Source organism: Hemicordylus capensis, chromosome 3 (genome assembly GCF_027244095.1).
Source record: "Hemicordylus capensis ecotype Gifberg chromosome 3, rHemCap1.1.pri, whole genome shotgun sequence".
In the NCBI taxonomy this organism is placed as follows: Eukaryota; Metazoa; Chordata; class Lepidosauria; order Squamata; family Cordylidae; genus Hemicordylus; species Hemicordylus capensis.
Genome location: NC_069659.1, coordinates 154,437,234 through 154,725,591, shown reverse-complemented (window position 1 = coordinate 154,725,591; position 288,358 = coordinate 154,437,234). Strand labels below are relative to the sequence as shown.

Genomic DNA, 288,358 nt, shown 5'->3' with positions numbered 1-288,358 from the left:
TAGCAGTTAATTGGGGGAGTAAAAACAAGCCCTGTCAAAAGTGGGGGATTAGATTTGTGATGGTTGTCAGGTTGTGGTCAACATAGAATATTAGATTTCTAATAACTATGGAAATGGGGGACCCAAAGAGCCAATGAGAATCTTGGGCTCAACAGGTGGAAACCAATCAAGGGCATAAGAAGAAAAAGGGGAGAAGTTTGATTTATTGAGGTATATAGCAAGAAAAGTCAGCAAGAAAACAGGAGTATTTTCTTCCTTTGTTCCCTTATATTTTACCTTTCTCTTCTTGCACATTTTCCTCCTTTGTTTCTCTCCTCTTGAACTTTCCCTCTCTCTGTCCAAGATGCTTTATCTCTCAAAAAATATTTTCTTTCTCTTCCCTTCTCTTCTTCACAACAGCCCTTCATCTTTCACAACAGCCCTTCATCTATGCAACTTATTTTTTAATTTTTTTATTTGTTTGTTAATTTTATTTATTTATTTATTTATTTATTTATTTATTTAACATTTATATACCACTTTGCCTCCAAGGAGCCCAGAGCGGTGTTCATGGGAATGTTTATCCTCACAACAACCCTGTGAGGTAGGTTAGGCTGAGAGATATGTGACTGGCCCAGAGTCACCCAGTGAGGTGGGTCTCATGATCAGTGAGACCCGCTTTTGCTGCTTTTGCCGCTAAGCCCGCTCTCCCCACACACGATCCGGGTGGGAGCCCTGGGTGGCCGGATTGGCCACCCACATGATTGTCGGCTCTGTGATGGAGCCGGCAGGGGCTGGGTAGTTCAGGGGCCATGTGGCCCCCAGAAGCTCCAGTATGCCCTGTGCGAGTACACAGGGCATACTGGGGAGACCCTGGTACCGGCAGGTGGCTTTTCGCCTCCCCTCCAGTTGTCTCCTCGTGAGTAGCTGTGGTGTGGAGCTGCACCGCAGCTACTCACGATCAGAAAGCCCGGGAAAGCCTGTGAGCCCAGTGGTTTACTCAATCAGCCAAAATTGGGCTAAGCTCTCCTAGCCTGATTTTAGCTGATCGTGAGAATACCCCAGCGAGTTTTATGGCTGAATGGGGATTTGAAATCAGGTCTCTCCGGTCCTAGTCCAACGCTCTAACCACTACACCACACTGTTTCACTTTGATATACCCGCTGGTCCACTGAATAGCTAATTCTTTTTGTTTGCTCTTATTCCTTTTGGAGAAGCCTGAAAACTACACCTCAAGCTGCTAGAAGGGTAAATATGATTTCTCTTAGGTGTTTAGGCTAAAGGGTTTAGATCCATTTAGTATAGAGAGGAGTTAGGGAACATTGGGGTGGACTTTATTGTTCAGAATATCACTCTTAATAATAGCTTCAAATGCCACACATTTTATGCTGCTTAAACTGTTATAGTTTGTTTATGCTTATATATTGATGTATCTTCTGCCATACATTTACCACTATGTATCTTTAGCTATACATTTACCATTCTATATGCATCAAGTCTTTGAATAGAACTCTTAAGCTTTAAAAGGTGTGGCCACTCTGTTTTGAGTCTGATTGTACAAAAAGCCTACTGAGGCAAAACAGGACCAAACTTCAGTTTCCCTCTCCTGCAACTGGAGTTCAGGGAGGAGGCTCCTCCCACACTCTGGCTGCTATTGGCTGCTGGGGCTGTCCTTCAGTAAAGCTCCAGCAGCCAGTTCCCCCTCTGCAGTCAGCGAAACTGCAGAGAGGGAGCTCTCATGTGGACAGGAGAGTGGGGGGAGGGGAACTATGATGATAACTAGTCATCATAGTTAAAGATGACTGTAATGAAACAATTATTTGACACAAAAGATGAAATCTTCAAGTCTCCCTATAGAGACAAGTTGTGCAGGTAATGAATACATTTTTCAAACTTTTTTCAGACTTTAAATTCAAGATTTGTATCTGGCAACTTAAACCTAAGGAAGTAATCCCAGGAGAAACCATATATCTGGATTAACTGGACTTTCTTCTGTTGCCAGGTAACATAGTGAGGGGAGCTGTTGTGCAGTTGCTCTTGAAGATGAATTTCAAGGAGCTTCCCCTATGGCAAGGACATTAATTTAACCCAATAGTTAAAACAGTACTCAGGGCCAGTCATGTGTAATCCTGCCTGAATCTAATTCCACAGGTCTCCTGAAACATGAGCATGGGCAATCAGATCCACGTATTTTCTCTATCAAGACCCAAGGGCTTTGCCTCCAGTTGGAGGCAATTTGCTATAACTTCCTTTCATAAACATAGCACCACCAACAACAAAAGTTTAATCATCCACAGAAGAGATCAATAGTGTAGAAGTACTGGAATGAATGTAAAAAATGACATAGTATTTATACAAGTGATCCATCTCCAGAAGTGAACACTCTTTCATTAGTTTTAACTTAACACAGCATTTGTCAGTTCCCAGAATGTATAGTTAGGAGAGACATCACAGCCCTCTCCATATACACTATCCCCCGAGTTTTGACTGTCTGGCTTAAAGCTCATTTAGCTCCCTTGACTTTAACAGAACTCAATGACTTGCGTCAATTTCTAAGTACAGTGGCTGTGATCCAGCTACCCACTGCAGGCGTATCTAAGGACTGTGCTGCAGACGTTGAGACCCACCCAAGTGGAACACAGCCTCTCCCAGTCATGTAATATTGCCAGCTTCACAACTCTCCTGTATCTGCAGGCCCTGGCAGGCAGCCAAAACAGTTTGACTGAGCCTTTGGCTGGTGGACTACTTTGAAATGCTGATGAGCTGCTTTTGGTTTGGTAGCTCACAAGGAATGCAGGTCTGAGATATCAGCGATGCCAAGGTGCTTTGATTTAAAAAAAAATCTGCTGCGAACAACAGCCTTGGTACCACATTCAAAAACTGCTTTTAAAACCCACTCGGTTCAAAATCACTCTGCAGGATAGTGTGAAATGGTTGCCTTTGTGGAGAAGACAAAAACTCTGGCTGAATTCAGATGTAATATGAAACCAGAGAGTGGCGAACACCCAATTTCAATTTTAAACTGTTAATTGCACCACAGACATCCGTCCAACCGCAATCTGCCAACCTCCAGTTCCAGGAGAGGGGAGACCCTCCCTGCTGCTTGGCCACCAAGGCCAATCCCAGCAAGCTCCATGGCCAGACTGTGGGCAAACCGTCAGCACATCAGTGGAGCAGCCACGATTAGGCATGATTTTGAAGGGGGCATGCTGAGCACAATCATGCATTTTTGGAGCAGTCCACCCACCCTCGGCATGGAAAGGGCATTTAAATCCCTTTAAATTCCATGCCATGTCAGCGCTTCTTCAGACAGTGATGTCATTGCCTCTCCCAAAGAGCCCTGCACCCAAATAGGCCTGCACAAGTATGATTTTGCATGTGTGGGGCACTAGTTCCCTGTAAGAGAAATGGGAAGGAAAACGGAGACTTCCTAGCTGGGCATAGTATATGAGGGAGGGCAAAAGATCCTGGGGTGTTTGTACTGCCACGACCTAGGTTGCTGTTGTGAGGGATCATCCTGTCAAAACAGTCCGTTCTGACCCAACAACACTCCTGCTGTGCTAGCAGCTTGCTGCTGTGGGCTATCCCTCTCATAAGAGGGCCAATCTACTGGGAGGACCATGGGGTTGTAAGCCCTAGGTCTCCCTTCGGACTGCACCCCACTTTAGGGGAACCCCCAACTCTCCAGGGTAAAAGATCGAACAAAAGCACTTCAAACCCCACCTTCCCTGTGAAGCCTTGCATGCACCCAAAGGAGATTTTGATGCTCCATGTGTCAGATCCTGACTGCGTGTATGGATGGGGAACAGCGGGTGTGTGGACGGGAACCAGGGAACCTGTCCCTGCAGCTTTCCTCCATAGAGCTATCAAACTTTAGTCCCCAGATGTTGTTGGACTTCAATTCTCATAATCCCCAGTCACAATGGCCAGAGGCCATTGACCTACCAAACCAAAAGCCAGTTGAAATTCAAGAATATCTTTTGAAATCCAAGAGCATCTGGGAACCCAAATTTGAGAACCCGTGCCCTAAAAGTTGATGAGCAGTGGGAAATAGCAGGGTCTTTTCTACCCTTGTTTCAAAGCTTGGAAATCTATTCTCCCTAGAGTACTTACTGAATATATGAGAAGAGAAATACATACTAGATTTCTTCTCATATGTCAAATATTTATTGCTTACAACACACCAGGAAGGCACAGGGCAGAAAATTGGACAGAAAATACAGCTTATCTGAGGACTATCTCTGGTTACTCATTCATCTGGGCTTACAACTATTTAGTCCCCTTAGGAGATCAAACAGGCTCAGGAAACAGGAAACTCTTCCTGCCAATCTCATGGTCTATCTCATCCTGAAGCCTTCCACAATTATCTCTTAAGAGATAATGCACAACACTATACCCCTTGTAACCTTCTGGAAGCTCTGCAAACCCCACCTTTTTAGGAAAGCATTTCAGAGCTGATGCAGGTTGGTTGTGGGTTTCCTTTTGGGTTGGCCAAGAATTTTAATTTTGGTTTTCATTGCATTTAATTGCCATTGTATTTTATCGAATTGAAAGCTACCACACATTCAGGAAGGGCTTGGTAAAACAACATCAATAAAGACACTACAATTTAGCTGCCGATTAAACAATAGGCCCACTGATTAAACAATATGCCGTCCTTGGAACACATAGGGGAAGAGCCTGTGAAGGCATGTCTCCCTCCAACTGATGTGCCATCATTCCATTGCATAATCACATGGGGACATGGTTCATCTTAAGCACCCTTCACTGTGCAATTAGACAATACCAGCTGACCCTGCACAGTTGTTCACTGAGTCTGTGGCATCCCCCCACCACAGCTCGCTCTTGCTCTCGCTGTCCCCACAACTCTCTCACCACACCCCACAACTCTCACCATCCCCCACAATGCTCTGCCCCCCAACTCTCTTGCTCACTCTCCCCACCCCCGAAATGCTCTCACTCGCTCTCCCCACCCCCACAACTCTCCTGCTCGCTTGCCCTCCCCCGCAGCTCGCTCACCCTCCCCACCACAACTCTCATTCTCCTTCGCCCTCCCCCTCAGCTTCCTTGCTCGCCCGCCCTCCCCCAACTCAATCACTCGCCCACCCTCCCCCGCAACTTGCTCGCTTGCCCGCCTTCCCCTGCAACTCGCTCGCTCGCCTGCCTTCCTCCACAACTCGCTCACTTTCCTGCATTCCCCCGCAACTCGCTCGCTCGCCCGCCTTCCCCCTCAACTCGCTCGCTCGCCCACCCCCTGCACCTCGCTCACCCACCCTCCCCCAAAACTCGCTTGCTTGCCTGTCCTCCCCTGCAACTTGCTCGCTTGCCCTCACCCTGCAACTTGCTTGCTCGCACTCACTCCACAACTCACTCGCTCACTCGCGCCCCACAACTCACTCGCTCGCCCTCCCTCCACAACTCACTCACTCGCCCTCCCCCGCAACTCGCTCATTCGCCCTCCCCCACAGCTTTCTCACTCACCCTCCCCCACAGTTCTCTCGCTCACTCTCCCCCCTCAACTCTCTCGCTTGCCCTTTCCCCCCCAAATCTCTTTCTCTCTTTCTCTCTCTCCTCCTTCTTTCTATCTCTGATTCCCAGTCCTTGCTTCCCCCTGCCACTGCCAGGGACTGTCTCCCGCTAGCCTGACAGCCTCCAAGTTCCCTGCTCCCTGCCACTTCAAGGCGCAGCTTAGCCAACTGTCTGCCGCCCACAGCCTCTGGGGAGCCAACTGTCCAGCTCCCGAAGCCGCCCCCATCCTCTGAGCTCCCTACTGCTTCACAGTGTCCCCAAACCAACTGTCAAACTGCTTTCCAGCTGCCCTGCAAAACTCCCTGCTGCTCCAGGACTCTCTCCCCCTCTGTCAGCCAATCACCTCCTCCCCCTCTGTCAGCCAATCACCTCCTTTCTGCCATGTCCCCACTCATGGCCCATCTTGGAGAATTAATAATATAGATTTAAATCATGTGCAGTGAAGAGTGGGTCAGAGGAACGACCTCCATGAGATTATTTGGTGGACTGACACCATGCCGAGAGTTGTGGGGAGACATGAGCACACACACTTCTGCCGCACATGATCCAAACTGGCCCAGTGATGAAGCCAGGTAGACAAAATATGGTAAAATATTTAGGCTGCAATTCCATGACAGATTTGAGAGCTAGTCCTATTGATCTTAGTGGAACTAATTTCTGATCATGGGCATAGCTAGGGGAGAGGGGGCCCATGTTCATCCCTCTCTGGCAGCCCCCCAAAATGAGGGAGATAATGAAGAAAATAGGGAGGGAGGGAGTTGGAGGGCCCTCAGGAGCTGGGGGCCCGTGTTCTTTGAACCATTTCGCTCAATTATAGCTACATCCCTGTTTCTGATTGATCTTAGTGGAACTAATCTCTGCCCCTGTGTAGGGGCAGCCAGCAACAAAACTCATAGCCTCTGAAATGTGAAATGTGAAACAAATTTAGGGGTTCACAGAAGCAATAGTTCCAATGAATGTCAGAAGACGTTTGGTAAGAATGACATTTCTGTGATCATCTGCACTGAGAATGCTGCTGACATTCTCTTCATCTGAATTATTCTCCAGATTCTGAATGACCCAGTCTTGTTTCTAAAGTGGAACTGATGCATTAGGAATCCCCCATTGCTCTGGCTTTTATTTCTGAATTTTAAACAGAATGCTCTGCATGCTTTGTTTGCTGGAGCTTCATGCCTCCCCGCTCTTCCATATTACCAATGTGCATACAAGCACTGATAAAATACTACATGGGTTGTTTTTGTGCTAACCGTACAGCACAGCATAAGACCCTCACCTGCTTGATGCAATCATACCAACAAACCTGATTGCTTTATTGCAGTGGTTATCAATGTGCCTATCCGCAGCAGTAACATGGGGAAGGGGAAGCTGCAAATAAGATGGAAAAAGTGACAAATCACACATGCTTTGATACCAGGATTAATTTTAGAAATGTTCCCAGTTAAACTGGAATTCTGGAGGACCAGAGTGCAATGGAGGGCAAGTTGATCAATAAAAGTGTCAGAACTGGGGAAATCTCCGCATCCTTATTCTGCCCAATCTTATTCGTTAAATTATTGGCCCAATCCTGACATGGCCCTGACATGGCCTCCATGGCCATTCTTGCCATGGAGGTGGTGGTGAGGATCGTATTGAGCTGAATATTGGTATTGGCTTGATGCTTTGGGATGCGGGGGGCTTATGTTATATTCAAGAGTCAGATTCTGTGATGGATTCAGCTGTCTTGTGGTCAGCCAGAGTTTGAAATCACCACCTTCCACTTCCTGGTCCCACACACCATGAAAGGAAGCAACATCATGATGTTGCATTGTGTAATCATGAAGTTGCTTCCTTTCCCGGTGCATTTTAGAGCAAGACCAGGAGCTCTCCCACACATAGCTTCCAGCTCTCGGGGTAAATGTTGAGTGAAGCCACTTCCAATTACACCCGTTGCATGAGGGAAGCAGCCCCTCCCCCTCTGTGCTCAGGTTTTCTTCTGTGCAGGTTCACATTGCATGCCTCTGTCTTTTCCTTCTAGCCAATTTGGGAGTGGGGGGAGAGAGAGACAAAGAGGCTATCCACACAATGGGGCAAAATTGGGCTAGCAGAGGCTAGTCCGATTTCGCCCCATCATGTGAAACACCGGGCTTGGCTGCGAGACCAGTGGTTCTTAGGCGGGTAACCTGCCTAAGTACCCCTGCCCTAAAACCAGGTTTGTGGAGCAAGTGCTCCGCAAACCTGGTTTTAAAAATTGTGAGTAGCCATGGCTACTCACAAAGAGACCCCCAGAGGAGAGGTGAAAAGCCACCTCCCGGCTCCGGGGTCTCACCAGCATGCCCTGCACGCTCGTGCCCTCACTCCGCAGCCCCCGCCGGCTCTGTCACAGAGCCAGCAATCATGTGGGCGGCCAATCCGGCCGCCCAGGGTTCCTGCTCGGATCGTCTGCGGGGAGAGCGGGCTTAGCCCGCTCTCCCAGCTCAGCTCACCAAACCAGGTCTCACCGATCGTGAGATCCAGCTTGATGAGGCGGGGAGAGAGAGAGAGAGAGAGAGAGAGAGAGAGAGAGAGAGAGAGAGAGAGGAACACAATGTTGCCTTCCAAACCTCGAATCATAGACTGGGAACATTTATATACTTTAACAGGTTTCTTCCTTTTTTTCACACAAGAGTGGTGTGCTTTACTACAACAAAATCAGCAACAACTACTACTATGACTACAACTACTACAGCAGATTTATATACCGTTTTTCAACAAAAGTTTCCAAAGCGGTTTACAGAGAGAAATAAATAGATAAAGGTGGTTCCCTGTCCCCAAAGGGCTCACAATCTTAAGACACCAGGGACACCAGCGACAATCACTGGAGGGGTACTGTGCTGGGGGTGGATAGGGCCAGTTGCTCTCCCACTACTAAATAAGAGAATCACCACTTTAATAAGGTGCCTCTTTGCCCAGTTAGCAGGGGTTTCATCAGTTTGTTGGTAAATCTCTTTTTAACCAGAGAAAACTTTAAGCAAGCAAACTAATATTGCTGAAAAAAGTCAAATTGAGCATACACAGAGGTTTTGTAACTAACACTTTGAAAGACTTTGCTTCCTGAAAACTGATTTTTCAACTCTTATCACCTAGGCAAGACAGTTCTTATCATATTAATGACTCTCCCTGTCATGTTAATGACTCTACATCAGTGAGTCTCTCTATTTGCCCTGGCATTATCAGGAAAATCAGCTTAAAACCATGTTTTAAAAAACTTAGAAATACATCGAGATCAGCTACAATTTGGAAGACAAAGCCCACTTTGTGTGGGAGGTGATTCCAAAGATCTCGAATGGACTTTGGGGTAAGTTTGGACAGTGTGTGAATATACACATTCTCTTCTGAAGGAGATTCGCAGTAACAGCCCTGTGTGGAAACACCCCAGGAAGAAGAAGGCAGAGACTTCAAACACTGTTGCTGTGGCTGACTGCAAGGCAGAAGATGTATTTGCAGAAGTCAGCTAGGTAAGTCCCACAAGGTAAGTCCCACAATGATATTCAATATAATACTGGTAGAAGTTGGTATTGTATTGAACTGTTTCCCGATATCAGAAACATTAACCTGATAGGGCTTTCATTGCCTTGGAACCAATTATTGGCTTGATGCAATGCACAGCCCTATTAAAGGCTTTTAAAATGAGATACCTGCCATGTGGATACCTGCCATGCACAGGAAAGGACTTTTTGCACAGCTGCAACTTATTTAGCATCAACCTTCAATAAAGTATGGGGCACTGAACAATGCTCAGGAAAAGCCACTTCTGTACAGGATACTTAAGTCTATTTTTAGTTTAGCTTCAAGGTCCTTTTTCCTTTAGGCCTTCTACAGGTCTTCAGTTGCATTCCTCATGACTGAATTTCTTTCTACCAAAATCTCCCATTGTGTCTGGATGTCCACTGTGACCTAAGCTTTTATTTTGCAATACCATGGATGTCATGGCCACTGTATATCCAGACTTGTATGCCACAGACTTGTGTCTCTGTTGGGTTCATGTGTAGGCAGGATAAACACCTTTATCAATACAGGGAGGGAACTTGTTCCACAACAGCATTGTTCCTTCCCCATTGTGCACACATATAGCTCTTGAGGATGCATCTGCTTCAAAGGATACCAGGTTCCACAGGGAACTAAGTTTCTAAAATGGGAACTATTTTTGAGATTTCCAGAAATGTCTCTGTTGAAAAACTGAGAGCCATGTTTTGTTGCATATAGGAAGATAATTATTCATTCCTGAGCCACCCTATGCATGTAAAGTAAGTGTGTGTGTGTGTGTGTGTGTGTGTGTGTGTGTGTGTGTGTGAACGCACGCATGTGGGCACACACACCCAACACACACTTGTACAAATTGTACATGATAAATGTTAAGAATAATGCTCTCCTGAGAATTAAAGTCAAGATTGTTTCTTGTTTCTTTTGTACTGCTCAGTTACCCCGCCCCCCACCCAGAAAAAAAAGCCTGAATACAAAAACAAATATTATATTGGGCACCACACAGCTCAAACCCTCTATGTGTTCAGTCCAAATGAAAAACTGCCAGCACAGATGAAAAACTCAGCCTAAATCAATAATAATCAGAGTTCAGAGCAGTCCAAATTGCAGGAATGTAGACTAGTAAACCATATTACAGTGAGTGTGCAGCACTATAAATATAATCTAACTTGTTTCACTAGTTATTAATTTTTTAATTGGATGGGTGGGAGGGAGATTAAAATTTACCTTTATTTCTAAAAGGGAGATACTTTTTTTGGCCTCCATCAGTGCCAAAACATTGCAAGCCCATCTGTTCCAGTAATTTATTTCTAGTATCCCAAGCATAAATAAATAGTCACTACCTTCACAGTGTACATCAAAATGGTTTTATGCCTTTTTATATAGCCATTTAGCACATCCTCATGAAATCTCAAATTCAGTACTGCTACAAGCTCAAGCTTTTTAATAGTGTGTGATCTTCAGGAACTATATCAGTAATGATGTTTCAAAGCTTTCATTTTTTAAAAAATGCACTTAAGTGGAACTAGACATTATGGCAGACACAGGGCAGATGCCAAATATGGGAGGCTTGCATCTCCTCCTCCATTCTCTCCCATAACATATTTTGACACAAAATGGGGCCACTCACACAACCGGGCAGGCAGGGATGGGTGGGAAAGAAGTCTGTTCAAGCTCAAACTCACCTCCCCCAGACGAGCACAAAAATGCTGTTGGGAATGTGGACCATGCTCCCAGACAATCTGTGCTGTGCCACGCAGCGTGGAGTTCCAGAGGCCAGGACTGCATGTCCCGGCCTCTGGATATCCCACAATACACCGCACCATGAGTACATTGCATTGTCGAAATCCCCCATCAGATGAGTGCTCTATGTGCCGGTCTCTGTGTCTCCTCAGGCTGCGTACAGCTTGTTCCCTTAACTTTGGTTAAGAGCCGGACTTGGGAGTGGGGTTAGTCTGGGCAGGAGCACCAGGATACATGCAGATCCTGGCACTCCACACAAGCAGCCAAGCCCAGTTTAGGCTGCTCTAGCCTGGGCTAGGCTGCCCGTGAGAACAGCCTCAGTGTGTGATGTGGCATCATGGTGGATTTGTGAGTTTCCAAGCCCTATACTTCATTAGCATTCACAATTGCAGGGGCAGGGAAACGGATGTGGTATCACTAGCCATTATAGGAGAGAATGAGATATCTGCCATTATATTCAGTGCATTCAAGTGTTTTACAAATATTCATCCAGTGTCTAGATTATATTAGATCTGTAAAGAAAGCAAATCTAAGACATATGAAAGTGTTGAATTTGTGCACATACTCTCTGGTTGGTTATTTAAACTTGTTTTGGGGAAAATAGTAGAATTTCTGTCAAGACTGGGCAGACCCCAGAATGTGAGTCAGATGGGACTTCTGCAGAAGAAGAGGTCCCCATGTCCCTCAATGCATGCTGGGAAGAGGAAGAGTCAGACTCCCCTAGTAGGTCAGCAGCTATGAAGGATGCCCTGCCCTTGGACTCCACCAGACATACACCCTTTGATTCATGCTTAGACTCCCTGTTTTATTTTTGTTTTATTTACCATTTTTAACATAGTCTCCCCTTAAATTGACCCACCACAGTAATTTGAAGAATAGAATAAATATGGTGATGAGCAGACAGACTCCATCATTAGAAGGCAGCACAAGGTGTCCTTCATCAAGTTCTTCGGATTACAAGGCCCTGATTTGAATATTGCCAGGATCAGAGCCTTGACTGATGCATGGAGAAGGGTGAGGCTACAAGGCCTACTAAAACAATTCCCATTTGTTGCTGGGCCTTTGTTGGTGCAACCCCTTTCCTTCCTAGATCCTTATCTAAATAGCCTTGTGGAAAGTCCCCTTAAAGCCCATTCTCCCTTAAGGCCCATTCAGATCCAAGCCTCCTGACTCCTCCCCTATCCTCCAGTGACTGCAAAGGCTTAATGAGGCAAGGACTTATTCTGCAGAGTTAGGTTTTTACAGCAGGGCGTGTATGTGTGTGTGTACGTGCACGGGTTTCTACTCCAGAGGGTTGTTTCATGTGAGTCTTCGAACCCAGAGGAGGAGGCCAGTGACTGAGGTGATAGCTCCAAGGGATCTGGGCCTCCGCTCTATTGTCTCATCTTCCAAACACCCAGCATCCTCCTCCAACAAAGGTGTATGCAGGGCTGGTTCAGTGTGTGTGTGTGTGTAAACCACTGAGATGGGAGCCAAACCTGCTCCATGCTCATGGGACAGGGGACATTTGTTCCCATTTCTTTTGCTGTATAACCACTTTGAGGACTTGTTTGTTGAAAGCATAACTAACAATAATAGCCAACATCCAGACTAATGCTACACCAGTGCAACAGAGTTTTCCAGTGTGTGCGCATGCGCATGCGCGCATGCACAGGGGTGTGTGTGTGAAATTTTTCAATGATTCTTCCTTCTCTCTGCAGCTACTTGTGCCTCCTGAAAATATGTCCTTGTAGGTTCTCCAACCCTCAGGGACAATTTTTTGGGAGGCACTGGCATCTGCTGGAAGATGGGGGAATAGCTGGGAAATGTGCCTCTCTTTTATACAGTGGAAAACTGTTGAGAGAGTGTTGGCTTCTCAGTTCCAGGCAGTCTTGGAGGAAACTGATTATCTGAATCCATTTCAGACTGGCTTTCGGGAGGGTTATGGGGTGAAGACTGCCTTGGTTGGTGTGACAGATGATCTCCAATTGGGAATCAACAGAGGTAGTATGACTCTGTTAGTCCTTTTGGATCTCTCAGTGGCTTTAGGTACTATCAACTAGAGTGTCCTTCTGGAGTGTATGAGGGGGTTGGGGGTGGGAGGTACTGCAATGCAGTGGTTCTGCTCCTACCTTTCGGGCAGGTTCCATATAATGTCCCTTGGAGACTGTTGTTCTTCAAAATGGTTGTTCTTTCAAAATACTGAAAACGCATTTTTAACCAAGCTTTCTCAGCTTTTTAAAACTTGTTTTTAAATTGTTTTGGCTATTTAATTGGTGTTTTATGATGTTTTAATTGTTAATTATTATTTATGTAGATTATAATTTTTGTTTTGTTAATTGATTTTAATGGTGTTTTAATGTAAACTGCCCAGAGCCTTTTGGAAGGGCGGTATAAATTTTTTAATAATAAATAAATAAATAATAATTAATAAAATCTGAACTTTTGTATGGTGTCCCTCAGGGCTCCATATTGTCTTTGATGTTGCTTAACATCTACATGAAACCGCTAGGAAAGATCCTCAGGGGATTTGGTGCAGGGTGTTATTAGCATGTGTGCCTTGGGTGTGGATGACACCCAAATCGATTTCACCATGTCGACAGCATCAGGTGAAGGCACAACCACCCTAAATGCCTGCCTGGAGACAGTAATGAACTGAATGAAGGATAACAAACTGAGGCTTAATCCAGATAAGAGAGAAGTACTTATTGTGTGAAGTCAGAACTTGGGAGATGATTTTGATCTGCCTGTTCTGGATGGAGTCACACTTCCCCAGAAGGAACAGGTATGCAGTCTAGGGGTGCTTCTGGATCCCAACCTTTCTCTGGTGCTCCAGGTTGAGCCAATGGCCAGAGGTGCCTTCTATCAGCTTCAGCTGATACACCAGCTGCACCCATTTCTTGAGATAAACGACCTCAAAACAGTGGTACATCTGCTGGTCACTTCGTGACTTGACTACTGCAATGTGCTCTATGTGGGGCTGCCTTTGTATGTAGTCTGGAAACTGCAGTTGGTACAGAATGCAGCAGCCAGGTTGGGTCTCTGGGTCATCTTGGAGAGACCATATTACTCCAGATGATGTACATTTTGGAAGACTTTGAAGCCCTTCTCATGATTGGTGAGAAAGGCTACCCTCTTTTGCGGAGAGGAAGCCCGAAAGTGCTTATCTCCCCACAGACTATCACAGAGAAGTCTCTGGGCAGGCAAATCACCTGACCAGATGAGTGGCGGCTTCCCCAACCGCTCACCTGGCAGCTCGGGGGGGGGGGTCGGGTGCAAGGAAGTGCTGCCATGCAACCCCCCCGAACCCCAATAATGAACCGCACAAGCACCCTTCCCTCCCTACCCCCGAGTGTGCCCGCCATGGCTGCAAGCAACCGTGGTAGACACACAATCACTTGGCCCAGTTTTGGGGCAGGCTCGCTCCCAGAACCCAGGTTAAGCGGCCAGCTAGATAAGAGGGTGTGCCGCCGTGCTGCCGCTGGGAGCTGCATGGTTCCCAGTGGTTCTCACATGCAGCAAAAACCAGACTGGTCTTCCCCAACCCGTTTTTCACTGCTCGTGAGAATAGCTTCTTTGGATAAGATAACATTATACTACTATCCTGGGCATCTGCAGACTTGATCAACACCCTGCTCCAATTTAAGACTTAGCTGTGAGATTACGATAGCAAATCTGATCCTAGAGCTGATGGGAATGTCAGACCAAGGCAATGCTTTTAATCACACCTCCATTTTACTAATTTTTTCCAATCCAACTACATGAACTTGTTCTACCTTCTATTCCCCTGTTCAGCATTTGTTCCACAGATGGGTATACAGAAGTCCTCCTATGCAGTCATATGTAGGGATCTGTGAACTGAAGCCTTAATCCAACACCAGAATTAGAAATCAAATACAACAGGACATCTCCAATGTATCTCTAAAATCATGAACACAGAAACTTTGTTAGTACAAAACAGCACCTCCTCCTTAGATCCCTCTTGCCAAATTAGGGTAGGAACAGTAATCTACCCCTCAAAATCCTGTGTGGATCAATGAAGGCCCTCTGTAAAGAAATATTTATAATTTTCACCTGATGTGCAGAGGAGGTTGGTTTTAAGATCTGCCACTCTGGAACTTGCCTGCTAACTAGTATTCTGCAACCCTATCTGTCTTTTAGGGACATGAGAAACTTTTTGGATTCAAAACAATTTGTACCCAAAATGGGCTGTTTTGGGTGATTTGTTATCAAAACAAATCACCCCTTTTCAACTTCTGAATGTTTTGTAAACAAAACAAATCACCCCTGTTTTGGCTCCGAAAGATTTGTTGTTTTGGAGCGCCATTTTGTGGCTATCTCTGAGTCAGTCTCCATTTTGTCTTTGACGTCTATTTGAATTTCCCACCTTTAGAGCAGTGAACGAAAACATGGGCTGATCTCCTGATGATTCCCTCCTTGTTCTCGATTGGCTCCTTTGGCTCTTGCCACTTCTGACTGACCCCACATTGGCCAGGGGAAGGGTCAAAAAAGGGGCAAGGGTGGGTGGGAGGGAGGGAGTTGAAGGAGGGATTCATTCATGCATTTTGCTATTCATTCAGCTTGAAAGAGGCAGCAGCCTGCCAGCCACCATTCTGCCTTGTTCTGCCTCATAGTAAGAGAACTTTGCTTTGCTTGCCACCATTCCACCATGCCATTATCCCTATGCCATTGCCTTCTGCCCAGCCTGCCTGCCTGCCTTCCTGCCCCTGTTGGCTAGTGGCTTGTGTGGCTAACAGCCTGGGAATGGATTAAAAAAAATTATCTCTGCTGCCTTGTTTTTTATTTTTTTGTTGAATCTTGAGAAGAATTCTTTTTTTACCCCCTTGAGAGAATCACTGCCTGCCTGTGGCCGCTGTGTGCCAGCCACCAGCCCCAGCCCCTGTGGCCACTGGCCACCTGGCCTGCCACTCCCCTTTCCCTCAGATTTTCCAGGCTTTTGCCCCAGCCTCCCCAATCTGAAGACAGGAGGAGGAGGAGGAGGAGGAGGAGAAGAAGAAGAAGAAGAAGAAGAATGAAGAATGAAGAATGAAGAATGAAGAATGAAGAAGAAGGAGTAGACTCAGAGACCAGACCACAGAAGTGGACAATTGGGTGAAGCCCTAGACTGAGTGAGTGTACCCCATTCTCTCTCTCTCTCTCTCTCTCTCTCTCTCTGTCTCTCTCTCTCTTTCTCTCTCTCTCTCTCTCTCTCTCTCTCTCACACACACACCCCTCCTGGAATTGTGTATTATTGGGTTTTTTTTTCCTGTTTGGAGGGAGGTTTGGGGTTGCAATTGAATTTAAAATGTTTGTGTTGTTTAGTTTAGAAGAAATTTAAAGAGGAGTTCTGTGTGGGAGGGATCCCTGTTAGCTAATACTAGTAGTTGGTTAAGGATAGTGTAGCCTTGTCATTTAAAAAAACAATTCTGTCTTTCCCCCCATTCCATAGATTTTTTTTTGGGGGGGGGCACTTTTAAAAGCCTGTCCTCCTCAAGCCCTCTGCCCTATAACTGATATATTAATAGTCTCTGCCCAGCAGCCTGTTGTATGATCTTCCCTAGTTATAATTGTAGCTTCCCTAGTTATATTGTATCTGTTCTGTTCAATCCCTAGTTATGTTGTTATTGTATCTCTGTTCCTTTACTGCTCCCTATCTGTTCCCTATTGTATCTGTTTCCTAGTTACAATGTATATATATTATGAAACTCAAATGCCTGGAATTGTTTGTTGTTGTGCCTGTATTTCGGGGACCTCATAGATGGGCACAGGACAGGTTCTCTCTCTCTCTCTCTCTCCTTCTTTGCAATGAAGATTGGGTCATATTGTGACTTCTAGCATCATCATAATTTTTATTCAAACTAGGTTGCTTGCATCTACAATAGGTTGTGCTGGTGCCACAGGGTCCAATCTGTTGCAGAAATGTAAAAAAAAAAATGCACCAAAAATTGTGTGCCAATGTTGTCAGCATCACTCTTCTACTTGTGTAGGTGGGAGGGGGGGCCAAGCCTCACAATTCCACTGGCAGAATGTTGTTTCACATCCTTACTGAACCCGCTTTTATGGCCAGGTGCCACAGATATTGCTGTGTCTCTGTTGCTTGTGGACGAAAAATGCTTGGGGGAGAGAGGGCAGGGCACATATGATGCTGTTGATGGCCGTAGTCTGCTGCATCTGTGATATCATGCTTGCTTTGGAAACCGGGCTCTTTGCAAAGCTCTGCTGTTGTTGATGATGTGTGCTGTTAATGTTCTTGGGGGCAGATTCGGGGCAGAAAGGGGGCTTTGGGGGCAGAAGAGTGGGTCGGGTGGTAGTGCAATCCTTGAATCCACTCTCATCTGCTACCAGAGAATCTACACTCAGAACACCTCAGAAACAACAAAACTGAGTACCCCTATTAGCAACCCATGGGGGTGGTTGGCACCCTATGTGCACTACACCACCACTCACTCTGGGTCACCCAAGTGCCCCCCAAGTGCAGTTATGGGGCTGCTGAAACCTCCATTATTCCCTATGGGGGGAATCTTAAATACACATAAAACTCAACAATTCCTAAAAAATCAGCCCTTTGCCCAATTCCTTTGAAATCTGGGTGGTAGCTTCCTTGCACCCATTGGGCCACCCCTTTCCCCCCAATGTAAACCTATACATTTGCTGGAATCCCCATTATATGGGAAAAATCTTAAAGATGTGTAAGATTCAAAAATAAAATAAAAATCATCCCTTGTCCCCAATTTCTTTGAAATTTGGGCGGTAGCTCCCAACCATTGGGCACTACCACCATGCCACTCTTTTTGCCCCAGGATTCTTTTTAAAATCTGAATTGATTCAGATTAGGATTTGGAAAAATTTGGGTACAAATCTGGGGTGATTTGGGGGAGGGGTGTCAGGTTCAGACCCAAAACAACCATGGATGTTTTGATTCAGGTACAAATTGAAATTAAAAAATCAATTTGGGCACACCCCTACTATCTATCATTTATTAGACCACTTAATTCATATGGCTCTAGGTGGTTCACAAATATAAAAAGAGATTTTAAAACCCCCAAATAAATAACTCATTAAAACACAATTGAAACCAGTTTAAAATTATTTCAGTACTCACTAAAGGCCAGGCTTCTACCTAGAAGCCCATGCCATCTTTTGAGAACAGAGTTGCCAGCTTTGCTTTCAAAAATGCCTCCCACCCAGGAGGGTTCAGTGGCTGGATCCAAGACAGGTGGAACAGAAACAGTTTTAGGTTTGTTGAGGCAAAATCAGGGCCTATGGCAGAAGATTGGGGGCATAACCTGGGAAAATGTGGTGGGTCAGGGATGGAGTCAGGATGGAACCACCCTAGTTCTACCTAGATTTTTTTTTGTCTTTTAGATGCCAACACCGAGTTACTTGTCATAAAAAAGATGAATTGGTCAGACCAGCAAAACACTGGCTGAGGCTGCCTATTATAATCAGAAAAAGCTAGGATACATTGCCACCTTTAACGAGAGGTGCACCTAGGTAATTTTGGAGCCTGGACCTAAAGGCTTTTGAGGGCCCCCCCACACAGTATTTTAAACACATTTTTAATGCAACCACACCACCTGGCACACACTAAAAGGGATTTGGGGGCCCCCAGGGTGTGTGGAGGCCCTGGACTTTGGCCAGGGGTAAGAGCGCCTCTGCCTTTAACATTTACATTCTAAATGTATTACAGTTTTTGTGATACAGTATGAAAAAGTATACTACTAAGGGGTGTCATTTCTTTATTTATAAAGTGGGAATTCAGTGAAAGACTGATTGATTGAATTAAGATTGTCCAGAGAAAGCAATATAATTTATAGAGCTGCCCACATTACAAATAAAATATGTATTCAGGACATAATGCTCTTTACAAGTGTACCATGAACAACAGCTGCTGCATAATGTGCCAGATGAAAGCATCTCAGAATTACAATGCAATTTGATTGTTTCCTCAACAGTACATTTCTTTGTCCAAACTAATACCATAAGCTAGAAGTGCTATGAGTCAGCCGCACTTTAGGATTACAGTACATCTACAGGTCTTATGTATTGTGCACACTGCATATCTTCCCTTCTGCTGTTCTATCTGGAAGTGATGAATCAACCTGCAAAACTCAGATACAAAACTAAAACTGAAACTAAAAACTAAAACTGAAAGTCAACAACAAAATCAAGGTCATCCTGAAGGTAAATGAGGTCCTCAGTACTACTGCAGTAGGGAAATGGTGGAAATGTTATTTTCGTAGAGCAGGGGTGTCAAACTCAATCACATAAGGGGCCGAAATCTAAAACACAGGCTAAGTCGCGGGCCGAATTTTTTATTAAGCTACTTAGTCTTAGTAGAAGTATAGATCCTTCCTCACCCTGAGACACCATATCACACGCCATCCTTGTGCATTAATCATGTTCTGAAAATAACAACAAGCACAAAACAAACTGTAAGCAAAACTGTTAAATTACAAACTCAACAGGTTTTAAATACATTGATCTATAATTCTATATTTGAAATTTAGGTTTTAAAATTGCTCACCTATTTCTTTTCTGGCCAGATGTCTGAGACCGTTTTCCCCTGGTCAGTGAGTCAATGTCTGGTTTTATGTCTTGTGCTGTAGCAACCCGCAAAACAGCAGCTTTTTCTGAGGTAGGTGTACCTGTCCTATCCTGTCCTGTCTTGGCCTGTCTGTGTGAGGGGGATGAAGCCACTGACTGTGCTGAGGTGGAGGCCTGTGTCTCTGAGTCTGGAGACATTGCTACTGTAGGATCCCACTGAGACTCCATACCTGTGTAGTTGCTACTGGCAGCAGGAACAGGATCAGGACTCTGGCACAGTCGTGCCTAGTGCTGGGTCTTGGCAGGGAAGGGGTGTGCAGAAGCAAGGATATGAAGAAGCAACTTAGCTCACTGTTTGGGACTAGGTCCTTCTGCCTGTGGCACGGTCAGGCACTTGTGTGGAGCGCCTTACTCCAACCTAGCTTTTACACTGGGACTGGGTCCTTCTGCCTGCAGCGCAATCAGGCACTTGTGTGGAGCGCCTTGCTCCAACCTAGCTTTCTAGGACTGGGTCCTTCTGCCTGCAAATGGGTACTGAGGCAGCGCAGTCAGGTGTTTGGATGCGGCACAGTCACCGCGGGCCACATAAAACAGCCAGGCAGGCCAGATTCGGCCCGCAGGCCTTGTGTTCGACATGTGTGCCGTAGAGTATAGAAATTCCACACTACTTCCATAGGACAATTTGATTTCATTGCTCCTAAACTGCAATAGACATTCCATATACAGTTATGTAAAAGTGTCCCATGCCACCTAATGGCGCAGTGGGGAAATGCTTGACTAACAAGCAGAAGGTTACGGATTCACAATATAGGAGAGTGCTGAAATAAATTTTATATCTATCTATCTATCTATCTATCTATCTATCTATCTATCTATCAGGTATTATGGGCTTGTTTTTACCATGGACTGGAACAACAGCAGAGGATGGGGAGACCTTAACTTATCCTCCATCATAGCTCTGATCTTGATCAACCCCCTGATGTGTCCCTATTTAACAAGGAAAAGGAGCTTTCATTGGTGCTAATAGGAGCTTCTCTCCAACACCAACACCACCACCACCACCACAAAACAGCAAGTGCAGAAAACCCCTGACCTCCCTCTCTCTGTGTCACACACACACACACACACACACACACACACACACACACACACACACACAGAGACACACAGCAAGCAGGTCTGAACCAGATCTGAACCAGTTGCTGTTTACTTTATTAAAAACGAGCCTGTAAGCCTTCATAAGAGACTTGAGTGTTAGAGTTTCCAATCTTTAATGTAAATTAAATTGTACGGCACCTCCAGGAAGCACAATTCCAAAGATGCATAATCTCTCAGGAGCTAGGAAGGAATAACTGATGTACTAAACAGCCTGATCTGGTATGAAATGATCTGGCTTCCATCAAGGAGAATTTCCCTATCAAATGTCTCATCTGAATACATAAGAACAACCCTGCTGGATCAGGCCCAAGGCCCATCTAGTCCAGCATCCTGTGGCTCACCAGATGCCACTGGAAGCCTACAGGCAGGAGCTGAGGGCATGCCTTCTCTCCTGCTGTTACTCCCCTGCAACTGGTATTCAGAGGCATCCTGCCTCTGTGGCTGGAGGTGGCCTGTAGCCCTCAGACTAGTAACCATTGATAGACCTCTCATTTATGAAGTTATCCAAACCCCTCTTAAAGCCATCCAGACTAGTAGCCAATACCACATCTCATGGCAGAGAAATCCACAAGTTGATTATGCGATGTGTTAAAAAGTACTTCTGTTTGTTGGACCTAGATATTGTGGCAATCAATGTCATAGGATCACCCCTGGTTCTAGTGTTATGTGTGTGAGAGAGAAATTTCTCTCTATCCACTTTCTCTACACCATGCATGATTTTAAAGACGTCTAGCATGTCTCCCCACAGTCATCTTTTTTCTAAACTAAAAAGCCCCAGGTGTTGTAGCCTTGCCTCATAAGGAAGGTGCTCCAGGCCCCTGATCATCATGGTTGCCCTCTTCCGAACCTTTTCCAGTTCTACAATGTCCTTATTTAGATGTGGTGACCAGAACTGTATGCAGTACTCCAGGTCTGGCTGCACCATAGTTTTGTACAAGGGCAATATTAGTAGTTCTATTTTCAATCCCCTTCCTAATGATCTCTAGCATGGAATTGACCTTTTCCACAGATGCTGCACATTGAGTCAATACATTCAACGACCTGTCTACCATGACCCCAAGATCCCTCTCCTGGTTAGCCACTGACAGCTTAGATCCCATCAGTGTATATTTGAAGTTGGGGTTTTTCATCCCAATGTGCATCACTTTACACTTGCCAACGGTGAACCACATTTGCCATTTGCCAATCCAATATCCCGGGATGTTCCCAGATATTCGCTATTCAAGTTATTTTCTTCAGCACCATTAACAGTCATTCTACAATTATTAATGGCCAGTCAAGGAGTAGTTAGTACATCCTGAAACAGTTTTATCCCCCCATACACCTCAATACTAAGATATAGACTTTGTATCTCTCACAGATCTCTAGATAACTCTAATTTTCTCTCCCAGGAGCTGCTACATTTACTCTCCCCAGTTATTCAGCTTCACTCTACTTCAACAACATAAACTCTCTGGATGTCTCTGGGCCAGTCATTTCTCTCTCAGCCTAACCTACCTCACGGAGTTGTTATGAGAAAAAACATAACCATGTATACCACTCTGGGCTCCAAGGAGGAAGAGCAGCATATAAATGTTTTTTGGTTTTTTTAAAATCAGCATATGTAGGACAGGTATACTTTATTGGTCTTAACTTAAGCAACCTTCTCTCTTTAAGCTTTGGGCTCTCTTTGCCCTGTTAAGCTATACTCCTACCTTTGCATGAATCTCTATGTGAGAAGAGTATTTTAATATTCTATATCTGTACCAAGATTAGGGAAGCTAAAATGCCTCTTATCTCTCTTACTGATAAACTCAGGAATCACTTTTTTTAAGTCATTCTTGGAGTTCTGTTTTTAGACTCTACAGGTACAGTCCTAAACTCTTACCGTATTTTACGGACTATAAGACGCTACAGACTATAGGACGCACCTTAATTTTAATCCAGTTTTTCAGGGTTTTAACATATTAAACTGTTATCAACTGTAGTGAAAAGTCCTGCTACCGGTAGCGCCAGGAAAGGACTCTCAGCCTTGCTTCAGTTTGTTCTCCTTTCTTCTTGCCTCAGATAAGTCCTCTTTCAATTGCTGCTACTCCACTCCTTGTTTTCTCTTCAACCTGCTTCTGACTCTATTAAAAAACAACAACACCTCTTTCGTTTCCCAGCTCTCCGCTCCTCACCAGTATGCACATACCAGATGAGGGAGCTCTGCTTTCTTAATTCTTTTCACTTTATTCACTCCTGCTAGCTCCAGGAAAGGACTTTCAGCCTTGCTTCAGTTTGTTCTCCTCGCCTCAGATAAGTCCTCTTTCAATTGTTCGTACTCCACTCCTTGTTTTCTCTTCAACCTGCTTCTGACTCTATTTAAAAAAACAACAACACCCTCTTTCGTTTTCCAGCATCAGTATGCACATACCAGAGGAGGGAGCGGCTACCACTTCGGCTTTCTTAATTCTTTACACTTTCTTCAGCTGAATATGCTTGCAGAAAATAAAACAGAAAGCTGAAAACAATGGTGTTGCTGGTGGTGATGTAATTGCACGATCGGGGAGTCCACAGGCCTAGCGGCAGAGGGTGAGCTGGAGCGGCAGTCCCCAGGCTGCACAGAGTTAATAGCATCGTTTAGCATTGTTTGCTGGGGGATACCCCCACCCCTCGGGCAGGCTTGCGAGTAAAAGACGCACCTGAATTTTGGTGGCTATTTTTCGAGTGAAAAAATGCGTCTTATCGTCCGTAAAATATGGTACATTCAAATTCTACAGATATTTATATACCACTTTTCAACATAAGTTCCCAAAGTGGTTTACATATAAATAAGTAAGTAAGTAAAATGGCTCCCTGTCCTTAAAACGTTCACAATCTTAAAAAGAAACATAAGACAGACACCAGCAATAGCTACTGGAGGGATGCTGTGCTGGGGGTGGATAGGGCCAGTTGTTCTCCCCCTGCCAAATAAAGAGAATCACCACTTTAAAAAGGTGCCCCTATGCCGACTCGACAGCACACTTTACTTTACCTATGCTCAATAGGCAGGGAATATGCCTATTTCATCATTGCCTTTATTTTATACCTGATAATTGCCTAGAATTTAATGATTTGTCTTTTAAGTTTATTTTCTTGTTGAAACTGACCTATTTTTAACATGCCAAATAAAGCTGCTTGGTTTAATTAAAGGTAATGACTAATGTCCCGCCTCGGTTCCTTTTGACACAAAAGTTAGTGTTAGTCAAAAGAGCCCTAATGCATGTTGAGAAATATGCTCTAACACAGTACTTCTCTATCCCACTTTCCCCTAAAGTAAACCACATATGGCTTATAAAACCTAGAATAATTAAAAACAAATTCATAAAAACAGAACAATTCAATACAACAGCATCAATCCATAAATCCAGTTTTATTAAAACATCATCTACTATCTATAGAGCATTAAATGTTTTTAAAACAAAAAAACAAAAACGGAGACTGTCTTCCAAATATCCAATTGTGACTCCGTGGCAGCTCGTCTTTCAAAATATACCTCCTGCATGAAGCCTTTGGCTTCATTCTAGAGCTCACAAATATGATGCACATCATCTGAAAACTCAACCAAGCAATAAAAGCCCAACTCCTAAAAGAAACATGACAAAACTTCAAGATTTCATAGCAACACCAATACAACACCTCATTAAAACTTAGCCATCAAAAGCCTTCCAAAAGGATGTCATAAGAGAACAGTCCCAGACAGTAGAGACCCTGCCCTTTGCCACCACTTCCCACCGTGATGAAGTGTACTGCTCAATACTGCTGATAGAAGAATTCAGTACTTATAGCTTATCTTTGTTTCATTTCATTACTCATATCAGTGATGTACATATTTCAATAGAACCAAATTCTATATTTTTTCTTGCTAACTCTGGGTCAGCTCTGCAAGTCAAGTCTCCTCCCAATTACGAATACCCACCATCATGTCTAGTTTGGCCCTCTAACAGACCATTTATCCTCATTTTGCAGCTAGAAGCTAAAGGTTACAATGCCATATATTGAGTTCATGGCGAGGTGAACTTTGATCCAGAGATTTCTCAGCTCACTCTGAGCCATTCCAATACACCTTAAATTTCAAATGAACGCAAATACTAAGCAGTTTCAATGCAATCCTAGAAATAATTACATTTTTATATCAGTAAAATAAACAAAAAAATGCATTCAAGGATGATAATAAAGGTAGCACTGGAAACTCATGCTTTTAGTAATGCCTTCATGTTGAAACAGTATGTTAATTAACCTGGATTTAATAAAAGCAAATTTGTTTTATTAATGTACACGGATCTAATAACAAAGCTAATTTACTACGTATTAACACTAACATTGCAGGGGGGAAAGGTTCATCACCAAATATATCCCAAGACAGTCTTTTGGGCCTAAATTTGACATTTTCAAATAGAATAGAGTGCCTTGGAAGAAAATATTACTGCTAATAGGATTTAATCTAAAATGTAGTTATAAGGTTGATCTATACATATACCAGCATGAGGTGGTGGAGTAGGTTGTAAGCTTCAGTCTGCAGGTGTAGGATACTAGTTTTGACTGGTACCCTACATAAATTCCTCCATGCCAATAAGAAATTATCACATCACAAGAAAAGTGCTAGCCTAGCTAGCCCCTATGACTGATGAACCAGCCTTTCTTTCTTTTTTTTAAAAAAAGTCTCTAATCTGATGAATCTAATGAGAACTCTAAAACGTGATTCTTTCACTGTCAGTCTAAAGAAATTCTGTGCATTCTACTACCTTGAGATTGTATGTCCTTATTCTGCTTCTATTTAGTCTAAAGAATCTTGGAAGAGAGGTCTCCTTAAATTAAGAGAATACTACCACCCTGATATTAACATTGTTCACCATTCTTTCATATTTATGTTAGCCTTGAGTCTCTTTTACATGACTGTGGTTGCTATGTATTTTAGTCAATGTTATGGTAAAGGGGGGCATTTTTCTTTTATGCACTTATTTTCATTGGCTGGGAAAAAATATTTTTTGAAAATCTAAGTAGTGATTATTAGGAGCTGCTAGAAGAGTAGACAAACAACATTTTCAACCTCGTCATTAATGCAGACAAAAAGTCATAAATTAAATGGAATATTCCAATATCTTCCTTCAAGCACACCAGAGGGCATTGGGTCAAATCTAAAAAGGAAGAGTGAATTTCTCAGCATGAAATTATTAGTGACAGTAAGAAAGATAACCCTCAAGTCTGTGCTGGTATTTAAACATGACCTACCAAGGAACAACATTATCATCAAAGAGGTTAAATCATGTTAAATATGTAAAACTTGTTGGAAATTCTCTGTGGTGAGAGAATCCCTTTCTCATTATAGCAGAGTGCACAGAGGCACAACACAGCGGTAGTTTAGTTAAGCATGTGTGTATCCTGAGAGTAAAGTAACTTGGAGCCAATTCATAGTTTCAAATCAATATAAAAGGCATTTATTAAGGAACTCCATTCTAGATAGGAAAGTGAGGAGTTAGGATCTCTAATCTATCTATCTAGCGGGATGCAGATGGATTCTGCATCCTCTCTGCACATATGGTGCAGGGAGAGAGGCTTGCCATGTTGCAAGGTAGGCGGGCAGGTAGGAAGAGAGAGAGGAAGGAGGAAGTTGAATTCCCTAAAAGTAGCAATCTACATTTCAAAGGGATAGCATCAGAGCAGTGGAGAAGGGATGACCAATGTCTTGACTCTCTAGCCCTCTGATTTACTAGTCTGTCCTCCACTGTCTGAGGCAAAGAGACAGCGCAAAGTCCTTTAACTTCCAACATCCCCTCTCGATGTCTCGTGACTCAGCTCACAAGATTCATTTTCTCTCTCAGCTTTTCAAAGCGGGGTCTTGGTAGTGGTTTAGTGAGTAAGTCTGCAAGCATTTCATTTGTCGGGCAGTAGATCAGCTTGATTAGTCCATCCTTCTGCAGACTTCTCACTACATAGAGCCAGCATGGTATAGTGGTTAGAGTGCTGGACTAGGACCGGGGAGACCCGAGTTCAAATCCCCATTCAGCCATGAAACTAGCTGGGTGACTCTGGGCCAGTCACTTCTCTCTCAGCCTAACCTACTTCACAGGGTTGTTGTGAAAGAGAAACTCAAGTATGTAGTACACCGCTCTGGGCTCCTTAGAGGAAGAGTGGGATATAAATGTAATAATAATAATAATAATAATAATGGTACTTTACATCAATATATTTGGTACTCCTCTTTACATCTTCTTGTTTGGAGAGTTGAATGCAGCTTTGGTTGTCTTCGTACACTGGTATGGGCTGTGGTACATCTGTACCTAGGTCCTTCAGTAGTTGACACAGCCATTGTATCTCGTGACAGCCCTGTGCAGCTGATACATATTCCGCTTCAGTGGTTGATGATGCTACTATGTCTTGCTTTCTGCTTGACCAGCTTATGGCTCCATCTCCATAGAAAATCATGTAACCGCTGGTGGATTTCCTTTCTGTTATATCTGCACCCCAGTCTGCATCTACGTATGCTTCTAGTTTTGGTTGACTATTAGCTGGCAGCTTGAGCTTAAAGTGTGCAGTACCCTTTAGGTACCTAACAAGTCTTTTAATTGCATTCCAGTCCTTGACTGTTGGTGATGCAGTCTTTCTGCAAAGTAAGGCAACTGCTGTACTAATATCTGGCCTAGTGAGTGTACTAATGTATAAAAGCTTACCCAATGCTTCACGATATCTATGGTTGTCAGATAGTGGCTCAGTTTGATCTTCTTGCTTTATGTAGTTCACTTCCATTGGAGTTGGTGTAGGATTTGCATTTTCCAGTCTGAGCAAGTTTATCAAGTCTTTAATTTTCTGTTCTTGGTTGATGAGGAAACTTCCAGCTTTCTCTCTTTGTACTTGAATGCCCAAGTAGTGTGCAATGTTGCCAAGTCGCTTGACTTCCACTTCTCTGTTCAGATGATGCATTATTTCCTTGCTGTCATCTGGATTTTCATAGGCAAGAATCAAATCATCAACATACGCCAAAATGTAGGTCCACTTCCCATCTATGCATCTCGTGTATAGACAGGGATCCGCATTGCTTCTTTTAAAGTTTGCTTGAAGCAGCATATCATTTAGTTTTATGTTCCATGCTCTGGCAGCTTGTTTTAACCCGTAAATGCTCTTTTGCAGTTTGCATACACAGTCCTCTTTGCCTTTCTCTAGGAAACCTGGTGGTTGTTGCATGTAAATGTCCTCTTCTAGTTCGCCATGCAAGAATACAGTTTTCACGTCTAGGTGTTCAACATGCATTCCTTTGCTAGCAGCAATACTTAACAGAGTCCTTACTGTGGTATGTTTAACCACTGGTGCAGAAGTTTCATCATAATCTTCTCCATATTTCTGTGAATATCCTTTTGCTACTAATCTGGCTTTGTAGCGCTGAATCTCACCATCAGCTTCATGTTTGAGTTAGAAAACCCATTTGCAGCCTATTACTTTCCTTCCTTGAGGTAACTTAGTAAGAGTCCAGGTTTTGTTTTTCTGTAGAGCCTCAAGTTCTTCAATTGCAGCTTGTTTCCACTCCTGGGCTTCTGGTTGTGGTAGCTGGGATATTTCCTCCCATGATGAAGGTTCTGGTTTTTCCGCCGTTCTTGCAAGGTAGAACAGTCTCAGAGCTGGAACACCTCTGTTTCACTTCACCCTCTGTGGTCCCTTCCATTACCTCAGGTGCGTCTGGTGGATCGCTGGGGGTCTCTGTGTCGACTGTGGTTGGATATGGATCTGCTGTCTCCTCCTCCTCAATTCCTCTGAGATCAGGAAGCATAATCCAGTCATCAGGGTGCTTGGTCTGGTTGCTTGCTTCGTTGTAGGCCCCCTCTGAAGGTGTAGCTCTTTCATTCTCATCAAAATACACTGCTCTGCTTATGGTTATCCTGTTGGTGTCAGGATCCAGAATTCTGTAGCCTTTGGATTGTGCTGAGTAGCCTACAAAAATCCCTTTTGTGGCCCTAGCCCCTAACTTAGTCCTTTTTTCCTTTGGGATGTATGAGTAAGCCGTGCTTCCAAAGACACGCAGGTGCGCCATGGATGGCTTATGACCATGCCAAAGTTCATATGGTGTTGTTCCTATAGGCTTTGTGTGCATTCTGTTTTGTATGTATGTAGCAGTCATGATGCCTTCTCCCCAGAATTTCTGTGGGAGGTGTGCGTCAGCAAGCATGCATCTTACCATGTCCAGTAGAGTTCTGTTCTTTCTTTCTGAGATTCCATTTTGGGACGGGCAGTAAGGTACCGTGGTTTGATGCACGATTCCATGTTCTCTCAGAAACTGCTGTGTGGTGCTGGACATATATTCTCCTCCATTGTCTGTGTGTAGGATCTTTGGCTTCCAGCCAAATTTTTTGCTTGACATCACCACATATCCTTTTAATTTCTCGAGCATTTGTGACTTCTCCTTTAGTAGAAAAACACACGTGTATCATGAGAAATCATCTGTTATTGTTAGAAAATATTTTTGATTACCTATGGTTGCTGGTAGTGGTCCAGATATATCGCTGTGGATCAATTCCAGGGGTCTTCTGGTCTTCCTTTCACTCTGCTTTGGATATGGCTTGTTAACAGCTTTGAACTCAAGACAACAAACACAGTTAGTTACAATGTCACATGGTACAAAATCAATGCCATTAGCTAATCCCTTTTCCTTCATGTTCTGGATTGACTCAAAACTCCTGTGTCCCAGCCGTCTATGCCATAGTTGCAAGCAGTTTTCATGCAGGCATGACTTAGCAAGGTTCACTTCATTAGGCTGGTATGCCTCAGGTTTAGAATGGGCTGGTCTTTCTCTGTCTGTAGAGTGCTCTTCCACACAATAAAGACCTTGGGATTCAAAGCCTACAAGGCAAACTTCTCCATTCTGGGTAACAATACATTGTCCATCTTTAATATACAGTTCACAGCCTTGTTTTTCTAGCTTGGAAATTGAAATCAAGGAGCTTGAGAAGTCAGGGATATACAAAACATCTTTAAGAAATAATGGTTTAACAGATCCATCCAGCAATTTGCAATACAAAATTCCTTCGCCTTTCTTCTTGGCCTTAATTGTAGTATTATTGCCCAAATAAACAGTCTCTTCAGGAATATCAAACAGTTCAGTATAGAAAGCCAGATTATGCAAAATATGCACAGATGAACCAGAATCCAAAATAAACTTTTCATCGCTTTGCATCAAATTAACATTAAAGATTTTGTTGAAATGATTTCCATTCTCCTTTGTCTGATTGAAAACCTTTGCCTGATTCTTGGGACAGTTCGCCACCTTGTGGCCAAATTGGTTACATAGAAAACATCTAAAGGCATTACTCCCAGATGGCCTCATTTCAGGAACAGTCTCTCTGCTGGCGGTCATGTAACCTCTCTCTCTGGACTGAGTTTCTTTGGCGGCAACGAAGCCAGATCTCTTTGTATGTAAATGTGGGGGCCCCATGCGGTTTCCTCTTGCAGCATTCCCTCCCCACCTTGGGTTTCCTCTGGAATGATCAACTGTTGCTTTAAGAGCAAAGTTACTTGCCAATTCACTTTCACAGCGTGAATTCAAAATTCTGCTTCTGCTTGCCTCTGAGGATAGTGTTTCCACAGCTTTCTCAAAGCTTAGATTGGTGTGGGTTTCCAATTGGCCGATTATACTGCTATAGCTGGGGGGCATGCTTAGGAACAGAGCTTCCAGCTTATGGCTCTCTGAAAATTGTTCCCCTGCCTTGCTAAATTGGAAAAAGAATTCTTCCAAAAATCCCACAAAAGTAGCAAAACAGTCCCCATCTTTATATTGGAGATCTTGCATTTTCTTTCTCAAGTTAAAGGTGTATGCCCACCCTTTTTTCATATGCAAGGAATCTAGCTTGCTCAGCATTTCCTTTGAGGCTCCAAGATCACATATAGCATAAAGGAAATTTTTACTCACAGAAGCTGCAATCATCGATCGCGATTTCGCATCTTTGATGAGCCAATTTTGTCTGGCAGTCTTCTCAGCATTTGTGGTTCCTTCGGGGGGGGGGGGTGTCTCCTCAGTAACTTGTTGGGAGTCCTTCTGCTTTCAGTGCAATCCTCAGTCTGGTTTTCCATTCCAAATAGTTGTCTGTATTCAGGATAGTCAGCCTGAGTTTTCCCTCTAGGTATGTAGCCATCCTCACCGGCTCCAAAAGGCAGTTGCTGTAGATTAGCAATTCAAAGTGTCCACGCTAGATCTCAATGGATCTCCTGGATCAAACCTAACTCTCTAGTTGCAGCACACGCAGCTCAAAATACTGGGCTCCCATAACCTGTTGGAAATTCTCTGTGGTGAGAGAATCCCTTTCTCATTATAGCAGAGTGCACAGAGGCACAACACAGCAGTAGTTTAGTTAAGCATGCGTGTATTCTGAGAGTAAAGTAACTTGGAGCCAATTCATAGTTTCAAATTAATATAAAAGGCATTTATTAAGGAACTCCATTACCAGTACAGTTGGTAGCACAAGACCAGCTCTCCCCAATTCCTCTGGGGGTGTGTGTGTAGATATACATGTAGGCAAGAATGTAGATATACGTCTAGGAAAGCCCACTATAGTAATTAGAATTTTATTCTGAAAGGTTTCAAGGTTGATGTAATTTTGGAATATTCATATTTCAACATTACAGAAAACTTGGGGGTTCAGTCTGATTCTAAGATATTTAAAATACATGTATTTGCTCCCACAAGATCTCCAGAATGCTGGAGATCTTAATATCAGGACTGCTGATATTAGCAGTTTTTAATTTCACAGACTTAGGTGGCTTTTCCAGTTCCCTGAAACAGAGAAGAGATTCTCCAAATAATGACATGAAGTCACCTATTCTACTAGAGGAAAGTCAAAAGGTCATTTATGTTTGTTCAGTTTATGACCCCAACCAAAAACTATAATTTTATTTTGCCAAAAAGCTTATATTTTAACTACTAGGGCTGTGCAGTCACCTTGGTCTGCCACGACGATGACCAATATTGATATACAGGAATGTCAGGCCGATATGCCCACTATTGGGCTTTATCAGAAGGATTTCCAAATGACAGCAGGGAGCCCCAATTGTTGGAACTCTGACTAAAATCCCTGTTGTGTTAGAAACACTTCTACTTCTGATTTTCCTATTGGACCAAAACCAGCCCAGCAACTGGCTTGGAGAGATTCTAGCTCCAAGGGTGTCTTTTGAAAATGAGGGGTCAAAGGTAAGCCCCCACAAAGAATCCACAGGGCCAGTGGAACCTCCACCTGGGGTTACTTTGGCCCCCTACCTTGATTTCAGGGATGCAGTCCTTAAAATCCACATCAGGAGCCGGCTTGGAGAGACAAACCTGCCACACTAACCCCTCAAATGGTCTCCGCACACACACAGAGGCCAAGCGAGCCATGTGATGCGAAGTCAGCCACTGCCACCTTGTAGAGCATTTCAGTTACAAGTGGCAGCTAAGATGGTTGCTGTTTAAAGCTTCCTGGAGCGGCACTCATTGAGAGACAAAAACACTACTCAGGATGAATTTGAAGCTTTGCAGATAAGTACTGGCTCACCCCTGTTGGCAGCTCCCCAATCCTCAACTGTTTGTACAAAGTATGTGCCACCTATTATTGTTACGGGCCTATAATAAGAGGGTAAGCTTTATCACTCTTCTGATGAATGGGATCCATGCTCTCCCATGCCTTTAGTGACATCTCATGTTATTTCACCCCTTTGAATCACTACAACTATGTGCTGGGGGACTTTTCTCTTTTATACAATCGGTTGTGCTTTTATATTCAATTGTATTATAGTTGTATTTATTTCAAGCTTCCTTGAGCATGTTTTGTGAAAGATAGGGTATAAATCCTACAAGCTGACTTCAAATTCCACTTATAGGCAATACTACTAATCAAGCTGATAAAGATCAAAGCGAGTTTGCAAACAACCAGAACCCACCACTCTAAACTGTCTATAAAACCCCAGCTAGAGATGCCATCTTCTTTTAGTGCCTTTGCTTGTAAAAGGCTCCCATTAGGTTTCTCTACTTTTTTTTTTTTTACAAATGAGGAGTTGAAAAATCCATATGTGCTGATATTTATTGGCTGGGAGAATTAGTCCTGACCTCCAGGAATCCCCGTCATGCGAGCAGCACGATGCACATAGGGATTCCCCAGTGAGTCGGCCACACACACAACCCTGGTGCCAGGGTTAAGGGCATGCTTGCCCTTTACCTTGGCTAAAGGCCAGGGTAGAAAGCTGGGTTAGGCAGAGCAGCAGCACCAGGATCGGCCTTGATCCCAGCACTGCACATGAACAGACGAACCCAGGCTAGGCTGCCCTAGTCTGGGTTAGGCTGCTCATGAGAATAGCCTCATTAATATCCTGGGTTTCATACACCCAAAATACTTTGTCAAATGTGGATTAAAAAATGAAACTCTCAAACTGAATTAGATGTATTTATTTATTTATTCTTCCATCATGAAACTCAGGTTTCTCGGCAATCAAATGTCCAAGTACAGACCAGACCTAGACCTGCTTAGCTTCAACAAGGTGGCTACAGCATATGCCTACAGATGTAACAAAGTAGCAAATCATTTACAGTCACAAGTTTTATTGACAAGGTTTCAAAAGGTTTTGCTATTCTTGGATTGGGCAGCAAAAATCTAAGCAGAGCCAGAAATGTCTTTTGTAAGCAAACATTTTGGATATCAAAAGGGATTTAACAATCTTCTTTTACATTTGTAAGAGTCTGCAGAGCCGCACAGCTGAGTTCTCTCACTTAAGCTTCCTGGCGGCTAAGCTTACCGTTCTCTTTGCAACTCTGCAATCCTTGTCAAATTATACTACCCCATCATGTTTAATCAAAGAGGGTTTGCTTGAAAGAGCTGTTTGATCTTATAAAGCACCATTTGAAACAATGTCCCAATGGTAGGGGACATAAGCTCAGAAGTGAGTAAAGAGTCACATGACATGTGAAGCATAAACTCAGTAAGAAAAGGGTCCCTAATACCATCAACTACATATCCTGTTCAACAAAGGCATCTAGTACCTAACCATCCCAGTTCTGTATGATTAAATATCAATTTACCTTCCAAAACACTAAAATCTACTCTGATTTAAGGGTGTGCACAGAACCATCTGCCCTTGCAGATGGCATTTGTGCATGCGTGGCGGCCGCCAAATTGGCGGCCTGCTCGCTCATACAGAGGCCCGAAAGGGCCAAAAAGGCTTTACATAACGGCCGTGGCGGTGATGAGGAAGGTCGGTGGGGGGAGAGGGAACCCATGTGGAAACCCACCCCCCACGGCTTCAGTAAGCCCCCCGAAGGGGCTAAAGGTACTTCTCACTTACTTTAAATTTTAAAAATTTGCGGACCTACCGGTCCGGTTCTGGTCCAACGGAACCGGGGGTGGTGGTTCGGTTCGACCACGAACCCATGAACCCCCGGACTGGACTGCCAAACCGCCGGACTGGTCCGCACATCCCTACTCTGATTAATTAATGCTCATTACACTCATATGCTGTAACCTCATGGTTCAAAAAAGCATCTAATGAATACTGAAACACAAAAGAGATGACACTTGCACCATTAGCAAGCATAAATAAAATCACTATTAATTACCAAATACCTATGGTCATTGAATAATTTGTAAAGAAGTAACAGCTCTTTACCAGCAGGGTTAATTCTACCATCCCAATAATTTCGCCTGGCTATAAAGGAACACATCACCTTCGTCTATGCTCAAAATAGAGGTGATTCCCAAAATATTTTTTTCTTTATGGGGGTTGAAATATCTTGCTTATTCAAAGCTTAATCCAGTAATTGAAAGTATATCAATGGATCAACATAGGAACATAGGAAGCTGCCTTATATTGAATCATACCACTGGTCCATCTAGCTCAGTTTTTTCAGCTCAGACTGGCTGTGCTTCATCAAGGTGATAGGCAGGAGTCTCTTTCAGCCCTTTCTGGAGATGACAGGACAGAACTTGGAACCTTCTGCATGCAAGCAGTCAGGCGCTCTTCCCAGAGTGGTCCTATTCCCTAAAGGGAACATCTTACAGTGCTCAAATGTAGTTTCCCATTCATATGCAACCAGGGTAGACCCTGCTTAGCTAAGGGGACAATTCAAGCTTGCTACCACAAGACCAGCTCTCATGTTATAGCTTCAAACTAAACTTTAACATACCTACACTACCATCAGGACTCTTTTGACTAATATCCTCACAGCAGGAAGAGTCTGTTGCTTGTGAGAAGCTTAACATTATATGAGTCTGCAATCCAGTGACAGCCCATGATATTTCTCTCTCTGAAGCAGAGTACTAGATTATTTATTTATTTATTTATTTGATTGATTGATTTCTATACCACCCTTCCAAAAATGGCTCAGGGCGGTTTACACAGAGGAATGATAAATAAATAAGATGTCTCCCTGCCCCCAAAGGACTCACAATCTAAATAGAAACTTAAGATAGACACCAGAAACAACAGTTACTGGAGGTACAGTGCTGGGGGTGGATAGAACCAGTTACTCTCCCCCGCTAAATAAAGAGAATCTCCATGTTAAAAGGTGCCTCTTTCACAAGTTAGCATGATGCCCCCTTCATTTCTCCCTGCCCATTAAAATCATAACCCCAATCCCTTCCTTTTTGAAAATCTCTCTTTCTTCCTTCTGTTTTTTATTAAGAAGAGAAAAGGAGCAGCAGCATGGAAGGTAGAGTGCCGGGTGTGCCTTAATGCTGTCTCTGTGAACTGGCCCACGATCTGCCACCTGAAGCAAACTGCTTCACCCTGCCTCATCCTTGGGCTAGTCATGTTATATAAATCATGCCTCATGGATACTTATAAGATATTGTGGATAAACAATCCTTATCATATGAACAGAGGAACTTCTGCGGGAATCAGGATGAATTTATGAAGCTGCTTTATGCAGAATCATACTACTGATGCAGAATCTCTATGGCTCTATGAAGAATCATACCCCTGCTAACTTGGTAAAGAGGCACCTTTTAATGTGGTGATTCTCTTTATTTAGCAGAGGGAGAGTAATTGGCCCTATCCACCCGCAGCACAGTACGTCCAGTGACTGTTGCTGGTGTCTATCATGTTTCTATTTATTTTATTTATTTATCTTTATTTATTTATTTATTTAGCACATTTTTATACCACCCTAACCCAAGGTCTCAGGGCGGTTCACAAAGTTCACTAAAGTTCAAGTTCAAGTATTTAGATTGTGAGTGGTATAGAAATCAAATAAATGATGATGATGATGATGATGATGATGATGATGATGATACTAATCATCATCATCATCATCATCATCCCACAGTGAGGCACTACCTTGGCGTGGTTGTGGGGCTTGCATGCTCTATGGAAGGTGAGAGCTATGCCAGAGGTCCAACCATACTGGATAGGTATCAGAGGAGCCAGACAAAGAATGCTTCTCTCATTAACAATATGGTGAGATGTAACTTTAATAAATCTATACTGGATCGGTCGTCACCCGGGCCAACAAGGAACACACCAGGTGCTGGAGTCCCTGGACATCTGGTGGCAAGTGGGCTACAGGACTCAGGATCTTCAGATGAGCAACCAGGGCTGGAGACTGCAGGGTTACTGGAAGAAACATCACTTAACCGGAAAAAATATACAAAAAACGCCAACAAGGAAATAATGATCTGCTACTACAAGTCTAGTCCAACTAGAAGAGGTTATTTAAAAAGAATGTACCAAATTTTGAAAGAGAAGCATCCAGATACAGAAATAACAGAACAAAGGCTAGCAGACCAGAGAAGATTCATAATAAGTAATAAAGTATTCACAGAAGTTGAGCTAGAAGAACTGCAAACTGCAACACAGGCTCAAGATATGGAAGAAGATATGCATTTGAACATTCCAGACACAACATGACTCTTATGTTGGAAGTATACAAACAAAAAGAATATGATTCATATTTCTAGGGCTGAGATTCCTGAACATAAAATGCTCAGAGAAGAAAGAATCAATTTAGGATTTAGTTTTTAATGAGAACAGCATATTTCTGGCAAAATTTCAGTTTAGCACACAAAGCTGGTATGTTAATTGCTCAGGGTTTTGATTGTATTGCTTTTTTCATCAGGAGATATCAAAAGTAATTAATATAGTCTTCTTCAGTGGAATGGGAAAATGTGGAGCACCTTCTAAGAGGCACATTAATATATAACTGTCTGATGGAGAACCTGAGATAAGCTAAGTAAGTCTGTTCATGCATTTTCTCCCTGTTAAAATGACAATAGTAATGTGACAATAGGTCCTTTTACCTAAAGTTCAATGAATGCATTAGGGTCTGGGGATTAGGATTACACCTGGAAGCAATCCCCTAGTAACTGCACATTTGGTTTTTGTCTGCAAGGGGCAAAGCTGAATGCAGGATACGGGTCAGGGTGGGTCTTTCATGAAATTTGAAGCCTTGAGTCCCAAATCGTATGGAGGAACCCTCCCTGGCCCTGTCCTTTGCAGACAAATGTTGAGTAGGGGGTGGTGAGACTACTGGATGTGAACTTGCTCTCCCTAACTGATCTGGTAAATGTGGATAGAGTATTTTGTATGAAAAGAGCAGATTATCAGTTCCCAACATGTCATCCTTCTCTCCCAATGTTCTTTCGCATTCTCATGTGACCAAGAAACCAAACAAGGTGGGGTGATATAGATTGGAAAAGGCTTGATTCTTAATGACTGAGGTGGCTAGGGGCAAGGAAAAAGATTAGCCCCTATCCCAACAGGGTCCCTGAGCACATATTTTCTATTTTTTCTATATGTGACTGAGAAAGACATGAAATGTGATGCAAGCAACCTAAGAACATAAGAACAGCGTTGCTGGATCAGCCCCAAGGCCCATCTAGTCCAGCATCCTGTGTCGCACAGTTGCCCACCAGATTTATTTATTTTTATTTATTGATTTGATTTTGATACCGCCCTTCCAAAATGGCTCAGGGCGGTTTACAATTAAAACAAACAATGAAAACAGTAAAGAGCTAAAACAAAAATTAAAAACAATATAACAACAATTAACAATTTAAAAACATTTTAAAAGAACAATTAAACAATTACAGTAATTTAAAAAACCCAGATGCCGATGGAAGACCACAGGAAGGAGTTGACGGCAAGCCCTCCCTCCTACTGTTACTCCCCTGCAACTGTTACTCAGAGGCATCCTGCCTTTGAAGCTGGTGGTGGCCTCTAGCCCTCTAACTAGTAGCTGATGACAGACCTCTCCTCCTTGAAGTCATCCAAACCCCTCTTAAAGCCATCCAGGTTGTTGGCTATCACCACATCTTGTGGCAGAGAATTCCACAAGCCGATTATGTGTTGTGTGAAAAAGTACTTCCGTTTTTTGGTCCTAGATTTCCCGGCAATCAATTTCATGGGATGACCTCTGATTCTAGTATTATGTGAGAAGGAGAAGAATTTCTCTCTATCCACTTTCTCCACATCATGCATGATTTTATAGACCTCTATCATGTCTCCCTGCAGTTGTCTTTTTTCTAAACTAAAAAGCCCCAGGTGTTATAGCCTTGCCTCATAAAAAAGGTGCTCTAGGCCCCTGATTGACTTGGTTGCCCTCTTCTGCACCTTTTCCAGTTCTTCAATGTCCTTTTTTTAGAAGTGGTGACCAGTATTGTACACTGCACTCCAGGTGTGGCCGCACCATAGTTTTGTATAATGGCATTATAATATTAGCCGTTTTATTTTCAACCCCCTTCCTAATGATCCATAGCATGGAATTAGCCTTTTTCACAGTTGCTGCACATCGAGTTGCCAATTTCAATGAGCTGTCCACCATGATCCCAAGATCCCTCTCCTGGTTAGCCACCGACAGCTCAAATCCCATCAGCGTATACCTGATGGGACCAAGCAACTATTGTATTTACAGTGAATATTAAAAACATGTTATGCACCATTTTTGTGGTACTAACCTGTTAATTGTTTAACATTTATTAAACAGATGCTTTCATCCTGTGCATTTTATATCATCATTTGCTTAGTTTCTTTAGGAATCCCACTGTGAATTTTCAGGCTCCCATAGGCAACCTCCTGGGATTTTTACACACAGTAGGCTTTACCACGAATTTACTGGGAGGCTTTACTGCAAACTTGAAGTTGTCCCGAAAAAATGACACAAATAGTGGATCTTTTCACCCCGGATATAAATCAGGCTACACTCTAACTTGCTGTGAAAAACCTGAATTGTGTGTGAACTGCTCCCTGATAACTCAGACTTCAGGGTAAATCTGGCTAACATGTTAACTCATCCCCTCCATTCCAGAGGAGATGCGAGTTAAAGGGCTTTAAAAGCCCAGTGTGAAAAACTTCCTGGGGAACCTCTGCAGGCAAGTCATAGCGACAGTGGTATCCCATGAACACTTCCGGAGGACAAGGGACCTGAGCTTAGAACCAGCAAGCACTCATGTAATGGCTCCATCTGCATGTCCACCTGGGGACTGTATATGAGCTGCCTTCATTGATGCAAACATAGCAGCCACAGTCACAAAAGCTGCAACACGTACACATTTCATTCTCTTGCAAATAGGACCGCTCCCACCCCCATGCCCAGGCAAGAAAGGTGGTTCAGCCACGAGCCAATGACAGTGCTTATACTGTGGGTGCAAACCCAATCATCGGAGCAGTGCTGTCAAGATCCACATCATCCTGCCTCATTTGCCTCTGGATCTCAACAACCTGCAACTTTTCTGTTTGATATTAGTGTTATGCCTGAAGTTCTGTGGGGCATGTCTTGGGAATGATTTTGCATTCCTGGATTAACATAAATGTTATTGAGCATGCAAGGGATATATATGCAAAATGAAAGTGGGTTCCTTTCTACTTTTTTCCTTCTTGTTACATCCCTAAGGGCATCAAATGAACTTTAGAAAGGAAGCACATTTACTTTCAATTACCTATTTACTCTGTAAAGACTGACATCTTGATTGCTGAAAGGGCAAAGATAGGCAGCCTGAATCACATTTTGGAGTGCTCTGTAGCTATAACCAATTATTATATATTGCTTCAGGTTAGGTGGCAACACATTACCTGCTTCTCAGTTTTGGCATATTTCTTTTCAAAAATACCCTGCATTTGTTGTTATATAGCACTGTTCCTTTGCTTTAGTTTATTTCACCAGATAAATTAAAAGAAGAAACATGCGTGCAAGACAACACTCGTTTCTAAATTGGGCATTCAGCTCTTAGTCACCTTTCACCTTCAAAGGCAGCTTCAGAATATTGTAAATTGCACAGTTGGCTCAAGCAGCATGGGTATTCCAATGAGTTGATCTGCCAAAGTTACACACACAAGGAATTCCTGTATTTCAGGCATTCTCTCAACCTGGGCTTCCCAGAAGTTATTAGACTACAATCCCCATCATCCCCAGCCACACTGACCAGTGATGATGGAATTTGTAGTCTGAGTCTCCCTGTATGTACGCATGTATGCATGTATGTATGTAATAAATTTCTATACCGCTCAAAGCACAAGTTCTCTTATGGTACATAGTATGTATGTTTATTATTGTGTTTAATTATTGGTGTATGGCTTTTACTATTTTATGTACACCACCTTGGAATATGCTTTTATGAAAGGAGGTATATAACTGTAACTATATAAAAATAGTTACTATATAAAAATAGTTAACTATATAAAAATACATTTGCTTGGAATGGATTCTGGATTCTACATTCAGGAAAGACTTTCCACACTGTCTCATCTGTTAAAGCAACCTCTCACTGGGCTGGTTCAGACAATATATCAGCCCTGCCTACACTTGATTTGGGTCCTGAATATGTCCTGCTCCTCCTCCTGGCATGCTGTTCCAGTTTTAATAGTAACATGTGGAAGTTGTTCGTCTGAACTGCTCTTTCACATGCAATCTGAATACTTCCCTTAACATCACATTTTAAATCAGTTTGGATAATGCAGTATTTAGAACCTTATCTCAGATGAAGGTGAAACCTGGAGCAGGGCTTCTCCAGATGATCCAATTCCACTGAGGGATCCCAATATCCAAGGAATCTCAGAGATCCTAGAAAAACCACTGCCCTGCATGATATATGCTCCATCAATTAACAGAAAGCATTGGGAGCCCAGCCAACACACATAATTACATTGCTGAACAGATCATTTGCTAGCTCTGATGGATACAAACAAATGGGAAGAGCAACTCCTGCTTAGCTTTAGCAAGAGTGGGATAGAATAAGGGGAGGCTAACCTGGCCCTCCAGCTGTTGCTGAACTACAATTCCTATCATCCACAGCCACAGTTGGACAGCCCATCTCTGGTATAGAATGTACGTTCGGACCATTCCCAATTATGGTGATAAATGGTGTCCAGCATAAGAGCCAAAGATACAGCTGCCATTTCATTTCATCTAACGTGAAATTTTGAGACAAATGTTGAGATTCTTGCTTGAGCAGTGCATACAAAGAATATAAAAAGTGATGGCGGGTAAGTGTATGGCGGGGCAGAGGGAAACTAACCACATTTTCCCAGTACAGCCCTAACCAAAACTAAACTAGCTTTTCAGGAGCATGTCAAGCAAGATACATCTCAACTGCATGATCAACTTGATTGTTTATCTACCATTGTCCTGTTTGTGTGTGTGTGTGTGTGTGTGTGTGTGTGTTTAGTAACTGGAAGGTTTCTACCAGGTATAGATCATTTTGTATGAGAAAAGTAGGGATTTACCTAGCTTCCTTCTTCTATCAACTGATGTAAGATATGTGAAAGCATAGTTCTGCACAGACCATATTTTCTATTTTGTATCCCTGATCTCTTTTGTTCTCATTATCTTAATGCATCATTTCTCTCAAACTCACAGGTTTTCATTACTTCATGATATTAGAACTCAAAATTCAATGATATTAGAACTCATTCTAATATCATTGATATTCAATGATATTAGAACTCATGTAATCAAAATAAGTGGCAATGTTTTGGGGGGTTGCTGAGCAGTGAGCATCTGGATTTCTGGGCCTGCAAGCTAGAAAACCTCATTAAATCCGAGATTTCCAAGATTTCCAGCCTGTACCAAAAGACATAGAAGAGATATCACCATGCCTCTATCCAATTCCCCACATAGCCAGTTAAAGGATCAATGAGACTCCTTTCTAGTCAGAAGAACAAAGGGTGGGTTTTCTTAGGACTGAGGCTAAGAAACTGAGCTGCGAAGCTGCAAGAGTAATATGTAGTGACCTACTTTATAGGATTGTTGCAAGAATTATTGAGACAACGAGCCCTTTCTCACATTCAGAGAAAGGGCTCCAAAGGGGCGAGGAGAGGAAGCCTTGAAACGCTTATCTCCCCTGAAGATGATTCACTCAGATCATCTTGCGATCCCTGAGTGGATCGCTTTCCCTGGGCAGTTGGCTCACCGAAATGTCGGCAGCAGGGGGTTTCTGGGGCCAAGAACTTCCATGCTGCACCGCACGACTGTGTGGTGCATTATGGGGAGCCTATCGACACCAGTTGGGAGGCTACTTATGTGTAGTTACTGTGCTGAGCTGCGCAGCACCAACACATGATCTGTTAGCCCTGGTTTTGGGTGCACTTGTGCCCTAAACCCTGGCTAACAGCAGGGGCACCTAACAGGGTTTGCTGCTGTACTGCTGCCAAGGGGTTAGAGTCCCTGGTGGCGCAGTGGTAAAACTGCCGCCCTGTAACCAGAAGGTTGCAAGTTCGATCCTGACCAGGGGCTCAAGGTTGACTCAGCCTTCCATCCTTCCAAGGTCGGTAAAATGAGTACCCAGAATGTTGGGGGCAATATGCTAAATCATTGTAAACCGCTTAGAGAGCTCCGGCTATAGAGTGGTATATAAATGTAAGTGCTATTGCTATTGCTATTGCTATTGCTAAGAGCCATTTGGCTCGTGACAGTTCACATGTGCTGGCAAAACTGGGCTGGGCTTTTCTAGTCGGGTTTTGCCTGTGTGTGTAAATAGCCCCCATGTATATGAGGTCCTCTGTAACACTCTAAATTGCCATACAGATACTAACTAGGTTTATGTTTGTTATTGTGGGAACAATCCACATGTTTTCTGTAGTCCATTTTTTCTACTCTTCCTTCTCCAACTTCTTAGGGTTCCTATGGCCCTTAGGCTTATCCACCTTTGTGACTGTGGTGGAAATTACATGGATGGGGAAAGAGGGTCTCAGATACTTGCTTAGATTGTAGCCCTGTGGGTGGCATTTTAATTATTATTAACATCCAGTTCTACAGGAAGGTCTTTTTAATTCATCAATCACTTCCTGGCAGCTGAGGATTTTCTGATTTACAGAGATTTTAAACAAACAAACAAACAATGCTTTTAGCAACTCTGTGCATCTGAATTACAGAAGCACATCAAAGGCTCTTCAAGAAGGGAGAGAGTTGTAGCACTGCAGGGTACTGGTATTTGGCCTGTGGATTACCCAAGGGCTTTTTTCACCATGGTAATGAAACCATTAATTTAGCTGTTAAGGTTTCTGGGATTACAACAAAAGGTAATTTACCTAGACAGTGTATTGATTGCTACCGTCAAAGAGCTCTTAAGACTGCACATTTCATCACTTGTTCGACCCCCCAAGATCTCTGATAAACAGGAAGAGTGATATGTTTCTTCTTCATTGGATTTATTCTGGCAAGATTTATAAGGGGATTCACAGAGGGCTGTTTCTCATTTTACATGAAATGCATGGATGCCCTCCTCAGATTGGCGTCTATAGATTCATGAAAACATCTGAAGTTACTTGTTCTAATATCTACATCTGTCTGAATAAAAGAGAAGAGCAAGGTCTGGATCAGCTCCACAGCACTGCCCCATAGGTATCTCTGCTATGTCCTCTGTAGCACTAGTCATATTGTTGCTGGGTTTATATCTAATCAGGAAGTTACAGTTTATTTCATTAGAGTTGTTAAGGATTCCTGTTAATTGTTTTAGTTCTATATTATATTATATTATATTATATTATATTATATTATATTATATTATATTATATTATATTATATTAGTTGAAAACTGCCTTAGGGATTCCTCATGAGACAGAAGGAAAGATAGCACAAAAGTTTATGTGCATCTTGTCTTTCAAATGGACTCAACAAGCACAATCTCCTTGATCTGAAGCACATGCTTAAGCCCCTAATTAATTAATAAAGCCTCTAATTAAGCTGGAGAGCCAGCATGGTGTAGTGGTTAGAGTGCTGGACTAGGACCGGGGAGACCCGAGTTAAAATTCCCATTCAGCCATGATACTTGCTGGGTGACTCTGGACAAGTCACTTCCCTTTCAGCCTAACCTACTTCACAGGGTTGTTGTGAGGAGAACAACATTGCTCACATAGTTGCACTAAAAAAGGAAACTTCTATAGCACTCTTCTACACTATAGCACTCTTGTGTACAAGTACCTTTTAAAACAAGAGAGGTGTGCTACAGTTTCTGCAACAGCTAATCAGGTGCATGCATGCTTGCAGTGGTGCACCATGAGGCTGGAAGACAAGCTCCAGGCTTAGTGCAAGTAGAAAGTACAACAGCGTTGTGCTTTTCCAGTGTCCCTTTGCAAGTACTTCAGTAGTCAGGATCTTTATTTGTTTATTTAGTATATTTGTACACCACCCCAAACTCATGTTTCCGGGTGGTTGACAACAAACATAAAATAAATTAAAACAGAAATTAGAACATTAAAAGTTTAAAGCCACATTTCTAGTTAAAAAGTGTGGGTGAATAAATGCATCTTAAGAGTCTTTTTTAAAGCTGTCAGAGATGGGGAGGATCTTATTTCAGCAGGGAGTGCATTCCAAAGCCTCCGGGCAGCAACAGAGAAGATCTGTCCCTAAGTACCCACCAGATGTTGCCCACTGTATTCACAAATGTATTCTGCAGTCTTCTCCACACACAAAGCACGCACAGATTATCTATGTGTATGGCCATATCACATATTAAAACTGAGGTGTGGTGGGAGCTGATCACACTTGCTTACCATGACTATTGAGGGGCTTGTGAGTACATATGTACCTCTTATGCTCCATAACCTTCCTGTACCCTACCCCCAAATGGCACAAATGAAACCATGCAGCACCCAATGAACAAATATTTCATGTTCAGCACAAGAGAAGACTTCATAGATGACTCGAGACACTTCAGTCTCCCTTGCCCTACAAGATTTCCTTAGGAAGAATGAGATACATATCTGATGACTATATCAATTCTGTATTAAGATACATACCAGGAGACTTCTCATTTCAGAAAAATGCCCTTTGGCTTTTTCTCAGACTGACATTGTTTCTTGATAGACTGAGGCAGCTCAGCCGTAGACTGGCTCCTCAGAGGCAAAGAATGGAGGGGTAAAATGGATTACAGTATATTATACAGTTTTCTGTGGCACTCAAGACAAATCAAGAGCCAGGGATTTGGTATAAAAAGATTAGGAGAAGAGACAGTGATTGTCACACAGCATGTGGGAAATTGTAACCTTGACAGATTTTTTTTTTTAAAGAGGCATATACATCCCTGTGGAATTTTACATTGTGCTGCTGGACAGACTTGCTTTGTCTGATTCCAGGAGTGTTGAAGTTACCTCCTACTTGACGTCTGGACAGACTGAATACTTGTCTGGGTTCCACTCAAGGGAAATGCTACACAGATTAAAATGGATCCCCTGGGAAAAGCCGCCAGCCTGCCAGATGCTGCGTTTCTTCTCTAACTCTAGCAGCAAAATAGAGAAATTCTGTTGCAAACGTCAAAGGCTTGCAAATCTCCGGGAATGGACATGATATAAAGCCACTTTTAGATCAATGGGTTGCATACTGTGTTTGATGAAATTCTGGAATTGCTTGGAAGCTTAGCAGGTGCTCCTCAAAAATAAGAGCAGGGATGTCAGCCCTGGCTTCCCTGAAAGCACCCCTACTGCTGTCTGCTTCTGCAATGTGTAGCATCTCCTCCAGTGGGAGCATTAAATGTGCTCCATGCTCCAATTTGTTCACACAGGGCAGCAGTGAGGTTGTTTATTAGGCTTAGTTAGTGATTACTATAAACTAAGGTATACTGGGTCACTTCCTGGAATTCCATATGACACAGAAGGAATCCTTTTCAGTTGTCCACAAAGAAAGAGTTTCTTGAAAGCTGCCATCTTAAAGTTATTTTTTTCTACATTTTCCATTCAATGAAGACATTCCAGAGAGGATAACTATCCTAATCACATCAGATGATCATGGAACTTTCACAGGGAGTTTATCTCTTTACAATGCAAGGAAATGACATGTGAAATCCCCAAGAAATTTGAAATTGATAGCTGAAATTGTAAGATAGTAAAATAGAATGGTTAACACAAACACACACACACACGCTTTTGAAAAAGTAAAGAATTCAAAAGACAGCAAGTATATGCAAATACAGGCCACAGTCTTACCCCTCACAAGCAAGGGCTCTGTGCAAAGCTAATGCAAAACCAACAAGAAGCATACAGCTGATGGGTGTGGAACAGTTGCAAAGGAATGCTCAGCTCAGCTTATTTGTGCTCCTCTCTGAACTGTCTTCTCACTTGTGCTGCTCAGTGAAAGTGCCTAATGGTACAGTTATCTCCTGGGTGCATCCAGTTGGCCTCTTGTTGGCCTCTTGTATGATGATACAGTGTGTTAACATCTATATGATTAACCTTATCAATATTGCTGTAAAGAAGAAACTCCTGTCAATTGGATTATTTCTGCAATACATCAAGCCCTTTTAATAACGCAAGAAATATGACTAATTTTTTAAAATGTAAAGGAAAAAAAATAATGCACTACACACACACACAACACATACACACTTTAAATAGTCTTCCGAATCAAGCCAGACTAGCTTGACTGCTAGTTAGTCTGGCCAATCATGAGCCAACTAGCTTGACTGCTAGTTAGTCTGGCTACAGCAGCAAGGAGGAGAGGTTAAAGAAGCAAGCTTCCCTTCTCCAAGTCATAGGAAATCAGCTCTCTCTTTCTCCTTTCATCTTTAAAAAATCCTTTCTTTTCTTGCTGGGAGAGGAGCTTTGCTTCCCTGCTCCTACTGGCCATCCATCTGTGATGTACACTTTAGGTCAAATCACAATGGCAATTCAGCCCATGAATACTCTCCCTCTGACTGAACCGGGTGTCATACATAGAAGTATCCAGTCATCTCTCTCTCTCTCTCTCTCTCTCTCTCTCGCAATATGCAACATGCTGGTTGTTCACCCAGCTTATCTTTTCCAGCTCTTGGCAGTGGCTAAGCAGCTGAAGGCATGGTGGGCCTTAGTTGAGGTGAGTTCATGAACTCATTGACAATTTTTGTGTTCACATGCATGCATGTTAAAATAAGAAATCTTTCTCCACTATAGGGATTAAACATCAGATGAGCAAGATAAACAGCTGCCCATGAGATAAACATGAACCCAAGCAAAACAGCCAATGACCCCCACATGATAGATAGCAATAGTGCATGGGGCCATCAGATGGTTCATAACTTGGCAGTGATTGTATGCACCGGGTAGTACTTCGATCACCACAGGCAGCAAATTATTGATTAGCCAGCAGGGTAGCAAGTAGCATTCCCAACAGTCCCATATTATATGGGAAGTCCCGTATCTGAGGCAAAAATCTCTTTTCTCGAATGGGATGCTGTTTTTCCCGTATTATTGGCAGAGCCTGGGGCTCTCCCTCATCCCTCAATGCATTTGCATTGAGCCCTTTGAAGTCTGGGTGAAGTCCATTTTATAATGTAACAGAAACAACAAAGTTCACAAAAGAAGCCCCAATTGCAGGAGCAATTTCCTGGTTTTATTTACATCTTGCAAGTTGCTAATTGTTTATTTATCAAATGTAACTAGACCTACTGACTTCTGCTAACCGACTCACCACTTCTGGCAGATTAAAAAAAGCCATTCAGTGAGGCTCTCAGTGGGGAAGGTGCGGGGATGTAGCGTGTGTGTATTTATATGTGTAAACCTGGGGGATTCTCTTAATTTTTCACCTGACACTTGCTCTATGTCTACATGGGATGGTCTGTGTGAACAAGAAGCTTTGTGAAATCATGGGGCTTGTTCTGTTGTTGTTGTTGTTGTTGTTACAAATTTATTGCTCCTCAGGCTTCTAGGATGACCCCACACACAGATGACCCCACCCCCAAGACAGCCCCCCCCTTGTGTCCCATATTCAGGCAATGGAATTTTGGCAACCCTAGTAGCAAGATGCCACCACCACCTCTGCCATTCCCCACAATCTAAGCAGTTCGTTGCCTCTACCACCTCCTCTCTGCTCCCGTTGTCTCCCCTGTATGTTACTGGCCTGATAATAAGAAGGCTGAGAAAGCAGAAGAGGAAATGAGGAAAGGGCATTAGAGGTGCACTGCAGAGGGAGGAGGGTATACATGCTGTGTGTAACATGGCAGTGGCTATTGCTGTAGAAAAGGAGGCAGAAGTTGCAGCAGAACTGAGTATATGTGTATGTGCCATTGTGTACACAAAACCAAGCAGTGGCTATTACTACTGCAGCTTTTGGTGCTTTGCCTCAGGCAGGGGTGCACCTAGGTAATTTTGGAGCCTGGACCTAAAGGCCTTTGGAGCTCCCCCCGCCTCCCAGCTGCAAGGTATCATCCTCCTACACACGCACACACCGTGACACACACAATATTTTTCACACATGGGTTCTTGAGGGCACAAACAGCAAGAATGTAAGAATATAAAACAAGTATATTTATGAAAATATGCATTAGCAGAAACATTTCAACACACAACTTAACATATTCCCATCCCACATATTGCTCCCCCAGTCCCGCTGTCTCTAAAGCACCTGGCACAGGTCATAATCACACTTGGCTGCACAACACAGTGTGGGCCAGCAGCAACCACATCACCCCAGACAGATTTTGGGGCCCTTAGGGGTGTGGAGGACCCAAAGTCCAGGGTTTAAGAGTGCCACTGGCCTCAGGCACAAGTTGGTCTTGGATCACCACTGATATGCAAGCACCACTAGCTTAAACTAGTGCCAATGTGTGGGGCTGATACAGGTAAAACTCGGAAAATTAGAATATCGTGCAAAAGTCTATTAATTTCAGTAATGCAAATTAAAAGGTGAAACTGATATATGAGACAGATGCATTACATGCAAAGAGAGATAAGTCAAGCCTTAATTTGTTATAATTGTGATGATCATGGCGTACAGCTCATGAAAACCCCAAATCCACAATCTCAGAAAATTAGAATATTACACGGAACGAAGAAGACAAGGATTGAAGAATAGAACAATATCGGACCTCTGAAAAGTATAAGCACACATATGTATTCAGTACTTGGTTTGGGCCCCTTTTGCAGCAATTACTGCCTCAATGTGGCGTGGCATGGATACTATCAGCCTGTGGCACTGATGAGGTATTATGGAAGACCAGGATGCTTCATTAGCGGCCTTCAGCTCTTCTGCATTGTTTGGTCTCATGTCTCTCATCCTTCTCTTGGCAATGCCCCATAGATTCTCTATGGGGTCAGGTCAGGCGAGTTTGCTGGCCAATCAAGCACAGTACACTGTATACTTTTCAGAGGTCCGATATTGTTCTATTCTTCAATCCTTGTCTTCTTGGTTCCATGTAATATTCTAATTTTCTGAGATTGTAGATTTGGGGTTTTCATGAGCTGTAGGCCATGATCACCACAATTATAACAAATTAAGGCTTGACTTATCTCGCTTTGCATGTAATGCATCTGTCTCATATATCAGTTTCACCTTTTAATTTGCATTACTGAAATTAATGGACTTTTGCACGATATTCTAATTTTCCAAGTTTCACCTGTACATGTGGCCAGTGCCATTTTTCCCCTCACTACAGCTTGAAAGAGCTGCAGAGCAAGCATTGCAGCTGTATACTGTACATAGGATGTAATACATTGGTACTGGCTAATAAAATCAGCACCTACACCCGCCAGCGGCCCATAGAGTTGGTAGGCAATTATGCAGGGCCATCAAGAATTTAAATCCAAGCTATGACCATGTTACTTGGTATTAAGAAATATATACATATTAGGTTTTAGCTGAACACTCATAAGCAGAACTATACAGGTGAGATCCTCCTTAATCAAAAAGCCATTACTGAAAAATTTAACATCTAATATTGCTATAATACTGAGTCACAGAATGAATTAATCACATAAGTTTTAAGCAAATGAGGCATTCAACAACAAATTAGAACCAGGGCAGTTCTAGGAAATTTATTTTAAAAGCAGTGTGATGCAAGTTCAAATTAGGAAGTCACCTGATAAAACATTGTTAAGCCAGACATCAGGACAAAGTATAACCTTTCAAACTTTTATATAAGTTCTTCAATAAAGCCCTCAAACACATATCTAATTTAAACTTCCTTACATATAATCAGTTGTCAACCTGATTTAACAAGCTTTATTGTTATCAGGTCAGATCTCAGTCTCATATGGAACAGTCCTATTTCTTCCCATGATGCTGAGTGAGATACAATTATTAGTACATTTTTATAAAAATCAATTGAGATAAAAATTAACCTACTTGAGGACCTTGATGTCCTCACTGAAATCTAGGATGGGAACAAACTGAAACAAAAACAGCAAGTAAAATACTTGGTACAACATTGCATCATAGAAACACAAATGCTACAGATGTCTCAGCATGTGTGTTACACTTGAAGGTGCTCCACAGTGTGGTGTAATGTACCATTATAAAATTCTCCCAGCAGTGTTCCCTGAGGAGCAAGATACTATATTTGCTATAAAAGAGCTGCAAAAATGTGTTTCAACTAGATTTACCCCCTCCCCCAGCGGTTTAACCTTCTCCTAGCAGGAGGTATATTTAGCTGTGTTAAATGCTCCTATTCACTAAGACCCCAAGGGGGCAATGCACAGATGAATTTAAGGAGGTGAACTCCATGCGCAAGTGAAATGTAAATTGTCCCCTAAGAATATGGTTAGAAATGTGATGGCTTAAAGCAGTTCAGAGCTAAGAACAGAAGCACAGAAAAAATAAAGAAAACTGTATAGCTGCCTTGCCATGAATCCTATAAAGTTCCCAGGCCACACAATTATTTACTGGACTGCTTATCAACACTTCCCTATATTAGTCATCTGTGGCTTAAACCCCTGCTAACTGGGCAAAGAGGCACCTTTAAACATGGTGATTCTCTTTATATAGCAGGGGGAGAGTAACTGGCCCTATCCACCCCCAGCATAGTACTTCCAGTGACTGTTGCTAGTGTCTATCTTGTGTTTATCTTTAGAATGTTAGCCCTTTGGGGACAGGGTTCCATCTTATTTGTTTGTTATTTCTCTGTGTAAACTGCCCTGAGCCATTTTTGGAAGGGCAGTATAGAAATCGAAATCATCATCATCATCATCATCATCATCATCAATAATACTACAATTATGGGACTTCCGACTACAATTATGGGACTTCCGACTACAAACAGACAAACATCTGCCACACAATACACCAGATATAACTGTAGTCGAGAAGAAAGAAAAACAAGTGAAAATAATCGACATAGCAATACCAGGGGATAGCAGAATAGAAGAAAAAGAAATAGAAGAAATCACCAAATACAAAGATCTACAAATTGAAATTGAAAGGCTGTGGCAGAAAAAGACCAAAATAATCCCAGTGGTCATTGGCGCCCTGGGTGCAGTTCCAAAAGACCTTGAAGAGCACCTCAACACCATAGGGGCCACAGAAATCACCATCAGCCAATTAAAAAAAGCAGCTTTACTGGGAACAGCCTATATTCTGCGACGATATCTATAACCATTGACAATAAATTCAGCCATCCCAGGTCCTTGGGAAGGACTCGATGTCTGGATACAACAAACCAGTCAATAACACCTGTCTGACTGTGTAAACAAGAAATAATAATATTGATACATCTATGCAGTGGCAGAGAAAGCTAGCTGGTGGCCCGTGTTCCTCCCGCCGCAGCGGCTCCCCCCGCCACACTCCCTGCTCCATGCCCCCGCCATGCCCCTTGCATCTGATGTCAGATGCTGCTACGTCTGACGTCATATGCAGGGTGTGTGGCTTTGAGTATAAGCAGGGCCACGTTCTCCATTTGAGAGCTAATACTGGCCAGTGCTGCATTTTCAGTGTGGCCAGGAGCTGCTCTTCCTGCCTTTAAAGGCAGGGAGAGTATTCCTGGCTGCACTGTGAATGTGGTGCTAGATGGTATTTGTTCCCAAATGGGGGCACGCGGCCCCATTTGTGAGCAAAGCTTCTCCCCCACCAGCCAGCACTGTGTTCACAGCATGGCCAGAAATGCTCTTCCTGCTTTTACAGGCATGGAGAGCAGCTCCCAGCCACGCTGCAAACACAGCGCTGGCTGGTATTTGCTCTCAAGTGGGAATGCGGCCCCGTTTGTAAGCAAAGCTGCACCCCTGCATCTGATGTCATATCCAGGGGCATGGTGGGGGCACCAGGCGTGGCCCGTGATTGACAGCGGCCCATGTTCATTGAACCTGTACGCTCAATGGTGGCTCCGCCCATGTGTCTATATTATAAGAAGTCTGATTAATTGACTTCTGTGTCTCCAGAACAGAACAGACTGGGTGCTTGTGGTGGCTGTGCTATAGCCCTTTCTAACAATGATTGCTCCAGAATTAGTCTCGATCCAACTGCTGGCATGGAAAGGCCACTTTAACAGAACACTACTGGTGTAGCCCAGCATCTTTTGCTTCTAGAGGATGTCCAGTACTCAAGACCAACAATTTCCTCTTTTTCACTTCTTCCATTTTTTCCTCTCAACTATCTCTAAAAGAAGCATGGGGTATTTTTGATAGGGATTTCTTGCACTCTTAAGCCATGTGTCCCTTGGGGATGGGAATGTAGCTCATTGCTAGAGCATCTGCTTTCCATGCAGAAGGTCCCAGCTTCAGTCCCTGGCATCTCTAGGTAGGGATGGGAAAGACTCCTGCCTGAAACCTTGGAGAGCTGCTGCCAGACATTGTAGAAATGCTGAGCTAGATGGACCAATGGTCTGACTCGGTATAAGGGAACTTCCTGTGTTCCTATGCAACATATCTAACATGATTTTTGTGGGATAAATGTAACCATGTACACCATTCTTGGCTCCTTGGAGGAAGAGTGGGATATAAATGTAAAAAATAAACAAATAAATAAATGACCGGCTTAGACCTATCAATTGTTAATCGTACAAGGAACTGCTTGAATGTAAAATGCTGACCTGTCCATATCAAACCAAAGGTTCATCTAGTCCAACATCCCATTTATAACATTGACTGGTCTGATACTTCTGGAAAATCTACTTGTGACAGCCACTCCCTCTTTAATCACTTCGAGGCAGGGGCGTAGCTATAATTGAACGAAAGGGTTCAAAAAACACGGGCCCCCAGCTCCTGAGGGCCCTCCAGGTCCATCCCTCCCTATTTTCTTCATTGTCTCCCTCACTCTGGGGGGCCGCCTGAGAGAGGTATGAACACGGGACCCCTCTCCCCTAGGTACGCCCCTGCTTCCAGGATATATTAAAAATGACAAATAAGAGGGAGACTTGACTCAGACACCAATTTCCAACTCCTATCAGATTATTGCTGGCATAACTTGATCCAATGAATGATATTTCGAAGTCATTTGAATAGAAATTAGTCCCAGGTAAGTACATATAAGATTATGGTGCAACCTCTTACACTCAGGTGAATTATGGTGACACAAGGCTGCTCTGTTCAGGTATTTTGCTCAGTAAACATGTCACTCTCTAGCTGTTGACAGGAACATAGTTCCAAGTAGAATAAGACTTATTTATCCTGCTTGCTCATCCCTTAAAGTTAAATTATTGCAAATAAAAACCACCCTCACACACTGATATAAAAATGTCCTTAGGCCACAATCATGCATTTTACAAGGATTCTTTTGAGCTGTAGAATAGTAGAGGAATTCCTATTTTGATTTAGCAGTTCAGGCTCCCTCTCGGAATTAACCCTACCAAAGCTCTCCTTACAAATAATAAAGTCAGGGTAAAATAGGGTGACTTGAGTTTCAGTCTATATAACAAGAGTCATTAGTAGGAAACGGAAGGCATACTGGATCCATTCATAAGATAGAGTAGCTTCTCTGTCACTTTCATTGTTGTTCATAGATAATCAGTGTAGAACTAAACTTACAAGGAACACAGGGCATTTCCCCCAAATGGTATTCACACATTGAGTTCTTTCCCTTTCTATAACATCCATTTCAACGTATGGTGTATTTTCCATATGCCACAAGAAAGAAGCCAGCATCCCCTGAGAGCAGGAGTCTGGAAAATGCACGTACTGTTTTTACCAAGTCAGGATAAAGATTGTGATATATTTTAAATGGGGAAACTTGATGCAGTGCTTCTCTTTTCAGCAGCAGCCCCACTTTCTCTGAAATTGGTATCAATTGGTATCAAAATTCTGTCTCCCCTCCTTCATTTCCTGTCCCCCATGCCAGTCTGTTTTGAGGGTTTTTCAACCCTCTGAATTATAATTTTGGGGTTCATTGGCTAGAAAAGGGAAGAGGTATTGCTCCCCTACAAAATGAAGTTGTTCTGCTCATGGAAGTCAGAGTTTGCATTTAACCTCTAGTGTTGGGTTGGAATGCAACCCTTGCATCCCATAGATAATAGGTATGATCCAGATAAAATTAACCATGACACAACCAATGGGGCATAAACTATTAATTTTGAGATGTGCCATAGATTTCTTTTTAATATAAAAACTTTATTATATATAAATCCTGATCAAAAAGTACATAATAATTTACTAAACAGTAAAAAAAATTATATCTATGAGAAGATGTTTATGATGATCATTCCAACATAGAACAAAGAGTCACCACAGGTTTATTAGTCTATTGAAATTCATACTTGTATACACACCAAGACGTCAGCTTTTCCATTTTGGTTTCACGCAAAACTATCCTCATTCATTTCGATACTAAAAAAAGTCCTTTAGCTTTCCACTATTAGATAACAATAACTTTGACTGCAAGACATTTTCAGTTAATACCTTGTGTTTTGTTACATGTTGTCAGTTTTGTTACTAACAGCATTAAAATTTAGTACTTCATATTTAATTTTGTTTTAAAGTGGTTCCACTGGGAAAGCTGGGAAAGCTGAACTATAAGTTTGTTTTTCAATAAAAAGATTTTTTCCATTTTTTAGTAGTGATGTCTGCCCCACCCCTGCAGGACACCATGAATTTCTGTGAACATTCTTGTTGAATATTCAAATTTCAAGAGGTTATTTTTAGCATTAAACAGAAATACTTGCAGAACTCAAATGTCTTTTATATGGTTTCTCCAATTTGCAGATTTTTTTAAAAAATCTTCCCTTTCTGAGGGAGTAATGAGCTGCATAGAGGGTTCATTAGACAGATTTACACTAGGAGTGTGCATGGTTCGGTCTGGCACAATTCAAAAGACCGCCGGACTGGTCCGGAGGTCCGGCAGTCCGGCTGGGCGGGGGACTGTTGCTTTAAGCGGGGGTGGTGGTAGTACTTACCCCCCCGCCCCCCGCCGCTCTTCCCCCTCCGGCGCTAGTCAGTTGAAAAATCTTCTTGGGGCGGCAGAGTTCCTCCCTGCTATCCCTGCCCCCGTCGTTGTTTCAAAAAGCCTTGAATGCTGCCCCCGTCGTTGTTTCTAAAGCCTTGAACAGAGACGAGCGCTAGCGGTGCGCATGCACCCTGCGCGGTGCGCGCTCGTCTCTGACGCTGCCGCGCGTGTGCCGCATACGTCACGGTGCGCGCACCGCATACATCACGGCGCGCAGGCGGCATCGTCAGAGACGAGCGCGCACTGCGCAGGGCGCATGCACGCCGCTAGCGCTCGTCTCTGTTCAAGGCTTTAGAAACAACGACGGGGGCAGCGTTCAAGGCTTTTTGAAACAATGACGGGGGCAAGGGTGGCAGGGAGGAACTCTGCCGCCCCAAGAAGATTTTTCAACTGACTAGCGCCGGAAGGGGAAGAGCGGTGTGGGGGGGGGGTAAGTACTACCACCACCCCCGCTTAAAGCAACAGTCCCCCCCGTGCCAGACCGGGGGTGCACCGGACCATGCACACCCCTAATTTTCACAACTCCGCCTTGAGGGGGAAATGACATTCTTGTGCATGTTCAGGGCCCTCATTTCCTTTCATGATGTGTAGTATTGTCTACCTGGAGAAAGCACTAGTCTGATGATACTGGCAGGAGATGATGTTCTCAGTATGTGCTGAAGTTAGGCACCAGTCTAGTGAGCCCTTCCTGCTGCCTCTTACCTCTTCTGCTTTCATAAAGGTAAGGGTTTGGGGGTTTTTTTGCTTGAGAAGGAGGATGGGCCGCTTATATTGAGGGTTAGTAGCCGGCGTGTTGAAGCAAATGCCATTTCAAACTGTACCCAGCTTTCAATGGTTCTAGCCCAAATAAGGCACCCCTTTTAAAGTGGTGGAGTTACACTATGTGGAATAACACATAGGCAAAGACACTTAACACATAGACATTTGCCTACAGTGGCAAATTTTGAGGGGCATGTTGAGGGATGGCAAATTATGTGTGAGAGAGAGATGAGTCAGTTTGTGTTCAGCGAGGCTTCCTCTGCTTCTCTCAGCAGGCTGGGGGTGGGGGGCAGGGGCGGGAGCAACTTCATATATAAAAGACAGAGAGGGACAGGAAATCCTTGGTTGCTTACGGGCAGCAAAAAGCTTAATCCATCCCTGGTTACATAGTTCTAGTTCTCTTCCAAATACTTGAAGCTCACTAATGCTTAGAAATTTGGCTCCAATTTAAAGCAAATTAAGTTTGCTTTAGCCTCACTACAGTACATAGATAAGAATTTCAGTAATAAGGGATTACTATCTAAAGTATATGAAGTATATTAAGAATTACTATTTAAAGTGGAGAACAGCCATTGCTGAGAGGCTAAAGAAGAAGACAGCCTCTCCTTCTGCTTGAAAAGTTAGGGCTAAGAAAGACCATTGTCTGAAACTCTGGAGAATTGCTGCCAGTTAGTGTAGACAATACTAAGGTAGATGGCCCAATAGCCTGACTCAGTATAAGACAGCTTAATTTGTTCATATACTTGTATAATTGCATTTTAGAAGAAATCTCAAGAGGTGATGCCTTTAAGAAACAATCTCAGTAAAATATTACAGAGAAACAAAGAATTCATATTTTCCAATCTATTTAATATTTTACATACTCCTTGAATTTGAGAGCAAACAAGCTGTTATATAAATGATACCTCGCTCCACTTAAAATTAACAGAATTTATGGCATTCATTATGTTAATTGTCAGAGGTGTCAGGCTCCAGACGCCAACTTTATGCATGCTTTATGTGGTGAGAATGTCGTCCTGCATATGAATTTGGAAAGGAAGTGCTGGATGTTGTTTTTCAGGTTATCAAGTACAAAATATATTGTAGCTTGATCCATATACAATATTATTAAGGCTCCAATCCAATGGATATTGACTCTATAAAGACAAGCATGTGTTGAACCTTTAATAAACTGGGCTGCATATAAGTCAAACATTGGGTAGTAAATAGGGGTTTAGGAACCCAGATCACTCTTCTCTGCTGCTTTGTTGTGGAAATTGTGATTCCCCCACAATTCTACAGTGACAGAAACAAGTAACCTTTTGGAGGGAAAAGTTCCTGTTTGATCTTGTAAGCCCCTCCTTACTAAACCAAACTGCAAATATATGAACTTTGAAAAACACTTATTTTTTTGCTATAGCCCATCTGCTTTGAAACTATGGAGTGGAAGATGGTCTTAGCTCTGCAGCTGGCAAAGTTCTGTCCCCGAGATAAAGCAGCTACAAGAGTTCCGCATGAAGATGAACAGAATCAGAAACTGAAATCCCACAGCAGATTAAAATAAAATCTAATTAAAAATAAACTCTGCAGATATTGTTACAACATAAGGTGTTTATACATGAGACAGAGAAGAGAAAGACAGGTGATAGGCAGACAGCCAAGTGGATTAAAGCACTAATGAAAGTGTGGGTGGGGGCACAAAAGCAAATATTGTATAGGCAGAATGATTGTAAAAATTATAAAATGTATTTCCACGGCAATTAGGAATAATGCAGGAGCTAGAACTACCCAACACGTTTAAGGCCAGATATGTATATTAGGGCAAATGTATTTTTCCCCCTATCTATCTATCTACCTATCTATCTATCTATTACATATTAGGGCAAATTTATTTATTTATTTATTACATTACATTACATTACAGTACATTACATTCCTATACTACCCCAAACTTGTGTCTCTGGGCAGTTTAACATTTAATAAAGGGCCATCTACCTTAGTATTGTCTACACTGACTGCCAGCAGATCCCCAGAGTTTCAGACAATGGTCTTTCCTAGCCCTAACTTTGCAAGCATTTGATAACATTTAATGTTAAATGCTTAAATTGTTGAAATATAATTTAGCTATTTATCCATTAATCTCACCCAGCTGAGCTGTGCCAAAATAACAGAAACTATCTAGGTGTGGGAGAATTCCCAGTCCATATAAGAGTGGAAGAGATAGTGGGTGTCTTGTCTCTGTGGGAATGGGAACATATGGCAAAGGTTGGATTTCGCCAGCAGGTGTCTTCCAAGTCCTGGTATCTGCCATTTTGTTCCTTCACCTCATGCTTCAAATCCATTTCTAAACATTTAATTGCTTAGTGGACTTTCTTACCATGAAGACTGATCTCAACAGTTCAACATTTGATATTGTACAACCCTACTATATACACACATGGACAAATGTGTTGGTACCCCTCCACGAAAAAAGAAGAACCCACAATTGTCTCTGAAATAACTTGAAACTGACAAACGTAATTGGCACATGATTGCAGTGATTGCCTCTAAAGCAGGCCTGCACAACATACGGCCTGGGGGCCAGATTACTGACCCCCAGGTATCCTGAAGCACCACAGAACTTGGAAACTGCCTTATAGCACCTTCCTGTGCATGCTTTCTCAGAAATATGCTCCATGGTGTGTCCAGTGAGGCTTACTCGCATGAAAGCATGTCTAGCATTGCTGCCTGAAAGCAACAACAATTTAGGGAGAGGAGAGGACCTGACAATTGTTTGGGGCTGGCATTCACTCTAGGGGCCCCACTGATTGAGCGGGGACAGGACCTATTCTCTGGTCTCTATCCTTGGTTGAAACTATGGGTCCATTGCAGTGTTCCCTCTAACAGGGATTTCCCAGATGTTGTTGACTACAGCTCCCATAATCCCCAAAGGCCACTACATCTGGGGATGCTGGGCATTGTAGTCAACAACATCTGGGAATCCCTGTTAGAGGGGACAGTGGTCCATTGACAGGGGGAATAGATCCACAAGTAACTAATAATATTTTCATTTTTAATGTAATAATGTGCTAAAAATTTGACCTTGGCCCATGTACACCAAGTTGTGGGTGGTTCTGGCCCACCAGGGCATTTGAGTTGTGAAGCCCTGCTCTAAAGGTTGTGCAATGAAATATTAGCTTAAGGGTGCCATCATTTTTGTCTATGCCATTTTCATTTCTGTTATTATTTGAAATATTCTGTTGCAACAAAACTCTAAAGCAAAGTCTGATTTTTGTTAAATGCAGAATAAACAATGATGGGTGCCAATTATGTTTGTCAGTTTCAAGTTATTTCAGACACAATTGTGGGTTCTTTTTTCGTGGAGGGGTACCAACACATTTGTCCACGTGTGTATATAAAGCCACTTTCTATCATATAATCACAGTCTTCCAAACTTTCCATCACACATGGTTAAGATGCAGATTCCAAGCTACAGCTATGCAGATATTTATTTTTATTTATTCAATGAACTGTTTGTGCTATGAAACATAAGTTAATATCCTTGAAGAAAGTGGTTTTCTTTCCCCCCTCTTTAAATTACTTTCTTCCTCTTCTCTTGTATTGGTTGTATCCTATCATATTAAGCTGTGTTAAGGGAGTTCCTTCCTTCTTTCCTTTGTTATATTTACATATATTATCATCATCATTGATTATGTTTATATATTGTAACCTTATTCCAATAAAAAGGGGGTTTGTTTATTTAAAAAAAAATTATTCTAAAACTATTATAACCTGCTTTTTTCACCATAGGCAAACTAAAGGTATTAACAAAAAACAAAAACATAATCAACATAATAGAAACCCAAGGTGGCTGACAACAAAATAAAACATAACCAACATAATACACATACAGAAAGACTCAACACTGCAACTGTACCGAAAGGCAGCAACCCCAGAACCAGCCACTCAAAAATCCCAGTTAAGACACCATAGAACTCTCAATCTCAGCCCTCTTCAAATACACAACAAAAATAGCTGCAGTGTAACTTGAAGGAGCATAGTGTGGAGGCCATGAGGGCATTCCTCAAAGTCAGTGCTACCACTGAAAACCCTGTGCTCCTAGTGAATACCCATCACAGTAAGGGTATCCAGAGGAGCACCCCAGATGAAGAGAAAAGTGTACAGTCAGGTACACATGGGAGAAGTTAATCCTTAATGTATCCAGGTCCAGGGCCAGACTGGGGGCACTGAGAGGGCGCCGGAATGTATGTGGGGAGGGCACCAAAATGTATATGGGGAGGGCTCCAGGTTTTGAGCAGAATAGGTAATTAAGGGTGAGAGTTGGGGCGCAGGGGCACCGCGTGAGTAGGGCGCACTGGGAATATGCCCTGTTGACCTATGGGCCAGTCCGAGCCTGTCCAGGTCCCAAGCCATCTAGGAATTTAAGGCTAATAACTAGTGCCTTGAATGGATGGATGTGTCGTAAATATGTCAGGCTAACCAGACGAAGCGTAACAGAGGCAGAAGCAGAACAGCAAAATCTAACAGGAATAAATTCTCCAAACCAGATCCAGTCCAAGTCAATCCAATAAATCCAACAGAGTGCAAAGCAAGGGTCCAAATCAGAGTCCACAGGCAATGTCAACACAGTCCAGGGTCCAAACACAGTCAAGGTAATACACAAACACAGCCAATTAGCTCACAGGAAACTGTTGTTGCTATCAGCAGGGTAGCTATGTTACAGGCATCTTACCCAGTGCTGCAAAGTTAGAGTTGCTGAGTCAGCAGCTTTGACTGTTGTTCTAGGCATGCGGCTCCTTAATTCTTGCTGTCTCTTGGACTGGCGCATCTCCATAGCTGAGACCAGTTGCACTTCCTCCACAAGAGCTGCCTCACCAGGCTCTAACTCATCTTCGACTCCCTGTGCATCGGACCCACTCTCCTTTGCAACTTCTGGTCCTTGCCCACCCTCCTCTGCTGTCTGCTCTGTCTCTGCCTCCAACTCCTCGGAGTCTTCCAGCATGCCCATGACAGGATGGATTGTTATGGAAATGTGCTGTACCTTAGTGCTAGGGCATCTGTGTTGCTGTCTCAGACGTTGCGTGGCCTGAAGATAAAAGGAAGCCCTTTGACACTACTGCAGTAATGCGTGGGTTATTATAAACTACAATAAAACTAGATTCCACTCCACCCCCCGAAGAAACTATTTACAAATGGGTTTTGATACAGCAAGTCAAATTTTTTAAGTATTCAAAATTCATTTCCAATTTTGCAGACTTTTAATGGCCCGATGCAGTTATGCTTCAGCTAAAGCAGTGCTGCTGCAGGTGCTTGTTTTGTATTGGACAAAAGTGGGGGCTGCTTAATCCCTCCAGTTATTAAAGTTTTGAAATCAAAGTTTGTGTCCAAGTTGATGTTTTGGATTACCAGTAATATTAATATATTAGAAATAGTCCAGAAAGGATTTTTGAGAAAACTATTTGTAGTTCCAAATTGTATAGCTAATGTTACCCTCTGATTGGAGGCAGTTTTGTCAACTGTGGAGACCCTATTTTGGATAGCTGCTCTAAATTATTAGTTGTGTTTGCAGCCTGCAGGATTATTACCTCTAGTTCTGCCAAACTCTTCTGTATGCTCTTCCCTAAAAACCTGGCAGTCTAAATTGGCAGTCATTGTTCATTCTCAGGAATTAGTGGCTACCTTGGGATAGATAAAAGAAAAAAGGTGCTTCAAACAAATACTCTTAGGCCACATTTGTATGTAACGTGGAACCGGAGTTGCATGGAGCAGAGGTTTCCCTACCATTATGTCCAAACGTGCGCAATTCCAGTCCCACTTGTCCAGCGACTCAATTATGTCCAAACGCGTGCAACTCCAATCCCACTTGTCCAGCGACTCAATTATGTCCAAAACGCGTGCAACTCAGGTCCCACTTGTCCAGTGACTCAAGGTTTCGTTCAGCAGACTCCAGTTTGAACCCTCGGCTTATAGTGACTTTTGCTGCTCCATTTCTATTATGATGCTATTATGCCCAATTGCAGCCCTGGAGGCTGCATTCACCTGGACTGGAGTTGAGGGAGGAAGCTAATCCCTCTCTCCATGCATGATTGGCTGTGCGGGCTGTTTGTCAAGCAAGAAGAAAGCCCTCACAGCCAGTTCCCCCTCCTCTCTGCAGTCTCCCTGACTGCAAAAAGAGAGCTCTCATTACAAATGCTGAAAGAAAAGTGGCGAGGCGGGGGGGATGCATGTTACATACGAATGCAGCCTTGGATAGTCAAACCACCATGGCATTTGCCAGGATGTTTCATTCTCTTCTTTCTGTGTGTACTTATCACTCATACTCTTTGTTTCCCACATCTTACTTATGAAATTTGACAACTTTAAGGCTAAGGCTAGCTCTTTCATTGGCCAGACTTAACTTTCTCCCATCCACCATGTTGACTGGGCATCTGGGAAGTACTCCTGTGTGGAATCCCAATATCTTTATGAGTCTGGGGACATCCAAAATGTAGTGCATGCATTTTTTTTCAGTGAAACATTATTAATGGTTTATATGTGAAGCACTTCTTTCAAAACGCTGAAAGCTTATCCAGAAAGATCTTTAGATTTCTATTTTTTTAAAAAATCCACAGAGTGTAAACTGTATGTTAGCGGGGGGAAACCCAGTTGTTTGCCATGCTACAACATTTTAAACACATGGCAAATTGACAATGTGAAAGTACTCTGAGTCAGCTGTAAACCATTTGATGTATACTGTTTGTGTTAGTTTGTCGGTTGAGTTCTATAAATTATGTACAGTTTATATAATAGTCTGCTGACTGCACACATCAGAATCAAGAGAATTTATAATATTTGGGGACATGAATTTGGGTTAACTTCTCTCACACAGAAATCCTCTGGTCCCTGGCAGGAAAAGATAGTACTGTACATACTGAGGTTATCCACACAATCAAAAACTGTGTTCTACCCAGGTTTGGGAGCTGTGTGAGTTCCCAAACATACAATTCACACTAGCAGAAAACAGGGTAATCTCCTGCATACAGCTGTAACCCTATTTCAAGCCTCACAGCAAACAATGAGCATTTGGTGAGCCCTTGGCAGGGAACATGAGAGACTGATGATCAACATTACAGGGTTTCCTTCAAGGCAGGCAGCCACAGCTTGCAATGTTGGTCCTCCAGCCCTGCCCCTGGCAGCAGCAGCCCCCTAGTGGCCAGAGGGGATCATCCAACCCGACCCGAGAAGACCACTCAGAGAGCTCCAAGCTGCAGTCACGCTTTGCAGCTCCTTGATTTGTAGCCTGCAATTAACCCTTTCCTGGCAACCCCAGCACTGGCAAAGGCACTGAACTTTGTCTCGATGCCCAAAATGTCCTGCTCACAAGGCAGGGATGGAAGGAGAGAAGAGAGCAGCTGCAGCTGCCTGCCAGCCCCAAAGGAAGAGCCAACATGAACACACACACATACACACACCAGAATCAGGAGGGATATGGCAGATGCCCCCTGCCTGTTTTGAAATCACACTCCCACATCGGATGCAATGGCCGGTGAAGGCAGTTGCTAGATTCCCGAGCAGCTCAGGCACAAGGCACACTCCCCTCATCTTCCCGTCTGCTAACTCAGTAGGCATGCAGGGCTGGGCCACCCTACCCATTAAAGCTGGCCAAATGGTCACTTAGGGCACTAAGCTTGTGGCAAGGGCGATGATGCCACCACCCCAGTCCAGTTGCCCTCCTGGCCACAGTGGATGGTAGGGCACGCAGGCAACAGGGAGTGTGCACCTGCCTTCCTTGCCACTGGTGCCAGCACCCCCTTCTCTTGCTACTGCAGGCTTGAGTAGGAGCTGGCTCAGCTTGGAGGCTTGTGCTTCAACACAGAGGGAAGCCGTTCTGGGTTTGAGTCAGGCCAAGCCTGGATTGAAACCGCAATTCATGAGCTGGCCTGAGGAGCTCAAGGGGGCACACCTATGATGGTTATGTCCCCATCACCCACCTGACCTGATGCTGCCACTTGCCACTCTTGCAGAACCAGCGGGGTGGGCGAGCAGGTGGCAAAGTGTCTCCCGCCACCTGCCCACCCTCATTGCCACTGCTGCCCTCTGCATTGTAATGGTGGTGCAGACGGTGACTGGGCAGGTGCAGTGGTACACCCAGGTAATTTGGGTGCCCAGATCACCCCTGATGTGAGCACCCCTGCTGTGAGCCGCTCTGCCACCACGAGCCCCCCCGCCACTGCCATCACTGCCACGAGGCCAAACCACCAGACTTTGCAAGTATTCTAGTTGCCATGGCAGCAGTGGTGGGTGGAGCTGGAGCAGCTGCTAGGCTGACCGTCCACCTCAGTGACCGTTGACAGTCAGCCCAGCAGCCACTCCTGCTCTTACCCTTGGTGCCTCCTGTGGCAGCAGTGATGGGTGCATCACTGCTGCCATGGGGGGCACCAAGGGTAAGAGCACTTGCAGGAGGGAAGGTGATGAGGAACACCTTCCCACTCACCACCCCCCCACACACACCTGACCACTGGCCAGGAGTGTGCTAAGGGGGGCATGAGGCAGGTGGGTGCACACCCAGGCCCCTAGCCCAGTGTCATCCTGAGCCCCCCCACCTGGCCCCTTAGGTTGCAGCTGCCCCATCCCTTCCCCCCCTCATGCAACTCTGCCTTACAGTCTGGGCAGGCTGCAATGGGATGTTGTTGAAGTGCAGAGCAGCAGCAGCAGCAGCAGCTGGGTAGGGGGCTGTGCCAGCTGCAATGTATTCGTGCTTTTACCTCCTCAGTGCAGCTTGCCTCGGAGGTAAAGCAGCCAGCGCTGTGCAACTGGCAAGGAAGGAGGGGCTGCCCCAGCCACACAATGGACAGAGGTGGCAGCAGGTGCTTCACACACAGGGCCAAGGGAGGTGAGGCTGTCCAGCCAGCATCCTGTCAGACTCTCCCATAGGGTTTCCAACACTTCATTGCCAGAATGAGGGAGACAGGTTTGGGGCCAGAGGGAAGAGTAGGGCAGGGAATGGGCAAGTGAGTGAGTGGGTGGGCAGGGAGGGGTCGATCAAGCAGGTGAGTGACGGGGAGGGGGTAAGCGGGCAAGCGGCGGGGAGGGGGTGAGTGGACAGGCTGCAAGCGAGCAGTTCCTCCACATTCACACCATCCTCTCCATGATGCCCCTTGCTGCTCAGCACCATTGCCAGTGATTCTCTCTCTCCCATCCGTCTGCACTCCACCTATCTATTTGAGGGACTGTGCCTCCTCCCTTAAGAAGAAGCTGCCTTATCTCTCCACAAAGCTCACCCTGCTATGCCACCCTGCAGAACCCTGCAGTCATGCCTATCCCCCAGCTGAAGGCTGCCAGGCTTCACTGGCCAGCCACCCCACCTCCTCCCTCCTCTCAGGCAAGGGTGGCCATTGGGCAGGCTAGCAGAAACAAGCGAGGCTGTGTTCCAAGAGGTTGCAGCCAAGGAGCAAGTGGCAGTGTCTCCGCACCTCACCCTGTGCAGTGGGAGAGGGGTGACTTGGGGCCACAGCATCTTTCCTCAAAGGAGAAGCTCACGCAGATTGCAGTGCTTCAGAGCATGTGCAGAGAGCACTGCCTGAAGCCAAACATCTGCATGGCTGCTGCCTTGAGCTCCTGTGCCTTTTTGTGCCAAAATGTCACCCACTGGCAAGGAACACTCTTTGCTGTGTGCACTGGCCCTGCTACCTCTGAGAGTGGAGCACTGGTGGGTCCCCGCCAATGGAAGCTGTTCTCCCCATGGCAGCTGCTCTCTCCTTTGATGCTGCCACCCTGCTGCAGGCTTCTTCTTACCATATAGTGGACAAGCAGGCACTCCCTCCTCTCCCCCGCCCCCGCTGGTGCCAGGAAGGGGAGAGCAGCAGCTCCATCACCTGTGCAGTTTCCACCTAGAAAGGGCAAGGGGGCAGCAGTGGGAGGAATGAACTGGTGGGTAGCTGCAGGGTCTGCACAGGTGATGGGGCTGCTGCTCTCTCATAAGGATGGCATGGGGGGGGTATGTTCCTATTTTCCCTTGAGCTCATTTGCAAGGTGCCTGCCACTTTAAGAAGGTTGAAGTGAATGGTGCTCAGTGCTTTTGCTGGGCAGGTTTTTCTGAGCATTTTGCTTGCTCTGCAGGGCACTCTGGTATCCAGGCTCTATGGTAACTCTGTGAAGAGGAGGAGAGGGGGCCTCGAGCAGAGTCCAGTGGCTCCACACGAGCACTGGGAGGGGGTAGGCGACATCCTCTGCTTGCTACACCTGGGTTTAGAGGTGGGGCTGGGAACTGGGTGAACCTGTTTTGAAAGAGCCCAGTTTGAGGGCTTGCTGAGGTTTCACATTGGAGTGCTAACCCTGCCTTCAGACCTCAAGCCCTTTTTCTGCTGGTCGTGAGAACAGCTTCAATCACTTCTACCCAGGTTTTCCTCCTACTATGGTTCCACACAACCAAAAATTGGGAGCACACACAGCTCCTAGATTCAGGTAGCCCAGCCAACTGAACAAAGAGACACCGCTTAAAGTGATGATTCTCTTATATTTAGCAGGGGGAGAGCAACTGGCCCTATCCAATCCCAGTGCAGCATCCCTCCAGTGGCTGTTCTCCCAGTGCACTGTGCTTGGCATGCGGTGCACTGTGGGATTAATGGAGTCTGGGACAACTGGTCCCGGCCTCTGTTTACTAGCACAGCCAGGGGCAGCACAGAGAATCAACTCCGCTGCTCCTGGCAGCGCTGCTTGTGTGGGCATGTGGCTTGCATGGCGCCTGGGCTTCAGAGTGTCAGCTGCGGCAAGGTAGGTTGAACCCTGCCTTCCTCTGTGCCAACCCGACTTTGCACACACGGTTGTTTGAACAGCCCCAGTTTTTGATTGTGTGAATGACCTCACCCAATTATTTCCAGGACCCATAAACCCTCTCTTGTGTCTAAGTCTAAGGACCCTCTCAAGTGCAGCTTATACCCTCCATTTTCACAAAAATGTTTTGGGTTTTTTTTGCTTGGGGTATTGGGAAACTGCTAGGGAAGGCTGCTAGGAGCATGAAGTGTACTGCACTGGTGCCAAATTCAAAGGCATCTGGGCCTAAGTCAAAGTGCAGAAAGACTTGCTCAAATGGGTCTTCACCCTGACTTCTCCATCTCATGAAATTTTCCCCATCACAGGCTCTAACCATGTGTTCTTCAGGCCTGAGCTCCATGCATTTGCAAAGCTGCAAAGACAGTTAACCACATACAAGAGAGCTAATCATTTAACTCCACATCATAAAAAGACTTTGCATTACAGTCAGGTAGCTTATTTTGTTTTAAATAAAGCAACTAGAACATTATGCACTGCTGGATAGAAATCAGAGGATTAAAAAAATGGAGACAATGTATAATGGATTAGTTCAGCGTAATGTTTTTAAATAAACATCAGCCAACTGCTTGGATTCAGACTCCATATGTCATTACTTGAGGGAATACTCTGATGGTTTTTAGTGTCTCACCTCCAGATATCAGAAACATAATTTAATAAAAAGTCAAAAGTGAATGAAATGCAGGCTTTAAGCAAGTTGTGGAAACCATATATTCATAATTCACACTCTTTTTACAAAAAAACAAAACCAAAAAACCCAACTGACAACAATTAAATAGATTTGCTTCAATCACTTGTATCTAACCTAGGGATAATTATTGTTGTGAGACAGGACAGATGATGCCTTCCCAATCAAAAATCTGCCTGCAATCAAAGATTAAACATTAACAGATGACAAAGGAGAGCAAAAGTGTTTTAATTGTAAACCGCCCAGAGATGCAAGTTTTGGGCAGAATAGGAATATGATAGATAGATAGATAGATAGATAGATAGATAGATAGATAGATAGATAGATAGATAGAGTGCTGATTTCTTTATTGCCATGACAGGATTTGCCAGCTAACTGATCGTCTGCAAACTAGCATCTGAAGTGTGTACTTTGTAAAATATAAAGTGAAAACAGAAGACTAGGGAGAGGAATAATGTGACTTCTGCATCTAGTTTAAATGTGACTTTTTCAAAGTATTACACTTTAAAATCTTTTAAGATACAGATTCCCCAGCCTGGGTTTGGAACACAGTATGAAAACACTGGGTACTGTGGGGTCCCATTGATTCCAAAGGAGCAACATAAGAAAATGTCTAATTCTTCTGTTGCAAGCAGTGTGAACTATAAAAATTAGCAATTGTCTTATATCGAGTCAGACCATTGATCTATTTATCCCAGTATTAGCTACTCAGGTCATAATCCTCCAGGTTGTCAGGTAAAGGCTTTTCCTACCTTCTGCTGTATGATGCTTTTAGCTTGAGATGTCATAGGAATTTCCTACATACAAAACATGTAATTTATCATCCAGTTATGGTCCCACCCCTCCTCATTAGAAGTATTAAGATGTTTCTGGATTGCACTCAAATAGCAATATCAATATCAATAACTTCTGTCCTAAAATGTCTCTTGTACAGCATGATTGGCAATTGACAAACACACACCTCTTCATGATGAGTGCACGTCTGAAGGCTTTTACACATTACTTTTGGCTACAATAAAGTAATCAAACATAATTGTATGCAGTGGCTACTTATTCCAAATGCTCACACATAATACATAATACAGATGGAAGAAAGTTTTTATTTTTACTTTGTCAGGGATGAGGCTTGAGAACAGACTCCCTGGTGTGGAAAAAATATATATATCTGCCATCACCTAAAGAAGATATACTCATAGTATTCACAACATGAAGTTGACAAGTCATAATGATCACCTGAAGAAATCAGCATATCAAAACATAAAGTGAGAATTAGCTCCAAATGTCTGCTCTCCAGGGGAACAAGACTCATACTATTGGCTGAAATGCAAAGTTTGTCTGGTCTGGCAATTCAACATTGGCTGGGATGGGAGGGGGCACGGAGAATGAGAGTGCTACATCAGAAAGGATTACAACCCGTCTGAGTTCACACTAGTGGTTTCTCTAGAATCAAAGCCATTTCCTCCTGTCCAAAGGCCCTCCCCTTCTAGTCACCATTCAGAAGTCTTGAAATATACTCAAGAGAAGGGATTTAGGCTTGACTACATCTATGAACAGCCCCACGTAGAGGGGGACTACTGCATTACAGTAGTCAAGCCTAAAGGTTACCATCATATGTACCACCATTTTAAGGTCATTTGTTTCCAGAAATGGATGTATCTGGTATATCAGCTGAAGCTGATAAAAAGCACTCCTGGCCACACCCTCAAACTGTGAAACCAGAGAGAGTTTGGGATCCAGGAGCACTCCCAGCCTATGAACCTGCTCTTTTAGGGGGAGTGTAACCCCAGCCAGAATAGGAAGATCTAAACCATCTCTCAGATCCCACCCCCCTACAGACAGTACCTCCATCTTGTTTGAATTCAACTTCAGCCTGTCATCCCTCATCTAGCCCAATATTGCTTCCAGGCAGGCAATTGGGTGGGGAGAGGGTCATGCCATTTCCTGATGAAGTTGGTATGGAGAAATATATCTGGGGGTCATCAGCATATTGATAGCATCCCAGACCAAACTTCCTGACAATCTCTCCTAGCAGTTTCATGTAGATGTTAAAAAGCATTGGAATCAGTATGGAGCTCTGTGGAACACTACACTTTAGCTCTCATTTTTCAGAGCAACAGTCTCCAAGCGACACCATCTGGAATCTGCCAGAGAAGTAGGAAAGGAACCACTGTAAAACAATGCCACCCAATCACACCTCCTTCAAGCAATCCAGCAGAATACCATGGTCAATGGTATTGAAAGTCACTGAGAGATCCAAAAGGATCTCTCACACTCCCTCTGTCACACTCCCTCTGTCAATCGCCAATTGGAAATTATTCATCAGGCCGACCAAAGCAGTCTCAACCCCGTAGCCCACCCAAGAACCAGTCTGGAAAGGATCTCTATAATCTGTGTCATCCAAAACTGCCTGGAGCTGAAAAAAAGCAAGATGGCGTCTGGAATGAAAACTCCTGACTAAACCAGCTGTCAGGGTTTTCAACAATCATTTGGTCCTATCGCCTCCCATCAGTCAGATGGAGGTCGGTATATGTGCGGGGCTCAGTCCTCCTCCCAGAGGTGGGAATCTGGGGTGCGTGTGTCTTCAGACCCTGAAAAGTCTGGAAAACCCCGGATGAACATCTGGAGAGACCTTTCTGCAATCATCGAACCAAATGAAGAGAGGCATTTCACCGCAAAAGTACAGACGACCTGCTCTATTCTCTTTATCTTACCTAATAAATCTCTGAGATGTCCACAGCCGTGAGTTTGGCAGATCTACGTTTTTTTCCTTTCTCTCTTTCTTTTTATTGAAAGCTCTTGCCAATTTTCTGCTGTCTTTACCAGCAGCAAAGGCTGGAGATCTCAGCATTCCAATGCTAACAGCTTTCAGTTTTGTCTTGAAGAGTTGTGTTTTTTTTAAATGTCAGATATCCCAGCAATTACTTACTTCTTACTTTAATCTTGAACTCTAAACCATTTATAGCTTTCGTTGGAGATCATTACAGGCTTTTTTTTGTTGTTGTTGTTGTTCTTTTTTCTCTCCACTTAAAACTCTTTGTGAAACCACCACCCCTCGCCTTGAACTTCTTGGCAGACAAAAATTTACTATGGAGAAGAGGAATGGAGAAGAAGGTAGACTTGGAGAGAAGTATGGCTTCTTTTTTCCTTTTTTCTTTTGATTCTGTGTTTTCATTTTATTGTTTTGCAAGGCCACATGTATAACCAGGATATGTATGTCTTACAAAGCCCTGCGTGGAAAAATTCTGCTTACCTGCTTGCTGGGAGGCTTGACTCTAAAATACTTTGCTTTGCTAACAGTTTCATTTACAATTCCTTCTGTTTGTGTTTTATGGCTGAACAATGACCTTTTGCCACTAATTATCTAAGCTCTGATGGGGGAAATGAAAGTGTTGGAAAAAGAGTTTGCTTCTTTCATGCCGAGACTCTGACTTTATCTTGAAGAATTCCCATACATATCACTTGGCTGAGCTGGAGCGGTGAAGATTTATTATTCCTCCTTACTCTCATTCCTCATTACTTTCACTTTTACTGAATGTTGATCTCGTTAAAGACAGGCTGGGCTAACCGGTATGGGGAGAGACTGTTAAGATGTGTTTTACTATGAGATAAATTCAGAAGATTCTACCAGAACGGACCTGAAAGTTTTAACTATATTTGAAAATTTACTTGCCTCAGTTGTTTACCTTTTATGGGTGTATTAATAGAACTATTTGGCTTTGGGAACTACAACTATGGTGAGGTCCTACACAGAATGATTTCAACTGGAGCGATTTCTCTTAGAAGAAACCTGATAACCATTTATTTTAGTCTCAGAAGTTAGTCTGGCATTGTTTAGTCTCTCCCCTATGAGAGAATGGCCTTGGACATTGTTTCTAAGATTTCAAATTAACCCTTTGGGGTGTGAGTGGGAAAATTCTCAAAGCCTTAAGATTTTAATCCTGGTTTCTCCCTTTCCCCCCATCTATTTAAAGGTTCTAACTTTGAGTATAAGTACATATCATACCTCTTTAATTGGCCCTTTAATGTGTTCCCTGTGTTTAATGTTTTCTTCATCAAATATTATTTAGGGAGTTCCACATAGGGTGCAATACTGAAATAACCCCAATGTTCAAAGTCTTAACCTAAAGAATTAATACATTAGCAGGGGGAGAGTAACTGGCCCTATCCACCCCTAGCACAGTACCTCCAGTGACTGTTGCTGGTGTCTATCCTATGTTTCTTTTTAGATTGTGAGCCCTTTGGGGACAGGGATCCATCTTATTTATTTATTATTTCTCTGTGTAAACTGCCCTGAGCCATTTTTTTGAAGGGCGGTATAGAAACTGAAGAAATCGAACAAACAAACAAACAAACAACAAACATACCATTAGAAAAGAAACTGAAATATATGTGAATATTTAGGGTATTATTTTATGATGGTAACTTTGAGTATAGCTTAATATTAAGCATTAGTCTTTCAAGGTATTCCCTGTGTTAACTGCCTTTTTTATTTCAACCATAAATATTTAGGGAGTTCTAAATAAGATTTAATATGGGTAACAATCTAATCAGGAACTTAGTGGCATTATGAATCCGATGGTTTCAAAGACCTAAGGAAATGTCACATATATCTGCTTTTGGTTCCTTTTTTTTTGTTTTCTTGCTCTCTAAGGAAGAAGTGAGAATGCATTGGGAATGTAGGACTCAGGGAAGAACTGAAAATATTTTTGTAAACTTATTATCTTAGAAGCAAATTGACATAATAGAGCAAATATTTTTAAACATATGGCACAAGACTTCTGGCTATACCCTATAATATGACATTATATTTTCTGAAAGGATATGAATGACAATGCAGTTGAAGATCATGCTGTCTCTCTTTTCTTAGCTCCAGTTTATTATTCCCTTCCCCCCCCCCGCATTATGGGCTTTTGTTACCCGTTATGAATACTTTATAATAACACTTTGAGAAGTGTAGCTGGATGCAAAAAATTGGAAGTAAACTGCGAAGGATTAGATATCTGTATAGAGGGGTTATCTCACTACTAAAGTTTGACAGTTTATGCTACCAGCTGTAGGTTATAATGATCAGTCAGGGCTGAATATAGACTCCCTCCATTTGTCTCTCCGGCTTGTTTGTTCGTCTTTCATTACATGAGGAGGGGGACTATTAGAGGTTTGGCTGATCTTTGTTAATTATTTTACTTAAAAAAAAAAATACCAGTCTGTAATGAGATGGGATATTTGTACGTTGGTGGACATATGGCTTTGTATTTACAACACGCATACTATTTCTGTCATGGCAGAATTTGTATTTTCAGGTATTATTCTCTTCTCCATATTCCTGTTGGAAATCGTTTTGTATACACAGTTGTCTAATAATTAATTGAATCAAGAGGGAGTGTTCTGTGAGAGTTTTAAATCCTATTCTCTCTGACGAGTAGATTTATAGATGAGCCCATAGATGCCGATAAGTTTTTTCTGTACTGCTGTTTTTTGAACTTCCCATGGATTCTTCAGGAGGTAGCTGAATTGTCTTTGGAGGAGAGAGCCAGTATGAAGGGATTGGTGAGATTTAGGGAGTGATTTGAGCGCAGAGAAATGCATAACCAATTTATGTCTGGCCTGACAGTTCTTTCCTTATTGTATTGAAATTATAACAATATAATCGGCATTGAAGCACATTTAAAACTACATACCAGGACATATTTGAGACACATATCTGAGGTACATTTAAAAATACACATATAGGTGGAGCTCACGCCACAGAGTATTGGGAACGTCTGGCTCTGTGCTCGAATTACTGGTATTATTTCTATTTTGTACATCATAGTTGGGCTGGTTCCTTCCTCCTTAGATTACCTGACATTAGGATGATCAACCAGGTCTGGGCTGTTTTTTTCTCCCTTTTTTCCCCTTTAGGGTTAGGGTTCAAGACTCTTTTATAGATAACTACTGATACCCAGTTAAGGACTTTCTTTCAATACTATTGTATTTATCTTCTGTCTTGGTTTTGATGAATAAGACTCTGTATGTTGTTTGGTTTTGTTGGACTCTCAGTGATGTAACCTTTCTGTTTCCACTTATTATACTAATAAAAGCATTTTTAAAAAAACAAAAACAAAACTGCCTGCAGCTGAGAAGCAACCACTTGCTCAATTACCTTGCCCAACCAAGGAAGATTAGAGACAGATCTGTAATTAGCTAACTCTGAGGGATCCAATGCAGGTTTCTTCAAATAAGGTATAATAATAACCTTCTTAAGACAAGGACGCATCCCGTGCTCCTTCAGAGAAGCATTTATGATATTTACCAGACTCTCTCTGATCATTTGACTGTCAGGTAAAATAAGCCAAGTTGGGCAAAGGTCAAGAGAGCAGGTGGTGGGGCGTACAGTCCGAAGCAGTTCTGGTGCTCTACTGACCTCTTTCCATAATCTGGAAAGAGGCCACTAGGACACAACAGATGAAGGGAAAGGAATTTATTATTTAAGAATTCAGAGAACATGTGAAGTGAGGAGGTGATTGAGGAGGTGACTGAGCCAGCAGGCATTACCCCAGCCTCCATACATTGAAGGGTCTCATGTGCTCAGAACCTATGTATGTACTTCAAGATACACACGATACCTGTAAGCTTCGTTATGTATATACTTTATATATACACCTTGATTACATGTTCAAGTCTATGCCTGTAGGCACTGTGCATAAAGCGCTTAGTGGAAACAGGGTTGGGGCAAGTGGACACAATATTGACCCCTTCTATATTTCCCCTTCCACACATTCAGTTGTGCCCAGATAAATGTCTGAGTCAGACTGTAAGCAGCAGAACAAATCAGGGTCATGGGTCAATGCCGCGTCTGCATCTGATGTACATTTTGACTTATGGATGAGAATGCCTTGATAAATAAACAATACACATACCTAATATTTTCTCATATTGGGAAAACTTGCTTTATTTGAGACTAGAGTGCATTCTGGGCTGTTGGCATCTCTGACAACCAGAAGCCACGTATAGGCCAATATGATACATTTGCCAATGAAACAATCATGCATGGTTCAAGCTGAGACACATTCTTGTGTCTCAGTTTGAAGCCTACTCAAGGAAAAGCAGAAGCAGATTCAGGATGTGAGCAAGCTTTTCTAAACAAAACATCAAACCTTTTTTTCACTTCAAACTAACAGGAGGAGGGGAGATTTTGAGGAGCTGGTTTCTCTTTAAGGGAGAAGTCCTAGTCTTTTAGGAGAAGTCTTAGGTCTATGGCCCACATTCCTATGAGCCACATTCCTGTGTTTCAGTTTGAAGCCTACTCTCTATATAAGTGGCGAATGCTCGAGAACTTAGTGAAAACTGCTTAGCCAACAGGGATAGCATTGGAGTTTTGTGTGGAGTTTAGAAGGACGTGTGCGGGGCAGCCTGAATCACAAGGAGCCCCACAGGAGCCCAGTGGGAAGAGAAGGTGAGTACTAGTCCCTCCTTCATATTCTTGAGAAAGGAAGTTTGGACAGTTAAATAGCTGACCAATGCAGCCGAGACCTATCTTTCTATTAAACTATCTCCAAATACTTTAAACTGCCAACAAAACCAGTTATGAAGACTGAAAGTCAGCAGGGGAGGGCACTTCCCAGAGTGTCACATGTATGACTATTTGCTCCATGGGCAGAAGTCATGGGTATGTGTTCGGTGCAAGGAGCTCCTGGCTCTCAGGGAACGTTCGTTCCCTTGAGACCAAGGTGGCGGATCTGGAGAAGCTCTATGAAACAGAGAGGCATGCAGATGAGACCTTCAGGGATGTGGTAGAGGCATCCCACTCCAAGGCTGATAGCTCCTCTACTGTTGGGGAGAATGAAAGTCTTGGGGAAGGAGGACATTGGTCTGAGGAAAAGAGAAATGCTCCTTTAGAACGGACCACTTCCATGGATGATGAACCCATAACCTCTTGCACAGGGCTTACTACTCTGGGGGGTGGGGGCCTCCTTGTGGTGGGCGATTTGATCATTAGAGGTATAGAGAGATGGGTTTGTGACTCATGTTTTGACCAGACGGTGACTTGTCTGCCTGGTACGAAGGTTGCAGACATCACACAGCATCTAGATAGGCTGTTAAGTGGTGCTGGGGAGGAGATAGCTGTCATGGTGCACGTCAGCACCAAAGATGTGGGGAAATGTACTCAGGAGGTCCTGGAAGCCAAGTTTAGGCTGTTAGGTAGCATATTGAATTCCAGGACCCCCAAGGTAGCATTTGCAGAAATGCTACCTGTTTCATGTGCAGGTACAGTGACACAGGCAGAGCTGAAGGGTCTCAATGAGTGGATGAGACTTTGGTGCCAAAAGGAGGGGTTTAGATTTGTTAGGCACTGGGATACATTTTGGAGCAAGCAAGGCCTGTACAAAAGGGATGGGCTGCACTTGAACCAAGATGGAATTAGACTGCTGGCACTTAAAATCAAAAAGGTCGCAGAGCACCTTTAAAAATGACACCTGGGGAATAACCAACCGGAGCTGGGTAGTATCCAGTACGGCAAATGCCATCCTTTAAAGTGCAAGGGTGTAAAGGATTCAGATAAAACAGAAGGGGACAGAGCAGAACCACATAAAGAGCAGACAATATGCTGTGCTCGCTGGTCAAAGAGCCAAAAGAAAGACAGCATACACCAGGTAGGAGATTCAGCATATAGTTGCTTATATGCCAGTGACAAAAGTCTCCCAACCAAGATTGGTGAGCTGGAGTTCTAACATAGATGCTAACATTGCTAACATAGAAATAGGTATAGTGGGCATAATAGATACATAGAAGACCAGTGGGACACGGTTATCCCCGGATATAAACTTTATAGAAAGGACAGGGAGGGGCACTTTGGAGGTGGAGTAGCACTTTACGCTAAAGAAGGGATAGAATCTAACACGGTAGAAAACCTAGGAAGACCAGGGTCCTCCACGGAAACCCTGTGGGTGATAATACAAGGCCTGAAAGGAAATGTGCTACTGGGGACGTGCTATCGCCCTCCGGAGCAAAACGCTGACAGTGACTGGGAGATGCAGAAGGAAATCAGGGAGGCGTCAAGGAGAGGCAGGGCTGTAATAATGGATAACTTCAATTATCCACACATAGACTGGGTAAATTCACATTCAAGTCAGGACAAAGAGGTCAAATTTCTAGATATGCTGAATGACTGTGAGCTAGAACAGTTGGTCATGGAACCAACCAGAGAGAAAATGACCTTGGACTTAATCCTGAGTGGCACCCAGGACCTGGTGCGTGATGTCAGTGTCATCGACCTTTTAGAGAACAGTGACCATAGTGTGATCAAATTCAGCATACATGCGGGGAGAGAATCACCAAGGAAGTCTAACACAGACACTATGAATTTCAGAAGAGGAAACTTCTCCAAAATGAGGAGTATGGTGAAAAAAAAACTGAAAGGGAAAACCAGGAGAGTCACATCACTCCAGAATGCATTGAATTTACTCAAAGGCACAATACTAGAAGCCCAGTTAAATTATATACCCCAAAGGAGGAAAGGTACCACTAAGTCCAGGAGGATGCCAGCATGGCTAACGGGTACCGTCAAGGAAGCCATAAAAGAGAAGAAAACTTCCTTCCGAAGTTGGAAGGCCTGTCCAAATGAAGAGAACAGAACATAACACAAACTCTGGCAAAAGAAATGCAAGGTGACAATAAGGGAGGCAAAAAGGAGTTTGAGGAACATTTAGCTAAAAGTATCAAGGGGAATAACAAAAAATTCTTTAAATACATCAGAAGCAGGAAACCTGCCAGGGAGGTGGTAGGACCCTTAGACAATGAGGGAGTGAAAGGGATTATTAAGGAGGATATGGAGGTTGCAGAGAAGCTAAATCAGTTCTTTGCATCCATCTTCACGGCAGAAGATACAGAGCATATACCTGTTCCTGAACCAGGCTTTTTGGGGATGGAGGCTAAAGTACTGAGTCAGATAGAAGTGACAAGAGATGATGTTCTAAACTGTCTGGAAAAGCTGAAAACTAACAAATTGCCAGGGCTGGATGACATCCATCCAAGAGTCCTCAGAGAACTCAAATGTGAAATTTTTGACCTCCTTCCAAAAATATATAATCTATCCCTACCATCAGACTCTGTACCAGAGGACTGGGAAGTAGGAAAGTTAACACCGATTTTCAAAAAGGGATCCAGGTGTGATCTGGGAAATTACAGGCTGATTAGCTTAACATCGTTTCCTGGCAAACTGAAGGAAACCATTCTCAAGGATAAAATTCTAAAGCACATAGAACAGGCCTTTTTCGGGGAGAACGAGCATGGCTTCTGCGAAGGTAAATCTTGACCCACAAAACTTTTGGAGTTCTTTGAGAGTGTCAACAGGTGTATGGATCCTGTTGATCCAGTTGACATAGTATATCTGGACTTCCAAAAAGCTTTCAACAGAGGCACTTGAGAAAACTTAGCAGTTGTGGGATAAGGAGACAAGTACATGTGTGGATTGCTAACTGGTTGCAGGAGAGGAAACAGAGGGTAGGTATAAATGAAGAGTTTTCACTATGGAGAGAAGTAAGAAGTGGGGTCCCCCCTGGGAGATTTCACAATGGAGGGAGTAAGAAGGGGGCGCCCCAGGGACCCCACTTTTTAATTTATTTATAAATGATCAAGAAGTTGGAGAAAGCAGCAAGGTGGCCAAATTTGCAGATGATACCAAACTCTTTTGGATAGAGAAATCCAGAACAGATTGTGAGGAGCTCCAAAAGGAACTCTCCAAACTGGGTGAATGGGTAACAACATGGCAAATGTGGTTCAGTGTTGGCAAGTATAAAGTGATGCACATTGGGATGAAAAACCCCAACTTCAAGTATACACAGATGGGACCTGAGCTGTTCGTGACTGACCAGGAGAGGGATCTTGGAGTCATGGTGGACAGCTCGTTGAAAGTGTTGACTCTGTGTTCAGCAGCTGTGTAAAAAGCCAATTCTATTAGGAAGGAGACTGAAATTAAAACTGCTAATATTATAATGCCATTATACAAGACTATGGTACAGCCAGACCTGAAATACTGCATACAATTCTGGTCACCATATCTAAAAAAAGACATTGTAGAACTGGAAAAGTTGCAGGAGAGGGCAACCAAGATGATCAGGAGCCTAGAGCACCTTCCTTATGAGGCAAGGCTACAACACCTGGGGCTATTTAGTTTAGAAAAAAGATGACTGCAGGGAGACATGATAAAGGTCTATAAAATCATGCATGGTGTGGAGAAAGTGGATAGAAGGAAATTCTTCTCCCTCTCACATAATACTAGAATCAGAGGTCATCCCATGAAATTGCCAGGAAATCTAGGACCAACAAACAAAAGTACTTTTTCACACAATGCATAATCGGCTTGTGGAATTCTCTGTGACAAGATGTGGTGACAGCCAACAACCTGGATGGCTTTAAGAGGGGTTTGGATAACTTCATGGAGGAGAGGACTATCATTGGCTACTAGTTGGAGGGCTGTAGGTCACCTCCAGCCTCAAAGGCAAGATGCCTCTGAGGACCAGTTGTGGGGAAGTAACAGCAGGAGAGAGGGCATGCCCTCAACTCCTGCTTGTGGCTTCCAGTGGCATCTGGTGGGCCACTGTGTGAAACAGGATGCTGGACTAGATGGGCCTTGGGCCTGATCCAGCAGGGTTGTCTTATTTTCCTGTGTAAGCTATGTATAATGATTTTGTGAAAGTACAATGTCTTAGGGTTAAAAGAAGCTTCACATCTCAATCAACCCAACCTTCTGAAAAGTGGGATCACCCAAACTTTAAATTATCTCCAGCCGATTTACAGAATTTACAGAATACAACCTATTACCCAAACAAACAGCGTTTCATTTTTATTACTGTTTCATATCATATCATATGACATGATGTGAACACTGAGGCTACAATCTTGGAATAAGCCCCATTCTACTCAGTGGGACTTACTTTTGAGCAAATGTGCATATGATTATTCTGCAAAGCAGGCAGGTATTGTATAGAATGAAAGAAGCATCTGCTCCTCACTCCTCAATAATGCCTTTTCACAATTACAGTGTAGTTGCCTGACAGTTCCATGCCTGTCAATTCATACCCAGTAATTTCAGACCCAAATTTGCCTCTGTAAAATATAAAAATGATGTTGTTTTATTGCATATCATCAGAAGCTCTTAAAACAAGAAACCACCACAGAACTATCGAAAGCTATTATTATAGATAAATATGCCCTCAGTATTATCTGTGTCACTTGGTGCATAATCATCATGGAGCTGCTAGCTCTGTACCATTCCTCCATCACAGCTTCCAATGATAATTGTGTTTCACCATTTTCTTTCAGGTGTATATGCAACCTAATATCATTGTTTTATAGCTGCTTCCCTTGTAAACACAAAGTAGTCTTATGTTTGTTTAACTAAGACTTTATTCAGAAACAACTCTATTTCCAACTTCATACATACATTCTACATACATTCAACATGTACCATTTGATTTCCATACAAGAACATTGGGAGAGACCCATTCTGATGGATCAGCAGGCTCTATGATGTCAGCATGCTGTAGTCTTAAGAGCTCTCTAAGTGGTTGGTGGAATGCTATGGGTACGTTCTCACTTTGTGTTGTACAGGTATTGCATTTCCCTTCATCTGTATTTCATGTCTTAAATGTATGGCAGTGCCAGGAGTATCAGCAAAAATGTCTGAGAAATCAGCAATCATATCAACATATGGATGCTGCATCATCTGTAATACGGTTCTGTGCTATTTGGGTCTAACACTGTTCATAGATATTTCTAATGTTTCCAGCCCAATATTGAGACTCATTTTTGTGACACATACACTTTCCCTTCTGTTGTGTGCCCTTTCTATTCCAGTTTCCATAGAGTAATAGGAGAACTTCCATATCCCCATGGCTCTCTGTCTGAAGGCTGTAGGTGCAGATCTAATGTAGTAAGAAGTTTATTGTAAGTAGATGGGAAAGGATAGTGTACAGACAACCAGAATCAGCCATCATCCACACTTAATGGGCATTAAGTTTTACTCTACAACATCACACTTAAAGCATGGTCAGGAAGCGGTTCATCTGCCTCATCCTTATCATATGGTGCATCAGTAATGGAATGGATAGCAGACTTGCAAGCTGCAAAGTGGCCCCTTTTCTTGCACCTGTTACAAGTCACCTTTTATACAGGACAGTGAGCAAAATTGGCTTTCTGGGCAGAGTCTCCACATTGGTAGCCACTTTCTGGAACCATGACATATGGGAAAATTGGTCTTGGAAGGATTTAGACTGAACAGACTAGATTTCAGGAGATAGTTTTGAGGTACCAAAGAGAGTGATTTAGCACCATGAAGAGTATTTTTCACCCCTAGCCATCTCTATAACTTTATCCAAGGTAAGTTTCTCTTCCAGTAGCAATTTTCCACACAGATTGGAGCAGTTTGCTTTCATAACAATCTGATCCTGAATCATTTCATCAGTAAAGCTGGCAAACTTACAGGTTACACTTAAGGCACACAACACCGTGACATATTGATCAATAGATTCACCAGGCAGTTGGGAGCTAGAATAGAACTTGTAACATTCAGCAATCTCATTGAAAGTAGGCATAAGGGTTGGCATTCCCTTCCAAGTTGGTAGGAAAGGACAAATGAGTATGTATTCTTTGGCCTTCAGGGCCCAGGCAGTGAAGCAATATAGCCTGTTCTGCTGGAGTAAAATCAGGGCTCTGTATGGTGAGGAAGTTATTGCAGAAATATAACCTCTATTGTCTCTAGGGAAGAGTAGGTTATCCTGGGGTGGACAAGAAAAGGGGTGGTGGTGGGATATGAGCCATGCTACAGTAGGCATCCAGTGAACAACAGAGCTCAGGTCTGAAAAGGAAAAGGTGTGTAGCACGGGTTGCTTTTAGCCGGTGTTGTAGCAGTGATGGGCCCAACGCTGCAAGGATCCCCACAATGCATCACATGCTCAGGTAGTGCATTGTGGGGTTTCTGGGTGCTGAGACAATGTGTCCCGGACCTTGACCATCAACACTGCTTGGGGTAGTGGAGGATCATCTGGGCATGCCTTGAGTGTGCCCAGCAATGAAGGAGCATCCGTCTGTGGGGAAGATAAGTTTCAGCAGCCTTCCCCACTGTCCTCCCTGAATCCCTTCTCACTGATTGTGAGAAAGGGGTCAGTATTGAGGGATAAATCAGACATTTCATTAGTCTCACTTAAACTCTTTCTGCTTGCCTTGCAAATATTTGGATGGCAAGGACTTCATTTATAAATACAGTAAGTTTACTATTCTCTATTTTGCACTTGTACCTTGTATTTTTTATTTCTTGTTAGCAAGGATGCATCTTGGCCCCGCTCCCATTCAATTTCTAGATCAACTCAATAATGGCCCAGCTCAGCAATACTGATTTTCACCCTCCAAAGTTCACGGGGAGATATATAGCCACCCTACTATATGCGGATAATGCAGCCATCCTCTCAAGGACTCCCATTGGCCTCAGAAGAGCATTGAGGGCCCTGATGCTGCACTGTAAGGAAGATTGTCTGGAAATCAATTATCACAAAACTAAAATCATGGCCTTTGCTAAGGGGCCCAAGATCCACTCTTGGAGGATTGAGGGACATAAGATCAAACAAGTGGCTCATTTTGAGTACCTGGGCATAGTCTTTCACTCCGGTGGCTACAGAAAAGCCCATGGAGAACATGTAGCCCTAAATGCACAGAGAAGCCCTTCCGCCATCCTTCAATTTATGTGTACAATAGGAGGCCACTACTTTCCCACAGCTCTCGAACAGTTTCAAGCCAAGTCATTAGCTCAACTACTCTATGGAGCTCAACTGGGTCCTTTCCCCAATATTGTGACCCTGGAACGTGTATAATCCAAATCCTTGAGGGCAGCGCTCCATGTACCAAGATGTGTCTCCAATACCACCCTATGCCTGGAGACAGGCCAGATCAAGATTGAGGCTGGGGTGTGGATGGCCACTCTCTCCTATTGGCTTAGACTATCCTTTTGCCCAATTGGTCTTGCCCCTCTAACCCTGCATGATGATGACCAGTCTAGTTGGACTCAGGCAAATGAGGCAAAATCAGCTTCCCTAGGCATCTCCCCACTGTCCCTGCTCAACATGGGCTACGATCAGGCAAAAGCAACTATGAAGCAGCGCATTACAGACACTGAGTGCCAAATGGACCTCAGTAGTGTCTCAAAATTTAAATATACTGCCTCTCCTGCAGCATATTCTCCCCTGCTAACTGGACGAGGCACCTTTTACCGTGGTGATTCTCGTTATTTAGCAGGGGGAGAGTAACTGGTCATATCCACCCCCAGCACAGTACTTCCAATGACTGTTGCTGGTGTCTATTTTATGTTTCTTTTTAGAATCTGAGCCCTTTGGGGACAGGGTTCCATCTTATTTTTTGTTATTTCTCTATGTAAACCACCCTAAGCCATTTTTGGAAGGGAGGTATAGAAATTGAATTAATAACAACAGCAACAACAACAACAACAACCCCCAGTGAGGCACTAGCTTGGCGTGGTTGTGGGGCTTGTGTGCTCTGAGGAAGGTGAGAGCTATGCCAGAGGTCCAACCATACTGGACAGGTCTCACCAGAGGAGCCAGACAAAGAGTGCCTCTCCCATCAACAATAACAATATGGTGAGACGTAACTTTAATAAATCTATACCGGATTGGTCGTCGCCCGGGTCAACAAGGACCGCGCCAGGTGCTATAGTCCCTGGACATCTGGTGGCAAGTGGGCAACAGGACTCAAGATCTTCATTTGAGCAACCAGGGCTGGAGACTGCAAGGTTACTGGAAGAAATGTCGTTTAACCGAAAAAAATATACGAAAAATGCCAACAAGGAAATAATGATCTGCTATTACAAGTCTAGTCCAACTAGAAGAGGGTATTTAAAAAGAATGTACCAAATTTTGAAAGAGAAGCATCCAGATACAGAAATAACAGAACAAAAGCTAGCAGATAAGAGAGGATTCATAATAAAAAATAAAGTATTCACAGGAGTTGAGCTGGAAGAACTGCAAAGAGCAACACAGGCTCAAGATATGGAAGAAGAATTACCACCAATTGAAGAAGTTGCTCAGGTGCAGGTGGAGGAGGTGTTGGAAATAGAGGATGCCACTGTTGCTGAACTGTTTCAAAATCAAAACCAGGCAACCGCCCCTTTGCCTTCACCTCAAAAACCCAAGTTTAACAGAAAAGCAACAAGAACTAAAGCAAAAAATAACTGATCACAGGAACCAAACAACCACCAGGGTTCGACTTCCAGCTCTAAAAGCAGTTGCCAAAAAACAACTTGCTCAGGCATTAAAAGATGTCAGTGCTGCACTTGCAGAAATAACAACCAAGAATTTGCAAGAAACAATCCAACTAGTGTACAGTGCAGCAACAATAACAACACAAGAGCTCGGATATAAGATCAATGGACCTGTAAAAAAAGAAAGTAGTACATCACCTAAATGGAAGATGAGATTAGAAAATAAAATCTCCAGGCTTAGATCAGATGCTAGTAAATTGAAAGATATGAAAGAGAAGAAGCTGAAGAATGAAAACACCAAACAGTATCTGATCCAAAAATACCACCTAGATTCAAGGAAAATTAGAGACGTCCAGGAAATAATAAAGCAGCAAATAACAGCAGTGTCAAAGAAGATTAGCAGATACGAAGCCAGAATTACACAACACAGGCAGAATCTCCAATCCCAGTCAAATCAGAGACGTTTCTACCAAAGCAAAGAAGGAGAAACTGCAAGGAACGCAGAAACACCAAATAAAGAAGAAACAGTGCAATTCTGGGGAAAATTATGGGACAATCCAATAGATTATAATAAAAAAGCAGGCTGGATGAAAGAGGTCAAAAAATGTAACCAACAAATGCAAGATCTAATAATAACACCAGAATTAATAAGTGAAAGAGCCAAGAAAATTAAAAATTGGACTGCTCCGGACGACGATGAACTGCATGGCTTTTGGCTTAAACACCTAACAAGCCTTCATAAACAACTATCAAAACAGTTCAATCACATTTTGCAAGGAGGTGATATTGAACAATGGCTAACAACTGGGAAAACTCATCTCATCATGAAAGACCCAGCAAAAGGTGCAGTTCCAAGTAATTATAGACCAGTAATTCTCAAACTTGGGTCCTCAGGTGTTATTGGACTTCAACTCCCATAATCCCCAGCCTCAGTGGCCTTTGGTTGGGGATTATGGGAGCTGAAGTCCAATAACACCTGAGGACCCAAGTTTGAGAATCACTGTTATAGACCAATAACCTGCCTGCCAACCATGTTCCAATTATTAACTGGAATAATAGCAGATGAAGTGATGCAACACTTATTAACTAACAAACAGCTTCCAGTTGAACAGAAAGGAAATTGCCTGAACACCAGAGGCACAAAAGACCAGCTGCTGATTGACAAAATGATTTTAGAAAACTGCAAGAGAAGAAAAACAAATCTAAGTGTTGCATGGATTGACTACAAGAAAGCCTTCGATTCATTGCCTCACACATGGATACTAAAATGTTTAGAAACAACTGGTGTCTGCAAAAACATTCAGATATTTATTTAAAAAAGCAATGAGCATGTGGAGTACACAGTTAACAATTAATGGCGAGACACTTGGACAGATTAGCATTAGAAGAGGCATTTTCCAAGGGGACTTGCTTTCCCCTCTGTTGTTTGTAATCGCCATGACCCCACTTTCACAAATACTAAAGAAAACAGGCCTCGGATACCAAACATCTAAAACATCAAGTAAAATCAACCATCTGCTGTACATGGACGATCTGAAGTTGTATGGAAAGTCCCAGTCAGAAATTGAATCACTGCTAAACACTGTCCGTATATTCAGTAGCGATATAGCAATGGAGTTTGGACTAGACAAGTGTGCTGCATTAATAATGAAAAGAGGGAAAATAACAAAAACAGAAGGAATAGAACTGTCCAATGGAAGCAAGATCAGGAACCTGGAAGAGAAAGAACATTACAAATACTTGGGCATTCTCCAGGCTGATACATTGCACACACTGAAGTTAAAAGAAAAATTGGAAGTGAATACATCAGGAGAGGTAGAAAAATCCTCAAGTCCAAACTCAATGGCGGGAACACCATACAAGCCATAAACACCTGGGCTATACCTGTTATCATATACAGTGCAGGAATAAAAGACTGGACCCAAGCAGAGCTAGAGACGCTGGATCGTAAGACCAGGAAAATCATGACCATCAATCATGCTCTGCAACCCCGCAGTGATGTCGATAGGCTCTACCGCCCTCGCAGCTCAGGTGGAAGAGGAATGCTGCAAGTCCATCAAACAGTAGAGGAGGAGAAAAAAGGCCATGAAGAATATATCAAGGACAGTGAAGAATATGCACTTCAGATGGTCAATAACACAAAACTATTCAACACCAATGAAAGAAAGCAGGCCTACAAGAAAGAACAAGTCAAGAACCAAGCAGAAAAATGGAAAAATAAGCCCCTGCATGGTCAATATTTGCACAATATAAGTGGAAAATCAGACATCACCAAGACCTGGCAATGGCTTAAGAATGGTTACTTGAAGAAAGAAACAGAGGGTTTAATACTGGCTGCGCAAGAACAGGCACTAAGAACAAATGCAATAAGAGCAAAAGTAAAAAAATCCACAACAAACAGCAAGTGCCGCCTTTGTAAAGAAGCAGATGAAACAGTGGACCACCTAATCAGCTGTTGTAAAAAGATCACACAGACTGACTACAAACAAAGGCATGACAAGGTAGCAGGGATGATACACTGGAACATCTGCAAAAAATACAAGCTACCTGTAGCCAAACATTGGTGGGACAATAAAATTGAAAAAGTTGAAGAAAATGAAGATGTGAAAATATTATGAGACTTCCAACTACAAACAGACAAACATCTGCCACACAATACACGAGATATAACTGTAGTCGAGAAGAAAGAAAAACAAGTCAAAATAATCGACATAGCAATACCAGGGGATAGCAGAATAGAAGAAAAAGAAATAGAAAAAATCACCAAATACAAAGATCTATAAATTGAAATTGAAAGGCTGTGGCAGAAAAAGACTAAAATAATCCCAGTGGTAATTGGCGCCCTAGGTGCAATTCCAAAACAACTTGAAGAACAACTCAACACCATAGGGGCCACAGAAATCACCATCAGCCAATTACAAAAATCAACTTTACTGGGAACAGCCTATATTCTGCGACGACATCTATAACAACAGCAACAACATTGACAATAAAATTCAGCCATCCCAAGTGCTTGGGAAGGACTCGATGTCTCGATAAAACAAACCAGTCAATAACACCTGTCTGGCTTTGTAAAGAATAATAATATCTCACTCATTTGGAAGTCCCAAACCACAGAAGGCCGTTCACTTTGGCTCACTGCCATGGTCTCCTATCAGCAGTGCTAGAGGGCCATTACAGAAAGATCCCACTCGCAGAGCGATTATGTCCCTGTGGCTCAAAACAGATTGAAACTATTGAGCATGTCCTTTTATACTGCCTGTTTTATAGAGATATTCATGTCACCCTTATTCTCTCATTGCTAAGCAATGACGTTCGAGACAATTCTACAGTTTTCTATTGCTTTCTGACTCTAACCCTACCATTACACATAGTGTTGCCAAGTTCTGTGCAGCTGCAATCGGCATCTATTACTACTGCTACTTTGAGGTGCAAGAGATCTAACTTGTGAACCTTGATCTGAACCAAATTTAGTCCCGTTGTAGAGACAGTTAAAGGTTGATTAGTTTGTACTAGAACAACTTGTTTTCTATATGTTGAACAATTTTGTCCTTTAGTATGCTTTCCATACTTAACGTCTATAACCTGGCACCGAACTTAAGCTGGTTGGCCTGTAATTACCTGGATCCCCCCAGATCCCTTTTTGAAAATTACAAAGTTACATTGTAGTTACATTGGCTTTCCAGTCCTCTGGTACACAGCCTGATTGTAGGGACAAGTTACATATTTTTGCTAAGAGATAAGCAGCTTAACATTTGAGATGCTTCAGAACTCTTGGGTGGATGCTATCTGGACCTGGTGATTTGTTAATTCCCACCCACCCCCAAGACAATTTAGAACATCTTCCCTTGTCACCTCAAATTGGCCCAGTTCTTCAGCTGCTAAATCTCAAAAGCTCAATTCTGGAGAGGGTATATGGTCAGTATCCTCCGCCGTGAAGACAGATGCAAAGAATTCATTTAACTTCTCTGCAATCTCCATATCCTCTTTAATAAACCCGTTCATGTCCTCCTCATCTAAGGGGCTAACCGCAAGCCTGGAAGGTTTTCTGGTTTTTGTTACTCCCCACGACACTTCGATATGCTCCTCAAACTCTCTATTTTCATTTCTTATTGTCTCCTTGCATTTCCTTTGCCAGACTTTATGTTCCTTTCTGTTCTCTTCATTTGGGCAGGACTTCCATTTTCTGAAGGAAGTCTTCTTCCCTTTTATAGCTTCCTGACTCTATTTGTTAGCCATATTGGTGTCCTCCTGAACTTGGTGGTACCTTTCCTCCTTCTTGGTATACATTCCAACTGTGCTTCTAGTACTGTGGGGTTAAATAAATTCCATGATTTCTGGAGTGATTTGACCCTCCTGACTTTCCTTTTCAACTTCCTTCTTACCAGTCCCCTCATTTTTGAGAAGTTTCCTCTTCTGAAGTTCAACATATCTGTGTTGGACTTCCTTGATAATTCTCCACTTGCATGTATGCTGAATTGGATCACACTATAGACACTGCTACCCAATGGTAGCAGACGCTGCAACTCTGACATCTCGCACCAGGTCCTGGGCTCCACTCAGGATTAAGTCTACAGTTGCCATCCCTCTGGTTGGTTCTGCAACTAACTTTTCTAAGGCACAGTCATTTAGCACGTCTAGAAATATGGCCTCTCTTTTATTACCCGAATGTGAATTTATCCAGTAGTCGAAGTCACCCATTATTATTGCCCTGTCTCTCCTTGATGCCTCTCTTATTTGCTTCTCCAGCTCCAGGTCACATTCAACATTATAACCCAGAGCACAATAGCATGTCCCTAGTAACACATTTCCTTTCAGTCCTCATAATGTTACCCATAATGATTCTGTGGAGGACGCCAGTCCACCTAGGTTTTCTGGCTTGTTGGAATCTATCCCTTCTTTGATATACAGTGCTACTGCTCCCTCAATCCTCCCCTCTCTGTTTCTTCTATAGAGTTTAAATCCAGGAATCACCATGTCCCACTGGTTCTCACCAGGTTTCTGTACACCCAATATCTATCTATGTTTTCATTAGCAACCAAGCACTCCAACTTGGAGGCTTCTGGCATCGGTATATAGACACTTATATGCCAAGCCCCTCACCTGGTGTTGATGTGTGCTATCCCCCTTACCAGCCTTTAATGTGGTACTCTGTCCGCTTCTGGTACTCTGTCCCCTTCTGGTTCATCCGAACGAAACATCTGCACCACTGCACCTTAAAGGATTTTGCTGGCTGTACCAGATAACTCCCTTTCAGCAATCCCCCAGGCATAATTTTAAAAGCTGCTCTACTCTTCAACCTTTTTTATTTTAAGTGCCATCAGTCTGGTTCCATCTTGGTTCAAGTGGAGTCTGTCCCTTTTGTACAGGCTTTGCTTGCTCCATAATGCATACCAGTGCCTAATAAATCTAAACCCCTCCTCCCGGCACCACCATCTCATCCATGCATTGAGACCCCTCAGCAACACCTGTCTCACTGTCCCTGCACATGGAACAGGTAGCATTTTAGAGAAACCCATACTACTGGGTGGGGGATGCTGCCACCATCATGAGAACAGAAAATGATAAAGACAGCAAATGAAGAGAGAAGCCAGTTTTGCCTGCCTTCTTTGTCCTCCAAGCCCTCTGAAATTGAGGAAGTAGTTCTTGAAGGAGAAATTAGTTAAACCTTTGACTCAGCCTATAAGAAATGTTTGATTCAGCCTACCCCCTCCTCCACCTAGGAAGTTGCTCTAGGTGTGTGTGTGTGTGTGTGTGTGTGTGTAGATAGATATAGATATAGATATAGACCTATTTTCCTTGAAAACTCATATTTTAACTAAGGAGGAGCTTCTAAAATCACCTCCAAGTTTGCTTTAGGAGAAATTTGGTGAGAAGTCTTGTTCTGAAAGCCTTATTGGTACATTTATTTTACTTCCCTTCAGATTTGAAACCCTTTTTCCTTGGTCATGATCCTGTGACTTTCACAGCAGCCTGACACACAGAAATTAAGCAGATGAAGCTTTCTCCATTGCTTTATTTCTGTGACAGGAGCAAAGCTTCACCTAGTAGCAATGTGAAAGGAATCTGAGAGGAATTTTATTGGGGGTACATAGTTTTTTTCGGGGGCCCTTCCCTTCTCCATTAGTCATCCTGTTTTTATCTACTATGGTTTTATGCAGAGGCGTAACTAGGGAAAACGGCGCCCGGGGCAAGCACTGAAATTGCGCCCCCCCCGCCGCGCGCCCCCCGCCACCCCCGGAAATATGGAAATCTGTCACAGCCATAGTCAAATGTGGGTTGTGGGCTGCATCCGTGCAAGTATACTGGGACAGGAAAAAGGAAACATGAGGCTACAAGGCTCTTTAAAAATATATATTTTAAAGAAATGTCTTGCACACCAACAGCCGAAGTTTGCAGTCCTCATGACCAGAAAATAAATGCTTTTAAACATAGTAATAGGTTTTGTGTCCCAAAATGGAAAAGACAAGACAGGTATTCAGAGGCGTAACTAGGGAAAATGGCGCCTAAGGCAAGCACTGAAATTGCGCCACTGTCCAAGCAGGAATGATGGGACTTGTAGTCAGCAATATCTGGAAATCCCCGTTAAAAGGAACACTGTACCATCTAGACATGGTTGTTGATCAAAACCTGAAAACATGAGCCATCTCTGTAAAAGACTTAGAACAACAGTCAGGAGTTATGCGAGGATTCCAAGTGTCATTTTCTCTGTCTCCTCTCATTCTTTAAAAAACATGACTTTGTCCTAGAGGATCACCTGCCCAAATAGCCACTAGCAAAATAGGGGAAGAAGAAGGTGGTGGGGATGTGTGTGTCTATAAACCAGTGAATCATTCCTGCCAGCCTTTGTCTTATGATGACTGTTGGCTCATGAGGGGGTATATGTGCATTCACCACACTAGTGCTTACTTTGACACCAAGAGGGAGGAGGATACATTAGTTTGCCACACTAGACAGAGGAATTTGCAACAGGAGCAGATAGCCAAGTTCTGCCAGGGCCAAAACCAGCGTCTGCCAAACTAAGAAATCATTGTAATTTGCCCCTTCCTGTCACAAGCACTGTGCTGTTCTTTTATTATTGACTCTAACTCTCAGATATCCCAGTCATGGATGGAAAATTCAGGGTCAATTGACAAGAGACACATTTTCTACATGGAAGTTTCTTCTGTGCAGGTATTGTGCAGAAACCCATGTGTAGTGACCGCCAGGGGCATAGCAAGGTTGGAATGGGCCAAGATGGGATTTTAAAATGGGCCCCCAGCCCCTCAAAGTCCAGGGCCTCCACACATCCCAGGCCCCCAAGGATTTAAGTCTGATATTTCAAAATAAGTATGCTGCCTGGAAATACATTTCACTGAATACACACATGCACACTTCACAGTATATAGGTGATATACATTAAGTACTATATATTTGTGCTACTTTTCATGCCTAGAACACACTGGCAATGCTAATTATTAAAATGGCCCCCTCGCTGCAGATTAGCAAAGGAGACTTTCAAACATGCAGGGTGAGCCTATGTTTGTTTTCTCAGAATTCTGAACAAATTCAGTAAAGTTTGATTCCAGGAGGTTTTTCACACGAGGCTTTTAAAGCCCTTTAACACACATCTCCTCTGGAATGGAGGTGCTGCATTCACATGTTGGCCAGATTTACCCTGAAGTCCCTGCAAGTTATTGGAGAGCAGTTCACACACAAGAAAAATAAAATAAAATAAAAGCACAACACATGCTTCACAGTTCTCACTCAGACCTTCTGGGTTGCAAAACAACTTGAACATAAGTGCATTTATAAATGAAAGAAAGAATGAATGAATAAATAAATAAATATTTGTTCCAGACGTTTTTGTGATTTTCTGACATGAAACAAGCCACTTATAGGCCTTAGATAGTTTTTGTTTTTAAAGCCAGCACATTTTTCAGTCTGTTTTAAATTAAATATTCAGAGACTTCTCAGTCTCGCCCCACCCCCCCTATCAAAGCCCTATGGCAAGCAGATCCCTATATATGGGGGTAAGCACAAAAAGGAATTCCCAGCCTACCTTGCAAAAGCTGTGCTGGATGGTCTGGTCTGCTGCAGGGAGGGTCTGCTGCAGGGAGCTCTGCCAGCCTCCTTCCTGGCTTGCTGGGGCCTGCCGAGTTCAGGCTTCAGGGAGGCCTACTCGGAGGCCTCTCTGGAAGCCCGGCCCACCCGCCGATCAGCTGAGAGGCGGGGAGAGAAGAGCTCTGCAGTTTGCAGGCTGCTCCGATCCTAGGCCTCGCTGCCGATCCTAGGCCGGAGCTGGAGGCAAGTGGCTGAGGGGCCCTGGGGCTGGGCAGGTGGGCAATGGGGTGGGGGTGGCAGGAGCTGGCATGGCGCCCCCACCTCAGTGGCGCCTAGGGCACGTGCCCTGCCCTCCCCCCCAATTCCGCCTATGCTTGGGCTCTGCCCAAGAATTCCTCATCTTCTCTGATACGTCACACTGTAGTTAAGCACTCCAAGTCCTTTCACCATCGCATCCAGCAGGGAAGATGCTAGCTTGCAATTGTCACAGGTGTTTGTTTATCACTCACTCAATCATATTTATATACCGCCGGGCGATGATAGATAGATAGATAGATAGATAGATAGATAGATAGACAGATAGATAGACGTGTGTGTGGTGTACATAATCTAAGTTACAATATAAAAATAAAACAAAACACTTTCACAGAATAAAAACAATTAAAACAATTCAGAGTTAAACAATTAAATAGTTTAAAGTTAGTTTTAATTAAAATCCTGAGAAAACAGGTAGTCTTAAGAGTCTTTTCAAAAGTAATCAGAGATTGATAAATTCTTATTTTGACAGGGTGTGCATTCCAAAGCCCTGGGGCAGCCACAGAGAAGGCCTAGCTCTGAGTCGCCACCAGACAAGCTTGCAACAACCATTACCAGACTTCCCCAGATGATCTTAATAGATGGCAGGGTTCATGACAAAGGAAGCAGTCTCTTAAGTACTCTGGACATAAGTCATTCAGGGCTTTATAGGTAATAACCAGCACTTTGTATTTCGCTCAGAAACATACTGGCAGCCAGTGCAATTCTTTAAAAATCAGTGTTACATGGACCCTTGGGGTTGTTCCAGCGACCAACCAGGTTGCCACATTCTGTACCAGTTGTATTTTCCAGACGACATGCAGAGGCAGCCCCATGTAGAGTACATTACAGTAGTCAAGCCTGGAGGTTACCAGCATGTGTACTACTGTTTTAAGGTCATTTACCTCCAGAAATGGGCTTAGATGATGTATCAGCTGAAGCTGATAAAAAGTGCTCCTGGCTACTGCCTCAACCTGAGAAACCAGAGAAAGTTTTGGATCCAGGAGCACTCCCAAGCTACGTATGTGCTCTTTCAGGGGGAGTGTAACCCCATCTAGAACAGGCAGATAGAAACCATCTCTCACGTCTTGACTCCTCACAATCAGTACCTCCATCTTATTTGGATTCACTTTCAGTTTGTTATCCTTCATCCAGCCCATTACTGCCTCCAAGCAGACAATTTGGGAAGTTATGCCATTGACTGATGAAGTTGATAGGGAGAGATTTGAGCATCATCAGCACATTGATAACACTCTGCACCAAATCTCGTAATGATCTCTTCCAGCTGTTTCATGAAGATGTTAAAGAGCACTAGAGACAGTATGGAGCCTTGTGGAACGCCATATAGTAACTCTTGCTTTGTAGAGCAACAGTTTCCAATTGACACTATCTGGAATCTACCCAAGAGGTAGGAATGGAACCTCTGTAAAACTGTGCCATCTAATCCCACCTCCCTCAGGCAATTCAGAAGGATACTGTGGTCATGGTATTGAAAGCCGCTGAGAGATTCAAAAGGATCAGCAGAGTCACACAGTAGGGTCAATACTTAGTTGGAGATCATCCATCAGGCTGACCAAGGCAGTCTCAACCCCATAGCCTGCTTGAAAGCCGGTTTGAAATGGGTCTAGATAATCAGTTTCGTCCACAACTGGAGCTGAGAGGCCACCACTCTCTCAATCACCTTGCCCAACCTTTGAACATTAGAGATGGGCCTATAGTTGCCTAAATCTGAGGGGTCCAATGTAGGTTCTCCCCCCCCCCCCAGTATATTCTAACGATAGTCTCCTTAAGACAAGGCGGCATCCTGCCCTTCCTCAGAGAAGTATTTATTATGTTTACCAGACCCTCTCAGATAATCTGATTGTTAGATAAAATAAGCCAAGTTGAGCAAGGGTCAAGAGAATAGGTGATAGTTGCACAGTTCAAAACAGCTTGTCCACATCCTTAGGAGTCACAAACTGAAAGTTATCTAGTCTGACCGCATAAGAGGAGTTGCTGTAGATCCCCAAAAGGGATGTGCACGAGGCCGTGTTAGAGGCCTCCAAACCGGTTCAAATGGGGTCTGGTCCAGCGGTCCGGTGCCAGTGGGGGTGGGTGTGGTACTTTAAGGGCTTGGGGTTGCACTTACCCATCCCGCCACTTTCCCCCCACCGGCACTCCCTTTTTCTGAAATGATTTTGGGGCAGCAGCATTCCTCCCCGCTGCCCCTGCCCCTGTTGTTAGCCAGAAATACCGGAAGTCACAAGTGCAAGTCCACCCGCTGCAGTGCGCGTGCGCCAACCACGCACGTTGCACTGATGTGCACGGTGGGGTCGTGGGTGTGGCAGCAGGCACATGTGCACTTGTGACTTCCTGTATTTTCAGCTAACAATGGGGGCAGGGGTGGCAGGGAGGAACGCTGCCGCCCCAAAATCATTTCAGAAAAAGGGAGTGCCAGTGGGGGGAAAGTAGTGGGAGGGGTAAGTGCAACCCCCCCCCCTTAAAGGGAGACCCCTTCCGGCACTGGACCACACCTCCACGGTTCGGTGCACATCCCTACCCATAACAGACTCTGTCCTAATTATAGAATCCAGTTTGGCCTTAATAGGAGAGATTTTGTCCACATGCAAAGATCATTAAAAGTGTCTCAGCAGATAACTGATGGTTCCAAATTTGGATTCAAGGGGGAGGGGCTTGTACTAGCCCCCTCACAACCCTAGACAACTCCTCTGGACATGAACTTGCAGAAGAAATGCAGGGAGAAGAGAATTGCTTCTTTGCTGCATGACAAACAGATCCAGACAACAGAACTTCAGATGTGCTTATTCATCTTTATTTATTTCTCTATACAAATCACTTTGGAAACTTGTATGGAAAAGTAGTATATAAATATTCATTGCTGTTGCTGCCCATGCTGTAACCAGTTGGATTCGAGTTGAGTCTTTTCCTTTATGCACTCTCGCCATCTATTTTGCTGCTTCAGCTCCTGCAATTCTTCTGAATACCACAAGGCTAATTTTGAAGCAGGTTGTGATTGTGTCTACTGCTCTAGTGAGTGTGTTATTCCAGCTTTGCACCAGAGTGTTGACAGAATCATCGGCAGAGCAAACTCAAAACCCTTCCAAGGCTTCTATTGGATCCAATAACGTTCTTGGGCAGACCAACCTAATGTGTCTTTCATCCCTATAGAGGTGAATTCCTGTTCTCTTAGGGTAAGAAAACAAACAGAGCATATTCCGTGCAGGTCACTCACTGTCCACATTCCTTGGCATTTGATGTGCCTTCCCAGCACAATTCTTTGCTAAGTTCACTTGCACAACTCCCTGATTCCTCTTTGCAAACACATATTCCAGATGGGAACTAGATGGACCACCATCTGGTTAAGGTTGGACTCACAGTCATGCCCCTCCTTCACAGGGATGAGGGGAGTATTAGGAAGTTCCATCTGAGAAGCCCATTGGATCCAATAGGATCCCAAGAAGCCTTAGAGGGATTTAGTGTTGACTCTGCTGGTGATCCTGTTGATGCACTAGTAGAGAACAGCAAGCTCACCAGGGCAGTAGACAGGATATCTTCTAGGCATCCTCTTTTACCCACTTCAAAATTGACCCCTTGGTACAGAGAAGAACTACGGGGGCTGAAGCAGCAAGGTAGATGACTGGAGCACAAATGGGAAAATATTTAACTCGAATCCAACAGATTGCAACACAAAGAGCATTTGAAGATCTATGCTCAGGCAATACATGTGGCAAAGAAGCAATTATTTTCTGCACGTATTGTGTTTGCAAGCTCACGTCCAGCAGAGTTGTCTAGGGTTGTAAGAGTACTAGTATGTGCCCCACAATTACTACAGAGTGTGATGTGGAGGTGTCCAGCAACTCCTCTTAAGTCGTTAAGTTGGATCAGTTCCAGTTTGTGACTCCTGAGGATGTGGACAAGCTGTTTGGAACGGTGCGGCCTACCACCTTTTCTTTTGACCCTAGCCCAACATGGCTCATACTATCTGGCGGGGGGGGGGGGTTGTTGTAGAAGGCCTGTGAGATTATAATGCTTCTCTGAGGGAGAGCAGGATGCCTCCTCGCCTTAAGGAGGCAATTATTAGGACTCCTCTGAAGAAGCCTGCCTTGGTTCCCTAAGAGTTAAGCAACTATAGGCCTGTCTGCAACCTTCCATGGTTGGGCAAGGTAACTGAGAGAACATAAGAAACATAAGAATATAAGAACAGCCTTGCTAGATCAGGCCCATGGCCCATCTAGTCTAGCATCCTGTTTCGCACAGTTGCCCAACAGATGCCGCTGGAAGCCACAGGCAGGAGTTGAGGGCATGCCCTCTCTCCTGCTGTTACTCCCCTGCAACAGGTGGCCTCCGAGCACCAGGCAGTCTTGGAGGAAACTGACTATCTAGTCCCATTTCAGGTTGGCTTTTGGGTGGGCTATGGAGTGCAGACTGTTTTGGTTGGTGTGATGGCTGGTCTCCAATTGGGAATTGACAGAGGGAGTGTGACTCTGTTGGTCTTTTGGGACCTCTTGGCAGTTTTCAGTACTATTGACCATAGTATCCTTCTGGAACATCTGAGTGGGTTTGGGGTGGGAGGCATTGCTTTGTGGTGGTTCTGCTCCTACTTCTCAGGCAGGTTCCAGATGGTGTCCCTTGGAGACTGTTGTTCTTCAAAATCTGAACTTTTGTATGGTGTCCCTCAGGGCTTCATATTGTCTCCAATGTTGCTTAACATCTACATGAAACAACTGGGAGAGATAATCAGGAGATTATGGTGCAGGGTCTTATCAGTATGCTGATGACACCCAAATCTATTTCTCCATGTAAACATCATCGGGAGAAGGCGTGCTTATTGACAGGACCTTAAAGTGCACTGTCAAAAGTTCAAGCAACAGCCTTAAGGTGATTTTGTGGCACATGGGGACAGGTCACTTAGTTGACAGTGAGCCAAATTCCCCTAGATTTGGCTCCTAATAAGCAAATTGGAAAGGGGAGCAGATGCATCCCCTCCCTCTCTGGGTATCCTAAGTCAGGGATTCTCAACGTTGAGTCCCCATATGTTATTGAACTTCAACTCCCATAATCCCCAGCCCCAGTGACCTTTGGTTGGGAATTAGGGGAGTTGAAGTCCAATAACATCTGGGGACTCAACATTGAGAATCCCTGCCCTAAGTAGACCCCAGAAGTTAAATGAAGCAAGTTAACTTCCAGCCAAGGCCACTCTGCACTTGGAGTGAACCTGCCGCAGCTCTTCCCCTCTTTTTGCAAAGAATAGCAGCAAGCTAATGTGCCAATTAACTCAGCAGGAAGAACGCAGATAACACTCTATGAGGTAAATCTCCCCCCTCACAAAAGAGGTTGAGTTGGCGATAAGGACTGAGGATGCACCCATTAAAAGTACTGATTGGATTACTGGACTCTCCGTTGGTGCAAATTTCCTCTTCTCGCATCTATGCACTCTATTTTCATGACAAACAGCCTTGGCGTGCCTCAGCAATTCCTGATGATGGGAGCTGTAGTTGACAACTTCTGGGAATCCTGGCTACAGGGAACATGGCCGCTGCTCAGTTCTTTGTGCCACTTGCCAGATCAGTTTTCTTGCCTAGCCTGATCTGCCCAGTCTTCTTCACCAACATAGGAACCAGGTTCCACAGAGGAAGCACCCTTGTGGATTCACCCCATCAACTAACCCTTCCATCCTTCTCACCCCAGCCTCTGACCGAGCTGTCCCCGAGGAACGAGGTCCTTTGGGTCTTCCAGGAGGTCTGAGGTCTCTTCGTCCAGATCAAGTGATATAAACATTTGCCCCTTGCTGGGTCCATATCTATCCCTATTCCTGTTCTAAAATCCCACCTCCTCCTGCTCTAAAGTCCTCTTTCTCTTGCCCACCTGGGGATTTATACAATTAGGACTTTGAGCTAAAACGCCTCATTGCAGATGAGTGTATCTTTAATAGTAATACTGCTTTAACCACACATTTCTTTCAGCTGTACCCCATCCTACAATAAAGATTTTTGATTTTGAAACTTGTATCTTGCCTCAGTCATTTCCTGGGTCCACAACTTTGAACAGATTTAATCTGACCTGGAACTGTCCTCTCTGAGCTAATTTCCCCATGCAAGCCCAAATGCAAATTTAGCGGTGTTCACCAATCACCCCAGGACAGTTTCATTAACACCACCAGTGTTCCCTGTAACAGGGGTTCCCAGATGTGGTTGACTACAACTCCGTAATCTCCAGCCAGGGGCCATTGCAGCTGAAGATGATGGGAGCTGTAGTTAACAACTTTTGGGAATCCTGGCTACAGGGAACATGGCCCCTGCTCAGTGAGGCTCTATGAATGAATGAATCTATTATGGTCACTGACCAGCAATCAACAAATAAAAATAAAAGTAGCAATCAAGATAAAACAAAATAAGATCAAAACAACAGAGCTAGATAATAGAACATCAAAGTATACAGAGATCTCAATCACAATTAGTCAATTGCTCCTGTCTCAGTTTACAAGCTGCCACATAGCATCTTGCTACTCCAGCTGTAATGGCTATATACTGGTCTGCCAGAAGGAAGGAGATAAGAGTTCTTTGGAACACTCTCCCCCCGCCAGATTCATTCAGCCCCTTCTTTTAAGGCCCTTCTTAAGACCTACCTGTTTCATCAGGTGTTTGCCCTTTTATTATTTATTTATTTATTATTATTGTATTAATTGTTATTGGTATTGTTGTTCACCACCTAGAGTCTTTGGAGGAGGTGGTATATAGGAAAATTTTAATGAATGAATGAATGAATGAATGTAGTATTCTTCCGATCAACCTGGCATATTTTTAGAAAGTGGTTCAATCTAGGCAATGGCCCTATAATTATATGAACAATATAGAACAACATGTGAAATGGTTTCAATATTGTCCAAGCAGCATGGACATAGCCAGTTCCTGAGCAGTATTTTCTTAAATCTGTCACCCAAAATGGCAGAAAGCAGGGCATTAAACCGCACCAGTCAGAAAGCTCTCCTCTGATTTAGAGTGGTCACATTTGTGAAGTACACAGCTGGCTGAAGGTAGTTTGGGAAACCGTCTGGAATACTACTGGGGGCAACATAAATTAAATCAACTTACTTCTCCATATCCACTATTTGTTTAATAATTTCTTTGGCAGCCTCATATCCCAATGAAAATAAGTAGTGTGGAGAGAAGCCATATTTACCCAATTTATCATAGAAGTTCTTACACCAGTTAGAGTGGAACTCATCCTTCAGTACCAGGGGGGCAAGGCCCTGATGGCAGAAATGTAATTTGAACCAGCAATTAAATGGCCCAGGCCATCCCAGGGCCTCCACTCTGGTTATGCTTAAAGGTATAGGATGGCATTCGAGACACATCTAGGCACCTGAAATATGGCATGAAGGAATCTAGACTGGACCACTTCCATAGGTTTGAAATTACAGGTGGAACAGATTTGTGCCAATATTTTAGCATGTTATACCTTAAAAGCCTCTGGGATAAAATATCCCCCTTTAGTGTGGAAAAAGGTTAATATAGCAGATGCGCTCCTCTGAGCACTTGCTGCAGCATGTTCCCCATGTCCCATTTGCATGAAAAACTAAACCTAAGTACTTATAGGTTCTAATCAGTGAGGCTCTAGATTCCATCTATGTGTTTTGCATGCAGGTACTTTGCATGCAGCACTTCTGCATGGTTAGTGAGAACATCGGTCCATGGTTCTTCTCACAAATATACTCTCGCTTTGTCTTTTCTAGCTTTAGAAACTAATCATCCCTTCTATCATTTTGGATAGTTAATTGCTTTCATTGGCAGATCAGCCAGAAACACTAGAGTAAGAACCTTACAACATAGGTGTTCCATCATTAAAGTGGTAATTTCATGATAGTTGGAACTCCCCACCCCCTGAATTGCTTGTGGTTTGGGTATTCAGGCAGGGCAGTGATGTGACCGGGTGGCACTTTAGTTATCAAGGTATTGTACATTGTTTCATACTAATGAAATAGCCAGAGCCAACCATGTGATTAAAATAGGTGGATATTTTTTAATAAAAGATGAGAAACACAAAACTATCAAAGATAATTGTAGCCTATACCATGAAAACAACCATTATTGTTAACAGCACAAACGTTATCCCCAAAGTATAAAAACAACCCCTACAGCAATAAACAAACAAACAAATATTCCTGCAACATAAACAGACCCACTATCCCTTTCAAAGGTTTCAATAACTTTCAAATGTTCACAGTTCATGTCCTGGTGTGTTTAGAATCTGATTATTTAGATTCATCACCAACTGTTGGTTCAATGTATGGAGTCACCAATATAATGTGACTTTGGGGCAATGATGGAACAGGCTCTCTGGGATTGGTCACGTCTTCAGAGAAGTTATCCATCTGGACAATCACAGATGGGTTTTCAGTGCGTCGCACGTCCAATGGGCTGTCGATGGTCACAGAAGCAGATTCCTCTGGCTTTGGGGTTTTAGGCACTAAGGACAATGAACACTTTTGACAAAGAGTGGTTTCACTTGCCCTTGCAGATGCCTCTGTTGCCATTGCTGATATTTTCTTGACTGCCAAGTGCTTACTGCGCAGAATAAAACATCCGCTCAAGATCTGGAAAATAGCAGAAATCAGCCCAACCAGAAGCGCAGCTCCAACATACTGGTATTCTGGTTTATGTGGTAAATGGAAATATTCAGGGAAGAAAATTGGCACTTCTGACAAGACGGAAACCATATTCCAAACAATTGGAATGAAGACACCTATTCCCGATGATAAATTTAGAAGGCCTGCAATCAAAAAAAGGTTGGCAACGTGTTTTCTCTGTTTTTCCTTCCTATATATATTTGAGAAGGCCACAGAGAGAAAGCCTGTTTGCACTGCCCCCGCAATGGTAGCGAGTACCATGAGATTCTGGGCAGCTATAATCTCACTGGGGAGGAAGGTGTGTAGATTGCTGAATGCTGTACAGTTCATGCGATTTTGCTCATCAATAGACGGATCTTCATCGACACGGCAGATTTCCCAAATCCCAATCCAAGCAATGCTGGTTCCACCATAGTGGTTACTAAAGTGCCACACTCTCCACTGGACAAGGATTGCGGATGTCATACACATAAGCCACCCACTAAGGCTCAGGAAAAAGGCACAGAGTTGAAAGAAGCTGACCTCAGCCAGGCATTTCTTAATTTTTAATACTGCACCAGTTGACGCTACGGTATTCATTACGACGTCGCCCATCTTGGAAACTGCAGATTTACTGGGATAAAACACACACACACACACATATATATGTATATGCCATTATACACATGTAAGTACATCTTTTAAAGTTTGGACAAGGAGTGACACCAATTAGGACCCTGTTCAGCTTTGAACCTTGTTCTAGAACATCACATATCCCACCTGCAAACGTAAGAATGGAAGTCTGCTGCCTCTTCCATTATAAGTGTCAGGAACTGTTTCCCCACCTTTGAATGCAGACTTCTGGAAGCTACTTAAACTGCCCCACCACCAAGCTCCCAACAGTCCTTTTACAAGGAAGTAGAAAAGGCTCCTGGGAAAGCGGTCAACAGGTCAAGATTCAAATACTAGGTTGAAAGGTTACGTGCCCAGAAAAGGAGCGGATTCTATACTTTGAGCAGCATCTGCACCCACCCACACAAGCTTGGCTATCTTGATTACCGTGAATGGTCCTTTTGCTGCAGTTTTCTCTCACAGACATCTAACCAAAGTCACTGGGTCATTCACACAACCAAAACCTGTGTTGTAGCAGGGTTTGGCAGGTGTGTACCATGTGCTCCCAATTTTGTGATTAAGCAAGGTAGGTGGAAACCCGGGTAGAAGTGATTCTGTGGAAACAATGTAGGAGGAAAACCTGGGTAGCGTTTCCCACAACCTTGCTTCCACACAATCACTTCTACCTAGGATTTCCTCTTACCTTGTTCCTCACAACTGAAAATTTGGAGTTCCCAAAACCAGGGAGAACCCATTTTTTGATTCTGTAAATGACCTCAATGAATGGCCTTTTCTCAGCAGCCTTCAGTTGCTATATTTTTAAAGCAACTGGTGGAGGAGGATTAAATCAGTCAGAAGAGAGTGGGGGAATTCACAGGTGCAGAGACAGGGAGAGAGAATCTGAGGTAGTTTAGGTTTAGCTGGACCAGAAGCAGCCTGGAAAGCTGTGAGTCCAAGCAATTGTTCTCTTTGGGAATCTGAGGCAGGATCAGCAGTTTTACTGTCTGCGACAGAAGTCCATGGCTTCAGCTATGCTCTGCTTTTAGTCTTGGAAATACAACCCATTATTACATGGACAATATAATTCTCAAGTGCTTTCTTAGCCAAAGAAAATGGTGCAGCGCTACCACTGGACTTCTTACTCTTTGGGAAGGTGGGAGCTCTTAATAGCATATACTTACATGTATCTGCGAAGTACTGTAGCATGTACCAGTATGTATGGCTCAAGAGCGTAGCGTGCAAAGATCCAGGTCTTCAAGCTGCCTTCCTCGCCAAAGGAAGACCTGTGAGCGTTTGAGCTGGGCGCCACGGCAACTCCTCTCTAGAGTTCTGAGCCGGTTAGAATGCTGCCAACCACCCTGCTAACTTTAAAAGGGGCACATTTTTTAAAGGGGAGATGGTCCTATTTTTCGCGAGGGGAGAGCAACTGTGCCTATTCAATTTAGAACTGCAACCTTCCCAGAGGATCTTGTTAATGTCTCCCTTGGACTTCTTTTTAGAGAAGGAAGCCTTCTGGGACAGGGAATTGTTTCATATTCCATTTGCTATGTAAAATGCATTTAGAAATATTTGTTATTGCAAATTAGATAGTGTGTGTGTGTGTGTGTGTGTGTGTGTGTGTGTGTGTGTGTGTAATTTGTAATCACAACCAAATGAAAGTACATGAAGGCCTGACTGCCTGACTTTAGAGTAGTGGTGTGCACGGAACCACTCCCTGCAGGTGCATTGTGAGCCCTTTGGGGACAGGGATCCATCTTATTTATTTGTTATTTCTCCGTGTAAACCGCCCTGAGCCATTTTTGTAAGGGCGGTATAGAAATCTAATTAATTAATTAATTAATAATAATAATAATAATAATAATAATAAAGCAACTTTACTGGGAACAGCCTATATTCTGCGACGATATCTATAACAATAGCAACAACATTGACAATAAAATTCAGCCATCCCAGGTCCTTGGGAAGGACTCAATGTCTGGATAAAACAAACCAGTCCATAACACCTGTCTGACTGTGTAAATAAAAAAATAAATAATAATAATAAATCATATATTTTTTCCGTTTAAGTGATGTTTCTTCCAGTAACCTTGCAGTCTCAAGCCCTGGTTGCTCAACTGAAGATCCTGAGTCCTGTAGCCCACTTGCCACCAGATGTCCAGGGACTCCAGCACCTGGCGTGGTCCTTGTTGACCCAGGCGCCGACCGATCCAGTATAGATTTATTAAAGTTACATCTCACCATATTGTTGATGGGAGAGGCACTCTTTGTCTGGCTCCTCTGGTGAGACCTGTCCAGTATGGTTGGACCTCTGGCATAGATGCTTTCAGGCAGCAAGCACTGCCTGAAATGACACAGAAGCGCTCGCTCGGGCTCCTTGGAGCTTGAGGTCATGTCCCCTTTGCGCGTGATGTCACATGATGTCACCTCTGGAGGGAGAGAAAGGAGAATAGACGCTTTCAGGCAGCAAACACTGCTTGAAAATGATTGGCAAGCACTCGCTTGTAGCTTGTAGGGGGGGTGTTCGTTCAGGGCACACCCTGTGTGCCTAACGTCAAGTTTATTCGATTGTGTCTACTGCCCTAGTAAGTTCATTATTCCAAGTCTGAACAATGGCATCAACAGAATCACTGGCAGAACCAACCTTAAAGCCTTCCAAGGCTTCTTGGAATCCTATTGGATCCAATAACCTTTGGGGGCAACCATCCTAATGTGTCCTTCACCCAAGTGTGCTGTTCTTTTATTATTGACTCTAACTCTCAAATATCCCAGTCATGGATGGAAAAATTCAGGGTCAATTGACAAGAGACACATTTTCTACATGGAAGTTTCTTCTGTGCAGGTATTGTGCAGAAACCCATGTGTAGTGACCGCCAGGGGCATAGCAAGGTTGGAATGGGCCAAGATGGGATTTTAAAATGGGCCCCCAGCCCCTCAAAGTCCAGGGCCTCCACACATCCCAGGCCCCCAAGGATTTAAGTCTGATATTTCAAAATAAGTATGCTGCCTGGAAATACATTTCACTGAATACACACATGCACACTTCACAGTATATAGGTGATATACATTAAGTACTATATATTTGTGCTACTTTTCATGCCTAGAACACACTGGCAATGCTAATTATTAAAATGGCCCCCTCGCTGCAGATTAGCAAAGGAGACTTTCAAACATGCAGGGTGAGCCTATGTTTGTTTTCTCAGAATTCTGAACAAATTCAGTAAAGTTTGATTCCAGGAGGTTTTTCACACGAGGCTTTTAAAGCCCTTTAACACACATCTCCTCTGGAATGGAGGTGCTGCATTCACATGTTGGCCAGATTTACCCTGAAGTCCCTGCAAGTTATTGGAGAGCAGTTCACACACAAGAAAAATAAAATAAAATAAAAGCACAACACATGCTTCACAGTTCTCACTCAGACCTTCTGGGTTGCAAAACAACTTGAACATAAGTGCATTTATAAATGAAAGAAAGAATGAATGAATAAATAAATAAATATTTGTTCCAGACGTTTTTGTGATTTTCTGACATGAAACAAGCCACTTATAGGCCTTAGATAGTTTTTGTTTTTAAAGCCAGCACATTTTTCAGTCTGTTTTAAATTAAATATTCAGAGACTTCTCAGTCTCGCCCCACCCCCCCTATCAAAGCCCTATGGCAAGCAGATCCCTATATATGGGGGTAAGCACAAAAAGGAATTCCCAGCCTACCTTGCAAAAGCTGTGCTGGATGGTCTGGTCTGCTGCAGGGAGGGTCTGCTGCAGGGAGCTCTGCCAGCCTCCTTCCTGGCTTGCTGGGGCCTGCCGAGTTCAGGCTTCAGGGAGGCCTACTCGGAGGCCTCTCTGGAAGCCCGGCCCACCCGCCGATCAGCTGAGAGGCGGGGAGAGAAGAGCTCTGCAGTTTGCAGGCTGCTCCGATCCTAGGCCTCGCTGCCGATCCTAGGCCGGAGCTGGAGGCAAGTGGCTGAGGGGCCCTGGGGCTGGGCAGGTGGGCAATGGGGTGGGGGTGGCAGGAGCTGGCATGGCGCCCCCACCTCAGTGGCGCCTAGGGCACGTGCCCTGCCCTCCCCCCCAATTCCGCCTATGCTTGGGCTCTGCCCAAGAATTCCTCATCTTCTCTGATACGTCACACTGTAGTTAAGCACTCCAAGTCCTTTCACCATCGCATCCAGCAGGGAAGATGCTAGCTTGCAATTGTCACAGGTGTTTGTTTATCACTCACTCAATCATATTTATATACCGCCGGGCGATGATAGATAGATAGATAGATAGATAGATAGATAGATAGATAGATAGACGTGTGTGTGGTGTACATAATCTAAGTTACAATATAAAAATAAAACAAAACACTTTCACAGAATAAAAACAATTAAAACAATTCACAGAGTTAAACAATTAAATAGTTTAAAGTTAGTTTTAATTAAAATCCTGAGAAAACAGGTAGTCTTAAGAGTCTTTTCAAAAGTAATCAGAGATTGATAAATTCTTATTTTGACAGGGTGTGCATTCCAAAGCCCTGGGGCAGCCACAGAGAAGGCCTAGCTCTGAGTCGCCACCAGACAAGCTTGCAACAACCATTACCAGACTTCCCCAGATGATCTTAATAGATGGCAGGGTTCATGACAAAGGAAGCAGTCTCTTAAGTACTCTGGACATAAGTCATTCAGGGCTTTATAGGTAATAACCAGCACTTTGTATTTCGCTCAGAAACATACTGGCAGCCAGTGCAATTCTTTAAAAATCAGTGTTACATGGACCCTTGGGGTTGTTCCAGCGACCAACCAGGTTGCCACATTCTGTACCAGTTGTATTTTCCAGACGACATGCAGAGGCAGCCCCATGTAGAGTACATTACAGTAGTCAAGCCTGGAGGTTACCAGCATGTGTACTACTGTTTTAAGGTCATTTACCTCCAGAAATGGGCTTAGATGATGTATCAGCTGAAGCTGATAAAAAGTGCTCCTGGCTACTGCCTCAACCTGAGAAACCAGAGAAAGTTTTGGATCCAGGAGCACTCCCAAGCTACGTATGTGCTCTTTCAGGGGGAGTGTAACCCCATCTAGAACAGGCAGATAGAAACCATCTCTCACGTCTTGACTCCTCACAATCAGTACCTCCATCTTATTTGGATTCACTTTCAGTTTGTTATCCTTCATCCAGCCCATTACTGCCTCCAAGCAGGCAATTTGGGAAGTTATGCCATTTACTGATGAAGTTGATAGGGAGAGATTTGAGCATCATCAGCATATTGATAACACTCTGCACCAAATCTCGTAATGATCTCTTCCAGCTGTTTCATGAAGATGTTAAAGAGCACTAGAGACAGTATGGAGCCTTGTGGAACGCCATATAGTAACTCTTGCTTTGTAGAGCAACAGTTTCCAATTGACACTATCTGGAATCTACCCAAGAGGTAGGAATGGAACCTCTGTAAAACTGTGCCATCTAATCCCACCTCCCTCAGGCAATTCAGAAGGATACTGTGGTCATGGTATTGAAAGCCGCTGAGAGATTCAAAAGGATCAGCAGAGTCACACAGTAGGGTCAATACTTAGTTGGAGATCATCCATCAGGCTGACCAAGGCAGTCTCAACCCCATAGCCTGCTTGAAAGCCGGTTTGAAATGGGTCTAGATAATCAGTTTCGTCCACAACTGGAGCTGAGAGGCCACCACTCTCTCAATCACCTTGCCCAACCTTTGAACATTAGAGATGGGCCTATAGTTGCCTAAATCTGAGGGGTCCAATGTAGGTTCTCCCCCCCCCCCAGTATATTCTAACGATAGTCTCCTTAAGACAAGGCGGCATCCTGCCCTTCCTCAGAGAAGTATTTATTATGTTTACCAGACCCTCTCAGATAATCTGATTGTTAGATAAAATAAGCCAAGTTGAGCAAGGGTCAAGAGAATAGGTGATAGTTGCACAGTTCAAAACAGCTTGTCCACATCCTTAGGAGTCACAAACTGAAAGTTATCTAGTCTGACCGCATAAGAGGAGTTGCTGTAGATCCCCAAAAGGGATGTGCACGAGGCCGTGTTAGAGGCCTCCAAACCGGTTCAAATGGGGTCTGGTCCAGCGGTCCGGTGCCAGTGGGGGTGGGTGTGGTACTTTAAGGGCTTGGGGTTGCACTTACCCATCCCGCCACTTTCCCCCCACCGGCACTCCCTTTTTCTGAAATGATTTTGGGGCAGCAGCATTCCTCCCCGCTGCCCCTGCCCCTGTTGTTAGCCAGAAATACCGGAAGTCACAAGTGCAAGTCCACCCGCTGCAGTGCGCGTGCGCCAACCACGCACGTTGCACTGATGTGCACGGTGGGGTCGTGGGTGTGGCAGCAGGCACATGTGCACTTGTGACTTCCTGTATTTTCAGCTAACAATGGGGGCAGGGGTGGCAGGGAGGAACGCTGCCGCCCCAAAATCATTTCAGAAAAAGGGAGTGCCAGTGGGGGGAAAGTAGTGGGAGGGGTAAGTGCAAACCCCCCCCCCTTAAAGGGAGACCCCTTCCGGCACTGGACCACACCTCCACGGTTCGGTGCACATCCCTACCCATAACAGACTCTGTCCTAATTATAGAATCCAGTTTGGCCTTAATAGGAGAGATTTTGTCCACATGCAAAGATCATTAAAAGTGTCTCAGCAGATAACGGATGGTTCCAAATTTGGATTCAAGGGGGAGGGGCTTGTACTAGCACCCTCACAACCCTAGACAACTCCTCTGGACATGAACTTGCAGAAGAAATGCAGGGAGAAGAGAATTGCTTCTTTGCTGCATGACAAACAGATCCAGACAACAGAACTTCAGATGTGCTTATTCATCTTTATTTATTTCTCTATACAAATCACTTTGGAAACTTGTATGGAAAAGTAGTATATAAATATTCATTGCTGTTGCTGCCCATGCTGTAACCAGTTGGATTCGAGTTGAGTCTTTTCCTTTATGCACTCTCGCCATCTATTTTGCTGCTTCAGCTCCTGCAATTCTTCTGAATACCACAAGGCTAATTTTGAAGCAGGTTGTGATTGTGTCTACTGCTCTAGTGAGTGTGTTATTCCAGCTTTGCACCAGAGTGTTGACAGAATCATCGGCAGAGCAAACTCAAAACCCTTCCAAGGCTTCTATTGGATCCAATAACGTTCTTGGGCAGACCAACCTAATGTGTCTTTCATCCCTATAGAGGTGAATTCCTGTTCTCTTAGGGTAAGAAAACAAACAGAGCATATTCCGTGCAGGTCACTCACTGTCCACATTCCTTGGCATTTGATGTGCCTTCCCAGCACAATTCTTTGCTAAGTTCACTTGCACAACTCCCTGATTCCTCTTTGCAAACACATATTCCAGATGGGAACTAGATGGACCACCATCTGGTTAAGGTTGGACTCACAGTCATGCCCCTCCTTCACAGGGATGAGGGGAGTATTAGGAAGTTCCATCTGAGAAGCCCATTGGATCCAATAGGATCCCAAGAAGCCTTAGAGGGATTTAGTGTTGACTCTGCTGGTGATCCTGTTGATGCACTAGTAGAGAACAGCAAGCTCACCAGGGCAGTAGACAGGATATCTTCTAGGCATCCTCTTTTACCCACTTCAAAATTGACCCCTTGGTACAGAGAAGAACTACGGGGGCTGAAGCAGCAAGGTAGATGACTGGAGCACAAATGGGAAAATATTTAACTCGAATCCAACAGATTGCAACACAAAGAGCATTTGAAGATCTATGCTCAGGCAATACATGTGGCAAAGAAGCAATTATTTTCTGCACGTATTGTGTTTGCAAGCTCACGTCCAACAGAGTTGTCTAGGGTTGTAAGAGTACTAGTATGTGCCCCACAATTACTACAGAGTGTGATGTGGAGGTGTCCAGCAACTCCTCTTAAGTCGTTAAGTTGGATCAGTTCCAGTTTGTGACTCCTGAGGATGTGGACAAGCTGTTTGGAACGGTGCGGCCTACCACCTTTTCTTTTGACCCTAGCCCAACATGGCTCATACTATCTGGCGGGGGGGGGGGGTTGTTGTAGAAGGCCTGTGAGATTATAATGCTTCTCTGAGGGAGAGCAGGATGCCTCCTCGCCTTAAGGAGGCAATTATTAGGACTCCTCTGAAGAAGCCTGCCTTGGTTCCCTAAGAGTTAAGCAACTATAGGCCTGTCTGCAACCTTCCATGGTTGGGCAAGGTAACTGAGAGAACATAAGAAACATAAGAATATAAGAACAGCCTTGCTAGATCAGGCCCATGGCCCATCTAGTCTAGCATCCTGTTTCGCACAGTTGCCCAACAGATGCCGCTGGAAGCCACAGGCAGGAGTTGAGGGCATGCCCTCTCTCCTGCTGTTACTCCCCTGCAACAGGTGGCCTCCGAGCACCAGGCAGTCTTGGAGGAAACTGACTATCTAGTCCCATTTCAGGTTGGCTTTTGGGTGGGCTATGGAGTGCAGACTGTTTTGGTTGGTGTGATGGCTGGTCTCCAATTGGGAATTGACAGAGGGAGTGTGACTCTGTTGGTCTTTTGGGACCTCTTGGCAGTTTTCAGTACTATTGACCATAGTATCCTTCTGGAACATCTGAGTGGGTTTGGGGTGGGAGGCATTGCTTTGTGGTGGTTCTGCTCCTACTTCTCAGGCAGGTTCCAGATGGTGTCCCTTGGAGACTGTTGTTCTTCAAAATCTGAACTTTTGTATGGTGTCCCTCAGGGCTTCATATTGTCTCCAATGTTGCTTAACATCTACATGAAACAACTGGGAGAGATAATCAGGAGATTATGGTGCAGGGTCTTATCAGTATGCTGATGACACCCAAATCTATTTCTCCATGTAAACATCATCGGGAGAAGGCGTGCTTATTGACAGGACCTTAAAGTGCACTGTCAAAAGTTCAAGCAACAGCCTTAAGGTGATTTTGTGGCACATGGGGACAGGTCACTTAGTTGACAGTGAGCCAAATTCCCCTAGATTTGGCTCCTAATAAGCAAATTGGAAAGGGGAGCAGATGCATCCCCTCCCTCTCTGGGTATCCTAAGTCAGGGATTCTCAACGTTGAGTCCCCATATGTTATTGAACTTCAACTCCCATAATCCCCAGCCCCAGTGACCTTTGGTTGGGAATTAGGGGAGTTGAAGTCCAATAACATCTGGGGACTCAACATTGAGAATCCCTGCCCTAAGTAGACCCCAGAAGTTAAATGAAGCAAGTTAACTTCCAGCCAAGGCCACTCTGCACTTGGAGTGAACCTGCCGCAGCTCTTCCCCTCTTTTTGCAAAGAATAGCAGCAAGCTAATGTGCCAATTAACTCAGCAGGAAGAACGCAGATAACACTCTATGAGGTAAATCTCCCCCCTCACAAAAGAGGTTGAGTTGGCGATAAGGACTGAGGATGCACCCATTAAAAGTACTGATTGGATTACTGGACTCTCCGTTGGTGCAAATTTCCTCTTCTCGCATCTATGCACTCTATTTTCATGACAAACAGCCTTGGCGTGCCTCAGCAATTCCTGATGATGGGAGCTGTAGTTGACAACTTCTGGGAATCCTGGCTACAGGGAACATGGCCGCTGCTCAGTTCTTTGTGCCACTTGCCAGATCAGTTTTCTTGCCTAGCCTGATCTGCCCAGTCTTCTTCACCAACATAGGAACCAGGTTCCACAGAGGAAGCACCCTTGTGGATTCACCCCATCAACTAACCCTTCCATCCTTCTCACCCCAGCCTCTGACCGAGCTGTCCCCGAGGAACGAGGTCCTTTGGGTCTTCCAGGAGGTCTGAGGTCTCTTCGTCCAGATCAAGTGATATAAACATTTGCCCCTTGCTGGGTCCATATCTATCCCTATTCCTGTTCTAAAATCCCACCTCCTCCTGCTCTAAAGTCCTCTTTCTCTTGCCCACCTGGGGATTTATACAATTAGGACTTTGAGCTAAAACGCCTCATTGCAGATGAGTGTATCTTTAATAGTAATACTGCTTTAACCACACATTTCTTTCAGCTGTACCCCATCCTACAATAAAGATTTTTGATTTTGAAACTTGTATCTTGCCTCAGTCATTTCCTGGGTCCACAACTTTGAACAGATTTAATCTGACCTGGAACTGTCCTCTCTGAGCTAATTTCCCCATGCAAGCCCAAATGCAAATTTAGCGGTGTTCACCAATCACCCCAGGACAGTTTCATTAACACCACCAGTGTTCCCTGTAACAGGGGTTCCCAGATGTGGTTGACTACAACTCCGTAATCTCCAGCCAGGGGCCATTGCAGCTGAAGATGATGGGAGCTGTAGTTAACAACTTTTGGGAATCCTGGCTACAGGGAACATGGCCCCTGCTCAGTGAGGCTCTATGAATGAATGAATCTATTATGGTCACTGACCAGCAATCAACAAATAAAAATAAAAGTAGCAATCAAGATAAAACAAAATAAGATCAAAACAACAGAGCTAGATAATAGAACATCAAAGTATACAGAGATCTCAATCACAATTAGTCAATTGCTCCTGTCTCAGTTTACAAGCTGCCACATAGCATCTTGCTACTCCAGCTGTAATGGCTATATACTGGTCTGCCAGAAGGAAGGAGATAAGAGTTCTTTGGAACACTCTCCCCCCGCCAGATTCATTCAGCCCCTTCTTTTAAGGCCCTTCTTAAGACCTACCTGTTTCATCAGGTGTTTGCCCTTTTATTATTTATTTATTTATTATTATTGTATTAATTGTTATTGGTATTGTTGTTCACCACCTAGAGTCTTTGGAGGAGGTGGTATATAGGAAAATTTTAATGAATGAATGAATGAATGAATGTAGTATTCTTCCGATCAACCTGGCATATTTTTAGAAAGTGGTTCAATCTAGGCAATGGCCCTATAATTATATGAACAATATAGAACAACATGTGAAATGGTTTCAATATTGTCCAAGCAGCATGGACATAGCCAGTTCCTGAGCAGTATTTTCTTAAATCTGTCACCCAAAATGGCAGAAAGCAGGGCATTAAACCGCACCAGTCAGAAAGCTCTCCTCTGATTTAGAGTGGTCACATTTGTGAAGTACACAGCTGGCTGAAGGTAGTTTGGGAAACCGTCTGGAATACTACTGGGGGCAACATAAATTAAATCAACTTACTTCTCCATATCCACTATTTGTTTAATAATTTCTTTGGCAGCCTCATATCCCAATGAAAATAAGTAGTGTGGAGAGAAGCCATATTTACCCAATTTATCATAGAAGTTCTTACACCAGTTAGAGTGGAACTCATCCTTCAGTACCAGGGGGGCAAGGCCCTGATGGCAGAAATGTAATTTGAACCAGCAATTAAATGGCCCAGGCCATCCCAGGGCCTCCACTCTGGTTATGCTTAAAGGTATAGGATGGCATTCGAGACACATCTAGGCACCTGAAATATGGCATGAAGGAATCTAGACTGGACCACTTCCATAGGTTTGAAATTACAGGTGGAACAGATTTGTGCCAATATTTTAGCATGTTATACCTTAAAAGCCTCTGGGATAAAATATCCCCCTTTAGTGTGGAAAAAGGTTAATATAGCAGATGCGCTCCTCTGAGCACTTGCTGCAGCATGTTCCCCATGTCCCATTTGCATGAAAAACTAAACCTAAGTACTTATAGGTTCTAATCAGTGAGGCTCTAGATTCCATCTATGTGTTTTGCATGCAGGTACTTTGCATGCAGCACTTCTGCATGGTTAGTGAGAACATCGGTCCATGGTTCTTCTCACAAATATACTCTCGCTTTGTCTTTTCTAGCTTTAGAAACTAATCATCCCTTCTATCATTTTGGATAGTTAATTGCTTTCATTGGCAGATCAGCCAGAAACACTAGAGTAAGAACCTTACAACATAGGTGTTCCATCATTAAAGTGGTAATTTCATGATAGTTGGAACTCCCCACCCCCTGAATTGCTTGTGGTTTGGGTATTCAGGCAGGGCAGTGATGTGACCGGGTGGCACTTTAGTTATCAAGGTATTGTACATTGTTTCATACTAATGAAATAGCCAGAGCCAACCATGTGATTAAAATAGGTGGATATTTTTTAATAAAAGATGAGAAACACAAAACTATCAAAGATAATTGTAGCCTATACCATGAAAACAACCATTATTGTTAACAGCACAAACGTTATCCCCAAAGTATAAAAACAACCCCTACAGCAATAAACAAACAAACAAACAAACAAATAAATATTCCTGCAACATAAACAGACCCACTATCCCTTTCAAAGGTTTCAATAACTTTCAAATGTTCACAGTTCATGTCCTGGTGTGTTTAGAATCTGATTATTTAGATTCATCACCAACTGTTGGTTCAATGTATGGCGTCACCAATATAATGTGACTTTGGGGCAATGATGGAACAGGCTCTCTGGGATTGGTCACGTCTTCAGAGAAGTTATCCATCTGGACAATCACAGATGGGTTTTCAGTGCGTCGCACGTCCAATGGGCTGTCGATGGTCACAGAAGCAGATTCCTCTGGCTTTGGGGTTTTAGGCACTAAGGACAATGAACACTTTTGACAAAGAGTGGTTTCACTTGCCCTTGCAGATGCCTCTGTTGCCATTGCTGATATTTTCTTGACTGCCAAGTGCTTACTGCGCAGAATAAAACATCCGCTCAAGATCTGGAAAATAGCAGAAATCAGCCCAACCAGAAGCGCAGCTCCAACATACTGGTATTCTGGTTTATGTGGTAAATGGAAATATTCAGGGAAGAAAATTGGCACTTCTGACAAGACGGAAACCATATTCCAAACAATTGGAATGAAGACACCTATTCCCGATGATAAATTTAGAAGGCCTGCAATCAAAAAAAGGTTGGCAACGTGTTTTCTCTGTTTTTCCTTCCTATATATATTTGAGAAGGCCACAGAGAGAAAGCCTGTTTGCACTGCCCCCGCAATGGTAGCGAGTACCATGAGATTCTGGGCAGCTATAATCTCACTGGGGAGGAAGGTGTGTAGATTGCTGAATGCTGTACAGTTCATGCGATTTTGCTCATCAATAGACGGATCTTCATCGACACGGCAGATTTCCCAAATCCCAATCCAAGCAATGCTGGTTCCACCATAGTGGTTACTAAAGTGCCACACTCTCCACTGGACAAGGATTGCGGATGTCATACACATAAGCCACCCACTAAGGCTCAGGAAAAAGGCACAGAGTTGAAAGAAGCTGACCTCAGCCAGGCATTTCTTAATTTTTAATACTGCACCAGTTGACGCTACGGTATTCATTACGACGTCGCCCATCTTGGAAACTGCAGATTTACTGGGATAAAACACACACACACACACATATATATGTATATGCCATTATACACATGTAAGTACATCTTTTAAAGTTTGGACAAGGAGTGACACCAATTAGGACCCTGTTCAGCTTTGAACCTTGTTCTAGAACATCACATATCCCACCTGCAAACGTAAGAATGGAAGTCTGCTGCCTCTTCCATTATAAGTGTCAGGAACTGTTTCCCCACCTTTGAATGCAGACTTCTGGAAGCTACTTAAACTGCCCCACCACCAAGCTCCCAACAGTCCTTTTACAAGGAAGTAGAAAAGGCTCCTGGGAAAGCGGTCAACAGGTCAAGATTCAAATACTAGGTTGAAAGGTTACGTGCCCAGAAAAGGAGCGGATTCTATACTTTGAGCAGCATCTGCACCCACCCACACAAGCTTGGCTATCTTGATTACCGTGAATGGTCCTTTTGCTGCAGTTTTCTCTCACAGACATCTAACCAAAGTCACTGGGTCATTCACACAACCAAAACCTGTGTTGTAGCAGGGTTTGGCAGGTGTGTACCATGTGCTCCCAATTTTGTGATTAAGCAAGGTAGGTGGAAACCCGGGTAGAAGTGATTCTGTGGAAACAATGTAGGAGGAAAACCTGGGTAGCGTTTCCCACAACCTTGCTTCCACACAATCACTTCTACCTAGGATTTCCTCTTACCTTGTTCCTCACAACTGAAAATTTGGAGTTCCCAAAACCAGGGAGAACCCATTTTTTGATTCTGTAAATGACCTCAATGAATGGCCTTTTCTCAGCAGCCTTCAGTTGCTATATTTTTAAAGCAACTGGTGGAGGAGGATTAAATCAGTCAGAAGAGAGTGGGGGAATTCACAGGTGCAGAGACAGGGAGAGAGAATCTGAGGTAGTTTAGGTTTAGCTGGACCAGAAGCAGCCTGGAAAGCTGTGAGTCCAAGCAATTGTTCTCTTTGGGAATCTGAGGCAGGATCAGCAGTTTTACTGTCTGCGACAGAAGTCCATGGCTTCAGCTATGCTCTGCTTTTAGTCTTGGAAATACAACCCATTATTACATGGACAATATAATTCTCAAGTGCTTTCTTAGCCAAAGAAAATGGTGCAGCGCTACCACTGGACTTCTTACTCTTTGGGAAGGTGGGAGCTCTTAATAGCATATACTTACATGTATCTGCGAAGTACTGTAGCATGTACCAGTATGTATGGCTCAAGAGCGTAGCGTGCAAAGATCCAGGTCTTCAAGCTGCCTTCCTCGCCAAAGGAAGACCTGTGAGCGTTTGAGCTGGGCGCCACGGCAACTCCTCTCTAGAGTTCTGAGCCGGTTAGAATGCTGCCAACCACCCTGCTAACTTTAAAAGGGGCACATTTTTTAAAGGGGAGATGGTCCTATTTTTCGCGAGGGGAGAGCAACTGTGCCTATTCAATTTAGAACTGCAACCTTCCCAGAGGATCTTGTTAATGTCTCCCTTGGACTTCTTTTTAGAGAAGGAAGCCTTCTGGGACAGGGAATTGTTTCATATTCCATTTGCTATGTAAAATGCATTTAGAAATATTTGTTATTGCAAATTAGATAGTGTGTGTGTGTGTGTGTGTGTGTGTGTGTGTGTGTGTGTGTGTAATTTGTAATCACAACCAAATGAAAGTACATGAAGGCCTGACTGCCTGACTTTAGAGTAGTGGTGTGCACGGAACCACTCCCTGCAGGTGCATTGTGAGCCCTTTGGGGACAGGGATCCATCTTATTTATTTGTTATTTCTCCGTGTAAACCGCCCTGAGCCATTTTTGTAAGGGCGGTATAGAAATCTAATTAATTAATTAATTAATAATAATAATAATAATAATAATAATAATAAAGCAACTTTACTGGGAACAGCCTATATTCTGCGACGATATCTATAACAATAGCAACAACATTGACAATAAAATTCAGCCATCCCAGGTCCTTGGGAAGGACTCAATGTCTGGATAAAACAAACCAGTCCATAACACCTGTCTGACTGTGTAAATAAAAAAATAAATAATAATAATAAATCATATATTTTTTCCGTTTAAGTGATGTTTCTTCCAGTAACCTTGCAGTCTCAAGCCCTGGTTGCTCAACTGAAGATCCTGAGTCCTGTAGCCCACTTGCCACCAGATGTCCAGGGACTCCAGCACCTGGCGTGGTCCTTGTTGACCCAGGCGCCGACCGATCCAGTATAGATTTATTACAGTTACATCTCACCATATTGTTGATGGGAGAGGCACTCTTTGTCTGGCTCCTCTGGTGAGACCTGTCCAGTATGGTTGGACCTCTGGCATAGATGCTTTCAGGCAGCAAGCACTGCCTGAAATGACACAGAAGCGCTCGCTCGGGCTCCTTGGAGCTTGAGGTCATGTCCCCTTTGCGCGTGATGTCACATGATGTCACCTCTGGAGGGAGAGAAAGGAGAATAGACGCTTTCAGGCAGCAAACACTGCTTGAAAATGATTGGCAAGCACTCGCTTGTAGCTTGTAGGGGGGGTGTTCGTTCAGGGCACACCCTGTGTGCCTAACGTCAAGTTTATTCGATTGTGTCTACTGCCCTAGTAAGTTCATTATTCCAAGTCTGAACAATGGCATCAACAGAATCACTGGCAGAACCAACCTTAAAGCCTTCCAAGGCTTCTTGGAATCCTATTGGATCCAATAACCTTTGGGGGCAACCATCCTAATGTGTCCTTCACCCAAGTGTGCTGTTCTTTTATTATTGACTCTAACTCTCAAATATCCCAGTCATGGATGGAAAAATTCAGGGTCAATTGACAAGAGACACATTTTCTACATGGAAGTTTCTTCTGTGCAGGTATTGTGCAGAAACCCATGTGTAGTGACCGCCAGGGGCATAGCAAGGTTGGAATGGGCCAAGATGGGATTTTAAAATGGGCCCCCAGCCCCTCAAAGTCCAGGGCCTCCACACATCCCAGGCCCCCAAGGATTTAAGTCTGATATTTCAAAATAAGTATGCTGCCTGGAAATACATTTCACTGAATACACACATGCACACTTCACAGTATATAGGTGATATACATTAAGTACTATATATTTGTGCTACTTTTCATGCCTAGAACACACTGGCAATGCTAATTATTAAAATGGCCCCCTCGCTGCAGATTAGCAAAGGAGACTTTCAAACATGCAGGGTGAGCCTATGTTTGTTTTCTCAGAATTCTGAACAAATTCAGTAAAGTTTGATTCCAGGAGGTTTTTCACACGAGGCTTTTAAAGCCCTTTAACACACATCTCCTCTGGAATGGAGGTGCTGCATTCACATGTTGGCCAGATTTACCCTGAAGTCCCTGCAAGTTATTGGAGAGCAGTTCACACACAAGAAAAATAAAATAAAATAAAAGCACAACACATGCTTCACAGTTCTCACTCAGACCTTCTGGGTTGCAAAACAACTTGAACATAAGTGCATTTATAAATGAAAGAAAGAATGAATGAATAAATAAATAAATATTTGTTCCAGACGTTTTTGTGATTTTCTGACATGAAACAAGCCACTTATAGGCCTTAGATAGTTTTTGTTTTTAAAGCCAGCACATTTTTCAGTCTGTTTTAAATTAAATATTCAGAGACTTCTCAGTCTCGCCCCACCCCCCCTATCAAAGCCCTATGGCAAGCAGATCCCTATATATGGGGGTAAGCACAAAAAGGAATTCCCAGCCTACCTTGCAAAAGCTGTGCTGGATGGTCTGGTCTGCTGCAGGGAGGGTCTGCTGCAGGGAGCTCTGCCAGCCTCCTTCCTGGCTTGCTGGGGCCTGCCGAGTTCAGGCTTCAGGGAGGCCTACTCGGAGGCCTCTCTGGAAGCCCGGCCCACCCGCCGATCAGCTGAGAGGCGGGGAGAGAAGAGCTCTGCAGTTTGCAGGCTGCTCCGATCCTAGGCCTCGCTGCCGATCCTAGGCCGGAGCTGGAGGCAAGTGGCTGAGGGGCCCTGGGGCTGGGCAGGTGGGCAATGGGGTGGGGGTGGCAGGAGCTGGCATGGCGCCCCCACCTCAGTGGCGCCTAGGGCACGTGCCCTGCCCTCCCCCCCAATTCCGCCTATGCTTGGGCTCTGCCCAAGAATTCCTCATCTTCTCTGATACGTCACACTGTAGTTAAGCACTCCAAGTCCTTTCACCATCGCATCCAGCAGGGAAGATGCTAGCTTGCAATTGTCACAGGTGTTTGTTTATCACTCACTCAATCATATTTATATACCGCCGGGCGATGATAGATAGATAGATAGATAGATAGATAGATAGATAGATAGATAGATAGATGTGTGTGTGGTGTACATAATCTAAGTTACAATATAAAAATAAAACAAAACACTTTCACAGAATAAAAACAATTAAAACAATTCACAGAGTTAAACAATTAAATAGTTTAAAGTTAGTTTTAATTAAAATCCTGAGAAAACAGGTAGTCTTAAGAGTCTTTTCAAAAGTAATCAGAGATTGATAAATTCTTATTTTGACAGGGTGTGCATTCCAAAGCCCTGGGGCAGCCACAGAGAAGGCCTAGCTCTGAGTCGCCACCAGACAAGCTTGCAACAACCATTACCAGACTTCCCCAGATGATCTTAATAGATGGCAGGGTTCATGACAAAGGAAGCAGTCTCTTAAGTACTCTGGACATAAGTCATTCAGGGCTTTATAGGTAATAACCAGCACTTTGTATTTCGCTCAGAAACATACTGGCAGCCAGTGCAATTCTTTAAAAATCAGTGTTACATGGACCCTTGGGGTTGTTCCAGCGACCAACCAGGTTGCCACATTCTGTACCAGTTGTATTTTCCAGACGACATGCAGAGGCAGCCCCATGTAGAGTACATTACAGTAGTCAAGCCTGGAGGTTACCAGCATGTGTACTACTGTTTTAAGGTCATTTACCTCCAGAAATGGGCTTAGATGATGTATCAGCTGAAGCTGATAAAAAGTGCTCCTGGCTACTGCCTCAACCTGAGAAACCAGAGAAAGTTTTGGATCCAGGAGCACTCCCAAGCTACGTATGTGCTCTTTCAGGGGGAGTGTAACCCCATCTAGAACAGGCAGATAGAAACCATCTCTCACGTCTTGACTCCTCACAATCAGTACCTCCATCTTATTTGGATTCACTTTCAGTTTGTTATCCTTCATCCAGCCCATTACTGCCTCCAAGCAGGCAATTTGGGAAGTTATGCCATTTACTGATGAAGTTGATAGGGAGAGATTTGAGCATCATCAGCATATTGATAACACTCTGCACCAAATCTCGTAATGATCTCTTCCAGCTGTTTCATGAAGATGTTAAAGAGCACTAGAGACAGTATGGAGCCTTGTGGAACGCCATATAGTAACTCTTGCTTTGTAGAGCAACAGTTTCCAATTGACACTATCTGGAATCTACCCAAGAGGTAGGAATGGAACCTCTGTAAAACTGTGCCATCTAATCCCACCTCCCTCAGGCAATTCAGAAGGATACTGTGGTCATGGTATTGAAAGCCGCTGAGAGATTCAAAAGGATCAGCAGAGTCACACAGTAGGGTCAATACTTAGTTGGAGATCATCCATCAGGCTGACCAAGGCAGTCTCAACCCCATAGCCTGCTTGAAAGCCGGTTTGAAATGGGTCTAGATAATCAGTTTCGTCCACAACTGGAGCTGAGAGGCCACCACTCTCTCAATCACCTTGCCCAACCTTTGAACATTAGAGATGGGCCTATAGTTGCCTAAATCTGAGGGGTCCAATGTAGGTTCTCCCCCCCCCCCAGTATATTCTAACGATAGTCTCCTTAAGACAAGGCGGCATCCTGCCCTTCCTCAGAGAAGTATTTATTATGTTTACCAGACCCTCTCAGATAATCTGATTGTTAGATAAAATAAGCCAAGTTGAGCAAGGGTCAAGAGAATAGGTGATAGTTGCACAGTTCAAAACAGCTTGTCCACATCCTTAGGAGTCACAAACTGAAAGTTATCTAGTCTGACCGCATAAGAGGAGTTGCTGTAGATCCCCAAAAGGGATGTGCACGAGGCCGTGTTAGAGGCCTCCAAACCGGTTCAAATGGGGTCTGGTCCAGCGGTCCGGTGCCAGTGGGGGTGGGTGTGGTACTTTAAGGGCTTGGGGTTACACTTACCCATCCCGCCACTTTCCCCCCACCGGCACTCCCTTTTTCTGAAATGATTTTGGGGCAGCAGCATTCCTCCCCGCTGCCCCTGCCCCTGTTGTTAGCCAGAAATACCGGAAGTCACAAGTGCAAGTCCACCCGCTGCAGTGCGCGTGCGCCAACCACGCACGTTGCACTGATGTGCACGGTGGGGTCGTGGGTGTGGCAGCAGGCACATGTGCACTTGTGACTTCCTGTATTTTCAGCTAACAATGGGGGCAGGGGTGGCAGGGAGGAACGCTGCCGCCCCAAAATCATTTCAGAAAAAGGGAGTGCCAGTGGGGGGAAAGTAGTGGGAGGGGTAAGTGCAAACCCCCCCCCCTTAAAGGGAGACCCCTTCCGGCACTGGACCACACCTCCACGGTTCGGTGCACATCCCTACCCATAACAGACTCTGTCCTAATTATAGAATCCAGTTTGGCCTTAATAGGAGAGATTTTGTCCACATGCAAAGATCATTAAAAGTGTCTCAGCAGATAACGGATGGTTCCAAATTTGGATTCAAGGGGGAGGGGCTTGTACTAGCACCCTCACAACCCTAGACAACTCCTCTGGACATGAACTTGCAGAAGAAATGCAGGGAGAAGAGAATTGCTTCTTTGCTGCATGACAAACAGATCCAGACAACAGAACTTCAGATGTGCTTATTCATCTTTATTTATTTCTCTATACAAATCACTTTGGAAACTTGTATGGAAAAGTAGTATATAAATATTCATTGCTGTTGCTGCCCATGCTGTAACCAGTTGGATTCGAGTTGAGTCTTTTCCTTTATGCACTCTCGCCATCTATTTTGCTGCTTCAGCTCCTGCAATTCTTCTGAATACCACAAGGCTAATTTTGAAGCAGGTTGTGATTGTGTCTACTGCTCTAGTGAGTGTGTTATTCCAGCTTTGCACCAGAGTGTTGACAGAATCATCGGCAGAGCAAACTCAAAACCCTTCCAAGGCTTCTATTGGATCCAATAACGTTCTTGGGCAGACCAACCTAATGTGTCTTTCATCCCTATAGAGGTGAATTCCTGTTCTCTTAGGGTAAGAAAACAAACAGAGCATATTCCGTGCAGGTCACTCACTGTCCACATTCCTTGGCATTTGATGTGCCTTCCCAGCACAATTCTTTGCTAAGTTCACTTGCACAACTCCCTGATTCCTCTTTGCAAACACATATTCCAGATGGGAACTAGATGGACCACCATCTGGTTAAGGTTGGACTCACAGTCATGCCCCTCCTTCACAGGGATGAGGGGAGTATTAGGAAGTTCCATCTGAGAAGCCCATTGGATCCAATAGGATCCCAAGAAGCCTTAGAGGGATTTAGTGTTGACTCTGCTGGTGATCCTGTTGATGCACTAGTAGAGAACAGCAAGCTCACCAGGGCAGTAGACAGGATATCTTCTAGGCATCCTCTTTTACCCACTTCAAAATTGACCCCTTGGTACAGAGAAGAACTACGGGGGCTGAAGCAGCAAGGTAGATGACTGGAGCACAAATGGGAAAATATTTAACTCGAATCCAACAGATTGCAACACAAAGAGCATTTGAAGATCTATGCTCAGGCAATACATGTGGCAAAGAAGCAATTATTTTCTGCACGTATTGTGTTTGCAAGCTCACGTCCAACAGAGTTGTCTAGGGTTGTAAGAGTACTAGTATGTGCCCCACAATTACTACAGAGTGTGATGTGGAGGTGTCCAGCAACTCCTCTTAAGTCGTTAAGTTGGATCAGTTCCAGTTTGTGACTCCTGAGGATGTGGACAAGCTGTTTGGAACGGTGCGGCCTACCACCTTTTCTTTTGACCCTAGCCCAACATGGCTCATACTATCTGGCGGGGGGGGGGGGTTGTTGTAGAAGGCCTGTGAGATTATAATGCTTCTCTGAGGGAGAGCAGGATGCCTCCTCGCCTTAAGGAGGCAATTATTAGGACTCCTCTGAAGAAGCCTGCCTTGGTTCCCTAAGAGTTAAGCAACTATAGGCCTGTCTGCAACCTTCCATGGTTGGGCAAGGTAACTGAGAGAACATAAGAAACATAAGAATATAAGAACAGCCTTGCTAGATCAGGCCCATGGCCCATCTAGTCTAGCATCCTGTTTCGCACAGTTGCCCAACAGATGCCGCTGGAAGCCACAGGCAGGAGTTGAGGGCATGCCCTCTCTCCTGCTGTTACTCCCCTGCAACAGGTGGCCTCCGAGCACCAGGCAGTCTTGGAGGAAACTGACTATCTAGTCCCATTTCAGGTTGGCTTTTGGGTGGGCTATGGAGTGCAGACTGTTTTGGTTGGTGTGATGGCTGGTCTCCAATTGGGAATTGACAGAGGGAGTGTGACTCTGTTGGTCTTTTGGGACCTCTTGGCAGTTTTCAGTACTATTGACCATAGTATCCTTCTGGAACATCTGAGTGGGTTTGGGGTGGGAGGCATTGCTTTGTGGTGGTTCTGCTCCTACTTCTCAGGCAGGTTCCAGATGGTGTCCCTTGGAGACTGTTGTTCTTCAAAATCTGAACTTTTGTATGGTGTCCCTCAGGGCTTCATATTGTCTCCAATGTTGCTTAACATCTACATGAAACAACTGGGAGAGATAATCAGGAGATTATGGTGCAGGGTCTTATCAGTATGCTGATGACACCCAAATCTATTTCTCCATGTAAACATCATCGGGAGAAGGCGTGCTTATTGACAGGACCTTAAAGTGCACTGTCAAAAGTTCAAGCAACAGCCTTAAGGTGATTTTGTGGCACATGGGGACAGGTCACTTAGTTGACAGTGAGCCAAATTCCCCTAGATTTGGCTCCTAATAAGCAAATTGGAAAGGGGAGCAGATGCATCCCCTCCCTCTCTGGGTATCCTAAGTCAGGGATTCTCAACGTTGAGTCCCCATATGTTATTGAACTTCAACTCCCATAATCCCCAGCCCCAGTGACCTTTGGTTGGGAATTAGGGGAGTTGAAGTCCAATAACATCTGGGGACTCAACATTGAGAATCCCTGCCCTAAGTAGACCCCAGAAGTTAAATGAAGCAAGTTAACTTCCAGCCAAGGCCACTCTGCACTTGGAGTGAACCTGCCGCAGCTCTTCCCCTCTTTTTGCAAAGAATAGCAGCAAGCTAATGTGCCAATTAACTCAGCAGGAAGAACGCAGATAACACTCTATGAGGTAAATCTCCCCCCTCACAAAAGAGGTTGAGTTGGCGATAAGGACTGAGGATGCACCCATTAAAAGTACTGATTGGATTACTGGACTCTCCGTTGGTGCAAATTTCCTCTTCTCGCATCTATGCACTCTATTTTCATGACAAACAGCCTTGGCGTGCCTCAGCAATTCCTGATGATGGGAGCTGTAGTTGACAACTTCTGGGAATCCTGGCTACAGGGAACATGGCCGCTGCTCAGTTCTTTGTGCCACTTGCCAGATCAGTTTTCTTGCCTAGCCTGATCTGCCCAGTCTTCTTCACCAACATAGGAACCAGGTTCCACAGAGGAAGCACCCTTGTGGATTCACCCCATCAACTAACCCTTCCATCCTTCTCACCCCAGCCTCTGACCGAGCTGTCCCCGAGGAACGAGGTCCTTTGGGTCTTCCAGGAGGTCTGAGGTCTCTTCGTCCAGATCAAGTGATATAAACATTTGCCCCTTGCTGGGTCCATATCTATCCCTATTCCTGTTCTAAAATCCCACCTCCTCCTGCTCTAAAGTCCTCTTTCTCTTGCCCACCTGGGGATTTATACAATTAGGACTTTGAGCTAAAACGCCTCATTGCAGATGAGTGTATCTTTAATAGTAATACTGCTTTAACCACACATTTCTTTCAGCTGTACCCCATCCTACAATAAAGATTTTTGATTTTGAAACTTGTATCTTGCCTCAGTCATTTCCTGGGTCCACAACTTTGAACAGATTTAATCTGACCTGGAACTGTCCTCTCTGAGCTAATTTCCCCATGCAAGCCCAAATGCAAATTTAGCGGTGTTCACCAATCACCCCAGGACAGTTTCATTAACACCACCAGTGTTCCCTGTAACAGGGGTTCCCAGATGTGGTTGACTACAACTCCGTAATCTCCAGCCAGGGGCCATTGCAGCTGAAGATGATGGGAGCTGTAGTTAACAACTTTTGGGAATCCTGGCTACAGGGAACATGGCCCCTGCTCAGTGAGGCTCTATGAATGAATGAATCTATTATGGTCACTGACCAGCAATCAACAAATAAAAATAAAAGTAGCAATCAAGATAAAACAAAATAAGATCAAAACAACAGAGCTAGATAATAGAACATCAAAGTATACAGAGATCTCAATCACAATTAGTCAATTGCTCCTGTCTCAGTTTACAAGCTGCCACATAGCATCTTGCTACTCCAGCTGTAATGGCTATATACTGGTCTGCCAGAAGGAAGGAGATAAGAGTTCTTTGGAACACTCTCCCCCCGCCAGATTCATTCAGCCCCTTCTTTTAAGGCCCTTCTTAAGACCTACCTGTTTCATCAGGTGTTTGCCCTTTTATTATTTATTTATTTATTATTATTGTATTAATTGTTATTGGTATTGTTGTTCACCACCTAGAGTCTTTGGAGGAGGTGGTATATAGGAAAATTTTAATGAATGAATGAATGAATGAATGTAGTATTCTTCCGATCAACCTGGCATATTTTTAGAAAGTGGTTCAATCTAGGCAATGGCCCTATAATTATATGAACAATATAGAACAACATGTGAAATGGTTTCAATATTGTCCAAGCAGCATGGACATAGCCAGTTCCTGAGCAGTATTTTCTTAAATCTGTCACCCAAAATGGCAGAAAGCAGGGCATTAAACCGCACCAGTCAGAAAGCTCTCCTCTGATTTAGAGTGGTCACATTTGTGAAGTACACAGCTGGCTGAAGGTAGTTTGGGAAACCGTCTGGAATACTACTGGGGGCAACATAAATTAAATCAACTTACTTCTCCATATCCACTATTTGTTTAATAATTTCTTTGGCAGCCTCATATCCCAATGAAAATAAGTAGTGTGGAGAGAAGCCATATTTACCCAATTTATCATAGAAGTTCTTACACCAGTTAGAGTGGAACTCATCCTTCAGTACCAGGGGGGCAAGGCCCTGATGGCAGAAATGTAATTTGAACCAGCAATTAAATGGCCCAGGCCATCCCAGGGCCTCCACTCTGGTTATGCTTAAAGGTATAGGATGGCATTCGAGACACATCTAGGCACCTGAAATATGGCATGAAGGAATCTAGACTGGACCACTTCCATAGGTTTGAAATTACAGGTGGAACAGATTTGTGCCAATATTTTAGCATGTTATACCTTAAAAGCCTCTGGGATAAAATATCCCCCTTTAGTGTGGAAAAAGGTTAATATAGCAGATGCGCTCCTCTGAGCACTTGCTGCAGCATGTTCCCCATGTCCCATTTGCATGAAAAACTAAACCTAAGTACTTATAGGTTCTAATCAGTGAGGCTCTAGATTCCATCTATGTGTTTTGCATGCAGGTACTTTGCATGCAGCACTTCTGCATGGTTAGTGAGAACATCGGTCCATGGTTCTTCTCACAAATATACTCTCGCTTTGTCTTTTCTAGCTTTAGAAACTAATCATCCCTTCTATCATTTTGGATAGTTAATTGCTTTCATTGGCAGATCAGCCAGAAACACTAGAGTAAGAACCTTACAACATAGGTGTTCCATCATTAAAGTGGTAATTTCATGATAGTTGGAACTCCCCACCCCCTGAATTGCTTGTGGTTTGGGTATTCAGGCAGGGCAGTGATGTGACCGGGTGGCACTTTAGTTATCAAGGTATTGTACATTGTTTCATACTAATGAAATAGCCAGAGCCAACCATGTGATTAAAATAGGTGGATATTTTTTAATAAAAGATGAGAAACACAAAACTATCAAAGATAATTGTAGCCTATACCATGAAAACAACCATTATTGTTAACAGCACAAACGTTATCCCCAAAGTATAAAAACAACCCCTACAGCAATAAACAAACAAACAAACAAACAAATAAATATTCCTGCAACATAAACAGACCCACTATCCCTTTCAAAGGTTTCAATAACTTTCAAATGTTCACAGTTCATGTCCTGGTGTGTTTAGAATCTGATTATTTAGATTCATCACCAACTGTTGGTTCAATGTATGGCGTCACCAATATAATGTGACTTTGGGGCAATGATGGAACAGGCTCTCTGGGATTGGTCACGTCTTCAGAGAAGTTATCCATCTGGACAATCACAGATGGGTTTTCAGTGCGTCGCACGTCCAATGGGCTGTCGATGGTCACAGAAGCAGATTCCTCTGGCTTTGGGGTTTTAGGCACTAAGGACAATGAACACTTTTGACAAAGAGTGGTTTCACTTGCCCTTGCAGATGCCTCTGTTGCCATTGCTGATATTTTCTTGACTGCCAAGTGCTTACTGCGCAGAATAAAACATCCGCTCAAGATCTGGAAAATAGCAGAAATCAGCCCAACCAGAAGCGCAGCTCCAACATACTGGTATTCTGGTTTATGTGGTAAATGGAAATATTCAGGGAAGAAAATTGGCACTTCTGACAAGACGGAAACCATATTCCAAACAATTGGAATGAAGACACCTATTCCCGATGATAAATTTAGAAGGCCTGCAATCAAAAAAAGGTTGGCAACGTGTTTTCTCTGTTTTTCCTTCCTATATATATTTGAGAAGGCCACAGAGAGAAAGCCTGTTTGCACTGCCCCCGCAATGGTAGCGAGTACCATGAGATTCTGGGCAGCTATAATCTCACTGGGGAGGAAGGTGTGTAGATTGCTGAATGCTGTACAGTTCATGCGATTTTGCTCATCAATAGACGGATCTTCATCGACACGGCAGATTTCCCAAATCCCAATCCAAGCAATGCTGGTTCCACCATAGTGGTTACTAAAGTGCCACACTCTCCACTGGACAAGGATTGCGGATGTCATACACATAAGCCACCCACTAAGGCTCAGGAAAAAGGCACAGAGTTGAAAGAAGCTGACCTCAGCCAGGCATTTCTTAATTTTTAATACTGCACCAGTTGACGCTACGGTATTCATTACGACGTCGCCCATCTTGGAAACTGCAGATTTACTGGGATAAAACACACACACACACACATATATATGTATATGCCATTATACACATGTAAGTACATCTTTTAAAGTTTGGACAAGGAGTGACACCAATTAGGACCCTGTTCAGCTTTGAACCTTGTTCTAGAACATCACATATCCCACCTGCAAACGTAAGAATGGAAGTCTGCTGCCTCTTCCATTATAAGTGTCAGGAACTGTTTCCCCACCTTTGAATGCAGACTTCTGGAAGCTACTTAAACTGCCCCACCACCAAGCTCCCAACAGTCCTTTTACAAGGAAGTAGAAAAGGCTCCTGGGAAAGCGGTCAACAGGTCAAGATTCAAATACTAGGTTGAAAGGTTACGTGCCCAGAAAAGGAGCGGATTCTATACTTTGAGCAGCATCTGCACCCACCCACACAAGCTTGGCTATCTTGATTACCGTGAATGGTCCTTTTGCTGCAGTTTTCTCTCACAGACATCTAACCAAAGTCACTGGGTCATTCACACAACCAAAACCTGTGTTGTAGCAGGGTTTGGCAGGTGTGTACCATGTGCTCCCAATTTTGTGATTAAGCAAGGTAGGTGGAAACCCGGGTAGAAGTGATTCTGTGGAAACAATGTAGGAGGAAAACCTGGGTAGCGTTTCCCACAACCTTGCTTCCACACAATCACTTCTACCTAGGATTTCCTCTTACCTTGTTCCTCACAACTGAAAATTTGGAGTTCCCAAAACCAGGGAGAACCCATTTTTTGATTCTGTAAATGACCTCAATGAATGGCCTTTTCTCAGCAGCCTTCAGTTGCTATATTTTTAAAGCAACTGGTGGAGGAGGATTAAATCAGTCAGAAGAGAGTGGGGGAATTCACAGGTGCAGAGACAGGGAGAGAGAATCTGAGGTAGTTTAGGTTTAGCTGGACCAGAAGCAGCCTGGAAAGCTGTGAGTCCAAGCAATTGTTCTCTTTGGGAATCTGAGGCAGGATCAGCAGTTTTACTGTCTGCGACAGAAGTCCATGGCTTCAGCTATGCTCTGCTTTTAGTCTTGGAAATACAACCCATTATTACATGGACAATATAATTCTCAAGTGCTTTCTTAGCCAAAGAAAATGGTGCAGCGCTACCACTGGACTTCTTACTCTTTGGGAAGGTGGGAGCTCTTAATAGCATATACTTACATGTATCTGCGAAGTACTGTAGCATGTACCAGTATGTATGGCTCAAGAGCGTAGCGTGCAAAGATCCAGGTCTTCAAGCTGCCTTCCTCGCCAAAGGAAGACCTGTGAGCGTTTGAGCTGGGCGCCACGGCAACTCCTCTCTAGAGTTCTGAGCCGGTTAGAATGCTGCCAACCACCCTGCTAACTTTAAAAGGGGCACATTTTTTAAAGGGGAGATGGTCCTATTTTTCGCGAGGGGAGAGCAACTGTGCCTATTCAATTTAGAACTGCAACCTTCCCAGAGGATCTTGTTAATGTCTCCCTTGGACTTCTTTTTAGAGAAGGAAGCCTTCTGGGACAGGGAATTGTTTCATATTCCATTTGCTATGTAAAATGCATTTAGAAATATTTGTTATTGCAAATTAGATAGTGTGTGTGTGTGTGTGTGTGTGTGTGTGTGTGTAATTTGTAATCACAACCAAATGAAAGTACATGAAGGCCTGACTGCCTGACTTTAGAGTAGTGGTGTGCACGGAACCACTCCCTGCAGGTGCATTGTGAGCCCTTTGGGGACAGGGATCCATCTTATTTATTTGTTACTTCTCCGTGTAAACCGCCCTGAGCCATTTTTGTAAGGGCGGTATAGAAATCTAATTAATTAATTAATAAATAAATAATAATAATAATAATAATAAAGCAACTTTACTGGGAACAGCCTATATTCTGCGACGATATCTATAACAATAGCAACAACATTGACAATAAAATTCAGCCATCCCAGGTCCTTGGGAAGGACTCAATGTCTGGATAAAACAAACCAGTCCATAACACCTGTCTGACTGTGTAAATAAAAAAATAAATAATAATAATAAATCATATATTTTTTCCGTTTAAGTGATGTTTCTTCCAGTAACCTTGCAGTCTCAAGCCCTGGTTGCTCAACTGAAGATCCTGAGTCCTGTAGCCCACTTGCCACCAGATGTCCAGGGACTCCAGCACCTGGCGTGGTCCTTGTTGACCCAGGCGCCGACCGATCCAGTATAGATTTATTACAGTTACATCTCACCATATTGTTGATGGGAGAGGCACTCTTTGTCTGGCTCCTCTGGTGAGACCTGTCCAGTATGGTTGGACCTCTGGCATAGATGCTTTCAGGCAGCAAGCGCTGCCTGAAATGACACAGAAGCGCTCGCTCGGGCTCCTTGGAGCTTGAGGTCATGTCCCCTTTGCGCGTGATGTCACATGATGTCACCTCTGGAGGGAGAGAAAGGAGAATAGACGCTTTCAGGCAGCAAACACTGCTTGAAAATGATTGGCAAGCACTCGCTTGTAGCTTGTAGGGGGGGTGTTCGTTCAGGGCACACCCTGTGTGCCTAACGTCAAGTTTATTCGATTGTGTCTACTGCCCTAGTAAGTTCATTATTCCAAGTCTGAACAATGGCATCAACAGAATCACTGGCAGAACCAACCTTAAAGCCTTCCAAGGCTTCTTGGAATCCTATTGGATCCAATAACCTTTGGGGGCAACCATCCTAATGTGTCCTTCACCCAAGTGTGCTGTTCTTTTATTATTGACTCTAACTCTCAAATATCCCAGTCATGGATGGAAAAATTCAGGGTCAATTGACAAGAGACACATTTTCTACATGGAAGTTTCTTCTGTGCAGGTATTGTGCAGAAACCCATGTGTAGTGACCGCCAGGGGCATAGCAAGGTTGGAATGGGCCAAGATGGGATTTTAAAATGGGCCCCCAGCCCCTCAAAGTCCAGGGCCTCCACACATCCCAGGCCCCCAAGGATTTAAGTCTGATATTTCAAAATAAGTATGCTGCCTGGAAATACATTTCACTGAATACACACATGCACACTTCACAGTATATAGGTGATATACATTAAGTACTATATATTTGTGCTACTTTTCATGCCTAGAACACACTGGCAATGCTAATTATTAAAATGGCCCCCTCGCTGCAGATTAGCAAAGGAGACTTTCAAACATGCAGGGTGAGCCTATGTTTGTTTTCTCAGAATTCTGAACAAATTCAGTAAAGTTTGATTCCAGGAGGTTTTTCACACGAGGCTTTTAAAGCCCTTTAACACACATCTCCTCTGGAATGGAGGTGCTGCATTCACATGTTGGCCAGATTTACCCTGAAGTCCCTGCAAGTTATTGGAGAGCAGTTCACACACAAGAAAAATAAAATAAAATAAAAGCACAACACATGCTTCACAGTTCTCACTCAGACCTTCTGGGTTGCAAAACAACTTGAACATAAGTGCATTTATAAATGAAAGAAAGAATGAATGAATAAATAAATAAATATTTGTTCCAGACGTTTTTGTGATTTTCTGACATGAAACAAGCCACTTATAGGCCTTAGATAGTTTTTGTTTTTAAAGCCAGCACATTTTTCAGTCTGTTTTAAATTAAATATTCAGAGACTTCTCAGTCTCGCCCCACCCCCCCTATCAAAGCCCTATGGCAAGCAGATCCCTATATATGGGGGTAAGCACAAAAAGGAATTCCCAGCCTACCTTGCAAAAGCTGTGCTGGATGGTCTGGTCTGCTGCAGGGAGGGTCTGCTGCAGGGAGCTCTGCCAGCCTCCTTCCTGGCTTGCTGGGGCCTGCCGAGTTCAGGCTTCAGGGAGGCCTACTCGGAGGCCTCTCTGGAAGCCCGGCCCACCCGCCGATCAGCTGAGAGGCGGGGAGAGAAGAGCTCTGCAGTTTGCAGGCTGCTCCGATCCTAGGCCTCGCTGCCGATCCTAGGCCGGAGCTGGAGGCAAGTGGCTGAGGGGCCCTGGGGCTGGGCAGGTGGGCAATGGGGTGGGGGTGGCAGCAGCTGGCATGGCGCCCCCACCTCAATGGCGCCCGGGGCACGTGCCCCCCGTTACGCCTATGGTTTTATGCCATGACCTGTAGCCTGTAAGGCCAAAACGGGTAGGGAAGATGAGAGAGGGGTGGAATGGAGCACTCTGTTGATTTTCTGAATTTGAGGCCTTATGCTTCTATACTCCCTCCATGATGAATATAAATAAAATAAAACAAAATAAAAGAGGATCAGAGAGAAGAAAGCACATTTGAACATCTTTGTTTATGCTACAATACAGATGAGAAAGAATTCACATTGAATCATCCTTTTATATTGCAATGCAAATCAGATAATCAGAAAACATAATTATTAGTTAAAAGTTTTTTTAAAGGTCGATAGGCTTAGTATTTACTTTTTTTAGAAAAGAGCTTTCTTGGTCTTTTTTTGTGAAAAATTTCAAATCACAGCATGAAAATTAATTGTTCTGGCAATGTTTGATTCAATACTTAGCCTGGCCAAATCCACAAGATGTTCCTGAGACATTGTAGACCTTAAATAATTCTTAATCAGCTTGAGTTTGCTAAATGACCTCTCTGCTGAAGCTGCTGTTGCTGGAATTGTTACTAGTATTCTTAAGCTAACACAAACATTTGGAAACAGGCCACTAAGTCTGTACTCTGTTAACAAGTTCAACAGATCTGATGGCTTTAACTGTGCATTTACAAAATTTGCTTTATGTACTGAGGGTAAAAGTTGAATTTCTTTTCCAAATTCATCACCGTTAAGGTCAGCAGGATATTGCTCTGATAAAGATAAAGCTTTTCTCTCCACATCACTTTCAGACTTGGTGAGATATTTCCACAAGAAATCAAAATTTTCTGCCAACTGCTCAACAGTATTGAAGCAGACAGTTAATCCTGTTATAACATTGTCTACCAAAACGTAAAACACACACTTTCTGAAGTAGGCCTCTTCTGGCGTATCATCTGTGTCATTCATTTCCTCCAAGTTAGCATCAGGTGTGCTGTCATCATATGGCCTTGCCCTCTTGCGCCTAACTCCACCACATCTATGGGAGAGTTTTATTTCTATCATTAGGTTTAATGCAACCAATTTGGCTTCATTCCACATGCATTTCCAGTTGTTTCAAAGTTTTGTCAGATCTTTGAGGAGAGTTTCTATGTTTGCTACTTCAGCATCCAGTATGGCATCTCTAGCTTGGATGACCTTGTTGCAAATATCTATGCCAGCTAATATTTTGTACCACACAGCTGACATTAACACACAGGCAAAAGATGTCACATATAATAAAACTCCATGGACTTCATTTCTTGTTTTGGTCATCAAATATAGTTCTAGGAGGTCTTCCAGTGCCAATTTAATGCCAGGCAAGTGAGCTGCAAAAGGCTTTACACATTCAGCATGATCTGACCATCTTGTTTCAGACATACCACGAAGAGAACAACCAATACAGTTTTGTAGTAATTCCCACCACTTAGGACTGGAACTCAGCAGGTGGTACACAGTTTGAATTGTTCCAGAAAAGGTTATTGCTTCAAGTATGCATTCAGCAGCATCATTTCCACATCAGTTGAGTGTGTGACAACCGCAAAGTGAAAAAAATTGCTGTTGAGCATTGTTTTTGTATTTTTGCATGTGCACCGTTGTATTTTCATACCTACTTAGCATAGCATACCTACTTAAGTTTCTTTGTAGCAGAAAATCATTGGCTTATCAAAACATACAATATGTGATGCCTGATCTTTTGAATAGGCTTAGCCAAGCTGGCAATCATAGTTATAATCATTAGGCCATGAAAGTTCTATAGATAAGCTATGAACTGTTGCAATAATGTGTAATATAGGTTACAGTTAATACTTTGGCTCCCAGGCCCACTTTTGGACCCCGGGCCCGGGTAAGCACAATAGATAAGAAAATTAACATATAATGTAAAACGTTCTTGAAAGGACATTCAGATCCAAAATAGGCAAGATACATTCAGATGTATAAGACCGCACTGAAATAGGCAAGATACATTCAGACATATAAGACTGCACTGAAATCATACCACCATCCAAAGAAATTGTAACTACCAACTGCATTTCAGTTGCAACTGGAGTAAAATTGTATAACGTGGTATAACTTGGATGTTGATAACCAACATTGCTTGTGAAACAATTTTAAATTGTTAAATTGTTTTTAAGTTTTTGAATATGTTTTTAACTGGTTTTATGCTATTGTTAACCGCCTAGAGATGAAAGTTCGGGGCAGTGTACAAATTTGATAAATAAATAAAAATAAACAAACAAACATGCATGCATCTTTGTGCCCTAATATAACCCTGCCCCCCATCCATGTTTTCATTGTATTTTAATATTAAACTTTCAATAACCAAAGCAAGCCCTAATACTAGAGCTGACAATAGACTTCTTCAAGCTCAGGTTTGCTCAAGGGCACTTTAAATTCCTAAAATTCTTCTGTACTCAGATCAATTCACCATTGTTCTCTTTCATAACCCTCAACATTACCTACCAACAAACAGACTATAGGGAGAGAAAAAATCCCCTAAATTAACCCAATCTTAAAGCTTTTTTAGTAGCACCCACTAGGTCTGTGCAATCTTATCAGTCCTATAGGAATATCGAACTGGTATGCCAACTATGGGGCATTATTTTAAGGATTTCTGATATGACAGTAGGGGTGTATGAGCCGGATCAGTTTGAGCAGGGCTTGATGTCAAGCTGGGTTCGGCTCGACAGGTTTGGGGACATACTGGACCAGCCTCAGCTGGTCTGAATTTGAATCGAACTGGAACCAGTTCGAACTGAGCCGGCTCGGAGCTCTATAGGTAAAGAGTTATCCTGTGAAGATTCCCCTTTATCAGTAAAGGGGCAGGGCAGCTTGCCTAAGGGTAAAGTGGGTGGGAGAGGAGTAAGTAAGTACATACAAGTGTGGGCGGCAGCTCCCCCCTACCCTGCCAGCCTCCCCCAGAGTGGGCAGGGCTACCAGCCGCCCAGTTCAGGCCTTCTTCAGCCCTGTTTTGGCCTCTGTGCACACATGGGATCCATTTTAGTGACCTTTGCTTATGCGCAGAGGCCACTCGCATGACCATGATGAGTGCCACTGTAGTCCATGAAGACTAGAAAAAGAATCAAATCCACAAATGGGGTTTTAAGCTTTTTTAGACTTGACATAAAATATTCTTAAACTTTAGAAACCTGTGCAATCCCAGAACTAATGTAACTAAGTTCTAGGAAAACCTTTTCACCCACCACATTCCTCCTCTTCCTTGCTGGTCATCATAGTCCTGTTGTAGTAAGAGCTTTAGGTCTTGTAGCTACTCCAAGCCTCTTTTGCCAGTAGACCTTTAAGTCATGGTCATTTTTTAAATCCCCCTCAAAAGACTTCCATCAAGAGATGTTCTCAGGGTTTCCAGTGGGGGTTACCTGAATGGTTTTCATAATGCTTCAGTGTCCTCATTAAGGGGTTCCCAAGGTGGGACCCTGACACCAATAGAAACCAAAGTACATGGCAGACAGCCCAAGGAGATTGTTATGGGAATGTTGGAAGATTCAGAATCTTGAAAGAAGCAGAAAGTAGACTCCATTAGTTCTACTTAGAACAAGTTTTTTTAATCTTTGATATAACCTAACACTAGCATTTAATTACAATTATTGTTAACATAGGGTTCTGATGTAAATCATAATTATTTTTAATAGAGGCTAGTATTAGTTTATATCAAAGGTTAAATTTTTTTGTGTGAAACATTATATATAACATGAGCGTAATGTAATGAAAGTGTAATTTGGTTATTGTCATCTGCATAGGAAGGAGGTTTACTTTGTAACTAAATCCAAAAGGTCTATCCTGAAAATAATCAGCACAGATTATTTGACTATATGTGTCATATAGTGCACATGAACTTGCCCCATAAACAAAATGAAATTAGATTTATATATTTTTAATATGACTAGTTGCTAATTCTTGTCATATATAAATCTAATGGATGCTTTAAACTACATATTTTCCTACAGCTAAACCTTGACAATGCAGTATAAGGCAGCTATTCATCTCATCAGAAGTTCTTTACAAGGAGCTATGTTTGTGTTAAGTGCTTTTAACAGAAGAGATGTAAAATCTTTAATACAAGCTGTTAACATTTATTGGTCTGACTACAAAATTGCACAAGTGGCAATAAAAAAGGATGAGAAAAACCAAATTCAGGAAATGGAATGAGGCAGGTTCATAGTACAAAGAGAAAAAGAAAAGAAATATACACAACATTAAAATATGACATCATGGTGTCTAGATTTTTAGCCTAGTTCTTACCATAGTCTTTAGGGTCTAATCTAAAATGGTTGCTTGTAACTCGCGTAGAGCCTAGTCACACTGGCAGGTGAGTACAGGTAAGGGAGCCTTTAGTTGAACTAAAGGTGTTCACCTGGAGGCACTATTGGTGTGAAAGGAGATTTCTAGGGAATTGCCCCTCAGATGCCATAGCGTGCTTAGGAATGGAATTGTCTAGCTCACTCACTCATTGCTTTGGAGCTTGGGGAGCCGTAGCAGAGGCAATCAGAATCTTCCCTCAATGGAATAAACTCCATAGCTTTGAAGAGCCTTTAGCCATCATGTGTTCTTTCACCCAACAGGGAGGAGAGTGGAGTTGTCACATTTGAGGTCGTCTCAAAAGCCTGGGGCTTTTACCCTTCATTTTAATTATTTTGTCCCACTGCAGATCCTATAAGAAACTCGTAAATTGTGACCCAAGTTCAACACACCTCGCATGCCCCATTTCTGATGCGGGGTTAGATTGCACTGCCACTTGTATGCACCATATAAAACTTGTTCTGTTAATGTGATAACACAATAGATGATATTACAGTTACACTGATGGTCCATTTAACAGTTCAATACACTGATATAATACTTGTGTTTGAAAATATCCATTGACTTGTCACATTCACAATTTTTAATTTGGTGGGGTGAAGCGTTACAGTTATTAGCTATCGATTGACCTATCTTTTAAACGTATCCTTTTTGTAAAGTTGTCTAAGCTACCAGCCATCACCACATTGTGTGGCAATGAATTCCCTGTTAATTGCACACTGTGTGAAGGAGTACTAGGAATAATTTCTTTTCTTGTTGGCATTTGACATGAGTCTGTGAACCACCAATGTTGTTGTTTTTCATTTCATTAACACGGCTCAACCATTTCCCATATACTGTAGTAGTACTAATAAGTGTTGTATTCTATCTAGTAATCTTTTGTGTTTTGTTGTTTGGACATTTGTCCCAGTGGAGATCCTGCATATAGTGTGGGTGGGAGGAGGGGGGGTGGAGGCAGAAAAAAAAAAAAGGAGAAGGAGAAAACAATGGAGTTGCTTCTGAATAAAACCTTAGTTAAACCTGCTTAATATTACTTTGTGTTTACAAGAGAAGTAGTTATAAAACAAGAAGCTGCACGGAAGGAGAACTATGTACATTTTCTGTTCTCTTCTAGGCTTTTCACTTTTAGACTTATAATTTCCTCTCCTAGATATGATTACCCACTGGAACACTTTCATAGCAATCTCTTTCTCCATGTCTCTTATCATTTCATATGCATCAATCAAATACCTTTTTTGCAAAAACACGTCCCCCCATGTTGAATATAAAACTAATTTTCTCAAAGTTGTAGTTCCTAAGGCCCATATCGTTCCCTTTTACCCCTTCTTGTCTATTTTCAATATTCTTTGTATAGCAGGATGTACAAAATTACATGCAATTCACCTGTTGAGGCCTTGCTAGTCCTTGACGTGTATCTATAGTAAAACGTCCCGATTTTCTTCTTTTTCAGCAGCACAGTACATGACAGCCTACCTGATACTACTGATTAAAGTACACTTCAGAAGGAAGAGAGGTACCCATGATTCACTTTAAGAAGCATCACTGCATCACCTGAAGTGTTCTTTTGCTATTTATAATAAGAGTGTTGTAGGGTTTTTGTTTTTTTAAGGAGATGGTGCTTTATTATGGAAATTGCATTTTAAAAAGAACATCCACACAGCACGTTAGTTATATTCCTGAGGAATTCTCAGGGGATGTAGAAGAAGAAAATGTCAAATGTGTCAGACTTAAAGTTTAAAAGCACTTCTATTTAATTTGTGTTCAATCACTCCTCCTGTCAATTTTCTAATTAGTGGAAAAGGCTTTTGAGATCAGGGTCCCCTACCAGTGCATCCTGTCCTCCCACACAGTACTAACTATCAAGGTTGTATAATGTTCCAATGTGTGGGAACATCTTTGATAGTTTGGCAGGCACTGGTGATGCCAGAAACAAATGTTCGTGTGCATAGACTGCAACATGTTGATTTCTTTCTAGGATATATGTTTATGAATAAAAGTATAGCAGATCATTTACAAATATACTTGCCTTTGTTTATTTATTACATTTGCCCCTCCTCCAAGCACCTGAGGATAGCTTATGTGGGATCCCCCCACCCCACCCAACCGCCTCACAGAAAGCCTTCAAGTCGGATAAGATGTCAGACTATGAGGCTATTCACCAGGCAAAACTGGGCTAAGGGAGCCCAACCCAGTTTTGCACACACATGTGAACCGCCAGGATCAGACCAATCCTGGCAGCAACATGGCAGCAAGCCTGCCTAAAGAGCCACTCTTGAAAACGAGGTTAAGGGACCAAGCACTCCCTTAACCTCAGTGGGTTTTTAAATCATCTGTGGGGAGCCCAGGGATAGAAGAGGGTATCCCCATGATGCACTGCACACTCATGGTATTTCTGGGGGTCGGGATGACACATCCTTGCCCCCGACCCTCCCCACTTCCTCAATGTGCGGCGAATCATCTGGGTGTGCGGGAAGTGTGCCCAGCCCACGGGCGTAGCTAGAGGAGAGGGGGTCTGTGGTCATCCCTCTCTCTGGAGGCCCCCCAGAATGTAGGAGATAATGTAGAAAATAGGGAGGGATGGAGCTGGAGGGCCCTCGGGAGCTGGGGGCCCGTGTTCTTTGAACCCTTTCGCTCAATTATAGCTACGCCCCTGCCAGCAACGGCACCTTGATCGTCTGCGGGGAAGGTAGGTTTAACCTGCCTTCCTCGTAGCCCACTCTGGAGCCCTTCTCACAGATTATGAGAAGAGGCTCAGTGGTTTCTCCAAGGTCACCTCGTGAGCTTCACAGCTGAAGGTCTAACTACACATGACATATCACAGGGATTCTCAACCTTGGGTCCCCAGATGTTGTTGGACTTCAACTCCCATAATTCCGAACTAAAGGCCATTGGGGCTGGGGATTATGGGAGTTGAAGTCCAATAACATTTGGAGACCCAAGGCTGAGAATCCCTGACATATCATGTCATACACATATGACATATCTACATCTGCTAAGAGAGCCCCAACACATTTTTTCAAAAAGAAAACCAGCTTCAGGAGGAGTAATTTAAATTGAAGAAGAAGCAGAGTCACCTAAACACTGTCCTGAGCCCAGTATCCTGCAACATTGTTTTTAATTACTTAGATGAAGGGATGGTGGGAACTCTTATCAAATCTGAAGATGACACAAAACTGGGAGGGATAGCTGACAGCTCAGAAGTCAGAAATAAAATTTAAAAAATGATCTTGATAAAAATGGAAAACTGGACTGACATTAACAAAATGAAATTCAACAGAGACATATTTGAATTTCTACATTTGGGGATTTTTTTTTTTTTTTTTAAAAAACCCCACGGATATAGGATTGGAAAATACTTGGCTTTGCAGTTGAACATGAAAAGGATATTGGAGTACAATCAATCACAAGCTGAACAAGACCCAGCAGTGTGATGCAGCTGCATAAAAGTCTAATGTGAGAGAAATAGCAGATAAGGAATAGAGTTTCCTACTGTGTCACCCATTACTTACTCTAAATCTTCCCTCCCAAAGCTACTTTGAGTGGGGGGTTTTGTGGGCGGTGGGACAATCCAAAAAAATACAAACAGCATTGGGGCTCTCTTACGCACTTTAGCTCCCAAAAGGGAATTGGAACCCAGAAGTTCCTTATCCAACATTCTATCACTGTTCCACTTTGGAATGTCTAGCAGCTCATTGTGCGTGGCTGGGCGCCCTAAATTCTTTATTGGCACATCCAGAGAGTAAGAAGAAGAAGCAATATAATGGACTTGAGCTTCATGTTCCTCAAACTTCTGGGTATTGTCTGAATGCAGGAGACAAATAATTGGGACAGAATTAAAAAACAACAACAGCAACAGATGTATGGATAAAGAAAGTACAAATCCTTCATTATTTTTAGAATGTCCAGAATTTCTTTCCCCTTGAGAAACCTCAAATTAGCCCCATTCAGACATTGTGCTGTACATCTGTGTAAGTGCCATGTAAAAATCCCTGTATTAATGGTAGCTTAGGGTCAAATTTCCTGTACTGTGCCTGACATTTTACCCCCGGCATGAATTGTAGCAGCTGATTCAGGGGCATATTGATTCAGAAAAATGGCATGGTAGGAAAGCATTATCCTCCTTTATTATCTCCCAGCGTCACTACCCCAGTAGAACCCCCTCTTTCCCAGCTCATTTTAAGTTTTTTAAAAGTGCCAGGAGATCACATCATGTATACTGGCTGCTCCAATAATTAAATTTACTGTTATTGCGAATTTTCACAATACATAAAAGACATAATCAGCCTTCATTCACAGGAGCAACAGAAATCATGAGCCCATAGATCACAGATATCATCTGTGGCAGTGCTCATGACTTTATGTCATGGATCTTGTGTGAGCCCATGAATGTCAGCTGCAGCATTCCATCGCCAATATGAGCACAATTCCAGTTTTTCAAAACTTAAGCTGAGCCCCGACATATAAGCCACCCACCTGAATACAAATCTTTGACAAGTGTATAAGGCCTCAGAGGAGGAAGAGAGATAGCAAGGGCATGAAGAAGGTTGTAGGGATAGCATACTATGCCAATATTTGCCTTCGATCACCATGAGGCTTTTCAAACGGGGCTTTGGAAGCCCTTTAACTTGCATCTCCTCTGGAATGGAGGGGATGCATTCACATATCAGCTAGATTTACCCCAAAGTCCCTCTGAGTGATCAGGGAGCAGGCCTCGGCGTCGCTCTGCCTGCACTCCTCGGAGGGCGATCCGCCGCCGCTCAGGCCACTACAGCCAATCGCCGCCAGCCACCAGCCACTGCCGCACTCGGCGGATGACCTGCCGCTACCACCCGCCACCGCCGCCGCACTTGGCGGGCGACCCGCTGCCGCCCGCCACCACCGAATCGCCGCCACTGCTGCCGCACTTGGCGGGCAACCCGCCGCCGCCCGCCACCGCCGAATCGCCGCCACCACCGGCGATCTGCCACCTGGGGCGCCGCCGCGCCGGCACAGGTATGTGGGGGCCGGGGGGCGCCATTTCAGGGCCAGAGCTTGCCCTGGGCGCCGTTTCCCCCCAATACGCCACTGGGGAGCAGTTCACATACAATTTGGGTTTTTCACTGCACATTAGAGTGTAGCCCGATTAATATCCAGGGTAAAAACAAATCCACTATTTGTAGCGGTTTTTTGGGACAACTTTGAGTTCACAGTAAAGCCTCCCCATAAACTCACAGTAAAACCTGCTGTGCATAAAAGTCCCATGTCAGATTCATAAAGGCAGAGTGCTGAATGAAAACAATCTGTTCCTCTGCTCCTTTAATACAGAAGTCATCACTCACTCTGTGGTTAAGAATATCTGCTGCAAGTCATACATCATCCAATGATGACCATCTGCTGGTCTCCCAGTGACACTTCCAGATGCAATGGGTTTTTAGAAATCAATTTATAGATATCCCAAGATCCATGGCATTTTTGTCTGGGGAGAAAAGTAGAAAGAGACACAGTGGGCATAGATGTCTTCTCTTAGACCAACTCCAACAGAGCACATGCTCTGTTTTACACATTCTGCTAAATAATTTGGAATACAATACTGCACTTGAGTTCTTAGCTCTCATGTCTTTACACCTAAAGGAGTAGCTGTCCTCATATAGAGTACCCTATGCAGGTATTATGGTGTGTGGTAGTGGGGGGCTTGTTTCAGTGCGTATTAAAGGTAAAGTGTGCAGTTGAGTTGGTAAATAAATAAATAAGGTTGAAGTTTTTTTTCATGGGGCAGAAACACTTTTCTTTCAATTTATACCTCCATTTTTTCATGGTTAGACTATTGTAATGCATAGGGTTGCCATCCGTGACTGCTCAGAAACTTAAAGTGAGCTGTCGAGTCAGTGTTGACTCCTGGCGCCCACAGAGCCCTATGGTTGTCTTTGGTAGAATACAGGAGGGGTTTACCATTGCCCTCTCCCACGCAGTATGAGATGATGCCTTTCAGCATCTTTCCTATATCACTGCTGCCTGATATAGGGGTCTCCCATAGTCTGGCAAATATACTATGGTACTAATATGAATATTGATAGATTCCTTTTCCAGCAAAAGTTCTCAATGCAGTTTAGATAGGAAAAAAATGGTTCCCTGTCTCAATAGGGCTCACAATCAGGGAAAACAACAACACAAAGGAAACACCAGCAACAGCCACTAGAGCAGGGCTGTCCAACGGTGGCCTTACAGCTATTGTTGGCCTACGACTCCCATCATCTGCAGCCACAGTAGCCAGGCATGACGGGAGTTATTGGCCAAAGACAACTGGAGGGCCGCTGTTTAAGGGTTAATGTTTCACCTGGAAGAGTAACCACTTAAGCTTCAGCGTATGTACTCAGAAGCAAGTCCTAGTGTGCTCCATAGTATTTACTTCCTAGTAAGTGGCACAGTGGGGAAATGCTTGTCTAACTTTCTGCTTGGTTTGAATCCCTGCTGTTACTATATTGGGCAGCAGCGGTATAGGAAGATACTGAAAGGCAACATTTCAAACTGCATGGGAGATGGCAATGGTAAACCCCTCCTGTATTCTACCAAAAAACCCCACAGGGCTCTGTGGGCGCTAGGAGTCGAAATAGACTTGACAGCACACTTTACCTAAGCATGTTTAGGACAGCAGCTTAAAATATTGTGCAGGCCAGGAGCTCCCCTCCTTACAAGCACACCACTGTTTTTAAGAATTGATGTATTGCATGTTTGTTTTGTCTTATCCTTTTTCTCTCCCCAACCCCCACTTCAAGCACTGTATTCGAATTTAGATGTTTTAATAAAATGCTAAGGAGGAAAGGAGAAGAGCTGCTTAGTATTTGGCTGTGGTCACACCCCCTGCAAAAGCATTTTATTTGGAGAAGCACAGTGCGATAGGGACCACTTAACGTGCGCAAAAGCACTTCTACATACTCCATTTCAGAGATATTGCATTACACCAAGTCAGACCATGCTGTGTCCTAATAGATCACTGCAGACTGCCTTTCATTTGACATAGAGTGATATGGTTTGATTGAACCCAACAGAGTGCAACCCATTGCTTTAGCACTTGCTTAAGAAGCTAATTTCTTCTCTTTGGAGGCTTTTTATCAATCCACCTACAGATAGCATCAGCCCTTGTAACTAATTCGAGGCTAACTTTATCATGGTAGCTCTACGCATCAGCAGCTTACAATAAATTTGTTGCCAGCGCATAAATGTTGCCTTTATTCCATAGCTATGGAACTCTGCTGGGAAGTTAAAGATCTATCATGGCCCTTCCGATACATGCAGAAATACGATACATGCAGAAATATTATTTTCTATATATCGCCACCTGTTACATGCTGCCGTTCTGCCTTACAGAAATGCCAGGAGAAATGTCACAGTGTCAGATTATTGGCTCTTTTGGAGAACAGAAGTGTTCTGACAGTAAATTTAGAAAAATATTTTAAGGCAATGCTGTCAGATTAACTATAACCTCAATGCCACAAGAATGATCCAGAAACCATCGGGAAAGGTGGATTAAGGATTATGGAAGTGATAGCATGGTCTTGATGGGGAGAGGCAGAGGCATAAACTTGGTGGGGGCGATTTCAGGGCTCAAGCCCCACCCCACCGCCACCCCCGATTTCCCAGCGTGGGCAATGCCCCTGCCTTTGGCTTTTCAGGTAGCACCAGCAAGCCCTATTTATTTATTTATTTATTTATTTATTTATTTATTTATTTATTTTTTATACCGCCCTTCCGAAATGGCTCAGGGCAGTTTACAATTAAACCTTTTTCTTTCATGCTGTCAAGTTCATCAGTCACTCCTATGTTGTCTTTGTAGCAAATCAGTAAGTTCTTAGGAAGCATGCTGCTTGTTTTGTTTGATAAGACAAACAATAAGGCAAAGATAAGACAGAGAGGAGGACTTTCGGCAGGCAAGGGATAATAAAAGTAAAGTGTCCATCAAGTTGATTTCGACTCCTGGCACCCACAGAGTCATGCGGTTTTCTTTGGTAGAATAAAGGAGGTGTTTACCATTGCACCCTCCCCTGCAGTATGAGATGATGCCTTTCAGCATCTTTTCTATATTGCTGCTGCCCGATATAGTACCAGTGGGGATTCGAACTGGCAACCTTCTGCTTGTTAGTCAAGGATTTCCCCACTGTGCCACTTAAGGTGGACTGTGGGGGGGGGGGTGTAATACTGCCTGTGAAGAAACATTGGGGAAAGTGTCTGGAGGGAGGGAAAGAAAGATTACTAGGGCTGGTAGAATTCATAAGAACAACCCTGCTGGATCAGGCCCAAGGCCTATCTAGTCCAGCATCCTGTTTCACACAGTGGCCCACCAAATGCCTCCGAGAGGCCCACAGGCAAGAGGTGGGGGCATGCTCTCTCTCTCTTGCTGTTGCTCCCCTGAAACTGATATTTAGAGGCATCTTGCCTCTGAGACTGGAGGTGTCCTATAGCCACCAGACTAGTAGCTATTGATAGACCTGAATTTGTCCAAGCCCCTTTCAAAGCAATCCAAGCTGGTGGCCATCACCACATCCCATGGCAGAGAATTTGATATATTAATTATGCACTATGGGGAAAAGTAGTTGTTATTATTATTATTACATTTATATCCCACTCTTCCTCCAAGGAGCCCAAAGCAGTGTACTACATACTTGAATTTCTCTTTCACAACAACCCTGTGAAGTAGGTTAGGCTGAGAGAGAAGTGACTGGCCCAGAGTCACCCAGCTAGTTTCATGGCTGAATGGGGATTTGAACTCGGGTCTCCCCGGTCCTAGTCCAGCACTCTAACCAGACTGGCTCTTTTAGCTATTTGCTTTTGTACTGTTGCCTAACGCAGGTGACTGCTTATTGTACTGTGTAGCATGAGCTGAATGGTTTTGAGCATGAGCAAAGATCCTAACATGCCCCACTAGAGGAAATAAATACTCCCTGAATAGTGCCACATAGCCCCACCCCCACCGCACCAATTCCTATGTTACTTTGGGGCCATGGGGCAGGGCCTCAGTTCCACAGACTGCCAGGTCAGAAACTGTTATGAGTTTAAAGGGGTTGGATTAAATGAGGGCCCTCTATGATTCTCTGATTATAAGCCTAACAAGGAGAAAAGCTAGTGGTACCTCGCTTGACCAGTTTGAAATGACCAGGCTAATGTCTTTCAATGATCAGTGAACATTAGCACTGGGATGCAAATTCTCCTCATGTTTCCTCCCTCCCTGTGGAATGTGGGAGGAATTCCTATTCCACCCATGTGGATTAATTGAGATAGTTTGGTCTACACGGTGCCCTTCCCTGATCCATAGCAAGGTAAAGCTGCAGGAGAGCATGGGGTATTTTATCTTTCTAAAATAAGTAATTATTTTATCTTTTTTTTACACACACACACACACACACACACACACACACACACACACACACCCCTACCTTTGGGCTCTGGCCTGGCCTGCTGGATTTGGAAATCAAAGTCAACAGCTGCTCAAGTTGTTAGGTATTGGGACCAGGCCATGCAGAGGCCCATTCGTGGCCTCCAGAATGGCCACCACCACAGAAGTGAGGCCCAGGACGGGCTGAAGTCTGCCCAAACTAGACTATTTGTGAATAACTATTCACAACTCTATTGCAAATAAATGGAGGCCAGCAGGGGCCCTGCTGTGGCCTTGGAGAAGCTTCTGGAGTAGGAGGCAGTCACACACACACACACACAGAGAATACATACACACGAAACTCACCTGAACCCAAACAGAACTGGGGGGTGTTCAGGGATATCCAAAGCCAAACATGCCTAGTCCAGTTCGAGTCTGGTCTTGAACTGAACCAGGCAACCCAGTTTTGTGCATATCTCTGCTGCCTTAGACCGAGGCAGATTATTGGTCTATCAAGCTCATTATTGTCTACACAGCCTGGCAGTTGCTTCTCAAGGTTTCAGGCAGGATTATCTCTCAGCCCTATCTTGGAGATGCCAGGGCACTTGGAAGGATGCAGGTACTCTTCCCCAAAGCGGCCCCATCCCCTAAGGAGAATACCTTACAGTACTCACATATACAGTCTCCCATTCAAATGCAAACCAGGGCAGACCCTGCTTAGCAAAGGGGACAGTTCATGCTTGCTACCACAAGACCAGCTCTCTTTCCATGTGCCCTGTGCCACCACCACCCAGGAAACTGAGAAGTCTATGCCCCTGGGGGAGGGGAGGAATTGAATGCCTGGAAGCAGCCTCTTTCACTGCATGAATGCACAGCTCACAAAAATTTCACTTGTGCAGAATTATTTTCTAATTATTTTCTGATTCTAGCCACTTTTCCTGCAGATTGGACAGAACAGCAGGAAGGGTGACATGAGGATTGGAAGAATAGGTAATCTATAGTCACAGTTTTCCTATAGAAAAGTGGTAGGTCTTTTGCTGCAAGGAGGGCCGTAAAAATCTGGAGCTGCTCTTACACAAACTGTTGGAATTCCATCAGGATCTTTCAGAAAGGTGGGAAGAGGGGTTTGACACAACCATCCAGATTTTAGGGACCTATCACATTTACAAGACTGAGTGGGCCTTAGGCAGTGGTCACTTGCTAGCAGAAGAGCTTGCCTAGCACATCATGCCAGTTACAAATCCCATTGTTTGCACCCTAACCACTACTGAACATAGGAAGCTGCCGTATACCAAGCCAGACCACTGGCCCTTCTAGCTCAGCATTGTCTACACTGACTGGCAGCAGTTCTCCAAAGTTTCAGACAGGCGTCTTTCCCAGTCTGACCTAGAGATGCCAGGGCTAAAACCTGGGGCTTACCACATGCCAAGCAGATTAGGGGTGTACATGGAACCGTCTGGCCCGGTTTGGTTCGAGGCCAGACCAGCCGCCATGCATGCGCCAATGCCCTCTGCGAGGCCATGGCCTCACAGAGGGCATTGGCACAGGCGTGGCAGCCGCCAAAATGGCGGCCACGTGCTCTTACAGAGGCCCGAAAGGGCCGAAAATGCTCAAGTTACCCAGCCGCAGTAGTGATGAAGAAGGCCGGTGGGGGGAGAGGGAACCCACGTGGACCTCCCCCCCCCCGCGTGGCTTCAGCAAGCCCCCTGAAAGGGCTAATGGTACTTATCATCTACTTTAATTTAAAAAAAAAAAATTCATGGACCGGCTGGACCGGACCCAGCAGTCTGGTTCCAGTCCGATGGAACTAGGGGGTGGATCGTTTCGACCCCGAACCCCCAAATCCTCGGACCGGACCGCCGGACTGGTCCACACATCTCTAAAGCAGATGCTCTGCAAATAAGCTATCTGATCCTATGTACTGTGAATTTGTTTAGTTGTACTGCACCTGTAACATGAGCCTTTTTAACAGTAAAGAGATGAAGAGATGGTCTTAGTAACCAATTATACAAAACTGTGTCTTTAGTACAGCATCAGCACCCAGGATCTTTATACACTACTGATTTCTGAAGGTGGGGGGAAACCCTACATATGCATATGTTCATATGATACATTATTAATTATCAAAATTATTATTAGTGATTACATTTTTATTCCATTCTAAGGAGATCAGGGCAATTTACAAGTCCCTCATTTTATCCTCACAATTCTCATTGAGATGGTGACCAGTCCAGGGGTACCCAGTGAACATCTTTGCCTATTCCTAGTCCAACTCACTAAACACTCCATTACTCTGGCTCTCAAATACAGCATAGAGGGAGGTATCTCTTTTTCCTTCTAACTGATTTTGAACAATTGATTGGAACTAATTTCCATGGTGTAAGACATAGTAGGGGTCGTTTTTGTATTAGATAAGTGCTTAGATAAGTTAGCCATATTATGTTAGATAGGTGCTTGACATAAGCCCATGTGTCTGGCATTATTAGCTCAGGCCTTAGCATGAGCTCATGGTCAAAAACTGGTCATATAGGTGCGCTCCCAATCTCCCACACTATGTCCAAATTAGATGTCCCTTTCACGGTTGAATGACACAACACCTCATCTTGCCAGTGAGTAATTTTCCATTTTACTCTTTGAAATAACCCCCGCCTTCTCATTTGTTCAATCTTAGAGATTCAGCATTTTAACCCAGACAAGACTTCCTCATTTTTGATGAAAACAGGGTCTAAAAACAAAAATTATGCCAACCACAAGAGTTCTGCTTGAGTGGTCGCTCGCCCATGTTTGTGCCCCTTTTTACTTTCGCTTGCGTCTTTCATATTTTCTGGCCAATGACATTAAATGTCAAGGGTAACAGCAAATTGGGATATAGATTAATTAGTCAAGACCCCTTTTGGCCAATTATCATCAAGGAAATATGGAAAAATCGATGTGTGGGTAATCTGTAGAAAGGTACAAAAAGCCCCATATTGGAACTCAAAGGTAGCTCGGACCTCGGACACATCACACAGGAGGAGGGAGAGAGGAAGAAAAGAGGAAGCACAAGGGTTTTGGTAAGACACAGGGGAATTGTGACCACAAAAGGGAGAGGTTTTGACAGTCTTTTAAAACTGTTAGCTTAAACTGCTTGATTGCTTGTGGAAGAGAGAGAAATATGTTGTTGTATGCTGAGATTCACCTGAAATCTGGTGAGAAATAAAGCCTTTTGATTAATTTTGACTGCTTCATTCTCCTTGTGTTTTCTTGGATCTTGAGAGTCTTGACGGCCAAGACCATTGAAAAGAACCCACAGTTCTTGTTAATGTGAGGGTTCTGAGATCCCCATCTATTCCTAAATTGCAGAGGAATTTTGGGCATCTCGAATCTCTTACAATGGCACATTCTTAGGTTTAAAGCTATACTTTAAGAAAACAGCTGAATGCATGATACACAGAGCTTTGCTATTATAATGGTGAGAAACAAATAGTTTCCAATATACTTAAAACCATAATGTCTTTCTGTCCTTAAGAAGCATTTTTTATTCTCAAGGTCTGGCTTGTGGACAACTTTTTCTCAGAGATCTCTGTGTCCAGATCAGTGCAGCCAGTTCCACCACCGCCACCGCCCTTATTTCCCCAATAGCAGTTCTCCTGTGACAGATTACAAGTGGCTTTTTAAAACCTGCAAGAATTTGAAGAGTGCAAAAGATAAGTCTGAGCTGGGAATTCTCTCCCTTACATTTCCATGAGCTCACTAGGTAATTAATCTCTCCAGCCCAGCCCTGTATCTACAATACAGGAATGAGAATACTGCTCCTCCTGTCAGTCAACAGGGCACAGCCCAATAACACTGGACTGACATGTGATTTTTGTTGCACTTTCTACTTGTATATATTGACACTGGTAAAGAGAAGCACTCTGTGATAAATGTGTTTTTGTCAAGTTACTGTAGGAGTCCAGCAATGGGAGACAAGCTATTTGTTGGGAGCTATGGCTGAAGGCACAGGAAGAAAGGGAAAGAAACACCTGTACACTTTAGGCAAATGTTAATGGGCCAGTTCAGATGAACATTTAGGAACACAGGAACATAGGAAACTGCCATATACTGAGTCAGGCCATTGGTCTATCTAGCTCAGTATTGTCTTCACAGACTGGCAGCAGCTTCTCAAGGGTTGTAGGCAGGAATCTCTCTCAGCCCTATCTTGGAGAAGCCAGGGAGGGAACTTGAAACCTTCTGCTCTTCCCAGAGTGGCTCCATGCCCTAAGGGGAATCTCTTCCAATGCTCACACATCAAGTCTCCCATTCAGATGCAACCAGGGCAGACCCTGCTTAGCTATGGGGACAAGTCATGCTTGCTACCACAAGACCAGCTCTGCTCTCCAAATTATCTTACATGTGGTAAAGTTGGGGCCATGCTGAGAATGCCCCAATGTCACTGGACAATGTGCTGCTCCAACATCACAGGGCGATATGCCAACACATTCTCAACACGTCCTTTAATCACATGCGAGGGGTATTCATTGGAATCACCCTTCTACACACACACACTGCAAAACCCTGTTTAAACAGGGGGGTTACCACATGTAGTGGGGTGAAGACACCTCACATGCAATTAAAGGACATGCCGAAAGAGCACGTTGGCACATTGTCTGGTGATACCATGGCAAACCCATTCTCGGCACAGTTCCAGCTGTACCACATGTAGAGTAAGTGTTGATCTGAACCAGACAGCTGAACCAGAACCTGAAATAACATCTCTGCAATCACCTTAAAGAAGCAGCAAACAGTGGTGTCTAAGGAGGGGGGAGGGGATCAGAAATATCTATGATGCCCGTTGCCACAGCACACCCTCCCCTCCCCACTTCAGGGCCAGGCGGCAGCAATTTAGTTCCAATCCTTCTCATCAGCAGCCCAAGTGAAGGCGAAGCCCTGCTGCCCAATATGGTGTCGAACTGCTGGCTGTGCTGCCGTCCGTCCACCCCATTGATGCCCACGTGCATTACAAACCAACACACACACAGAGAATCTTTCTCAATTTATTTATTTATTTATTTATTTTCAAAGCCACTGGGAGAATTTTGCCATCATAGGCAGCGCCCTCTACTGCCTTTCCTTTAATCCACCTATGAATATTTGTTTATATGCTCTCCTGGCTCATCTGGAGACTACTCAGAGACAGGCCTTCTCCGTTGCTCTCCTGGGCTTTGGAATGTCCTCCCCGTTGAAATGAGAGCCTTCCCATCTCTGGCAACTTTTAGAAAGGCACAGAAGACATATTTGTTCATTCAGGCTTTTGATTAGATTTATAGTTATTAATACTTTTAATGTAGGGTTTTACATGGTTTAATGTAAATGATTTTAATGTTTAAACGATTTTAATTGTAAACTGCACAGAAATGCAAGTTTGGGGTGGTATAGAAATATGTTAAATAAATAAAGAATATATATATAAGATAATTTATATTGCTCTTGTCTGCTGTACATTACAAGGAAATTGAATGGTTAAGAACTGGAATTAAGGAATCCTGAGCTTGCAGGAGAATCATCTCAGGCAGATGATGAAGGGTAAGTATGGATTCACAATAAAATGGGAGTGGGTTTTCTAGCTGGAACCAGAATTAGCAAAACTGAACCCATACCTTTCTTATAATCACAGTTTATGGTATGGATAAGAAAGATCTTCCCAAACTTTGGCAGCTGACACAACTGAATGCATCTGCAATTCATCAGTTTCAAAACCTGTTATCATCCAAGCTTGGTTATCTTCATTGCCATCTTCACTTACCTCTAGTTAAAGAATTACTCTGTCAGCACTTTGAGAGAGATTAGGAGGCAGCACATTTGCAAGGACTGCTGGATTTTTTTTTACTTCCATCATATTATTGAGAATCTATACTCCAAAATCTCTTGTAATCCCATGTAGAAAAGCGGAAGCAATGCATCCAATTTAATATTAATATTGAAAAGGAAACTGAATACCAAACTTGCAAGAAGTCTATGCCTAGGAATTAAACAGGGAAGGCCTGTGTATCAGTTATGACCTATTGTGTTTGGACACAACACATCAGCAGCATGTATTGTGCCCTGACAGACACTGGCCCCATTTGCATGTAACACCAAAACAGACTTAAATGGGGCAGAGGTTGGAATTCCTGTACATCCAAATGTGTGAAATTGGTTGGAATTCCTGTACATCCAAATGTGTGAAACCAGAGTTTTGAGCCCAAAGAGACCTGCAATTTCCCTTGCAGGACTCCAACTTGAACCTTCTGTTTGTAGTGAGGTTTGGGGGCTGGCAGTGTTTTGCCCAAACACAAACAACCCCATAACCACTGTTTCGTACTGTTTCTGGAACTGAGATCATAGAGAGGATGCCCCAGCCCCTCCCAGGAAATTGCCTGCTCCATGCCTGCCATGCTTCTCGATGGCCACTTCTCCCAGCACTTGCCCTACCTCCTCTCTCCAAGCTACTCGAACTGTTGCCCAGCAAAAGGGACACCACCACATTCCATTCCAAGCATCTAAGTCTGTCAAACAGAAAGGTCATATGGGCGGATGTCCACTTTCCAGTAAGTCCCTTGTTTCCACCTTCTGGCAATCAGAAGAGAAAGGGAATGGGGTGGCAAGATGGGCACTACAGGTGAAACTCGGAAAATTAGAATATCGTGCAAAAGTCCATTAATTTCAGTAATGCAAATTAAAAGGTGAAACTGATATATGAGACAGATGCATTACATGCAAAGCGAGATAAGTCAAGCCTTAATTTGTTATAATTGTGATGATCATGGCGTACAGCTCATGAAAACCCCAAATCCACAATCCCAGAAAATTAGAATATTACATGGAACCAAGAAGACAAGGATTGAAGAATAGAACAATATCGGACCTCTGAAAAGTATAAGCATGCATATGTATTCAGTACTTGGTTTGGGCCCCTTTTGCAGCAATTACTGCCTCTGCGGCGTGGCATGGATGCTATCAGCCTGTGGCACTGATGAGGTGTTATGGAAGACCAGGATGCTTCATTAGCGGCCTTCAGCTCTTCTGCATTGTTTGGTCTCATGTCTCTCATCCTTCTCTTGGCAATGCCCCATAGATTCTCTATGGGGTCAGGTCAGGCGAGTTTGCTGGCCAATCAAGCACAGTACACTGTATACTTTTCAGAGGTCCGGTAAAGAGAATCACCACATATTCCAGGTTACAAGTTCCCTCCCTGGCATCTCCAAAATAGGGTTGAGAGAGACTCCTCCCTGCAACCTTGGAGAAGCCACTGCCAGTCCGTATAGACAATACTGAGCTAGATGGACCAAGGGTATGACTCAGTATAAGGCAGCTTCCTATGTCTCTATGAGAGTGCAGTCCAAAAGAGGGCTGAAGGTCTTGCAGTTGCATCCTCAAAGGGAAGAATAAGAGCCCATTTTCTGGAGCACAAACAGGAGAGCATGGGTGACCTCAGCAGTGTTCACAAATTGGGTGAATAACTCCTTCCTTCATGAGGTCCAGAGGTACCTTCTCCTCCTGGTGTTGAACAATGCCCCTGGCCACCACGCGGCACCTGGACTTGCAGATTTTCTTCTTACCTCCTCTTACCACATTGCTAATCCAGCCCATGGACCCAGATCTCATAGTGACCTTTAAGTCATACTCCACATGACACACCTTTGAGAGGCTTCTGAATTTGATGGAGGCTGATCCCTCACTGTTGGTCAGCAATTGCGGGAAGGGCTATAGTATTGCTGATTGCATTGAGAATATCACAGTGTTGCTCTCTGAGATCAAGCCCAAGATGTGGAACACGGTTTGGAGGAAATTGTGGCCCAGGGCAGTCACGTCTTCACACACTGCAGCCGTTCCCTCTGTGGCAGATGGGGTGCCACGCATTGCGAGCCTTGGTGTGCTGTTGATGGTGAAGGCCTGGGCAACATCAAGGCACATGAGGTGCAGGAGCTCCTCCAATTCCACCAAGAAGAGCTAATGTCAGAAAAACTGGAGGAGATGGTGCTGGCAGTTCCCAAGCATGAGGGTGAAGAGAAGGAGGAAGAGATGCTCCTCAATCCCTTTACCATGCAGGGGCTCTCTGAGATCCTCCAGCTGGGATTGGTGTTGTTGGACAAGGTGTTTGGACTCGACCCACTAATGGAACCAAGCATAAATTTTAAGCAGCAGCTGCAGGCAGCTTAGCAGCCATACAAAGACACTTACAGTATAGGGCAATGCAAAACAAGGCAAAGCAGTCCAGTATCACCACATGCTTTTCAAAGGCCACAAGTACCTCCACCACTGCAGCTGAGCAGTGGCACTGGTCATTGCCACCAAAAAATGACAGCAGCACTTTTGCTGCTTTTGAGGGAGATGATGATGACAATGACGACGAAAGTGGCATTAGGTCTGCCTCTGCCAGGCCTGCTTCAAAAGTGTGAACTGTTTGTGCCACACACTCCATCCCTGGAGTGAGGGAACTCTGCTTTTTCTTTAAAAAATTTATTTTATTGCCACCTTAGAAAACTGGACAAAGTGCGGCTAACTCCAGCAGTGGAGTGAGGGAACTCCACTGCTGTTTTTATTTTTGTTTTGTCACCTAAGCTGGATGGACTGCTGGTAACTCCTGCAGTGGTGTGAGGGAACTCCACTGCTTTTTGTTTTGTTTTTGATTTGCCACCAAAGGTCACAGAACAGAGTGCTGCTAACTCCTGCAGTGGAATTCCTGCAGTGGTGTGAGGGAAATCCATTGTTTCTTTGATTTAAGTTTTGCTGCCAAGAGACACCAAACACAGTGCTGCTACGGTAACTCCTGCAGTGGAGGATGGAGAATACCCCTTGGGTGCTTACTTGAACTGTTTCTGATATTGTGTAGCCTCTATGGCCAAACTGCCAACCAGTCAGGCCTGGAGCTTGTGCTGCAAAGTGCTGAATTGGAATTGTGTGTGTGTGTGTGAGGAGGGTACTTACCTGAACTGGTTCTGATGCTGTGTAGCCTCTAAAGTGCTGAACTGGAACTGTGAGGGTGAGGAGACTAGATAGGCCTTGGGCCTGATCCAACAGGGCTGTTCTTATCTTCAGATGTATTCCCATGAAACTGAAGTCTGGGAAATTTAGGACTGGCAAAAGGAAGTACTTTTCCATGCAGGGCATAATTAACTCATGGAATTCTCTGCCACAGGATGTGATGATGGCTAGGGGTGTGCACGGAACCACCAACTGCGGTCCGGCACTGGGGTGAGGGGTACCTTTAAGAGCGGCGGGAGGGTTTATTTACCCCTCCCGCCGCTTTCCCGCTTGCCACCGTAAACATACGAGTAATTGGGGCGGCAGGATACCTCCCTGCCGCCCCTTCCCCGACATTACTTGCAAAACCTCCCAGGAGTGCATTGCGCGCACGCACGTCACAGAGACGAGCGCGCGCATCACGTCTTTGTGACGTGCGCGCACTTCACATCTCTGTGACGTGCACGCGTGCAATGCACTCCTGGGAGGTTTTGCAAGTAACGTCGGGGAAGGGGCAGCAGGGAGGTATCCTGCCGCCCCAATTACTCGTATGTTTACGGCGGCAAGCGGGAAAGCGGCGGGAGGGGTAAGTAAACCCTCCCGCTGCTCTTAAAGGTACCCCCCACCCCAAACCGAACCACCCAGGTCCGGACCAGTCCGGAGGCCGTTTCAATGGCCTCCGGACCGGTCCAGGCCCATCCCTAATGATGGCCACTAGCTTGAATAGCTTTAAGCAAGGTTTAAGCAAATTCATGGAGCTCAACAATGGATGACCTACCTCCAGGTTCTGAAGCAGGATGCCTCTGAATGCCAGTTACAGGGGAACAATGGCGAGGGCATGGCTTCCTCTCTTGCTTGTAGGCGTTCCTGAGGTATTTGCTGGGCTACTATGGCAAATAGAATGTTGGACTAGATAAGCCTTGGGTTGATCAAGCAAAGCTCTGAGGGACAGTTGTTCTCCCACTTCTATATATAAAAGCATCACCACTTTAAAAGGTACCTCTTTGCTCAGTTAGCAAGGATTAGTATAGCAACTGTTTTCAGAACCTGAGGAAAAATACAATCCCACTGGTGAGAAAAAATGTATTTTAGATGGTCAATTAGAAAGAGAGGCTGTTTTTCAAGTGTTTTCCCCTGATACAGAGCTCTTGCTTGAAACACAGTGGAATCGCAAAAGGTTTTCGCATCAGTGGATTATTACATTTTTTCTCTAGTTTTGGTTTTAATGCTGCCCTCTTTGTCCTGTCTGGCTGTTTTTAGAAGGTTATGAGGAGCTTCTGAAAACAGCAAAGGGTTTTGTGAGTTTAACTTGAGCACTGACAGGTCACAAGGTTTCCAGACTTGAGATAGGATAACAAGATGCAAAGGAGGACAGAGCTCCTTTCCCTTTGATGTAAAATTTGCTTGACAGAAGAGGGAATGTCTGCCAGTGCTGCTTTCCTTATCCCTACCTGACAAGCTGTTCTACTCCGCCATCAAAAGGGACAGGGACCCGACCACCCTTCTCTGTAGCTGGGCAACAGCGTTACCAGTTTATTTCTGCCTGTTATATAGCTGTTGACAGCCACCTAATGGCGCAGTGGGGAAATGACTTCACTAGCAAGCCAGAGGCTGCTGGTTTGAATCCCAGCTGGTATGTTTCCCAGACTATGGGGAACTCCTATATCCAGCAGAAGCGACATAGGAAGATGCTGAAAGGCATCATTTCATACTGTGCGGGAGTTGGCAATGGTAAACCCCTCCTGTATTCTACCAAAGAAAACCACAGGGTTCTGTGGTTGCCAGGAGTCAACACTGACTTGATGTCACACTTTACCTTTACCTTTATATAGCTGTTAAAAGCATAGAGGCTCTGCCCATAAGAAGGCAACAAACCTACAAACACATGACCAAGAAGATGGAGCATTGCAAACAAGCTCAAGAAAAGTTTCTTCACATATTCTGAAAGGGCACTGGGAAAATTGATACAATAATATCTCACAAATGAATTTTGTAGTTTTTGCCTTTTCTTCTCCTGACCAACATGCTGTACGACCTGAAACAATTTAATGGGATTGTCAACTGAGATTCATGACAGACCAAGGGTTGAAATATCACAGGTGCACCAGGTCAGGACTCAGGGGCACTGAAATGGAAGTACTGGAGAGCTCTCAAGCTGCCTTCATGCAGAGCTGTCTCCAGAGCTCCTAGTATTTTATTTTGCTGAGCACTTCATTCAATCACAGAAAACAAACATCTCAAATACGCTGGAAAGTGCATCTCAGCCCCAAAGTCAAAATCAAAAATCTAAAGCTATTTCATCACCATGAACAAAAGCAATATGGAGAAGTCCCAAGTTAGCTCTAAAGCAATTTCAGTTGGCCTTAGCACCTTTGGCACATATCAGTAAGCTGTGATCCACATAACAGTTAAGTCAGGTGGCTTGGATTTCAGTAAATACATTCAGAGGCGGAGGAGAGATGATATTTCTTTAAAGAGGGTTGACAATAGTATGATAGGAGCATCATTGCTTGTGATAGATGCATTTATTTCTTTTTATCACAGAGACATCGGAAGCTGCCTTATACCACTTCAGACCACTGGTCCATCAACCAATGGTCCATACTATCTACTGTCCATACTGACTGGCGACAGTGCTCAGGAGTCTTTCCCAGCCCTACCTGGAGAAGCCATGGATGAACCTGGGACCTTCTGCATTCTAAAAGCTGCTATACTGCTGAGCTGCAGCCCCATCCTCTTGGCTCTACAGCTGTGGCTGAACTACAACTCCCATCATCCCCAGCTGCAATGTTTTGTTGCTGGAGATTATGGGAGTCATAATCAGAGGTGCTCTTACCCCTGGGCCTTGTGGCTGAAGTCCAGGGCCTCCACTGTCCCAAATCCTCTTTAGTCTGTCCTGGATGGTGTGGTCACCTGGTGGAGCATGATGGTGCTTAATTTGCAAGGAAGGGTGTGCCTCCAAAGGCCTTGAGGTCCAGGCTTCAAAATTACCTAGGTGCCCCTCTGGTTGTAGTTCAGCAACAGCTGGACTCTGCTGTAAGCGGCATATCTTACAGAAGGCAGTGCTCACATATAGTCACCCATCCAAATGCAAACCTAAGTAACACTGGTAAGCAAAAAGGTTTGCTCGCTACTGCAAGACCGGTTGTCCATCCCATCTTAGTCAAAATGGATTTTCAGGGATTTAAAGCACTACAAGAACAAGACCTTGTTTACTAGAGATGCCTTCAAGGCAGATTCTGCACTGGTCTGATTAGGGATATTTTACATGAGGCAGATTTGCTATTGCAACCTTTGTAATTTCTGGCTTTACGTTTGGTCAATGACCATAAATAAGCAACTGGACTAAACTGGACTACATGTGGCAGAGCATTCTGGCGAGTGTTGTAAAACACATGCTCTGTTCACACAGGACACTAGTAAGCTCACTGAGGTCACTGTTGCCAGACACAGTGCTAGACCTCATCTGATATTCCTGCATCTGTGTAGAGAGGAAGACTGGTAGTAGCCAAGCTGTTTTCCAAAAATAAGTTTATCTGCCTGCCACTACTACTTTTCTCACTGTAGAATCTCAGAGCTCTGCCAGACAGTGTGGGGTTTAAATGAAAAGACTTTTTCATTAGGGACCAATTCCTTGTGCAACTTGCAAGATAAGACTGCTGCATCACATGCCTTCAGACGATGCCCAATGGACCAGTCTTGTGCGACTGGCTGGAATAAAACACTCTCAGATCTTCCAACTTTCCTCAGTTTAAGCAACTTTACTACTGGCTTTCAGTTTGCCTGTTTCCAAGATACTCACTTGCCCTTAGGCCTAAGTGCCTTACATCTTCCCAGGAACACAGTTTGAAAACCTCGGCCATCCTCTATAATAAAAGCCTTGGGTGTGCGCCCGTGTCTTTGCGCCCGTGTCTCACTCGGCCATTCTGGGCATGCACGGAGTGCATGCCCAGAACGTCCAAGGGAGATACGGCCGCAGGCACCAGGCGGCCATGTTGGCTCCCGTCCGGGTGGAGGAGAAGCGGGGACCGGGGAGGGCAGATGCGGCAGCGGCGGGTCCAGCCCGGCCGCAGGGATAGGAGAGGCGGCGGCGGTGAGGGACAGCAGCAGCGCCGCCATTTTCTTCTTGCCGCCGCCAGCCCGGCTGGGCGGCCCGCCCGGCCCAGCTCTACCCTGGGTTGAAGCGGAGCGAGCAGGAGGAGCCGCGCCTCTCGGCTTCTGTCGCGGAACGGGAGTGGGGAGCCGGAAGCGGAGGCTCACGGCACCATGGGAAATGGAGTCTGTGCCGGTGGCAGGAGACCCGGAATGACAGATGGGTGACGCACGGCCACTTCCGGTATAAACGGCTAGCGGCTCGGCTGGGTGAATCTATGGATATGGGGAGGGATGGCGTCGCTCAGCCCCTTTATGGTGAGACTCCCCTTTTCATTTGCATTGGGAGTTAAAGGGGGAAAACGCCTCCGCTATGAGACTGGAAGTGTTGCTCTAGACTTTTTTTTTTACTGGGGGGGGGGAACTGATGTCATTCCCTCAGGATGATGAGTCTGGACATCTCCCCCTAGATCCTGATAGATCCTGGGAGATCTATCCCTCCCAATAGAGCCTGGGAGATGGAGGCGAAAAGGAAGGATGTTAGCGAGATGCCCATAGAGAAAAAGTCGAGAGTCTCTTTCACTCACCATTGCATCCTTATTAGCATTTCTAAACTGTTTCCCGCCCTAATTCCCAATGTAAAACATAGAGGAGTTTCACCATAGAGAGCGTCACTAACTCTTTAAAACTCTGGGACTAGAGTGACACAGCCTGATTCGGCAACAATTGAAAGCTGACCCAGGCCATGTTTTTTTATGGTCGCTGTGTGGGGTTATTGGTATGTCTATATGGTAAAACTATACTTTTGCGCTGATTGAATAGAAAACTAGCACACACACACCCCACTAGAGCCCGTTATTTAAACGGGCTTAAAAAGACTAGTATATAGATAAATAGCTAGATATAGATATAGATATGGCAGAGGAAACATATATGATAAACATCTCCAAACAACCACAGATTCTTCCTATTGTAACAACACAGTGACATGTTTCAAAACAACTGCTGCCCTCAAGGAAGAGGCAAGCAAAACTTAAATCCAGCTCAGTGCAAACATCTGCTTGCTTAGCTCAAACTATACAATCTGCAATAGTTCTTTCCACTGTTTTTGGCTTTTAAAAAAAACCTAAAACAGCTCTGAATAGACTACATTTGAGCAAAATGATGCTCATCTCAAATTCACCCTCTCCAGGCTACTTTTATGCCCATGGGGGAGCAATAGGAATCCCACACCTTCTCCCCATAGGTACAAAAGCAGCTTGATAAAGGTTACGAAGATGAAGAATCATAGGCGGATTAAAGGAGAGGCAGTAGAGGCGGCTGCCTACGGCGGCAAAATTTCCCCAGCGACACTTTAAAAAAATAGAGAGAAAAGGATTTCATGTGTCTCTGTGTGTGTGTGTGTGTGTGTGTGTTGGTTTGCAATGCACGTGGGCATCTATGGGGCGGATGGATGGTAGCAGCACAATGATTGGGCAGAATGGCTTCGCCTTCGCTTGGGCTGCTGCCAGGAAGGATTGGAACTAAATTGCTGCAGCCTGGCCCTGAAGGGGGGCGGGGGCTCTGTGGCGAAGGTTGTCATTGTTATTTCTGTTCCCCTCTTAGACACCACCGTTTGCTGCTTCTTTTAAGGCGATTGCAGAGATGTCATTTCTTTTCTTTTGAAGGACTTAAGTTTCCACTCACTGGAACTTCTTTGCATTGTCAGCATCCTCTCAAGCCCTCTCTCCAAACACCGTTCCTTCCACCAGTTCAATCCGGCAGCATCTGTCGCTCTGGCTAACAATTCTGGTTTGAATAATGCATGTGTAAGGAGTTAAATAAAATGCACACTCCCTAGCTGACTTTCTGTCCCCCCCCCCCAGCCCCACAAATGCTTTTGTATTTCTGTCCTTGATCATTTCCCCCTTTGCAATTTAAGCCTGCACTGATAACATTCTATGCATACATGGGGGTAACTCGCATAGTTGTACATGTGTGCAAAAAGAACAAGTAAGGAATCCTCATGGTTGGTCAAGACAGACAGGCATCCACGCTGTTGGTCAAGCAGATTCCATATAAGTGATTGTTTAAGGAGTTAACCATGGGAGGAATCAAGATAAAGAAGGATCATTGATAAAATAACACAAAAGGGGGGAAAGCAATCTTGCTTAAATCAGACAGAGGGGGGTGGGAAACATAAACTCAAAGAGAGTTTAAAGAACCTCAAAATGTTATTCTAAGTCAGGTTTTGGCTGGCTTTCCCTCAGTGCTGCTACCACGCAGTGGAAGCTTCGAGTTGGAGCTGGGGTCCCTCCCTCCCGGGCCCTGCCGGTTGGCAAGCAGCCAAGTCTTCATCTGTCTCGGAGGCTGGCTGAGAGGAGGAGAGCAGCAGCTGTGGCGGGGCCGTGGGATATTTAGTGCATCAGCATCACTCACCAATTGACTGCCAGGTCTGTGCCAGGGGAGCTCCCGCCACAGCCCGTGGAAGGCAGAAAGGTGAGATACTCACACAAATGCACTGTGAATGGGTCTCTGATGATTGATATTTATATTGCCACCGGAAAGTTTGGATTGGCTTTGAGGCTGGGGGGGTAGGGAGGGTGGCCTGGGGGGTGGCAAATTCCTTGCTTGCCTACAGGCCACAAAAGGGTTAATCTGCCCCTGTGAAGAATGACCAGAGGGAAAGCAAGTTTCTCCCTGCTCATCCTTCTACCTAGCTGCTGTCTCCACAGGAGTGCTTTAGGTATAAGAAACAGATTGTGCAGCAAATACAAGAGAAAGGGTCATATAGCAACAGGCCTGGAGACCCCAGCAGGCGCGTAACAACGATAGGGCAAGGGGAGGCAGTTGTCTGGGGGCCCCACTGCCTGGAGGAGCATCCCAGAGGCACCTCACGTGACTCCCCATTGCCTCCTGCCCAGCCCCAAGGCCCCTCAGCCACTTGCCCTGTTCGCTGTCTCTCCTGCTTGTTCTCCTGGCCGGCAATCGAGCAGCAGACACGCTGCAAAGAGCAACTTTTCTCCCGCCTCTCAGCTGATCGGCGGGTGGGCGGGGCTTCCACGGAGGTCTGGTGTAGGCCTCTGTGAAGCCTGAACTCCAGTAGGGCCTAAGCCAGCCAGGAAGGAGGAGGCAGCCAGAGAGGCCTCCACTGTTCTCTGCAGCAGAAGACCCCCTGCTGCCAGGTAGAGTGTGAACTCCTTTTTGTGGTTACCTTCCCCACCCCCCCCACCCGGATATATAGGGATCTGCTTGCCATAGGGCTTTGATATGGGGGGGAGGGACTGAGAAGTCTCTGAATATTTATTTTTAAACAGCTTGGAAAATTTGCTGGCTTAAAAAAAACTCTTAAAAGTCCTATAAGTGGCTTGTTTCATGGCAGAAAATTACAAAAACTTCTGGAAGAAACAGTATTATATTTATTTTATTCATTCATTTATAAATGCACTTATGTTCAAGTTGTTTTGCAACCCAGAAGGTCTGAGTGAGAACTGTGAAGCATGTCTTCTGCTTTTATTTTATTTTATTTTTCTTGTGTGTGAACTGCTCCCCAATAACTTGCAGGGACTTCAGGGTAAATCTGGCCAACATGTGAATGCAGCACCTCCATTCCAGAGGAGATGTGTGTTAAAGGGCTTTAAAAGCCTCGTGTGAAAAACCTCCTGGAATCGAACTTGACTGAATTTGTTCAGAATTCTGAGAAAACAAACATAGGCTCACCCTGCATGGTTGAAAGTCTCCTTGGCTAATCTGCAGCGAGGGGCCCATTTTAATCATTCATCTTTCTAGTGTGTTCTAGGCATTAAAAGTAAAACAAATGTATAGTACTCAATGTATATCACTATATATTGTGAGGTGTGCGTGTGTGTATTCAGTGAAATGTATTTCCAGGCAGCATACTTATTTTGGAATATCAGACTTAAATCCTTGGGGGCCTGGGGTGTGCGGAGGCCCTGGACTTTGAGTGGGGGGGCCCCATTTTAAAATCTTGTCTCTGGGCCCACTCCAACCTTGCTACGCCCCTGGACCCCAGATTACCTAAATATTGTATACCTCTTTTGTCTTGGTCACGCAATAGTGTGACAAGGCACATTAGTGCTTACAAACACATAAGAACACAAAGACATAAGAACAGCTCTGCTGGATCAGGCCCAAGGCCTTTCTAATCCAGTATACGGTTTCAAACAGTGGCCTACCAGATGCCTCTGGGAAGTCCACAGGCATGAGCTGAGGCATGCCCCCTCTCCTGCTGTTGCTCCTCTGCAACTAGCATTTAGAGGCATCTTGCCTCTTAGTGGAAGACACCCATGTATGTCTTGTAGAATCTTGTAAGTAAACTGAAAAATTATGACTAATATATATGGTATCTTTATAAAGTAGTTTCTAATAATGGGACACCATAGTGATTGGAACATCATCGTGAAAGATGACTCTCCAAATTAGTACTATAAGATCAGGCACTGCCAAAAACAATGCAAAAGGAAGAGCAATGTTGAGTTTGAAAAGGACTGAAGCATATGTTACAAACAAATATAAAATAACTTTCTCAGACCCCATTATAGAAGTGTTTAGTGTAAAGGTTTCCCTTGATTTAGTATATACCATAAATTTATTTTAACAGACAGAATTCATGTTTCTCTGTTGGCTTTATTTAAAAGTAAGGCTCTGTTTTAACCAGCCAGACTGAACATGGTTGGATGGCTGCTTGATGGAGTGATGTTGTGACCTGGGAGGAACAGGAAGAGTCACAAAGTCTTGCACCAATGAAAGCAGGATGTGGTTCAACATGGGAAGGAAATGCTTTTAATACTGGGGTGGGGAGGCACCCATCATTCAGAACATTCTGCAAGGCACAAAGCTAATGTAAGCAAAAGGTAACAGGAGACTAAGAATCAAACTAAATTTTGTGTGTGTGTGAGTGTGTGTGTGTGTGTGTGTGTAAACCTCAATGGCTGCTCCCTCTCAAGAAATGCAGCCTCAGGAGGAAGCAATTGGCATGCTTTCCCCCTTCTGCCTTATCCTTTCCTACAGGGCTGAGAGATGGGCAGCACCTACTAGTAGGGGACACAAGTACAGGGCTAGGGCTGGAGACAAGCTGGTAGCCAAGAGGGCCAAACCAGGAGCTGAAAGTCATGGGTATGCTAGAGATCACACAGTCAGGAGCCAGAGGACCAAACCAGTACTTAGGAGCCAGGAACACATCAGACATCAAGCCAAGTAGTCAGAAGCCAGGAACACTGAGTAGACAGAGCAAGGAGGAACAAACATATCATCAACAGGGAGACCTAGAAACTGAGACAAGATCTACCTCAGAAAGGAAGCCTCTTCTAATTTTTGGCCCGGGTCATATACAACGTGGAACTGTGGGTCCAGTGGAACCACAGTTCCACACGCCACTCCCCCTGCTCTCCCCTACACGTTTGTACATTCGGGAGAGCAGTATCTCTGAAGTCAGAGGGACTGCAGAGAGGTGGGGGTCATTGGCTGTGTGGGCTTCTTTCTTTCCTGAAGAACAGCTGGCACAGCCAATAGGAGCCAGAGAGAGGGAGGAGCTTCCTCCCTTAACTCTGGTTTTAGAGAGGTGAAACTATGTGCCAGCATTCATATATAATGCTGGCACAGGCAAGCCAGAGGCCAAGCAGATGAAACTTAGACTCAGCTGAAGATGACAAAGTGCAGTTTGGGGAGTCCTTTTTTCCTTTCCTTTTCCTTTTTCTTTTTCTTTTTGGTAACTGTAATCCCCCGGTTCATATGGTTAGGTTTGGGAACTGGAGGTGAAGGGATCTCCAGTTTCCCATTACACATGAATAGGGCCTTCCTGTCTGCAGGGAAGCCAGTCTCACAGGGCAGGGCCACCACAGGGCCCAGAGACTCAAAACCTGCTACAGTGCAGCATCACCACAAGGGGCAGTAGTAAGCAGTGTCTCAGCTTCAGGGAACTCTGACATCTTCTTTCTCCTATTCCCAGTCACCTGTTTCCCCCTTGTGGCATTCAGATATGCATTTGGGAAAGAGTAAACACATCTGGAACTCTGTGAGGGAAAAGAAGATGGGGATTAGTAGTTATAATTGGAAAAACAGGTGGCGTGGGGGAAGGGGTAAGCAAATCCTGTTGGAGCTAGGACTGTGGCAGCATCAGCTCTCAGCTGCAAAGTCTCATAGTGAGCACTGGGCAGGCGGGGAGGTAATGTATAAAAGTGCTGGACTCCTCCCCTCTTTTGTTCTTCCAGTGTTAATCTCCATTTTGTCTCTCCAAAGATAGCTGTTTGTTTTGCTCTCTCTTCAGCCATGAGCTAGAGCTGAAATTAAGCTGCAGGCTTTTTCACATTCATTGGTAACTTTTCTTTAAATAAATCCTTGTAGTTCTTCAGTACTGAAGAACCTTCTCAGGATCTCTTGCTTTGCTGCTTTCTCACCAAACTGGTTTTGCTTTGCCGTTTGGGGACTGAACTGCCATTCTTCCCCTACACTTCCCCTGCACTTAAGATCATATGGAACAATTTCTTATTTCTTATTCATTTGGTCTGGAAACACATTATATTGTTACAAGTTAATCAAGCAAATACCTACAAAGATGTATTACATTCTTTATCATCAAAGTCAGCAATGGTTTGAGTATCTGCAGGATATGTAGTATATAAAGGAAGCTACCAGGACAACATATAGAGCTCAGAAATCTGAAGTTTTTTGGGGAAATGCCTTGCAATAACATAGAGTTTCAAAAAGTTATAGAAATATTGTTAGTTTTTCCATTACATAGATCAAGAAAAAAGTTCCATGGACAAACCTACATAGGATCTAGGTCACTCAATAAATTTTAACATCTGAGAAATCCAATATTAATTTCTGACTTTGGATCAACTTAAAAGAAAACTATTATAAAGTATGACCATACGTTGTATCACTCAAAAGCTATACAAAACTACAAGTACTTGTGATCCACTATGCTGGAAATATGAAAATAAAATAAAAACATTCATGGTGATTTCAATTATTTGCTGATAAAAAATTAAAACCTATCTGCTTGGCCTAGCCTTCCAAGGTTTTTAATTTGTTGTAAATGTTTTTAACTTGCTGTAACCTGCTTTCCCAGGGTTTTTAAACTGTTTTGAATGTTTTAACTGTTAATTGTTTAATAGTCTTTTTAATTGTCATTTGATTTTAATTGTTTTGTTTTAATGTAAACCACCCTGAGCCATTTTTGGAAGGGCGGTATAAAGATCGAATGAGTGAATGAATGAATAATGGTCAAATAGAGTAATTAATAGGATACTTAAAATTAATATACATCTTGAACTGCTAATATTTTATTGAGACATTTGACATCTATAAAAGAACAGACAGAGCTGTAAACTTGTAAGGACTGGTAGAATTATATACAGTATGTCAAATGCTGGAAGGAAATGGGGGATGTAAGTTATATAAAATGGTATTATGGGTAAACTAACATACTATATGTAAACTAAATAATACAAAAATGTAATTTCAATCAAAATTAAAAACCATGCATTATTTGATCATAGTGCACACTGGCAGAACGTTGTTTTTCTTATTTATATACTGCTTTTCAGTGCAAAGTTCTCTAAGTAATTTACATACTATAATAATAATAATAATAATAATAATAATAAATAATAAGATGTCTAACACACACACACATGCGCACACGTGCGCAATAGCCACAGAGTGATATGCTGGGGTTGAATAAGGACAGTTGCGCTTCCTCTGCTAAATATAAGAGGATCACCAATGCGAAAGACTCCTTTATGCTCAAGTAAGCAGAAACAAAAAAATCACACATTTATCATACATTTAACTGATTGTAAAATCTCATTTGTCTATAGTATGTTTAGAAAATACCTGTACATGTATGTCTACAACTTGTTAAAATATTTGTTTTTTAAAAAAATAAGAGACCAAAAACATAAGCAGATCAGAGATTGGAAGTGACATGGGAGTCCCAGGTAAACCACTCTAAGGGCTGGACTATGCATTAGATGCAAACATGTGCTTTAAAACTCAACAGGAGCTTTTCAAAAAGAGTCGGGCCAGGGAGAGTAGCTTCAGCACCTTTTTGACAGGGACACAATGAGGCTGTTCTCACAACCAGCCTAACCCAGCCTGGGGTAGCCCAAGCAGGGTTAGGCTGGCCGTTAGAAGCGGTGGGATGCTCATTGATCCCTCCACTCCTGCCCGCCTAACCCTTTTAACTAATCTGGCTGTTAGCCGATGTTAAGGGTGCACTCACGCCAGGTATTGTGTAGGGATGTGCGTTTCGGATGCAAAACGTTTTGTGCACAAAACAGGCCATTTCGGCTGTTTTGTAGCCAAAACAAAACACCCAATGCTCAAAACAGAAAGTTTTGTAGCCAAAACAAAACATCCCTGTTTCGGATACAAAACGTTTTGTTGTTTCGGCTGTTTTGGAACTCCATTTTGCAATTGCAAAAAGTCTTTCTCCTTCAGTTTCCATTTTGAGTTTTGACATCAGTTTGAATTTCCAGCCCTTCCAGCCCGCAGATTGGCCAGTGAAAGCATGGGCTGATCTGCTGGCAATTGCCTCTTATTCCTTTTAAGCAAATTTAAGGGTAAATTTTACCCTCATTGGCTAGTGGGGCAGTGTGCATTTCATTGTTGTTGTTTCATTTTGTTGTGTGTAGATCAATTGCATTTTGGGTTGGGGGTGTGTGTGGATGTGCACGACCTTTGGAAATCTGCCTGATTTTCTTCCAAAGCTCTGCTGTTGTTGATGTGTGATGTTGATGTTATTTGGGATGGATTTGGGGCAGAAAGAGGGCTTTGGGGCAGAAGAGTGGTTCAGGTAGTAGTGCCCCAATGGGTGCCTGCTGCCACCCAGATTCCAAAGGAATGGGGAAAAGGGCTGATTTTTAAAGAATTTCTGAAGTTGACATGTCTTTGGGGCAGATTTGGGGCAGAAAAAGGGCCTGAGGGGCAAAACAGTGGGTTGGGTGGCAGTGCCCCAAGGGATTCCAAAGGAATGAGGCAAAGGGCTGATTTCTTAGGAATTGCTGAAGTTTATGCTTCTTTAAGTTTTTTCCCACCTAGGGAATAATGGAGGTTTCAGAAGACCCATAACTCCACCTGGGGGGCACTGGGTTGGCCGGGAGCGAGTGATGGTGTAGTGCACACAGGGTGCCAACCACCCCCATGTGTTGCTAGCCCATGGGGTGCTGGGTTCTGTTATTTCTGAGGTGTTCTGAGTGTAGATTCTCTGGTAGCATATGAGATTTTCAACAACAAACCATGAAACCACTCTCATATGCTACCAGAGAATCTGAATCTACACTCAAACATCTCAGAAACAACAGAACCCAGTACCCCATGGGTTAGCAACCCATGAGGGTGGCTGGCACCCTATGTGCTCTATACCACCACTTGCTCTGGGCCACCCTGGTGCCCCCCCCCAAGTGCAGTTATGGGGCAGGAATTATGGAGGTCCATCATTCCCTATGGGGAAAAACTTTACAGATGCACAAACTCCATTACATCTTTAAAAATCAGCCCTCTGTCCAATTCCTTTGAAATAATGCTAGCAGCTTCCTTGCCCCCACTGGGCACTACCACCCACCCCACTCTGCTCTGGGCCAACCCTTTCCCCCCCAACATGAAGCTATACTTTTGCTGACACCTCCATTCTTCCCTATGGGAAAAATCCTACATTCAAAAATTCACCAAAAATCAGCCCTTTGCCCAATTCTTCTGAAATTCATTCCATATCTCCTCTGAAGGATATTTTCCATTTCTGATTTTTTCAACTGTGCTTAGAGAATTTCTCCTATGAGTTTTTAATCTGGATTCATATTGTGGTAGATAGCCAACTCAACCTATCATGTATTACATAAGAACAGTGTCTGTCTGTCGGCCAGTAGAGACAATCCATCACGGCCCATGGGACTAGGGAGCGGGTAGTCCTGAGAACCATGCACCCATTGTTCTCTCCTTCTCGGATGTGTTCAACTTGTTCAAACAAGTATGTGAACCACATGTATAGGGACAGTTCAGATGAGCAAACCACCTCCATGCAATTAAGGGACATGATGGGAGGGCGTTGGGGTATCCACGGAGGATGTCAAAACAAGTGTGGGCTCAACATGTCTTGTGCTGCAGGTTTCCTGGAGCAGTCTGCACATGCTCTGCATATGCACTAGGAATCTAGTGCAGCCTCACTTGGATTCTGTATTTGTGTTGGCTATTGTGGAGCGAAATGCAAGAAACATACCTCAAATTCATTCAGGCATTTTTTCAGAAGAAATAGAAAAAAATGTATAATAAAAAAAGCAATTCTTATTATGATTATTATTATCAAGCTCACCGTCCATCACAGTCACAAACCATTGTCCTTGAGCAGCAAAAGCCCCTGGTATATCTCCTTAGAGTGGTCTTTTTGCAATCAATCAGTACAGCAAAGGCGGGCGGGGGGAACAAGCAGGCAGAAAAGGGGAGGGTTTGAATTCCAGGAAGAAAAAAGGGAGGATGTGAATTCCAGGTGAAGGATGGAGCTTGGCCCTGAGCTAGTCTGATGCTGGCCAGATGGCTGGGAGGCAATTAGGCAGTTACAGTGGCAATTCACAGCCATGTCTCCAAGCAAGCAGTTATTTTGATTTCACACACCTATTTTCCACAATCCCCCCCCCCCAAAAAAAACTCATCCCTCTAGCAATAGAGCTTTGAGTAGTTCTGTTCATTTGGTGGGGTGTTGTTGTTTTTTTGAAAAATATGGGCTGGGGCCAGTCCATGACAGATGTCCCTTTCCTAATTGCATGGGCAGAGATGGTATCACCTCTGATAAAGTGGTGCCATCAAGTCGATATTGACTCCTGGCGACCACAAAGCCACGTGATTCTCTTTGGTAGAATACACAGGAGGGGTTTACCACTGCCATCTCCCATGCAGTATGATATGATGCCTTTCAGCATCTTTCAGCATATTGCTGCTTCCTGATATAGGTCTTTCCCATAGTCTGGGAAACATACCAGTGTGAATTTGAACCAGCAACTTCTTGCTCACTAGGGACTTCCCCACTGCACCTTTAGATGGCTTATCATCTCTGACACCATCTGATAAATGGGCAAAGAGGTACTTTTTCTATGGTGGCTTTCTTATATTTAGCAGAGGAATAGCAACTCCCACTTTTCAGTTAGCTAGAGAAGTGTTCCTTCCAGAGGCTGATGTTGGTGTCTCCCTTGCGTTTCTTCATAGATGGTAAGCCCTTTTGGGATAGTGAACCATCTTCTTGTTCCTTTTGATATGATTGGGTCAGTCTGCCATCCTCTCAGGTGCCCTGGAGAAATGGATATGCAATCCAAAGAATAATTACCATTGGGCTTCTTTACCCCAACAATACATGGAAGGCATAGAACGATTTTTTCACATTATGCCAGGAAACCTTGTTTTTCTCTTCCATCAACTCTCCCTCCCCTTGTTGTACTGATAAAAAGGCATTGTTGCACTAGTGTTGTTTAGCAGATAAATTTGTCTGCTTATTTGTTATTTCTAGAAAACAAACTCACATGATAAAGTATTGCCAAGTCCTAAGGACATGAAAATATCTGCAGGAAGGAAGACTATTACAGTAAGGACAATTTGTCCCTAGTATTTTTATCCCAGGTAAAGCCAAGTACTAGAGACAAGAAAACATGTGCCAAAGGTGGAAGCAGAATGGTAAAAAGAATGCTCAGAAAAACAGCAGGGAAACCACTGCTGTAGATGTTGTCTCAGATGTTGCCACAGTCTCAGATATCTATACACTAACAAACAGATAAGGGAAACAAATACAAAGAATCTGAAATTCTAACTCAGGAAGGCAAATATGATCTGATAGCTTTCATTGAAACTTGACTCATGATTGGAATACAGTACTCGAAAAATACACTTTGTTCAAAAGGAATAGATCCAACAGAAAGGGAGTGTGAGTTACATTGTGAAGCTAGTCTTACAAGCAGCGAAAACCAGGCTAGGGAAGCCCAGCCTGGTTTTCATTGTGCGTGAGAACCACTGGGAGCCATGCAGTTCCCAGTGGCAGCACGGCTGCAAGCCCTCTTAAGTAGCCCAGGTTTTTGGCGCGAGTCTGCCCCAAATCCAGACTAAGTGATTGTGTGTCTGCTGCAGCTGCTTGCAGCTGAGGCAGGCACACTGCGGGTGGGGGGAGGGGCTCACAGTAATGCACTGCACACTCACACAGTGCATTATTTGGGCTCCGGGGGCACTTCCCTGCACCCCACCCCCAGAGCTGCCGGGCGAGCAGCTGGGGAAGCCACCACTCATCTGGGTGGGTGATGTGCCTATCCAGAGACTTCTCTGTGATGGTCTTCAAGGAAGTAAGCACTTTGGGGCTTCCTCCCTGCAAAAGAGGGTAGCCCTTCTCACCGATCATGAGATGGGCTTCTATATGTAATGTAAAGAATATATATACCTTCACTTGAATCCATAAATCTGAGTGTGGAAGTCCAGGCAAAAGTATTCCAGGTAAGGGGGGAAAGAGACATAAAAGTAATACCCTTACCCAGCCAAGCAGAAGACACCGATGGTGCTTTCCTAAGCAAGATTACCAGGCATGCTGACATCGTTTGAAATTTCCAGAGGCTTATCTAAGGAAAATAGTGCCTAGGGCAAGCACTGAAATTGCGCCCCCTGTCCAAACATCTGACACCCATCTTTCAGATAACTTTACCATAATATCAGCTCAAAAATACAAGTCAAGCTTGTTAATCTTTTAATATTTCAAAAAATATTTAGCAGTGGACGTAGCCAGACCAAAAAATGCTGGGAAACTACAAATTTCAGTATTCTGGGGCTCATGAAATACCCAAATACTATGTGGCGGTGTACTTGGAAAACTAAACAGAAGTGCCTGTCTCATTCTCTACTATGCATTGTAGCATCACAATTACATAAGTTTTAAAAATAAATGGAGAATTTGACTTTTCCCAGACACTCTATGCAGAGTAGAATGTGTCACTGCTTAGAATATATTCTAGTATTTCAGAAAGACAGTAATGAGAGAGAGCAAGAAACTCCCAATGGGCCTTAATACTATGGATTTCACACTAATTCAAAAACAAACTCACCATTAATAGCCATATTATTAAGACATCACATTTAACTCACTTATCACAAGAAGCAAAGTAAGAGCAAATGAATACAATCCTAGCTCATAAGCGTCAGCTCAGTATTCACAAGCCCTGATTCTCTATACATAGTGCCAAACTGAATATGTGTACAGTGACTTATATTATATTAAATATATATATTATTTTTTAACCTGTAGCATCTTCGGGGGGCTTCCTAAAGACCATGGGGGGGTCTGCAAAGGTTCCCCTCCCCACACCGACCTCTTAATTAACCATTGCAGCCTGTCCCAGGCTGAGGGCCTTGCAGGGACCATTTGAGCATGTGCGGCGTCCATTTTTTAAAATATATTTTTTAATGGCTGCCTTAAACAAAATGGCCACCACACATGCTCAATTGGCCTCTGTGAGGCCTGGCATGGCCTATGGCCTTGCAGAGGCCATTTGAGCATGCACAGTGGCCATTTTGTTTTCAGTGGCCATTACAAATTTTTTTTTTTCATTTTAAAAAATGGCCCCACCCTTCAAGTGGTGCCCGGGGCACGTGCCCTGCCCGCCCTACCCTAGATACACCCATGGAAATTTCCCTCTGCTAACAGTGGGAGGGCCAATCAATTCTTTACCATTTATTTCAGAAGGCAGAAGAAGGGGACAAAGGATCAGCTATTTTGGACATATGCCTTACCAACAAGGTTATAAAGGGAAATGAACACTGAAGGAAGTTTAACATGTACCCTCGATTTCAGGAAAGCTAATCTTAATGAGCTCAGAGAAAAGTTAGGTAGGAATCCATGGCTAGATATGATAAAGGGTGAAAGAAGACAAAGGGGGATGGGAGATGTTGAAAAGGGCTGGCTAACTTTCCTTTAGTAATGTTGCATGCATTTTTCTTTAACAATGCTTTAGCAGTCATAGCATGAATGGCTTTGTTGACTGTGTAGCGTAGTTTCCTGATTCATCCCAGGAAGAAAAATAGCAGCAGTCAGGTGACACAGCTAGCACTTAATGTTGTGAGAACTGCCCACAGTGTTGCTAAAGGAAAACTAGCTGGTGTTTTTAATGCTGCAACTGTTGCCTGCAGAGTTGTTAAATAAAGGAATGGTTCAAGGAAGTAACATTCCTGAACACCACAGCTCCCTACCTCATGTAAGACCCCTTCTGGGTGAAATTTGGAGGCATTTTTGTGAGTCCCCACAAAACCACCAGATCTTCTCTCCCATTTCCCCCTCATCACAAAAGTAGGGGGCAAAAATGGAGGGATATTTTGATCAAATCCTAGTCTAATGATTGACAGCAGCACTCCAGGTTTTCAGATATGGGTCTTTCCCAGCCCCACCTATAATTATCCAGAACTGAATTGGGGACTTCCTGCATCCATAGCACCTGCTCTGCCATTGAGCTATTGTCTTTCTCCAAAGAATGTCTATGAATATGAAGCTACCTTCTATTGAGTCAGACCATTAGTCCATCTATCTCTGTGTCTACGTTGACTGAGATTAATGGCTGTCCAGGTAGGGTCTTTCCCAGCCCTACCTGGGGATGACAGGGATTGAATCTGGGTCCTTCCAAATGCAAAACACACACACATTGGGCAAGGAAACAATCAGAGAATGTGCTTTTCAAAAATTAGTTTAGTGGTATGTTTTGTTTCATGCAAAGAGCTTCAGTCTTGTCAGCATCTACAGAGGAATCAATGAAGTTGATGGAGCATGAATTCTGGTAGAATAATACAACAAGAAATGGTTCCACTATGCCACAGACGATCCCAACAGTTGTGGGAGGGTAGTACCATATATATACGTCAGAAACTGTCCGCTGTGACTGGAGCCTTGGAATAAAACATGCCTTTTTGATACCCATTTCAGAATACACAATGCTCCTCTCAGACAACTATTCTAGGGCATTAACTACTAGAAATCTGCTTAACAAAGCAATGATAGATGGCTAGCCAGCAGCATAATAATACATTCCTCATGAAGAACTCCAAGAGAACCTCAATAGAAGAAGGGCAAGAATAAATAGTACCTGCTCCATTCCACATAAAGAACAAGAGGAACTGGAAAAGCAGCTTGTGCAGAGAAATTAGATAGGAACAAAATTCAGGAGTACCCTAAATGGACCAAAGGACTGTTCTATCCGAGTGGAGAAATTGTGTTTAACTTTTCTCCTGCCTGCCATTGTTCTGCTCCAAATCACACTTTCACAACAAGCCTCTTTCCCAACCCAGGAGGGAATTATTTGTAACCTAGGAAATTTCAGGTATTTATAAGGAGCGCGGCCAGGGTTAACTGCAGGGAAGGAGGGTTTCCCTTCCCTTCCGACAACCTGAGGGGGTTCCCTGCATGGGCAGATCAGGGGCACAGGTGAATGGCGGCTCTCCTGCCATCCGTCTGCCCCTCTCCCGGCAGCTCTGGGTGTTGGGTGAATGAGGGCACCGCCATTCAGCGCCCCGCCCCCAGAGCCCCAGTAATGCACCGTGCGGGTGCGCGGTGCATTCTGGGATGCCCCTTCCCAAGTGTTACTGTTGCAGCCGCAAGCAGCCACAGCAGAGACACGATCAGAAAAACAGCGTTAGTAGAGCGCGTGCTCTTATGATCTCATTTAAGGGCATTTAAGTGGGCTTGCCACCAGGAGCCGCACAGCTCCCGTTGCAGCACACGACCACTGAAAAGGGCTGGGCTCCCTTAGCCCGGTTTCGGCTGGTCATGAGAATCGCCTCATAGCCTAGCAAATAGACCCATTTTAGCCCAGCAAATATATATACATAATCTAGTGGTGGGAGCAAGGAGAGAGTTACAGCAGCAGAGCAGCAGATGTGGGGGAAAGTTTAGTCACCCTCCTTCACAGTTGCTGTTTTCAATCAACGAAGTGACCATTGAGATTTACAATCTGATGTTTCCTGGCAAGACCTAGTTTAGCCTTCATCTTCAGTGCCATATAGAGTTAGTATTTAAATGAAAATAAGCAAACTCCTCTACCCCATTGTCTTTTTCAGTAGTTTTCATGTCTTTCATATTTTGATAGAAAGAAATTTTATTTTCTCGTTCATTGTCTATTACAGGGCAATTATGTATAAACTGAAAAGATGTTGTTATAGTCATTCACAGCTGCTCTTAATGATAAATTAATAGGCCCACTGAAGGTTTTATTAACTTCAGATAGTAGCAGTACAAGTGTAGTCTATCATATTTCAATATTTTACATACACATCAAGGAAATATATGATGGGAAAATTGTCTTGTTGAGGCCTTTAGAGAGAGGGGAGAACCAAATACATCTGAAACCCAGCAATTAAGCAAATGATAGGCATCGATTTAAAGGTAGATGACAGGAAGTATAAGATAAATGCAGTGTAATAATTTTCAGCACTGTTGGTTTATAACTCTTTTGTTTATCTATCATAGCAAACAAAATTTCCAAGTATGTAATTTCTGAGAAACAGCTTAGGCAAAACTCCAGGAACTGAAGTTCAGCAGATTTTAATGAGTTGTAAAACAGAACCCCTGCTGTAATTAATTTGTAGTTAAGACTCATTTTACACAGCAATCTGTTTTGTCATTTACAAAGAAATTTCTGTTTTGTTTTTTTAAAAAAGATAAACCAAATTTTACAAATCACTGATAGGCAGTCAGATTAATGGAATGATCCTGTAGGGATATGCTATTTGTGTCAGCTGCAAATCAATTCGGGTCGAATCAGGGGCAATTCGATGATTTCACCTCAAATCAAATCACCCTCAAAATAGAAGAACTGATTTGAGTTTTGAAGAGAATCACCCCTGATTTGACCTGAATCAATTTGGGTGATTTGAGTGCCATTTGAGGCCCATTTTGCTGGAAAAACAGGCCTCAGAACGGTGTTTTTTTCTGAGGTCAGCTGGTCTATCAAATGGGGTCAACAGATAGACCAGCCTTCCATTCTGGACTTAGCACGTCTGCCCACCTCAGTCTACCCATCTACTTCCCAGGCAGGCAGATGAGCTAAGTCTGAAGTGTGGGGTTGTCTCCCTACCGACCCCAATTGGTAGACCAACTCTCCCCAGAAAAAAGGTGCCATTTTGAGGCCCATTTTTCTGGGGAGTGTTGATCTACCAATTGGGGTTGGTGTGTAGACCAGCTCTCCTCTCTGGACATAACTGAGAAGTATCTACCCGCCTTGGAGGGCTGGTTTACCCGGTAGACCAGTCCTTTGAGCCAGGCTGAGGCACTAAGTCCAGAGTAGAGGGCTGGTCTACCTGCCAACCCCAATTGGCAGACCAGCTCTGCTAGAGAAAAAGTGTTTTTTGAGGCCTGTTTTTCCAGCACTGGGTCTCAGAGTAGCTATAGTTTAAAGATGTTGCTCATATTTTATCTGAACATTTAAAAAAAAAAATCTCATTCTGGTTGCAGCTCCCCCTTCCCACCCCCTTTTCCTACCCAGAGTCAAATGCTCCTGATTGATGAAATGGGTAGCAGGTCATAACAGTCACAGCAGCAAATTATATATGGAGCAAATTTTCCCATCATGGATCATGGGACATGACTACCATTTGCCTTCACACCTTTCAAATTTCATTCCAGACCTTGGCACTCAACTAATCTTCTTCCTCTTGGACAACATCCTGACCTTGACTGACATGATGAAGAAAATTATTCAAAGTACTTCCATTGACATTAAAACGACAAGCTAATCATTGCCTAACTTGTACTTTTAATTTCAATTGGACTACTTTGAGTAATTTCCTCATAACATCAGCCCTTGTCAATCAACATACATCTTGATCATCACTTACCCAACTGCCCCTACCTTTTCATCCAGGCCTATTTTGTCATCTTTTGACATCCACCACTGGACTCTCCTCCAGTCAGGAGTCATCTCACCACCCTCGCCATGTTCCATTTCCCTCTGAAAAGAGGAGCCCCAGTCTTGGAGCTAGGGAGGTAAACAGGGATCATATCTATAGTTACACAGACTGAAGATCAGAGGAAAATCTGTGGTTGCCATTTTGGTGTTGACCTGCAAAAACGCTCCAAGCACCCTGGAAGCGTAGCACAACAGCAATCGTCTTCTCCCTCCTGGAGCTGGAGAAGAGAGCTGGGACCATCCCTGCAGTTCCCTTGAGCTTCTGTAACTGTAGGGAAGATCTTTGCCCACTCCAGTTCCAATCATAGAGCAAAGTTGTCCTGGGCCTCCTACAGAGACACTGCACAAGGACAAGAATGAGTAAGGGGTATCTAGAAGTTTTGGTTATGCTTGAATTATGATGCCTCTCTCCTCCAGAGATTTCAGTTCCCACAGGAGTTCAGAAGAATCAATCTGCACACTAAAAAACAAAACAAAACACTGTTTAAAAGTCATCTCCAAATGTTAAGAAGATGAATTACCAGGGATGGGCATCAGGAAGTGTGAACATTCCTAGATAATGCAGTTTTATTGGAGGACTAGTGTTCTGAAGCCCGTTATAATAACGGGCGCTAGCCTTTTCCTCTCCCCTTTACTGTTTTTTTTTTTAAATGCAGCCTCCGCCGCTGCCTCTGAAGTCCCACCCTCCCTCCCTCCCAGCTTCCAAAACCACCTTACCCTGTCCCGTTACAGTTGAGCAAAGAAAGTCCAAAATTGAGGAGGGAGAAAGGAGCTCTCAAGCAGTGCTCCTCCCTCTGCAAAGGCTCTGCCCGAACTGGCGCTTGGGACTGAAAGGACCCAAGCGCCAGTTTGGGCAGAGCCTTTGAAGAGGGAGGAGCACTGCTTGAGAGCTCCTTTCTCCCTCCTCAATTTTGGACTTTCTTTGCTCAACTGTAACGGGACAGGGTAAGGTGGTTTTGGAAGCTGGGAGGGAGGGAGGGTGGGATTTCGGAGGCAGCGGCGGAGGCTGTATTTTTGCTTTTCTGTTTACTTCGGCCTTCGCTCGGCCCCCGGTCCCGGCCTCCGTCTCCCTGCGGCGGTCTGGGCCTCCGCCGCCATTCCCCCTCCCGCCACCCACCGCGGCCCGTGTCTCCGGCCGGGGCGGCCACCCAGGGCTCCGGCGGGCCCGCCACCCACCGCCGCGGCGGCCCGCGGCTCCAGCGGGCCCGCCACCCGCCGCCGCCCGCAGCTCTGGCCAGGTCCTCCGCTCCCTGGGGCCTCTCCCTTGTCGCCGCGGGTGTCCTCTGGGCAAGGCGGCGGCGGCCAGTGTTCGCCGGCGCCGCTCACCCCGCTTTTTCGGGGCGGCCGCTTCTGGCCGCCCAAGATGGCCACCGGGTGCCGGCCGTCGTGTCTCCCTTGCCCTGTTCTGCGCCTGCGCTTTGCGCAGGCGCAGAACAGGCCAGGGAGGCACGAACACACGCCTTGGTGTCCGTCCACGGACGGACACCAAGGCTTTTATTAGAGAGGATAGGTATGTGTTGTGAGGAAGATGGTTTATAAAGACAGGTGGAAAGGATTTACAAATTTCATATAATGCTCATTGTGTATTTCTGGCATATCTTCCATCGTCATGTATTAGTGAAAGTAAGTAACATCCAATGCACAGTCACATGGTTTTTCAAACAAGTTCACAAGAGGAGTTGCTCATATTTTAATAAAAGTTTCTAAAACCCATGTCTTTGTAATGTCCATATTTAGGCTTGCCAACTGAAGCAATTTTTGGATCCCCACGCCCCGAAATAGTTTTTTCACAATAGCATATCCTAAAAATCTTGAAAGGATTGATTTCAGTAGTCACCTGGAGACTCCATGCACTGGGGGGGTTGACCCTAGATTTGAATTCGAGCATTCAGACATTATGCAATTTGTCAGTTTTTTCCCTTCAAAAGGCAAGCAGAGAAAAGTAACATCCATAGTAGCCATTACATTAATTAAAATTATGTACAGAACATATTTTTGTGTTAACTGGCATGACTCCTGAGCTTTATAAAGACTCTTTTTATTAATAGAAGCAATTAATTGGAAAGAAACTGGTTGAAAACTGTTTGCGTGACAAGCCGAATTATTAGTTATGTGTTATCATGCATCATGTCGCAGCTCCTTCTCAGCCATGTGTAAACCTATTAGCCATTCCACCAGAAGAAATGGATTATTCCCCTTCACCCTTGGCAGTAGCACAGACTTGTCCTTCTAAACATTTGTCGTTTATATGGGGGGGGGGGACCACACCACCCTCCTGTTCATGAAATGCAGGGGCGTATCTAGGGTGGGGCAGGCAGGACACATGCCCTGGGTGCCACTTGAAGGGGGGCGCCATTCTTAAAAAATAAAAAATAAAAAAAAATGGCTGCCAAAAACAAAATGGCCACCGTGCATGCTCAAATAGGCTCTGTGAGGCCCTAGGCCATGCCAGGCCTTGCAGAGGCCATTTGAGCATGTGCGGTGGCCATTTTGTTTTCAGCGGCACCTCAACATCAATGCCAGGTAACAGGTTACATCACTCACCATATGCTCCGAGGCACACGTTACCAGATGCTTCTTAAACACTGCTGTAACACTAATCCACAGCTCTTGCTCTTGCCACCAGCCTATGCACATAGTGCATTGGAGCATGGACGATCTAGCCAAATTAAATTTCCATGGCTATGGTTTCATAGCTCAGTACAATATCTCAGACTGGACATTAGATTTCATACTTCCCTTGGTTTTCTCAGATTTGAGTTGCCACATGTATAACTATCCCTGTAAACTATTTTGTTTTCTTTAAGTCTTTCTCTCTCTCTCTCTCTCTCTCTCTCTCTCTCTGTAATTAAAATTCAGTGATTGGGCCTCACTGAATGACATGAAACTCCCAGAGCCAAGCATAAAATATAGAAATATGCAATTTTTGCAGATAGGCTCCAGACCTCTCCCAGACTAGCAAAAACTTTCAAAACCCTGGAAAAATGCATTGTCCCAGAAAATGCAGAAAAATTATCCCATTGGACAGCATGACTAATGTGACCTCATAGAGTTAGGAAAAGGCTAAAGTCACAGGGACATAAAACATTAATATGCTTGCAAACTGCAAGCCATTTTATTAGGAGAGGGAGAGAGAGAGTGCACACAAGTCCAAATTAATGGTGGCTTCTTAATACTAATGAATGAATGATCATTTTAGCAATTATGCTGCAATTAAGACAGGTTCAGTATGCAGTTCATCAATACCCTAATTCAACTGGAACTTTGGCATTAGGCCATTACAATCCACTCTCTGTGAAATTTGCCTCAGCTGAAATGGAAATTCTTTAACATACTTACAAGTTTCAAAGAAGTTTCATTTACAATTGTTTTCTAAATAGCTATGATAGTGCACTCAGTCAGGATAATTTGAAAGATCTCACTCTTTACTGCATGATGACTGCACAGGTAAATTATTGGCATTCCGCTTATTTTTGCTGTGGCTGTACACTTTTAAAACAGTCAAGTCCTTTTTTAAAAAAAACACCATTCACCACATTATAACTCCATTCATTATCCAGAGAAACTTATGGAACTAGTTTGTGCAATATGGAAACCAATTCAGATCAAATTTGCAAAAGCCACAAGAATTTTCACTGTGAGTGTTGCTAAAGAAACATGATTTGTTTAGATGATATAAATAAAAAATATGACATCAAACCAGTGTGCACCCAAGTTTCAAGTTTCTGAGTGGCAAATACAAATGCTGCTAATGGAATACATTGCCTTAAAAAAGGAGGAGGAGGAGGAGGAGGAGATCCTTGCCCTGTCTTGCTCTCCTCTATTCACTTTATGAGGCTATTCACATAAGTGTTCAAAAGGGAGCCCAGCCTGGTTTTGCATGTGCGTGTAAACCACTGGAATTGGGCGCGATCCTGGCAGCTACACATTGGCAAACCCACCTTAACTTCCTTAACCTCATTTTTAGTCTACTTTCTAGTAGGTTTATAAGATCACCCGGCGTTCTGGGTGTGTGTCCGTGTGTGAGTGTGTTTCTGTCCATGTGTCCCCCCTATCAACTCTGCAACACCCGAACCAATATGAACCAAACCTAGTACAATTGTAGGGACACTTAGGGACACCTCAATGGTGTAGTTTGTAATGATGTTACCCACCCTGATCCAAGATGGCAGATGCATAAACTTTTGAGGTACAAGGAAGCTAACTTTTGAACCGCCTAACCGATTTGAACTAAATTTACTACAGCTGTAGGGACACATAGGGATGCACTAATGGTGTGGTGCATGATGATGCCATACACTCCAACTCAAAATGGTGGCCGCATGAACATCTGAGGCACAAGCAGGCTAATTTGTGGACTGTCTAACCAATTTAAAACAAATTAGGTACAGTTGCAGTGAGTGACACACAGGGACACCTCTATGGCATAGTTTGTGATGATGACATCCAAGCCAACTCAAGATGACGGACATGAAAATTTTGGAGGTGCAAGTGGTCTAACTTGTGAACCGCTTAACTGATTTGAACCAAATTTGCTACAGCCAAATTTAGTCCAGTTGTAGAGACAATGGAAGGGAAGTAGGCTGATTATAGCCCCAAAATATAGCCCCAAGGCGGTTTACAAAAGTTAAAAACATACAATAAAAACACAATAAAAACAACATGCTAAGAGTATAAAAACATATACAAACAGGCATAAAACAATACAAAAAATAAAAACACCCAGAAGCAGCAGTAAAAACGATTATGTAAAAGCCTGGGTAAAAAGCCAAGTCTTTACAAGCTTTCTAAAAGCCATGATGGAGTCCGAGGAACGAATGGCCACTGGGAGAGCATTCCAGAGTCTGTGGGCAGCAACAGAGAAGGCCCTGTCCTGAGTGCACGACAGCCGGGCCTCTCTCATTGTCGGCACCCGGAGCAGGGCCCCCTCTGATGTCCTCATCAAGCAGGCAGCAACCCTTGGGAGCAGGCGGTCCCTCAAATACCCCGGGCCCAAACCGTTTAGGGCTTTAAAGGTCAAAACCAGCACCTTGAATTGGACCCGGAAACGAACCGGTAGCCAGTGCAGCTCTTTCAAAATGGGGGTGATATGTTCCCAATGGACAGCTCTGGATAAAACCCTCACTGCCACGTTTTGCACTAGCTGCAGTTTCCAGATAGTCTTCAAGGGCAGCCCCACATAGAGCGCGTTACAGTAATCCAGCCGTGACGTGACTAAGGCGTGGGTAACCGTGGCCAGATCTGCCTTCTCGAGAAAGGGACGCAGCTGGCGCACCAGCCGAAGCCGTGCAAAGGCACCCCTGGCCACCGCCTTCACCTGAGCTTCCAAAAGCAGAGCCAGGTCCAGTAGTACCCCCAAGCTGCGTACTTGCTCCTTCAAGGGGAGTGCAACCCCATCCAGAACCGGTAAAATCTCCTCATCCCGATTGGCTCTCCTACTGACCAACAGTACCTCCGTCTTATCCGGATTCAATTTCAGTTTGTTAGCCCACATCCAACCCATCACGGCCTCCAGCCCCCGGTTCAGGACATCCACCGCCTCCCTAGGATCAGATGACAAGGAGAGATAGAGCTGAGTGTCATCCGCATATTGCTGACAACTCAGTCCAAATCCCCGGATGACCTCTCCCAGCGGCTTCATGTAGATGTTAAACAGCATGGGGGACAAGACCGAACCCTGCGGGACCCCACAGGCCAATGGCCATGGGGCCGAGCAGTAGTCCCCCAGCACCACCTTCTGGACCCTCCCCTCAAGAAAGTACCGGAACCACTGCAACGCAGTGCCTCCAATTCCCATACTTGAGAGGCGGCCCAGAAGGATACCATGGTTGATGGTATCGAACGCCGCCGAGAGGTCCAGCAGAACCAACAGGGACGCACTCCCCCTGTCTAGTTCCCGGCGTAGGTCATCCACTAGAGCGACCAAGGCAGTCTCAGTCCCATACCCGGGGTGGAAGCCAGATTGAAAAGGGTCCAGATAATCCGTATCATCCAAGACCCTCTGCAGCTGGGACGCCACCACACGCTCTATCACCTTGCCCAAAAAGGGAAGGTTAGACACAGGTCTATAGCTGTCCAGGCTGGAGGGATCAAGGGAGGGCTTTTTTAATAGAGGTCTTACCACCGCCTCCTTAAGGCACGATGGCCTCATGCCCTCCCTTAATGAAGCATTAACGATCACCTCCAGCCATCTGCCTGTCCCCTCCCTGGCAGCTTTTATTAGCCATGAAGGGCAAGGGTCAAGAGCGCATGAAGTTGCCCGCACACTGCCCAGGATCTTGTCCACATCTCAGGCCGCACCAACCGAAAAGAATCCAACACAATGGGACCAGATGGTACCAAAGGCATGATATGAAACTACAATAAGCTTGGGACTATTAAAATTAATTTGCATAATAAAAATGCACATGCTGCTTAAGAAATCTAGTATATACTTCATACATTTCCAATACTGGACCAAGTTAAATTACTAAATATACAGATATGTTGATTTCTTTAGGGGACCTCCCTGAAGCCTTGACATGTTTCCTTTCATTCACAGCTTCATTTTATACTCTCTGGGGAAAGGAAGTGTTGATAATGTCTCACAAGCAATTAAGTCAAAGCCCAGTTTTGATACATGAAAAACACAATCTTTTCAATTTTTATATAAATTAAAAGATGTGCAAGATCTCTAATTATTTCATATGTGGAGGTTCCTGCTTTGGCAAAAGTTATGAAGCATTTCAAGCTAAAACAGTTCCCTTTTAAAAGGAAAAAAATCAGTTATTTGTAAGTGGAGTGAGGGAGATGAGAACTTTGGATATTCATGAACAGAGGTGCACCTAGGTAATTTTGGAGCCTGGACCTAAAGCCCTTTAGCGCCCCCCCCTCCTGCTGCAAGGTAGGCATCATCTCCCTACACACACCACCATGACACACACAGAGCTGGGTCTCACAATCTGTGAGACCCGGTCTGGGTCAGTGAGTGGGGAGAGTGGGCTAAACCCGCTCTCCCTGCTCACAAGCAGAGAGGGAGCCCTGGGTGGCTGGAGCACGATTGCTGGCTCCGTGATGGAGCTGGCGGGGGCTGGGGGGAGCGGGGGCCGCGCCCCCCGCAAGCCTCAGTATGCCCTGCGTGAGCAAGCAGGGCATACTGGGGAGACCCGGAGATGGGAGGCAGCTTTTCGCCTCCCCTCTGGGAGTCTACTCATGAGTAGGCGCGGCGCGAAGCACTCGCTCTGCAAACCTGGTTTTTGACCAGGGGTTCTCAAGTGGGTTACCCGCTCTAGAACCACCGGGCTCACAGCTGAGCCTGGTGGTTCTTACGATTAACAAAAATCGGGCCAGGCTCTCCTAGCCCAATCTTTGTTAATCGTGAGAATATCCCCACAGTATTTTTAACACGTTGGTTCTTGAGGGCACAAACAGCAACTGATCTCACAAGAATGTAAGGATATAAAACAGGTATATTTATGCAAATATGCATAAGCAGAAACATCTCAACACACAACTTAACATATTCCCATACCACATATTTCTTTCCCCACTATCCCCTCTGTCTCTAAAGCAGAGGACACACTCGGCCACCCAACACAGGTCACCCAGCACAGTATAGGCTGGTGGTGTGGTGACCACACCACCCAGGACACACTAAAGAGGATTGGGGGGGCCCCAGGGAGTGTGAAGTCCAGGGGTAAGTGCACCTAGGTTCATGAAAGACAAAAATCTGAGGAAACTGAATATGTTTGGATAAGATGAACTACATTCCTCAGGGAACCTGCCACACATTCCTATTAACCAATGGAAGCACAACAAATGGTTGAATTTGCATCAGAAGAAAGTGAAAAGTGTGGCGTCCCCTGAAAAGGTAAAAAACAGTAAGCTGCATTTGGAAGTAAGGAAGTTTCGTTTCCTACTTTCAGTACAGGTTTATTTTTACACACCAATATGACATGGCACTTGGTTTCTAGCATCCAGAATCTGCTCATCCTTAACCTTTCTGCTCTAATTTTTGAATTGTTTGCTCCACAACATGCCTCTGATTGATTGGTGAGTATCCCAACTGGTTGTGAAGAAGCATTTAAATTAACCTCCTCGACCATCTTTAAACAAAGGCCTCAGAGAGGTTTGGACTGAAAATGTTTAACCCTATTTTGCAGTTTGCCACATTTCTTTTCTATACATTCCCAGCCACAGTGTCACAAATTTGATTCACCATAATAATCTTCCAAAAGGAACAGGTTTGCAGTCTGGGAGTACTTCTGGATTCACACCTCTCCCTGGTTTCTCAGGTTGAGGCGGTGGCCAGGGGTGCTTTCTATCAGCTTCAGCTGATACGCCAGCTGCGTATCTCGAGATCAATGACCTCAAATCAGTGGTACATTTGTTGGTAACCTCCAGACTGGACTTCTGTAATGCACTCTACGTGGGGCTGCCTTTGTACGTAGTCCAGAAACTTCAGTTGGTTCACAATGCTGCAGCCAGTTTGGTCTCTGGGTCATCTCGGAGAGACCACGTTACTCCTCTATTGATGGAGTTACACTGGCTGCCGATAGGTTTCTGGGCAAAATACAAAGTGCTAGTTATAACTTTAAAAGCTCTAAATGGCTTAGGCCCTGGGTATTTAAGAGAACGTCTTCTTTGCTATGTGCCCCACCGCCCATTAAGGACACTTGAGGAGGTCTGTCTCCAGCTGCCGCCAACCCGTTTGGTGGCTACACAGAGATGTGCCTTTTCAGCTGCTGCCCCAAGATTGTGGAATGCGCTCCCTAAGATATGAGCCTCCCCATCTCTGGCAATTTTAAATAAACTTCTGAAAACGCATCTCTTCAACCAAGCTTTCTCAGCTTTTTAAAACTTGTTTTTAAATTGTTTGGCTATTTAATTGGTGTTTTATGATGTTTTAATTGTTAATTATTTAATGCAGTTTTACAATTTCTGTTTTAATTGTTAATTGATTTTTATGGCGGTATAAATTTTTTAATAATAAATAATAATAATAAATAAAATAAAATAAAAAATCTCAGTTACTTAGGACAGTTACTATGCAAAAGCAGTTTTTTGTTATGTTTTTATTATTTACCACTAAATCTTTTCATAGAGTCCCACAGCAATGTTTGCCGACCCAAGTGCTTTAAGCCTTTAAGTAATATTCATTTAGACAAGTGAAAAGACTATGTAGCCTGTTTCCAAGGGGAACCAAAAACATGTTTACCATTACATACTATGCACTAAGGACGCTTGTGGTTTACCTCTGTGGTAACTGTAACTGTAGATGAGTGCACTGAAATATTGATGTGGCTACACCCATTTGCATTATAAAACAATTTCAGTGGTTTTATATTCCGGAGCTGCAGATTACACACTTGTACCTTTTCACTGGGGGGGCGGGGAGGATTACTAACTATGCACTGTATGTATAATAAAATGTGCCACTTATTAGTGCTGCACATGATGCTTATCAAGCAGTTTCTTATTGCCATGACACAACTAAACGTAGCATGTTCAGTACACTGTTGAATAATGTAAAGGTGGGGGGAGACTTCTTATGTTGATGGTGGAATGCAACTCACACCCAAAGGTTATATATTTAATTTATATCTCATCCTTTCTCCATGGACCTCAGGATAGCATCCATGTGATTCTGTCATTTTATCCTCATAACCAGTGTGATGGTCCAAAGTTACCATGTCATGCTTAAGCCATGATTCAAACCCATGTTTACATATTATATATTTTATAAAAGAATACACCAATCTGTAAAGGAATGGTTCCATGCTGAAGAATTTTTTTAAAAAACAAAACCTTTAAAAAAGATGTTTGTTCAAGATGAATAGGGAAAGGCAAGACAAAACCTGGAGATAGAATTATTGCAAGCTAGAGTTCTGTCCATGTGTCCTGCAGTAACTTTAAAATAAATCCTCATAGAATGCTGGCTTCCAACATGCTCTTGGCTTCCAATCCTCTCCACATGGTTATGTACTCACACATATAGTATGTGATGGGGGGGGGGAATTCACTATATGGTACATTGATATACAAAAACAGGATATTTTCAGCTTACCATTTCCACAGGCAATGTGCAGCACTCAAAGCACTTATTGATATGAACCCCTTTCTATTTATGCAGTTTCACTAAAGAGGGATATTTGTGTTAAGAGGTACAAAGGGTTAGAGAAGGATACTTCTAATGGGAAGAAAAGCAAGTAACCAATCAGAAACTATTTCCATGCACACATTGATCACTGTGCTCATATTAACGAAGCCTATGCTATGCTTAGTGCCAAACTAAGCTTCAAAAAAACCCCAAAACAGCAGATCCCACATCTCTCACCCTGTCTTTACTCATGTCTTGATTTTATGGCATTCCATTGCTGATGTCATGACATTCTGCGTTTCCCTGCCCCATATTAGTGGCCACTGCTAGCAGTGGAGTTGAGCAAAATGACATTGGGATATTACAGATACGTTATTCTTGCTGTTATAGACAAGGAGCAGAGAACTAGATGCATGGCTGCCATTTGCAGCAGACGATGTATGTTCACCTGGATGTATGCAGCAGTACCTAGATGTATAAATTACTACAGACATATGCAGTAACTAGTTGGCCCTTAGCCTTGGTTCTTTTGAAGGCAAGCCTTGTTACTTATCAAAGCCAATTTTCTTTGTTGGTGGCTTCTCTCCAGCAGCAGTCAGTGTGGCCAGCTTGAGGGGCGTGGGGTGGGTGGGATATACCTTAAAAAAACCAAAACAATCCTGAACTTGCCCGCTGCCAGCACCTGGCATCCTTAGGGAACCAGAAGCGGCCAACCCAGCATTCTGTGGGGAGCCTGCCCTGCCCCCACCACTCAGGTGGCTTGCAAACCTCACCAGCCCCTTCTGGGCTACATTTAGTGCTTGTACTTAATTCAGGTGTGTAGCCATAATATGACCAGGTGGTATGTCTGCGGATGGGTTACTGATGACTGCTGCACATTCCTACCCCCTTGTGCTCGCTCATCACTGAACTGGTGCAGAGCTGTCCCATATCAGCAGGAATAGGTGGCACCTTGAAGGCAGGCCTGATCTTGCACTGGCAAGGGGGCAGCAGGTTAGCATGGTGATGCCATCAGATTTCATCATCATAGTCTGGCAAAGCAAGGCAGGTCTGTGACAGCAGGAAGCAGGCTGGTCAGCAGCAGGCAGCTGTGGTAGTGGTGGGCAGCAATGGCAGGCCGACAGTAGGCAACGTTGTGTGGCAGTGGGGGCCACAAAGGCAGGTGGTGACAACAGGGCCACCTCCTCCTCAAATCTTGCTCCTGGACTGCCTTCAACCCTACTATGCCCCTGATTTCATTTCTATGTTGTAATGGTTTCATGTTGAGGTCTCATATGTTCACATAGAGAAATGTGAAGGGACTTTTTGTTATTTTTTAAAAAGATGCTGCACAGCCCAACATGTCTAAGACATAGTGGCAATCATACAAGAAACAAAATACTTCTTCTGTAATGGCCTAGGAACTTACATGTTATCTCTTGACCATGGCTTGAGAAAAAAACAGACCACAATCCCCTTTACTAAAGTTTCCCCTCTTTGATATGTTAAGACATTAGCTTTCGCAAGCAGCTGTCAAAATATTAGTGAATGAGCCAAATGCACTGAAGCTGCATAAAGTCATCCATGATTTACTCTCAAGACACAAAACATTCATTAATCACACCTTAATGCATAATTTAACAAGCAGCTCTTTTGCACAGCCCAGCAAGTACAGTCATTAACGAGGAAAATGGAGAACATTTTGAGGGGTGGGTATAATATGTCACCATCGCATGAGATGAAGACTTTTTTAAAAAGTTGTTGAAGCTTCTCATTTTCAAGATATGTTTTCTGGTGAATACTTCTTCGCATGGTAAATCTGTCTGCTCACTGTTGTCAGCGATGTCCCTGACATGTTTATTCACTGAAATGCAGTGATAAATTCTTGCTCTTCATGTCTGGTACTTTAGCAGTGAGAGGGAAAAGGTACAGAAGATGTGGCAAGGATCAACATTAAGCAGCAAATAATATCTCCACAGTAACTGGTGGCACATTTTGCATTCTTTCATGGTTGGATGGAAAAGCAGGTGTGGACTATTTCATGGTGTAGGAGGGCAGTGTGCTTTAGTTCTGGTAATGAAAACAAATTCTTCAGCTAAATATGTGTTCAGAGGCACCTTATGCCCTGATTCTGTGTGTATGCCTCTCTATGAACAAGAAAAGATGGAGGAAAGAGTTGAGAGAGGGAAGGCAATTTTTGAGGATCTCAAGAGCAAGGAGATGAATGTGTGGGTCTGATACAGTCTATTAGAAAGGGCGATCTGGCAATCCCCTATCTTTAAGAGTGTGGGGTAGCAACAGGCTGCAGTTGGAGGGAAAGGCAGTTTCTTAAGTAAAGTGCATAAGATTAGGCTGCTTCTTGTTGAAGTCGCAAGGCCAAGCGTGTGCTTTTATGCAACCCTATGCCTAATTATTTGTCTGGACAACTTGTATATCTATGAGCCTCATCCCCCCACCCCGCCTCTGCTACCACCATGACCACGAAGGGGCTGACACAAATTGTTGTCCCTTATAATACTGCAGTGATTTCTCTGCCATCAATTCAGAGTCTAGCCTTGGGCTCACCTGCAAATGAAAAGTGATGGTCAAGTCTTTGTCTGGCTCTGTGGGCTATTTGGGGGGTTTGGATGTTAAAATCCCTTATTCTGCTGCTGTAATTCTTTTGTACAGGCCAACATTTTGTACCTGGCTCTGTCTCCTAAAGCCACAATTTCACTCTAATAGCTCCCAGGTTTCTGGCAAGTGTTGGAGATCCAGCTCCAGATGGCATCGATCTTTTGCACTAGGGGCATTGGGAGTAGAGATAAATAGTTAGGGTTTGCTTCTCTTTCCTATTTATCTCTGCCTCTATGACCCCCTCTATGGATAGAATGTACTCAGGAACTTCCTGGGAGTGACTTCCTTCTTCTTCCCAGAATGCTTCTAGCTCTCTTTGAGCACCATGTAGTCAGCTGTTAGATATAGCTCTTTCCTGTCTTCATGGACTTCTGAATAAAGTAGATTAGTTTAACTTTACATGAATCTCTAAGCTTATCATTTACAAGCTGTTGCCCCTGAGACCCTGTTAACTTCTGCTGTAATGGGAGTGAGTTACCTCCTGAAATACTCTGCTGTATAAGTAATTAACCTCAACAGGGTTACAGGCCCAGACCCTAACAGGGTTTTTGGGACTCAAATCTGATCTCAGGATTGATAAAGGCATAGCTACAGTAACAAAGATACTGGCCAAGCCACTACCAAGAGATCAGTTCCAGATGCTTCATGAGAAGATGGGAGTTGTGAACCAGTGTGACAGGCAATGAGAAAGGTTCTTGGAGATCCAGTTCCGGATGGCATAAACCTTTTGCACCAGTAACCGTAATGACCACTGGGGAATTGAGAGTAGAGATAGATAGGGTCTCCTTTTCTTTCCTGTTTATCTCTGCCTCTATGACCTCCTCTATGGATAGAATGGACTCAGGAACTTCCTGGGATTGACTCCCTCCTCCTCCTCCTCCTCCTCCTCCTAGCTCTCTGTCTCTGAGCATCATGCTTCTATAGGTGACCAACATGTAATCAGCTGTAGCTCTGACCAACATGTAGCCAGATGTTAGATATAGGTCTTTCCTATCACCATTGACTTCTGAATGAAGTAGATTAGTTTAACCTTACATGAATCTCCATGGTTATCATTTACAACCTGTTGCCCCTGAGACCCTGTTAACTTCTGCTGTAATGGGAGTGAGTTAGTTCCTGAAATACTCTGCTATATAAGTAACTACCCCCAACGGCAAGAAGCAGAAAAATCAAAAGCAGTACTCAGAACTCTACAGTCAGTCCATCCTGTTTAGTGGAAACAGGGCTAAGAACCCTCTGCAAAAGAATGTCAAAGTCCTTTAGAGCAGGAGGTAGGTAGTTCTAACACATACTTAATTCTCTCACTGAAGTCAATGAGACTTAAAAGTGTTTCACTTTGAATGGACTATGTCCTCCAAATCCAACATCAGAACCAGCACCAAAAGCATTTTCTCTTCATATGGTTCCTTCAAATGTAGTTGAATTTTTAAACAGTGGCCAAATTCGGACATAATAGGAAACTGGAGGTCCCTTCACCTCTGGTTTCTGTAGTCACATGTCTGAATGCTGAAAACCAGATTTAAGAACTTCGGTCAGAGTGGAGTTTTGCCACCCAGTTTTGCGGCACCAGTGTTAACATCTGAATGCTGGCACTGCAGTTTTGGCCCCATAGAACCAAAGGTGCAGAGTGGAGTTCCAATCTGAATGGCTGTGCAAGCTGTCCTGTTAAGAAGGAGCCTGCACAGCCAGAAACCCACCTCTCTACAATCTCACTGACTGCCGAGAGGTAGCTCTCCTGAATGTCTGAATTTGGATGGGAGAGCAGAGGGAGTGGTGCGTGTTTCAGACCCAATACCGCATGCTTGTCTCGTTGCCCTCCTTGGCTACGTAACAGCCAAGTAGGGACTATCTGAGTGGGTCAGAAATATTATCAAGAAGAAACAAGGAGGGAGTAGAATGGATCCATATATGTTAAATAGAAACCACCAAAGGATCCAAACCAATTGATTAATGAATAATAAGAACATAAGAACAGCCTGGCTAGATTAGGCCCAAGGCCCATCTAGTCCAGCATCCTGTTTCACACAGTGGCCCACAAGATGCCTCAGAGAAGCCCACAGGCAAGAGGTGAGGGCATGCCCTCTCTCCTGCTGTTGTTCCCCTACAACTGATATTTAGAGGCATCTTGCCTCTTATGCCGGAGGTGGCCTATAGTCCTCAGACTAGTATCCATTGATAGACTTGTTACATTTTCATTTCTTATTATTATTTATGTCCATTCTTATTACTCATTAGTCAGCTATTATTATTAATACATTTTCATTTCTTATTCACTAGTCATTTGTTGGCTTAGATTCAGAAATACATGTGGGCCTCATTATCTGCATCTAGGTCTTAGAGACCCAGCTTTATTATACGTGGTATTAAAAATAGGTGATTTTCACCTATCCCCAGTTCCAGGGCCAGCAGAAATGACTTCCAGTGTCACTTCTGTGGTATTACTGGTGGCATGTCCTGTCTGGAAGCAGCATGGAGCCATTTTGTGTCTCCTGTTTACAAAAAAAAAAAAAAAAAAAAGACCATGAAAATCAGTAAATATTTGGCTGATTTGGAGGTTTGTGGGGGAGATCTGGAAATAAAAGTACTGTGCTGTACTACTTTTATTTCTGCTTCCCTCCCATGTCTTTTTGTGATTTTTAGCAAAAAGATGTTTACAGGAACCTAACCCCCAGATTCTTATAGAGTTAAGGCTTCATCATTCACGGTTTCGGTATTCACAATTTTAGGCGAAAACAGAACCCCCGTGAATAACAAGGTCCTCCTGTATTATTCAACACCTTGTTGAAACAGAGTGCTCTTCCTTTTTCCTGTTCCAATGCTAAGACCTCATTATATCCCACCATGTTGGGTAATTTCTGGCCAAAATCATATTTGCTATTCTTGAGCAAGGCCCTTGAGCACATAGTGATAACCCAACTTCAAGGTTTTCTGAACAAAGCTATCCAGATACATTTCATTCTGTTTTCTGACCTGGTCTGGGAACAGAAATAGCCCTGCTCACTCTAGTAGAGGCTCTACACTGACAACTAGACAGTGAGAATGCAACCCTATTGGTTCTGCTGGACCTTGCAGCAGCTTTCAATACCATTGACCATGGTATCCTTTTGTGTCACCTTGATGGATCCTTTTGTTTTAATTTTGTTGATGCAGCCATTTAATTTTTTCCCACTGATTGTGTAAGCCATGTCAGACACTTATGTCAAGTGGAAAGGCAGGCTAGAAATAACTAGTCAAACGGTTCTGCCCTCCCCTTAAATTCCCTCCAGAACATTGTACAAATCCACCCGTAGCTCACATCCTTGAATCAACATAGCCAATTGCTTTCATCCAGAAAGCCATCCACTTCATCCACAGTGCTGTGTCTCCTGGAGGAGAATCAGTATTCAACAGTCCTGACCTAGTGGCCTCTCTCCTCTGTGCACCTTATTTTCTCTCCCAGTACCTTTGGGAAAAGTGGACTAATATATGCTTGGCTATGGCTGGCCTACTGAAGTGAGAAAGTCCTTCAGCTCAATACATATATTCAAACTGGAGGTATGAAGAAGCAGCTGTCCTTTCCTATGGCATGGGCAGGCACCCAGACAGATGGCTGTCTTCCCCCACCCAGAGCTGGAGAAAAAACCCATACATGCCTCCCCACACTATGATGGTAATCCAGCCAATATGGTTAAGTGGAATATATCACTGTTCCACTTTGAACTGCCAATTTTAACAGCTGATCATAGTGATCCTGGACCTTTAAAACTAAATTTAAATGATTGTTGTTACTACTGAAAGCAAGATTGAGGAGAATAGTGAATAGCAATAGTTAATGCAATTCAGAACCTGCTTTCTAGCCTATGCATTTTGCTGAACAACTGTGGGAGGATAATAACCACTATTCATGTTCTCTAGTGATTGCCAGAAAGCCTTTTCCTCTGCTCGTCACATGTAAATGTGGGTGGCAATATTTTTGCCTTTAGAGAGAGAGCACTACATTTATGCAGCAGTGATCTCTTGTTCTACCAATGCCACCCTCAGGAAAGTGCATTGCTTTCACCTTGAAAAAAATTCATGCACAACCATCTAAAATTTGGGGGTGGGGGTGGGAGGTGGGGAATGCCAGATTTTAGTATATGCCTGAAATATCAACAATGGATCTCTCTCTCTCTCTCTCTCTCTCTCTCTCTCTGTATATATATACACACATTTGTTTTGTGTATATGTGTGCATGTATTTTTAAAATACAGTTTTTCTATCTCTCATATATACTAGTTGGATGGGTATTTTTAAATTATAGATGGCAACAATGGTACACCATATTCAGGTTTATGAAGCTGTGCATTCCTGCATAGTCATTAGAACTTGAGCTGAGCAAGGCCTTATCTTCTTGCTTCATCAACATTCTCAATTAATGTTAATAATTCTCTGTTAATAATTAATGTTAAGGTAATGTTAAAATACCAGATTTTATGCCTGTGATACAGGATTATGGCACTCGATACTCCCACTGCACAGGCATGCCCACCAGCCACTGATCCCACTGCTGCCACCACCACAGGGGAGGCCAAGGCCTGCTCGGCTCACCCCTCACCCCAGACCACGCACATGGTGGTAGCAAAAAGGACAAGGAGCAGTGCAGTGGGGCAGTGGCGGAGGCGGGTAGCAGCAGGGTGGCAGGAGGCCCCCCTCCGGACATTTGGAGAACCCCCTGGTCTCAGGAGGCCATAGACCCCTGGGGCCCCAAGGTCCAAGGGTAAGCTCCTCCCGCTCTTAAAAACACATGGCTGCTGTGGCTTTCCTTTCCGAGGAAGTCTGCACAGCCAGTTCTGCCCCCTTTGCCATTTCCCTAACTGCAAGTCGCAATTGTGTGGGAGCATGCCAGGGGACTTGAAGGGAAACTGCAGCTCTGTTGGGCCCACAGTTAAACGGTACATCTGAATGGGCATTAAGATTAATATGCTTTTGGCTTTTTCAGATTTACGTTTAGGGAAATTTCACGCTGAAATATTTATGGGTTTAACTATGCTATCATGCTCCTTTAAAAGCATCATGGTGCAATATTTACATAAGGGATACATTTCCCCCCTCAGTGTTGTTCTCCCAGTACTCTTTTCCCGACGCCTTTTACTAGTGTGACGAATGAGGACAGCTAATACTGTATATTCAATGCAGAGCAATAATCCAGAACTTTACTCCTTTCAATGTAGTAATTGGGAGAGAGAATATAACCCACAGCAGATTCTTTATGTAGGCCATGTCATTAATACTGCTGCCAGTAATCAAATATTAAAGATGTGATGTTAGATGTCAGAGTACTTATTCTGAAATTGTCACACATATGCTTTTCTGAACAGAGGCCATGGAGAATCTCTGTGGCTAGGAAAAGAAACACAAACCCATTTTTGAAACTCACTACACGCAATTGAAGCTAGATGCATCTATGATAGTCAAGACCCAAAGTAGGTAATCCATAGAGGATATCTGTATCACAGATTAAACAGATATAATAATTTATGAGGTCATTCACACAATCAAAAACTGTGTTCTACCCAGGTTTGGGAGCTGTGTGTGTGCTCCCAATTTTCGGTTGTGTGGAAGCAAGGTAGGAGGAAAGCCTGGGTAGATGTGATTATGTGGAAGCAGGGGTGTAGATACCATTGAACAGGGGAGGGATGTCCCTCAGCCCCTGAGGGAGGGAGTGGGTGACAACTTGCTCTCTGCTCTTTCCCTTATTGATTGATTGATTGTTTAATTTCTGTCAAGTTGGTGTCGACTCTTAGTGATCACATAGATTCTCTCCAGGATGATCTGTCTTGAACTTGGCCTTTAAGGTCTCTCAGTGGTGAATTCATTGCTGTCGTAATCAAGTCCATCCACCTTGCTGCTGGTCATCCTCTTCTCTTGCCTTCAAATTTTCCCAGTATTACAGACTTCTCAAGGGAGCTGGGCTTTCACATAATGTGTCCAAAGTATGACAGTTTGAGCCTGGTCATTTGTGCCTCGAGTGAAAATTCTGGATTGATTTGTTCTATGAACCATTTGTTTGTTTTCCTGGCTGTGCATAGTATCCTCAAAAATCTTCTCCAGCACCAAAGTTCAAAAACATCAATGCCTTTTCTATCTTGCTTCTTCAAAGTACAGCTTTTGCATCCATAGAGTGTCACGGGGAAAACCACTGTCCAAACAATCATTATCTGAACAATCATTTGAACATTGTCTGAATCTTTGTAGGCATAGACATGTCACGGCATCTAAATATCCTTTCCAAGGCCTTCATTGCACCCTACCAAGTGCTGGTCTGTGGCATATTTCTTGACTGCTGGATCCTTTACTGTTGACGGTCGATCCTAAAAGGCAGAAGCTATCCACCACTTCAGTGTCTTCATTATCAATTCTGAGGCTGGTTGCTGTACCCATTGTCATTAGTTTAGTCTTCTTTACATTTATTTGTAGTCTCTCCCTCATACCTTTCTGGAAAAGAAGGGGAGGAAAGGGCCCGTCTTCACTTTTTGTCCCAGGGCCCACTCCAGCCTTGCTACGCCTCTTTGTGGAAGCAAGGTTGGAGGAAAACCTGGATAGGTTTTCACTTCTATCCAGGTTTCCCTCCTCCCTTGCTTCCACACAACTGAAAATTGGGAGCACACACAGCAACCACAGCTGGGCAGAACACAGTTTTTGATTGTGTGAATGACCTCGTAGCCTATTGCTTGACCATTATTGTGTTATTTATAGAAATATTTTCATCCAATTTTTCCATTTTAACACAGCCACCCAAGGTAGCTAACAGTCAAATTAAAATCAAAGCAGATATTTAAACACAACAAAACTATTTTAAAACAGACAAGTGTAGCAGATAACATTTTTTAAAAAATTAAGCAACAACAACAAAAAGATCTCCACAGAGGAAAGCAGAGGATACGTCAATGCTGATCACCTGCTAGGGTAGAAAGGTTTTCAAAATATGGAACACTACAGTGGAAACAGCCAGATGGGTTTCCTAGGTCAGAAGTAAGTCTCATTACATATAGCTGAATTTAACACTGAATAATCATGCATAGAAATGAAATGTAATAGAAAGTTTGATCTTTTATAATTAGAGTTAATGAATTTTATCTAATGTTAGATGTCCAGATGAATTGGGAGGTTTCTAAAGAATGAAACATCCCATGAATTTTGAGAGAAGCAGAATCAGAAGTAGTGCAATTTCTCAGAAAAAAACATGTATATTCCTGATTAATAAGCACCTTATGTGTCTGTAACAGAAGAGTTTTTCAGCCTGGTCCTAGGATATGCTGAGTAAGGCAAAAGGGACTATGATGGGGAGGAAGGGCCACCATAAAAGTGTAATGTTGTGCTTCGTATGACAAAACATCCAAGGCAAAGCACCGATGCTGCAATTTATGAAACTATGGCCAAATTCAGACATAACAGGAAACTGGAGGAAGCTGGACTTAACAGGCAACTGGACACACACACATCTGATGATCTCATAATCCTACTTTCCTTAAGGGAAATAGGCTAAAAACCACTTAATGCTTTATTTACTTCTAACTATATAAACCACTTTGGGAACTTTTGTTGAAAAGCGGTATATAAATATTCGATGTGTGTGTGTGTTGAGGCTGTTCTCACAAGCAGCCTAGCCTGGGCTAGGCTGATCGTGTGGAGTTCTGGGATCCACGCAGATCCTGGTGCTCCTGCCCAGCCTAACTCCACTTCCTAGCCCAGTTAAAGAACCTCCCTTAGCCGAAGTTAAGGAAGCGAATGCTCCCTTAACCTTGCTGCCGGGACTATGTGTCTCCTCAGGATACATGCAGCCAGAGAAGACACAGAGGTGGGCACCTAGGGCCACAGAGATGGGCGCCTAGTGGGATATCCGAAGGCTAGGAAAACAAGTCCTGACCTCGGTTGATCCATGCTGCTGGGAGCAGCGTGGATAGTGTGGGTGGTGGGCACACAGCTCATGCATTTAAGGCATGATGATGGATCTTCTGGGGGAAGGTGGTTTGAACCTTGCCTCCCTGCCTTGGTATTGGTCCTGTGAATGACTTCTTCGGCTCAGGGGAGAAAGAAATAACCCTGAAATATTGGTAGACAGGGAAGGAAAGGCAATGAGTACATAGACATAACACTCTTTTGTACGTTCAGAGGTTACCTACTCACATTGCTTCTCTCCAATAAACTGGTGATATTTCTACTTTCACAAAACTGACCATAGAGCTGTAGCTCTATTTACTCACACATTTTTCTTGTTCTCCATTTAAAGCAAATTGGTAGCCAGTTACTTCACCCTTGACATGAGAATGTACCCAGTGCTAATACTGAATTTTTAAAAAATCAATTATTCCTTCCTGTTGTTTCAAACGCTTGTGGTATCATTGTATCTACAGTAAGGGTTACTGCCTTAGGACAGAAAATTCTTCTGGTATATAACAGGCTCTTGATTGCCTGTGGTAATTCTACTGTATGTTTTGTTTGATTAACCACAAGAGTTTTGCATAATAAGAACTCTTGATGGAAATGGGACATTTTCTGAAACCCTATCAAATCAAAACATTGTGTCAAGTAATCAATCTGATACAACACAAAGAAAAAGGCGTGCAGCTAAAGATTTCACCAGCTATTTCAAATCATGAACTTCCTCACTTTCCCTCTATACTCATTTTCTCTCCTAGGGTTTTATTTTTTTAAAAAATCTCAGAGATCCCTTCCGATAACTATCTTCCCTTTCTTCTAGAGCGCCTATCCTTGCTGTGCTAAGCCTCCAATTCTTTTAATTTCTTCTCTGCTAAGATCTTCATCCTGCACCTAGGTATCCAGCAGCTAAGTAGGCCTCACTGAGTGGCAGCCATAGAACCTTCTGACCCTTTCCGTGATAAGTAGGTGGCTAAGCCAATCACTACAACCCCCCACCCCGCAAGGCTCTTAACACATCACTACACAACATATATTTAGCAGTCATGATCCAAATCCTGCAAGTGCAGCTTGTCATATAATAATTAGTACTCTGGGAAAGATATACTTTCAGCTTTACCCATCCCCACAGTGTCCTCCAACCAACAAGCAACTGCCCTATGTACATTTTAAGATATATTTTTTTCTAAAATAGATACCTAATTCTAGACAAGGAAGATATATTTTCATTTTATGTTACTAACAAATAAAGAGCTCAGCTTCATAATTTTGTACAGACCAGTATCTTTGGAGAATGTTGACTGGACCTAAATTTGGATACCATCCTACACCATTATATGCATACACTAAAATAGGCATAAACTAAAATAAAAGGGAAATAATAGAAAATAAATGAGGAAAATAAAATACATACTAAGGAATACAGTATAGAATTTAGAATGCTGTTTTTTTGGAGCCAAAAATTGTGAGAACAGTTTCTGCTAAAACACCTGAATGGGACTTTTGAGTTAAACAAAGGTATTCAGCATTCATTTTGGTTGGAGAGGGAAAAAGATAAAGTATATGTTCCTGGCAGGCACATATCTCCTAATCAAAAGTGTTGTATCCGTGACAATATAATAATTATTCAGGCACAGTAGTTCAATTTCTGACAGGACATTTACTGTAGTAGATGGCATTTTGGGGAAGCATTTCTTTGCGGGGATGAATCAGGTGTATCTCTAGCAAGTGAGCAGGAAGCTGCACCTACTGTATTTCTGTTTGGACAGATCCCTGCCCAGACCAGTGTTGAACAGAAAGACCAAGGTAGTAGTGGTGTGCACGGAACCACATAGGCACGGTCCGGCACTGGGGGGGTGTCTAGCTTTAAGGGTGGGGGGGTAGTACTTACCCCTCCCTCCGCTCTTCCTCCTCCAGCGTTGCAGTTAAAAGTGAAGTTTGGGGGGTGGCAGTGTTCCTCCCTGCTGCCCCTGCCCCCGTCATTGCCTAGAAGTTGTGTAAAATACCAGCATGCATGTGCCTGTCGTGGCGCGCGCGCCCATCACTGCCGTGCGCACACCGCACATGTCACATGCAGCATGCGAGTGATGTGTGCAGCGCACGCGCGCATGGCAGAGATGGGGGTGCGCGCCACGACGGGCACATGCGTGCTGGTATTTTACACAACTTCTAGGCAGTGACGGGGGCAGGAGCAGCAGGGAGGAACGCTGCCGCCCCCCAAACTTCACTTTTAACTGCAGCGCCGGAGGGGGAAGAGCGGCGGGAGGAGTAAGTACTACCCCCCTGCCCTTAAAGCTAGACACCCCCCCCCAGTGCCGGACCGGCCAGGTTCCGAACCGGTTCGGAGGCCTCTAACATGGCCTTCCGACCGGTTCGTGCACACCACTACAAGGTAGGGTGTGGGTACATGGAGCCTCATTTGTAAAGCCAGAATAATATAGTGTACAAAGATTTTACTGCTTAGATGGTGTGGATGTTAAGGTGAGCACCTTAATTTGCAGTTTCCATACTTTTTAACCACAAGTGAAAATGTTAGGCACCTTAACTCTTATCTTTAGGGATGTGCAAATCGAATTGGGTACAAATCTATTTGTACCCGAATCTAGCTGATTTGGGTGATTTGGAGACAGAACAAATTGCCCCCGTGGTCCATTAGCTAGATTCAGGTCCAAATCGAATCACGCCAGATTTGATTCGGATTGCTTTGAGATTCGGATTCCTCCTAAGTTTTCCCCCAGATCCCCAGTTTTCATTTAAAACACACACACACAAAAACAACTAAGCTCTTTTGTAGAAGTGGCGTTATGGAGCAAAATGTGTGGTCACTATTTTTCAAGTGTTTGGAATCTTTGGTGTATAATAACTTTTCCTCAGTGAATCCCTATGAGGATTCATTATTATTATTTATTTATTATTTATTACATTTCTTATTATACGCCTTCATTTCTTCTATTCATTTTGACTGTCATTGGACAGTGCCAACTGTCAACTGTCACGTGCCAACTACACCCCCTCTCACCCGCAAGGCAGTGGGGTACTACTCAGTTTATGTTCTAGGGATCCTCCCCCCCAATATTTTGACCTTTTGGTGTCTAATAACCTGTCCTCATAATGAATCCCTGTGAGATTCATTACACACCAAAGAATTTAAGCACCTCAGAAATTCCTAAAATATAAACTGAGTATCCAGTGGCTTGTGGGTTGGGGAGTAGTTGGCACATGTAATGTCACAAATACCCCACCCCCACCTACAAAGCAATGGGGTCAAAATGAACAGAAGAAATGAAGGTGTGTAATGAAGACATCAAAGCATCTAAACACTTTAAAAACTCCTAAAAAATAGACTGAGTACCCAAGTGTGTGTGTGTTGGGGGGTGGGGGGTTGACATTTGACAGTTGGCACTGTCCAATGACAGTCAAAATGAACAGAAGATATGAAGGCATATAATAAATCCTCATAGGGATTCATTATGTGGAAAAATTATTAGACATCAAAAAATCTAAATACTTCAATATTCCACACACACAAAATAAACTGAGTGCTCCACTGCCTTGCAGGTGGGGGATGTAGTTGGCACATGGCAGTTGACAGTTGGCACTGTCCAATGACAGTCAAAATGAACAAAAGAAATGAAGGTGTGAAATGAATCCTCATAGGGATTCCTTATGAAGGAAAAGTATTATACACCAAAGAATCCAAATGCTTGAATAATAGTGACCGCACATTTTGCTCCATAACACCACTTCTACAAGGGCTAGAGCGTTTTTTTTGTTTTGTTTTGGGTTTTTTAAAATGAAAACTGGGGATCCATGTTAGGGTGAGGATAAGGCAACTTCAAATCCCCATTATTTCCTATGGCAGAAATATACATCAGTAAAAACTTAAAAAAATATTAAATATCAAGCAAGTGCACCACTGCCTTGAAAATTGGGTGGTAGTTAGCACCCATGGGGACCTACCCAACAACCAGATTTAGTAACTCTAGAACCTTTCTAAGTGGTCAAAATCAATCCAAATCTGAATCAAATCAAATCCAAATCAAATCTGGGGTAATTCTGGGGGACAGATTCAGACACAAATCAAATCAGGGGTGATTCAATTCAGGCACAAATCAAATTAAACAAATTGATTCATGCACATCCCTACTTACCTTAAACTGAAGGTGTTTTTAAAAAAACATTCTAGTCCATGTAATCTAAATCAACCAAGCTCCTAGGTGTGTATAAGATTGCAGCCTCAGAAATCTGTATTCTGAATGAAATCTAATGTTGAATAGCTTGCCCTGAGTAAAAATATTTAAGTTTGAAACATGTTGGGACATTGGGAAAACATCTTATTAAGAATCTTTTTTTTCCACCCATTGGTTTAACCTGCATAATTCAGTTAATATATTGCCATAAATGCACAACATTGTGGTGTATCCCTGCTGGAATTCAGCCCAAAGGGCTTATTCATATCAGCAAGTTCCGTTCATTTTCTTCATTTGCTGGAACAACATCCCAGAAATTAGGACCTGCACACTGCCTTATGTTGAAATAACACAGCTGGTAGGATTCACTTTAGAATGGAGTATTATAATGTAATGACATGGCAGTAAAGGGTCCAGTTCCAAATACTCTTATAGCCCATAAGTATGACCCATGGAGCAAATAATAGCTTGGGTGTGTGAATTTCATTGTGCAAAATGGCTTAGGGGGCATTAATCTCTCTCGGCCCTGCATCACTGTCATGATAAAATTCCCCTTCCTTTGTCTATTAAGCCTTTAAAATACAAAGGGAGATCCAATCATGGGTCTCCCAACATATCTTGCTGTGCTCTTATAAAAGTGTCACCATTTAATAGTTTGCATTAGGAGCCATTATATAAAACAGGCAGAAGACAGAAAATATATTGCATGAAATAGGTCTTAAGGCAGACAACTGAAGCATATTTATCTGAAAGCAAATCCCATTGGGCTTTCACAATGGTGGTGGAAACCAGTCAGCAGCCCATGTTCCTCCCGCCAGCGCAACCCCACCATGCCCTCTGCATCTGACATCAGGTGTGGGGGGCGTGGCTGGGGCACGAGGCTTGGCCCCTGATTGGCGGCAGCCCGGGAAACCCTAGTTCAAAGCTGCTCAACTTGGTCCTGCAGCTTTTGTTGGACTACAGCTCCCATCATCCCCAGCCACAGTGGCCAGTAGTCAGGGAAGATGTTTGTAGTCCAACATCTCCAAGAGGGCCAAAGTTGTGCAGTCTTGCCTTAGTTCCTGGGGATGTTTCTTGGGTTTCTCAAGGATATCAGTAATAGTGAATGGGATTATCTGAAAGATAGCTTGTTCACCCTTACCAAACATTCAGCCATGATGGTAGATGTATTTCAGAGCACATGCCAAGTTCCTCTGGGACAACCTGATTGGAGCGTACCTGAGAACAGATGTAAGAGTCCTCTCTATAACACACAGGGTTCCAGGGCAAACATTTAGGGGTCCTTCAGCAGACAAGTATCGCATCCAAGTGTCCCCTGAGGGTGGAACTGACACAAAATGTCAGTTAGTGTCATGAGATACTGACACAAAGAATTAGCAAATCCTTTCAGTTCCTGACTTCTAGGCTGCAACACTGTGCAGATCAGATTGCTTAAAATTCAGTGTGAGAGTTAAGCAAGCCAGCTGTACACAGGATTACAGCCCTTCTACAGCCAAAGCATGTTTATGCAGCTCAGTGCAAGCCCTGGTGAGTTTAATGTGACTTACTCCCTAGGAAATGGATTTAACATTATAGCTCTAGTGTGCAATTGAGTCCCAAGTTGGCATAGGTCAGAAACATTAAGTGCCCCTCAAAAATTCTCTTAGGGTTTAACTTTAAATGAATTTAAGTCAGCTCTTCCTTCTGTTAAAACTGTTAACCTCTCCTGAGGTCATGAAGCAAGAGGAAGCCTAAGAACTAGCATTTCATAAGGAAAAATAAAATATGATCTTCCCTTTTGAAAGACATCATCTTCAAAGAATGTGACCTGCTGATCCTGTTCCAAAATTTACCTTTTTTATTCACACTTCATGAACTCAGATCAGTCAAAGGACAAAGCAAAGCGAGGCTTCCAGGTTTTTTTTTTAAATTATGTATGCATATGAATGATAGAATCGCAGATTAGGACCAGCTAGTAAGTTTGCTTAAATTGTGTGGGAGGTAGGTAGTGCAGACAGCAATGGCAGTGATTTGTAATAGGTATTTGAATTCTCACCTGCAGTACAGGGACTAATTTAAACAGCCCCAGGCCTGGTTTCTAACTTGTATTTTACATTCCAGTTTCAATATCATTATGATTTATCCCAGGTTCTTGGCATCTGCACTTCATAAAATATGGAAGACTGCCTATCACATAGCCCTAGATCCAGAATGAATTAGTTAACAGGTACACTTCAGCATAGCTGGTTGATTCATATAATGAATCCATCTTCTAGTACGTTTAAATTCACTAACACTCATAGCTCCCAGTATCTACATAGTAGCAAAGTTCTTGACACATGGGACACTTGTCTCCCACCACTGCCTTTATTGTGTAGTGCTACTTTTGGAAATGTTTTAATAAAGAAAAATGCCCCATCCTGCAGCCTCCTGCTGGGGAATGGGTCTTTGTCACACACCCTCAACAACACCCACCAGGAGTGCCCTGATTGGGCATGGCAGGGGGGAGGCGGGGCTTGCATGCCGTTGAGGCTGTCCCTCCCCTCATCAGTTCACTTAAGTCTGGCTTTGGGAAGGGAGCTATTTTTCTTGTCTCCTTCCTAGCCACATGGCTGTTCAGGCCAAAGAGGAGCACAGCAGTGGAGATTGGTGAGGGAGCCCATTTGGGAGGGCCAGGCGTGGCCAGGATCCCAGTGGCAATCGACGCAATGATTTGGCTTGGGGCGATAGTCCCAGGGAGCATTCACAAGCATAATTGGGCCCATTGGGGTGTGCCGGGGAGAAGGGCCGGGGCAGCCATGATCCCAGTGGCCCTTGCCTCAGTGGGCAGATTGTGCGAGGCTCCTGCCCCTTGCGTGGGAGAAGGGCCAGGTCAGGGTGGGAGCGCAGAATTTCCCCCCTCACCTGGTGGGAGAGGCAGAGCTTGTAGGCGGCTGTGGCAACTCAGTGGGCCTACTTTCTGAGACTCCCCCCCCCATTTCTGGGGCAACCCCATAGGCCCTCTTTGTTCTTGTGTTCCCTCTCCCCCCTTCAGAGGATGGAGCCATAGCTCAGTGGTAGAGCATCTGCTTTACAAGCAGAGAACCCCAAGTCTTAATCTCTGGCAGCACTTCCTGGTAGGGCTGGGGAAGACTCCTGCCTGGAACCTTGGAGTGCCTCTGCCAGTCTGTGTAGGCAATACTGAGCTAGTAATGGAGTTATGACCGGCTCTATAGTTGTTGAGACACCTTAGCATTGCAGAAGAGTCTGGGCATGTTGTAACACATGCCTTCCACAGATCCATCCAGATCATTGGCAGGACCCATAGCTCAGTGGCAGAGCAACAGCTTTGCATGCAGAAGGTCCCAGGTTCAGTCCCTGGCATTCCCAGTTTAAAAAGTGGAAAAACCACGTATTGGCTGGTGAGGAGAAACCTGAAGAGCAGCTGCCAGTCAGAGCAGACAATTTTACTGGGGACCTTTGGCTGGGGTCAGTCTGCCATCTAGTGTGTGTGTGTGTGTGTGTGTGTGTGTGTGTGTGGTTACAAATTTGTTTGCATTTGTGCTCTGGGAAAGTATGGTGTGGAAAACTGTATCCTTAGGATTGTATCTGGGGCTCTTGCCATGCCTTCCAAGAAAGTCTTAGGTAAAACAGGGGTTGCCTCATTAGAAACCTCAGTAGGCCCCTCTATCATTCATTCATCCTCATCAGTGAATGGGGAGGATATTGGCGCAGATATGCTCTCTAATTCATAGGAGAGAGTCACTTGAATGGCCCCACCACAGAAGGGGTCCGGCCCCTCAGGGGGAGGGCTCCAGAATACAGGAAACACAAAAAGGGGGAAGCATGTGCAGAATTAATGAAAGTCTTGTCCGACAGGTTGGCCGCCTCAGAAAAAGGTCAAAGATGAGCCTACACTGGTTTCAGCTGAGCCAGCGGACTTCAACCATCAACCACCCGGGGAGTTTGCCGCCTTTTGGTAGTTGGGGTTATAGCTAAGTGTGATACTGAAGCTGCTGTTCATCTGTTGTATGTCAGTTCACTGGATTTTGAACTGATACGCTTTGCCTTCAAAGGCAAAGGTGAGTTTTACTTTAACTGGATCCTTCTCATGGGATGCTCTGTTCCCTGTGCTGCTTTTGAAGCATTTAGTACCTTCCTGGAATGAGCATTGAGGCAGAGGGTGAATTGCGTGGTCACGGCACGTTATTTATAGGTTTTCCTCATTTGGAGGCCTCGGGCCTCTGATTTGGGTCACTAGCTGCTTTTTTATTTCATCCTGCTGCCCAAGGAGTTGGGTGCCCCATTGGCCAAACATAAGACCATTGGCCGACACTGTCGCTGGATATCGTCGCCTTCCTGAAAACAAGCTTGGGTGCTTAGGGAGATTATTGGGGCTTTGAAGATGCTGAAATTAATCATATGGAACATTGGAAGTCCAAAGCATTGATGCTTTCTGTGCATTAGGCTGTGTTGCGTTACTCCCTGGCCTGTTGCCGGGTGTTAAGATCCTTCTGTTCCTTTCGTAGGTGCTGGTGGAGCAGAGGCTCCTGTGCATGTTCTGATATGCAGCCATTCCATGGGCAGCTAGAAAAACCATTCTTAAGGAGTAGCAAGTGCTCATTGGTCCCCTTAACTTTGCTTGAAGTATCTCTGCCATGCTGTTGTTGGAGTCAAGCTGCCTCCCCACAGGGTGTGGGTTTCTAAGGGCATGCGTGCTGACTTGGCAGTGTGGGAGTCATTTCTGAGGGACTTTGCTGGGGTTTCATTCTGGTGTGCTGAGCAGCTTTTGAAATCCCAGCTCTAGATGCATTCCGATGCACCTGGTGGTCTTGGTTTTGAAGTATATTTTAGGGGAAGTGGGGGCTCTGCCCGGGGGCCCTTAAGATGGGCAGAGGAGGGGATTACAAGAGCCCATACAATTTTGGAACTATTCCCTATTGTCATGGCTGTGCATGTAGGGACGGACAAGTATTGTGACTCTGCCATCTATTTTTGGTGTGACAGCTAGGCAATGGTGCAGATTATGAACTCTCAAACCTCCTGTTCACCTAGGGTTATGGGGCTCCTGCGTTCCTTTGTCTTTCAGTGCCTATACATTAAAGGGGGTTTGATGACGCTGATATTAATGCTATGGGACATTGGAAGTCCAAAGCGTTGATGCTTTCTGTGCATTAGGCTATGTTGCATTACTCCCTGCCCTGTTGCCGGGTGTTAAAACCCTTCTGTTCCTTTGGTAGGTGCTGGCGGAGCAGAGGCTCCTGTGCATGTTCTCATATGCAGCCATTCCATGGTCTTCTGGGCTTACAATCAAGCCAGCACCTCACAGATGGGTACCCAACTTGGTTTGGGGAAGCTTGCCAGCTTGTGCTGGTTGGGTAGACGGGATATGCTGTGGAGCCAGTGTCTGTGTCTTCCTTGTGGCTGGGGTGTGGTGGCAAAGACCCCTTCTTCTTAGGAAAGAGTTGAGTTGACTCCCATCAAAATTGCCAAGTGATCAGGAAGAAAATCCTGACTTGCTCTTTTGCCTTTAACTGTGGCTAGAAGTGTAGAGATCAGCAATGAAGCTTTTCACAGCATGGAGAAAATATCATTTGCTCACATCAAGCAGCAACAGAAGTCAATTCAAAAGCTGGCAGTCCTAATGACCAGAGGCGGCAAAAAAAGAACCATCTTCTCTACTGGTAATAGTTGTGTAGAATACTGTAGAATTGTGTAGAATACACAACTTGTAGAAAGTGCAACTTGTCATATGATACAAGGAGACACATTAGTCAGGGAGGAAGAAGAATGTGTTCATTTATTTATTATTTTTCCACAAAATGTATATGTAAATTTTCTGTAGTGTAATATCCAAAGTAGCTTGCAATTTAAAGGTACAAAACAAATTCAACTCTTGTTTTCCTCAGCCCTCCCTCCAGTTGTTTCCCCTTTGTCAAAGTGCTCTTCTTTCAGATGGTGATTAATTCCACCAAATTACAACAATAAATAAAATGAGAAATTCACACAATGTACAAGAAAGTTGTGCAATATTCATATTGTCAACTGCTGGCAATTCAACTCCCGCCCCCAAATTAGAATAAACAGAATTTGACAAGAGACACGATTTATTCACAGATTTCTGCAGGTTGCCAGCAAATGGTACTAAGAATATTATGCAATAACCTTGTACATCATGTGGATTTTTCATCTTCTTAATTGTCGCGATTTGCTCTAAAGTTGGAATATATCACTGTCTGGAAGAGTCAAAAATGCAGTTAATATGCTTGTTGGAACCAGAAGTCTATCTAAGTTTTGTTTGTCTGTTGGTGACTTAGTTCTGTAAAGTACCATGTGCTCGAAGAATACTATATAAATAAGAAAAATTGTAAAATGTTTTGTACATTAGAAGTGATATATACATTAATAAACAATATACGATAACATATTTCTAACACAATTTTGCAGGAGACCATGTATTTCATTTTAGGAAACACCAATCAGATTACATCAGAAATTCCCTTATACCAAGTTAGACCATAGGTCCATCAAGCTCAGAATCATCTTTGCTAACTGGAAACAGCCCTACAGGTTTTCAAATGGTTATTTTCTAGCCCCACCTGGCAGTACCAGGGATTAGAGATGTGCACAAAACCACCTGGAGTGGTTCGGTTTGAATTTGAACGGAATTTGAACTGGGCACTAGGTTTGGGGTCGCATTCATTAGAACAGACCAGTGGTTCAGTTCAAATTCAAACCTAATTTGAACCAGCTCTGAAAGGTTCTCCATAGGGAATAATGGGTATTCGAACCAGCCCATTATTCCCTATATTGAGCACCTAGAGGGACAAAAACAGGTTGGGTGGTAGGCACCCATGGGTGACAACTACTACCTAACCCCCACAGCGATCAGGCACTCAGGCAATTTATTGTTTTTATTGAGATTTTTAAAAATAAATAAATTCTGCCATAGGGAATAATTAGTATTTTAGGCAGCCCCATTTCCTCCCTTGAGGGTGCCCAGGTGCTATGAAGTGGGTTTGGGGGTAGGGTACATTGGGTGATGTCTATCCCCTCGACCTGCAAGCTGGTGGGGTGCTTGGATTTTGTTTTTAGGATTTTGTTTTAGTTTTTGGCTTCTTTGACCAGGGGCGTAACAAGGCTGGAGTGGGCCCAGAGACAAAATTTTAAAATGGGCCCCTCGCCGATACACACACTTCACAATATATAGTGCACTCACACTCACATCCCCATTATGCCAGCCTCTCTAGAAAACTCCTCTCCCTCGCTTTAACCCCGTCCCTCCACCCTCCCATGGGGAAGAGCTCTCCGGCTCAGAGTTGCTTCTGCAGACAAGGACTTTGCTGCATGCATGCCGCCTTTGCTCCGAACTTGGGGTTGGCTTTTCCACACACCGAAGCTCTGCGGGTGTTGGGGAGTCATGTGACTTGCCTCGGGGGGGGGCTCGAGGCGTGGGAGCCCCCAGGCAGCTGCCTCCCCTTACCTAATAGTAGTTACGCCCCTGTCTTTGACTGTTCTTCCAATGAATCCCTATGAAGGACTTATATTGAAACCACGAATCTACACTTTGTTTGGATTCATAGTTGCTACTATATAAGTGTAGAATGCACACTTGCAGGGGGCACACCACCACCCTCCTCCTGGTCTCTGAGTCCCTAACCTCCTCCTCTCTAACTTACTCGACCAGGAGATCCCTCCACCTGGGCAAGTTGTCAGCATGAACAGCATTGTCCTTCATCATTGGGTCACAATGACAAAAAAGGACATACTCCTCTTTGTCACCCATCATTTTTACTAGCCGCTCGACCACTCCAGACCTCAGTCAGCCTGACAGGGCTCGACCATCCTGAAAGGTAAGTGAGGCCTGCAGCTCACCCATGAGCTTCTCCAGGAGAAGCGCAGTGTGCAAGACCTGGCTCAGAGGTGTGGCATTGGCACACAAGCTCTTTGTGGCAGACAGGAAGGGCTGGAGTGCTGACACCATCTTGGACATGAGGTTCCACTCCACTCCCAAGCCACAATTCCTTGCCAGGTTGTAAAAGGCTACCTCCTGCTCCAGCAGGCGACGGGGAAAGAGAATGGTGGAGTTCCACCAGGTCTCTACATTCCCAGGGATGAGATGGCAATGGAGGTCATGCTCACACTACCGCTCATGGAGCATGCACCTAGCCCTCTCGCTCTGGTGGAAATTGACTGCGATCTTGTGGGGCTTCTCCCCAAGAACAGCCATGGCAGCAGCAGCACCTGCTGGCAGACGGCCCTGTTCTCTGGGTGCTTTGGCCTCCTAGAGGCAAAGGGTGTCTGACAGAACGATGTGAAGTGTGTGGGCCATACATCATATTTTCACAAACTCAATCCACTCTACAGTCTACAGTCTTCGTGACATTGGAGGCATTGGCCATGACAATGAACCCCTGGCTGAAGTTTGGAAACCTGGCTAGCCATTCCTCCACCTGGCAGTCAGTGACGGCTGCCACCTCCTCCTTGGTGTGTCCATGTGGAGACAGCCATGTCAGTTGTCTCCACATGCAGAATGACCCACCTGTGTCAAAGTGTGTGGGATGGGCTGGACAGGAAAACAGAGTGCATTCCACTGACACTGTTCCAGAGATCAGTTACGAAATGCATGACACAAGCTCCCTGCATTGCCTGTAGAGGGAGGGGATCACCCTCTGACTGGAGGTGGTCCTAAGGGGATTGTGTAGCCATCATCCATCCCCATCATCTCACCTATGAACCAGGTCACAAGATGTGTGTCAGTCTGACCATGATGCTTGCTGCCTGATGCCTGTGTCCGCTGCTTGACAGGGAGCATCCCCTGCTTCAGTGAAGAAGCTGGTGCACATGTCTTGCCAGTACTACCTACAGGCATACTAGATGAACTAGTGCTGTCAGCCGTGGAAAGGAGATCTGGGTGTTGGCACTGCATTGAATTTAAAGAAAAAAACCAAAAGTGAAAAGAGAGAGAAAGGGAGGGGGAGAAGGAGAGGGAGAGGGAGATGGAACAAGCTTGCCTCTCTCTCTAAAAAAAAGTATCTCTCAGAGGTTAAAAAAAAGGGGAAATGTTTTTTAGCCCTGGGCCCAGAGGAGGACCCCGACCCCTGCCTGAGCCTCCGCTACTGCTGGCCATGATGTATGGGCAGTGTGCTTCAAAAAGGTTTTTTATTAAACCTTTAATAAAGGGGGGGGGCATTAAAAAGGCAGCCAGTCAGGAAAAAAATCCTTTTAAAAGGACAAAAAAAGGGGGGGGGCAGGCCACATCTAGACAGACCGGAGAGTGACTCGGGATTAGAACTCCACAGAAGGCACCAGCAGCTCTCTTTCTCCAATCTTTTGGCAGAGTGGATTTACTAGGCCAGTGGTGGCCTTTAAATATAACTTGAATCACCCGCCTTTGCAGCACTCCCCTTGACCCTCCCCTCTGGCCAATGGGGTGACAGTTGTCCATGAGTGGCAACATATTTAATTCTACAAAAAGGCCAGAAGCATCTGGCCAATCAGAGAAGCGTCAGCTTGGCCAATCAATTCAAGTGACACATATGTCACAAAATAACCACCTCTTTGTAAATTGGATGCTCGAACCTCAGAGCCTCTTTGAACCAGTTTGAACTGAAGAGACTCTGCTTGGTTTGAACTTACATTGGCACTGCCATTGCAATGGCTGATTTGGTCCAAGTTTGAACCTTTGAACTGAACCTTTTCAAATGTGAGCCGGTTCGAATCCAAACCAGTTTGCATATCCCTACCAGGGATTGAACCTGGTACCTTCTGAATGCAATGCAGGTTTTCTACCAAATGAGCTATGGTTCTTCTGTTGAGATATGGTTCTGCATTTTGAGCTATGGTTATGCTGAGTTTTGGTTAAACCTGGGCTCTCTTTCAGCCTACTTTACAGGGTTGTTGTGAGGATAAAAAGGAGTGTCCCATACATGCCTCCCTAAGCTCCTTGGAGGAATTAATAAATGTCTCTTGTGATGATGATATCAACACATACATAAATTCTTCTGTGGCATTTATTCACATGTTCATAAGGGGATTCAGTGAATTTTAGATGCAAAACCATGCTTAAGATTACAGCTCAAATGCCTTTTCTTTACATTCCAGCCAGGCACCTCATTTTATTCCCTATTCATCCTAATTCTTACTGATGGATTATGTATGAGAATGTGTGTATTTAAAGGAATTCTTTTTTTAAGCATGACTATAAGTGGACAATTTTAGAGTCAACTGAGCAATATTTGTCTTTTATCCCTGTAAAATATGGAAGATGATTGAACTTCATGTTAGGTTGTGATATATTTTCCGGTAGCTCTTAAAGTTTCTCTGAACACCTAGTGAATATCAGTCAAATCAGTCTTCTGAGAAGCATAACAAATATATCCTGTACATTTGGAAAAAAGGGTTTGCTCTGCCACAACACTGAAAATGATTGATGATTTGGCATGGCAAATTTGACAGTGATATAGGAACTTCCTCAACAAAGAAACGTCTCCCATTCTGTACTTTTCACCTTGATTGTTCTGAGGTTTAAGAATAGCATTAACTTGGGAGACAAAGCAGTAGAAATGTTTTAAAAAGTGGTCATATAAATGTCCGCACAGGCAATAAAAATAAATAGCAAAATAACCTTGAAATACACTACCTGGGTCCCTTCTTGAAGCTTAATGTGCTTAGTGTTATGAAACTAGAGTGCCAGGGCTTCAGCCTGATTGATCAGAATTTTTCTTCTTTCACTTTGCACTATTTTTGTTGCTTTGAATGTTAAATTCTTTTTTTCTTTTTTAACTAAATCAAATAGGTCAATGGAGATGGTCCATTCATTCTTTCTCCTCCAATATAATCTCCTCTACTTTTTTGCATTCTCATATATATCATGGGAGACATGATGCTTCGGGCAGTGAAGGCTCCAGCACTGATTGGTTGAACGGAACTCAACAAACATTCCAATTGCTTGCGGGGGGCAGGGGACTGTCAACAACAACAACAACAACAACAATGTGCACAGCCAGATGTCTGTGTGAAGGGGCAGTTGGCACACTGGGATTACAAAAGTCCTGTGGAAGGAAGAGCTCTGCAGAGAAGGCCAAGATTCTATAAGGAAGAGTAACCTATAGGTCAGGGAACCCAGAGGCAGGGTGGCTTAGATGCAGAATAACAGTGAATATAGGATTATTTTTGAAGGACAGGTTGCGAACTTGAAAACAAAGATTCACAGATTAATCTTGCAGAACATGGGTTTAAAATAAACTAGATAGTAACAGAGAAGTTAAAATATTCTAGGTGTGTGGAAACAAAGACCAATGTGGAAGGACAGAGAGATTTGTATAATGATGTCTTACCTCTTACCTATCTAATTCCCAGTATAATCTTCTTATAGCTTCTAACTCATGATCCACATTACTCATATTTTCTTCCCCCCACCCACTGCCCCTTGAATACATATGAATAGCTGCAGGATTCTGCAGAAATGATAACATTCTGCATTCAAAGTCGTATTTTGCACTTCTAGCCCCATGACTGTAGTGTACTTCATGGCAACTTAGCATTATCCAAATATACAACTAAGCCAAGTTCCCTTTTCTATAAGATTGCCTTTTTAATCATATCCATGACATGTTGATTAACTATGATCCTATCTCCTGAACAACTCTATCTGACCCCCCCTCCACTCCCGCCCCTTGCCATTTCCAGGATAAATCATCTGCCATTTTTTGTCAATTGTGAGGCATTATCTACATAGCATGTATTTTTTCTATCCCAAATATCCAGTTTCCTCATTATTTTCTTTGTTCTAACAACAGTACATAGCAAATGACAAAAAGGGTGTGAGCAGTGTGAAAGACCGCCACAGCTCCCGCCACTGCCCTACTGTAGAACATGCTGAATCCTTGCACATCTTCTCTGTATTCCAAGCACATTTGGAGTGCACTTTCAGTGCTACAAAGTAATGCGCCGTCCGTCACTTGCCTAACTGCAAGGAGATTGGCAGCTCGAAATACAGACATTTGAAACGAAGGGTTCTGGCGCTATCACAAATACCAATGCAGATTCTGACACTGACATTGATGGCTGCTATCCATTGACAGCAAGAGATGGAAGGAGGAAAAAAGGACCCCTCTGGACAAAGAATCCCACAGCATCACTGTGTTTGACAGCCGTAATTATCTTGACTGGGAGATGAATGACTAATCGCTTATGTGGGATTTTTGCATTTCTTGTACTATGGTTTGTCAAAACTGTTATGTCTTGTTAAAGTGGTGCCTTTGCTTTTCATTTCTTCAGGAAAAAAATAAGTTGGCATTTCCATTCCTGACAAGCTGGAGAAGGGGGGAAATGTAAGAAATAACTCTTTTAATCATACAAACATTTTCTGACTGCAGTGTCCCATGGAAGCAGGTAGCTGAATTTTACTTCATCAAAAACATTTCCGGTGAAGAAAAACCATAGAGGAATCTTGTCTAGTAGTCGCTACATGAACAGAACAGTCTCTTCATCTTTTTGAGCGATATGCTTACTAGCTTTGGCAGGCATATATGCTAGGTTGGGAGTGGACTTCTGAGCTTTTCAATTTCCTAATTCTTTAAATATGACTTGATGGGATATAGTGCTGAAATCAGGATGAAAAAGGCATGCATTTTTATACATTATCCATTAGCTTATTTGGAGTGTTATATCTCTCCAGCTGTAACATCAGCTGAAGCCTAAGCTTAAGCCTGCAAACCTAAGAATATGTACTAAGGAATAAGTCCCACTGAACCATCTGGAACTTAAAAGGTCCAACCCTGCACCTTTAAAACTGAAAGGTTTCAAAGGATAGGCCTGACTCCTGGCTCTCCTGAGATACACTCTCCTGAGATACTCTACTCTGGTGTTTTGTTAACCAGGGCTGTTCCCACATGACGGATTTACTTTGAAGTATGGTGGGTGTGTATTCACACATCAGGAGGATTTACCTCGAAGTCCCTACAAGGCTAAGGGGAGCACTCCATACATGATTCGGGTTTCCTCCTGCACAATGGAGCTCAGCCCAAATTATTCCCATGCTAAAAAGGTTTTGTTTTTGTTTTTAATATTTCAGAGTACCCCAATGTTTCTTCTGAGATGTATGGAGGGGCCACAGTGATAGAGCAGTAACATCCCCCCCCTTTCTTTAAATTGCTGGGTGATCTTGCAGAATACCCAGCAAGACCACCATCTTTGATGAGTTGGTAGTCTTCTGCAAGTTGACACCAGGTGGAGGGGGGTTAAAAAAAAAAAAAGAAAAAAGGATCTGCCTGCCCACCTCCATGCTTCTCCTCACTTCCTCTGCAGTGGGTGAGGCAAGGAGGGAGGGGGAGGGGGGGAGGCGGGCACCAGTTGTGTGATCTTGCAGAACACCAAGTGGGTGGAGGGGGGATACATTGATACAAATTGAAATTTCATGTTCAAAAGACCTAGGAGAAGAGAGCCATTTTTTATGGAGGCTGTGCTTGTTGTGTGTGTGGGGGGGGTTGGGGGTTCTATGTTGCCCTTGCCATTTGGTGGTGGTGTTGCAAGTCAGTGGTCTTGTGGAAGACCCCCTAAAACAAGTGTGTGTGTGTGTGTGTGTGTGTGTGTACACACGTTCACTATAATTATAGATATAGATATAGATATAGATATATAATTAAAGTGAATGTTTTTAGAAACACACACCACATGTGCGTGGTGTGGGGGAGGGAGAAGGCACAGCATCCCGCCTACTCTAGAAAGCCATTGGCCAGAAAGGATCTGAGAAAGACTTGGCGGCAAACAGTATGAATGGTCCATAGGAAAAATCCAAAAGGAACAGAGGGACCATCAAAACAGCCCTATGCGAATGCCTCCAGAATTGTTATTATTTCAGCTTCAGGCTGTGGCTTCTATGTGACTAATTATTAGTCACATAATCCCATGAATAAACCTTCCATCTGGGATAGGACCACATAAAAGATTCTAAAGTTAATCAGCTTAATCCTAAAGTGCTCTTGTTAATAATTAAGGTGTGGCCTTCTTTGCTGGATGGACAGAATTCTGTCTTGCAGCTAGAGTTTAATAACTGCAGAAACGAAATGGGTTCCTCTAATGCCAAGATTTATTGTGCTCCTTCTCTAGTCACACAAACTCTGGCAAATATGTATAAGAGACACAGTTTCAAGCAAGCGTGGTGTTGGGGTTTCCTACCCTCTGTCATGCCGCCACTTGAGGACATTGGAGAGGAATGGGAGGCAGGCGATTTACTAGAAAGTGTGGAGGCACCTGAGGAGGTGCATTCCGATAATGTGAATGGGGAGGTAATTGAGACAGGCCAGGGCGAGTGTTTGGCGCAGGAAGGGCCAACAGGGCCAGGTGGGCTTTGGAGAGAAGGGTCAGGATCTGAGCCAGAGTCTGAATGGCCACTATCTCCTTGAAGACTCATACGGGAAAAACTTCAGCAGCAGGTGAGGGAATTATGGAGGAGTAGTCATCTGGCAAAAAGGCCGCGGGAGCTGGATTGAATCTATGGCAGCTGGCGCGGGTAGAGAGTTGATTAAGTGCGCATGGCTCTGACTATAAATCGGGTAGCCTGTGCCCTGAACAAACTGCTGGAAACAACATGTCAAATCTGCGTTGAGCTTTTGTCGGACAGATTGTGACTTTGGAATTTGGGCTTCTCACTCCTCACTTCTGTATTCCTAGTGAGACTGTTAAACCTGACTATTTAGCAGTAAAACTGAAACTTGAGCTACTGGCTATTGTGTCATATATTTCTGGCCAGTGTCTTCTGTCAAGTGAGCTCATGACACCCTTGTCCGTGAGACGGGATTGTCTACCCAGTCAAACGGCAGTGTGCCGAGAAAAGCAAAGGGCTCCACTCTCCAGGACAACCCCAGTGATTACCTTTCAGAAGTCAGGAAGGGCTCAGAAAGGCGGACAACAGCTACTGGGGGATGGGCGGGTGCAGCTCAATAGGCAGCAGAATGGTGAAGATGGAATAGTGATGATATCAGCTCCACAGCTGCAGCCTTTTGTGGAAATGCTAGTGAAGGGGGTGGAGTTGGTGAAGAAGGTCCTTTGGGAGGCAGGGATTGGGTGGCCAATCCACTTACTTGGCCAGGGAAGAAGGAGCAAGCTGGAAGGGGGGAGGAGTGCCCTAAATGTAAGGCTATATTTAAGGCAGAGGCTGCCGAAGATGAGACGATCCGCAGGGATGGGGTTTGTTGGTCTGGTGGACTCCCGGAGAGAAGCTCAGACCTTTGCTCCCACTGATAGGCGAAGGAGTGGAGTGACTATACTTCCCTCCTCCCCCAACTCTGAGGCAATGCCAATGGCTATAATTTGGTGTGAGCCGGTGGGAATGTTAATTAGAGAATTCCTCCTCCCTAAACATGGATATGTGGTAGCAGACCTCATAAATTGTAGGGCTGAATCCAAGTATGGAGGAAGGTGCTAGGGATGTTTGCAGAATTCTTTCCATTGGAACTTCTCCTCAGATTTTGGGGTACAAATTAGTCAGTCTTGTTTATGGAACAGCACACGGTGTGTGCAGTTTGGTAAAGTTTGGTAAAGTTAAATGTCTCTTCCTCCTTACAGCTTTGCAAGGCAAACTGATGCATATATGCATTAATTTTGAGATGTGGAAAAACTGTTCACAACATTGTCTCAAGATTTATGTTATCTGTGATTTAATAAAGGATGGTTCTCATCCCTAGAATCACCAAATTTTAGAGTTGTAAGGGACCTTGGAGGCCTTCTAGACCAGCCCCCTGCTCAGCACAGTAAACTGATACAGAATCCCTGGCAGATGGTTCTCCAGCCTCTGTCTGAAAATCTTGAGAGAGGGAAAGCCAACTGCTGCATGAAGCAGACTGCCCCGTGGTTGAACAGCTCTTCCACCAAACAAATCCTTACTAGCGTCTATTCTAAATCTGCTAGATCCCCAATCCTAATTTTCCTTCCCCCATTCAGAAGACTGTTTGCTTCACTTCAGCCCAACATGCATATTTATCAGTACTCTCCTCTCACACTGTCATAGTTTACAACAGAATGTGTCCACTGGTCTTAATGTTGTTTTCTCCCTCCGCCCCTGCTCCTCCCCCCCGCCCCAATGAATTTTTTTCCTGGTTCTTCCTGGTCCCCTACCACACTGCACCAGCACACACACCCAGTTCAACTGCATAGGCCCACACACTTTGCTCTTAGGAAATAAAGTGTCGTAAATAAATGAATAAATAAATAATCTCTCCGTTAAGGTTTAAGTCAAAGCTTTCGTGGCACTCTTGTGGCACTTCAGTGAATGACGCCTGTGTTTGTCTTGTAATGGCACTTTCACCTATTGTTTTTAACTGACATTTTCCGGTAGAAACAATTAGTAGTAGCGCCAAGGTCATGGAAGCAGCCATCTCTAACAATGCACTGCAATAATAAGAAGCAGACAGCATATGCTCTTTTTGAGAAAATAGTACATCGTCCAACCAAACACATAGGAAGCGATGGAAAGAGACGAATGCAGTTTTTTCTTGAATTTCTGATAGCTAAGGTGGCTTTTTCCTGGAGCCATACTTCACTCAACACCACTCCTCACATAAATGCAACATTTTAGAGTGTGTAAGAGGAAGAACTCCCTGCCCTCAGGGGAGACACTCCCCATGTTTCTGCACAAATTACTATTCTGGGATAAGTTACTGTTCTGGCAGGAAGGTGTACATCCCAGAGACCTAGTAGCAGATAGTTCGGCTGCATCTCTCCACTAGGAGTGAGTGGCTGAATAATGCTATCCAGTGCAATTCTTTGACACGGAAGACCTCCTCCCACAGAGGCGGCTGATTGGAAGGAGGCTAGTTCAGAGCAGTCTCAATGGGAAGAACATTCCCAACATTTTTCATTAGCCACGTCAGGGGGAATTTTCTGCCGAAAAATAACACTTTGCCCCTGTGCTAAGCCTACATGCTGCAGTCCTGAACTGAATCAGATCCCTGTGGCTCATGTTTTGACAAAAAAGAGGTAATTCCTGATTACTTTATATTATAAAGCCATCTCCTAATAATGGGCTTAGTGTAACATGAAGTTTGCCTTGGAGTTCATTGGGGAACACTCTGGCTTATGTACAAACGTTCTACATTTTAAAAATTTATTTATTTATTGTTAAATTTATATACCACCTTTCATTAAAAACAATCCAATAAGAACAGCTCTGCTGGATCAAGCCCATGGCCCATCTAGTCCAGCATCCTGTTTCACACAGTGGCCCACCAGATGCCACTGGGAGCCTACAGCAGGAGCTGAGGACACGACCTCTCTCCTGCTGTTACTCCCCTGCAACTGGTATTCAGAGGCATCCTGCCTTTGAGGCTGGAGGTGGCCTATAGCCCTCCAACTTAAAGCCCTTGATAGACCTCTCCTCCATGAAGTTATCCAAACTCCTCTTAAAGCCATCCAGGTTGTTGACTGTCACTAGATCTTGTGGAAGAGAATTCCACAAGTTGATTATGCATTGTGTGAAAAAGTACTTCCATTTGTTGGTCCTAAATTTCATGGCAGTCAATTTCATGGGATGACCCCTGGTTGTAGTGTTATGTGAGAGGGAGAAATTTTTCTCTCTATCCACTCCCTGCAGCCAATTTTTTTCTAAATTAAAAAGCCCCAGGTGCCTTGCAGAGGTCCAGGGCCGCGCAGAGATCATTTGAACATGTGTGGCAGCAGGAAAAATGGCCGCCGCACCGAATAACAGAGGCCTGAATGGGCCAAAAAGGATTATTTTACAGGAAGCGGAAGTGATAAACGAGGCTGGCGGGGGAGGGGAAACCTTTGTGGAACCCCCCCCCCCATGGAAGCCCTCTGAAGGGGCTAGGAGGGGCTAATTTTTTTTAAAAAAATGTTTTTTTAATTTGCAAACTGGTGCGGGGGGGTTGGTTCTAGGTCTGGATAGAAGTGGGTGGTGGTGGGGTTCAGTTCAACTGAACCCCCTAACCAGTTTGCACATCCCTAGCTGGTTCTCCCCCAGCAGGGCCTGTTCTTCCATGTGCTTTACAGTTTCATCCTTGAGAATGCTTTCAATCAATTTGCCTGGAACAGACGTTAAGCTAACCGGCCTGTAATTCTCCGGATCACCCCTGGATCCCTTTTTGAAAATCGGTGTTACATTTGCTACTTTTCAGTACAGAGCCTGATTGTAGAGATAAGTTATATATTTTTGCAAGGAATTCGGCAAGTTCACATTTGAGTTCTTGAAGGACTCTTGGATGGATGCCCTCTGGCCTTGATGATTTACTAGTCTTCAGTTTTTCAAGACAGTTTAGAACATCAACTCTTGTCACTTCTATCTGACTCAGTACTTTAGCCTCCATCCCCAAAAAGCCTGGTTCAAGAACAGGTATATGCTCAGTATCCTCTGCCGTTAAGACAGATGCAAAGAACTCATTTAGCTTCTCTGCAACCTACATTACCTCCTTAATAATCTCTTTCACTTCCCCATTGTCTAACAGTCCAACCACCTCCCTGGCAGGTTTCCTGCTTCTGATGTATTTAAAGAATTTTTTTTTATTGATGCTTTTAGCTAAATGTTAGCTCTCTTTTCACCTCCCTTATTGTCACCTTGCATTTATTTTGCCAGAGTTTGTGTTCCTTTCTGTTCTCTTCATTTGGACAGGCCTTCCAATTTTGGAAGGAAATCTTCTTCCCGTTTATGGCTTCCTTGATTGTACGTGTTATCCATGCTGACATCCTCCTGGACTTAGTGGTATCTTTCCTCCTTTTTGGTATACATTCTACTGGCGCTTCTAGTATTATGGTTTTGAGTAACATTCATGAATTCTAGAGTGAAGTGAGTGAGTCTTCTGATTTTCCTTTTCAGTATTCTTTTCATCATACTCCTCATTTTGGAGAAGTTCCCTTTTCTGAAATTCAGTGTCTGTGTTAGACTTCCTTGGTTATTTTCTCCGCGCCTGTATACTGAATTTGATCGCACTATGGTCATTGTTCCCTAAGAGGTTGATGACACTGACAGTATGCACCAGGTTGTGTGTGCCCCTCAGGATTAAGTCCATGGTTGCCTTCTCTCTGGTTGGTTCCATGACCAACTGTTCTAGGGCACAGTCATTCAGTGTATCTTGAAATCTGAGCTCTTTGTCATTACCTGACTGTGAATTTATCCAGTCTACATGTGGGTAATTGAAGTCACCCATTATTACAGCCCTGCCTCTCCTTGATGCCTCCCTGATTTCCTTCTGCAACTCCCAATCACTGTCAGCGTCGTAATCCGGAGGGCGATACCTCGTCCCCATCAGCACATTTCCTTTCAGGCCTTTTATTGCCACCCACAGGGTTTCTGTGGAGGACTCCAGTCCTCCTAGGTTTTCTAGCTTGTTAGATTCTATCCCTTCCTTAACATACAGTGCTACTCCACCTCCAAGGCGCCCCCCCCCCGTCCTTTGTCTCTGTGCCATGTTGTTGTCTACTGAGCCTTGATATTGATGAAATCAAAGATCAGTAAAATTAGCAGCATGAAAATGTTGTTGTCCACGCTAATTTCAGTTATTGGAATAACTTAGTTATTTATTTATTCGATTTCTATACCGCCCTTCCAAAAATGGATCAGTGCGGTTTACACAGAGAAATAATAAATAAATAAGATGGATCCCTGTCCCCCAAAGGGCTCACAGTATAAAAAGAAACATAAGATAGACACCAGCAACAGTCACTGGAGGTACTGTGCTGGGGGTGGAGAGGGCCAGTTACTCTCCCCTTGATAAATAAAGAGAATCACCACGTTAAAAGGTGCCTCTTTGCCAAGTTAGCAGGGGTGAACCAGTGCTTCCCCAGTCTTCCCACCCAGCTACATCCAGACACACGGAGCATCAAAATCTCCTTTAGGTGTGTGAAGGGCTTTCCTGGAGAGGAGGAGGTCACTCTGCAAAAGTTCTATCATTAACCAGAGAGAATGCAAGCAGCCCCCCCTCTTTTTGATGGCTCAGTTCATAAGTGTGCAGTTTGATGAAAAACCAAAGGTTGGTTAGCCTAAGGTGCTCCCCAATAGAATGGTCCCCTCATGAGAGTGCTAGTCCCCTGGCTGCAAGCCACAATGGGGGCAGGAGTGTGGTTAGGTCTCCATGTACTGCTTTGATGGGCTGAGCCATCACAAGAGCATCCTTGGTCTGGCCTTAGTCTGGATCCTGGGCCAGACCCTCATATACACACCCCCTTGTAGGAAGTCATCATGTTCCCTTCTCATTCCTGAGTAACAGAAAAATAGTGCCCCTCTGCATCCCTCCGCTGCTAGAAATTGTGCTTGTGTGAGACTCTTACAAGGGGGGTGGGGTGCAATCGCTGTCAGAAGAAGGGCTTGCATGTCATGGCATGTGAAGGGATTTTAAATGCCCTTTCCCTGCTGAGGGTGGGCAAAGGGCATTCCCAAAAGGCATGATAGCTGGTTTCATGTTACGTGTGAATGTGACCACTGTATCCACAACACTTCCCAATCAACTAGCTAGTCTTTGACTTTAATGCCAACCTCCCTGGTTGAAAGCTGAGCAGAAATTGAAGGGGTTGGATAGAAAACCAGGTGTGGATTTTTCTGTGTAGTTGGGCACTCTGAGGTTCAAATTTCCCTATCTCTAAAATGGGGCTAGATTTAAGAATTTCGCTGCCACAAAATACAATTGCTGTACCTTTAACAGTTTCAATTTCTTTTAAAAAAACGATTCTTTGCCTTGGGTCCAGTGGTTGGATTTGGGCTTATCTCTTATTTTTAGCATTTTGGTTGCCTTTGATCATGCACTTGTCCAACTCTGCTGGCCATTTGAGGTTTACCTCACATGCTTTTTACATTGTTCTCGACTCACATTTTTAAGAGAACCTTTGCATTATTCTCCCCTCCCCCAATAACATTTTTCAGGGATTGCTTAGCTTTTAGATGTACATTCTTTGTGGTTTCCCCTCTTTTGCACTTCCTTTTCTTTCCTTTGTAAATTTGCAATACATTTTATTATTTTTCATTTACCTAAACATAGTAATGCAGAATGCCAGTTAATTTTGCTGAATTACATGTTTATGAACTGTTCCCTCATTATTTCGAAGCGAGTCCCACTTACTTCAAAGCAGTTTACTTCTTTCTAGGTGTACACTTAGAATTGCAGGTTCAGTTATCAAAATGCTGCTGGAAAAGGCATGTGTACTACAGCCCATCATCCCCTTTCTTGCATTGCTCAGCTACAAAGTGCAGCAAGGAAATTCCAGAAACTACTCCCACCCAGTGCCAACAAACTATTATTGTGGCATAGACTGCCATTGAACATGGAGGTTCTACATGAGATTCAAACTGCCTGTGAATATGGAGGCTTCATTTCTTAAGTATGGGCAAGTGAAGCTTCCATATTAGTAGTTTGGCTCTAATGTAGAACCTCCATATTCAAGAGCAGTATACACCAGAATGACGGTTTCTTGAGAATGGTTTTTATAATTTCCTTGAGGTCCTATATTCGGAACTTCCTAGCATGGGAAGTTTGGTCCCAATACTATACATTTTTACTCAAAAGTAATCCCCAGATAAATAAATGGGGTTTCCACCTCAAGAAGGGACCCCCCATGCATTGCTGATGGGCTGGGAGGAAGTGAAAAAGAGAGAACACCGTTTATTGCCTAGGTTCTCTGCTGTTTTTGATTCCTGTGTGTTTACTCCGAAGTAAGCACCAATGAAATCAATGGACTTACTTTCTAGTAATTTATTCCAAGCTTCCCTGAGGGACTTTGCTTCCCAGCTTTGGTGGGGGTTGAGAAAAATGGGGCACAGGGAGAAAATATGCCCATGGAAGGAAAGGGAGTGGGGAGGACTGGTTGTTTAAATCCCAGAGTGCAGACTGTACTTATCAGGCACCTATGTTCAGAACCAGGAAGCCACTAGCTGGAAATTGCCAAGATTCACAACTCCCAAACTTTGACTTCAGAATTCTCAGTGGGCAGACTCAGTTATACTCGTAACTAACTTTCGTTATTTTCCCTGTTTTATGGGAATTTTGAACAATAATTACTCATACACCAGTCCAGTATGGATCTGGATTTGGGGGGAATGCTAAAAATATTTTAAAACATTAAAGACATGCATTATCTGTGGTGAAAAAAATGTCGCCAACACTTTGAACAGTCTTTTTTGGAGTTAAAAACCTAAGCTTCTGTATCCCAGCTAGCTTGCAATGGATTGTACCGAATTTGGAGGAGTGGTGTCTCTTGTCCCCTAGTTGATGTGAGCACAATTTCACGGGCATTGGATGGATAGTTTTGATTTTAAGAGCAATAGAATGTTCAGGGCTTATAACTGATTATTTATTTATTTAAAATATTTATAACCATCCAAAACTTGCATCTCTGGGCAGTTTACAGTTAAAATCACTGAAAACATTTAATCAATTAACAATTAAAATCACTGAAAACATTGAAAACCCAATATTAAAAATATTAAAAATATAAATCTAATTAAAAGCCTAGGTGAATAAATGCGTCTTCAGTGCCTTTTTAAAAGTTGCCAAAGATGGGGAGGCTCTTATTTCAATAGGGAGCACATCTCAAAGTCCAGGGCAGAAACGGAAAAGGCTCATTCCTGAGTAGCCACCATACGAGTTAGCGGCAACTGCAGACGAACCTCTCCAGATGATCTTAACAGGCGGTGGGGCTCATGGGGAAGAAGACATTCTCTTAAATATCCAGGGCCTAAGCTGTTTAGGGCTTGATGATGATGATGATGATGATGATGTTTACACACAGTCTACCAGATGTTATTGACTGGATTTGGTACTTTAATTATCGGGTCCTTTCCAAGGGTCTATGATAACCAAAGAAAAGTTAAAGATAGCATCATGGTATTTGTGCTGTCCCAAGTAGTGTGGCCTTCTGTAGCTGATGTGTTGTGATTTTATCGATGTCTAAGGTGTTCACATTCTTTTGGTACTGCATGAAGGGCACCATCAACTGTTGGCACCACTATTGTTTTCTTTTTCCAGAACTTCTCAATTTTAATCTGAAGGTCCTTGTACGGTATTTAGTTATTTTCTCCAATTGTTTTTCGCTGACTCGTCTATCCCCTGGGATTGCAATATCAATTATCAGAACCCAATTCTTTGCGATGACTGTCAGATCTGGCATATTGTGCACGAAATGCCTATCAGTTTGTATTAAAAAATCCATAATGATTTTTGCCTCCTCATTTTCTGTGACCTTCTTAATCGGATGATTCCACCAATTCTTGCTTGCTGGCAATTTGTAATTCTTGCAAAGGTTCCAGTGGATCATCACAGCAACTTTATTGTGTCTTTCCTTATAATTAGTCTGCATGATTTGCTTACAACAACATACAAGGTGCTCAACCATCTCATCCGCTTCCTTGCATAACTGACACTTACTGTCTTTCTGGGTCTTATCAATTTCTGCTTTTATAACATTTATTCGTAGTGATTGTTCCTGGGCTGCAAAAATGAGACGTTCCATTTCTTTTTCAAGTGTCCCCTTCTTTAACCACTGCCATGTTGTGCCATTGTTGACTTTCGATTATATGTCATTAAAAAAACAGACCATGCAATGGTTTGTTGTGCCATTTTTCTCGTTGACTCTTCATCTTCTGTTTTTTGTATTTGTCCTTTGATTCCTTTGTTTTCAAAAGTCCTGTCTTACTCACTTCATGTAGTATTTCTTCTTGGCTTTCATTGATGTATTCCACCAATCCTTGTTTCTCTTCTTCAACAGACTGTCTGACTTGCAACATTCCACGTCCACCTTCATTTCTTGGCAGGTATAGCCTATCAACATTACTTCTTGGGTTCAGGGCATGATTGACGGTCATTATTTTCCTGGTTTTCCAATCCAGTGCATCCAATTCTGCTTGTGTCCAATCAACAATATCTGCTATATATCAGATTACAGGAATTGCCAATGTGTTGATTGCTTTGATAGTGTTACCACCATTAGGTTTGGACTTCAGTGTCTTTCTTACTCGCCTGATATATTTCTTACTAACTTTGGTCTTCACTTCAGCATGCTTGATCTTTTCACTTTGGAGAATGCCCAAATACTTATAACTTTTGTTTCAGTTTGGCATCTCAATTCCTTCAGTAGTTGTTATTTTTCCTTGATTTTTTGCCAAAATAGCACATCTGCCCAGTCCAAACTCCATTGTGATATCATGGCTATAAATTCTAATCATATTGAGTAATGACTCAATTTTGGATGGTGACTTTCCATAAAGCTTTAGATTGTCCAGGCAAAGAAGGTGGGAAGCTTAACTGTTTTTGAAGTCTGGTATCCATGGTTTGTTTTGTTCAAGATAATGGATAGCGGAATTAGGGAGATTACAAAGTAAAGGTGACAATGAATCTCCTTGAAAGGCAATAATGAGTCTCCTTGAAATATTCCTCTCCAGATGTTAACTTCTCCCACGTCTCCGTTTACTAGCAAATGAGTCTTCCATGTGTTCATTGCCTTTTTAAAACAAGGTTTTTAATATTATCATTCACTCCAGTCATATCCAGGCATTTTAAGATCCAGTTATGTGGTAATGAATCAAACACTTTCTTATAGTCAATCCAAGCTACATTTAGATTCGTCTTCCTTTTTTTACAGTTTTCCAAAACCATTTTGCCAATAAGAAGCTGGACTTTTGTGTTTCTTGTTTTCTGACAGTTTCCATTCTGTTCCATTGGTGACAAACTATTCCTTTCTAGGTGGTCTTGCACAGCATCTGCAACAATTGCTGCCATGGGTTTGAACATTGTTGAAAGGCATGTTATTGGCCTATAGTTACTTGGTACTTTACCTTTTTCTTTCTTTTTTATTACTATTATTACTATTACTATTACTACTACTATTATTTATTCGGTTTCTATAACGCCCTTCCAAAAATGGCTCAGGACACTTTACACAGAGAAAAAAAATAAATAAATAAGATGGATCCCTGTCCCCAAAGGGCTCACAATCTAAAATAAATGTAAGATAGACACCAGCAACATTCATTGGAGATACAGTGCTGGGGTTGGATAGGGCCAGTTACTCTCCCCCTGCTAAATAAAGAGAATCACCACATTAAAAGGTGCCTCTTTGCCAAGTTAGCAGGGGTTTATAGGTAATAAGCAGCAACTTGTATTTTGCCTGGAAACATATCAGCAGCCAGTGTAGTTCTTTAAAAACAGGAGTAATAAGGTCTGTCTGAGATGACCCAGAGACCAACCTGTCCACCGCATTCTGAACCAATTGTAGTATCCAGACTACATACAAAGGCAGCCCTACATAGAGCACATTGCAGTAATCCAGCCTAGAGGTTACCAGCATAGGTACCACCATTTTGAGGTCATTCATCTCAAGAAACAGATGCAGCAGGCATATCAGCTGAATCTGATAAAAAGCCCCTCTGGCCACTGCCTCAACCTGGGACACCAGGGAGAGATTTGGATCTAGAAGCACCCCCAGACTTCATACCTGTTCCTTCTGGGGGATCGTGACCCCATCCAGAACCAGCAGATCAAAATCATCTCCTGAGTTCCGACTCTGCACAATAAGTACCTCCCTCTTATCTAGATTCAGCTTCAGTTTGTTATCCCTCATCCAGCCCATTACTGCTCTCAGGCAGGCATATAAGGAGGTTATGACTTTTCCTGATGAAGTAGACATGGAGAAATAGATTTGGGTGTCATCAGCATATTGATAACACCCTGCACCAAATCTCCTGATGATCTCTCCCAGTAGTTTCATGTAGACATTAAACAACATCGGAGACAATATGGAGCCCTGAGGGACAGCATAGGAAAGTTGATATTTTGAAGAACAACAGTCTTCAAGAGACACCATCTGGAATCTGCCTGTGAGGCAGGAGCGTAACCACTGCAAAGCAATGCCTCCCACCACCAATCTCTTCAGATGTTCCAGAAGGATACTATGGTCGATAGTATCGAAAGCTGCCGAGAGACTCTGCCAACAGAGTCACACTCCCCCTGTCAATTCCCAATTGGAGATCATCCACAGGCCGACCAAGGCAGTCTTCACCCCATGTCAAGGCAGTCTCCACCCCATAGCCCGCCTGAAAGCCAGTTTGGAATGGGTCTAGATAGGTGTTTCTCAATGATTTTGGAGTCATGGACCAGCACATTCTTCATGTGCAGTTTCTCAGACCAGCAGTTAGTAAAGGGGTTGCCCCCCTCACCGCTACCCCCTACCCCCAGTAATGTCATGTGCAAAGGGGGTGGGGCCCAGGGTCCACGGTGCCCAGGCGAGCTCTCTAGAGCTCATTTGTAGGCAGGCAGCCCTCGCTGCTGGATAATGTTCATTTCCCTTCCTCAAAATGAACATTATCCAGCTGTCTGAAATGAGTTTTGGAGAGCTTTTGGCACGGCCCCTGCTGGCCCAAAATTGTTTTTTTGTGGGGGTGATTTTTATTAGTGATGCCTCGCAGACCAGTACCCAACACCTCGCGGACCAACACTGGTCCATGGACAGGTGGTTGAGAAACACTGGTCTAGATGATCCATTACCTCCAAGACCACCTGGAGCTGGGAGGCCACCACTTTCTCAATCACCTTCCTCAGCCAAGGAAGGTTGGAGCTTAACTCTGAGAGATCCAAGGCAGGCTTCTTCAGAAGCGGTCTAATGATTGCCTCCTTAAGAGAAGGAGGCTTCCTGCCCTGCCTCAGAGAAGCATTATTATGATGGTGAGATATTAAAAATACTCCCCATCTTAACTATACTGTCACACATTGCCAGTATAATCCATCTTGCTTCTGATTTTGGTGGCTTATCTAAGCAAATACATGTGGACAAGAAGGGTTAGTTGTCTGGTTTGAACAATTAAAGCCAATGGATAGTGGAAATATCCTAATTCATATTATCTTGGCACTTCCTCAGCTTTATAGAAGTTCCCTTTATGGCTAATAAAATTCATTTGATGAAGATGTTATTTCCTTTGACCTCTGTCAAAGTAAAGAAGCGACACTGAAACTGTCTTCAAATGAATAAAAAATAGAAGGCTGTTTAACAGAAGGATTCTAATAAAAGAGTCATCAAAGGGTATTTTTTCACTTCAAGAAGTATTCCGGGAAAAGGACAAGAAATCTAAAAGCTGATATTATGATAAGTTCTTCTACCTGTGGATTTGAACATGGTCCTAGCCCACTGATTTAATCCCTAGGGGAAAATGGCATAAGGAGAAGGAGCTGGCTATTGAGAGTCACTATGGTTCGGGGATTAGACCAGTGGACAAACACAGTTCAAATTCCCAGTAAACTTGGTGGGCCATCTCACTACAGCCTAACCTACCTTGCAGGGTTGTTGTGATGATATAATGGGGATGACCTTATCTAATGCCCTGAGGTCTCTGAGGGGAAGGATGGGATCACAATGTAATAAATATATTTTCACTTGATTGTTCTCAGAGACAGATTATATTAATATTACTATATGTATATATTGCTTTTCAATTACAAAATGTTATTAGAAGAGTTTATATAACAAAAGCAATATAGAAGATGGTTCCCTGTCCCCAAAGGCTCACAATCCATCACCCCTCCTACACACACACACACACACACACACACACACACCACTCCAATGAGTCACCAACAGCCACTGGTGAGATACTATGTGCTAAGGTTGGATAGGGCTGTTGAAATTCTTGAATTTGGGGACTGGTCAGGACCAGTTACATGCAAACCTTGAGCTCCAACACTCAACAATGGCACCTCATTGGCCGCTGTGGGACTGTGTCTTAAACTAGCAAATAGAATGGACGCATCCTGGTAAGAAAGTGAGTACCCTCCAAAATGAAACAAGAATAAATGATGATCTAAACTTTCAAAGCTTTATATTATTTTATAAGATAAACTTGGGGCTTATCCACCTGATCAACCAAGACATTCTCAACTGCAAATTCTTAAGCAAAAGTAACAGCACCCTGGCCAGCACCTCATTTTTGGTGACAGGGGCATATTTTGGACGGATTAGGCCTCCAGAATCAGCAACACTGATGTTCCCATAGACACAGGCAAAAGGCTCTGTAACTCCTCCCTCCCCTGTAACTCCTCCCTCCTCTGTAACTCCTCCCTCCCTGATGTACAGCAGCAGAGGCTTTGGCAGAAGTTGGCTTGTACACTTGTCAGCAACCAATGTGCATATAGGGAGATATCTGACAGTGCCTCTGTTAATTATGCTGGCATGGAGCCCTGTGCCTGTGCTGCTGTGCTGGTCTATTATTACGTTACATTTGCCACAGGAGTCAGCAACCCTGTGGCAAATTCTCCATTCCCAAATGTAGCATCTTTTATGGGGATGAGCATTATCTTCCTGCCAATACTGCAAATTTGATTGGCTGGCTGAGAGCTAGCATGGGTGTGCCCCCCTCACCCGCCTTGTAAATTTTGTACAAGCTGCCATCCTGGGAATGCCTTCACCTATTTTGTGCTAGTAGCTCCCAAGGCTCTGGATAACTTAATTAATTAAAATAATAAAATAGAAGTGACTTCCAGGAGCCTCAAGTTTTCCCACCCCTGATCTATCAGAACTCACCCATTGTGACTCCTGAGGATGTGAAGAAGTTGCTTGGAATTGTGTGGCCTACCACCTATCCTCTTGATCCTTGCCCAACATAGCTTATACTATCTGGCAGTTGTAGAGGCTGTTGTAGAGGGCCTGGTAGAGAGAAGGGAAGCTTCTCTGAGGGAAGGCAGGATGCCTCCTTGTCTGAAGGAGGCAATCATTAGACCACTTCTCAAGAAGCCTACCATGGATCCCTCAGAGTTAGGCAACTACAGGCCTGTTTACAATCTTCCGTGGCTGGGCAAGGTGATTGAGAAGGTAGTGGCCTCCCAGCTCCAGCCAGTCTGGGAGGAAACTGATCATCCAAACCCACCTCCAGCCTCAAAGGCAGGATGCCTCTGAGTACCAGTTGCAGAGGAGTAACAGCAGGAGAGTGGGCATGTCCTCGGCTCTTGCCTGTGGGCTTCCCAGATGCATCTGGTGGGCCACTGTGTGAAATAGGATGCTGCATTATATGGGCCTAGGGCCAAATCCAGCAGGGCTGTTCTTATGTTCTTAGGGACAGTTCTTCTCTCTTTGCTAAATATAAGCCAGCTCCTTTAAAAGGTGCTTCTTTCCTCAGTTAGCAGCAGTTAACACCATTTGCATTGGTGTTAATAAGATGGAGTCATAATGTTTTTTTTGGGGGGGGTGCATATGTAGAAGCAATTGATGATGAGACAATCCATATTTATGAAAATGACACCCCAATAGAATATGTTTGAGGCCAGGAAGCATATGGTGAGGTGTTTCTCATGAGCAACCAAGCCCAGGCTTAGGCGGCCAAGCCTTGGCTTGGCTGCACTTGAGAACCACCGGGATCCACCCAGAACCTTACAGTGCTGTGGCACCAAACCTAGTGCTGAAGCCTGGTTCTTGTCCAAGATTAAAGGCACACGCATGCCCTTAACCCGGCTCCAAGCGTTGTGTGTCAGCACGAGCTGCTTGCCGCGCACACTGACACAGAGATGGGCGCCTAGAGCGCCTGCAACCCGAGGGAGTCCCCCAGTGCAATGTGGTCGGCGTGCAGTGCACTGTGGGATCCTGGAGGCCGGGATAATGAGTCCTGGCCTCAGAGCGATTCGCGCTGCTCCACAGAGCACGGAGCAGCTTGGATCATGTGGGAGCACACTCTGCCCTTCCACCAGTCTAAGAATGCTCATATGGATGGAAAGGCAACGTTTGCAAAGCCTTCCCCCAGCCCACCCAGCCGCCTGCCCGCCTGGTCGGTTGTGAGAACAGCCTCAGTGAGTATTAACTATATGCGACAAAACAGTTCTTATATTGATCAAAAATAATATGACTATTTGCAGAATGTGACTAATATTCTTTAACACATATTAGCATTTTTACACTCTTCAGTAGTCCACATGCTGTGCAGCAGTAGGTGAGTGGGGAAAGGGCTGCACAGCTGCAGGGAGCCTTCAGCTGCATGACCCTCAGGGTCAACCATGTGGGCAGTATCACTAGCCTGCTTCATTTAGATATTAATTCAAAGGGTCAGGACTGCTGTTCCTTTTGGAAACAGGAATCTTACCTTTTGGTATGCGGGGGTAGTGGGCTCCTTTTTTAATTGTTTAAAGTTAAAAAGGAGAAATAGGCAGCCCCCAGTGCCACTGAGGGTTGCCACTCCTCTTTTCCCATGGTGCATTGTGTTGGTTTTAGTCATTGTAATGAGAAATAGTGGCCACTGTCAGAAAAACATGCTAGCCCCCACCACAACAGCCATTTCCACCCATAATGCTGGCTGAAAACAAATCCAGGGAGTTGTGTGAACAATGGCCACTGACCCAACTACTGTGAACATATATCTTGAATAACCCAATACAGCTACTCTGCTTTCCTCATTCGTTGTGAAAATACAAAGCAAAATGACAGTAAATCAATACTATGATCCCATATGGAGGGTAATTCTGCAGCCAGAGTTGCTTCATTTGAGCTTTTGTGATAGCAGAGCTTGCTAATTACTTTTTGAATCACACTTTAGTAAAAAGCAGTGATATTGATACTCTTATTCTCAGCAGACTAGTTCTAGAGGGTTGAAATCTGCTCTTTCACAGCAGTGTTTGAAGCCTTGGGAATGTAGTTATAGTAATTTATGTTGTCAATTGTGTTTTAGGTTTAATAATTTAGGATGCCATTGCTTATTGTGCTACAGATGAATACTGTATTCTATACCACCTACTTTGGGCTCTTGTTCTCTAGGGGCAATTCCTGGCAATTTCTAGCAAGTGACTTCTTGGATCTGATAAAGACAGTCTGTGAACATTCTGGCACTTGTCTAGTAAAACAACTAGTGTTTTATCCCCTCCCTTTCCTTTCATCAGGATTTGTTTTCTCCCTCTGCCCCATTTCTCATTTCTAGATTAAGCATCCTCTTATTCTAGTGGTTTTCAAATTCTGTTCAAGGGACCTGATGAATCAGAAGATCAGTAAAGGAAATCAGAGACTTGCTGGAAGTCCGTTTGTCCACATTTCTGATATTCGGCTGTATGCACATACAAGTCCAAACATACAATGCGTATGCTATCCAGGATGCTCTTTTTGTTCAAGTGGGGCAATACTGAGGCCTAGAAGGCCAACCATTTTCCTACAATAATTAAAACTTGCCATTGAGTTTTTTTGCAGTTTCAGGAGTTCCATTCTATGTATTCATCAGCAGGGTGTCAATCTAGAAAGGGCAACCAGGCGGTAGGATGTTCATTCTGTTCAGTCACAACCAGCTTTCCTTTGGTTTCTGATCACATTGGTCAGATTGTAAGGATCGGTTTTTTATTTGACAGTGCCTTTACCGTTTTGAACCATATAATTTCCTTCAAACAATTTCTAAATTTGAGCTTCCATGACAGTGTCCTCTTAGGGACACTCACTATATTACATTTTTAATTATATACCTAAGATACTTTTGCATTTAAACATGCTTCAGTATGAATGTGACAAACACATGTTTTCAAACAGGTACATATTCATGTTGTCAGGGAGTCATGATTGACTGCAGCTCCTGGTTGAGTATAGATTTTCATAGTAAACCTGGGATAGGCATGTGCATGAACTGAGATTCATGCACAGGCTCAGCGCTGAACTAGTTTTGGTGAGAGCAGAGCCATTTCGGCACTCTGAGGCACCTCTGGGGTGGGGGGAGTGGTGAGCAGCAGCTCTAGAAGGGAGTATGGTAGGTCCTTACCTGCTCTCCACCACCCCAAGCAGCTTCCTGCTGTGATGGTGATCCCACGAATAGCCTGACACATGGTTCTTACCTGCTTTCTGCTACCCTAAGCAGCTTCCTGCCATGATGGCGCTCCCCCGAACAGCCTGCACATGGCCCAAACACACACATGACCTCCACACATGCACTGATGCCATTTGCATGGTCAGCAACACCATGCTGACCACGCAAATGACATCTACACATGTGCAAAGGCCATATATGTGCTAGTTTTTGGAGATGGGGTTCCAGTGCATCGACCTTTTGCACAAACTATCCTAATGACCACTAGGGGCATTGGGAGCAGAGGTAGCTACCTGTCCCTGCTTTCCTCTGCTCTTTGACCCCTGCCTTGACTCCTCAGGTACTTCCTGTAGTGAGTCAGTCCTCTTCCTTTCCTCCTAGAGAGAAGATGGAAACATCTCTCTCTCTCTCTCTCTCTCTCTCTCCCCCCCCCCATTCATTATGTAGCTGATAGATAGGATAGGTCTTTCCTGTCTCAAATGTAGGAAAGGAAAGGTTGTGTCATTGAGTCGGTGTCAAGTCCTGGTGACCACAGAGCCATGTGGTTTTCCTGGTAGGATATAGGATATATACTGCCTGAGCCATTTCGGAAGGGCGGTATATAAATCAAATAAATAAATAAATAATAGGAGTGGTTTACCATTGCCTTCTCAAATGCACCTCACCAATAAATCCTCATCGGTGAGGACCAGAACTCACCAACTCACAGCTTTTGCACCAGTTGTGAAACACACTTCAATTAGGACACTGCTCAGCGCAGCAGCAGCCAGAAAGTTGCAAGTTGACCACTTGGATGTAAATACTGCCTTCCTTCATGGGGAAATCAAGGAAGATGTCTACATGCAATAACCACCAGGCTTTGAGGTACCTGGAAAGATGGGACTTGTGTGCAAACTGCAAAAGAACATCTATGGCTTAAAACAAGCAGCCAGACATTCGAGATATGCTAGAAAAAGGGGTAGTCCAGTTGGAATACTGTCTGACATAAGAGATGGTGGCAGATGGATTAATTAAGCCACTGCCCAGAGACAGATTCCAGATGCTTCGTGGGAAGATGGGAGTTGTGAGCCGGTGCAACAGGTGATGAGAAGGTGTGTTGGATATGGAGTTCCAGTGCATCAACCTTTTGCATCAACTATCCTAATGACCACTAGAGGCATGGGAGTAGAGGTAGCTAGTAAGGGTCTCCTTACCTGTCCCTGCTTGCCTCTGCTCTGTGGTCCCTGCCTTGACTCCTCAGGTACTTCCTATAGTGAGTCAGTCCTCTTCCTTTCCTCCTAGAGAGAAGATGGAAACATCTCTCTTTCTCTCCCTACCTATTCATTATGTAGCTGATAGATAGGATAGGTCTTTCCTATCTCAAATGTAGGAAAGGAACGGTTGTGCCATTGAGTTGGTGTCGACTCCTGGCGACCACAGAGCCATGTGGTTTTCTTGGTAGAATACAGGAGGGGTTTACCATTGCCTTCTCAAATGTTCACCAATCAATTAATTTAGTTTAGGCTCTACATTGATCTCTAAGTTTGTTACTTAAAGAGCTGCAACAACTAAACTCTGCACTCTGTAACTGGAGTGGTAGCTTCCTTGGTGCTTTGCTAAATAATCACAAACTCCAACACTGGCACCATGTGCGGGTTATTCAGGGGAATGCCATCACAGCAGGAAGCTGCTGGGGGCCGTGGAGAATGCTGATCGCTGCTCCTCCCAGCCCCCAGCAGCACCTTGGAGAACTGAACCAGTTCAGCCCTTGCCCAAACTGGTTCAGTGCTGAACCCGGGATTCTCTCTGTTTAATGTATGAAGTGGCCTGTGGCCTTTCTTTTCCTTTTATTCTGACTTCTCAAAATAAAGTTCAGCAACACTCTGACTTCTTTATGTGGGTTTGTTTTTTTGTACTCCATTCCCTATGAAAATATGGAGGAATCCAAACCAGCCTCTCTCTCCCTCTCCCTCTCCCTCTCTCTGCATACACACACACACACTCACAAGCCCACTTCAGTTTCAGTATCACTGACTCCCAAAGCTCCCTTTCTTGCTCTAAGTCATCCTCTGTCTAATCTAATACCATATCTAGAGCTCTCGTTCTTAACATTTCTTCCTAGTCATCTAATATTACTGTAAAACCACAATAATGGATATTGTAACAGGGATGGATTTTTATTGATATAAACCTTCACTGCAGTTTTATATGGCTATTAAACTTTTACTGGGAAAAGAACGAAGCTTACTTTCAGAGGACATCTCTATCAGATAGTTAAATGAGAATTAGCGAAGTGCTTTTGAGATGAAAGAATTTCACTAAACTGTTAATATTTCAGCCAGCAATCAAATTACATACAAAAAGCAAATTAAATGTGCAATATTTAAATGTCAGATGGGCTGCTTTTCAGCGGCATCATCCCTGATCCAGCAACATATAGATTTGATGCAGATGTGCATTGTGATATATGTCCAGTCCCCACTAAACCTGATGGGAATCTCTGATATGGATGGGGATGTGCAACCCCATCTGGAGCAACAGACCACCCAGAAAGTGAACTACAGCTGGATTGGGGCTACAGTGTTTGAGCATGCTGCTGGAAATGGTCAGAAACATGTGCTTCAGATATAAAGCCCTATATAAAATCTATATATAGATTTTAGAAGACCAGAAAGTCAATGGCTGGATGAGCAACTCATCAGAGTCATAAAGCAGGTTTGCCTTATCCTGCTTTGCCTCACTCTGCTCCTGCATGACTGACTCCCTTGCTACTCAACTCCAGTCCAGCCTGGACTATGCCTTCTGCCTCTAGCTTGACTGTAATCTGCTACCCAACCCTATTCCTATTGATCCCTATCCACTATTCCTCCTGCTTCTTACCAGCACATGTCTGATCTGGAGCTCCCTACCATAGCTGGTCTTGGCCCCTAGCCAAGGAGTGACAAAATCTCTATAGCACCACTGGATACATAGTACTTCCTCACCCTAGCTTGAGCCACGTGACACAGGTGGCTTCTGCTGCTGACTGTATCTCAGGGATACAGCAACTCTGGAAGCAGGCTGCAGGGGTCTGAGCATCAAGCAAGAAGCACAAATGCCAAAAGGGCTTAGTCAAGCTTACCTTGGCGGGGGTGTGGGGGTGTGGGAATGTCACTCCAGCACAAAGCAGGCCCGACTGAAACACACCATTAGTCCTTTTGTCTGGTCCAGGCTGGTGATGGGTTAGGGATGTGCACGGAACCGATCAGCACTCCATTCTAGGAGCGCCAAACCAGTTCCAGCAACTGGCGTTCGAACCGGTTCAGAGGATGGGGATTGCTTTAAATTTTATTTATTATTTATTTTTATTTATTTGATTTGTATACCGCCCTTCCAAAATGGCTCAGGGTGGTTTACAATTAAAACACACCATGAAAACAGTAAAGAGCCAAAACAAATTAAAAAACAATATAACAATTAACAATTTAAAAACACTTTAAAACAACAATTAAACAATTACAGTAATTGAAAACCCTGAAATCGGGATTTGAATTTTAAAATAAACCAGAAATTTAGGGAGCTGAGAAAGCTTGGGTGAAAAGAAGGGTTTTCAGGTGTTTTTTTTGAAAATTGCCAGAGATGGGGAGGATCGTATCTCAGCAGGGAGCACATTCCACAATCTCGGGGCAGAGACCGAGAAGGCCCATCTCTGTGTAGCCACAAAACGAGTTGGCGGTAACTGGAGATGGACCTCCTTCCCTACCCTAAATGGCTGGGAAGGCACTGCCTACCTGCCAGCCCCTGCCTGCGCTCTTCCAAAAAGCGGGTGTGTGGGGCTGCAGCATGCCTCCTTGCAGCCCAGACCAGCGTCACCACGCAAATGGCCAATGTGTGTGCTCATGGCACACACATGCGCCAGCCAGCAACGATAGGCAGCGACTTCCCTGACACTTAAAGCAACTCCCACCCCCGCCCTCCCAGGTGTACTTGGAACCAGTTCCGTTCACACCCCTAATTAGGGTTGACTGCTTACTGAGTTCCTGACATTTGTAGAAAAGTAGTAATGACAAGCTCCCTTATTGCAAAACTGCTGCAATTTTAGTGGAGCAATACTTTACAAGACATATCTTGAATCCTTAGGAAGGGCTTAATGGTAAGAACGGCAAAGTGATACAGCCAAAGAAAGAGAACTGCTGAACAATTTCTACAAATACTTGGATAGTACTGCAAAGGCATGGGGCCTTAAACATAGATGACATTTGAAAGCATTGTTCAAGGAGATGGTGACAGGTTCATTGCACTTATAAAAGCATTTGTGCAGGGCCACAGCAGATGCAAATATGGTTGGTGGTCTTTCTTATCAACAGCAGCCGAGACTGGCATTGTGATTGATGCGTAGATGTACAAAATCACAAGGATTAAACATTTTGAATAGGTGACATGTGAATAGGATACTGGAACATTATCCAGAGTACTGAACCATAAAATCAGTGACCCACATGATGCACAAGGCAATACCAGCTGTCCCAATTGACTGATGTTGCTGCACACATGGAAGCCAGCCCTAGAGCACTGAAATGATCCAGAACATTAAAACCACCCACAACACTGAATAATAGCAATCAGTGGCCCATATGACTCATGTGATGTGCAAGACAATACGAGCTGTTGGGTGATAAGATGGGTGAGCCTGACCCTTTTGATTCTCCTGGACCTCTCAGTGACTTTCAATACCATTGACCATGTTATCCTTCTGGATCACTGATCTGAGTTGGGTCTTTTGGGCACTGTTTTATGGTGGCTGTAGTCGTACCTGGAGGGCCGTTCTCAAGTGGTGCTGCTTGGAGACACCTGTTCCACTCCTTGGCCCTTGAGCTATGAGGGGCCACAGGGTTTTATCCTGTCCCTCATGCCATTTGTCATCTACATGAAACTACTGAGAGTGGTCATCCATAGGTGTGGATGTGATTAGTATGCTGATGATACCCAGCTCTAACTATCATTGAAACCTGTTGATGCCAGAGAGGCAGCTGTAATCTTGAACCAGAGTCTGGAGGCTGTTCCAAGTTGGATGAGGGCAAACAAGCTGAATTAATCCAGATAAGATGGATGTGCTTTGGGTCAGAAAAACCGGTGATCCAAATAGTATGTTCCAAGTAGTGAGGTAAATCTGGTCTTAAATGGGGATGTATTCTCTCTGAAAGATCAAGTGCATACCTTGGGGTTTCTCCTGGATTCAACACTGTCACTGGAGGCCCAGGTGGTGGTGGTGTCCAGGAGTGTCTTTTATCAGCTTCAACTGGTATGTCAGCTTCAACCCTACTTTGAAAAACCATTTCCGACCTCTGTCACTCATGCATTGTTCAAACCCAGATTGGATTACTGCAATGAGCTCTACATGGGGCTGCCTTTGAAGAACAGAAGCTTCAGCTGATCCTGAATACTGCTGCAAGGATGCTCATAGATGATGGTTGCCACACAAGCTTTACACTCATCCTGAAGCAGCTTCATTGGTTGCCAGTTTGCTTCTGAACTAGATTCAAAGTGCTTGTCTTAAAGCCCTTCATGTCTTGGAACCAGGGTACCTTTTGGACCACATGCACCCATTTGAATCGCCAGAGCCCTCAGATTGTCCAATCCCTTCTCTCAGCCCTACCATTGAAACAATTCTGGTTGGATTGACACAGTTCTGGTTGGCAGGGACCAGGGCTTTCTCAGTATTGTCCTCCTTCTTTAGAATGCCCTTCTAGAAGGGCTTTGTCAATCTCCCTCTTTGCTGAGTTTTAGAAAGAACTTAAACACTTTCTTTTTTAAAAAAGAAAAGCTTTTAAAGTCTGGCTGTAATTGGATTTCTGGTGCCATTTCATTTTAATCATGGCTGCTGTTTTACTTGGTATGTCTTATATTATCTGCTCTGTCTTTTACTGGCCAAATTTGGACATAATGCAAAACTGGAGTTTCTCTGGGACAGACGTTGGAAGTCCATTATGTCCAAATGCATGCAACTGCATTTTTGCAGTGAAAGCAACCTGCGGTTCGCCTCACCAAATTCCAGTCTGAACCTTGAAGTGGAGTAAGGTTTGCCATTGAGACGTGAGATTTGGCTGCCCAAGTGTTACATCCAAACATGGACAGTGCCATGACCGCGGTTCCGTGAGGTTGTTGAAACTGCAGTAATTGAGACAGTGGTGCAGACCCACCTGGGATCACGTCCGCTCCATGCCTATAGCACTTACTGCTGGCCACCTCTTTGAGCATCAGCAGCGCCCTCCTGTCTTTGAACCAACAAAACAGGGGCATGCCCTCTTCCCACTCTGTTCCTTGCTCCCCCCATGCAAGCAGGAGGTAAAGGGGGTGGGATGACAGGACAGGCACTAAATGCTTTGCTCCCTGAGAATAAAGCAACAAAGATGTATGTCCACAAGCACAAACACTCCAGGTGGCAACATTAGCAGTCCACTCCATTAGAGCACTGGGATAGAAACATGTGGAGGAGGGATAACCAGGGTTGGATTTAAAAGGCAGTCCCAACCATGGATTGTTGAACAGCCACTTCCTATTTTTGAACAATTAAGTTGGGGAAGGGGGGCCCAGCCCCCTCCCCTTGGTGGGAACTTGTGCAGACCCTTGGCTTACTCCTGAGAAGGGCTGGGCAGCAAGAACAGCATCACCAACACTAAGAGGGAGGATTCCTCATGTTTGATGGCGATGGATGCTGAACTTGACTGGACCACTCACTCATGCAAGTGTGGGCCATGGGGACACCCCCTCACAACTCATGATAAGAACCTTCAGTGGGGACAAGGGTGCTGGGCAGAATCACTAATAATGTGTGATGACAAAACAACCCCTTCTCTCATGGACCATTCTCTCATGAAAGTGTCAGGTATTCTTTGCCCTCCCTCATATACATATCCCCTCCTAGGAAGTCATCATGTTCCCTTCCCTTTCCTGAATAACAGGGAAACAGTGTCCCCTCTCCCACCACACACAGATATTGTGCTTGTGCAGGACAGTTTTGTTGTGGGGCTCTTAGGAGAACAGTGGTGCAATTACTGTCCAAATAAGCAGTAGCATGCCATGCCATTTAAAGGGATTTAAATGCCCTTTCCAAGCTTGGGGCAAGCGGACCATTCAGAAGAGGCACAATTGTGCTTTGGCATGCCCCTTTTAAGATCATGGCCAATAGCAGCCACTCTGGTGACATGCTGATGCCTTGCCCACAGTTTGGCAATGCAAGCAAGCACTGTGGAGTTTGTGGATCAGCCTTGGAGGACCAAGAAGAGGGAGGCCTCCCCTCCCCTGAAACCAGAGGTTGCTGGACTGTGGTTGGACGAATGTCTGTGATGTGATTTACTGTTTGAAATAAAAACCACAGGTTTGTCCACCTGTCGTTTCACATTTTGTATGAATGCGGCCACTGTATTTTATGATGGCTCATTATGTTTTATTGTATTTTATTCTTTTATCATTGATTTTATGTTTTTATTCTTTTAATTTAAGCCACCTGAAGAAGAGTGTTCAGGAGGGCTGGGTATAAAAATTTAAATAAATTGGCTGGTACTGCCACACACATGGAAGCCGCACACATATTACACAAGAGCACAGTTGCACAACTACTTTGAACAGCACACTCACACTTGGGCAGCATAACTTACATTGTGCAAGTGTGGGACCATTGCTTTGAGTAGTTTCTGAAGTGCTTTCTTGTGCAACACTGCTGGGATTGGATTCCGTATGTGTAGCAGTGCTGGCTAACTGGGAATGCCAGTGTTGCTTTGTGCATCATGTGGGCCAATGAAAATCAAAAGATAATTGCACACAAATTCAAATCTTCCAAGCCATGGCCATCCATTCAACCACAGGCACACACACACACACACACACCACCAAAAACACCTTTACTATCCAACGGACAAGTAATAGCATTTACCCATAGGTATTCACCAAAACTAAATACAGCATTTCTGATATCTGCATCTGGTCCAAATAATTGTCTCTACTGCTTCAAGCCAACACTGTGATCCTAACATTATCATTAAGGAGGATGTGCCTCAGCATCAGTGCAGCTACTACTATCCTGGTTTCGGCAACAAACTGGATAATCTTTTCAAGATCAGCAATAGTGCACACTGACTAACATCCAGACTAAGTTACTCAATCCTACTTTAAAGGACTACTTAGTTGCATTAGGACCTTCCATCAACTAGTTTAGACAGGATGTCAGCCAATCTTCTTCTACAGCTGCATATTGTCTGTTGTTTAGGATCTTGGAATAATACTTCTTCACATATTTTGTGGGCACTGTAGTATTATCATCATTAATCAGGATGTCAGCCACTGTATTCAATCAGATTTGGAGGTGGGAGACAGAATTCAAATCTCTATTGAATGCAAACATTTCCAGAAAGGCCCTGAACATGTCACTATCTCCCACTCTAAGCTACTGTATTTTCACAGGGTTGTGCCAGTGAACTGTTTCCTTGACCAGAGATTTGAAACTGCATAAAGAAAAAAATAGAACAGAATTCTATAATACAATGGACATTAAAATGCTGAAATGATTAATAGTAATAAGGGATCAATAATACTTCTTCTGAAATAATTTTCTATGATATAAAAAATGAAGAACTTTTATATATATCTTAACCTCTATTATTCTCTACAAAACAGTCTGTCTTGGAGGTCATCAATAAAGGATATTTTTCTGAATACTTGGGAATTTTATCATATATATATCTGGTATGATTGGTATTTCTGAGAAGAAATATGAGAGCAGAAATCCACAGGTTACAAATGTTGCAGTGCTGAGAAAATAAACTCTATAAATGCAAAAATGAAATAACACTGTTACAATTGGGCATTTATCATTGTTAAATCTACCATTATATTAGCATATCCCCAGTCTGTCTGTTTTGGCATCTTGTAGGTCTAGCTACAAATGGTGTAAGTTAGAGGAACAGTTGCAAAGCCTCTCAGCCAAAGAATAGCACTTAAAGGGAGACTTGGAGCTTGGAGCTCTTGAAACCACCTGGGTTCAGAAAGAGTGAGGCAGCAGACCTAGGTGACCTCTAAGTCTTACTAGCAATGCTTTTCTGCCAGCTCCCAGGAGCCTCTTCGTTTGTGTTTGTGTCTCCAGGCTTGGAGTTCTCACTCTGGACATGCTCAGGAGCTTCACAGCATCATGAGCTCTCCATTTGTGGTGCATGGGGACAGGTCACTTAGTTGACAGTGGGCCAGTCACCCTTAGATTTGGCTCCTAATAAGCAAATTGGAAAGGGAAGCAGATGCACACCCTCCTTATCTGGGATACTATAAATAGACCCCAGAAGTTAACTAAAAGCAGGTTAACTTCCAGTCAAGTTCACTATGCACTCAGAGTGAACTGCCTCACCATCCCCTCCTTTCGCAAAGGATAGTAGCAAGTTACTGTGCCAATTAACTCCGCAGGAAGAATGCAGATAAGGCACGCACAAGTGCTTTCTCTCCCTTCACAAAAGAGGTTGAGTCAGCAATATGGACCTAGATATGCACCCATTAAAAGTACTGATTAGATTATTGGACTCTCTGTCCATGCAGATTTCCTCTTCTCAAGTCTATGCACTCTGTTTTTATGACAAAAGCCTTGGCATGCCTCGGCAATTCCCACATTGTTACACAAAGGAAGAAAGTTCAGCAACAGTGGAATCCTTGCCAGTTCCACCCAATATACCTATCCAACAAAAAAGGTCAATTGTTCCCCCCAGGACACGTTTTGGGGTATAACAAGCCCGAATTCCATGTTCCAGTGTGCTCTTTGTGTACCAGCTACCTTGGAGTTACTGGAAGCTTTTGGGGTGATTTATTTTCCACAGGCCACCATGCCAAGCTGTGTTCAGTTCTTTGTATCACCCTCCAGATTGGCTTTCTTGCCTAGCCTGATCTGCCCAGTCTTCCCTGCCAAAATAGGAAACTGTTTCCATGGAGGAAGCACCCTCGTGGATTCACCTCTTATCAACTAACCACTCCAATCTTCTTGCCCAAGCTGTCCCTGAGGAACGAGGTCCTTCACTTCCAGGAACCCAGAAGTCTCTTTGCCCAGAGCAGGTGATAAGAATGTTTTCCCCTTGCTGGGCCCAACTCTATCTCTATTTCCCTTTCTTAAATCTAACCACCTCCTTCTCTAAAAGCCACTTTCTCTTTCCCACCTGGGAATTTATACAATTAGAACTTTAAGCTAAAATGCCTTATTGCAGTTAAATGTACTTTTAGTAGTAAGATTGTTTTAACCACACATTTCTTTTCGCTGTACCCCTCCATACAATAAATACTGTCTTTTGAGCTTGAAACTTAAACTTGCCTCTTTACCAACTGGTACTCAGAGGTATACTGCCTCTGAATCTGGAGGTTCCACATAGCCATTGTGACTAACAGTTGGTGGTAGATCTATCCTTGCATTTGGTAGATCTATCCCATGAGGAGGAAGAGGAGGGAGATAATCCAGTGAGGAAAAGTGTCACCTGTGGTCTCCACTTGCTCCTACTGTTTCTTCAGTTTCCAATGGGCTGTGTTTAATGTGTTCTACATTTATCAATGTTATGTATGCCTATCTGGATGCCTTTTTGGCTGACGAGTAGGATAGAAATACAATTAATTAATTAATTAATTAATTAATTAATTAATTAATAATTAAAATATTGCAGCAATCCGTACTGCAAATAGGGGTGTGCACAAAACTGGAAAACCTGGTTCGGCTTGAGTCGAACTGGACTTGAGCTGAACTGGGCCCAGTCCAGTTTTGTGCACATCGAGCCAGGTCCTAGTCTGGCTCAAGTATGAACCAGTTTGGACCCAGCTCAAAGTGGGGGGTGGGATTTGTAATGACCCCTGAACCAGTCAAGCTGTTTCGCACATCCCTAACTGCAAACACAGTGTGTAACAGAGCCCTGTGTTAGATCGTGGCTAAATCCCAGTTCTGCATCTGTGTTTCTTAATTTCTTTTCTTTTCTTTTTCTTTTTTCTTTTTTTGCTTTACCAGACCAGGAGCATTCTGTTTGTGAACATCCTCAGAATGATAAGGGAATACAAAAGTTCTCTCTTAGAACTATCCTCTTCCTGGATATCCATATATAAAACCTACATTTAATGCCATAAAATATGAATGGTTTCATCTTTAATTATTCTTCTGTGACAGTATGAAGCTTTAAGAGAAGAATGGTTTTATGGAGAAATGTACTTTAAAATACAAAGGCAAAATCAGACACAGTGACTGAGATCCTAATGAAGTGAGAACACGGAGGAAGCTGCATCCTTGCAGCAGGAGGCTTCTCGTAGCACAGTAGAAGCTTCTCCACTATGGGAGTGCATGCATGTGGGGAAAGGGTAGCGATTTCTGCTAATCTGCTTGCCTCCATTGGAAGACTTGTCTGAGTCTTCCAAAAATATGTCCCCGAGGGCTGCATGATCCTCAATAACATATCTGAAAGGCACAGAGCACTAAATCTTGTCTAGAAATTAAGTATGGCCATATAATTGTTTATTATTTATTTATGTTTATATACTACCCTTTGTCTTAAGATATCAGGGCAGTGAACAACAGATGAATAAACTACAAACTAATTAAACCAATGACAGCAATTTCACTTAAAAATACAACTGAAGGCCAACAGAGACAGTGACAAAATCATTGAAAAGGAAGTCAGGGGACAACTACTCACTGGCCCAAGGCTTGGTGGAAAAGGCAGTCTTCAGTTGCCTCTGAAAGACTGGGAATCCTTGTGAATCTTACGTGGCAGCAGGTTCTACAGCCTGGGGGCAATCACCAAGAAGACCCTGTCCTGTATGCCTGAGAAATGAGCTTCTGCAGAAGTTGGTAAGTGGAGAAGAGTCCTCCCAGCTGACCTAGTCAAGGGGGTAGATTCAGCTGGTAGCAGGTAATCTTTAAGGTGGTTTGGGTCCAAGGTGTTTAGAACTCAGAAAAGCAACTATTTTGCATTTTAAAATGTTACATTTTCTGCAGTAATTTTTATTTTTATTTTTAACACTTACCGTTAAAAGTACGGTATGATTTCACCCAAAGAATATGGGAACAAAGATCAGGTAGGATGTTATTTTGGTCTTCATGTGTACGAGCACACTTTCTCTACATTTGATTTTTATGCAGTTTAGTTTTATGTGGCATATACAGGATATGAACGGATGGATGGGGGTATGGGATCACAACCTAGTCCCACCCAAGTTTTGATGCAATGCCTACTCACAAAGAATCTGTACATGTGTCAGTTTTGCATATGCAATCAGAGATCTAAATAATGTGTATGAATACCCAATTGCAGGGAGTAAGAAAGCCTGGCCTATGCTCATATAAGTTGTGCATATACAGTCATCCTTTGCCAATTGCATAGGGGTGTGCACGGAACCGCGGAGTTGCTGTCCGGCACTGGGGTGGGGGGTTCCAAATGAGTTCGGGGGGGGCTTTACTTACCCCCTCAAGAATGCCGCCGTATTTCTTGAAGTAAGCAGGCGGCATACCTCCCTGCTGCCCGCTTCATTCCCCCTCCTCCGCACGGCTGCTACTGCTAATCCTCCTTTCGTTTTGAATTAATACTCAATCGGGCAGCAGGGTATCTCCCAGTCCCTGCTGCCCAGCTCTTCAATGCCCCCCGACTCGGCTTAAATAACCCCCGCAGCCCCAGGACCCCTGCCGCCCCTTCCCTTCCCATACTCAAGGGGTCGGCAGGAGAACTCCCCCGCCGACCCCGTCCCCTTCCCCGGCTAGGCTGCAAATGGCTTCTAGGAAGCCTTTTGCACGCCTGCGCAAAAGGCTTCCTAGAAGCCATTTGCAGCCTAGCCGGGGAAGCAAGCGGATGGCAGGGAGTTCTCCCGCCGCACGCTCTCTAAAGTTTAAAGTTTAAACTAAACTTTAGAGAACAGGCGGCGGGAGAACTCCCTGCCATCTGCTTCCTAGAAGCCATTTGCAGCCTAGCCGGGGAAGGGGACGGGGTCGGCGGGGGAGTTCTCCTGCCGACCCCTTGAGTATGGGAAGGGAAGGGAAGGGGCGGCAGGGGTCCTGGGGCTGCGGGGGTTATTTAAGCTGAGTCGGGGGGCATTGTAGAGCCGGGCGGCAGGGACTGGGAGATACCCTGCCGCCCGATTGAGTATTAATTCAAAACAAAAGGAGGATTAGCAGTAGCAGCCGCGCGGAGGAGGGGGAATGAAGTGGGCGGCAGGGAGGTATGCCGCCCGCTTACTTCAAGAAATACGGCGGCATTCTTGAGGGGGTAAGTAAAGCCCCCCCGAACTCGTTTGGAACCCCCCACCCGAACCAAAACTACCCGTGTCCGGACCGGTCTGGAGGCCTTTATAATGGCCTCCGAACCGGTTCGTGCACATGACTACAATTGCAAGGGTTCAATTCTGGAAAAATCTAATGATTGGCAAATTCATGGTTGGAGAGCAATGGAAATACATTGGAAACGGGGGGACTGTGATCAGGAAAAGACTGAAAAATACAGTTAAAAATAGGAAAAAATAACAGAGCCCCAAAAACCACACCCTGAACCCACAAAATCACCCCTGAGCCCCAGAAACTACAAAAAAACCAAATGACCCCCAAATCTCACCAAACCCTGGATACTCAGGTTGCAGTTGATGAGACCTGCCACAATTGCCCAGTTGCAGATACTTAAAACCACAGCTGGGAAACCCATGGTTGGCAAAGGATGACTGTATAGGACCATTCAGAGCTTTGTATCCACAAAAGGAAATGAGAGAAAAGGCCAATAAATATGCTTGAACACAGCATTTGTGCTTGGAGTCAACTGTGTGAATAAGTTCAACTGAGAGGCATTCTGGGTGATGTGAGTAGCTATGATTCTGTGGTGTACACACATTCACAGTGTCATTTCTGAAGTCATCAATATGCAAGTGTGAACCAGCCCTATGACTTTAAAAAGATACTTTTTCACTTAGCTTTTGAAAAGAGATACTTTTCAATCTCATATTTGCATTACTAGAGGCAGAATGCCCAGATAACAAGAAATCATAGCTACATTCTGTTGTGTGATGATCAGACCTCATTTGGAATACTGTGTCCAGTTCTGGACACTGCATTGTAAATTAGAATAATTTCAAAGAAGGGCAACAAAGATGGTAAACCAAGTCCTACAAGGGACAATAAATGGAGTTTGATGTGCTTAGCCCAAAGAAAAGAAAACTAAGGTATATGAAAACTCAAAACTAAACTGTATATGAGAAACTGTATATGAGAAACTGTATATGAGAAAACTAAACTGTATATGAGAGCCATCTTCAAATATCTGAAGGGCTGCCATACAGAAGATGGAGCAGACTTGTTCTCTGACAAGAATAAATACGTTGAAAGTACAAGGAAGCAAATTTAAGCTAAATGTTAGGAGGAATTTCCAGACTGCAAGAGTGCTTTAATAGTGGAACAGTATGCTTCATGTAATAGTAGGTTCTCTTTCTCTGGAGGTTTTCAAATGGAGGCGGATCATCATTGGCCAGAAATGCTGTAGTTGTTTCCTGCACCAGAAGCGTATCTATGGAAAATAGCACGGAGGGCAAGCACTGAAATTACACCCCTGTCCAAACATCTGATGCAAACTTAGAATAAAAACTGCTTTGTTCCAGTAGGGTGGGGGAAAAGTAACTTAGTAGGGGAATACAAAAACAAGCCTACCTCTCACACAAAATCAGCACAAGTTTCCTGTAAGAATTCAGCAGTAAATTGGGTTTTCCATTTTGTCCCCAAAATTGTCACTTCCTTATTGACTGAGCCATCCATGATTGATCCCTACAGGGAGCATAATTCATTACAGTAGAGGTTTTCAAATGTGTGCCCGCTGATGTTGTTGGACTACAGCTCCCATAATCCACAGCCAAAAAACCACTGTGGGTGATGGATGTTGTAGTCCAACACCTGGGGACCCATGTCTGAGAACCCCCTGCACTCAACAACCGAGAAACAAAGAAATAATTACTTACACATTTATTTTTTACATTTGTATTCCACTCTTCTTCTAAGGAACTCCGGGTGGCATATATGGTCTCCCACATTTTAGTCTCAAACTTGAAAGGGGGACACTCAAAAACATTCAAAAACCTGATTCCCACATGCACCCTGAAGTAAAAGGTAAAAGTAAAGTATGCAGTTTAGTCGATTTCTACTCCTGCCGCCCACAGAGCCTTTTTTTGGGGGGTAGAATACAGGAGGGGTTTACCAACCCTGAAGTGGTACAGTCCAATCTTTCACCTCAGGGCTATACCACATCATTTTAATGAATATGTAAGCTAGAGCTGCAGTGGATCCGCCTGTCACAAGCTCTTCAGACTTTGAGTAAAGATACTTGTAGGGTTTGCATTCTTACTGTAGCAAAAACTACTTTTATTTGTTCTTACAATAAACTCCTTTTGTTAATTAAAACCTCTCTCCCAAGCCAGTTTTCTTGAGTTCAGACACTTGCACAAATTAAAACTGCTTGGAACTGTCTTTCCTTTTAAGATGAATTCCCCACATTTGCCCAAACTGGGGGTGCTGACCAATCATCCCCAAGGCACTTCCATCAACAGTACAGGCTGACAAAGCATGGAGAACTACATAGTGTAGCGCGCACACATGTACCCAATAAACACAGTATCACAGTTCCAGACTAAACAACAAGTCTGGAAGTGCCCTTCTATTCCTTTTGGCCAGAGAGATATTTGAATTAAAAATATTCGAAAAACAAAAAAATGAGAAGCCATAAAGTGCTGAATAAAACTTCTGATAGTCATACACTGGGATTTTGATGCTTGTTGGCTTTCCTGAAGATTTACAGAAGCAACTTAGATACATGGGGAAATGCTTTATACTGAGTCAGACATTCTATCTAGCTTGGCATTGTCTACTCTGATGGGCAGCAGCTCTCACTGACTTACATTCAATTTAAGATCAGCGCAGCGGCCGTTTTGGAGGCAGCCATGCATGCTCAAATGGCCTCTGCAAGGCCTGGCAAGGCCTAGGGTCTTGCAGGGACCATTTGAGCATGTGCAGCGGCCATTTTCAAAAATATTTTTTTTAAATGGCCACCAAAACCAAAATGGGCATTATAGGGATTCCTCAGATGCTGGCCAGGAGCCCCACAATCTCCCAGCCCTGTCTGCAAGCAGCCGTTGCTTGAAGATGATCCAAAAAATGGGGTTAAAAGTACACCTGCTCTCTTAACCCCATTTAGGCAGGTTTGACGCCAAATCACTGCTGGGATCGGGCCTGATCTTGGCAGTTCTCACGCATGGGCAAGACCAAGCTTGGCTTAATTAGCCTGGTTTTGCCTGCATGTGAAAACAGCCTCAGTTCATATCTGCATAATCAGCTGCCTATGGATTGGTGGCCATTTCACTCCATCATGCTCTGATCACTGCTTTGAATTCTGCAATGTTTCATGATTTTTCAATATTGAAATAAAAAGCAGGAGAATGTAAAGGAGCCCCCACCCCCACCCCACCCTGATTTGCTTGGGAAATGTATTTGTAAATACATCATTTTCAACCCTTGATTAACCAACGGTTTTATTTATATATATATATATATATATATATATATATATATATATATATATATAAATAAATAAAACTTTTCAAAATAATTATTTAGGACTACAACATAATGAGACTCCAGAAACAAACTCTAAAATATTACAAGGGTTGACTTCTTGTAGTAAGGGGTGTGTGTGTGTATGTGTGTGTGTGTATATATATAATGTTCTAATAGAAAGCTAGCTACTGCTTTAATTATGGCAACACTATTGCTGCTTGGTATTGCTTACATCACTTTACAATGTGGGTGAATTATGGTTGCTATGGGAACAATAACTCTAAATTTCTGCAGAGATTTAAAAAACAACAACCCATAACGTATAGCTGTATTAACCTTTAGATGGCACAACCTGTTCCTGTTTATCTTCAATGTGTTTGCTTCCATTCCTGTATTTATTTTTGGAACATGAGATCACCGTCTAGATTTAGAAAACATCTGCAACATCTGGTCTGGATCCCAAAAGATTTCACCAAATAACCAACCAACCAATCTTCCCCAAAGATGTACTCAACCAACCATTACATGAAGACCATTCCGTCCTATGAAATGCACGATTGTGGCATGATTTCCCCCCAAACACCCAAATGCAATGATAACTGGTGAAAGGTGAGCAGACCAGCAATGCTTGAAGCTTTTCAAGCATGCCAATCAAACACACAAAAAGCCTTGAAAAATTGATTTAACATTGAAAAGGTCGCCATCTCTCCCTCCACCACTCCCTCTGCAGACTACAAATCTTTCATGGAAGCTTGTGGCTGGGGCAATGGAAAGAGTTACAAGATTTATTTAATTATGTGATTTTTTACTTCTGCTCTGAGCAGATTCTGTGGAAAAGAGTATTAGACGTTTCCCTCCCATAGGCGTAACTATAGGGGGGGCAGGGGGGCACGTGCCCCAGGCGCCACTTGGCAGGGGGCGCCAAAAAGTGCCCCCGCCGATTTGCTGGAAAAAAAATTTTTTTGGTTTTTTTTAATTTTTAATTTTTATTTTTTGCAGAGCAGTCCCCCTCCCCCGGTGCCCCCCCCAATTGGCATTGCTCATCCAGCACTGGGCGCCGCGGCGTCTTCGTAGTCCAAGTCTCTGACTCTCACTCCCCGGCGCGCCCCACCACCAGTCGCGCATGTGTCAAGAGGAGGACACGCACCAGAGCAAACTTCCTGAACAACTCCCTCTTCTGAACAACTTCCTGAACGCCCGAACCAGTTCCTCTTTTTGCTCATTCAAGTCCTTCCTCCCCTATAATCTAACCACGTTTTAACTGAAAATGTTCAGGGAGGGGGAGATGGGGGGGATGTGGAACCTTGGGTTCCACATCCCCCCATCTCTCCCTTCCTGGACTTTTTCACTATGTAATGCAAGCTAATTTAATTAGATGTCATCATCAAAATGGATTAGCTGTTTCAGCCCATCAGCAAAGTCTAAACCTCCACCGATTTAATTAACCAGACTGAAAATCAGATGAACAGAGAATGTTTTAATGAAAGGTGGTATATAAATTTAACAATAAGTAAAACTATCATTAGGAGCAATTAGCGATTACTTAAACATTGGTGCTGCCAAGCAATTTGTAAATAAAACTAGAAGCCCTTTGAAAATAAGCTGGAATTAATTGTAGGTTGGGCAGGGGGTGAAAGTATATACTTCTAAACATTTATTGTTAAATTTATATACCACCTTTCATTAAAAACAACCCCAAAGTGGTTTGGTTTTAGTCATGGATTTTAATTTTAATTGCTCTTTTTGTCAATGTGATAAAGATTAGTTAAATCTGAGTGGTCTTAGGCAACCGATGTTGCATCTGAAATGCCATTTCAATTTTTTATTGTCATAAATACTCTCCAACCAATTTAAATAGCAAAGGTGTATATTATCGCTTTATTCAATTGCAGGGAATCTCAAAAAAGCAGGATTTGCAACTAAGGCAGTGCATATCTTCTCTAAAATGGCCCTTTTATAGTTTTTCTAACTTTGAAATCATAACATAAAACAAAGCATAAATGCATAAATGCTTCCCCCTCCATTTGAAACCTTTTCTGGTGTAAATAGTGCGCGGTTTTGGAAAAGGGGAGTCTTTCTTTAACAGCGGGAGAATAAGGAGTCTTTAGCACTATCACCCTAGTCCCTCGAATTACTTTGGAGTCCTTGGTTTTCGTTTTGTTAAAATACAGTCACTCACAAGGGAAAGTCAGGAACAGAACCAGGGCGTGAGGGAGGGGCATCATAATCATAATAATCATCATCTATATATATAATTCTCCTGGGTGTGCCCAGGAGAAATGTGTCCCGGCAGCCCAGCTGATTGGCTGGGCTGCAGGGGGTGCCTGATTGGCTGGCAGCACACCCAGGAGAATTTGCTTGCTGGGTGGCTGCGGAGGCAAGGCGGCGGGCCCAGGGCCGCGGCGGCGGAGCCCAGCGAGGCGGTAGGCCCAGCAAGGTGGCGGCGGCCCCGGCCGTGAGGCGGGGCGAGGCAGCGGGCCCAGCGCGATGGCGGCGGGCAAGGCCGTGGTGGCGGGGCCCAGCGAGCGGCGGGCCCAGCGAGGCGGGGCAAGGCGGCGGGGCCCAGCGGGGCCGGGCCGGGCCGGGCCGCGGAGGCAAGGCGGCGGGACTGGCCGGGCTGGGCTCAGCCGCGGAGGCAAGGCGGCGGGCCTGATGGCGGCACTCTGGGGCCGGCCGCGGCCGCGGCATCGGCGGCGGCACTCTGGGGCCGGCCAGGCCCGCTGGCGGCGGCGGTCGCACTCTGCCCCGCTGGAGACGGGGGGCGGGAGGAGAGAGAGAGGTAGCCTGGCCTGGCCGGGCCCGGCCGCGGAAGCGAGGCGGTGGGACTGGCCGGGCCCGGCCGCGGAGGCAAGGCGGCAGCGGCCGCACTCGGCCCCCGCAGGGCGGCGGCGGCCGCACGGGTCAGCTAGTTGCATCATAATTCTGATGTTTGAGATACAAGCCAACTTCACAGGGTTGTTGTGAGGAAAAACCTAAGTATGTAGTGCATTTTGAAATTTTTGGTAATTTTTGTAATTTTTTAAATTTTTAAAATAAAAGTTTTCTGAAACATGTGTGTCAGTCAGATGTATGTTGGGGGGTGCGGTGGGGGGGCGCAATTTCAGTGCTTGCCCCGGGCGCCGTTTTCCCTAGTTACACCTCTGTTCCCTCCTACTAAGACAGTGTTTGCCACATGCTTGTTCTGGGTGAACCCCCACCTCCTGATTTTTCCTGGATTAAAATTAAGATCACATTTCATTTTTAAAAATAGTAATATTTTCTCCATAGAGAAAATAAACAATGGGCAGCTTCAAATGATTGCCCAAAAGTAAGTAGAAAGTAAGTAAGAGGGAACTGGAGGTGTGAAGCCACAAACTGCCAGTTCCCAAGTTGGACTTCCCAAGATTCTACAGACCTCTGTCACCAAGTTTTGAAGTTGGCTTGACAAAGTCAGAAGATTCTTGGTAATGCAGTGTGGGAACTGGTGGTTGGCAGCTTCAAACAACATGCCTGTCAGGAATGTGCTCTTATCAGGAACCTCAGGTTCCCTCCTACTTACTTGCTACTCATTGTGCGAAGCTGCCTATTATGTTAACAGACATCATTCTTGTCTAGGAGGATAACCTGTTTAATATTGCCTCCAGGTGTCTTACACTTCCCACTTCACCCCATCCCTCTGGATTTGAAGGAACAGGACCGTCTTTCTGGGCAAGGTTACCACGTTCTGGGTATCATTATGCATGTGAGCTGCAGCTGGGGCATCTTCTAGAAGCCACAGCATCCAGAACTCTCCTTGGTTTTTGGAATTCTGGTCTTCTTTCCAAAGTAGAACCAATACATAGGAAACCTCATTAATACATTAGGTAGGAAGAAGAAGAAGAAGAAGAAGAAGAAGAAGAAGAAGAAGAAGAAGAAGAAGAAGAAGAAGAAGAAGAAGAAGAAGAAGCCCTACACAGGCTTTCACAAACCTAACTGTGTAGGGTGGGTAGCCCAAGTTTTCTCCCCAGGCTTTTACTGAGGTAGAAGGGCATGAGCTCATCCTCCCATCCCAGTCCTCAGTTGTGTGGATTGCAGCCCAAGCAGCCACAGAGCCGGATGGCTAGAGAGCCCGGCAGTGGGAAAATCTCCCAATGTCTTTTGTAACATTTTATCAATGCACACATATGCATTTCTCTCTTTTTAATGTAGAAGTTTGTAATGTTTGTAATGTAATGTTTAATGTAGAATGTAGAAGGGGAAATATTATAGAACTGAAAGCTGTAACAAATTAATTGTGCTTTGATTCTGGAATTAATTTTAGAAATTCTCTTAGTTAAGTGGGCAATAAGGAGAAGTGAACCACAGGGCAGAGTGAACAGGAATGAACAATAAAATAACTGGATGGAAGAAATCTCTTATCCTCGGCTGTTGCTCTCATGGTATTCCAGGGCTGATGTTACTGCACTTAATATTGTCAGAAAGTAAGAAGATCCATGCTGAAGGGAGTCCTCCTTTCTCTGAGGAGCAAAGAGTCAAAACATGCATCAAACATAGTGGCTTAATTTTTCAAGGCACACTTCTGCCCCTCTCACAACACATTTGTCCTGGGAATCACTGAATAAGGCCTTCCACAAACCCAGAGGGAAGGCATGGAATTGTAGCACATGATATTTTGGATCACTGCCAGTGCATGAATTACACTATAAGCTATTTGGGTCAATAAAGGTTTCCACTGAAAATTGAATACTCCATTTGTTGTCAGCCTCTAGTGTTTCCAATGGCAAATGTGGAGAATCCTGCCCCAAAGACTTGACAGAAGGAGTGTGTGTGTATATATATATATGGTCTGGAAAAATGACTCTTGTTGCATGGGGTTGCTCTTGTGCCCCTTCAGGCACTATAACCTTTTGCCAACATTATAAAGCGCACAGTTTTCCCAGAAAGTCACAACCACAGGCTAAAATCCAAATAAAAATATATTTTACTGAGTAAGGAGTGAGACTTGGATAATAGAGAATTAGCGGGGCATCCCATGTGCCACAGAACATGCAAGGTGGAACACTTGTCTGGCACTAATACTTAACATCTGCTATACCTATCACTCTCTGATGTGCATGCGACACTGACTCCTTATATGTCTGTTCCATATGGAGGAGTGGGGGAAGGGAAGACGGTTGAGACTGTGAAAAGGGGGAGAGGGACAGAGACAGATCCAGCTAAGATCTGGCACAGCAGTGGGGTCAGGTCAACAAAAAGACCCTAAGAGGGAATGGAGGGTGTAAGGGGAGTGACTTGAACAAGTTCAGGTAAGGGAAGCAGATTGGGGTCAAATGAGGGAATGAGGCACAGAGATAGACAAAGCCCAGCAGAAGCACAGTTGAGAGGATTGGTCCAAAAGACCAAAGGAGTGAGTGAGGTGAGGAACATGCAAAGCCTGGAAGAACCCAGGGAGAGAAAAAGAGTTAAGCTCATCCAGATAGCATGGCAGAACATTCATTCATTCATTCATTCATTCATTCAAACAAAGAGGGAAAGGAAGCCCAAACTGTTTTGGTTAAGGAAACTAGGAAAGAGAGGTCTGGATCAACTTACTTCTATGGAGGGAAAGCTACAGCTGAGCTTCCTGGCTAGAGAGCAAACTTCAGGGCAGGGTTATGTAAATGAAGAGGGACTGGGAGGTGAAGGGGGACTGGGAGGTGAAACCTGCGCAGGCTTTTCAGTTGACGGACCCAATTCTCATGAGGCTGCAAGCTTTGGGACTGTGTACCTTTGGGTAGGAGTCCCTTTGGAGTTCCTTTTTGTTGGGAAGTCTCTCTGGTAAGAGAACCCCTTTTTCATTATAGCAGAGTGCACAGAGGCACAACACAGAGGAATTTAGTTAGGCATGCGTGTATGCTGAGAGTTAAGTAACTTGGAGCCAGTTCATAGTTTCAAATCAATACAAATTGTATTTATTAGAGAACTCCATTCTAGATAGGAAAGTGAGGAGTTAGGATCTCTAATCTAGCTAGCTAGCTGGATGCAGATGGATTCTGCATCTCTGCACACATGGTGCAGGGAGAGGAGCTTGCATGTTGCAAGGTAGAAGGAAGGGAAGAGAAGGGAGAGAGGAAGTGACAAGGCAGGCAGGAAGGAAGTTAGTCCCTAAGAGTAGCAATCTACATTCCAAAGGGATAGTGTCAGAGCAGTAGAGAATGGATGACCAATGTCTTGACCCTCTAGCCCTCTGACTCACTAGTCTGACCTCCTATGTCATTGAGACAAGGGACAGCGCAAAGTTCTTCACTTCCAACACTTTTTTATTCTGGGGAGGAGGTGGCTGCCTTGCCCACAGGGAGGTGGCTGCCTTGCCCACAGGGAAAGGGGAGTTGGCTTCCCTCCTCACCCCTTTCCCATCTTTCTTGGTGAAGAATTGATCAGAAACCCTTCTAGCCTAGCTAGTTGGGACTTTGTCTTCTTGCATACACTAACGCACACACCTACACATGCACTCAGGATGGGAAGCATGGATTAGAGATGAAAAATAGAAAACTTCTGGGAGCAGGAGGGAGGAAAGTGGTGCTCCCTATAATTCAGTGATGATAATAATGATAATAGAGCCAGGGTCTCAATGAAGAAGAATTCAGTGTGATGATGGAGAAGAGGGACCTGACAGTCTTTAGAATGTGACCCAAAGACTGCATGCCTTGGGAGGGGCTTGAGGGGCAATCTATAGGGTAGAAAGACCATTAACTCAGTTAGCAGGCAAGTTACTAATTATCTGGGTGTGCTTCAAAAAATGGGATCAAAAAGGAGCCAAAGGGATAGGCTTATCTTGATTTAAAAAAAAAATGGTTACAGGGAGTTTTAGCCTTTGGGCTTAGGAAGATTCAGAGAGGATGATTCAATGGCTTTAACAACTAAAGGAGGAACATGAGGAACATGTTGGGGGAAAGCAGAGATATGTAGATTTGGTCTGAGTGTCTCAGGTATGCCTTAGAGTTGGTTTATGGGAATATTGTTGCGGGGGGGGGCAGGTGCAGAGTCTTTTGGGACTCTCATGGAGATAGGAGATGATAGCCATGCTTCCCTCTCTACCTCAGCTGCTCTTTAGCTTCAGTGCTGAACACTGTTCTTTCCCTGGACTCTATTACTCTCAGACACACATCAGACACACCTCTTGTAGGTAGGGGTGTAGAAACAGTCCCAAGTTGAGACCCTCCGTAGCACTCTGATGCTTTTCAGATTGGCAGAGAGCTTTTCTTTTTCTTTGGTGCTTTGTGTAAAAAAACCCTCCACTTCAGACTTGTGCTTCTCTCAAAGGTGTCCTGAGGCTGTCCTGGTCCCTAAAACAAACAAACAGCAGTTCTCCTAAGAAACAGCATTGACTCATGGCCTGGTTCTGTGAAGCATATTCCCTAGTGAGCTCCACAGAATAACTCCAAGGCACATAAAGATTCAACTCCAAAAAGCCAAAGAACACACAAGCCAATGACAAACAACCTCTGTCAGAGCAGCACACAAGAGAGACACGATGTTGCCCAACTCGACGATTTAACTCCCTTTTCTGAAAATGTAATCAAACTAACTCTCTCAGACTCTATGCTGTAGCAAAGGTAAATTTTCAGCTCAAAGGCCTCTCAAGGAAAATGAATGCTTAATGGTTCTTCTTTTATGAAGAGATAAAACATGCATCTGTAACACTTTGTGTGTTGGCAAAGGCAGCAGATTGAGAGGAGTTTCAGGGAGAAAGCAGTGTGCAGAAAAATGCTTAAGTGTCTCCTGCTTCCTCCCTTCCCCCACTCCAAATTGCTCCCAAATTCAATGCTATATTAATGGACTGTTGAGGATTGCACACTCATGTGTGATGTATATTTGAGCCATTAGAAGGTACAGGGTGCATAAGTTGTAAAGGCAGAGATTCAGCAAAAGTCAGAGATTCTGCAATAAAAGCCATATTGATATTGAACAGTGTTGTATCCAGAAAGGGGCTGGAACCAGAACGGTGTCCCTGGAAATAGCCCTCCCCCATCCCCGGCCAGGAAAATTGTTGTCCTATGTATGATGGCTTAGAGCAGGGGTCTCAAACTGCAGCCTTCTTGCAGATGTTGCCCTACAATTCCCATAATCCCTGGCTACTGGCCATTGTGACTGGGGATGATGGAAGTTTTAGTCCAATAACAACCGGAGGGCCACAGGTTTAGACCGTGGTTGGCATCCTAACAACATAGCTTGAGTCTTAGGAGGCTCTGCAGGGACATGGTGGGGACCAGAGCACAACTCTCCAGGCCTCTTCCATGCATGCTGTTGCGCTACTGGTTAAAACTTGCCATCCCTGCCTGTGCTCTGGAAGTGCTCTGTGTTTCCTCTCTTACAATTTCCTTCTGGAGCACAGGCTGAGTTGGACAGTTTCGTCTGCTGGCTTTGTTCTTTTAGATGCCAGGTGAAGCCTTTTCTGATCACTCAGCCTTTCAAAAACTGATTTAAATTTTTAAAAATGTTTTTTAATTGTATCATTTGTTTTGTTTTATATTGTGATTTGTTTGTTGTGTTTCATATGTTTTTATTGGATATTTTTAAAAGTTGTGTTATGTGCTGCCCAGAGAATAATTTGTTATGGGGTGACTAACAAATAAGGTTTGTTTGTTTATTAGTAGTAGTATCATCATCAGCAGCATTATAATCATCATCATGCATGAAAGAGGCATCATCATCATGCATGGAGGAGGCCTGGGATGTTCTGCACAGGTCCACGTTTCATCCCCACAGAGCCTCCTAACAGATGCATTATGTTGGGATGTCAGCCACTGTTTCTTTTGAGTTTTTATTCATACACTTACTGCTGAAGGAGATGAGCTTGCCATATTCTCTATACCATGACCCTAGTCCTGGACATTTCTTTACTAAGGATCGGTTCAGATGAGCACAGTCCACACCGGCTCCCTACACATGGGTGCATTCATAGTGTGCCCCCTGTGCATAGGGATCTGGTGGGGAAGATCTGGTGTGTTCATCTAAACCAGGCCTCTCCCATGCTACCTTCCAGAGTAAATATATTTTGCAATAGATATGAAGGGCTGAGCAGTTTATCTCTTCAGCTGTTGTCTTACTTCATCTATTTCACAAGAGTCAAAGCCTCCTAAAACTTTCTCATGAGGCTTCTGTTGCATGCCCTGTGTTTATTATTATGTACCACCTTTCTGCCCTGACCAAGCCACTTAAGGTGGTTTACAATGGTCTTCATGGACTGTCCTGACCCTAATCAAAGAACTAGTTAAGACAGAAAAATACATGTTGTAGCTAGTGTGCACAAGGCAGGGACACAAGTCAATACTTTTCCTCTCTGGAGAAAAATCTGTGTCCATTTTGTTTTCTTTATCTTGTTTGGGAGATCCGCAAGTGTCTAGGGTTCCCAGAATTGCTGTTAGAGGGTAGAAGCTGTCAGATTTAGAGTTGTATACTTTTCTCTGCCCTTTTCCTCAAAGAGATAAACAAACAAACTATTACTTTACTGCTGCTGTCCGTAACTTGCATGATCAGAGCAGTATACAGCTTGAGCTCTTCTTTCCATAGGCCCCCATCACTGAGCTGGTTTGCTCACCATGCAGGAGGCTGCCACGGCTTCAGGCTTTGAACAGTTTTATTCTGAAGAAATCACAGGTCATCTGTTACTACCACCTTAAAACTAGGGAGGGGAAGAGAGAGATTCAGGAAAATTACACTGACAACAAAAGCCTTCTGAACTGAGAGTTATGTCCAGAACGGGGCTGAGAGCAGTTCCCATGGAAACAGCTTCCCCCAGGAAAATTGCTCTCCCTGAGTTCAGTTCCATTAATCATGTTAGAGAGAGTACCTGTACATGTGTTTACTAAAGTGTGGCAAGGAGCAGAGTTATGCCCGGTGATCACACACCCCAGTGCCTGCACATACAACATATCTCTGTGTATGGAGTCCTATATGCATTCATGAGTACAGAGCTTTTGCAAGCAACAAATGAACCAACTTTCAGTTAGAGTATCTAATTCAAGAGGTAAATCAGTTATTCTGGTACATATCAGTGCTAGTGCCATGCTTGCCCCCAACACTTCTTTGGCCTTCACTGTTTGGCCAGCCTCTGGCCTCTCTTGTTGTGGGTGGATCTTCTGGTTCTAGGTATCTCCTGGTTCTAACCCAGACCTACAGACTGGTTTATCTTTGACTAAGACTTTTGTTGTGTCTCTGCTGGACTTGTCTCACTGCTAGCCTGAGCTTTTGGTCTCTATATACAGAAGGTAAGACTTTGAGATCTGAACTATGGTGGGAGCAGAGGGTTAAAGCACCCCTCTCCCCATGCCACTCTTCTGATCCAGGGGAGGTCAGACCTGGCTGCTACATACTGAATGAAAGACAAGCTTCCTAACCCAATCATGGATGTAACATCTTGTCTGACTGCAGGTTGAGGATTTCAAATAATTTTGCTCAAATAAAACTGATCTAGTAATTACAGTCTACCCTCCAGTCCGCAACACTTTAATTATAAGCTCTCACATAGATTGTTCAATATTAATCCAATTGTAGAATGAAATATTCCTGTCTAACTTGTTGCATCATCTTTCTCTTCCTTCTTCCCCTGGCGACATGCACTGAAAACTGTCCAGGTGTTTCATTTCATGTATTTTTGGGCTTCCTCTGAAGCATTAAGCAATGGCCACTACCGAAGGCATGATATCAGACTCAATGGATCAGTGGACTCTGATCTTGTACTTCAAATTCTATGTTCAGTCTTTTGAGCTCAAGAATTCTTCAGTCACTTGAGACCAAGAAAACTTTTACTGTTAACACAGAAATGGAGAGAGAGAAGTGGCCTTGCTGCCTCATTGCACAAACTTCAGCTCAGCTCTTCAAACCAAGATGAAAAAAGTTAGAACAATAGGTGAGCAATGCTTCCTCTGTTTAAAGGAAGCTGTTGCAAATTTAGCTGCATTTGGAATATATTTCCAATCAACAGATCTTGATCTTGGTGTGTACAAAGCCGCATAATTCAGTTTTGTATAGTAGGAATTTAATTGTGTAGGATCTGTATTCCTCAAAGGCATCATGTATTCCTCAAAGGCATTTTTAAAACAAAATATTGTGAACTGCCCAGGGACTTTTTTGTATGGGATAGTATATAAATAAAATAAAATAAAATAAAATAAAATAAAATAAAATAAATGGCCCGAACTATACTTTATGACTGATGCATAGGCCCTGCATGATCTCTTCCTTTCTCCATCTGTAGCCATTAGGACGTTATCCACAAATATCAACCCATGAAGTAGAGAAAAGGGTCGAGAGACTTTCAATACAATCATACAATGTGACAGATAAGAGAAGAGGAAACTGCCATGGGGCAGTTTCCAGGATAGTCACGACTGAGTCCCATTTAAATTAATGGGAGTTACATTAGTCACTACCAAGTCCCATTGTAATTAATGGAAGTTACATTTATCATAACTAATTTCACTAATTGAATTTTCCTGTTGCTTATTCATGAATAACTTGTCTGGATGCTCCCCATGTACTGATACTTTCAGCATTGGCCATGCATCAGTCATGAAGTGAGGTTTGGCCTTTATTTTTGACACGAGCTATTTCTCTATCTTCTAATCTACCTTTGTCCCACACTACAGAAAGTAGTGGCCCCCACTTTAGTGTGTGTGTGTGTATACACACACACACACACTATATATATATATATATATATATATATATATATATATATATATATATATGGTGTACCTGTCACTAATCCCATGTGTGGCAGCTCTTACTAGAGTTTGCAAGCAAGCTTTCGGCAGGGGAAGAGGAATGTGGCGAGGAGAGTTGAAGCAGGAAACAAAACACCATGGGAGGGGGGATGGTTGAGAAAAAATGGCAATGGGGGTACGGGGGTGGTGGACGGTGGAAGAAAATGGCGGCGACTGGTTGAGGAAACTAGAGGCGCAGATACTCTGTGCCCAGCCCAGCTAGTTTAAACTATTTTCATGTACTGCTAATTTGTCTCCATTAGTTGAGAGTGGGTCATGCCCATTGTGATACTATCTTGTGTTTGTTTATGCTATATATTGAAATGTGTTTTACTCACTATCTCCGCCATCATTGGTACTAATGTGACATTGTTTTTGTAGCGATAAACTGTTTTTGTTTTTGTAATCATTTTTTCTATAATTTACAAATTGTTTTTGAAATGATAAACAACTTAGGAGATGACTGTATATATCTGATAGTGAGCTCTTGCCCACAAAGGGTCTAGCTCATAAGTTAATATCACATTCAATTTATAATGATGCAATCCATCAACAGTTAATAATGACTAATGTTCTTCTCACATGGGGCAGCCTTGTGGCACTGTTCCGGTGTGGTTGTGCTGGCTTGATGGCATCAGACACTGGGTGACATTGACGATGGAACTGCTCTTCAACTCATCTGCAGAGATTGCAAAGAAGGTAGGGACAGACAAGGTGGGTGGGGGGCCCACCCCCAGGGCTGACTCCAACCTTGCTGCAGAGTACAATGGATAAATATTTTCCAGATGTTTGATTCCTTGACCATAGAATCCATATTGTGACTTGATGTAGCCTATGCACAGTTTCTTGAACTATCTGCTTTGCATGTGTTTTGAGTTCTCTCCACAGAGTCAGTGAGGAACAGTTTGGGTGGTACTTCAGTTGGCCCTTTTAAATGCATGAGGGAGGAGTATAGGCATGCATATCCCGCCCATCCCACCAATTAGTCTTCTGGCACCGGGTCATCTAATAGTACTGGGGAGGGGATGATTCATCTGAACCACCCCTACAATGTGGTTTTAATACTGCTTTAATGTAGTGAAACTACATGCTGAAGGGCAATTTGGATGAACCTCTTTCCCACATGATTATATGGAAACAGGATGCAACACAGGGTGGAGGGCGCAGGGCGGTCATGAGAGCCCACACTTTTCCCCAACCTCAATTTTAAAAGAGCTGGTCACAGTATTTTCAAAAGCAGACCTTACTGACTTTTGAACTTGCAATAGTGATACTAGAAATATATAGTTGGGAAGGGGAGAAGAAACATTTTGGGGAAACAAGCTTTGTTCCACATGTTAAATTTCTGAAAGAGAAATAACAGCATATTTCACATTAACATTCTTATCTAACATTCTTATGTACTTAATGTACATCCTCTCTAACAGAAGTCCTATTAATTTTGATGGAGATAACTTTCAAGTAAGTATGCTTAGAACTGCAGCCTTATTAACTTAATTTTCAATTTATGATTTCATTATAATTTCCAGGTGCTTCAGCCTATTCTTTTTTTCCTGACTAGTGAATAATAACAGAAAACCTGGGATGGGGATAAATTTCAAAGAAGCAAAATTCAAAGGGAATTTCAGGATTCCTGCAAGGAGAAACCTCTGAACATTTTCTCAGAGAGTTTAAAAGATTTCTCCACATTCCTTTCAGGAAAACCTATTTCATCTGCCCTGAAAAGGTGTATGTGAATAGGTGTGTCATTTTTCCCCTAATTGCTTCTAGCAGTTTCATAACAGGCAAAAATTAAATATCTCAAAATACAGTAGATCAATTCTTAGTCTGCTAAGCCAACCTATTAAAAGTTTAGCCTTTGTCCTCCACTTTCTTCCCTTAAATGCCCCCTTCCTTGCTCTGAATCCCCTCATTTCCACCAGCATGGTTGAGTATTCATTGTAATAGAATATTGTTAGTTATGGGAAAAGCTTCCTATTGGCTTCAAAAGGTTCCTCCCCCAAGAAGGAAGGAGGAAAGGTGAGCGCTATTTTATATTACTTGCTTATTTATTTAATAACTTGTACCTCAAATGTTCACATGTCTGCCATCTTGAACTGGGTTGGATGTCATCATCACAAACTATGCCATTGAGGTGTCCCTTTGTGTCTCTACAGTTGTAGCAAATTTGGTTCAAATGGGTTAGGCAGTTCATAAGTTAGCCAAGTTACACCTCAAACCTTCATGCATCCGCCATCTTGAACAGGGTGGAAGACATCATCAAAACTATGAAAAAGAGGTGCCCCTATGTGTCACTCACTTAAACTGTACCAAATCTGGTTCAGATTGGTTAGATGGTCCACAAGTTAGCCAACTTGTACCTCAAATGTTTATGCATCTGCCATCTTGAATCGGGATGGATGACATAATCACAAACTATGTCATTGAGGTGTCCCTATGTGTCCCACCTACTGCATCCAATTTGGTTCATATTAGTCCAGGCATTGCAAATTTGGTAGTAGGACACACCACACACAGAGACACACACAGAATGCCGAGTGATCTCATATGCTTACTTCCCTTAAAGAAAGTAGGCTAAAAACTACCCTTAAAAAAAAAAACCCAGCAAAATGTATACAGATTTTATTTAAAACCATTTTAAATAATGAAACAGTAAATATTCAATTAAGAGCCTGGCTGAACACGTGCATCTTTAGTTGTTTCCTAATTACAGGTGGTGGGATGGGACTTCTCCAGATACTTTCCCCAGCAAAGGAGGGAAGCTAAGACCTCAAATTGAATGTCAGTGGATTATAAGAGACCCTAATCACAGCCTTACAGCTCCAAAGTTCTCTTCCGTACTCTACCCGAATTCTGCCACTGACAAATGAGAGTGAGCCCATGGAAAAATACTCTTTACACCAGGGGTTCTGAGACTTGGGTCCCCAGACGTTGTTGGTCTATAACTTCTATCATCCCATTTGACTAACAATATCTGGGGACCCAAGTTTGAGAACCCCTGCTTTACACAAACACACACACATACACAGAGTGGCCACATTCAAATGTAACTGCATCCAGTGGACCCACAGTTCCACGCCATCTGAATTTGGAGAACAGCCTCTGTGCAGTCAGTGAGACTGCAGAGAGGCAGGGGATCTGGCTGTGCACACTTCCTTCTTTACTGAAGGAAAGCCCTCACAGCCGATCACTCCAGATTGAGGGAGGACCTTCCTCCCTCAACTCTGGTTCCAGGGCCAGCAGCCTGTGGTTCTGCATTCAGACATACCACTGGCTGCCTGGAACCTCGGGTTGTGATGACAAAACTCACTATAACCCAAGACTTCAGATTGGAGTTCCAATTCTGAACCCTTGGTTTCATCATCGTGCTGGAATCCAGTTCCACACATTCGGACATAATGTCCATGGAACCGAAAGCCTATTCAACTGCAGTTCCGCGCTACATGTGATAAATGCGGCCAGTATGTGCAAAGTGCCTTTTCTTCAAGTAACTGCTGGGGTCAAGCAATGAAGGCTTGGGAGCAAAGCTTTCTAATGTATGCTTGCCCCTCCTCATCTCCTAGTGCCAAATCTAAGCCTCTGTTCTTCTCATGTGTAAAAATTGATAAATGTTTTCTAGAATGTTTTGTAAGTGTTTAGCTCCTTCGTATATGAGGCATTTATGAATAATGTAAATGTTAATGGTTTAAATGATTTTAATTGTTTAATTGATTTAATGTTTTAAATGATTTTAATTGTAAACCACCCAGAGATGCAAGTTTTGGGCAGTATAAAAATATGTTGAATAAAGAATAAAATAAATAAATCTATAGGTATTATAAATGTTACTTGACATTTAGTTGGTGGGCTCACAAGATTGTTTTAGGCACTTTTGCTTTGTGCTTTGTGCTTGTGACACAATTGCAGTCTGAATTGTGTAAGGCTGATCTTCTTGGCCTGTTATATAAGGATGCTTTGCTTGATGGCAAGGGATTTGTTAGCACACTATATGAGGTGATTCTCATGAGTCATGACCTCTAAGGGAGCTGAGCCTGCTTTCTCATGATCATGTGTTACCACAGGAGCCGTGCAGCTCCTGGCAGCAAATCTAAGTAAGTTCCTCCCACTTTTGGGTTAGCTCTGCTAACCCCATTTTGGCAATTGTGAGTCACCATGGCACGGCTCCATGCCGCAGTGACTCATGAGGAGACCCCCCAACCAGGGGGCTCCAACAAGCCCTTGGTGTTGAGGGATCTCCACAGGATGCCCAGCGCACTCCTACGAGGCATCCTGGGACTTCCGATCCCTGCCGCCCCTACTGGCTCTGTGACAGAGCCAGTAATCATGTGAGCAGCCGATCCGGCCGCCCAGGGATAGCTCCCTGCTCATCTGTGGGAGATGCCCTGCAGGCTCTACACACTGATCATGTGCAGAGCCTCAGTAGCTGTAGAACTGAGAAGATCAGAGAACTTTCTGTGGAATCTGTCCACTTAGTACTGAGTTCCACCTCTTTACTAATATGCTCTGGCTTTTTGCCAATGGACACCCCTTTGCTTCCATGCTATGCCCCGAGCCTGCTAGGACCCCTCCCTGATCCCAATGACTTCCATCTTTTGATGTCCTGGATACCATCATAGAATGCCTTGATGCCAGAATTTTGTAATTAAGAAAGCTGGCATAACTTGGCATAATAAACTGGCATAATTTGGCATGATGAGATTTAGTCCCTGAATGCTAGAAATTTCATTCTTGTTGTTATATTATCATCAAATATAACAAAATAAATAAATGATAATCTGACATCCTCACTAATGAAGCACTGGTAGGTCAATGGAAGAGCATCTGCTTTACATGCAGAGGGTCCCAGGTTTAATCTCAAGCATCTCCAGGTAGGACTGGCAGAGACTCCTGCCTGAAACCTTGGAGAACTTCTGCCAGTCAGTGTACTGTAGACAATACTGAGCTAGATGGACGAATGGTCTGGTTCGGTATAAGGCAACTTCCTATGGGAGAAACACTGGTGTGTGGCACCACTGCTTCTGAGAACTTTCAGAATGACCTGAAAATATGTCCTGAAGGCTATACAGCCCTCTGGGATATAATTTTGTATGGCACAGATTGCTTTCAGGAGAATGAGAGACCATAGAAATCTGTCCTTACAGTGAAGGTGAGATAGCTGACCTTTAATGAAGCACCAGTGCTTGTCCTGTCACACTAGTTTTCCTTAGTCAAGATGTTAGCCACTGTACCTTGGAGGTGAGCACAGAGTATAGTATTGTGTGTGTATATTTATATACTGTGAGTCTGAAAGGGGCCCAAAATGTAAATTATAAAAATAAATGTTGCCATTGCACTTGGCAGGAAACACAAACAAGGTATGTTAAGTGTGTGTGTGTGTGTGTGTGTGTGTGTGTTTGTAGGTTTCGTGTCAATAAAACAACCACAAAGCTTAAGAAACAGTTGGATTTTTAAAATAACATTTGGAATGTTCACACATGGTAGCCCTTGATACATTGTTTTTCAGCAGTTGACGCAAGATTGCCTTGCCAGAAAAGATTTACTTGCTTCTGCCAGCTTTGCTGTGAGACTTGCCAAGCCTTCCTAAACATTGTTTAGGGCTTCCTGACACATCTGTATTCAAAAGAAGAGCAGTACTAAGCAGGGTGTTTTGCCTAGTTAGAGCCCAGGTTTTTTGTGTTATCAGAATTGCTATGATTAAGTCACTGCTTAAGGTGGAAGGTCTGCAACATGAGAAGAATGAGGGGAAACGTTGCTCATTGTTAGCTGCCTGCCATTTACCAATATTATTACTATTTTAAGAAAAACCCTTTGATATTCTCTTTTGCATCTGTTTGTAATGCCATGTAACAAAATGGTAAAATCTCCTCCACTCTGAAATTGAGCACACAGCAGTTGCCCTATTTGAAGTCCTTGATAATGTAAAGCAGCTTTGCTGCCAAGGCTTTGCTATCCCAGTTTTCTGCAACTTCTTTTTTCATATTTTTGTAAAGATGAAAAGAGGGCCGGAAGTTTTTCCTTGCAGATGGCCCATTAAGTTCTTACTCGAAGCAGTCGGCTAGAAGACAGTGCAACAGGGGCACAGTTGGCTGTCTTTTCCAGACACTAAACATACATAGAGGCAGGCACATCATAATCCTGGCAATTAAAGCAGTCATTCGCTTTTCACAATGTGAAGCCCTACATTTACTTTCTTTGTGTGAAGCTTCCAGTTCTTTCTTTGGCTTTGCTTTAACGTTTAGTGAACAGAGTGGATTTTAAAAGTGTCAGCCGCAATCCAAAACAGTAAGGAGCTTGTGTTGTGACTAAGACGGAGCACATAAAGATCCACCCTCCCTTCACCACCCCTGTAAAGGAGTGACTGAAGTGGTGCCCTGAAAAAATAGTTTGCTTTGTAAAACAAGTACTTCTGCTAAGGACTAATCTGCCTAATTTCCTTTCACTATCCCTACAACTGGACCAAATTTGGTTAGGCAGTTCACAGGTTAGCCCACTTGCACCTCAAATGTTCACGTGCCCACCATCTTGAATTTAGGTGGATGACATCATCACCCAATTTGCCTTTGAGGTGTCCCTATGTGTCCCTGCAACTATACAAAATTTGGTCCACATCAATTCCCACTTACACTTCAAATGTTCACACATCCACCATCTGGAATTGGGGTATGAGACATTATCACAAACTATGCAGTTGAGGTGTCCCTATGTTTCCCTACAGCTACAGCAAATTTGGTTCAAATCAGTTAGGCAGTTCATAAGTTAGCCCAGTTATACCTGAAACATTCATGTGTTTGCCATCATTAAGTGGACTGGATGACACCATCACATACTACACCATTGAGGTGTCCCTAGGGGTCACTCACTATAACTAGAAAATTTGGTCCTAATCGGTTATATGGTCCACAAGTTAACCCACTTCTGCCTCAAGCATCCACACATCCACCATCTTGAATTGGGGCGGGTGACATAATCGCAAACTATGCCACTGAGGTGTCCCTATGTGTCCCTATAGCTGTAGCAAATTTGGTTCAAATCAGTTAGGCGGTTCACAAGTTAACCCACTTGTACCTCAAATGTTTATGCATCCGCCATCTTGAATTGGGGTAGAAGACATCATCACAAACTATGTTTTTGAGGTGTCCCTATATGTCTCTACAACTGTTCCCATTTTGGTTCATATTGGTCCCGGTATTGTGAAGTTGATAGGGGACACACACAGAGAATGCCAAGTGATCTCATAAGCTTACTTTCCTTAAGAAAAGTAGGCTAAAAGATTGGAAACAGAAAACAATAGAAAGTGAATGGAATCCATTCATTTTCATTCATTTTTCTTTTATATTGATTTCACTGGAGACCCATCCTATATACTTAGTGTTTTCCAACCAAATTGAATGAACTTATTGGGGGTTGTACTACTCATACTGCGCAGGACGAGGCCATGGTAAACCCTTCCTTCCTGTATTCTATCAAAGAAAGCCAGGAGTCAAAATAGACTTGATGGCACACTTTACCTTTACTACTCCTTGAGAGTCTTATTCCTGCCAAGTTTCAGAAAGATTGGGTACAGTTAGCCTGTTTTATAACCAGTTTAAACAGCACAAATATATAAGATTTCAGTGACAGAAATTCATCAGATTTTTGAATTTCAGTTTGTATATTCTGTGTCCTATCCAATTTATTTATTATTTATTTGATTGATTGATTGATTGATATACCACCCTTCCTAAAATGGCTCAGGGTGGTTTACATTTAAAACAGAAAAAATTAAAATCAATTAACAACAAATCAAATACCAATTAAAAGCACATTAAAATTACAATTAAAGCTAAACAACATTAAAACTAAATATCATTAAAAGCCAGGCTAAAAAGATGGGTCTTTAAGACTTTCCTGAAGACGTCCAATTAAGACAATCCTCTTATATCCATGGGGAGCACGTTCCACAACCTAAAGGTGACAACAGAGAAGTCCCTATCCCAGATTGCCACCAGATGAACTGGTGGCACCCAAAGATGGACCACTGCTGATGATCTCAATGAGTGGTGAAGATCTTGTAGAGAAAGGAAGGTATTCTACTACTCCATTTAGACATCATACATGGCCATTTCCATACAGGGCAAAAGTTTTCCATTGTACAGGCAGTTTTAAAATGTGCATATTGATATGAGATTTACAGTGGCTCACATTCCAACACTCTACTTGTGCAGTGAACAAAGTTGTGTCAGCCTAAGAAGATCACAGAGTTGAACTAAATTATGAGGATTTTCAGAATTGCATTATTGCACTATTGTGTAAAAGTTTTCTGCAAAACAGATGAAGTGCGCCACAAGCTGTGCAAGCACAACAGAAGCGCCAGACTTTGCTCAAGCATTGAGTGCAGTAGCCTTGAACAGCACAACGTCCTTACACGAGTGCAGTGTTAGGATTTCAGCCATGGGTTTTTAGTAAAGAACCTACCACCACCACCCCCTGGGCCCAGGCAACTACTTGCCATGGCTGTTCGGAACTGCTCTGTGGCAGAAGAGTGAATGAACAAGGGACTCAGAGAGGCAGAGGAGCAAGTTTAGGGCTAGTCCGCCAGAAGTAACAGTAGACATGTTTGTCTCAAGGCAGAGCAGGAGCAGGAGGTAAGCTTCAGATAGGTTGGATGACGAGTCCTTCAGTTTGAAAGGGTGACATACAGGCACACAGAAAGTGCCCATCCCGTTTTGCACTACTACAGCACAATGGCACGAAGCATCAGATGAGAGGCTAGAAAAGTCCTAAATGCAGCAGGCAAGCAGGAAGGGCTAGTACCTGGGCTCTGCAGGGACTTGGGAGAAAAAAGCCACATCTGCTTAAATTGTCTCTTTTACACAACTGTTATGAATGCTAGAGCTTTCTCTTCCATTTGTAATTGTGACTTGGCCATGGAACATGTGACATCTCTACATAGATCTGGTTTGATATATTGACCCAACCATTTTATTTACTACTAGTCACATTAGGCCCATTGCAATAATGGGCGCTAGAAGGCCGGCTCCCTTTCTCTCTCCTCCACGCCCCCGTCTCCAGCGGGTCCGAGTGCGGCCGCCGCCACCGCCATTGGGGCCGGTTGCCCCGCTGCGGCTGCCGCCGCCATCGGGCCTGGTCACCCCACCGCGGCCACCGCCGCCATCGGGCCTGGTTGCCCTGCTGTGGCCGCCGCCGCCATCGGGCCCGGCCTGGTCACCCTGCCACTGCCGCCGCCATCGGGCCCAGTCGTCCTGCCGCCGCCGCCATCGAGCCCGGTCGCCCTGCCACGGCTGCCGACGGCATTGGGTCCGGTCGCCCCACCACCGCCACCGGGCCTGGTCGCCCCACCGCCGCCACCACCACCATCGGGCCCGGTCACCTTGCCGTGGCCGCCGCCGTCATCGGGCCCTCTCGCCCCGCCACGCATGCGCAGAAGCCACGCATGCGCAGAACACCCGGCCTCTAGAGACATGGACGCAGATACCCAGACACGGATGCAGGTACCCTAGCGTTTTATTATATAGGATAATTTAGATAGGATATACTGGACTGTGATGCATCACAGCTTGATATCCTTGGTTTGTACTTTTGTATGATGCTCAGTTTTAAATGATAATATTAATAGCAGCCACATGGAGTGGGATAGACTAATGGTGTGGTCTTATATGTGAAAGTCATCGCTGGAGATGAAGACAGAGGTGGTCCTGCAAAAATGGCATACAGCTATGGTAAAAACTGGTCAATGCATAATTTGATTATCTCAATTGAAACTGAGAATTGTGGTATGGAAATGGACAACCACAATGATTCGGCACAGCCTTAGCCATAATTCATCACAACAGTGATGATCATAAGGTTTTCTTGCACATACAGGGCTATGATTCAGTGATGGTAGGCCACAGACTAGCACAGGCATTGGTGACTATTTGTCCCAAGAGGTCTCAGTGTTAAGACCTTGTACATTCACAGTTCTATTCTATCAGGGCCTAAGTGCTTCTATGGTAGTTTTGCCCTTGACCTCTAAATTTTAAAAAAGCTTTCTAGCATGCTACATAAACGCACCCTTTTAGGAGTTACAATTTCATCTTAATCTATCTTCACTTAGCATTTTTGTGTGCATAATGATATCCCTGGCATACTGATCATTTTCAGAAGTTGCTTTAAAGTGCCCTTGGTTGCCAAGTTCTTTCGGATGTAGTTTGTAACAGATGATTTGGTTTGATTAGGTACACCTTTCCTCTTGGAAATATCTGCATGTCAGAGAAGACATTCACTGCTATTTAGAGAGGATATCTTCTCTTAAAGGGTATGAAAGTATTCAATTTAAACCCAGGTTGACAAACAACATAGGGGCATGCATTATTGACACTGTTTTGTAAACATTGTTGAGTAGCAATTAAACCCAGATCCTTTGTTAGGCTGGATTTTCAATACACTCCATGAAAAATTCTGGTGAAAAGAGAGGACAACTAGTTAAGATGTAATTCAGTTTCTATATTCAGCAACAGTATCAGGAAACAGAAGTATTGAGAGGGGCACAGAGGAGCAAAGTGCATTTCTGGGTGGGAAAGCAGTGCCCTACATGTCTGAAGCAAAAATGTGGGGCAGGTGGGGGGGGACTACTTTTCTGAATGGGCATTTGCTTAGCCTTGCCACACCACCCAACCTTGTCAATATTCCTTTTCTCTAAAAAATATTCACATAAATCCTGGAAATCCCAGTTACGGTAAAGATGCTTTATGGCCATGATAGCCTGATTTAGGGTAGAAAGTTGAACTAAATTTGATTCATGGGATCATTTAGGAAAGAAAAATCTCTACACTGTATGGAGTGTTGTCCACTGTACAACCGTTGCTATGTGAGCAAAGAGGCGCCTTTTAAAGTGGTGATCCTCTTATAATTAGCAGGGGAAAGGAAACTGGCCCTATCAAACCCCAGAACAGCAGCCCTCAAGTGGCTGTTGCTGGTGTCTATCTTATGTTTCTTTTTAGACTGTGAGCCCTTTGGGAATAGAGAACTATCAATATTTATTATTATTTCTTGTTTACACAGTCAGGCAGGTGTTATTGACTGGTTTGTTTTATCCAGACATCGAGTCCTTCCCAAGGACCTGGGATGCCAGAATTTTATTGTCAATGGTTATAGATATCGTCGCAGAATATAGGCTGTTCCCAGTAAAGCTGCTTTTTGTAATTGGCTGATGGTGATTTCTGTGGCCCCTATGGTGTTGAGGTGCTCTTCAAGGTCTTTTGGAACTGCACCCAGGGCGCCAATTACCACTGGGATTATTTGGGTCTTTTTCTGCCACAGCCTTTCCATTTCAATTTGTAGATCTTTGTATTTGGTGATTTTTTTCTATTTCTTTTTCTTCTATTCTGCTATCCCCTGGTATTGCTATGTCGATTATTTTGACTTGTTTTTCTTTCTTCTTGACTACAGTTATATCTGGTGTATTGTGTGGCAGATGTTTGTCTGTTTGTAGTCGGAAGTCCCATAATATTTTTACATCTTCATTTTCTACCACTTTTTCAATTTTATGGTCCCACCAGTTTTTGGCTACAGGTAGCTTGTACTTTTTGCAGATGTTCCAGTGTATCATCCCTGCTACCTTGTCATGCCTTTGTTTGTAGCCAGTCTGTGAGATCTTTTTACAACAGCTGATTCAATCAATCAATCAATCTCTTTATTTCAGTCAGTGACCAGCATGCAACAGCTGATTAGGTGGTCCACTGTTTCATCTGCTTCTTTACAAAGGCGGCACTTGCTGTTTGTTGTGGATTTTTCGACTTTTGCTCTTATTGCATTTGTTCTTTAGTGCCTGTTCTTGCGCAGCCAGTATTAAACCCTCTGTTTCTTTCTTCAAGTAACCATTCTTAAGCCATTGCCAGGTCTTGGTGATGTCTGATTTTCCACTTATATTGTGCAAATATTGACCATGTAGGGGCTTATTTCTCCATTTTTCTGCTCAGTTCTTGACTTGTTCTTTCTTGTAGGTCTGCTTTGTTTTATTGGTGTTGAATAGTTTCGCGATATTGAGCATTTGAAGTGCATCTTCTTCACTGTCCTTGATATATTCTTCAAGGCCTCCTTTCTCCTCCTCCACTGTTTGATGGACTTGCAGCATTCCTCTTCCACCTGAGCTGCGAGGGAGGTATAGCCTATCGATATCACTGCGGGGGTGCAGAGCATGATTGATGGTCATGATTTTCCTGGTCTTACGATCCAGTGTCTAGCTCTGCCTGGGTCCAGTCTATTATTCCTGCAGTGTATCTGATAACAGGTATAGCCCAGGTGTTTATGGCTTGTATGCTGTTCCCGCCATTGAGTTTGGACTTGAGGATTTTTCAAACTCTCCTGATGTATTCACTTCCAATTTTTCTTTTAACTTCAGTGTGTGCTATCTTATCAGCCTGGAGAATGCCCAAGTATTTGTAATGTTCTTTCTCTTCCAGGTTCTTGATCTTGCTTCCATTGGGCAGTTCTGTTCCTTCTGTTTTTCTTATTTTCCCTCTGTTCATTATTAATGCAGCACACTTGTCTAGTCCAAACTCCATTGCTATATCGCTATTGAATATACAAACAGTGTTTAGCAGTGATTCAATTTCTGACTGGGACTTTCCATACAACTTCAGATCGTCCATGTACAGCAGATGGTTGATTTGACTTGATGTTTTAGATGTTTGGTATCCGAGGCCTGTTTTGTTTAGTATTTGTGAAAGTGGGGTCATGGCGATTACAAACAACAGAGGGGATAGTGAGTCCCCTTGGAAAATGCCTCTTCTAATGCTAACCTGTCCAAGTGTTTCGCCATTGATTGTTAACTGTGCAATCCACATACTCATTGCTTTTTAAAAAAATAAATATCTGAATGTTTTTGCTGACACCAGTTGTTTCTAAACATTTTAGTATCCATGTGTTGTTGTTGTTGTTGTTAATTCAATTTCTATTCCGCCCTTCCAAAAATGTCTCAGGGAGGTTTACACAGAGAAATAACAAATAAATAAGATGGATCACTGTTCCCAAAGGGCTCACAGTCTAAAAAGAAACACAAGATAGATGCCAGCAACAGACACTGGAGGTACTGTGCTGGGGGTGGATAGAGCCAATTACTCTCCCCCTGCTAAATAAAGAGAATCACCACATTAAAAGGTGCCTCTTTGCCAAGTTAGCAGGGGTGAACCAGTGCATCAACCAGTTTTCTTAGGCCTACCCGTCACTAATCCTATCTGTGGCAGCTCTTGCAAGAGTTCGCTTTGCAGCCAGCCTGGCGGGAAGAAAACAATGGTGGTGGTGGTGGTGGTGGGCAGGGGGAGTGGCGACAAGCAGGCAGGTGGGCAGGCAGGAGGGAAATGGCGTGGTTGGGGGAAAATGGTGATGGGGCGGCGGGGGGTGTGTTTGTTTGGAAGCAAACTAGAGGTGCAAATACTCTGCACCCAGCCCAACTAGTACTTATTTGTTTTTCTGTGTAAATCACTTCAGAAACATCTGTAGAGAAGTGGTATTTACATAGTAGTAGTAGTAGTAGTAGTAGTAGTAGTAGTAGCAGCAGCAGCAGCAGCAGCAGTAGCAGTTGTCAATTAAAAAACAACTTGGTTGTTAAGCCTCTGAGTAGGGGTCAGTATTGTGCTCAGGAGCTGCTTACAGATGTCCATTCAGGTAAAACAAATATGTGTGCATGGGGTGTGTGACATCATGGCAGCAAGATCCTCCCTGACCTACATGCACTTGTGTGAAGATCCCAAGTGAGCTGATGCATGTGTAGGCTCACTTCTAAAGTTCAAATGAATGGTCATAAGCTGGGGGCAGAGGTTGCCGTCAAGATGCAGTTTGCCCCACCCACATTCATTCACATATGGGGCTACTGCTTCATTCTAGCAGAAGGAATTTATCACCAGTTCTTTTAGAAACTATTAATTGATTATATGTATATTCTACTCCAACTTGGGTCTCCCAATAGTTTCTCAAATATCTTTGTCATCATTGTTTTACTTCAAATGTACATATTTCTGCAGTATACAGACGTTTCCCCTGAAGCAAAATTCCCTTCAAATGTTACTTTAGATGAAATGAAGTGGCAGCTCTAATAAAGAACATCTGGCTAAAAAGCACGAGGATATAGAGATGATCCATTTGTTCACTTCCAACCTTAAGAGCGACCGGATACAACACAGTAGTCTCTGGCTAATCTTTCAGTCCTAGGAATTAGGTTTCCCTTAGGTTTCTGGGAAAACCTAAGGGAAAGGAACTAACCTCAACAAGAAAATTTCTGTTCCTGAGGCAAGATCAGTATCCCATTTTGGACTATTCTGCGGTCCAAAGTCTTGTTATTCTGGCCTAGAACTCCATCATAGTCTTTTTTCTACCACAAATGAATTCCATAATCTTAACAAAGCTATAAAGGTAAAGGTAAAGTGTGCTGTTGAGTCGATGCTGACTCCTGCTGGCAACAAAGCCCTGTGGTTTTCTTTGGTAGAATACAGGAGTGGTATACCATTGCCTCCTCCCATGCAGTATGAGATGATGCCTTTCAGCATCTTCCTATATTGCTGCTGCCCAATTTAGTACCAGCGGGGATTCAAAATCGCAACATCCTGCTTGTTAGTCAAGCATTTCCTCACTGCGCCACTTAAGGTGACATTAACAGCTATAGATGTGGATAATTCTAGAAATACAACATATGAAGGCTGTTCTCAAGAGCAGCATAACCCAGGCTATGGCAGCCCAAGCAGCCCAATCTGGGTTAGGCTGCTTGTGTGCAGTGCCGGGATCCACACGGAGCACCCACCCGTCTCATGGGGGTATCCCCCAATGCATCACACTCATTGTATGGTGTATAGTGGGAAATCCACTCATGTGGACAAGTAGCTTGCATGTTGAATACAAGCAGACTGATCATGTGGGGGGAACACAGGTTGAACTCTGCCTCCCCACCCCCTCTCCAGTATTGGTCATGAGAATGACCTTATAGTTTGGCCTTATAAATTAGATCATTCATATTGCAGTTCAGGAAATGTCTGATTGGATAAAAATGAATGATTAAACAGTAAAATGTATCTGTGCTCATCAGAAGAAGAATGTTGGAAGCCTACTCTGTAAAGAGTTGGAAGCCGATTCTGTGAAGAGCAGACACAGCTTGAGGAGGTGAGCAAGCCTTTCTATCCAGAATAACATATAGCCTATCCCCACTTCAAACTAACTAACGGGAGGAGGGGAGATATTGAGGGGCTCGTTTATATTTAAGGGATAAGTCAGTGTGTGTGTGTGTGTGTGTGTGTGTGTGTGTGTGTGTGTGTGTGTGTGATTTGCCAGGGCTAGCATTTGCCAGGGCTAGCATTTGCCAGGGCTAGCAAACGCCAGTGTTTTTATTTGTTCCTGCCTGGAGGCATGGTGTCAGCTAGGAATGTGGGAAGCCCCACATTCCTTTGACATTCCTTTGACCCACATCCTGTGTCTCAGTTGGAAGCCTATTCTGTGAAGAACAGATGCAGCAAGTGGAGGTGAGCAAGCTTTTCTAAACAGAACAACATCTAGCCTTTCCCCCCTTCAAAGTAACTAACAGGAGGAGGGGAGATTTTGCGGGGCTGGTTTCTCTTTAAGGGATAAGTCTCTTTAAGGGATAAGAGTCCCCCCCCCCTCTGTTATTTGCCAGGGCTAGCATTTGCCAGGGCTAGCAAACTCCAGTGTTTTCATTTGTCCCTGCCTGAAGGGTTGGAGTCAGCTAGGGCTGTGGAAGGCCCTACAGTCCTTTGACATTCCTTTGACCCACATCCTGTGTCTCAGTTGGAAGCCTACTCTGTGAAGAACAGATGCAGCTTGAAGAGATGAGCAAGCTTTTCTAAACAGAACAACATCTAGCCTGTTTCCCCTTCAAACTAAGTGCTACTGGGGACATGCTATTGCCCTCTGGATCATGCTAACAGTGATTGGGAGTTGCAGCTGCAAGGAGACATGATATTTTTCACACAACTCATAATCAACTTGTGGAATTCTCTGCCACAAGATGTGGTGACACAGCCTGGATGGCTTTAAGAGGGGTTTGGATAACTTCATGGAGGAGAGGTCTATCATCGGCTACTAGTCGGAGGGCTACAGGCCACCTCCAGCCTCAAAGGCAGGATGCCTCTGAGTACCAGTTGCAGGGGAGTAACAGCAGGAGAGAGGGCATGCCCTCAGCTCTTGCCTGTGGGCATCCCAGAGGCATCTGGTGGGTCACTGTGCGAAACAGGATGTTGGACTAGATGGGCCTTGGGCCTGATCCAGCAGGACTCTTCTTATGTTCTTAATGTGGAACATGCAGCTGGAGGTTTAGCATGATTAATGGTGTTCTAAGTGGTAGAAAAATGGAAATTGTGTGACCATTCTGTACCAAAATGTAGAATTCAGGAAATGTCTTTGGCACCACTGTATAACTATTTTATCTGCAGGGGGAAAATTCAGACACGTAAGGCTAGCCGTCTCATTAGGTTTAAATGATTAACATTTGATTTTCTTCCCTTTCATCTTGGCACACTTCCAGTTAGCATTACTATCTACAGAAGAAGCAAAATCCAATATCCTTTTCCAATATTATATCATAGATAGTGACTTCTTAAAGTCAAAGATTTCATAATCAAGAGTTTTGTTCCAAGGGATGAACTATGAAGGGCAAAAAAGTTTTTGCAGATCACAGAGGTTTTTATTCAAAAGGAATAAAGAAGCAAGGACTACATTGGGAAGTTATCTCTACATATGCTTCTGGATTACTGTTAATAAAGTGAGTAGAAGAATACATTCTCCAAACTAATCCTTACATTGCTGTTTTGGTTTGGTTTTTGAGAAGAGAGATGTACAGCTACCTTATAATTTTATAAGGAATATATAAATGTGCAGATATATGTCCTGTTTGTATCAGTTTAAACCCCAGGTCTCCAGTTCTTTCTGATCTGCCTCTGTAACAAAATAGCAATCATCATCATCATCATCATCATCATCATCATCGTAGTAATAGCAGCAGTAGAAGTAGTAGTAGCAGCAGTTTCTTCAGGTGAAATTGTGATAAGAATGTGAAGGTCTTGTTTGGGGAAAAAATTATGATTATTGTTCCACAAACCTCTAAACGTTTTTTTTAAAAATAGCAAAATTTCTCAAATGGGGGTAAATGTTTCCCAACTTCCTTGAAAAAAAAAAAGCTAATTCTTTAGGCTTCTGTTGAAGCTTCTCAGAATTTCACTGTAGGAGAATTTCATTGGCAACTCTAGAGAGACTGCAAAGATGGTCCTCCTGAGATTAAGAAAAAAAATTTTAAGTCTAGCAAAATTTATGAGGGCAGTTTCCCATACAACTTGCCTTACTGGAACTGTTTAGGCTTCTTTTGAAATTTCATAGTAGGAATATTCAAATTCATATTGAATTTCTCTGTAGGTAAAATAAAGAGACCAAAACAGTGCCACAGATTGCCTCTAGTTCAATGACCTCTGATACCCTGTATTTAGGTTAGCCTTAAGCAACATCAAGAAACTGTAGTGTGCAATCCAATCCAGAATGTGCACTGCTATATGTCATGTTAATAGATAGATAGATAGATAGATAGATAGATAGATAGATAGATAGATAGATAGATAGATAGAAACTTGGGAGAAATCTACAGAAATACTAGTTTATGTATATAGCTTCTATTACACCATATATAGATCATAGAGCAAAGATAAAGCATTAAATATGCAAAAGAGATTGATTACACAGAGCATTACATGACAAATTACAAGCAGTTTGATCTCTATTAAAGTCCTTACAGCAGCTGTACTCAGAAGCCATCCCAAAAGCCAGGGTGAAGTGTCTAAGGCATCTTGACCTCTTTCCGAATCTACCCTTCTTTTATCCTAAAATGTCTCATGAGCAAGCAGAACATCAGACCTAAGAAAAATACTAAATGCAAGTTGACTATCCTCTCTTAATAGAAACCAGTTGTCACATAGACATTTTCCATTGTTCTACTGTTATTTTAGCTCAGATATATAATTAACCCCTTTCATACTGATAAAAAATCATTGAGGTTATTCACACAATCAAAAACTGTGTTCTACATTGAAGCTATTCTCACAACTGCGCAGGACTGGGCGAAGGGAGGCCAGCCCAGTTCCATGTGGTTGTGAATTGCAATGGGAGCCACACAGCTCCCAGCAGCAAACCTTCCAAAATACCTCTTCTTAAACAAGGTTAGTGGAGTGAGCAATCCGCTAACCCTGTTCTTCTGACCATGAGACGCTGCGGTGTAGCTCTGTGGCATGGCAGCTCACGAGGAGACCCCCAACCAGAAGGCTCCAACAAGCATCCCAGCCTTGGGCGTCTCCCCAGAATGCCCCGTGCACTTGTGTGGGGCTTCCTGGGACTTCCAGGGGCTGAGAGGCCCCCTATCCCCACCACACCTATCGGCTCTGTAACAGAGCCAGTAATTGTGTGGGTGTCTGATCCGGCCATCCAAGGACAGCTCCCTGATCATCTGTGGGGAGAGTAGGCTAAGCCATGGCCTCGCAGAGGGCATTTGCGCATGCGTGGCGGCCACCAAAATGGTGGCCATTCACTCTTACGGCAGCCTGAAAGGGCCAAAAAGGATTTACTTACCTGGCTGTGGCGGTGATGAAGAAGGCTGGCGGGGGGAGAGGGAACCTGCATGGACAACCCCCCCCCCCGCGCAGCCTCAGCATGCCCCCCGAAGAGGCTACAGGTAATTAATTAACTTAAAAAATATATTTTAAGTTCGCAGACCTGCCGGACCGGACCCAGCGGTCCGGGTCCAGTCCGACGGAACTGGGTGGTGGTGGTTCGGTTTGACCATGAACCCCCAGACCGCCGGACTGCCAGACTGGTCCGCACATCCCTGTTGCCATTTCCCACACAGTATGAGGTGATGCCTTTCAGCATCTTCCTGTATCACTTCTGCCCGATATAGGTGTTTCCCATAGTCTGGGAAACATACCAGCAGGGATTTGAACCATCAGCCTTCTGCTTGTTAGTCAAGCATTTATCCGCTGCGCCATTAGGTGGTTTTTGCTTTCCATTACAGTAAGGTAAATGTCACATGTGACGTGCTGAATTGACACAGCTTCTTGATCTTAAAGTCCTACCCAAAGTTCCAGAGCAGCTACTCCCTTGAGCAGCTTGTGGGCTGCCTCCACCCCCCATACCATCTCTTCAGATCTCTTCCAGCTATGCTGGCAGCTGTGGAGAGTGTGGAGTGCAAGTCTTTCACAATCCGTTTGTCCTCATCAGCTCTAGATTCTTCAGTCTGGGAGGGTGATCTCTCCCCCCGCCCCCCAGCCAAGCTTCTGAAACTGGGCAATGATGTCATTGCCGAGGAGTCTCCGAGCAGTGTTACTGGATAGAACCTATCTTCCCAGGCTGAAGAAGTTGGCCATCTAGAGCAGGAAGGTTATTTTTTCTCTCAGTTCCCACCACTAATTCCTCATTTTGCTTTCTGGAATGTTGTGTGTTCTCCTTCTGCTTTCTCTCCTGCTAAACATTCCAATAAACCTTTGGTTCAAGAGACAGTTTTAGAGCTGAACTCTAATATTCTCTGAGAAGCATTTGTAGATTCCACACAACATCAGAACTACTGAGAAGAGATTTACATCAGAGTCTAATGCCAATTGTCTCCCACTGAATGAGAAAATAGCTCCTGTCATCAAAATGATAAACTTAAGCTTCCCTATTCACCTCTTGTTCTTTTACCCATCACATATAATCATTCTACTTAATTAAGTGCACTGAAGCATAATGTACACTAATAATATTTTTTTAAAATAAATGACGCACATAGTACAATGTACTGGTGGTTTTTAGACAGTGATAAGAAAATCCCCCAAAGCTCCTGAGATAAGAATTATTATTTATCATTCAAAGTTTACATAAAATTAACTGGATGAGTTAATCCTAATCCCAAGCAAGTCAATACCTCTTTCAAAACTATTCTCACTTGAGAGCCTGTTAATTCTGCAATACATTTTTTTTTCCTGCAATGAGAAGGAAATTACTGCACTGGCATGTAGCACTCGACTTGGCTCTAAATTTATGATGCAACCGCCATTGGCTGTTATTTGGTTCACTCCACTTATTTCTGAGGGGATCTGAGAGAGCTTTTCCAGAAAAGCATTTGCCGTGTCCAAGAGACAACTGGGAAAAATAAGTGAGTGCCCTCAAATGATTCTTTCTAGCATCACACAACAAATGACTATGGATTTCAATTCCCAAAACACCAATAATATAGTCACAGCAAAAGATAAGCTATGGAAATTTATTTTTATTTATTTATTAAAACATTTTTATACCACCCAAAACTTACATCTCTGGGCGGTTTACAACAGAATAAAAACAAAGTAAAACATTCGTTAAGACAAAAATGGGGGGGAGGGACACACACAACAATTTAAATTTTTTAAAATAATATTTTAAAACAGCATTAAAACAACATTAATTAAAAGCCTGGGTGAAGAAATGTGCTTTTAAAGACTTTTAAGATCTTCAATACAGGAGTTATATGGTCTCTCCGAGATGACCCAGAGACCAGCCTGGCTGCCGCATTCTGGACCAGCTGTAGTTTCTGGACTACTTACAAGGGCAGCCCCACATAGAACGCATTACAGTAATCCAGTCTGGAGGTTACCAGAAGATGTACCACTCTTTTGAGGTCATTCATCTCAAGAAACGGACGCAGCTGGCGTATCAGCCGAAGCTGATAGAAGGCACTTCTGGCCACCGCCTCAATCTAGGACACCAGGGAGAGGCTCAGATCCAGAAGCAACCCTAGTCTGCGTACCTGTTCCTTCTGGGGAAATGTGACCTCATCCAGAACAGGCAGATCAAAATCATCTCTCGAGTTCCAACCTCGCACAATGAGTACCTCTGTCTTAGCCAGAGTCAGTCTCAGCTTGTTATTCCTCATCCAGCCCATCACCGACTCCAGGCAGGCATTTAGGGAGGTTATGCCCTCTCTCGATGATGCTGACATGAAGAAATAGATGTGGGTGTCATCAGCATACTGGTAGCACCCTGCACCAAATCTCCTGATGATCTCTCCCAGTGGTTTCATGTAGATATTAAACAACATTGGAGACAATATGGAGCCCTGGGGAACACCATACAAAAGTTCAGATTTTGAAGAACAGCAGTCTCCAAGCGACACCATCTGGAACCTGCCCAAGAGGTAGGAGCGGAACCACTCCCTCTCAGATGCTCCAGAAGGATACTATGGTCAATAGTATCGAAAGCTGCCGAGAGGTCCAGAAGGACCAACAGAGTCACACTTCCTCTGTCAATTGCCAATTGGAGATCATCCATCAGGCCGACCAAGTCAGTCTCCACCCCATAGGCAGCCCGAAAGCCAGTTTGAAATGGTTCAAGATCATCAGTTTCATCCAAGACTGTCTGGAGCTGTGAGGCCACCACCCTCTCAATGCACTGGTATGAAAATGTCTCCTTTGCAAAAGGCTCTTTCATAATTCTAGGGTGCATCCACAGCCTCAGTCTACGGCTTACATACAGCGCAGCAAGCCATACGCCCAAGAAAAACGTGGACTTGCTGTTCTATGCCACTCCTCACTCCATTGCCACTCCTAACACAGACAGGGAGCTTCTGTATCAATGACATTATGTGTCAAAGCAGCTATATTTGACTCAGCATTCCCAATGAGAGTTGGGCACAGCTGCTCTGATGCATAGCTTCATTGGAACAGAGCCTCTCCCACCTGCACTAGGAGCGGTGATGGAGTGGTACACTAAGTGACATGAAGCCAGTGAGCTCTCATCCCTCTTGGGTGCACAGATCACTGCACTGTATGTAAGCCACTGAATGCAGTTATGATCAGATGGTCAGAACATAATGGTTGTCCATCACATCTGGAATGGTTGAATTACACAACAATTTGCACAATTACGTCCCCACCTGTGTACCATTCAGGACACTTTTCTGCTACAACAGATGTTACAGCTTTTACTTCCAGAGTGAAAAATCATGATTGTCAATGACACACCTAGCTGCAAGAATCAACATACTTGCAATCGAAATAATTGTATTCCGATTGACATCAGTGACACTATTCTAGAGCAGTGGCAATAGCTTCTCAAATGACAGAATTGCTTTGAAGGTGCTCAGATGCTGTTCTTAAAACATTTAAGTCATTGCTACACCTTTCAGGCCAGCACCATGTGACCATTCCTTCAAGAAAAGGGCAGCACACCTCTGATGCTCCTTTATTCTACCTTCAGAATAGTAGACATTCAACAACTCAAATGCTGTATGGCTCTTAACACCCATGTACATTTTAAGAAGATATGTCAATGATGGTGCATTATTAAAAGCACTATTCCCATGGATATAATATTCAGTCAGCCGGTGAAATATTATTCATTTAATTAGCCTCTTTCAATTTCTAATTTATAAAAACAAAGATGATAGCTGGAGTAGGAATCATGTCCTGGACATTTTAAGCAATTATTGGCCACATTCGCACATAATGTGGAAAAAGAGTTGCATGGGGCAGAGGTTTCCCTACCGTTATGTCCAAATGAATGCAAGTCATGGTTAAATCTTGACTTTTTATCCAGGCCTTTACATGATTATTTTATTGCTGCTTTTGTGTGTTTTTATCCATGTATATTTTTTGTATTTGTATATTATATATCTTAATATCAGATTGTTTTTATATTTTTAGCTAAATGCTTTTAATTTATTTTTATTATGTGTTTTAACTTTTGTAAACCGCCTTGTGATTGTTTTAATGAAAGGCGGTATATGAATCTAACAATAAATAAATAAAATAAATAAAGTCCATTCCTGCTCCTCCATCAACCCAAGGTTTTGCTTGGCAGACTCCAATATGAAGCCTTCATTTGTAGTAAGTCTCATTGCTCGCAGCCAGGGTTACTTCCACCGAGCATTACATGTGAATCGGGTGGAGCCACCACCCAGGCTGCCACCCTCAGGGACCACGCTTCATGGCCCCAGACATGCCCCCCGCCTGACATCAGATGAGGGGATGTTATTTTGCTCCCAAATGGGGCCACATGGAAATTGGTCTGCTACACAAGAAAATTACACTACAGACTAATGTGCAATTCTGAATTTTCCTTAAAAAAAAAAAGTCTTGCCAAATCCTCTCTCCTAACACTTACAGCTGTTTACTGCAACTGCTGTTACTAGTCTGTAAAATCTGGTTCCTCTGGGGTCCTATTGCCAGTCATAGAGGTCATTCACATAATCAAAAAGTGTGTTCTATCTGGGTTTGGGAGCTGTGTGTGCTCTCAATTTTTGCTTGTTTTGAAGCAAGGTAGGAAGAAAACCTGGGTAGAAGTGATTGTGTGGAAGCTTTTACTCCTACCTTGCTTCTACACAATCACTTCTATCCAGGTTTTCCTCTTGCTTTGCTTCCATACAACTGAAAATTGGGAGTACACACAGCTGCCAAACCTGGGTAGAACACACTTTTTGATTGTGTGAATGACCTCATATTCTTCATATTCTTCCTTACTTTCCTCTAGCTCCACAGAGACATGATCCAATGTTATAGTCATCAGATGATTTACGTAGATGTGTGAACGAAACCCATAAATTGCTGGATTGCCACCATAACCTTTTTACAAAAGGTGAGGAAACTTGAAGAGGCTTTTTAAAACTTTATCTTCAAGAACTAAATGTAAGAACCTGAGCAAGAGAGGTAGGAATTAGGGATGGGCAAACTGATTTGGGTACAAATCGATTTGTACCTGAATCTAGATGATTCAAGTGATTCGGAGACAAAACAAATTACCCCTGTGGTCCATTGGCTAGATTTGGGTACAAATTGAATTGTGCTTGATTTGATTCAAATTGATTTGAGATTCCTATCCCTCCTATTAATTACTCCAGATGCCCAGATTTCATTTTTTTTAAAAAGCTAAGCTCTAGCCCTTGTAGAAGTGGAGTTATGGAGCAAATGTGTGGTCACTATTTTTCAAGTGTTTGGATTCTTTGGTGCTTAATAACTTTCCTTCAATGAATCTCCATGAGGATTCATTACACACCTTCATTTATTCTATTCATTTTGACTGCTTTTTTTGACAGTGCTAACTGTCAATTGCCATGTGCCAACTACACCCCCCCACCGGCAAGGCAGTGGGGTACTACTCAGTTTATGTTCTAGGATTCCCCCCCCCGCAAGTGTTTAGGCTCTTTGGTGTCTAATAACCTTTCCTCATAATGAATCTATATGAGGATTCATTGCACACCAAAGAGTCTAAACACCTCAAAAATTCCTAACATAAAAACTGAGTACCCAGTGGCTTTTGGGTTGGGGGGTATTTGGAACATGGGGTGCCACTAATTTCCCACCCCCACCTGCAAAGAAATGAAGGCGTGCAATGAAGGCACCAAAGAATCTAAACACTTCAAAAATACCTAAAAAAACAAATTGAGTACCCCCATGGGGGCAGGCGGAGTTGTAATTGACACTTGACAGTTGGCACTGTCCAATGATAGTCAAAATGAACAGAAGAAATGAAGGCGTATAATGAATCCTCATAGGGATTCATTATGAGGAAAAGTTATTAGATACCAAAGAATCTAAACATTCCAATCCCTAAGAATTAAAATGAGTATCCCACTGCCTTGCATGGTGGGGGGCGGGGGCGTGTAGTTGGCACATGGCAGTTGACAGTTGGCACTGTCCAGTGACAGTCAAAATGAACAGAAGAAATGAAGGTGTGCAATGAATCCTCATAGGGATTCATTATGAGGAAAAGTTATTATATACCAAATAATCTAAACACTTTTAAAATAATGACTGCACACTTTGCTCCATAACTCCAATTCTACAAGGGCTAGAGCTTAGCTTTTCTTTTTTAAAATGAAAGCTGGTGATCTGCGTTAGGTTTAGGATATGGCAACTTCAAATCCCCATTGTTTCCTATGGCGGAAATGTTCAAAATCAGTAAAAACTAAAAGAAAAAATCAACCAAGTGTCACACTGCCTTGAATTTTGGGTGGTAGGTGGAACCCATGAGGACCTACCCACCACCAAAATTTAGTACCCCTAGGACCTTGCTAAGTGTTCCAAATTGAGCCAAATCTGAATCAAATTGAAGCAAATACAAATCAAATCTGGGGTGATTTGCGGGGGTAGATATGGACACAAAACAAATCAGGGGTGATTTGTTTTCGGCAGAAATCAAATAAAAAATCAATTTGTGCACATCCCTAGTAGGTATAGAAGTGTGCATACTTGGTTGGGAAAGACTAACCATGAAAAGGAAAAGGAAATGTATCTACTCACATATTCTGAAGGAGCAAAGCCAAGATGTAGTCCTCATGAAGTAATGTAAAGAAAATAAACTCTCATCTTGCCATACTGTATTGATTCAAATTAAAGCTTTTACATTCAGTATTATAGTTAGTGTCTAGTTGCCATAGTGATGGATTCTCTGAAGTAGCTGGTACATATCATCATAACTAAATGAGCTGGCATTTACATTTGGCTGTACTTGTTTCTATTTCCAAACAGGTGTTCATGTTTGGGGGGAAATACGTTTTAGTATACGATGAAATCCTTGGTTGCAGAGAGACTCTAAACCTAGCCCTCAGACTTAACTGTAGTTGGTGGTGCTGATTGTTTTCAAGTGGTTAAGAAGAGACACTATGATTCTGCATATTATGTTACAACCTTTTCAGATAACTAATACCTGAGCAAAGACAATACTTTCTGATGTACTATGCTTCTAAATTTACAGTATTTATCAGATTTATTTCCCTTCCATCTTCTGCATTTTTCAAGGAGCTCAGCCTGGAATATATGGGAGTTATATGGGAATAAAAGTGATGACACCTGCCCATATAGGCCTGAAGGAGCACATTTTAAACAAAATGGGACATATTCCCATGGAAGAGCACATGCTTTGCATGTATAGAATCCTAGGTTTAATCCAAGCCTGCGCAACATACGGCCCGCGGGCCGCATGTGGCCCATGAGGCCTTTTTTCTTGGCCTGTGGGGCCATTTTGCTTGTCCCCCACCTGCCCGCCCGCCCGCCCACCTCCCTCCTGACGCAAACCTCCATAATAATTTCTCAGATGTGCCATTCTAAATGTATGGAGGAAATCTTGCGAGAAGGGCCGGAAATCTCACGAGGAGGGCCACAAGAAGGGCTGGAAATCTCGTGAGAGGCAAGACTTCCATAGCTGCTTCCGGGGGTAAACGGGGAAGAAAACGGCGGCACGCGGCTGTGACCTGCACTGGAGGCCACACAGGGAAGGAAGAAGCCACGGAGGAAACCTTGTGGAGCCGTCTGCCGGCAAGCCAGACAGGCTCTTGGTGCCAGCAGCCCAGAAAGGCAACAAAGAAAGGGCCATGCCGGCAAGAGGAGGTGGTGGGACAGACAAGTGGGTGGGTGAAGAAACAGCGGCGGGGAGAGAAAGCGGCAGTGAGCGAGGTGCGAGTGTGCGAAGAGGAGGCCAAGGAAAAGTTAATTTTTCTTTGAATTTATGTTGCTGTGCGGCCGAGGGATGGCTGTGGGGTGGTGGCTGAGCCAGGGGTGGTCCTTCTTCCCTCTCCCCCAGGCAGTGGCGGCTCCCATAGCGACCTGTAGTGATGGTCATTCCTACTGCTCAAGGAACCCTTGCTTGTGCATCTCTCTCTCTCTCTCTCTCTCTCAAGCCAAGCCTCCTGCCCCTTCCTTTCCATCATTCTTTTCCCTTCTCCCTTCTTTTCCAAAATTATGAGAAGAGCTTCTCAGATTTTTTTTCTCCTTAAAAGTGTTCCATGTTACGTGTGATGATTTGGCAGAGGTGGATAGGAAGAACAATGCATTTCATTATGTATTTTGTACAGATTGTATAATATTTATTTTATTGAAATGAATTTTAATTCAACTTATTTCATATTAATTTATATTAATCTTGGCCTGCCAGAACGTCAAAAGTTAAATTTTGAGTAAATTCATTTTTAATTAATTTCACTTTAATTTGATCTAATTTGATTGATTGATTGATATTAAGTGTTACTCTAATAATTAGCACCCTAGGAATTGACCTCGACCCCCATGAACCAAGTCACGGTTGGTTTCGGCCCACCAGGTCATTTAAGTTGTACAGGTCTGGTTTAATCCCTAGCTTCTGAAGTTAAAGGGTCAGATGATGATAAGGACCTCTGCCTACCTTAGAAAGCCATTGGGCTAGATGAACCAATAGCCTGACTCAGGACAAGACAGCTTCCTATATTTACATATAACCGCTAGGTAAATCACGTCTTCAGTTCCTTTACTTTTCAAGATTCACACGACTTGGAACCTTGAATAAGAGTCCTATGTGACTTCAAGTCTTGCTTGAGCTAGCTAGTTCAAATACATTCTCTTTCTTTCTTTCTTTCTTTCTTTCTTTCTTTCTTTCTTTCTTTCTTAACATTGACTACCAACATTATAGTTTTATTAGAGCTTCCAAACAAGATCCAAGAGACCACTGATATCAGTACTGACCACTGATATCATGAAATGTACATCTTTCCTGGAATTCTGAAAACATTTTGGCAACCCTTCTTAAAAGTGCTGCTCAGTAATATATTAAATATATATATAAATTTTCATTTAA

The 288,358-nt window shown here is 43.8% G+C and overlaps 3 protein-coding genes and 2 long non-coding RNA genes across 14 annotated transcripts; 1 reads left to right on the top strand and 4 right to left on the bottom strand.

The window, feature by feature from the left end:
- Positions 1-99,728: 99,728 nt before the first annotated feature.
- LOC128350858 (claudin-34-like) lies at positions 99,729-104,936 on the bottom strand. Of its 4 annotated transcripts, XM_053309677.1 has the most exons (4): positions 104,659-104,936; positions 103,190-103,377; positions 102,133-102,316; positions 99,729-100,973 (listed from the first exon to the last, which is right to left on the bottom strand). In XM_053309677.1, the coding sequence occupies exon 4, from the start codon at positions 100,952-100,954 to the stop codon at positions 99,986-99,988; it is 969 nt and encodes a 322-aa protein (XP_053165652.1). In that variant the 5' UTR covers positions 100,955-100,973; positions 102,133-102,316; positions 103,190-103,377; positions 104,659-104,936; the 3' UTR covers positions 99,729-99,985. The 4 variants fall into 4 exon arrangements, with proteins under 4 accessions (XP_053165652.1, XP_053165651.1, XP_053165649.1 ...); XM_053309676.1 differs by having other exon boundaries at positions 99,729-102,316; XM_053309674.1 differs by lacking the exon at positions 102,133-102,316.
- An 8,012-nt stretch (positions 104,937-112,948) lies between these two features.
- LOC128350857 (claudin-34-like) lies at positions 112,949-118,169 on the bottom strand. 2 transcript variants are annotated; one of them, XM_053309672.1, is made up of 3 exons: positions 117,892-118,169; positions 116,423-116,610; positions 112,949-114,203 (listed from the first exon to the last, which is right to left on the bottom strand). In XM_053309672.1, the coding sequence occupies exons 2-3, from the start codon at positions 116,497-116,499 to the stop codon at positions 113,216-113,218; spliced, it is 1,065 nt and encodes a 354-aa protein (XP_053165647.1). In that variant the 5' UTR covers positions 116,500-116,610; positions 117,892-118,169; the 3' UTR covers positions 112,949-113,215. The 2 variants fall into 2 exon arrangements, with proteins under 2 accessions (XP_053165647.1, XP_053165648.1); XM_053309673.1 differs by lacking the exon at positions 117,892-118,169 and having other exon boundaries at positions 116,423-117,816.
- Positions 118,170-126,185: 8,016 nt separating this feature from the next.
- On the bottom strand, positions 126,186-131,664 carry LOC128350859 (claudin-34-like). Of its 4 annotated transcripts, none has more exons than XM_053309681.1 (3): positions 131,114-131,664; positions 128,600-129,832; positions 126,186-127,440 (listed from the first exon to the last, which is right to left on the bottom strand). In XM_053309681.1, the coding sequence occupies exon 3, from the start codon at positions 127,419-127,421 to the stop codon at positions 126,453-126,455; it is 969 nt and encodes a 322-aa protein (XP_053165656.1). In that variant the 5' UTR covers positions 127,422-127,440; positions 128,600-129,832; positions 131,114-131,664; the 3' UTR covers positions 126,186-126,452. The 4 variants fall into 4 exon arrangements, with proteins under 4 accessions (XP_053165656.1, XP_053165657.1, XP_053165654.1 ...); XM_053309682.1 differs by having other exon boundaries at positions 126,186-128,783; positions 129,645-129,832; XM_053309679.1 differs by having other exon boundaries at positions 129,645-129,832.
- Positions 131,665-139,519: 7,855 nt separating this feature from the next.
- Positions 139,520-145,606, bottom strand: LOC128350862 (uncharacterized). Its single transcript, XR_008319478.1, has 3 exons — positions 145,487-145,606; positions 141,093-141,229; positions 139,520-139,575 (listed from the first exon to the last, which is right to left on the bottom strand). It is a non-coding gene; the product is annotated as an uncharacterized LOC128350862 (long non-coding RNA).
- Positions 145,607-161,216: 15,610 nt separating this feature from the next.
- LOC128349178 (uncharacterized) lies at positions 161,217-252,801 on the top strand. Of its 3 annotated transcripts, none has more exons than XR_008318609.1 (3): positions 161,217-161,340; positions 244,061-244,355; positions 252,701-252,801. It is a non-coding gene; the product is annotated as an uncharacterized LOC128349178 (long non-coding RNA). The 3 variants fall into 3 exon arrangements; XR_008318608.1 differs by lacking the exon at positions 252,701-252,801 and adding an exon at positions 246,977-248,222; XR_008318607.1 differs by lacking the exon at positions 252,701-252,801 and adding an exon at positions 246,960-248,222.
- The last annotated feature ends 35,557 nt before the right edge of the window (positions 252,802-288,358 follow it).

What these genes read in the sequence shown, in the direction of transcription:
- LOC128350858 (XM_053309674.1), bottom strand. Translation starts at nt 103,266, where the DNA reads ATGCCAGAGGTCCAACCATACTGGACAGGTCTCACCAGAGGAGCCAGA. An exon ending in CCTCTCCCATCAACAATATG is followed by an intron (nt 100,974 to 103,189) that starts GTGAGATGTAAC and finishes GTTTTATCCCAG; the next exon opens with TAAATCTGCAGTTTCCAAGA.
- LOC128350857 (XM_053309672.1), bottom strand. Translation starts at nt 116,499, where the DNA reads ATGCCAGAGGTCCAACCATACTGGACAGGTCTCACCAGAGGAGCCAGA. An exon ending in CCTCTCCCATCAACAATATG is followed by an intron (nt 114,204 to 116,422) that starts GTGAGATGTAAC and finishes GTTTTATCCCAG; the next exon opens with TAAATCTGCAGTTTCCAAGA.
- LOC128350859 (XM_053309679.1), bottom strand. Translation starts at nt 129,721, where the DNA reads ATGCCAGAGGTCCAACCATACTGGACAGGTCTCACCAGAGGAGCCAGA. An exon ending in CCTCTCCCATCAACAATATG is followed by an intron (nt 127,441 to 129,644) that starts GTGAGATGTAAC and finishes GTTTTATCCCAG; the next exon opens with TAAATCTGCAGTTTCCAAGA.